The sequence below is a fragment of the Sitophilus oryzae genome, unplaced genomic scaffold (genome assembly GCF_002938485.1).
Source record: "Sitophilus oryzae breed Bouriz unplaced genomic scaffold, Soryzae_2.0 scaffold_1502_pilon_pilon, whole genome shotgun sequence".
NCBI classification, from domain to species: Eukaryota; Metazoa; Arthropoda; class Insecta; order Coleoptera; family Curculionidae; genus Sitophilus; species Sitophilus oryzae.
The window spans coordinates 87,319-375,676 of NW_022146173.1; the positions used below are offsets into that span (position 1 = coordinate 87,319).

At 32.7% G+C, this 288,358-nt stretch overlaps 9 protein-coding genes and 1 non-coding gene across 13 annotated transcripts in view; 8 read left to right on the top strand and 2 right to left on the bottom strand.

Annotated features, from left to right (window-relative positions):
* Positions 1 to 55,699: 55,699 nt before the first annotated feature.
* LOC115878184 (translation initiation factor IF-2-like) lies at positions 55,700 to 57,636 on the top strand. The gene is made up of 3 exons (XM_030894594.1): positions 55,700 to 55,713; positions 56,024 to 56,363; positions 57,457 to 57,636. Exons 1-3 carry the CDS (start codon positions 55,700 to 55,702, stop codon positions 57,502 to 57,504), a joined length of 402 nt encoding a protein of 133 aa, XP_030750454.1. The 3' UTR covers positions 57,505 to 57,636.
* Positions 57,637 to 70,262: 12,626 nt separating this feature from the next.
* LOC115878185 (TATA-binding protein-associated factor 172-like) lies at positions 70,263 to 71,520 on the top strand. The gene is made up of 2 exons (XM_030894596.1): positions 70,263 to 70,442; positions 71,249 to 71,520. Exons 1-2 carry the CDS (start codon positions 70,297 to 70,299, stop codon positions 71,517 to 71,519), a joined length of 417 nt encoding a protein of 138 aa, XP_030750456.1. The 5' UTR covers positions 70,263 to 70,296; the 3' UTR covers position 71,520.
* A 3,874-nt stretch (positions 71,521 to 75,394) lies between these two features.
* On the top strand, positions 75,395 to 130,800 carry LOC115878204 (trehalase-like). Of its 2 annotated transcripts, none has more exons than XM_030894619.1 (8): positions 75,395 to 75,513; positions 106,086 to 106,371; positions 109,150 to 109,237; positions 117,715 to 117,920; positions 122,692 to 123,100; positions 125,788 to 126,045; positions 129,126 to 129,457; positions 130,605 to 130,800. In XM_030894619.1, exons 2-8 carry the CDS (start codon positions 106,136 to 106,138, stop codon positions 130,780 to 130,782), a joined length of 1,707 nt encoding a protein of 568 aa, XP_030750479.1. In that variant the 5' UTR covers positions 75,395 to 75,513; positions 106,086 to 106,135; the 3' UTR covers positions 130,783 to 130,800. The 2 variants fall into 2 exon arrangements, with proteins under 2 accessions (XP_030750479.1, XP_030750480.1); XM_030894620.1 differs by lacking the exon at positions 75,395 to 75,513 and adding an exon at positions 101,820 to 101,972.
* A 3,566-nt stretch (positions 130,801 to 134,366) lies between these two features.
* LOC115878203 (macoilin-1) lies at positions 134,367 to 170,504 on the top strand. The gene is made up of 10 exons (XM_030894617.1): positions 134,367 to 134,597; positions 144,537 to 144,811; positions 151,644 to 151,824; positions 158,804 to 159,011; positions 160,093 to 160,242; positions 160,728 to 160,937; positions 162,733 to 162,972; positions 166,256 to 166,371; positions 167,938 to 168,131; positions 169,888 to 170,504. The coding sequence occupies exons 1-10, from the start codon at positions 134,518 to 134,520 to the stop codon at positions 170,145 to 170,147; spliced, it is 1,914 nt and encodes a 637-aa protein (XP_030750477.1). The 5' UTR covers positions 134,367 to 134,517; the 3' UTR covers positions 170,148 to 170,504.
* LOC115878245 lies at positions 159,218 to 159,358 on the top strand. Its single transcript, XR_004049481.1, has one exon. It is a non-coding gene; the product is annotated as a U4 spliceosomal RNA (small nuclear RNA).
* A 19,883-nt stretch (positions 170,505 to 190,387) lies between the features above and the next one.
* On the top strand, positions 190,388 to 192,733 carry LOC115878186. The gene is made up of 2 exons (XM_030894597.1): positions 190,388 to 191,386; positions 191,519 to 192,733. Exons 1-2 carry the CDS (start codon positions 190,388 to 190,390, stop codon positions 192,731 to 192,733), a joined length of 2,214 nt encoding a protein of 737 aa, XP_030750457.1.
* Positions 192,734 to 202,446: 9,713 nt separating this feature from the next.
* Positions 202,447 to 243,302, top strand: LOC115878205 (protein yellow-like). Its single transcript, XM_030894621.1, has 2 exons — positions 202,447 to 203,132; positions 241,964 to 243,302. The coding sequence occupies exons 1-2, from the start codon at positions 202,523 to 202,525 to the stop codon at positions 242,947 to 242,949; spliced, it is 1,596 nt and encodes a 531-aa protein (XP_030750481.1). The 5' UTR covers positions 202,447 to 202,522; the 3' UTR covers positions 242,950 to 243,302.
* Positions 243,303 to 249,167: 5,865 nt separating this feature from the next.
* LOC115878207 lies at positions 249,168 to 254,196 on the bottom strand. Its single transcript, XM_030894625.1, has 3 exons — positions 253,850 to 254,196; positions 253,345 to 253,722; positions 249,168 to 249,322 (listed from the first exon to the last, which is right to left on the bottom strand). The coding sequence occupies exons 1-3, from the start codon at positions 254,058 to 254,060 to the stop codon at positions 249,234 to 249,236; spliced, it is 678 nt and encodes a 225-aa protein (XP_030750485.1). The 5' UTR covers positions 254,061 to 254,196; the 3' UTR covers positions 249,168 to 249,233.
* An 8,937-nt stretch (positions 254,197 to 263,133) lies between these two features.
* On the top strand, positions 263,134 to 268,522 carry LOC115878187. The gene is made up of 6 exons (XM_030894598.1): positions 263,134 to 263,378; positions 263,461 to 263,514; positions 263,605 to 263,655; positions 263,708 to 263,791; positions 263,855 to 268,068; positions 268,138 to 268,522. The coding sequence occupies exons 1-6, from the start codon at positions 263,134 to 263,136 to the stop codon at positions 268,227 to 268,229; spliced, it is 4,740 nt and encodes a 1,579-aa protein (XP_030750458.1). The 3' UTR covers positions 268,230 to 268,522.
* A 3,121-nt stretch (positions 268,523 to 271,643) lies between these two features.
* LOC115878202 (zinc finger protein 271-like) overlaps positions 271,644 to 288,358 on the bottom strand; it is a 50,750-nt gene continuing 34,035 nt past the window's right edge. For all 3 annotated transcript variants that reach the window (XM_030894615.1, XM_030894614.1, XM_030894616.1), the window contains 9 exons: positions 287,272 to 287,415; positions 286,820 to 287,094; positions 282,136 to 282,464; positions 281,663 to 281,830; positions 281,318 to 281,553; positions 279,222 to 279,473; positions 278,935 to 279,153; positions 274,928 to 275,188; positions 271,644 to 272,373 (listed from right to left, as the gene is read on the bottom strand). In XM_030894615.1, coding sequence (XP_030750475.1) covers positions 272,177 to 272,373; positions 274,928 to 275,188; positions 278,935 to 279,153; positions 279,222 to 279,473; positions 281,318 to 281,553; positions 281,663 to 281,830; positions 282,136 to 282,464; positions 286,820 to 287,094; positions 287,272 to 287,415 — 2,081 coding nt within the window. In that variant the 3' untranslated portion in view covers positions 271,644 to 272,176. The remainder of the gene's footprint in view (positions 272,374 to 274,927; positions 275,189 to 278,934; positions 279,154 to 279,221; positions 279,474 to 281,317; positions 281,554 to 281,662; positions 281,831 to 282,135; positions 282,465 to 286,819; positions 287,095 to 287,271; positions 287,416 to 288,358) is intronic.

A 288,358-nucleotide genomic window follows, 5' to 3' on the forward strand; every position in this document is an offset into this window, starting at 1 on the left:
TGATGTCCAACGGGTACCTCTACACAGACAACAGGAACGGATGGAATTCTGTACTGTTCTGTGCTACGGTCTGGATCGGTCTTCTTGCTCTACGTTTACGAACAACCAAATAAGATTCAAGAAAGATAACACTCAACTAATCTTTCTACACCACGTGGGCGTGGAAAAGTCGAAAACCAGTCAACAATACGAATAAAAATCAGTTGAGCATTGACGTAGAATAGACAGAATAATTATAGCATACCTTGGAACTCTCGGGGACTTCTTGGGCACGTGGAATCGGAATATCGGTCGGTCGGAAAAATTAGGCTATTTAATCCCTTACGGAAATTGGTCGGTGGTCCATGTAAACTTAACAAAATCCAACCACGTCTCTGACCAAATGTGTTTCGGATGTTCGCCTTAATGCTTCTTTACGAAGACCTGCTATTCACCAACAGGGAATGCTTCACGAAACGGCAGCCAGTTCTTCACGACGATATTCTCGGTCGGAGTACACAAGAAGTGATGCAAGGATTCGATTTCCTTCACAAAATCAGATTTCAACCGGAAATCTCCCTCCAGGATATAGATAGAGAACTATATATCTCGACTGGTCCAACTCACAAAAAGGCATAAATAAAAAACGATGTTCTAGAATATTTTCCACAGCCATATTTCATATCCGGTCAATGAACGAACTTAACTCAGAAATTCCACAATTAAAATGAACGAATTTCACACTGCGATCCATATCAAAAATAAACGATTTAACTACGAAATTTTATCTGATGATTATAAAATTTCAATAACCAAAACAAAGGATAAATAAATCCAAAAACATCTGATTTGATCTGACAGTGACAAGTGACGGACAGGTGATACCAAAGATAAAGAGAGGTCGACAAAAATTCTAATGCTGGGCGGCCGTATCCAGTGACACTTCAGTGACAATATTGTGTAGCTGTAGCTGTATAGTCCTTCATACTGTAGAGTCCTTCACTCGGGTTTCTCTGATCATGAGGCAGTATTATCAAAGTTTTTGCTAAAATCCAAATGCAAAAATACTTCACACAAATTGGGCCGTATTTTTTCGGATGAAAATTTTCTAAATTTTCACCACCTATGTCTAACAACAGAGTGGGATGTCCTCTCGGCTGACGTCGATTCCGAATTTTCTAGATTTATGGTTACCTTGTCTAATCTGGCGTACAAGGCATTTCCTCTTAGGCCTATCAAGAGTAAACAAGGTATACCCTGGTCTACTACAGGCTTGCGTATATCTGCAAAGAACATGCGCTCATTATCTCACCTTAAGAAATTCACGGACAGCGTCTTCTTTCATAATTACATGAAACTTTATAGAAAGGTTTATCGTAAGACTATGAAAGCTGCCAAGGACATTTATTATAATGCGAGGCTAGCCAAAGCCGGTAATGTCGCTAAGGAGACTTGGGCTATTGTAAATGACTTAAGGAATAAGACTTCATCGTCTGGCACAGTCTTTAATTCATCTGAAGATTTAAACACTTACTTTGTTAATGTGGCTAAAAATTTAGTGAACACCATAACTCCTTCCCATGATTCACTTTCATATCTCCCTAAAGCAAATGAGAATTTACACAGTTTCTTCCTCACGCCCGTAGTATTAGATGAGCTCCGTAGTACAATTAATAGTATTAAAAACAAATCCTCATCTGGGACTGATGGGCTTACTCTCAAAATGTTCTCTGAACTTCCTGAATGCACATTAAACCATCTTACTACTTTAATTAACGAGTCATTCCAAAAAGGAGTTTTTCCAAACTGTCTTAAGACAGCAATAATTATTCCTCTGTATAAAGGAGGTGATAAAGATGAAGCTTCGAACTATCGCCCAATTGCACTCCTGCCCACATTATCTAAGATCATTGAAAGATTGGTTAAAAAAAGGTTTCTATCTTTTCTCCTTAAATATAAAATACTTACTACCCATCAATTTGGATTTTTAAGTAACAGTTGCACAAATGATGCTATGTTCGACCTTTTTAATAATGTATACTCTAGCCTGAATAACCATCACTCTACAGCTACAATTTTCTGTGATTTCTCTAAGGCTTTTGATTGTGTAAATCATAATATCTTAATTAAGAAATTGGAATACTATGGTTTCAGGGGAGTGCCGCTCGAATGGCTTAAGTCATATCTTGGCAACAGAAGGCAGCTTGTGAGGATTGATACGTCTATATCTTCTTGTAAGCCTATAGAATGTGGTGTCCCTCAGGGTTCAGTACTTGGCCCTATTTTGTTTCTGGTGTTTATCAACGACATTGCAAATCTAGACATTAGCGGAAAATCTGCCTCTTTGCGGACGATACTAGTTTCACTTGGAGCGGCCCAGATGTTGCGGCACTATATGATACTATATCCAGTGACTTACGCACCATTAAGTCTTGGTGCGATTCTGATCTCCTATGCCTCAACCTATCAAAAACTAAAGTTTTGTTATATAAAAGTACTTACTTACAACCTTTTGTACTTAATAACACCACTATTGACGTCGTGGACTCTGTGAAATTCTTAGGACTTGTTGTAGACAACTCGTTAAAATGGGACTTTCACATTGAAGCTCTGTCAAAGAAACTAAGCGCTGCCTGTTTTGCGCTAAGATCAGTTTCTAAGGAACTTAATTTCTCAACCTCTAGAATAGCCTATTATGCACTTTTTGAGTCACATCTTCGTTATGCCCTTCCATTTTGGGGTACTTGCTGCGCAACAAAATTTGATCGTATTTTCAGACTTCAAAAGAGAGCAGTTCAATATTTATTGGGACTGAACAGTAGAACTCACTGCCAGAATTTCTTTAAAAATTTAAAAATACTGACTCTTCCTTCTTTATTCATTTTTGAATCCGTTTGCTTAATCCGCAAGCACATATCTGCTATTCCCGAAAGGCCATCTCATAACTATCCACTTAGGAATACAGAGCACGATCTTTATCTGCCAACCCCGAGCTCAGAACTAGTTAACGGTTCAATACTGTACAATGCCAAAAAAAAATACAATCATCTGCCTTTGAATATCAAATCGCTTTCATTCTTTCCCGCATTTCGCAAAGCTCTAAAATCATACCTACTGGAGAGAGCCCTATATGCGGTAAACGACTTTTTTGTTGATGTTTAATTATGAACAATTTTGAATTTTAAAATTTTGATCATCTCACACACTGGTCAAAGGTCAAGTATTTAATATTCTATAACTTTAAAATTATATCTATTTACTGCGTACTGTTCTAAAATTGTCCATGTATATTCTTTTTGTAATTTTAAAGACTTAAATTTTTTTGAATTGTATTATTTGTATTGTGTATTTTTTGTTGTTTGTATTTTTTGTGATTTTGTTGTTTGTGAGTGCTTTGTCGATGAAGCTGTTTTGGCTTTTTGCACAATAAAGCGTTTGTTTTGTTTGTTTGTTTAATATCGCGGTGTATATCGGGTTGCATAATCGTAAAATTTAAAGAAAATAATATTTAACAATAAAATTATAGTAAACATGATGCTAAAATAATAGTTATTTGCGATAATTTATGAGCTAGCACACAGAGGTCGTAGAGAGGAAATTTGACTGTTACAATATTAGAAAATAAGCAGGGATAAATTGGGCCCGCGTAGCCAACAATAGACAACAATGGGCCCAACTACAAAAAGTATCTAAATATGTAAGGGAGTATAAATGTTGATGAAACGTCTAACGAATCGCTCTATTTATTATATAAAATTATCCTAACATAAATAACAGGAATGCCCTTTCTTCTACCCAATAAAACAATGTCCCTTACTCCCCTGCTTATCAAAAATCACGATACAACTAAAAAAAGAAAAAAAACGATATATCCCGACCCTCATGTCGAGTTTACATAAACCTACGCCCTTACGGGGTCCGCATACCGGACAAGACAATATTTACACTGCTTTTAAAGGAAAAATAAAATAGCGGCCCGTAATCGTGCACCGGAAAGATTATGGCATCCTTTATGCGGCAGGCGAGCGAGAGGACGGCGGAACGGGTTTCGTCGGTAAATAGAGACGAGATGTCCGGAGTTCCAGTGCCGGAGGCGGCCCGGAGTTGTATCGACACCGGAGCGAGGGGAATCTTAAGAGGCAGAAGTCGCCTTTGTTGCCTCTATGCAAATCTGATAAGGGATTTCATAAAAGGAAAATGATCGGAATGGCTAATGTGTATTTTGCTTTTATTTTATCTTCATTATTTTATATTGAAATTGTGTTGTTATATTTGATAGTAGCAGTTGTAGGTTGTAGATTGTATGGGTGGTTTGAGCAGGATCGTGATTAATCAGTATGTCAGTCGCTTAAGGATTTTATACAGGGTTGTTCACCACATACGACACGGAGTATTGTAGCTAAACGATGAGATTTTTACAAATTGTAAGTTCTGGGTTCGATGAAGGACTATTAGAGGTACAATTTAAAAATAATTTTACAAGATACAGAGTGTTCCAAATAAGTAAAAAATATCAAAGTTGTATTTTTTTAAATGGAACACCCTGTATATTATTACATTTTTAGTTTCTACGTTTTTGAAATATTTTCAATTTTGTGAAATTGCAGTAAAAATTTTAAGGCTTCATTTCTCCAAGGGTATCAAAGTTTTTAATACTAAATATTTACTGAAGTTTATTTACTGACCAGTTATTGTGTTGCAATAATAAAAATAATACTATCTTATACAGAGTGTCTAAAAATTTATTTTAAATAATTATTAGCTTCAAACGGCAATAACTTGTTTAATTTAAATGGAACACCCTGTATATTTTACGAGAATCAGATGCACAATTTAATTGTCTATGAAATTATATTATACCATTTTTTACCTATATCTTTAAGTTTCCGTAGAAAATGCATTTTCTTGTAATTTAGAACTTATTTATCAATATACCCATGGACTATTGACATTTTAGATTATTTTTAAAGATCTACCAAATTTTTAAAGAGTACAGATACTAATATTGTCGATATAATTCGTTTATTTCATTAAAAAATAAGAAAAAACTGTTTAAATATTTGTTAAAGAGGACCAATTAATATGATTCCAGTATTCAAACCACATTAACTGACTGTTTGCGTTGATTAATAATAATTGCTCCAAATACTAAAAAACTGAATTTTGTATGGGCATTAGACAGTATGATAAAAAGTAACACCTTAAAAATGATATTTCATTTTTTAATAAATGCTTATTTATAACAACAGAGACTTTAATTTGATAACTTATTATTATATTGATTTCTGACACAAATCCACATTCATTTATAATAATTTATTAACGAACACAATTAAGTATGTAATTAATTAGTATATGGGCGGAAATAATGGTGTTATATTTAATTAATGGTATACTCTTTTATAAAGATTTAAATAGTTTTCTTTTTGCATACTAATAATTTGCGTTGACTAATAATAATTGCTCCAAATACTAAAATACTGAATTTTGTATGTGTATTAGACACTATGGTAAAAAGTAACACCTTAAAAATGATATTTCATTTTTTCACAAATGCTTATTCATAACAACAGAGACGTTCATTTTCGTAACTTATTATTATAATCATTTCTGATTCAAATTCACATTTATTCAGAATAATTTATTAACGAACACAATTAAGTATGTAATTAATCAGTATTTGGGCGGAAATAATGGTGATATATTTAATTAATGGTATACTCTTCTATAAAGATTTAAATAGTTTTCTTCTTGCATACAAATGGGCTGGTAATATTATCGTTTTGCGAAAAACGATAATATTACTAGTCTGTACATTTTGTACATTTGTTGCTTTAAAAACAATCTAAAATGTCAATATTCCATGGATATTGATAAATGAGGTCTAAATTATAAGAAAATGCATTTTGAAGGGATAGGTAAAAAATGGTATAATACAATTTGATAGACAATTTAATTGTGCATCTGATTCTCCTAAAATATACAGGGCATTCTATTTAAATTAAAGAAGTTATTGCCGTTTGAAGCTAATAATTATTTAAAATAAATTTTTAGACACTCTGTAGTGTCTAAAAATGTGTCTAAAAATTTAAAATAAATTTTTAGATACTCTGGTAGCATTATTTTTATTATTGCAACATAATAACTGATCAATAAATAAACTTCATTAAATATTTAGTATTAAAAACATTGATACCCTTGGAGAAATGAAGCTTTAAAATTTTTACTGCAATTTCACAAAATTGAAAATATTTCAAAAACGGTAAGGTTTAAGTATAATAAACCTTAATCAAATTTACCTTTATTTTAATTGCAGAAACTAAAAATCTAATAATATACAGGGTGTTCCATTTAAAAAAATACAACTTTGATATTTCTTATTTATTTGGGACACTCTGTATCTTGTAAAAATATTTTTAAATTGTAGCTCTAATAGTCCTTCAACGAACCCCAAACTTACAATTTGTAAAAATCTCATCGTTTAGCTACAATACTCCGTGTCGTATGTGGTGAACAACCCTGTATATTAGTATAGATTAGTAAAGGGTATAAATGCATGACATTGTATATTTTAACAAGATGAAATAATTAGACCAAAAATGATAAATTTACATTTGGCTTAAAAAAATATTATGAACACTTATTGTTATAATTTATCTGTATATGATTGACCGTTTTTGTCAACAACATCAAAACGTGTGAGCAACCAGAACAAAATTTGTGAGATACAAACGACGTGAAACCCTGGTTTCGCGTCTTCCTATTAAAAAATTGAGCAGCAATGGAAATGTCCTCTAAATTTTTGCAATTATTTTAATGTTTCAAATAAATAAACAGGCGTTTTAATCGCCCCATTATAAAAACTGCCTAAATATTTTTACTCAAATGAAGAAGGAAATTAAAGGTAAAGAATTATACTATACTCTGTTTTTTTTCTCAGGTAAGATTTCGACAGACGATGACAGAAGAAAAGCAGATGACGTTCCATACCAATCTATTTATTTTACTAAAAAAAGTTTCTAATAATTTTTAAGTTATCTATGGATGGGTTTAAATATAAATCCGTCATGCGTCGTGTCTTGTTGTTTTTAACCAGTTTTATTGGTTTATTTAAAAAATGACAGATCGTATTTCAATTTTATTGGTTTGACGGAACGATGAACGATAAACGGACGCCGATGCGTATGAACTCGCCTTTAGATTTTTGTCATTTTTGACGCATGTCAAAGTCTTCCCAAATTATAGGTTATAATTTTGTGTCAACTTTTGTTAAATACCCTGCGTTTTGGAAGATGATGCATTTTGATTCGTATTATTACGTGTGTTTTGTGTCTTTTGAAGTCAAGTGGAGGAAAAATCGAGTGAAAATTAACTGTAGACCCAGAGCATAGTTTATGGTTAATACTCGCTGCCCAGGCAGAAAGTCTTATACACCAATGAAGTTGCCATCGTTAAAGTTTGTATACCATCTCGTCGTAGATAAGTGCATCTCGTATATGATAGAAGGATCAAACTAAACACATACTAAAAACTGGAGTAGCTGTAAAATATCGACATCACACGATAGGTAAATAATGGATTTTAGTACTGCAGAAAAATAATGTCAAAAGGTACTGGTTTAAAAAAATTAAGATTAAAGTTAATTAATCAACCTTTAAGGTATAAAATTTGGTAGGTGTTATTATTAATAAAATAGTTTGTTTTATTTACCTATGTTGTTTTATTTATTCCTGTGGAATATTACAAATTTGTATTTGTACATAAGTTATATTGATAAATATAATCATAAATGCGGGTATAGTTTCATAAAGCTTGAAAGTAAATAATAGTTTTATTTTATATTTTTTTGGTATGTAGTGTTTTGTTCTTGTTTGTTTTGTATTAACACATACCGTTTTTGTTAAATAAAATAACTCGATTACATTTTTTCAGTTTTATACAGTTTTTTTCACGATATTTTGAAGTAATCACTTGTCATCTTGTCAATCAAATTTTAAATATTTCCTGCTATGCGTTCCAGTTGTACCAACTTATTTCTTTGTAAAATAAAATAAACTACTTTGATATTAAAATGACAGACACATCTATCACTGTCAAGGATCTTCTCGTTGGACAGACTATATATCCGTATTGTAACATATTTTTAGACAACTTCTTTACTTTTAAGATTTTGATGGGCAATCGTCAACAAAATATTCCTTATGTTTGGACTAAATTTTCTGGAAAATAAAGACATAATTTAAAATTTTGTTACAATACGGAAATAGATTGAAGTTTTGTTGTTACAGTGATATTAATTTATATGGTTTTGTAACAAATAGCAAATGCTGAAGATCTGCAAACCTTAATCAAGTCTTAATCAAAGCACGCGTGTTTGGAATGTTGGGTGTGACTTAACACGACAGGATCGGGCTAAGTCTTAGGCAAATTTTTGAAACATAATATATAATTTAATTCCGAAAGCTTGGCAATTAACAAAGTGTATTAATTAATTCCAAACTCTTCCGACTGCAGCCCCACTAGTTCTTATACTTATTCAATATATGTATAAATTCAATAAATTCACCCCTTGTTTCAGGTATCACAACGGGCCTACTAAACTCAGCGAAGCCCTAAGACAGAGCATGAACAAAGATCCGGTGGCTCCGATCCTATGGGAACCCCATCTCGTGGCCTTGGACCGAAGAATAGAGATCGTCCTCAAGGGCATCAGGGACTGTCTTCAAAAAGGCGAGGACCCTTTGTCGGAGGACAGCAACAAACTGGACGACTTCCAATAGCATTCGGAAGAAGGGACGGAGCGAGACAATAGATAATATTAGATAGTGTTCAAGACTGGTGTAAAGGGTTATATGAGGATTAGAGTATAGTGATTATTTTCAGTAAGTTTTGAATAAAATGTTACAAATTAAGGTTATTAGTGTAAAATGGATTTCAATGTGTCAATCTCGGTGAAGCAGTATGACTGATTCAGTGAGACTGAACGACTGATGAACATGATAAAACGTTTTCAGGAAAACTGAATACTATATTTATATTTTCAGTGAAACTGAAACCTAGTTCTACTTTTCTTTATTTTGACTGAACAATTAATACAAACTGAAGTGTCAGAACTTTTGAGAAAATATTGGAATCCAAATCCAAAATTATAAAAATTATTAATTTATTAAAAAATCCAAAATTAATCCTTTCAATATAGTTTCACTAGAACCTTTTTCTGCTTAATATCCACTGACTGTCGCGCCATCTACGACATTTTCGTCGTTTTTTGACATAAATGAGACATAATTGACATAAATCAACCGGATTGGTTAACGTATGCCATTATTTTCGGTCACTTTCTGTTTCATCGGCAATGACTAAAACTTTATGGTTTTTAAATGGTACCCTTGTTTTTTTATTTTATTACATAGAAAATGATATTCTGAATATAATGATTAATCATATCATATGTTAACATTTGACATTTTTGCTTAAAAAATAGTATTATAAATTTAATTCTAGTGTGTAATGGCTGTGTCCATTATGACAATTTGACTCGAATGTTGAATGTGGTACCAAATTATTCGTAAAGACATACTTTCTCTAAATATACTAATGTGTCACCCTCGTTCCATTTGAGAAAATTGAGTTATGAATAAAACTATGATTTGGCCGTCTTTTCACAGACCAAAAACATTAGACGATCAAATATATTTTTCCAAGACTCCTTGATTAAAATTTAGTGGTTTTAATCCAAGAACGGTAAACTAGTAGGATTGCTCATCCTCATAAGACGTACGTTCGCCTCTTCCCGCGCTTCAGCTGACAGTTGTGACGTCATTGTAGTCCTTGTCAATGCCTTCGTGGCCTTGTCATGATAGTGTGTATTATTAGTTGCCTATGGTAAACTTATAAAAATAACAGCTGAGAAATTTTGAGTTAATTATTTTGTCAATTTTAAATGTGAAAAGGGTGTCTTTAAAGAGTTTTTTAGAGCTATAGAGTGTATAAATACGTTCATTTTGTATTGTGAATTGTGACAAAGTGCATACTAAGTGCCCACGATTTTGTTTATTAATTATTTTAAAGCAAAATATGGAAGTACTCTAAAAGAATGCTTGCAAAAGGTGACGCTGGGACCTGCTGTTCATAAAAATGCATTATCCGAGTATTTAATACGATTTATACAGTTAATTTTCTATACTGCATACATATAAGGTGTTTAAATAAATAAACTAAATAATGAACGTTTTGCATTCGGTAACCAATAATGCACGTGTGTGTATTATTGGTTGCCGGATAAGGACTAATAACCATGACAAGGGCTACAATGACGTCACAAAGCGAGTAGTTTTCGCATGCACCTGGCGGACACTTTTGGCTGAATGAGCAGTCCTGTTAGGTTAACTGTTCTTGGTTTTAATCCAGTCATGACACTCTAGATTTCAACTAAAAAATACTATTTTTTAAGCATAAATGTCATAAGTTGATATATCATTCTATTCAAAATATCATTTTCTATCAAATGCAGTAAAAAAATAGCAAGGGTACCATTTAAAAATTAAAAGTTGTAGTCATTTCCGGTAAAACAGGAAGTGAACGAAACTAAGTAAATACGTCAATCAATCCTGATTTACGTCGTATTCTAACATACCAATTCTCGGTATTTTATTTACACTCGGTATGATATTTATTTAAAAATATGTAATAAAAAGGCTTACTGAAATTAATCACATTAATTAATTAAAAATATTAAAAATGTAGAGAACGGATGAATGCATTATTTCTTAACTTTGCGAAAAATTAATAATTTATGAGAGTGCAAAAAATTGTATGAAAATATAAACCCAAATACTCACATTAATAAAAATATTAACCACTAAATGAGAAAAAAAAACTAATCCAAAATATTAAAGGATGATATTTAAGAATGCAAACGATACATCGATATTTCTGAAACATCGATGTTTACTATCGATGCTTTATTATAGTATATTATCCATGTATCGATATATTTCTAATGATGTTTCTAGTGGGCTGATTTTAATGATTTTTTAAACAGTGTGCAGCTAATTTATTTGACTTTTTAACCTCATTTTAAATTAAAAATCCAAGTCTTTATCTGTCTATTGTAGGAGGAAAAACAAAACGTTACTATTTTAGCCACAGTTTGAAACGCCCTATTGATTGATTTAAACACATACAAAGTAAGGAATTTAATAACTAAGTTATCATCAAAAAGCACCTTTTCTCGATAGTTTGTTTTTTTATTTATCTCAATAAATATTTTTTGTTGTAGATATTCGCTTTTGGAAGAAGACAATAACTAGACAACCCTGTATATTAAATCTTACGAAATTCTCCTATTATTCAAATAATTTCATAAATTGCTTTTCTGTATATTTTCTTTAATATTTGAGCTTACTCACGATATCAATAGAATGTTGTAATAACAGTATATCAATTTAATGATAATAGCATAATTAATACACCAAATTTAAAGTTTGATAGCGAACTAACAGGAAGCCCAGTTTGCATAAGCTTCGAAAAAGAGTATAATAATTAATTATGGCCATAAATAATTAACGGACAGATTATTAATTAATTTGCAAACAATAGAAAACAAATTTGGAAGGCTTATTTTACAATTAACAATGTCTACATAAATGCACGCGTGGCTAATAGAAAATTATTGAATGGAAAACAGTTTTAAAGTTTATGCCATTTTTAGAAATTTTATGTCTGATTTTTTTTTCTTCATTTAAATTTTTTGTTTAACAATATTTATAAATTATATTTCATATTTTTGTTTAACTTTGCATTTTCATATATTATATAACTACATGCGTCCCTTCTTTATATTTGTATATACAGCATGTTCCCGGATTGTCTTTACAAGAGGAAAATTATTTTTATTATTTTAGTTATTTTAATATTGTGAGAAAAATAGGTACATACTTTATAAAACGTTTTGTTTATACTTTTTCAAATTTCAATACATTTTAGAGAAAAATAAAAAAAATATGAAATTTTATCACATTTTCATATTTTTTCTCTCTAAAACGTTACTAAAATTTAGAAAAATATAAACGAGATTGACAATAGTAAGCAAATTTTTTACAATTTTTTTTTCTCAAAATGTTAATACTCAAAAAGTTTTACATCTTGTAAAAACAATCGGAATCATAATCTCAATTCCTGTAAACTATACCAAATATATCATTAGTATATTATTTGTTGTATATGTATATACCAAAATTAATAAAAATTAATACCAAACCAGGTGATTAAAATTAATTATATAGTTTACATCAAATAAACATTTAGTCGCGTGATTAAGCTTGACCGGCACGGCGCACAGTGTAACGAAACTAAAATAGTGGGACATTGGCATTTTTCTTCAGTTATCATTGTTCTTGTTGACATTTTTTGACAGAAATTAAATAATACGACTAGGAATTTTTGCTACAGGGCGAAAAGAGTAAAAAAAAGGCGTAATGGAAGGTCAAAAAAAATACGAAGTTTTATAAAAGGACTTTACAGGTATATTTTTTTATTTACGAAGAGTTTATAGGTCTTATGGACCAAAAACTTTATCAAATTACTGTCGAACAATCATTTATCTCCCGCTAATATGTCAAAACTCAATCAACATTCCTAAATATTCAAATAATCAGGGATAAATTAGATAAGACTGCAAAACTCAAAGAGAACGACACAAGTGGCAAATATCATTTAACAGTATTAAATAATATGATAATATGCGAAAAAACGTATTCAACTTCAACAAAGGAAACCATAATACACACCTCACAAAAAATTTCGCAACACTTATATTTTTCGTAGTATTTATTCTTGAAACGCTTCAAACATTTTTATGTGAAAAACTTAAATCTAAGGTCTGCCTGAGTTATGATATACTTTCCATTCCTTAACAAGTTGCTATTAATGCAAATAACTTTTGAGATTATTGTTAACCAAGAGAATTTAAGAATACTTTGCAGTTTTCCAAATTAATAAGTGATGCGATAATTTATGTGGGGTGTATATTATTCCAAAATAACATAATATGTAAGGCACTTACATAAAACATGCTTAAAATCATTCTCAATTTCTTCTCCATCCATATACAAGAGCTCTTTCGCTTCCGGAAACAAGTCTACTTTTTTATTTTTAGAGTGCTTTGGTCGCAGATGTGAAAGTAGAGGATCTGAATATATCAATAAGTTGTGCAATATATCTTCAACAGTTTGGCACCAACAATGATGCAGCATTGAGGGTGGAGTGTTAAATACATCGAAGAAAATTTTGCCGGTTTGAAAAAATATTCTCTTGAGTAATTTTTCTCCAATGTTGAGATTTTCTGAATTGTTGTAAACTGTCCCCCACCTCAATGTAAGGATGGTTCCTCGCTCCTAAAATAGCATTCAGTATGTTCATAACAAGCGTATGGCTTTTTCAATGAAGAAATTATAGCTCAAAAATTACGGATAAAAACTACGGTCGAATCAATGGAAAACGTAATTATTGCCGAAGAAATTTATTTTTTTCCTCCAGGTTCGGATCTAGGTGGATGAAATTTATATGTAACAGTATACTAGAAGGTTCACTCTATGATATTTTGTATATATAACCTTGCGCGAATGTAAGCGTTTTTTTGAAAGTCATAATAAACATGTAGAAACTAGACTTGAAAAAAATTGGGACATTTTTTTCAGGTTTGTTGTTGGTAAAAGACCTCTCTTTACGGAAATTGTTGGAATTGAACAACACAAGGAAACTTCTGAAAATAATAAATTTCATTGTATGAAATTTTTGTACAGATTTGGTAAATTAAGGAAACCATAACTTTAACCTGCCATAACTCCCCGACTAAGAGGTCAACTCAATAAATATCTCACACGGTGGGGCTCTGGGATGTCCTTTATCCATCTATATAAAAAAACTTGATGAATTAATTTTTTTGTTTTTTGAGCTAATGTCCCGCATTTCCCGATTTCGTTACACTGTGCGGCGTTGCCCAATTTTACATATTTTCTTTTAATCAAAATATTTTAGGAAACAAAAATAAATTAATTATAAATATATTAACAGTTATTATTTACATCAACAAAACTCGCCTTCTTAACAGCACTTAAGGGACATAAAGGGTCATTACTACCGTTTTCTCGTTCAAAATATTCTAATAAAGTTGCGATGAGTTTTTTTACGGCTATTAAGCTATCTTGTACTCTTCACACTAAAAGAGGTCCTAAAAAGGACAATGTTCGACTCTAAGGTCTGCTAGTAAAAAATTTTAAGCTTAAAATATCGCAACACAATTACTCGTAATACAGAACTAAAGTGTTAAAACGAATGACAATGTCAGGAAATAAATAAGTAAATATGGCAACTTTGCGTCTTTGATTACGTAACTAAAAGTTTAATTGGTGACGGATATATGTAAATAACTCCTAATCTTATGCAAATACAAATACTGTGAGTGGTATGAACTAAAGACTTGAAATGATTTAGTGTAATAAAGAATTATTTCCCTTTAATATCTACAGATGTATGTATAAAAAGGTATGTTATAGCATTATAGATAGTTGTTAAAATACAACAAACATTTGTTATACCAAAGTTAACAGAAAAAAATAATTTATCCAATATTACTGTAGTAATTTAATTTGTTTTTGTTTTTTTTTTCAATAGTTTTAAATGCTTTCATTTATATTTTTTTTTTTTGTTTATTCTCACGCACTGTGAGGAAGAAAAATAAATAAAATAATTAATCGCGATTCACAATGTGACTACTTCTAAATATAGTAAAACATTTTGAGGATAAGTGCTCAAATCGTTTTATAAAAAAATATATTTTAAAAGATATGTATTTTGAGAACTATACAGGGTGGTCTGACCCGTATTCCGAAAACTTCGGCAGCATGTTCTGCAGATAAAGATAAGCCAAAATTTAGTATAAATGTATGTCCTAAAATGCTTAGTTTTGGAGATACAGGGTGCAGAAGTTTTATTCTTATTTCGATTTTTTCCAAATAATTTTATTTCTGTATAATAATAATACATCTCTATTTCAAAATTGTATAACAAAGTGAAATAGCGTTAATTAGCGAGAAAAAAAAACTAATGCTAACTTTAAAGTACATCATTAACTTAGATAATACATATTTCTAATTTACAATTCTATATTCAAATAATCATCCGTAAATCAATCGTAAATATATATTTCTGTAATATTTTTTCACTCTGTAGTTGTGTACAGGTACGGATGAAAAGTTATTAGATACTCTAAAACCAGTTAAAAATATGTAGGTGGCGCCCTCTACAAGTAGGAGTCATATTGACATCAAAATCAAATTGCTCATATAAATAAACTCCTAGACACCACTTTTCATCTAAATAGTGACGTTACTTCAGAAATTATTTGGAAAAAATCGAAATAGAAATAAGTTTCTACACCCTGTATCTTCGAAACTAAGCATTTTAGGACATACATTTATTCGAACTTTTTTACTTATTTTTATCTGCAAAATATGCTGTCGAAGTTTCCGGAATACAGTTCGGACCACCCTGTATATAATCTTCAAATAAACAGTTTATTCCAAATAACTTCAAAATGTTTAATATAAAGTATCAAATCGATAAAAATTAACTTTAAGATGGTTTACTTGAAAAGTTTTACTTTATTTACAAAACACTTTGTGTATTTATAATGTAGGTATATGTATTTTATAATAATTATTTTATTTTAATTTTATACAGGGTGAGTTTCCTACGATGTTCTCTATGGGTATCTTGGAAACTACTGGAGATAGAGAGTCCGTTAAATGGGGAAAGAATTGCAGTTTTGTGGGGTCATAAATATGCGCCTTTCAGATTTATGAAAAAGTTCTTGGCTTACTAGATATTTTGAAAAAAACAAATTTCGGCTATTTTAAAAATTGTCCCTAATTCCATTATAAGCCATTTTAGACAAAAAGTTTTCAGATATAAGTTGTAGATAATCAAATCCTTAATGAGATCTTGTCCTCTGTTTTTTTCTAAAGCCTGTCATTTTTGACATATCACACAAACATATGTTTTTTTAAATGGAAACCATAGTTGGCCATGACTTCATAAAAAGCGGCATTTTTTAAGTTTTTAGCGATATAAGCTATAATATGTTTTCTTCGAAAAATTACTGAGTTATAGCCAATTCTTATCATTTTTAAACAATTTCACTTAGTTAGCCATGGAAACAAGTTCAATCGCCGTTACTCTCAGAAATGTGAAGCTGTCACATTCCAACTTTGTAAATTAAAATAAACAAAAATTATAAATGTGAATTTCTCAAATGAAGAAAAGCGTGTAGATACTCGCGCATCAATAGAGTGTTTCCAAAATGACTTTTATTATGCCCCCCCCCGCATAATGAAAGAAATGTTAAAAATTATTGATATAATAATACAAACTCAGGGATAGGAAGAGGTGGACTAATTGCATGGGCCTCCTCGATCACCTGACCTATCCATTTTAGATTTTTTTTATGTGGTATGGTTAAAAATAAGGTTTACAAAAGAACTTATGAATTACGAGAGGCACTCGAAGTGGCGGTACGAGAGAAGTTTAATTAAATCAACCGGTCCTTTTGTGAGAATAGGTAATAATTCAGTTTTAAAAAGATGTAACTCAAAACAATGGAATTTTTGAACATTTTCTAAAATAACTTAAGTGTGTGCGATATTATTTTTTTAAGTTTTAGTTTGTGTAATGTAAATTCTAAAGAACCGTTTAGTAATATATTCTGACTTTTTATAAGTTATAAATCATAAAAGAATAAAAATGCCATGCAATCTAAGTGAAATTAGTCAAGAGAAATAAGAATTGGCTATAACTAAATTTAACTTTTCTAACAAGTCTTGATAATCCTTCTCTAAAAAACATAACATTCACCGGTCAACGTATCCTCGAAAATGTATGGTCAAGAAAAGTTGAACCAATAATCTTACACGCTTTTCTTCATTTGAAAAATTCATATTTACAATTTTTGTTTATTTTAATTTACAAGGTTTGGATGTGGCAGCTTCACATTTATAAGAGCAAAGACGATTGTTTCCATGGCTAACTAAGTGAAATTATTTAAAAATGATAAGAATTGGCTATAATTTTTCGAAGAAAACATATTATAGCTTATATCGCTAAAAAGCTTAAAAAATGGCAATTTTTATAAAGTCATGGCCAACTATGGTTTCCATTTAAAAAAACATATGTTTGTGTCAAATGTCAAAAATGACAGGGTTTAGAAAAAAACGGAGGACACAATATCATTAAGGATGTGATTATCTACAACTTTTATCTGAAAACTTTTTGTCTAAAATAGCTTATAATGGAATAAATTTAAATTATAAGGGACAATTTTTAAAATAGCCGAAATTTGTTTTTTTCTAAATATCTAGTAAGCCATGAACTTTTTCAAAAATCTGAAAGGCGCATATTTATGACCCCACAAAACTGCAATAATTCTTTCCCCATTTAACCGACTCTCTATCTCCAGTAGTTTCCGAGATACCCATAGAGAACATCGTAGGAAACTCACCCTGTATACTTTATTCAAGTTGTTTTTAGATATGGCCAGTAAAGTAGAGTAAATATACCAAAATACATATGTACATTTGATAGAGTTTATTGTAAAATTAATAATATATAAGATACTATGCTTTAATATTTAAGTTTTATGTATTAAAGTAGCCCGAAAAATAAAGTATACATAATATTTTTATGTTTCAGACACAAGTATTAAGTATTTGTTTGCAAAAAGAACGAAACATTATTTTTTGAACTTAATAGAATATCCACAAATTATTTGTTATTCTTCTATTTACACAAATAAGCAAAATTGATTTTAAAAATTTGCTCAATCCGTTATGCTTTAGAGTACTGTTTTTTACGTACACGGTGTCCCAATATTCCGTGGACATAGAACTACTTCGTTTTTTGGAATCAAGATAAGCAACTCTATAAAATAGTGCTTCGTTTGACCGTTAGGGGGCATCAAATTTTAAAAAATAAACACATTTTTTAAGATATTTTAAGAACCAATATAAAACTACACTCGCCCAAAAATGTTTAGTGTTATATCAATGTATCAAATCTGGCAAAAAAAAAATATTATTAAATTTTAGATTAATTAACGTTTGTATTTATTTTTGATTGGTGCCCTCTAACGGACAAGCGAAACACTTTTGTATAGAGATAAATTGTTTATAATTCACTTATTTTAATTTCCAAAAATAAGTAGTAACTCTATGTCTACGTAATGTTGGGACACCCTGTATATTAAGTTTATACCAAGGCAAAATTTAAATCTTGTTAAATTATATTTTTAGTTTATTTGAATTTAAATTTAAGCATGTAAATATTATAAGATCTAGTAAGAGGCCTGTGTAGATATCTGTGAAGAAAGATATATAACACATATATATATTTTATAAAAAAAGTCAATTAGCAGGAAATATGAAAATAAAAATGTTCAGTAACCTATGTATTAAATGACTTAATATATGACACAAATACTTGAAAGCTAGTATACTATATTATTTTTAAAATATACAGGGTTGTTCGCCACATACGACACGGAGTATTGTAGCTAAACGATTAGATTTTTACAAATTGTATGTTTTGGGTTCGTTGAAGGACTATTAGAGCTACAATTTAAAAATATTTTTACAAGATACAGAGTGTCCCAACTAAATAAAAAAATTCAAAGTTGTATTTTTTAAATGGAACACCCTGTATATTATTGCATTTTTAGTTTCTACGATTAAAATAAAGGTAAATTTGATTAAGGTTTATTACACTTAAACCTTACCGTTCTTGAAATATTTTCAATTTTGCGAAAATGCAGTATAAATTTTAAAGGCCCTCATTTCTCCGAGGATATCAAAGTTTTTAATACTAAATATTTACTGAAGTTTATTTATTGATCAGTTATTGTGTTGCAATAATAAAATTATACTACCTTATACAGAATGTCTAAAAATTTATTTTAAATAATTACTAGCTGTAAACGGCAATAACTTATTTAATTTAAATAGAACACCCTGTATATTTTATGAGAATCAGATGCACAATTTAATTGTCTATCAAATTGTATTATACCACTTCTTACCTATTCCTTCAAGTTTTCGTAGAAAATGTATTTTCTTATAATATAGACCTCATTTATCAATATACCCATGGAATATTGACATTTTAGATCGTTTTTAAAACAACAAATGTGCAAAATGTACAGGCTCGTAATATTATCGTTTTTAGTAAAACGATAATATTACTAGCCCATTTGTATGCAAAAAGAAAACTATTTAAATCTTTATAAAAGAGCATACCATTAATTAAATATACCACCAGTATTTCCGCCAAAATACTAATTAACTACGTACTTAATTGTGTTCGTTAATGAATTATAATAAATTTAATGTGGATTTGAGTCAAAAATCAATATAATAATAAGTTATGAAAATGAACGTCTCTGTTGTTATAAATAACCATTTGTCAAAAAATTAAATATAATTTTTAATGTGTTACTTTTAACCACACTGTCTAATACACATACATAATTCAGTTTTTAGTATTTGGAGCAATTATTATTAATCAACGCAAACAGTCAATTAATGTAGTTTGAATACTGAAATCATATTAATTGGTCCTCTTTAACAAAAAATATTTAAACAGCTTTTTTATTTTTTAATGAAATAAACAACTATATCGACAATATTAGTATCTGTACTCTTTAAAAATTTGGTACATCTTTAAAAATAATCTAAAATATCAGTATTCCATGGGTATATTGATAAATGAGTTCTGAATTACAAGAAAATGCATTTTCTACGGAAACTTTAAGAGATAGGTAAAAAATGGTATAGTACAATTTGATAGACAATTAAACTGTGCATCTGATTCTCATAAAATATACAGGGTATTCCATTTAAATTAAACAAGTTATTGTCGTTTAAAGCTAGTAATTATTTAAAATAAATTTTTAGACACTCTGTATAAGGTAGTAAAGTTTTTATTTTTGCAACACAATAACTGATCAATAAATAAACTTCAGTAAATATTTAGTATTAAAAACTTTGATACCCTCGGAGAAATGAAGCCTTAAAATTAATACTGCAATTTCACAAAATTGAAAATATTTCAAAGACGATAAGGTTTAAGTGTAATAAACCTTAATCAAATTTACCTTTATTTTAATCGTAGAAACTAAAAATGTAATAATATATAGGGTTCCATTTAAAAAAATACAACATTGATATTTTTTATTTATTTGGGACACTCTGTATCTTGTAAAAATATTTTTAAATTGTAGCTCTAATAGTCCTTCAGCGGACCTAAAACTTACAATTTGTAAAAATCTAATCGTTTAGCTACAATATTCCGTGTCGTATGTGGTGAACAACCCTGTATACAAATAATGAGCCAAATATAAAAAAACAAGTTTGGTAAAATAAAGAAAAAAACGATGTAAAAATTAACGAAAAATTGTGACTAAAATAATCTGTGTAATAATTTAGGATATAAACAGTGATGAATAAATAAAATGAATTACTTTAATTTTACTTACTAAGTATTGTACGAATATATACATAAAAAATGTGTAAATATATATAAAAACAATTTTTATTAATATATTTTCTTTTGTGTATGTACATATAATCGACCAAAGACCTAAATGAAATTCAAAATATATTTTATTAGTTGTTTATATATTTTAGTTGGGTTTATAGTTTTAGAATGGAAACACACAGAAAGAGCAAAAAAGTTTTACGAAAACGTTTTTGGCTAAAATAGTTTTACTCTTTCTATGTTGGACGCACATAGAAAGAGTAAAACTATTTTAGCCTTAGTTGTGTTTCAAGAAGTTTATTGTGATTTTGACTCAAATTTTTATAAATTTAAATGTTTCTGTTTACCAATTACTTGTTACATTAGGTTATAGTGTATTCGATCAAAGAATTCTAAACCAAATATTATAAAGTTATGATTTTATTGTTACCAAATATTTTAATATAATAATTGATATTTTAAATAATGCATTTTTATTTTTTAATTTGTCGCTTCTTTGAAAGCGACAAATTCTTCTCTTTAGAAGAAAGTTTATTCAAAAGTCGTACATCAGTGACTATACAGGGTGGCGCCTCTTATACGCCAAGGAGAGAAGGAGAACGACAATTTAGAGCATTTTTTAAAAATATAAAGAATTCTACAGGGTATCCACAAAAAAGTTACACATCAAAGTTGTGTTTTTTGTAATGGAACGCCCCATATATTAATTGATTATCGGATTCTAGGAGAAAAATTAAGGTGAGTTTCATTAGAGAAGTATGTCTAAAATGTAAGGTTTTTGACATATTTATCATTTTCTAAAAATGAAGAACAAATTTTAAATTTCAATAAAAGCTAATTAGTAGATATTTATTATTTGATAAAATCTATGCGGCCGGCCGTGAGATACCTTTTATTAATTTCACAAAAATTAAAGGATGCAGAATAAAATATTGAACCGTAATAAAAAGATACACGTTTAAAACATATTTTAATTGTTACAAAATTAAAACTAGATATAAGTGTATAATTATGTGACAAAAATTAGCTGGATAAAATCAAATACTCAAAATACTTCCTTTCCTGTTCACTGCATGATTCTCTCTTCAAAAGATCTTTTCAAGCACACGGTATTATGTGGAGTTCTACGTCGAAAAGCAGCCACAATAATTTCTCTCGTGCTGTCGACAATACTTGGTCGGGTTTTGTAGCAACACTGTCTTTAACATATCCCCATAAAAAAATTCAGACTACATAAATCAGAGTATTTAAGTATTCTACTAATTGGCGAATACACACTGCATTCAGCAACTAGTGGAATCATGTCAATATTCACTCTGATAAGTTTAGGATAGTAGGATAAGTTTCTATTTTCAGCAAATAGCTGAGATTATTTTTGTTTTAACTGACAGAAAATGATAACTAGTTATTAAAGTTGAACTAATTTGATAGCTGTATTGAAGTAACGTCAGACATACCACAGCTACCTAGATTTTATCAAATAATAAAGATCTGCTCACTGTTCGGTTTTTATATGATTCAAAATAAAAAATATATAAATTGTAAAATTAGTAATTTTTTAATGGCCATAATGGGGTTCTTTCAAAATCATCGAACAACTAAATAATTTCCATAGATCCAGTGACGTACCGTGACTTTGAATTTTGAGACCAAAAACTGAAACAATAATTTGTCAAAAAAATCATATTATAGCTATATGTTTTATTTTGCATAAAAATGTTAACTAATAAGTTAGAATAATTATAATTCTTCCCTAACTAAGTGGTTTTATCGCTAAATTTAACTAAAGCTAAGTACAACACAAATTTTAAATACGTGGACTATTATAACAAGAAATACATCGTAAAAGACTATTTTAGTAGGATTCTGAACGAGAATTCAAGTTAAACTTTTTAGAAAATAATTTAAAGGAAAAATGTTAATTCAGTTAATATTAATTTTTGTATACTGCTCAGATTTATCTGGTCTTCTTCACATATTTTGGAAATTAGAGAATTTTCTGAAGATTCTCTTGTAAAAATTGGCATTGATAGTGGTGGTGGATTACTTAAAGTTTGTCTGAATGTGCTCCCTGAAAATCATCCCGAATATTTCAAGAAATATAAAAGGGCTGGAATTAATAAACTATCCATAATTGGCTTAGAACCCAAGTTGTTTGAATCTTATGCTAACATTAAAAGCCTCTTTGAGACGTTAGATCTGCAGTCCATATGTGGAATTTGTTCCTATACTTTTACCGCTGACTTTAAGCTTATTATGATTCTCCTTGGTCTTCAGTCAAATTCATCCACTCACACTTGCCCATATGATGTAAATGTAAAGGAAATGGAAATTAAAGGATCATTCAGAACTATAAAAAGTATTACAGAAAATACAAATTTATGGCAACAATCTGGAGGAAATATAACAAAAGCCAAAGATTTTAGTAAGCGTTTTTGTTTGAAATATATTTTTTTGTATTTTTTAAACTGTTGTTCAATGAACCATATAAAAAAGGACAATTATTTTTTAGAAAACTGTATAAACATACCTTTAATCATTGGCGACGAAGAAACACCTGTCTTAAAGTATATTCCCCCTCCTGAGCTTCACCTTTTGTTAGGTGTGATTCAAAAACTATTTGATTGTCTTGAATTGGAGAATACCAATGTTGCAACAGAATGGATAAAAAAGCAGGATTGAAACTAGATCATTATGGAAAATGTAACGGAAATAACGCCAGACAACTTTTAAAAAAAGTGGATATTTTGAAGACGATATCGCCCGGTAAAGAATCCTATTCAAAGTTTTGACAAGCAAAAACCTAAACATCTTTTTTTTAGGAAATAAATATATTGCAGTGTTTTCTGCATTCAATCAAGTAGTTTCGAGTTGTTTTGGTCAAGCACCAAACAAACATTTTGAACATGACATCGAACAATTTAGATTGGAAATACTCAACTTAGGTATTAAGATAACTCCAAAGATTCATGCAATTCTGCATCATGTACCAGAGTTTATAAAAGCAAATCATAGAGCTCTAGGATTTTACTCGGAACAAGCATCTGAGCAGGTTCATTTTTCCTTTAAATTATTTTCTAAAAAGTTTAACTTGAATCCTCGTTCAGAATGCTACCAAAATAGTCTTTTACGATGTATTTGTAGTTATAATATTCCACGTATTTAAGATTTGTGTTGTACTTAGCTTTAGTTAAATTTAGCGATAAAACCACTTAGTTAGGAAAGAAATATAATTATTCTAACTTATTAGTTAACATTTTTATGCAAAATAAAACATATAGCTGTAATATGATTTTTTTGACAAATTATTTGTCAGTTTTTGGTCTCAAAATTCAAAGTCACGGTACGTCACTGGATCTATGGAAATGATTTAGTTGTTCAATGATTTTGAAAGAACGCCATTATGGCCATTAAAAAATTACTAATTTTACAATTTATATATTTTTTATTTTGAATCATATAAAAACCGAACAGTGTGCTGCCACTAAATAAGCACTAAATCATAAAAATAAAAATATCTAGGAAAATCTTTGCCTAAGGGGTAGGCAACCTTAATAGTATTTTGAAGAGACATGCATTTCCCATTGAATATTGGAATAATATACTGGGTGTTCCATTTAAGAGTAACTTGCTTTCAAAGATAACCAATGTTCAATATTAATTTAACTACATATTAGGCTATACCGGGTAAATTCCAATTTAGCAATAATATAATAATTATTAAATTATTATACAGGGTGACAATTTGAAAACGAACAGTATTTAATATTACCTCTACCGATGATAGTATGAAAATTTTGCGAAATACGTCAATTTACATATCAAGGAGGACAATTTTTGAGGCATTTGTTGTCGTGTTACTTTCAACCCTTTAATCCCCATGGCATCTACCCCTAAAATTTTAAATGGCAACCCCTATTTCTTTTACCATTTTTATGTTCCTTATAAAATTCTCGAAAAAATAATGCAGTTTATGTAGAATTCTATAAGAAACACAAAAATGGTAAAAGAAATAGGGGTTGCTATTTAAAATTTGGCCCTGGGGGTCAAGGGGTTGAAAGTAACATGATAACAAATACTTCAAAAATTGTCTCCCGTGATATGTAAATTGACGTGTTTCGCCAAATTTTCATACTATCATCGGTAGAGGCAATATTAAATGCTGTTCGTTTTCAAATTGTCACCCTGTATATAAAGTACTGTAATTTGAAAATTGTTCTTTATTTCTAGAAAATGTTAAATGTGTCAATCACCAAATCAAAACCTTACACTTTAGCCATATACTTCCCTTATAAAACTCCACTTTATTTTTCTCCTAGAGTCCGAAAATTAATAAATATATAGGGTGTTCAATTACAAAAAACACAACTTTGATATGTAACTTTTTTGGGGGACACTCTGTAAAACTCTCTATATTTTTAAAAAGTGCTCTGAATGAGAGTACATATGCTCACAAAATTTCACTGTCGTTTTCCTTGAAGCCTCCGCGGCTTATGAGAGACGCCACCCTGTATGTTTTCAGGAATCGAACGTTCATGTATTGATATATTTAAAAAAATATGCGGTATTCTTTACAAGGAAGTATGTAATTAAGTACTGAATTTTACTAGGAATTTTCGATAAAAAAATCACAAAACTAATGTTCTTTTTCAACTATTTCGACCGACTACAAAACTTGAATAATTCAATGCTTTAAAATAACTAAGAAGATTGGTAGGAGGAAATTAGATCCATAAATTTAAGTTGGCTACAATAGTGGGAAAGAAAAACTTTAAGGACTTTTTCTATTTGGCGAGGAGGAATTTCCTTTAATCAATATTTTCCGGAAAAGAGGGATCTTATTAGATTTAAATTTAATTTATTAGTCAAAGCCCGAAATAAACTTTGTTTTAGTTACAAAGGGAATATTTTCTGATGACGGGCACGAAATAGAGTAAGTAAAACTAGTATAAATTATTTTTCTTTTCTGTGGATTTGGAAATTGTGGATTGTTTGGAAAGGAGTAAGTTAATCACCGTAACCTTATAGATATCTATTGTCTTGAGTTATAACTCATCATGAGGGCTTGATAAAATCCAGTATCTGAGACGGTTTTAGAGAGGTTAGTTCTTCATCAGTTCTGTGGTACGTGTTGTGCGACTCAATTTGACCGCATTTTCAAGCTCCAGAAGAGAGTTGTTCGATATTCACTGGGACGCAGAACTCATTGTCAGGACTTTTTAAAAAAAAATTAAAAATATCAACTCTTCCTTCCTTATCTATATTTGAATCCGTTTGTCTAATACGTAAGCATGTATCAGCTTCTCAAGAAAGGCCATCTCACACTTATCCACTCACGAACACGGAGCAAGATCTTTATCTACCTACCCTACGCTCAGAGTTAGTTAAAAGTTCAATATTATACAACTCGAAAAAAATGCACAATCACCTGTCATTTGAAATCAAATCCATAACATAATTTTCTTCATTTCGCATTTCAACTTTTGACATTTTCGCATCACGAACACGGAGCAAGATCTTTATCTACCTACCCTACGCTCAGAGTTAGTTAAAAGTTCAATATTATACAACTCGAAAAAAATGCACAATCACCTGTCATTTGAAATCAAATCCATAACATAATTTTCTTCATTTCGCATTTCAACTTTTGACATTTTTGCATATGGTTAATTTGAAATTATAACATGCGGTTCATAACGAAAAATTGATTCGAAATACCAAAGTGTGTGTATCCAAAAAAATCCTTTATGGGTATTTCGCCACTGCACTGGAAGAAAAATCTGCAAAATAAAATAGTTATTTTTTCACTTCTGCGTTAAACCTAAACGGGCGCTGCTTGTCAGAAGTTGTGTTTACAGTACTAAAAATTTGCCTAACAAAGAAAAAAATGCTTAACGTTTCGGAAAGTTTTCTCTTTCTGTCGACGGAAGCAAAAAAAAAATATAAAGAATCAAGAAAAAAACTATTTAAAATATTTAAATTGAACTATTCGAGAACACTTTACTTTTTAAAACAGATACGTCGACAAGAAATCGTTGAGGTTCTAAAAAAAATCTATCTCGTTCTTCTAAAAGTGTGTGGTATCAAATTATTCGTAAAAAAATGATTTTTCCAACGTTTTTGACAAAGTTTTTAGCGTTTTTTACAAAGCCATGACACTCTAGATTGAAATTTAAAATATGATTTTTTATAAAAATAAAATGTCAAAAATTAACATATGATATGTCATTCTATTCAGAGTGTCATTTTCTATCGAATAAAGTAAAAATATACCGGGGGTGCCATTTAAAAATCAGAAGTTGTAGTTATTTCCGGTGAAAGTTGTAGTTATCCAACGGCATTGAAAAATGATAGACAGTTATCCCGGGGTCTAAAAGGAATTTTTATGAATGTCAATTATAAACTTGTGTATAGTGCTAATAATAAATTACAACAATTATTAGGTAATCCAAAGATAAAACGCCGCTACTGGAAAGGTCGGGTATTTATAAAATTTCTTGTAAATATTATAATCAGAAATATGTTGGGCAAACTAGAAGATCAATATTAACTAGATTTAAAGAACATTTGGCTCAGATAAGATATGGTAGACCGGATAAATCTTGCGTTGCCGAACATATTGTTCATAAAGAACATTGTATAGATCTTAATAACTTGAAATTAATTAAAGAAGTCTCAAATTACAGGCAATTAGATGCATATGAAAGCATCAGAATCAATAAATGTAAAGATAGTATGAACAGAGACAACGGTCCAATTCCTTCAAGTTCTTTGTTCCTACTACTCTAGTGGCGGAAATCTAACTGTTACGCTCGGTGGGTTCTGACTCGGTTGGCTAGATCTTGCCACGCCCACTCTGTGCCCACTGAGCGAGTATATAAACGCTCCAATTGCATTTTATTTCATTTTATTAAAAGAGAAAGCATAGTAAACATTTTAAATCGTACAAAAGAATTAAAAAGAAAATAAAAAAAATCATTCATAAACATAAGATTATGTATAAACAAAATACGAGTAGCGGAAAAAGGGGCCAAAAAACCCTACATATATGCTTATTCTCTGCATTAAGTTCATCAGACCGAAGGGAACAGCCATTCGACGACCGGTTTCGGAGATTTATCTCCATCGTCAGGCCGACTTTGCTGTAACCCTCGATCTGACGAACGAAAAGCAGAGAATAGCATTTGTATTTTTTATCCACACTATCTGACATCTTCACAAATTATTAGTTACTAGCGTGTACCAGCGACTTCATTCGCGGCGAATTAATCATTTGTAATGGTGATGATAAAGCAAAGAAAGAATTTCCATTAACATAAAAACTGGATAAAATTTTCTCACATTTATGTCAGCATGAGAAAAAACAATATGGCGATATTATTATACAACTTGGTAATATTTGAGGTGTAGTTTCATCTCGTTGGAATTTGACTTTCGAAAAATCCGTTTGCCAAAAATAAGCTTTTTACGTCAAGCAGTTTAAGCAGAACCGTGATTAAGAAATTACCCAACTTTTTGGAACACCCTGTATAATTTTTTTAAAAATTTCAAAATATGTAAAAAAATCAAATAAATTATGCTTGTCCAAGCGTTTTCCCGAAAGGCTAACCGTTTTTTAAATAACAAATATTGTAATATTTAAGGGGTGTTTTCACCCTCTTGGAATTTGAGATTCGAGAAACCCCTCCTTATCGAACCTCTACACCCCACAGTCGAATCGTTTGCCAAAAATCAGCTTTAAACGTCAAGCAGTTTAAGCAGAATCGTGATTACTCAATGGTCATATTTTATGAAACATCCTGTATAAATTTATAAAAAATCTTAAAATATGTAAAACAACAAAATAAGAGTTTTTCCGAAAAACTCACCGGTTTTTAAATAAAAAATATTTTAATATTTGAGGGATAGTTTCACCCCCTTAGTATTCGAGTTTCGAAAAATCCCTTCTTATCGAACCTCTACACCCTAAAGTCAATCGGTTTTCCAAAAATCAGCTTTTTACGTAAAGCGCTTTAAGCAGGATCGTGATTAATCAATGACCAGATTTTTCGAAACACCCTGTATACATTTTTAAAAAATCTTAAAATATGTAAAAAAAACAAAATAAAATATACGTGTTTAAGCGTTTTTTCGGAAACTTGACCGTTTTTTAAATAAAAATTATTGTAATATTTGAGGGGTGGTTTCACAATCTTGGAACAGGAATTTCGAAAAATCCCTTCTTATCGAACCTCTACACCCTAGAATCAACCTGTATGCCAAAATTGAGCTTCTTACGTTGAGTGGTTTGAGCAGGATCGTGATTAATCAGTATGTCAGTCACTTAAGGATTTTATATATTAGTATAGATTGACAATTTATTTAATTAATCAAAAATCAAAAGTAGTAAATTACGGTGAAACAGAAAGTAACCGAAACTAATTGAATACGTCAGTCACTCCTGATTTACGTGTTAACATACAAAATCTCATTTATTTATATAAAAAAAATAAAAAAGGTATAATAATGAGCCAATTTCGAAAACCACCCGGTATGCAGTAAACAAATTATAACGAAAATTACCTCTAACCTAAAAATTATTTTCCGACATTCCGGAAAATCCGAAAACAATCCTAACCCTCGCTTATACCGAAAAATACCGTAAGAAGTTGAGTCAATATCTCGGCAAATTCCACAGGCAAATATACTGGTGGTGGTGCTGGGGAGAAAATATTTTCAATAAAGACGATAAAACGGTTAGCGCGCGGCGGCCAAATTCGATTTTCGTATCGTTTGAAGCACGTATAAGACCGAGCGCAAACAAACCCCCTATAAAATTGATCGAATTAGTTTGTAACATGTGGTATTGGGTGACGTTTCTACCGAAAACACAGCTTTTATTCGAATTAATGGAAGAAAAACGAACAGGTCTTCTCGGAGTGTTTAAATAGTAATACTGAAAACTCGACTATAATCGAATTAGAATAGTATGTAATGGAGAACAATCACCCGAACCTCGGAGACCATCTTTCCTAAGATGTAATTCCACTGACGAAACATTTAACATTCTACACATAAAACAATCAACGGTATGCTATCTTGGTCTAGAGCCAATTCTGAGAATATATACAGTGTGACCCACTCAAGACCGGGCACCCTCCATAAAATCTGTGTTTATAGTCCGATTTTGATGATTTTTTTTACAAATATAAAGTCTCAAAAAATGTACTTTAGGGCTCAATGTCATGGTTTTTCACAAAAAACAAGGCCTACTTAATAAAGTTTTTGTGGTGAAAAATTTGCAAAATCATATTAGCGACTTTTTTTCAAAAAATTTGAGTACACCCCTACATTCGGCATCCCCCAAAACAGTTCTGTACCAAATTTCGTTTAAAAATTTTAATTATTAATAATTCTGCAGTTAAATTAAATAATTCCCTATTTTTGCCAATTTAACGATGAGTTATCACGTAACCCTTGTAAAAAACAATCCACAACAATGGGTTTTATTAGCTGTCAATTCTTGCAGCGTAGAATTGAATATTAATTTAATAGCACGCAGAAAAGTGTTGTATCAAGAAATATTATTTGCATTATGGAACAATTAAATATTAGGGATAAAATTGAAATTATTCGTTTAGTGGGTGATAACTATCTTCAAGCAGGAGAAGCTGCCAGAGCATTTAACAACAGACATCCCGACAGACCTGCAGTAAGTAGAAGCACGGTTCAACGAATAAATAGAGTTTTTAATGAAACTGGTTGTGTGTCAAAATACTTACCGATTGTTTTTTTAAGGGTTACTTGATAACTCATCGTTAAATTGGCAAAAATAGGGAATTATTTAATTTAACTGCAGAATTATTAATAATTAATATTTTTAAACGAAATTTGGTACAGAACTGTTTTGGGGGATGCCGAATGTAGGGGTGTACTCAAATTTTTTGAAAAAAAATCGCTAATATGATTTTGCAAATTTTCACCACAAAACTTAAGTAGGCCTTGTTTTTGTGAAATAACATGACAATTGAGCCCTAAAGTACATTTTTTGAAACTTTATATTTGAAAAGAAATCATCAAAATCGGACTATATTTATATATATATATATATATATATATATATATATATATATATATATATATATATATATATATATATATATATATATATATATATATATATATATATATATATATATATATATATATATATATATATATAGGGGTGGCTCGAATTCGACGCTCATTATTGGGATTTCGGAAACCGTAAGAGACACAGGATCGGTTAAATGGAGGCAAAGTTGCGCAATTTGATGCTCAATAAAATGCCGTATTGCATTTTGAAAAATTCTGAATACTTATACTATATTCGAAAAAAAAACGGAATTTTCAATTTTGTTTTCTATTAAAGCTTAAAAAGAAAAACACATTTTCAAGGCCACTTTTCCTGCTCTATAACTCTGTGTGATTAAATATTGACTTTGACGTTTCGGCTTCTGGCGACCATCATCAACTTAACTTTTTTAAATCCGGACCTGAATTTTTTTTCGATTTAATTAAATCCTTTCATCACTCTTAAAACACTATATAGGTATAGGCACTTTGATAATTGCCGACGTTTCGTACAGAAAATTCCATCACCAGAATATTTTATGCAAAAAAATAAATTAAAATGCAATACGGCATTTTATTGATTGAATTACGCAACTTTGCCTCCATTTAACCGATCCTGTATCTCTTACGGTTTCCGAAATCCCAATGATGAGCGTCGAATTCGAGCCACCCTGTACAATAATAATGTGATCACCCGAATTACTACCACTCATAGATAAATGAAACAAATTTAGATTGGAAAGTGCCCATAAGGACAATGTATTACTATTTGGCGCTATTCTTGCAACGGTCGCAATCCAAAGCTTTTGATAATTTCGGATCGGTTCGGCTTTTTCGGGAATTATGTCGCCAACTATTATTTACTCAAATTTGTTATTATTTTCTTTAATTTTATAAATAAAATACAGTGTGTTGCATACAAGAAACTTTACTTTATATAAGGACATGTATGTGAAATACCTATGAAACATTGGAAACCGACGTTATGCCACGATCCACGATGGTTTTTGCAGTTCACAGTTCACAACACAGTTTTTTTAGTTTTTAATTCCACTTTTTCACAATTATCACGGGTTTGAGTATGTAAAATTTAAATTAAACTCACAAGATAGGAATAATTACTTTGATAATGGACGCTTTAAACACTTTTTGGTATTTTTTCTAGTAGTGGGAAGTATCGAATGAATACTATCGAAACATTCGATAGTTGCAATTCATTCGAATAATTCGATAGTTAGTAAAAAAACATTCATTGAAAACAATTCGAATAAAAATTATCGAATAGATCCGTCATCTGCCTTGAAATATTGTATTCTAGTAATTCGGCAGCAAAAACCATTCATTTATAAAATTCATTCATTTATGAAATTCATTTATTCGTCAGGATCGATTATAATAAAATATTAACTGAATTTTAGTTGTCGCCCGGCGACGTAGGTTTCTTTCCGAGAAACCCGACAGCGGTCGGTGGCAATGCTATGAAAGAAGCCGGCATCTTTGATTTTTTGCGGAGTCAGATATAGATAAGGACACATTATTTTTTTTTTGAGGTGCTAGTATTTACACAGAAAATACATTATGAAGGGCGCTGTTGCCATATTTTGGTATTAGTTGATATTAGCAAAGAATATTATTGTTTGGCTTTAGTTAGTTAGGGATAGTATGTCTATATATTCTGCATTTTTTTATTAATATTCTGTTGTTACACTGCAATAATACTTGTTATTTTGGATGTAAGAAAATGATTTTTAATGTTTTTAAGCAAAGACTGGTTTAATAAATAATAATAACAGTAATAATTTGTTATACCTATTAACAACATAATTTAAAATCATTTAATATAAATATTTTTTAAGTAGTAGCAAAATATAAACAACAAATTAGATGTCCAAATTATTTATATTAGATCCTATTTAAAAAATAATATAGTCTCTAAATTTTGGCAACGTTGGTTTATTAAATAATAATAATTACAGAACTAATTTGTTATATTAACAACAAATTTTAAAATCATGAAATATAAACATTTATTAATTTTCTAAGCATACAGTGTAATGGAACGAAAATATAAATAAAAATTAGAAATCAAAATTATTTATATTAGGTGCTTTATATTTCTATTTAAAAATTATATTTACTTTTACTGACATTTACTTTAAAAAATAAATGAAATATTTCTTCGCAAAAAACTATATGTAAGGGAATTAGCATAAACAAAATAGAAACATCGTTAACTTTTTTTTTTAAAATTGGCACGTGTAAAACTTTCATTTTAATTTTCTCACCCCATAGTTTGAGTTCGATAACCATTTACTTAACCACATTACTTAAATATGATTATTAAGTTCAACTAATTCATATTATTAAAACATCTAAAACACAAATATGTATTTTTAAAATTAATTGTAAGTTCATCTCATCTCTTAAAAATTGCTACTTCTCAAAATTCCCATTAAAAATAGACCATATACCATATAAAATTAAATAATTGAAAGATCGGACTACGGAAAACCACACAAATTTTCGGAAAAATTTTGACCACCTGCCCATGCACACAATCGTCAATAAATAAAATTAAAAAATAACTACTATTTTAGTATTTCAACTATTTTAATAAACGCAAAAATAGCACAGTATTTATACGGCGAAGTTATAAAAATTTGGAAGAACTAATAATGCACTGACGCATACAAAAATCAAACGAATACTAAATTTCATTTATCAAAAGCATTCGATAGTCGTGGCTCAACGATAACCATTTAGTCGCACGACGAGGTTGTCACATATGCTTTAGTATACAAATGAATGAATGATTTTATTCGAATAAAACCATTCGATAGTTGAAATCATTCATTCATTAACCATTCGATAGTCTAATTCATTCGATAGTTCCCATCGCTAATTTTTTCAATGAAGGCGGTTGAAATTTTGAAAGATTTTATAATTTTTGAAAATTCTGACTTTGACAAGAGAAAATTATTTCTGTTCATTGCCTGGAAACTTATATGGTGAAATTTTGATAAAATAATTTAGTACACACTAAAAACACGGTATGTCGCTAGTGGTAGGAAAAATAGTTTTTATAGGTTATTAGTTTATTTGGTTGCCTGCTATTTGGCTGCCTGTGATATGCATATACAGGGTGTTTCCTAATTAATCTAAATAATAAAAAATCGTTAGAAAACGAATTAAGGCGGGCCCTTAATAAGTATATTTATTTTTTTCTTGACAACCGTTTGATCAACAAGAAAAACGCAAAAGATCAATTTTGTTGAAAAAGGATGGCCAGTCAAGAAAAAAATATATTTTCTTTAAAAAAGTAGTGGTGTAGCATTTATGTTCAGGAAAAAAATCGATTTTTTTTAATTTTTAACACCCTGTAGATCAGAAAGGAAGTACTTTAGACCCAGTGGTTATATAAAAATTATTTTAAGAACACATGAGGAATCACACCATAATTTTATTAGACTAATTCGAAAACACCCTGTATGTTGTCAACTTTTCAATGACTGCTGATAAATCAAAAAATACCTTTTCAGTGAAAAAAGCGTGATTTTCGCAGGAAAAAAATTGATTTTTATTGAATTTGGGCCTGCGTTTGCAAATACTCGTTTGTTTTTTAATTTTCTATCTATCTAAATTTTAAATATCATAGTCAGAAATAGTTTTATTATTTATTAACTGTAAAAATGGTGTTTTCTTGTTGTATTGCATCTTGCAAAGAAACTAACAAAACTGCAAAAATGTACTTGTTTCCAAAAGACGATAAGGTATGTATTTTAGATAATTGTTTGATTTTTTTTCGTTCGCTTTAAAATCTATAAATCTCGGTCTATTCATTAGACAGCCAGTCGTCGACTTACGATCATTTACATAAAACTCTGTAAAATAAATAAAAAAATAAATTGTAAAAATATATATATATATATATATATATATATATATATATATATATATATATATATATATATATATATATATATATATATATATATATATATATATATATATATATATATATATATATATATATATATATATATATATATATATATATATATATATATATATATATATATATATATATATATATTCTTATGTTTTATTAAAGTTACTCTGATATACTGATATCAGTGTAACTTTAAAAATAAATCCTTTGAATTCAAATATAAACATAAAAAACATTTCCAGCAGAAAAGGCGAAGGCGCTGGGTTAAATGTAGTCTCCACTAAAAACACGGAGGGGCGCTTTGACCCAAAATTTTACTATTAAGTTTCATATCTATCTTTATAGTAGATTATTTTCTTTTATCTATGTTTCTGTTATTGTTTGGCGGTTGTTCTAAGCAACCGCTATAGCAGCGCCAGATCGTGTACAACGGTCGCGACCCGAAACAATTATATATTTTGGCGGGCTTTCCAATCTAAATTTATTTCCTTTATCTATGCTATCGCTGTCATTTCTGACGAGTATTTGACACGAATCAAACGCAGTGGCGACTCGTGACCCGTGGGACTGGGTAAGCGACAAAATTTTAGTTGCGTCTATTTGCCCTAACCCCCAGTTCGTAAATATATATTATCTCTGGGTTAAAAACATACCTCAAGAATATTTAGGACAAAACTAAAGAAAAAATAATAGCATTTAACGTAATGACACAATGTACAAGTATATGTTTTTTTATCTCCTCAGATGCTAATTTTCAAGTACTTTGATAAATAAGGTCGATAATAGTACCATAGAGTACATCATAGGAAATGTATTTAAATCATTTTGATGAGTTTTTTACGAATATTAAGCTATCTTGTACACTTCGCACTAAAATAGGTTCTAAAAAGAACAATGTTCGACTGCAAGATCTGCTAGTAAACATTTTCAAGCTTAAAGTATCACAACACCATGGTACAAAGAAAACAAGGTATGATATTGCGCAGGTTGGTCGCTACGTCACAGGTGATAACAGGCGCTATTGGTCAGCACGCTCTGCGCGCCAATTCAAATCGTCGAGATATTGTAATGAACTTGTTTTTTTGTTTATATACCGTCATTGAACTATGGCTAAGCAAGTTGCTGTGGAGCAGTGCGTGAGAAGTCAGGCTAGGAAGCGAGAGACCGGAGTTCGAATCTCGGCCGGGGCGTAGCTTTTTTATTTAATTTTTTAAATACTGTTGTATTCTATAGTTTATTTGTAGTATAAAAAAAGAACTATTTATTCTGTTATTTTTTAATCTCTGTTATTAATATAAATTGATTGTTGGTAGAATACCTCATTTAATATAAAATAATATTCTACTTTTTGAAATGTATCGGGCCCTAATTGTACCTAAAAGAAATATATTTTATAGTGATATTATACCATATTGTAAACTATTTAATATTTCAGTCACTTAAAAAGTTAATATGTATTGAATAATTATTGCCTACCATTAAAGCCAAATGTGAGCTATAATCCTTGATGGGCATATTCTGGGTATGCAACTACTTCCTCTAAATTTTGGGTTTCGTTCAACCGATTTATTCTCAAAACCTGAAACATCTACATATAAAAAGAAGCACAGGTCACTAATTGTAACAAACTTCACCCTTGGAATTACTTCTATTACAATTACAATACATTCATCTGCATTGGCATTTTGGGAAACAATCAACTTCCCAACATGTTTTAAATGATGTAACAATTCCTCTTATTGTTACTTTTCCATAGATATCCTCATCTCTGTCCTCATGTCAGTTCAGAGACGATGAACATGAAAATTATTTACCATAAACATCGCAAACTAAAGACCTAATAAACAATTTTATACCGAATATAGAAATAAATTTAGTATTCTTGTATTCTTCCTATTATCGTCCATATATCTTCCTATTAAAATCCATGTTGATAGATAATTAATATTTTGGATTTTTGTCTTTTATTTTTAAATATATCTTTGGAACTGCTGGTTTTAGTAATTATTAAATTAAACGAACTAAAAAGTCAGAAAAAATAAACAATTCTTAACCATAACCCTAAAAAATACAAAAAATGCAGATCTCCTGTCAACTTTATTTTTTATTTATTCCTGTTTATTCCTTATTTTCCTAGTAACGTCACAGGTGGTATGCGCGAAACGAACGAAATTGAAGCCACTATAGATCACACCTTGTTTTCTTTGTACCATATTACAACACTGTTTATTTTAACTCGTAAGTCAAAACTAATGACAATGTCAGGAAATAAATATTTAAATGCGATAACTTGACATTTTTTACAGCAGAGCTACCACCTGAATCCTCGGCGCGAAATTTAAATTCCAGTTAGTCACCACGGCGCGGCGCCAAATATGTCCATGATTGGCAACAATGAATTTAAAAATGACGCTCTCGATTACGTAACTAAAAGTTTAATTGATATGAAATATATATTCAATAGCGTTGTAACATTAAGAATTTATATAAGATTTCTTTATGAAAACATTCATTCATTATACTTATATTTATACTGTACATTGTTTCACGCATTATCTGTTTTAATATTTATATTGCAACATATCTGCACCGTTTGCCTAGCAAAGGACACCTTTCAAAATTAACGCCACACAGCACATCAACCTGTTTTATCAAATTTAAGCACTATATCTTATAATCCACTAAATTACGTTCAGTAACTAGAAATTGTGAGGATGCGTATGATGTTCTCAAATACAAACTGCAAATAAATCCCGTTCCGGTATAGTCGTCAACGTCAAACAAGCCACGTTAAATTATAACTACAAACTTCCACCTGATGGTAATGCGGTGTATGAGTGACGCGAATGAAAGACAGAGCGAGAGGGAGATACCGGCGGTTTCAAATTTGCCCTAACAACATTTTCAAAATCAAACTTTGAAATATTCCTTAGGAAGTAGATTCGGCTTCCTTAAACCGAGGAAGCTGGAGAATTTATATCCTACGTTAGTATTTGGAAAGTTTGCTAGATTTCTATAGACTGGTCGTTCAGTTTAAATTGACAAGAATGACAGATGTCTAGGGGAAGTTTAAAACACTTTTAGATATATTACAGTAGTCTTATGAAACATAAAACTATTATAGGGGAGAGTAACTTAAGAGTCAATTTCACTAGTCCGAAAAAGTAGCAAAATAAGCGTTCGGCATTTAACGTTTTATGTAAAACTGGCTAGGTATTTTTATTTTTACACAAATGAAGCAAGAAATTAAAGATAAAGGATTATACTATATCCGTATTGTAGCACATTTTTAGACAACTTCTTTATTTTTAAAAATTTGATGGTCAAACATTTGGACTAAATTTTCTTGAAAATAAAGACATAATTTAAAATGCCGTTTCAATACGGAAATAGACTGAAGTTTTGTGATTACAGTTGCCGCGTCCTTTTCTAACTCGCAGTTCAATAAAACACAACTTTACTTAATCGGGATGAGTTGCATAGAGGCTACTAGCTTTTTAATTTTAACAGCCGGGTGGTCGGGGTTCAAAGATCTTAATAAAAGGGCGCCACGAGATTATACTCTATGAACTCGGCATATAAAATGCTACTATTAAGTCTGTATTAAGTATACATCATATCATTTCATTAATTTATATATATATATATATATATATATATATATATATATATATATATATATATATATATATATATATATATATATATATATATATATATATATATTACTCTACTCGATGTGATATACTTGAAAACTTCCTCCGGCTGAGCTACGGCGTATAGCTACAGGGTTGCTACGGCGGTGTACAGCAGCTCGGGGTACTGTCACTGGAGCCCGTCAGCAAATGTACAGATACCAGACAGGTGTAGGACTTCAACAGGTGACATAAAAACCCTAAATAATATTGGTTGTCTTAGAAAAGAGCCTCAATTATAAAACAAGGACTAGCACAACGTGTAGGAGTTAATAAAGGTAATAAAGAATGACTAATCAAATCTGAACTTTACCTCAACGAGAGTTTATGATGTCCAACGGGTACCTCTACACGGACAACAGGAACGGATGGAATTCTGGACTGTTCTGTGCTACGGTCTGGATCGGTCTTCTTGCTCTACAATTACGAACAACCAAATAAGATTCAAGAAAGATAACACTCAACTACTCTTTCTACAACACGTGGGCGTGGAAAAGTCGAAAACCAGTCAACAATACGAATAAAAATCAGTTGAGCATTGACTTAGAATAGGCAGAAGAATTATAGCATACCTTGGAACTCTTGGGGACTTCTTGGGCACGTGCAATCGGAATAACGGTCGGTCGGAAAAATTAGGCTGTTTAATCCCTTACGGAAATTGGTCGGCGGTCCATCCAAATCAACAAAATACAACCACGTCTCTGACCAAATATGATCCGGAAAACTTAGACCTTCATTACGAAGACCTGCTAATCACCAACAGGGAATGCTTCACGAAACGGCAGCCAGTTCTTCACGACGACATTCGGACGGTGGATACAAAAGAAGTGATGCAAGGATTCGAGTTCCTTCACAAAATCAGATTTCAACCGGAAATCTCCCTCCAGGATATAGGTAGATAGAGAACTATATATCTCGACTAGTCCAACTCACAAAAAGGCATGTTCTAGAATATTTTCCACAGCCATATTCCATATCCGGTCAATGAACGAACTTAACTCACAAATTCCCACAATTAAATGAACGAATTGCACACTGCGATCCACATCAAAAATAAACGATTTAACTATGAAATTTTATCTGATAATTATAAAATTTCAATAACCAAAACAAAGGATAAATAAATCCAAAAATATCTGATTTGATCTGACAGTGACAATGTAGCGTTTTATTTTTCTTTTTATAAAATTCTAAATTTTAATATTGCTGGCGCCATCTATTCGCTAGATGTTAAACTTCATTCAGTACAGGTAGCGGTTCCTTTCCATAAAAACAAATTTCATTCAGTATAGACGATAGAGTTCACTTAATTGCCTTTGGTCATATGACCTGTCAATTGGAAGACTTCCGTTTTGCGAAAAGGAGGAAGGAGGCTTTTTCCGAGAGATTGAGATCAGAAAAAGACGCGTGGTTCAGCGTCCGACGAATCTCAGAGAAAAATGGCTTTCTGAAACACTTTTCCTAACAGTAAAGGCACGGGTATCCAAAAGTGGAGATTTGAAATCCTGTAGAATATACTGTTCAGAGCCTAGTTCGTGTTTTTTTGGCCTTTTCCTGGAATAAGATCACAGTAAGTGTATCTACCATTTTGTATCGCCATGTCTAACTAAATTTTATTTCAGTTATTCCCGTTTTTATTTATTTTGATAATGTTTGATTGTGCATTACTGGTTTGGATCAGCATATAGTTTGGCTATATTTTGGAATGTGTACAGCTGATTTTCAGACCGTAAGTTATTTTTTGGTATTCGGTGACTGTTCTGAGAGTTTTTTTTTTTATAGAGTAACTGGCGTATAAGAAATTGACGTATAAGTAATTGGCATATGAGTAACCACTTTTGAGACAGTATTTATGACTCTACATTTATTCTACTGATATCGAAGACTCCTGCTACTATCGAAGAGTCTACATCCACTTCCGTTAGTCTGGAGACTGCCTGCCTACCTGTTCACTACGTCACAAAATTAAAAAAAAAAAATACAGATAAGTTCTAAGTTCAACACACAAGGTATTCCCTAAATTTTTTTTTTACTTTGAGACAATATTTTGAATATCTCTGTAAATTGTTGTCATTTATTCCATATATTATAGTCAAAATTTACCTTTTAGTTAACATTATAAGTCATGCTTTGTCCTTAACGGTACGTTTTACTTCAGTATGATCTTTTATGTGAGAATCGCTAACACGGATTCATTTTTGAAGGTTATTGTACACGACTTGTTTCGAAACATCATCGTATTGAGACATACATAAATTTCACCTGTTTTTATTGAGTAGCTTATTTATTTCAAAGAATGCAGTTACTAAATTCAAATCTATTTAAAATAACTTTTTAAATAACAGCGATTTTATTGGGATCACTGTGACTAATTGTTGATACTTGTGTTCGTTTTCAATAAATGTTTAATGTAGGATAGTTATTTCTAACTTTTATTCCTGATAAACATAATAGACCCTTAATGCTGTTGATTACTTTATTTTAGCTATGTTGTGATATCGTATTTTTCTTTTTGGTTTCTTACTTTACCACTCTCATAAACAAAGTAAGTGGCGCCCTTTTCACTGTCTTTGACCATACCTATTTGAATTCTTAACATCAATATTAAAATCTCTGGAGCCTACATATTATCATTTTTTTTAATTTTTTAACAACATTAGAAAGTCACTGTGAGTCAGAAGCCTTACCTACGAACCCAGCTTTCCTCTAACCCTGAGCAACGGATTCTTTTTTTCATTCTATTCGGGTAACGACAGAAAAGTCGTCACAACAAGTGACGGACAAGTGATATCAAAGATAAAGAGAGATGGACAAAATTCTAATGCTGGGCGGTATCCAGTGACAATATTCTGTGGCTGTATAATATCGCGGTGTATATCGGGTTGCATAATCGTAAAGTTTTAAATAAAATAATATTTAACAATAAAATTATAGTAAACATGATGCAAAAATAATAGTTATTTGCGATAATTTATGAGCTAGCACACAGAGGTCGTAGCGATGAAATTTAACTGTTACACAGTGACATATAATTTATATGGTTTTGTAACAAATTGCTCGCTATTTTATGGCAAAAGCTGAAGCTTTGCAAACCTTAATCAAAGCACGTGTATTTGGATCTTTGGGTGTGGCTTAACACGACAGGATCGGGCTAAGCCTTAGGCAGATTTCTGAAATACACTCGTCGGCAAAAGTCTTGTATTGACTAAGAGTGGGTCCCGTGGGACCCTCTACTGCTGCCGCTAGACCCTATTAATTGATTGCACCCCCTTACTATTTTAATAAAAAAATACATTTCAAACTAATTTTTCGTGGAAATCAATAGATGCTAAAGTTATGTGAAAAAATAACACAAAAAAGGGAAAACTTTCATCAAGTTTAATAATAAATTTTGCCAATATACAAAAAAATGCAAATTCCATGAAGAAAAATGTTTGACAAAAAAGAGAAAATAAATAAATAAATAATAAATTCTGACAAAATTAAGGTTACTAATATAAAGTACTGCCTCCTCGATTTGTTATGAGTGCATCAAGTCGTCGGGGCATCCCCACTATAAGGGTACGAACATAGTGGAGGCAGGTTTCTGCTTTCCGGCAACCAGCGCCGTCTCTGGGGACCTATTCTTGACCACTCGCATCTTCAAATATCGCTCGCATCTCGCATCTCCTAAAAAGCCATATTCATAAACAACACACAGATGCGTAACTTTGCGTATATGCATCACGTGTATTGTATATGGCTATTTCGGAGATGCGAGAAGGATTCGGAAGTAGATAATTAAGAGGAAATTTACCTGATTAACTAACCTAACCTAACCAAACCATATTCAAACGTCGCGCCCGCCTCGCCGGGGCCGCACATAGATGTATTTGGTCTATAAACCTGGCCAAAAGTGATATTTTTTTATTTTCATTTTTTATCTTAACTGAATACAAATCTATAAATACTAAATGTAAGCACGTTTATTAGTTATTAGCTTTTTTTAGTCGTAAGTTGACTATCAAATAAATAATATATTTCAGTTAAAAGTATGAATTATCTTGAGTGTATTCTGAATATTTCTAAGATTATAAAAATAGTGGAATTGTTTGTAGTGCTTTTTTTGCAAATTGTTCATAATAACTGTCATGATGGATACAGAGCCAGCTTTGTTTGTTTGCTCTGTTCTGTTTTATGCCTTATTTTTATTTTGAAACGTTTCCTTCTATTCTATTTGTTTATAATGTTTTATATTTAAAAAGTCAGTGGCATTTTTATAAGGTGTAAGACTATTCGGCAATATTTCGCATGGAAATTAGTATCCGTTCAATGCTTAAAGTCTCCAGCATTGGAATATGCACAAAAATCTTGCCAATATTTGCCACTGCCAAAAAAAACATTGATTTAAATAGATTCTTAAAGGAAATAGTCTTTACCCTATTAACACCCATCCTCGCTCCAATATCGTCTATAATATACAAATTACTTTCTTGTTCTAGCATCCTCATCCAATTGCTTGGTTTTGCACAGAATGGCCCTATTTGATCGGTGGAAAGAGTTTCAGAGTAGAGGAAAAAATATTGTGCAGGAAAAACAAAATGGGGTTCCATATTAGCAACCTCTCCTCTAATTAATAATAAATATTACTAGCAAAAAAGCAAAAAAATCATAAAACATAATTTTGGCCAACTTTTTGTTCTTAATACCCCCTGTGCGCCGTCGGCGCCTGCAAAAGCAGAAATAAATAAATTTTCGTTCCGGTAAAAGCGAGAACGCCGATGAACGCTGGTTGACGGTGCCCGCCTGCTTTCACTGTGAACTAGCCGATTTGATAACACGCTTTAATTTTTCAAGGTTATAAGCGCGAGGCGGCGCGGCGCGGCGCTACTATGTAACCATATACAGGGTGTCCCAGAAATAAGTGCAAGTATTTTAACTTAACTGGTAGTATAGTTCAACCCCAGAAACACGCCTATGGGTTTTTTTAAATAATTTTTTTTGAAAATATGGAATTTTTTGAAAATATTTTTGGAATTTTTTTGGATTTTTTTTTAGTTTTTATTTAAAAAAAAATAATTTCTTGATAATATGGCAACATAGGTAGTAGATTAAATTTACAAGAAAGAAAATCCAGAAAAGATCCAGTGGTTCTCAAACAAATCTCGAAGTATCGGAAAGACTGTGAAAGGACCAAGAACTATTGACTACAATAAAACGACGGAAAGCAGCATATTTTGGTCATATTTTTCGAAATAACAAATATAGTTTCCTACAGCTGATCGTTGAGGGAAAGATTGAAGGACGACGAGGCATCGGGCGTAAACGGTTTTCCTGGTTGCTGAATTTGCGCCAGTAGTTTAATATAGGAGAGGCCAGTGCAATTATCCGTTTGGCTCAAGACAGGGAGGAATTCCAATTGATGGTCACCAACCTCCGATGAGGAGAAGGCACATGAAGAAGAAGGTTCTCAAAATTTTAGCAAAAAATATTTTTTTTTGGAAATTTTCAAAGTAAAATAACTCCATTATTTTGGACTTATTTGAAAAACGATAAAGAGAAAATATGTTTCTTTTATCGAGATCTACCACCCTTTAAAATACTTGCACTTATTTCTGGGATACCCTGTTTATAACAATACACGTGATGCGTATATGCAAAGTTGCGAACGATGTCAAGAATAGGTGCCCAGATTGGCGCTGACTACCAGTAAGCGGCAAACCTGCTTGCACTGTGTTCGCACACTAAGGTTGTTTATGGTTTCTCCAGGTAAGTTCTGCCATTCCTCTTGAGCGGCAATGATCAACTCCTGGCGATTTCTTGGTGGGGTATTTCTGCGAAATACAGCTCTGGTGATGTAGTCCCAGACATGTTCAATAGGATTCATGTCGGGGGAGAGTGGAGGCCAGTCCATACGAGTTATTTACTCTTCATTTAATGCTTCCTGGATCATCCTAGCTCTGTGAGGACGAGCGTTATCATCCATCAGAATCAAAGTACTGCCGATTTCTTCTCGCAGTGGATAAATTATTGGTCTGATTACAGTTTCCACATACAAATGGGCCTTCATCACCTCAGGAATATGAATGAGCTCTGTTCGCGTATTGTGCATGATGCCACCCCAGAACATCTCAGTTTCTTCTTGATAAGGAGCAACAGCAAGGGCTGTATTCAAGCAATGCTGCCCCCCCCCCTCCACCTCGGTAACGGAAGTCATCACTGATCAAACCTATCCTGGTGTCGTCAGTGAAAATTACGTTTCTCCCCAGAGATAATAACCACTTCTGGTGTTCTCTAGCCCACTGTAGCCTCCTTTGCCTATGGTGTAAAGTTAATAGAGGGACTCGCAGTGGACGTCTACGCCGCAATCCAGCATTAGGAAGTCGCCTGGAAATGGTTCGGCTTGATATCACTCGGAGGTAAGTTCGTTGAAACTGAGATCGTAGCTTTCGAATTGGAACTGACCGATTTCTTCTGGCAAATTGAGCCAAGTAGTCAAGTAGCCTAGAACAAGATCTTACATTTCCGGTGTCCATATACCGTTGTATAATTCGACTTACACACTTCGCACTAAATTTAAACGATCAGCAATTTGATGCTTGCTGAGACCTTCTTCATGCAAAGCGATAATTCGGTTGTAAGGCAGTATCGAAGGCAGAAATTTCGTGCCCTGGCATTTTTGTCGCCTTTCACAACACTTACTACAAGATTGAACTCGAACTGAGAAACAAAATTTGACCGCAAATAGCAAAACCATACACATTCCATCGATAAGGTTTTCGTTCATTACTTTTATGACCTATTTTATGTAGACACATATTAAGGTATTTGTACGCATAGCCACAACAATATGCTATGCAAAGAAATAAATTTATCTGGGATGTGCAAGCCTTTTGCCGATGAGTATATAGTATATATTTCTTTCGGCCACACACCTGCTTTACCCAATCCTTGAGAGCAATCCGAACAGTACAGCGTAATAGACTCTTAAATCGTACTTTGTTACACACAATTTAAAAACCAAATTACCAAATTATTCAGACTGGGTGGGGAATATCAATTTCTTAAAAGCCATGCAAATGGTACTATTCAGGAAACCGGTTAATATATTAACCATTAGAATAGATTCTTCGAGGTGGCTATCAGCCTGATCCACTGCAACCTTTTTAGATCTATTATAATCCTCTTCTGTTTCGTAGGTTACATTCTCCAGTCCTATCCTTTTCAAAAACTTTAGCAACTTGGAGACTTAGCCCTCCGTATAGCTCTCTGACAATAGTTTATCATCTTCTTCAGTTTATCAGAATCTGCACATGGCTCAATCCCATTAACTTCAGATGCCAATCGAGGTTGCAATACCGTTTTTTTTAATGCCGTTTAGGTTTGGCAAATATAGCTCTATGAACCTTTTTGCCTGACTTTACCTTGGTGAATTTTTCCACAATTCTAAAGATTTGTTGAGCTGCTTTTGCAGCACTGCAGAGAGGTTTTGGACTTAGAAATGGCATTAATGAAGCTTGTTTGTCCATTTCTTCTGTATTTTTGTTGCTCTTGTGACCCTCGATCCCAGGTACCCAGGCCAAAATGAAAGTTATTCTGGTTCTTCAAAATTATAGAGATTCTAGTATTTTACTGCATAGTTTGTATTAGAAATGTCCATTAGAATGAATTATAAAATAGTAAAGGTTTACTAGAGAACCTCTCTGACAGTTATAGTAAGAATTTAAAATACACCGTAAATGTTATTTATTAAAAAAATATGATCCTACCGACTGCTCCAAATTTTCCTGTCTTATAAAAATACCCCCATCTAGCCCTGTTATCATTATACCTACTTAATAAACTAAATAAAAAAATTAAAAACTCCTTAATGAACTTAAAGCCTAAAACTATCTAACGAGGAATCTACACTGACGAAACTATACTACCTCTAGTTAGCTACATTTTTATTGTTTATAAATTCTTGATTAAAAATTACTTCTTACTTATTTCAATTAAAAATATAGAAACGAATCAAAATATTTCAAAGTAACATAACATAACAGTGTCAATTTCTGGATAATTAACCTGTATTCTACTTATTAAAAACTAAACAATTTCAGCATGTTCCGATAAAATCACTTAATATCTCGTTCGTGTTACTTAGACACAAATGGACCTTCCAGACACAAAATATCTAGCAAAACAATGTGGACCGCCTAGTTAAATTGCCTCTGGTAATTTATGTTATTAAGAGGCAAAACGGTGGGGAATCTGGTGCGGAGCAGATAAAGAAGTTTAATGTGAGCGAGGTCGCAGGTCGGGGGGAATAACGTAGATATATAGAGAGACTCCGGTTTTTCTGGCCGGTTCTCTCGCTCCGGGAGACTCTCCGGATAAATTGTTTTTACTAATGTGGTCGTGAGAACTCCGGGTTATTAATTTTCCTTCCAGACTAGCTGGCCGTTCGAGATCCGTTCACGTACGGATTTACTTAATCTATTTCGTATACGACACAACTGGGAAGTTTATGGCCTTAACTGATATAGTTTAGAGGTGTTTATACCGAATTTGTATGCAGCTGGATCAGAACGGAAAGGTTTTTGTTGGTGGCTGTGTCTGAGATTAATATCAATATCGAATAAAATATTCAAGCAGCTATAATTAACTTACCCAGTATATAAAATACCTAATCAAACTATTAGTAAAGTTATTTAGTAGTTAATTTTACCTAAGAAGTTAAAGAAACTTACAGATAGAAATAAAAATATCGAAGAAAAATCTAAAGAAAAAAACTATTATCATAGTACTATTGATTTTAATGTTAAAACTGATGGCAATCTGTGTTTGATATTAACAATGTTTAATTATTCTATAAGTTGTAAAAATATTGTGTTTTAAATAAGGTTTAACTTTTGATATCTTCGAAAATATAAAGTGGCGCAGTCGATAGGATATTGTAAAAACAATTGCTGAGAAATAACCTCTCCATTAACTAGCAATTTAGCATGTTATAAATAAGTCATTTATATTTGCAAAATGTATTCTATTTGTTAAAAATTTGAGAGTAAACCGTGTTAGATAAACAATTTCAGCATGTTCCGATAAAATCACTTAATATCTCGTTCGTGTTACTTAGACACAAATGGACCTTCCAGACACAAAATATCTAGCAAAACAATGTGGACCGCCTAGTTAAATTGCCTCTGGTAATTTATGTTATTAAGAGGCAAAACGGTGGGGAATCTGGTGCGGAGCAGATAAAGAAGTTTAATTTGAGCGAGGTCGCAGGTCGGGGAGAATAACGTAGATATATAGACAGACTCCGGTTTTTCTGGCCTGTTCTCTCGCTCCAGGACACTCTCCGGATAAATTGTTTTTACTAATGTGGTCGTGAGAACTCCGGGTTATTAATTTTCCTTCCAGTCTAGCTGGCCGTTCGAGATCCGTTCACGTACGGATTTACTTAATCTATTTCGTATACGACGCAACTGGGAAGTTTATAGCCTTAACTGGTATAGTTTAGAGGTGTTTATACCGAATTTGTATGCAGCTGGATCAGAATGGAAACGTTTTTGTTGGTGGCTGTGTCTGAGATTAATACCAATATCGACTAAAATATTCAAGCAGCTATAATTAACATACCCAGTATCTAAAATTCATAATCAAACTATTAGTAAAGTTATTTAGTAGTTAATTTTAACTAAGAAGTTAAAGAAACTTACAGATAGAAATAAAAATATCGAAGAAAAATCTAAAGAAAAAAATTATTATCATAGTATTGATTTTAATTTTAAAACTGATGGCAATCTGCGTGTTTGAAATTAACAATGTTTAATTATTTTATAAGTTGTAAAAATATTGTGTTTTAAATAAGGCTTAACTTTTGATATCTTCGGAAATATAAAGTGGCGCAGTCGGTAGGATATTGTAAAAACAATTGCTGAGAAATAACCTCTCCATTAACTAGCAGTTTAGCATTTTATAAATAAATCATTTATATTTACAAAATGTATTCTATTTGTTAAAAATTTGAGAGTAAACCGTGTTAGATAAACAATTTCAGCATGTACCGATAAAAACACTTAATATCTCGTTCGAGTTACTTAGACCAGAGTTACAAATGGACCTTCCAGGCACAAAATATCCAACAAAACAATGTGGACCGCCTAGTTAAATTGCCTCTAGTAATTTATGTTATTAAGAGGCAAAACGGTGGGGAATCTGGTGCGGAGCAGATAAAGAAGTTTAATGTGAGCGAGGTCGCAGGTCGGGTAGTAACGTAGATATATAGAGAGACTCCGGTTTTTCTGGCCTGTTCTCTCGCTCCGAGACACTCCCCGGATAAATTGTTTTTACTAATGTGGTCGTGAGAACCCCGGGTTATTAATTTTCCTTCCAGGCTAGATGGCTGTTCGAGATCGGTTCACGTACGAATTTACTTAATCTATTTCGTATAGGACGCAACTGGGAAGTTTATGGCCTTAACTGGTACAGTTTAGAGGTGTTTATACCGAATTTATATGCAGCTGGATCAGAATGGAAAGGTTTTTGTTGGTGGCTGTGTCTGAGATTAATATCAATATCTACTAAAATATTCAGGCGGCTATAATTAACTAACCCAGTATCTAAAATTCATAATCAAACTATTAGTTAAACTGGTTAGTAGTTAAATTTAACTAAGAAGTTAAGTAAGTAATACAGATACAAATAAAAATATCGAAGAAAAATCTGAAGGAAAAAAATATTATCATAGTAGTATTAAAATAATGCATTTTAGTTTTAGCACATGTATATCATTTCGTATATTTTTCATTTTATTGATTTTATGGAAAGCACTGTTCATTAAAATGTTGTATCCTATGTTATAAAGCTTGTTTCTCTCTACAATTTCCTGTTTTACAATGTACCGTTTGTGTCCAGGAAGAGTTCATAGTTTCATAGTTGTCGATTTTCGAAAGAAATCAGTACATTTAATTATTTCGTATATTTTTCATTTTATTGATTTTATGGAAGGCATTTATATTTGCAAAATGTATTCTATTTGTTAAAAATTTGAGAGTAAACTTTGTTAGATAAACAATTTCAACATGTACCGATAAAAACACTTAATATCTCGTTCGAGTTACATAGACAAGAGATCCAAATGGACCTTCCAGGCACAAAATATCCAGCAAAACAATGTGGACCGCCTAGTTAAATTGCCTCTAGTAATTTATGTTATTAAGAGGCAAAACGGTGGGGAATCTGGTGCGGAGCAGATAAAGAAGTTTAATGTGAGCGAGGTCGCAGGTCGGGGGGAATAACGTAGATATATAGAGAGACTCCGGTTTTTCTGGCGGGTTCTCTCGCTCCGGGACACTCTCCGGATAAATTGTTTTTACTAATGTGGTCGTGAGAACTCCGGATTATTAATTTTCCTTCCAGACTAGCTGGCCGTTCGAGATCGGTTCACGTACGAATTTACTTAATATATTTCGTATACGACGCAACTGGGAAGTTTATGGCCGTAACTAGTATAGTTTAGAGGTATGCAGCTGGATCATAATGGAAACGTTTTTGTTGGCCGACGTGCTGAGGTCGATATCTATAACGAGTGAAGTACTGTTGTAGCTAAAAACGATTTGCTTAAGATCTACATTTTGTTAGAACGAATCGAACTATGCTGTTACTTTTAATAAAAAAATATTTATAAAACAAAATAATTAATAAGTGTAGAATATACCTGTGTAACAATATTCTATAGTTGTGTGCTAGGAAGTAAATTTTCATGCATATATTTATCGACAGGTTTGTAACCTCTGAATAACGGTCTAGGTAAAGCATTTAGCTCATTTGCCAACTCCGAATTAGAATTTAGAGTTAGTAACTCGCATTTTCATTCGAGGACACATGGTCATATTTATTTCAAACCAATAATCAACGAGAATATTCGTATAATTTAATAAAATTACTTTTGCCGATGATTACTATAAATTAATAATGAATTGTAATTGGGTGGTAATTTCTGTATTATTAATCCGGAAAATGATGGAGATAAGCAATTGTGATTGATTAACATTTTATTTTAAGATGAAACTTTTAAATTTTTTAATCTGGAAACATTTTATTTAACAAAATTCTGAGAACTCGAATAGTGAATTGAATGACAAGACAAGTGACATTTGTCTAAAAAAGTAAATCAAATTAGAGTGACAATTTGGTTATGTAAAAATTAGAGTGACAATTTTGATTATGCAAAAAAATACATTTCCTATGAGTTTACTGGTTGTCAGCTTAGAATCAGAATTATTAGAGTTAGTAACGCGCATTTTCATTGGAGGACACTCATATTTATTTCAAACGAATAATCAACGAGAATATTTGTATGATTTAACAAAAATACTATAAATCTATAAATACGAATTATTGGTTAGGTTCAAAATGTTCTTCTTAAATAAATTTAAGCGTTAACATTATTAGTCATTTGCATAAAAGTGTGTATTTTGGGTGGTATTCCACAAAATTTCCAGGCTATCGAGGAAACAGAAAATGTACAAATTACAGAAATAAATTAAAAATAACATTTATGTTAAAACAACATTATATTATGTCAGTTTTTCAAACATATCATTCAAATCCTTCAATTTAATAGCTTTAGTAAGAAGTTTTACTTGATATATGCGCACATAGTGCACACACTGTTTTTATTAAAGCCTTAGTTCAGTTTAAAACGTCATCAGTATACGACAACAACACAAAAAAAGTTCTAAAAAAAATTCTAAAAGTTTCTCGACTCACCAATGTATCAAAAAGGTAAAGAACAGACATATCATTTGAAAAAATCATCGATAAAACAGCCATAAAAAAGCAGAAACGTCCCGGCCGACAAATGAAACCGTTTAACCTTAAACCCTCGTATGGCCCCATCACTTTCACAATCCTCCCCCGATCTAAATAAAATACAGTTGAAGAGCGCAGATCTCGCGCTGCTGAAATAAAACCGAAAAAGGGGGACGCAGTTTTACTGTAGGTCGCCGTATTCTTTCCCCCCTACCCCCACCGGACCCTCTTATCGTCACTCTCGCTGCCCTCGGGTGCCTTCGGGGAGGACAGAAAAATACATTTCTTTAAATCAGACTTTAATTTGATGATGGCGAAATATACGCAGTACGAGAAAAGGTCTGATGTTTAATGGAAAGAGCAGAGATGTTGTATAAACGTTTTATTTTTTCTGTTTAGGAATAACTTGAAATGATATTTTAGATTTTCTGAATAGACATAGATGTAAGACTGAACCGTTTTGGTAAGTATGGTGTCTTTTCACTTTTGTAAAAAAAAACTCTGTTTTGTAGATTATCCAGTAATCACAAAATTCTAATAAAACACTTGATTTTTTTAGGAATGTGTCACACTAATGTAAACTTCGCCCTTTTAAGATGCAGAAGCCTCCGGTGGTATTATGCGACACACTAACACAAAAGTTAGTTGCTCGTTACCATTTTAAAATAGAATTTAAAATTTAATTCATAAAAATATATTATCCTACCGACTGCGCCATTTTATGTTAACTACAAAGAAGACTACAGGACTAGATAGGCTTCCCCTAGAGATTATAAAAAGCATGTTGGAGCAAATCCCTGAGCAGGGCTTGGAGCTCATAGAACCAGCAGCTGAGACTGGGAATATTTCCAAGGATATGGAAAGTGGCAAAACTTGTGCTCGTAGAAAAGCCAAGAAAGTCAGAAACGAACAGCGTATCCTACCGCCCCCTGAGTCTACCAAATTGCATAGGGAAGAATAGTTGAATGCCTGGAAAAAATAAATATCGCACCTTATCTAAGATGTATGATCTCTCAGAGAGAAAGCTGCAGATTACTGAGAATTCCGAAATAGACATGTCATGTGGAGTTCCGCAGGGATCTGTGCTCGGCCCTTTCCTCTGGAATTTGTACTACGACGACGTACTTCGACTAGAAATGCCAAAGAACGTGAAATTAGTAGCATATGTCGATGACCTTGCTGTCATAGTCAGTGCAAAACAAAAGGACAAGTGGTAGCAGATGCAAATATTGCTTTAAAAAGAATTGCGCAGTGGATGCACGTAAATACACACTCGATAGTGCACTCACTTGGACTTTTCTTGTTGAAACGGTATGTAAGAAACTATCAACAGCTTTATTTGTACTGAGAAAAATGAAACCAACCCTTAACCAACAAACCCTTATAAATGAGTATTATTCATTGTTTCATACACATATTTCTTACGGTATAATTTTGTGGGGTGGATCGTCTGCGTCGGGTGAGGATCTTTAGGATGCAGAAGACAGCTATTAGTCCAATCAGTGGGGGGCCATTATAAGCCTCTTCCATACAAAAGGTGGTGTAGTAGTCATTTTTTAATATGTTGTTAAGGTTTAGGTCTTGATGAAAAATCCAAGTTTTCGACCTTGGGGTGCGACCGCTCGAGCCGCCATCTTGCATTAAAGATACAAAAAACTGTATTTTTCAAAATATATCCACAGCAGTTAATCTTACGATCAAAATGTTGGAATAAAAGTTAGATATCGATATTTTTTCGATGTATCAAGTATAACGTGACAGCGTAAAAAGGGCGGAACAATTTGGGTGGAGTAATAATTTGGACGGAGGCAAAAGGGCGAAGAATATTTTGCAGATAACGAAATTTCCGCCCAAATTGTTCCTACAATCTTCTATCAATACGAGCCCAATCGCATAGTAATAATAATAGTTTAATTAATAATAGTCGCATAATAATAGTTTAAAACATGAAAAAGTAGCTGAGAACATTATGTTTCCTCCATGCTTTTAGTAGCTGTGACACGACATCAATTTTCTGCAACAATTTTCTGTGATTTCTCGAAAGCTTTCGATTGTGTTAATCATAACATCCTAACTAACAAATTGCAGTACTATGGTATCAGGGGAACGCCTCTTGAATGGTTTAAGTCCTACCTTAACAACAGAAACCAGCGTGTGAGGGTTGATAAGACTGTGTCTTCTTGCAAGCCAATAGAATGCGGAGTACCTCAGGGCTCAGTGCTAGGTCCTATTTTGTTTCTGTTGTTTATCAACGATATTGCTAGTCTGGACATCAGTGGTAAAATCTGTCTCTTCGCGGATGATACTTGTTTCACATGGAGCAGCCCGGACACCACGGCACTTCATAGAACCATTTCCAGTGACTTAATCAACATAAAAACATGGTGCGATTCTAATTATCTGTGTCTCAACGTCTCTAAAACTAAAGTCTTATCATATAAAAGTACGTTGCTACCTTTTCAACTTGATAATACCACCATTGACGTCGTTGATTCTGTGAAATTTTTAGGCCTTGTTGTGGACAACTATTTAAAATGGGATTTGCACATCGATGCTTTAGCTAAAAAATTAAGTTCTGCCTGTTTCGCACTTAGATCAGTTGCTAATGTGCTTAATTTGTCAACATCTAGGACAGTCTATTATGCCCTTTATGAGTCGCATCTCCGATACGCACTTCCATTCTGGGGTGCGTGTTGTGCGACTCAATTTGAGCGTATCTTCAAATTACAAAAGAGAGCTGTGCGATATTCACTGAGGCTAACCAGTTGTGCTCACTGCCGGGACTTGTTTAGAAGATATAAAATATTAACTCTTCCTTCCCTATTCATACTCGAATCCGTCTGCCTAGTTCGCAAGCACGTATCGAGTATTTCTCTAGAGCCAGTTCATGGCTATCCAATTAGGAACGCAGAGCATAACATGTATCTGCCAACCCCTCACTCTGAGTTAGTAAAGAGTTCCCAATTGTACAATGCAAAAAAAAATGCACTATCATCTGCCATCTGAAATTAATTCCATTTCATCCTTTCCTGCATTTCGCAGAGCCTTGAGATCATACTTACTGGAGAAAGCCTTTTACGCGGTTAACGATTTTTTTATTAATATCTAGGGTTCTAAATTTAACACACATTCACTAAATTTAGAAATGATTTTGTTTTCTATCCATTTAAATTTAGTATTGACATTATATACAGTTGTTTATTTACATGTATGTTTATATTTTATTTATATTTAATTAAATAAATTTTTTGACAATGTACAATTTCTATAATTGTATAAAGTATTGTTTTAGTTTTGTATGTTTGCTGTTAGTTTTATATGTTTTTCTATTGTTAAGTGAAGTTTTGTATGTTTTTTATATTCTTTTTTTTTAAGCTTTGTCAACAAAATTGTAAAAATTTTTTTTATGACAATAAAGCAATTTCTTTCTTTCATCGTCAGTCTTCAACCAAGGAAAAATGAAGTTTTGTTCGCTTCTCTAGAAAACAGCAGGATTCAGTGACACCATTGGCATTTTTAAACATCAGGATGCAACACCATAGGACATCGCAGATGCTGGAGCACGCTTTCTCGTTGCTTTGTATGGTGGCAACTTGGAAGAAGACACCTTAGAAGAAATCCGCTACCAACGTTTTGCTAGATCAACCACAAAAAGTAAATCCAATCTTGCTTCATTGCCAACAACGAAGGATTGTGCGCGGTATCATTCTTTCAGGACATATCATCAAGTCCAGAAATGGTATGGAATCGAGAAAAAACCTGAAGACTGGGGCTGGAAACAGGGCAGTAATGGGCTTGTTCCACTCACCATGACAAAACAAGTAGCACCCGACAACTTATTGAAATTCATTTCATGCACTTGTAGAAAAGGATGCGGCGCAGCATGTGGTTGCAGGAAGGCTGGGTTCTCTGGGTTGCAGGAAAGCTGGAAATCCCGGAGGTTCACATCGACATTGTGGACGAAGATGACCAAGACTTAACAATGGAAGAACAATATATTCCCATAAGCACCGATTACGACGACACCGAAGACAATACTCAAAACGTTATTAATAACCGACCCGGACCATCAAAGAAAAGAAAACGCTAATAAATCGCCATGGCACTACCTTATTTTTCAGGTTTTTTTTTTATGTTATGCGTTATATTTCAATGAGACATAGGAAGGTTATAACACATCACTCCGTGGCACCGTAGCACTACCTCACCAGCCGCTGGTATTTATACCTAAAATAGCGAGAATTTCGGAAAAATTACAAAATTGGGGAGTTTTTCTATTTTTTCTGGAAAATATGTTCAACTTTTCGTCACTGTACCTTCTTTCCAAGTTGGCGGCTCGAGCGGTCCCACTCCAAGGTCGAAAACTTGGATTTTTTGTCAAGACCCAAACCTTAACAACATATAAAAAAATTACTACTACACCACCTTTTGTATGGCAAAACACCCCACCGACTGGACTATATTCGCGTATAATGTGGTGCTGGTTTACGTAACCATGGTAAACCTCTTTCCGTAAAATTGGAAATACATAGATTAATGTCTTTATATATTCTTCAGCAACTGTTGGAGATACATAAAAATGAATCTTCTTTTACCCATAACTCGAATATTCGTAACTATGGCACAAGATTAGCAAGTTCAATAAGACAAAATAAATTTCGATTATGTAAAACAGTTGAGAACTCTCTGAATGTTGTAACGAAGTTACTATTTTTTTATATATATTTAATTTTCTTTTTCTATTTTTATCGCCGATTACGAATTTTCTTTATTTAATTTATCTTTCTACTCTTCCATACATTAGAAAAATTTGATTCTTTTTCGAGAAGATAGTACTTTTTAAATAAAATTATATTTGTTGGATTAACGTACGAACCGAACTCATTAATTAGCTTAAAATGCGCTAATTAATAATTGAACGCATTCCACGCGCTCGATGCAGCCCGCTTGGTACCGCTGGCACAACCGCTGGTACTAGATCGGGTATAGAGACGCACACACCGCTCGGCGCACGCCGCCACCACGACGGTTCTCAACTGGAGGGAAGGACTGGGGAAAATAAGAAGCGACGCGCCAGCCAGAGGAAGACAGTTCCTACACCACCACCACCGACAACACCAGCACCAGCTCCAGCACCAGCACCAGCACCAGCACCAGCAGCAACAGTCGCCGCAGTCCGCCAAGCAGAAGCCAGCCCCGAGACACCGCCGCCGCCTAGCAGTTGGGAAGCCTACCCGTCCTCCGTCGTTCTAATTAACCGTCACTCCGAAACCGCCCGCAAGGTAACCTTCAGGATTAGTATGGTATAGTATTGAGTATCGAGAATTCATTGTTTATTTGGTTTTTAATTTTTTTTGCAGAAAGGAATCCTGTACCGTGGCAAGGTCTAAATAGTTTAGAATAAATTCCAAAAGTAAAAAAAAAATATATTTTAAATATCAATAGCAAATCTGTAAAATCAAACACGCTTGAGTTATCAATAGGGACTTGGAAAAGCAAGTAAACTATGAGTGTGATAAATCCCGGTAGTTTGTTTCAAACTCTAAATTCCTTATTGATAATTTAATTAAAAATCATTAGGTCAGCTCTTAGATTTTTTTTTCTTAAAACATATCTGGGTCGTTAATGAGGACTTGGTAAAATAAGTAAGTTGTGAGTGTGATAAATCCCGGCAAGTTGCTTCGAATTCCAGGTTCTTCATTGAGTGCTTAGATAAACTGTCTCTAGTTTAATTTTTTTTTCCGAAAACAATCCGCAGTAAATCGTTCTGTCAGTTCTCTTAATAATTAAGCGGTATATCTCCAGTGAAGATTAGGAACGTGAGAAAGTTGTGAGTGCGATACATCCCGGCAGTTTTCTTACACACCGATCCCTTCACTATAGATACACTTGCTGAACTCTTATAGTTTTCCGCATTTCCTTTCATTCGTAATTTAATTTTTTTTATTTTCTTTTCGTTGTCATATTTAGACCTTAGCCCCGCCGTACTTTTTAATTTTAAATAAATAATTTTTTTTTAGTATTTTCTTATTCTCCCCGACATACCTTCAATTTAAATAAATAATTATTAGAACAATTTCTTGTTAACTCCAAAACACTTTTAATTTAATTAAATAATTATTACAACATTTTCTTATTGACACACCCGTATTTATTTTAATATTTTGATTAAAACCTTTAACAGAATATTTTAAATTATTTTCACTAACACTGTCAAGTAAATTTTGTTTTCTTTTCTCTTTTTGAATTTATTGACAAGTTCTAAACATTAATTATTTTTTTTATTTAAGAATAAATTATTTTTTTTTATTAACTTGGGAGTGTCGTCCTTCCCCTAACAGTCAGTAGTTTTTATTAATATTCTTTTCTGTGTAGATTTACTCCAACCCGGTGACGAGACTCTACGTATTGGAGCCAATTTAAGCGCTGGGGTCGCAACCAGCCACCTACACATCGCCGTGTTATCTGACTTTCCGAAGAAGACAGACATTTTTTTTGCATTTAAAATAAAGCTTTGACTTGTAAATAGTTTTGGAAAACACGACCTGCCCTTTAATTTACCACTGTTGATTAGAGTTTAATTTATTTTCCCCACCTCTGACTAAAAAAGAACTGTAACACTGCCATACTTCTCCACCACTGTTTAAAAGCTACCCGAACCGGCACTAGTGGGCCTCTAACCACTTATTAACTAGAGGTGGCGCCCGAGATCTTCTAAGCAACAATACAAGAAACTTAAGCGTCAGTAACGCAGCTAAAAAAAAAAAAATAAGTTACGTTGCAATGTAAAACTTTTCAACGTATTACCACCTCCAGTAAAAAATCTAAACAATAAAAAATTTAAAATTGTTATTAAAAAGTTCCTTTCAGAGCATTTGATTTAGAGTATAGATGAATATGTTGAGACTGTAAAATCCACTAACAACATTTCTACTCTAATGTAAATAATTGTGATTGTTTGTATTTAAAATATTTGTATGTTTATACATTTTAATCGGGTTATGTTTGTTCTATTTATTTCTTTGTGTTTTTCTTTACTCTAATGTAATTTTCGCTTGACGTGCTACAATTGTAATATTTAGGTACAAAAAGTAGTCAATAAGATTATTTATTTATTTATTTAAAAAAATTAGAACAGGCGCCAGGAAAAAACGGAGACTTTATTACTAAATCAGCGGAAGTATGCAAGAAGGCTTAACATCGACGTTCTGCCCCATACAGCACATCAAATCACATTAACGATGTGTTTACATTATTAGATGTAGACACAGCGTGACACAATTCCCCCGATGTAAATCTGCTACGTTTACACATTGTAGTTCAACACGTATGCACAAAGGTTAAACGTCCGCCTCACAATGTAGCCGCAGTATAGCATTTACGTATACACAAAGTAAGGGATCCACAGTGTGCCGTAGGATACACAGTGCTTGTGTATTACGTTTAAACTCTGTTTACACATTGCAGTTGTGACTACCGCGTGTATACGTATGTATTTTGCTTCGTATATACATCTTGTGCTAGATAAAACTACTTCTTATGAACGAATTTAGGAAATAATACAAGTTTTGATGCCTAACTTTTCGTTCTTTTTAAGAAATATTTATTCAATGATACCAATTATATCTGTTTAGAACGAAAATTAGGAAGGCAAAACTTTGTATTTTCCAAAAGTATCTCGATCGTAAATTCAAGAGAAGTAGCCTTAAAATTGTTCCATTTTTGTTTTGTATTAAATGTACCATTTTTCTTCCATAAAATGGACTAAGTGGTTAAAAATAAAAATCTTATATTTCTTTATATCATGGAACGCAATAGCGCAAATAACACAATAATAATAATTATTTACACTGCAAAAACCAGAAGTAAGAAAACACTGTAAAAGAACAGAATTTGTATCAAAATGTATTAACAATATAAGTACCTAGTATAACAACATACTAAAATGGTAAACACTGGTATATCGCCACGATTTGGTGGACCTCGTTTAGTCATTTTTTTCTCCTCTTTTCCCCCCAAGCAGTTGGTTTGTTAGCATACCCATTCATCGAGCACTCTGTTGGTCTTTGTTGTATTTTATTTCCAGATTAACAGTGTCACCCTTAAATTTTATATGAAACTGATTATTGAATATTAAACATATCTGTATATTGATCCATCAATAACTTACCGAATATCAGTGTAAGAAGTTCTTTGAAGTGTTTAAATCTTTCTTTCTCTGGTCCATTTAGATTTTTATTATTTCCAAATTAAAAAAAATGATATTGGAGAGCTAATCTCTTTATCATTATACGAGAATATTTGGAGTTTTCATTCATTGGAGTCAAAATTTGGTAAATTGGGTATCGAGTAAGGGAAGAGTCGCTGCTATAATATTAATAATACTCTTAGGAAGGTGTATCAAGGTAATTAAAAACTTGTGCTTACCTTAAAATCTCTTTTAAACTACACACAAACAGAACATTTATATAGAGCTTCCAAATGATAAAACAATAATGGCCGCTAACACATACCACTTCTAGAAAGGAGAAAGGAGAGAGGACACATAAGATACACTTGGTCGGTGTATCTACGCTGAGGCTATCCGCGCGTGCGCACACCTTCATTTCATGCTAGAATGTAGACACAACTGTACACTATTACAAAGTGTCTATATAGATATTTATACTATGTGTATACGTAACATTTTTACAGGGTGTGTACTATAGGCACAACTATGATACGAAGTATCACATATACATATGACTTATACATTGTATGTCTCATATACCGACGTCAGATTTCATCATTTTAATAATTATTTGTTACGTTACAAAAAACTCTTTAGAATCTTGAGTGCATAGGTTATACAACTAATAAACACTGTATCACACAATTCTATCAATATAAACCTGCGTGTATCTCATATGTATATGTTAGAACTAGATGAACACTTAGGTTCACTTTAACATATTCATGTCTGGCAATTTTGCAATTTTATAGATAAACGTGGCAATATCGATTTTTTTTTCTCGCATTCCTTCCGTAGCTTCAGATCCGCTGGTCAAACAGTAGGTTCCTCCTATATTTTACCTAATAATCGACCGTTTCCATACATAAAAGCGACCCTGTATATCTACTTTTTTAAAAAAAATTGATACTGTTAGATTGTATACCAGACATCATAGAGTATTTATTACATCGGTGATTGAATTAAATACAGCTTATAGATATCATGTTTATTTAACAGATACCGATTTTATGATTGTTTACTTTCTGGTAATCTGTTTTAAAAAATATAGAATTATCTAATCGAACTAACTAACGTAACTAGACAATTGAATAATTTATATTTGATTAGCAGATTCTTTACATAGATATAATTAATACTACTTCCCGTGAGATAAAAAAAAAGATTTCTTAAATCACAAACAAAAAAAATATCTAGTAAATATTTTCTTCTGTAACTACTAAGAGAGCATTTTTTTACAAAGAAACTGTTAATCCTTAGCAGAAATAAAGTACGGATTACAGCAGCTCTTTTGAGAGAACATAATATGGCTGTCAAGTGGTACCTATACAACTGTATGATCGAAAAAAAAACGTCAGTCAAAAGCATCAGGGATTGTATTATGAAATGAAGATCGCTGTCATTTTATATACAGAGAAGACCAGGCTACTAGTAACATAGCAAGTTGCCGGACGAATTTAGGTTCGTACTCGAGATTCATTGCCGGCTAGTTGGCTAGTCAGGCAGTACGCAGTTGTAGTTGTGCTTGGACGGGTCGGTCGTGACAGACTAGGAATACGACGCGAGGAGTGCCGAGTATTTATTATTTTCATTTTAAGTGTTTACCTTCACTTAAGGTATTTTATTTTTAGGGTTTATTATTTGAGTGTGTTTACAAGCCAAAACTAAAAATAAATAAATTCTCTAAACCCAAAAAAAAATAAAATATTACTCTAAATAAAAAAAAGTTATAACAAGTGTTGAAAAAGACCACCTTCTTGTGCTAGACAGAAGCCTAGGCGGTCGTAAAATCCCCGTCTGACATTGACTAACATATTAGGGCTAATAGTTTGGAAAGCCTCTCGTATTTTTATTTGAAGCTCATCCAGATTATTAGCCCTATTATGACCATATACTTTGGGTTTTACATAACCCCACAAAAAGTAATCATTGGGAGAAAGATCTGGTGATCTAGCGGGCCACAAAATAGTTCCATGTCCACTAATTAAACGGTTAAACACTTGCTTTAACTCCTGTTCTTCATTAATCAACACATCAGGCTTCTTGTGTTTTTATGGGGACACGCACCCATGTGTTTCAAAATTATTTATAACTCTTGATATAGTAGGTAAAGAGAGAATTGCCCTGTTTACAAAAGTTTGTGGACAAATTGTTTGTATATCCCGATAAGACCTATTTTGGAAATACCATTTTACAATTTGAATTTTCTCACGAACTTCGTAAACATTCATTATTTTACTTAAAAAAATAAATTTTACACGAGAACTGTCGCGAGAATCTATGTATTCGTTTTGGCTATTAAAACCACAAAACATCCCCCTTTAGAACTTCGTCTGTCATGTTAAGAAATGAAAGTAAATAATAAAGCGCCTCTCGTGTTTGTTCGCACTCAAAACATTTCAATTAATGCCTGTTTATTATTGTATTTTTAATATATTTTTTAAATTTACATTTTTTTAATTGTAAAGTAATATATTACATTTAAATGGAATATATTACATAACAATTATGTCAATTACAGGATTACAAGCTTGTTTTCTAACATTTTTTTAATAAAACGAATTATAAAATTTCAATATATGTATATTTGTCGTAGATATGAAAAAGTAAAATATAAAATGGGGGACAAACGCTTACTTACATTGCAATGAAACTTCCACTTTTAGTTTTGCAATCCAAACGCAATATTTCTATTTCACAAATAAAAATATCCGACAACACTAAAATCACTGAAACTTCCGCGGCTGACAACGAAAACTGAAAAATATAACGGCACTTTTTGTTTTGTACCTGCATATCAACATTACGCTGTACTATTATGTGTTTGTTGTTGAAATAATATAAAATATCTAATTATAACTTGTAAATTTTAATATTTTAAGATGATTTTAACTACTTTTGACAAAAACTAACTTTTTGTTATCAAGATGACATTTTAGACGGCAACTGTCATATATGTCATAATATTTGAATCTTAAATATGTATGTAATATAATTTAAATTACTATAATGTAACTTTATACTAAGAAAACATTTATACATTCACAAAATACAACAACGTCTAATAATATAATTTGAAAACAATGAATATTGAATTAAAATTGAAAAAGTTAAGCGCGACCCCTTGTGTCAAAATTAGATGATTAAATTTTCGCAATTTTTACACCATTTGATGACCAGTGGCGCCTCTAGTGTTTGTTCGGGCGGTTGGTCTTTTACTCCCGCTTATGGCCATTAAAGAAAAAGTTCTAAAGGGGGATGTTTTGTAATTAAAACACGAATAAATACATATTCTGAAACATTCTTATCACATATCTACCTATTTTTATTTTATCGCATTTTTTCGCCTACTTTTTATCCGGCGGACGGGTATACGCTAATTCTTCCGGTTCTGCCTATGTTACTACTACGGTGGTCCGGTCTGTATAAAATTAAATTGGGAAAGTCATCAATCGTCATTTCCAAGCCAACTGGACGCCATTTTTATTCGATCATAAGGTACTTATTTTTTAAAAATATATTTCTTCAAATATTTAATAAAAGTCAATTTTCAAATTTATAATATTTTAGATAACACAAAATCTACAAACATAGATTTTAATTATTATTTATTTCTCTGAAACTAAAAAACAAATTTATTGATAACCTAAAACCTAGAATGCAATTATATTTATACATGGTGTTTCTATATTTAAAAAAAATCCATCTTTACCCAATCACATTTTTTTGAGACACTCTGTAAACATATTTGAAATACGTCCTAGCACACAGTTCAGGCCTGCTGTTAAATTTTTTTTTTTTAAGAGATTCTGTATTATAGGAGCTATAAAGGCTTGAGATGTGAGATTTGAGAAAAAAAATGAGATCATATTTTTTTCAGCTGAATTATCTATTAAACACTCAACTTTATGAAATTAATAATAAATTTTAGCCTCTAATATAATCATTCAACTCCAAAATTCATACGGATATTTACCAATACAAAATGTCTTCTCTTAAAAGTAAAGAAACATTTGTAAAATAGACAACATAAACTTAAATCTAAAAACAGCAACGGTCAGGAAGTGTTGCAATTATGTTGCAAAATGTTACAGCGTCCAAAATTGGAAACTTTTATGGTTATATCCGTTGAAACAATATATAAACAAGCTCCCGTACGAAATAGTTTGCCGAAATTACAAACAAAATGGCATTATCAACATCAAAAACTTTAATATATCTCCAGAAAATCAAAAAACACGTGATCATTTATCAGCGGAACAAATTAATGAAGTTAGTAACATATGTATTCGTCTATTTAAAAAAAACACACAGTGTGTGCACTATGTATCTATATTTGAAGTAAAACGTCTTACTAACAGCTATTAAATTGAAAAATTTGTTTGAAAAAGTGACATATAATGCTGATTTAATATAAATATTATTTTCTATTTATTTTTCTACATTTTCTGTTTCCTCAATAGACCTGCAAATTTTGTGGAATACCGCCCAAAATACACACTTTTATGCAAATGCCTAATAATAATTTTAACGCTTAAATTTATTTAAGAAGAAAACAAATGTTGAACCTAACCAACAATTTATAGTGATTACAGTAATTTTGTTAAATTATACGAATATTCTCGTTGATTATTGCTTTGAAATAAATATGACAATATTCTCCAATGAAAATGCGAGTTACTTAACTCTAATAATTCTAATTCCGAGCTAGCAAATGAGCTATATGCTTTACCTAGACCGTTATTCAGAAACTACAAACCTATCAATGAAAATATGCATACAAATTTACTTCTGAGCACAAAGCTAGAGGATATTGGTACACCATCAGGTACCTACCCAAGTAGCATCTATCTGGCTTCGAACTAAATCTGACCTGAAGCGACGTCAGACTTTGTGCAAATTTAGGTCGGGTGCTGGTGATACGACCTGTGACGTCGCTTTCCTATTAAAAGCGACGTCGTTGGATCTGAGTCGGTAAATCCAACGATCTGTCGACGTACAAAATAACAACGTACCATTTTTGCGCGCAAAGAAGTTTCATTACAAAAACCAAGTTGATGATGGTTGCTTAAAAACGAAACGTCATGTCAGTTCGAAAATCTAATATCATCAACTTATAAAGCAGGAAAAGAAACAATAAGAATACTCCGAACTTTTTCATAATTGCCCAAAGCGCATCCCTGTTCACAGAGTCGAATGCTTTTGTTAGATCGATGAATGCAACATAAAGTTTAGACTGCTGCTCTTTTACTTTTTCCTGTAGTTGACGGATGGAAAATATGGAATCGACGGTGCCGCGGTTGGTACGAAAACCCGTTTACGATTCTGGAAGGATTTTTTCTATATATGGGTGTGGCGGTTTGACATAATTTTTGTAAGAATTTTTCCGCCGGTAGCCAATAGCGAAATTCCCCGGTAATTTCCGCAGTCTGATGCACTTCTTTTGTTCTTAAATATATTCACTATATTCGCGTTGCGAAAGTCCTGAGGTACCTCTCCGCTTTCCCATACGACATCGAAGAGAGCCTTATAATCTCTCTTAAAACAATAAATACGAAATAGCCCAATGACCTCTAAATAAAGTAGACCCGGCATTTCATTTATAAAAAGAAAAAGATCAGAATCAGACATTCCTTTCTTGTTCTATGCGAGTGGGAACAAGACGGGCTGATCGCAGTCATGAAGGATTCCCGAGAAGATGGCAACGCTGTTCAGAGATCTTGAGAATGTGTGCCAGTGGCGTAGTTACTTTGATTGTAATATATAATTTACTATTATATTCTCGTAAATATGATTTTTGGATACGATATATTGTTGTGCTCGATGGCTCTTCAAATTTTGAAAATTACTACTTCTATACTCCAATCACTTCTATACGAAAATAACTAATTGAAATAATATGATATGCACATTTCCATAGTAATGTCTGTAAATTGCTCCAGTAGTAATATAATCCATCAAACATTCAATGGATACGAGACGAAGACGACTTTTATAAAACATTTATTTGAATTAATGGTTATTATTTTGATTGAAGCAACGGTGGAAAATGAGAATATTTTAAAACTGTCGTGACTAATTGCAATTTTATATATTAGGTATACAAATATTACTATATAAGAACAATAATAAAGATCTTTCTTAAACAGAAGAAAATATCTAAAATATGTACTTATTTCTGTAATTTCTCTATAAATAAATAATTAACTTTTTATTAGAAATTGACAAATAAATAATAAGTAATGCTTTATAAAACATATCAAACAAAGACGCATTCATCTTTTAAACTATATATTTTTTTTTAGTCTTTATAGACAAAACAAAAAATAATTCCCCTATTACCACAAAAATTATACCATCGAAAAAATAAACGGCGCGACTACATGGAATAAACAGATATGTAACATTTTCATAGAAATTAAGATAGCGATACAACTTTATATATAGCATTATTCGAGAAAAAAGAAAGCAACAATACGCTTAGTCCCAGAGATATTACAGCTTGGTTATTTTGCTATACAAGGGAAAACCAGAGTATTTCTTATGCATGGGCAACAAGCATGCATCTTGCAATTAGTATTACATGAAGTAAATTTATGTATTCTAATAAAATCCTACTTAAATATTAATTTTCTTCCTACAATAAAAAAATAATAGTTTAGTTTTGGTTTTATACAACCTTTAAACAACCTTTGTCATAAACGACAATCGGTGATAATTTTGGCGAGGTTATATGTCATGACCCCTACTCTTGTTTATTTTTTAATGGCACTTTCTGGCAGTAGTAGGCCTTAAGGTTGTATTTGATTTTTAAATGGTGTAGTATAAATTCGAAAATTTTTTTTAGATATCGATTCGTGTTTCTGGAAACGTTCTATCCTTTTATAATTTTTCTATAATTAGTATTAGTTTTTGACAAGTTTTATGTCAATTTTTAATAAATGACATCTAGAAATAGAACTCGCCAAAATTATATTCGATTGTTATTCCCAGCAGTCTTTGACGCTGTTTTTTTTATCATTCGGTATTTAGTATGCAATATCCAACCCCTTAACTTTTTTTCAATCATTATATAAATCTATTTTGATTTTACACTTAAAAAATCATATTTCATAACTAAAAATCCTAATAACAATCAGTATTATCGAAAAAAAAGGCGTCCAGTTGGCTTAGAAATGAACATCGATTCCCCATATAATTTTACACATAAAATGACAGCGATCTTCATTTCATAGCCATCGCTGACGCCGTTTTTTTCGATCATATGGTATTTCACTATTGAACATTTTTCGTAATTGTGCCATCTTTAATTTTTTTATATATTTTTTCAACAAATTAATATTCGCATTTGTATACTTGGTTTTGATAATATTTAAATATTATGATCAATAAAACCAAACGTGACGAAACTAACTTAATGTAATGGTTCATTACTTATAACGTGTGTGTGATTTACTAATATTTCCAAAGATTTTTCCCTATTTTACCTTTCGGCACCGCACTGATGTAACATAGCCTTACTCACCTTCGAAATGAAACTTCTTGGTTTAAATCGTCTCTATTTTTGCAAATTAAGCAAGTTCGCACCATTGTCTTATTGTTTCTCAATAAAATCACTAAAAATAACACCACAAAACACTAAAATATCTGGAAATCACCTCGTAAAACATGTAGAAAAACCACAACATATTGGCAACGCCGTAAAGCAATTTATGAACGAATTAGAACTGGATGTTTTGTTGGCTGCCTAAATTTAGGAGTGAAGTTAGTAAAATGCGTACGTTTTCGGCATCAGCTGGCGTTGCGACGTTGTCGATTGTTTAATGTTAAATTTCTTAAAATCTAAAAATTATAATTACAGAAGATTTAAATAACGGCTAATGCTGATTGGGAGTAGTTCGTGCTTCAATTATTGTCGGTTTAAAGTATTCTACGACGTAATCTATATTTGGAATTCCTGGTTTACATTGTGGGTTAGCTATACCCGTACGTATACGTAGGTACGATTTCCTTTAAATGCGGCCGAAGTGGAAATTTGGCATACATGCAATTTTCTAAGGCAATGATGGATTTCGCCAAAATGTGAGTCGCCGGGTCTAATTTATTTGGATGTCATTGAAATAGCCTTAAGTAGTGTCTTAAAACAATAAATACGAAATCGCAAAGTTCGGTTTTACCTTTATATTTCTCTTTGCCTCGGATTTTTTTAGATTTTGAAGCATAACATTATAGGGTTCAGCAAGGAGGAATTTTTCTCTAATAATCATTTTTTGTAGTTTACGAGATTCCCGTAATATGCATTCTGAGAATCTGCATATGAGACAACCTGTATACTTCCCGTGCATCACTTAAATCTATTTTCTTTGAACTAAATTATATTTATTTGTTATTTAATTAATTTATTAGCACTAAACAAATAAAAGTTTAGTAAACAAAATCTGTTAAACGACATCTTATGTCAACTACTGATAGTACTATTTGCGTGATCTTGAAATACTTCATTAACAGTAATCGATTATGTATTTATTTCATGACTGAATTCGCTGAAAATGATAAGATATTATTCGTAATATATATCAAGGTATATTCACGATATTAACATCAGTTAAGGTAGCTACACACATGCAGTTTTTTTCTCAAGGCGAAAACACGCAGTTGAGAAGTTGAGGGTGGTAGTGGCCAGCCGTAGCTCCAGCGTTAGTGTGTCGATCTGCGGAACGGAAGGTAATGGGTTCGATCCCCAGCCAGTACGGTCGCTTTATTTATATAAATAAAAATATTTATTTATCTAAATAGAGCGACCAACGAGCCGCCACCTCAAGGAAGGCAATTGCAAACCACCTTGAGTATATTTGCCTTGTACAGCCTCTCAAATAGTGCCGTTCGGATTCGGTAATAAACTGTAGGTCCCGTGTACTTGTGAAACACTGATGACAAACATCACAAGTACATGCGAGAGGTAGCCGACGCTCTATATAGAGTATGGCACTGTAAGAAGAAGGTAGCTACACACATGCAGTTTTTTTCTCACGTCAATAATGACATGTATTGACTATTTCCATTCTAAATATCTTAAGAACGGTTGCTCGTAGCGATTTTTACAAAGAGATATTTTTTGCGTAAAAAATCACAAAGATGTATATTTTTTAGCTCGGTAGTTTTATACAGGTTCGGACAAAAAGTTATTACGCGTCAAAACAGTTTAAACACACGTAGGTGGCGCCCTCTACTAGTAGGAGTCATATTGATATCAAAATCAAATTTCTCATGACAAAAAACTCCCAGACACCAATTTTCATCCAAATATTGACGTTATTTCAGAAATTATTCGGAAAAAGTCGAAATAAAAATGAAACTTCTACACCCTGTATCTGTGAAACGAAGCATTTTAGGACATACATTTATACGAACTTTTTTACTTATTTTTATCTGCAGAATATACTGCCAAAGTTTCCGGAATACAGTTCGGACCACCCTGTATACATTTTTTTAATTTTTACTCTTTAATGTTTGCATAATTATTAATGTAAAATATAAATAAAGAGAGAGAAAGAGAGAGAGAGAGAGAGAATAAAAAAATACTTTATATTATACACATATTTTCTTTGTTTGATTTGTCTTCTTTTATTTTTAATTTTATTAATACATAGTGATAACATATTACAAAAATATTATACATATTATTAAAAACCTATTATTTAGTACTTAAATACCAAGTATTGAAATTATCCTGTTAAGCCCTTACATTAGAAGAAAGTAGAGGTCCCTTATAGGTTAAACCGAGCACGCAACGAAGATCGCCGCGCACAATAAGTAGCGAAGTTCCAGTCACGCCCAAGTCTTCCAACCTGTACACAAAACAACGATTATAAATTAATGATATTAAGTACCAAAGTAACGAGTAACTAAAGTAACTAAAGTAACGAGTCCAAAGTAACAGTCGAAAAATACCGATTGTGCCATTTAAAAATCAATATTAACTTCGGGTGAAAAAGGAATTGACCCAAAACAATTGAATACGTCAATCAGTCCTATGTCATATACTAACATACCAATTCTCGTTTTTTTATCTGAAAAAATAAAAAAAATATAGAGGTGAGCCACTTTTGAGACGCACCCGGTATATTCATTATACACCTCACGACCCTGGCTATCTTATGAATGAAATCGGCCATGTTTTTAGAGTCCTTTAGTCTTGTGATCTCTAGTCACTTCAATGTGCTCATCGCTAGTCACTGCAATGTGCAAATCTTTTATGTATAGATTACAAAAATAATAAAATTATATAAGAATTCTTGTCATTTAACTGCTGATATAGAAATGTAATTCCACACTGTGTTTGTCATAATGTGGATCAATCTGCTCTCACTACCGGTTTCGGAGCCCTACTCCATCATCAGGTGAGCTTGGGTCGATTCCATAAAATGAAAATCGCAGCGCAGAGTACCTAATTCCGACTTGTCGCAAAGTAGCGGTTAGATATTAAGTCCCGCACGGGAGATAGCGGCCTGCGTGCAATGGTAGTACTTTCGCACCACCGAGGCGCAACTATCGATAATAAAAAGATGGTAAAAAGGCTATTTTTCAGGCAAGCCAAATTATAAAATGAAAAACAAATTTCTTGCAGTATAAAGCTTGATTTTCATGCATCCGTTGTCCAACGATACGTTGATACGATATTAATTTTATTGGTTGAATTTAAAGGCTTCGATTGGTTAACCGTTTCTAACCAATCGAAGGTTTTAAATTAATATCGTATCATCGTTTCGTCGGATAACGGATGCATGAAAATCAAGCTTAAGTATAAAATAAAGTTATATAAGAATTCTTGCCATTTAAATTAATTAAAATTTAAATTTGTTTCTTGAATTCTTGCCATTTAAGTTTGTTTTCCATTTAATAAGTATAAAAATATTGATATACTATTACATTTTGAAAAATTTGAATTCCAGGACTCTATATCTTCCGGAGCCACCGCAAGCTCCATGCAAGGCAACACCCACATATTCCAAGCCCTACGCTACCTCCAGAACGTATGCAACCATCCGAAACTCGTCTTAAATCCCACGCATCCCCAGTACCAACATGTCATCGCCCAGTTGAAACCAGGGTTGCCACAAGCTACACAATTGTGAATTTTGCTACACATTTGCTTCCATGACTGCACAGCTACACCACAATGGCCTATGCTACACATTTTGAGAATTTACATATTTATTATAAAAAATAATACCAGAACAGTAAATCAGCTGAAAAAAGCTGTTGTTTTTTGCTTTTAAGTTATCTAAGTTACATTAAAAGAGGCCGCCAGGGGACTTTAAATTTTGAACTGACACATATCATTTTCGGTCATCTATTGGTCGAGTCAAAAACGGTAAATAGAGAGGATTGCTTAATTCCTTAAATAATACATAACACGTACTTTGGCCAAATTCAGAGGCCAAATTTCATTGTAGTTCATACGTGAATAATATTCAATCCCTATTTCACTTTTCCTCCCATATCAGCAAGGACTGCAGTTTCTAGGAATTTGGCCGATTAAAACGTTGTTGTTTTTTTTTTTTTTTCCCCGTTTTTTTTTTCTTTTTTTTTTTTTATTGTTTAAGTTTTTAAACAGCCTTTTTAACCGCTTCTCATTTTTCCATAAATTCGTTAGTTTCGCGACATCAATTTTGACGTCATTGCAATATTTGCTGGCATTAGAAGAAATGAAATGGGAAATGAATATATTGAGTAACAACGAACGTGGGAAAGTGAGCTCTTATCGTAGATCGTAATTCATGCTTTAAAAATTTGGCGATTTTACGTCTTATTCTTGGTCTTATTGGATAGTTTACAATAATTGGTCATCGGATTTGCTACACAAGGTGCTACACATTTTTATGGTCAAGTTCTGCACAATCAAAAATTTTCTTGTGGCAACCCTGGTTGAAACAGCACAATTCTAAACTCGAAGACATCGCACATTCGGCCGGCACTAAAACAATTGCTGAACGATTGCGATATCGGTACCAACTTAGACAACGGTATTTACAAGGAATCGGAGATCGTGATCAATCAGCACAGGGCTTTGGTGTTCTGTCAGTTGAAGGCGATGCTGGACATTATAGAGAACGATCTGTTCAAGAAGCACATGCCCAACGTAACGTATTTGAGGCTGGACGGGTCGGTGCCGCCTGTTATGAGACATTCGGTTGTTACACGGTAAGTTTTTGTTTGTCGTAGAACTATAGCCCAACTATAGTGCTTCTCACGTAACTTTTTAAGTCACAATCCACAATTTTATCCCCAATCCCTAGATCATATATATACTTACGCGGATGCATGCACGCCATACGATTAGCATTAAAAACGATGTCTCCAACATCACGACATGCTGTTTTCAAACCTTCTTTATTGCACTTATGAAACAAAAAATTTTGTCATAATTTTGTCATAATCCAAATATCCAAATTCATAATCTTATCTCCATTGTGTAACGACGCTTGTTTTTTGGGGTTTTATTTTAAAAATTTGAGTCCTATTACTAAAAGTAACTAGTAGTTACGAGTCCATATAAGTAACTAAAGTTTACATCACTAGTTTATAGCAATGGTGTCTACCAACGATGAGCCTTTTTTGGTAATTTCCATGCCACCAGCACGTGAGCTGACTCCTCTAAACTCAAAAAAGTTTTTGAGCCTTAATTTTACTCGTAGGAATTTTTCAGTCTCTGTCGATAGCCTCCTGCAATGTCTCACCCATACATTGAGGGTAACAACTTAAGAGGCGGCCATATTGCACTTCTGGTCGCTCTCAGGGGTCGCTGTTAAAGCGGGTGTGTGGTCAAAGGAAATATATATTATATTTGCAGTTCGCCTTAAGGCTTAGCCTGATCCTGTCATGTTAAGACACACCTAAAATTCCAAAACACACGTACTTTAATTAAGGCTTGATTAAAGTTTGCAGAGCATTTGCCATAAAATAGCCAGCAATTTGTTACAAACCATATACCATATATGGTCATTGTAATCACAAACTTCAATCTATTTCCGTTTTGTAACGGAATTTTTAAATTATGTCTCTATTTTCGAGAAAAATTTAGTCCAAACATAAGGAATATTTCATTGATGTTTGACCATTACTCAAAAATCTTGAACAAGAAGTTTAAAATGTGCTACAATACGGATATAGTATAATTCTTTTATCTTAATTTCTTTTACTTTGTGTAAAAATACCTAGCCAGTTTTACATAAAACGTTAAATGCCGAAACGCCGGTCGGCTACTCTTTTCGGATCTAGTGAATAACTTAAGGCTTCACAGTTGAAACCTTGAGAAAAAGCTGTTAGTGTGTGGCTATCTTTAACATCAGTAACAGCTGAACGACAGACGCAAATAAAAGTGATTCACTTTTCTTAATGTGATTTTAATTACCTATTTTAAAGGCTTAAACGTGAAGTGCATCATCGACTGCCTAATATGATTTCTTTTTTTTTCAAACGTCACGAAAGTATTAATTTTTACGACGCGATTGAGGATATGAAAAAGTCATTTTAACGGCTAGGCATAAAAGTAAAGCGCTTTTACGCCAAAGCATAAAAGTGAGAAAACATATATAATTAAACTGACATAAAGTGTCAAATTCAAGGAGTGGAGCCATAGTTTCGCGACATATAATTAATTAGAAGGTATTACATTTAAATTTATTTATATTATTTGCAACGCTTGAAATTGTTTTAAAAATTATTTGTAACGTTTGAAAAAAATTATATGTTCTATTCGGAGTAAAAATGCCTTTTTGTACCTATTTGTAAATATTAAAATATTTTCTACTTTCTAAACAACACGAAACTTCTGTATACATTGAGGCTTCTGTACTCTCAGGGCTTTAACAAAAGCCAGTATCTGAGACGGCTCCACAGAGGCCAGCTGTCCATCCTCGACATCAGCCGTAAAATCTGTACCATGGTACAGTCGTCGTCAAGTTCTGCGCACTCCAGTGGATAACACCGTGATAAGGTGTTCTGTGTTTCTCCATTTTGCCCACAGAATCTGCCTTCGCCGTTGTTTCTCAGCTTTAGCCTACTGAGGTGTTCGTTGAGGAGACAGTGTCCTGTTAGAAACCCAGTGACAATCCATGTCCACGAAGGCACAAACTGCTGTTTTTTTGCTATCCAAGCTTGCCTGTAATAGCTCGGTTAACTGATACAGAGCAGTTTCTGTGGATCTGATTTTTTTCTTCTAATCTGATTAAAATTTAGATGATTTACTCTAATATGGTTGTCCACTACTTTCTCCATCGATTTTAATATGAACAATGCGAGACTAATAGGCCTAAATGATTTAGGGTTAGCCCAGTCAGTTTTGCCTATTTTGGGTATAAAGATTACTTTCGCTCTTCTCCCATGTAACATACAATATACCGGGTGTTGCATCGTCGAGCGGAACAGGAAATCCATGTAAATTTTAATGGGGTCAATTATTGACTTCCCTAATTATTTTAGAGAATAATTCTATTTAGGCTCTATTGAAGAGTACCTGTCCATATTTAAAAGAATAACTTTTTAGATATTTTGATTATCCCGTTTACGCAGTACGCTCCATTTCTTTTAGATATTTCTCCTTTCTTTATGGCCCTGTATTTACAAAGACCAGTCAAGTACGATAACTTCGTCAAACGAAGTTGTTACTCTGTGTTCCCATTACCTATTTAGTGCTATATTATTATTGAAACCCATTCCTACATCGAAAATATTAGCCATGAATTACACTACCGAAGAAAAGTATTGATGATTAAAATGGTATTATCAAGGAAATAGTTACCAAAAGGTGAAAATGCAACTGAACGGAAGGCAACCCGTGGCGGTTCACCAGCGAAGCCGGAGTCATGAGTGTACCAAAGTTAAAAGATATGCTTCGCCATTAGGTAGGATTTCAGGGACCCACGTTTTTTTTGTAGGTTCTCTAATATTGCCTAAAAAGCTATTTTGCCTAGTACTAAAATATTCTGAACTAGAAGTTCAATACTAATTGTTATTATTATTTTCTAGTTGTTCAGTGCCACATAAGGATAATACCGTACTTTAACTTAAAAGCGCTGACCCCGAAAATCTTTTTTACCGATTTTTTATTTTTCATCTAGTTCTTTGTCGGCATAATTATAGGTTATCTAGTTTATATTCTGTAGATAATGTAAAATATGTTTTAACGTGTATTTTTTATTTACCCTCTTGAGTACTATTTACTTACATCTTTTAATTTTGTTCTGAAATTAACAAAGGGTATCTCCACACCAGCCACCCTGTTTTTTCAATAATAAAGTTTCTGACGCAAAATTTTTGGTCATAACTAAAAATTAAAATATCTGGAAAAATATTTGTCTGAAGGGTAGGCAACCTAAATACTTTGAAGATTATATAAATTCCCCCCATTGAACACCGGAAAAGTATACTGGGTGCTCCATTAAAAAAAGGCAGTCACGGACGTTGAAGACACAGTGAACTTGTCGATTTTAAAGTCCTAGTATCCATATTAATTTTCTCTCATCCTGTCTAACTTTTCGGGTCAAATTTTAATTTGGTTTACATGCATAATTACTGTTAATTATACTGAGGCTATATAACAAGGTCAACTAAAATTAAGAGCTGTTTTTATCGAAATTTAAATTTACTCTTCATAATTTTCAACAATGTTGAATATGTCAAAATCCTTAGTTTTTACGTATATGCTTCTATTTATGAAAACTCACCTGTTATTTTTTTTCCTACAATCCGAAAATCATTATATATAGAGGGTGTTCCTTAGAAAATACACATTTTTGATGTGTAACTTCTTTTGGAGACACCCTGTATATTTCTTTATATTTTTTTAAAATGCTTTCAGTTAATCTACATATGCTGCCAAAATTTCATTTCGATATACTAAACTACCGTTCTCCTTGGAGCTTCCGCGGCGTCATGAGAGGCGCCACCCTGTATATTAAAAAAGACGAGCTCTTCAAGTTTACAATGCCATTACCTATACATTGTAAACAATATTGACATGATAAATTTTCCATATAATCGAAAGTATTCGGGCTATCAGATCCGAACTGATAACCTATCTTCGAGTGTTGTATTTTATAATAGATAGGATTGTAACCACAGTTGTCAGTCGTGTGCGCGTCTGTTGTCAAAGGTTTATCGGCTTCGCGGCACTTAATTGTTGTGTTTTGTTTTTACGGGTATGTACAAATGAGCTTAAATTTATACAGACAGAAATAACTTCCTGAAACATTTGCCTTTTTTAAATTAAGCCGTGAAAAGTTACTTACAATGTATTTTTGAACAAAAATTATTAGTTCTAAAAATTGAACTTTTAGGCGAACTTGACATTATGTGAGACGTAGGTTTTAATTTATGGTAACAGAAAGAGTTTTATAATATTTTTTATAATGTTTCTTTGTGATATACAGGGTAAGTTTCCTACGATGTTCTCTATGGGTATCTCGGAAACTACTGGAGATAGAGAGTCGGTTAAATGGGGAAAGAATTGCAGTTTTGTGGGGTTATAAATATAAGCCTTTCAGATTTTTGGACAAAGAGCTTGTTCATGGCTACTAGATATTTCGAAAAAACAAATTTCGGCTATTTTTAAAAATTGTCCCTAATTCCCATTATAAGCTGTTTTAGACAAAAACGTTCAAGATAAAATGTTTAGATATCACATCCTTTATGAGACTGTGCCTTCCGTTTTTTTCTAAAGCCTGATCATTTTGACATATGGCACAAACATAGGTTTTTTTTAAATGGGAAACCATTAGTTGGCCATGACTTCATAAAAAGCGCCAGTTTTTAAGCTTTTCATTGATATAAGCTATATATCTTCTCTTCGAAAAATAGCCTGAGTCGTATACCATAGATTTAGCAAGAACAGATATCACATTGTGCATTTTAACACGATCAAACAACCGGAGGTTAACTACGTACTGTAAAAACAAACTGAGATTAGAGAAGGGAGACTGAGAGGAGCCTGCCACATCTTAAATTTGCGCCTATCTACATAGTTTGATTTGCAGAAAAAGGTGACTTTAAAACCTTCACCGGTTATCAATAAACGTCTCAATTCTATTAAAATTAATAGTGTTTATTTTTAAAAGAAGCATGCGAATAATATGTTATTAACCAGAGGATATGCGTTGACTAATTAAAGGACATGTTTACTGTTTATGTGCTGAAACGTCTAGAAATACTGGCAACGTCGCTGCTAGCCTTCCAGAATGAAATGAGCCCCGTCCGTCCCACCACCCATCGCGACGGCCCATGGTCCGTTATAGCGTACTACGTTTAGCTTGAGTGGTGTTTGAAGTCGGAATCAAGTCCGAAGTGAATTTTTCAGTGTTTTTCAGTAGTTTTTGTTTTTGTAACGTACTTTGTAATCTGCGAATTTCAAGCTATGTAGGACAGTGTCAATGTGTGGGAAAAATAAAGCTTCAAATTACAAATCTTGGTCTTTTCAAATGGTAGGAGTTTGTTCTGCCCGCCCGCGTAATCGTACATAGGCGTCCCACAAGGGAGGAAGGGAGCCTCTCACAATAAAAACTTCTAATTACCGATTCTTTTTTTTAATGGATATATGCTGAATTTTGATCTATTTAAACAATCGGAACGTCCACGCGTCGCTTGCCTGTCGAGCGATTAACCCTCCTGATCCAGCAGATCCCGGCTTGGCGCTTCCGAGTTGATTAGATATCATCCGGCGCCCATGCCCCCCTGAGCGCTCGCCGCGCTCGATATAATAGTCCCAGCTTTCGATCGAATATGTGGACCTTATGTACGTGACCCATGGTAGCTCCTTATCAGTTGATCCGCCTCCGAAGAGGAAGGTAGCGTTATTTGAGGCCTGAGACCACTGCGATCTCCCCAACATCGAGTTGATTTCACACGAGTTTACCCTGCCGACCGTCATATTCGGCCCCAGCGTTTACCACTTCTGGACTCTGTAGGGCCTTATTCTTGCCGGACTTCACGCATGTCGTGTGGAGAGCGCCGTGGGGACTGAGCAGAATTCGTTACTGAGGCTGCGTACGGTAATGAATATTTAATTCGTCTCACAATTCTACTACCTACACGCACTGTGGTAGATCATAACAAATTTGAATATAAACGTGGCATTTGAAACTTTATTTATAACCAGACGTAAAACGTACATTTTTTTTTAAAATTGCAGTTCATATTTTGGCATTATATACGGTAATACCCTAAAGGAATTTTGCTCAAACAAATAAAACAAAGGTGTTTAACCCCGAACCTTTTTTTACATTTTATTGCATCATTAGCTTCAATATCTCCGCCTTTCGGTCTATGTTTTAGAACAAGAGTTTTTACCACCGTACAATACAAATACCTCTTTACCTTAGTTATTTGTACGGTGTGTTTCTTACCTTCTTTTTAGAATGGGACGAACTGTACAATAATTACCTATTACCAATGGGTATGAATAATACCTATATACCACGACCCAGGGCTCCAAAAAAGCTTTTTACCTATTACCCGTTCTGGGTTTTGTTTATTTCAATCTGATCTGGATAAGATTCGGGGCCATGTAACGCAACATTTTCAAAAATTCTTGTCAACATACCGGCCGTGATTCATACCGCAATACATATGCTTGATACAGTCTTGAGAAAGATCTGGGACGTTAACAGCCCTGTTACACGGTCAATGACGGTGCCTGAAATGGCCGCCCGATCATCCTGAATTGTAGTGTATATACACCAGAACATCCGCCTAGTAATGGAATTTTTGGTATCTCACTAGAATTAAACGATTATATTCATTATTATGCGGACCAAAAATCCCATGTACATGTAAGGCACACAGATTGTAACTTTTAATGATAAATGCCCTCTACTGAGAAACTAAACCCGTTAATTGCCCTCAGTATTTCAGAGCCATCATAATACAAGAAAAGGACCGAAAGTCAAATCTTGTCTCTACTATTTCAAAAAAACACAATTTTCTCATTTAAAAATACAATTTTTTTTTTTTTTTTTATTTATTAATAAATACAAGATTAAAACACTATTACACGGTACTTCACAGGAAGCTATCGACTGCGAACTAAATCGATTACTAATTTACTTTTCATGAGGATGATTTTTTCTAACGTGCCAAAGGGCGAAACATACCACTGAATAACCCCTAGCACAGTGTATCATCTTTGAAGACTTGACGGTCGCGTAGTTCTGAGAATATTGGCTCGCGTACTCTTAATTTGCTCAAGACAGGCAAGAAAGAAGTCCCCAATTATTTCTATAAGTTTTATTCAACGGCATCTAATTAAATTTTGACGGAATAATATTATTTCTGTTTGCTGTAGTTAATTTTCTCAGGGAAAAAATTGGTCGTTGTAATCGCGCATCTTCCGCTGTCGCAACCTATAGCGATCGTAAATAAAACAAGCTATGACTTCGCTTGTCTTAATCAGTCAAAAAAAAGTCAAGATAAGAGAAGAACAAGTTATTCTAAAAATGGACTGTCCTATTCAAAAAAGGGTAAGTGGCAACCCTAGGTAATTATCTGGAATGAAAATTTTTTTTTGAAATACTGTTTCGGCCACCTATGATTACAAAAATGTCTAAATGTGCCTAAATGCCTACATATTCTGAAAAAAAAAAAAAAAAATGGAAAGAAAAGTCACCAACCACAACCCTAATATAGAACTGTTTCCGGAAGCCTGAGTCACCTGTAAATATTTTCAAAAGATCAAACTGAAAATTATATAGGGAGTAACCTGAAAGTTTAAATTGAATAACGACGTTGGAGCCGATTTGCCGAAAAACTACTACTAACGTTTCAACATAATTATATGTGGGATATTAATTTATCATTATTAGACCTTATAAAAATTTTTTTATTCCCAATTGACGGAAAGTGTTAAGTGGTATCATAATATGGAGTTAAAATTTTAACTAATTACTTTACTTATTATTTTACTAATAAGATTCGTCCAACAAACGATACGCCACTGGCCATTAGAACAATACAAATGCGCCTAGTCGCCGGGGTCGGAAATTTTAGACTTCTCTGTCTCTTCTGTCCTTGTTTGACACATTGGAATGTTTGATACACTACCAACGAGTATTTATGAATGAGATGTTCGGTCTATCTTTATAATGTCTTTGGTTATAGCCAATTCTTATCATTTTTAAACAAATTCACTTAGTTAGCCATGGAAACAAGTTCAATCGCCGTTGCTCTCGGAAATGTGAAGCTGTCACATCCAAACTTTGTAAATTAAAATAAACAAAAATTGTAAATATGAATTTTTCAAATGAAGAAAAGCGTGTAGATACTCACGCATCAATAGAGTTGTTCCAACATGACTTTCATTTGTCACACCACCCCCCACCCACCATAACGAGAGAAATGTTAAAAATTATTATGTATCATAAATTAGACGAAACGCAGGGATAGAAGAGGTTGGACTCAATTGACGTGGGCCTCCCCGCTCACTGACACCTGATCCATTTATTAGTAATTGTTTGTATGCCGTATAGTTAACAATAAGGGATTACAAAAGAACTTATGAACTTAAGAGAGGCACGCTATATAAGTGGCGGTACGAGAAAAAGTCGAGCGGTCCTTCTATGAGATAGGTTAGTTAATTCATTTTTTAAAAAGATGCAACTCAAAAACCAATGGGGCGGTTTTTTTGAACGTTTTCTAAATAAAAAAAAAAAAAAAAAAAATTGATATTATTTTTTTTAAGTTTTGTTTGGTTCGTTAATGTAAATTGTAAAGAACCGTTTAGTAATATTTTCTGACTTTTTATAAGTTAATAAATATAAACAGAATAGAGAAATTTCCATGCAATCTAAGTGAAATTAGTCAAGAAGATTAAAAAATTTCTATAACTAAATTTAACTTTTCTACATATCTTGAAAACCGTTCTCCTCAAAAAAACTTATAAGAGAAACCGGAATTTAAAATTTGACACTGTGTCAGTATTAAATACTTTATTAAAAAAAATTATTCGTAAAAAAATGCTTTTTCCTAATATGCTAATGAGCCACCCTCATTCCATTTGAAAAAATTGAGATATAATTAAAAATACGATTTGGAAATCTTTTAACCGGCCAGGGCAAGACACTAAAAACGATAAATGATCAAATCTATTTTTCCAAGGCTCCTTGAATAAGAATTAGTGTTTTTAACATAACCATGGCGCTCTAGATTGAAATTTAAAATACGATTTTTTATTAAGAGAAAATGTCATTCTATTCAGAATTTCATATTCTATCGAATAAAGAAAAAAAATACCGATGGTGCCATTTAAAAATTAAAAGTTGTAGTCATTTCCGGTGAAACAGGAAGTGACCAAAAACAATTGAATACGTCAATCAATCCTAATTTATGTCATATACTAACATACCGAATCTCGTTTTTTTTACCTGAAAAAATAAAGAAGTTATAGGGGTGAGCCACCTTTGAGACCCACCCAGTATTTTAGAAAGTTTAGCATACAATTTTGAACACCCTGTATGATTTAAGATTACGATTTTTATAATAAAGTAGTAGATACACACTAACTATAGATTTAGAATTTTATTTTAGGATATATCTTACGTTTTATTTATTTTTTATTTTTTTAAAGGCGATGAAAATATTTTTTATAATTTATTTATTTACATCTCTGAAATTATAAAAAGAAATTTAATATCTTAGAACCATGTCAAGTGACAAAAAAATCATTCCGATCCGCTCACATATTTTCGAGCTACCCTGTACCTCTAGAAGATATTTATATTTTTTTGAAATAGGCCGGAGTATATCCTTAGTTATACACTAAAACAAAATTTCTAAGTACTTGTTTATATGACAGACGAAATACTTGTTTTTATATCCAACGAACTGTTGCATTTTCTTCCATAGAGCCATGCATTTTCTTTTAAAAGCATCAAAAGTTTTATGTTTATTCCTGAAAATGTAGTATATTTAGAAAAAAATCATTATGAAACTATTCTAGGTAGATTTCGAAGAATTTCGCTACTTAAAACGCGATGATTTCTAGTGTTTATATGGAACTATTGCTACCTGTTACTATTTTTAAAACTTTAAATTCCACAAACAAATACTAAAACCAAGTTAAACAATAAAAGATGTTTATTACTTTTCTCTAGAAATTTACTAGAACTTTTTTCCATTTTCTTGTTTATTTCTTGATAAATATTTTCTAGAAAAATAAAGTAAGATTTCTTACTAGATTATTTTTACCACTAAATTATACAGAGATTTTCAAGTACCTCAATTATCTCAATAATTTTCGTATGAAATAATAAAATAATATTACTCCGAATATTATACCGAACGGCTCTAGTATAGCAAGCTGTACCTTGCTACTCCCATGGCGTTAAACGCTATATACGGGAGCTATTATTATTATTATTATTATAATTTTCTTCCAAGTGCTTTTAACGATTCGAATGAAATTTGGAGGGTAAAAGTTACTATGAGTACCACATATTTTAATGCTAAAAAAAGTGTTGACAGACTTCTAGAAAAGGCCTATTTTTTAAAAGTTTTAACATCCTGTAACTCTAAAACTATGCATTTCCGCACCCATGTTTATAAGAACTTTTTTACATTTTTCGATGAGAAATCAATGAGTACTTACTTATTTTGGCAGGTTAAAATAATTATTTTTTTTAAAGGTTGCTATTAAAATTGGATTTAAGACAAATTAATTAAACTGTGTTTAACTCATCAAGGAGACCGAAATCGACAAAATATCAAGAGACAACTTTTAATCGGCATTAAGCTGCTTATACTATTTCGCTAACAAGAGAAAAAAAAGTCAGTGGCGTACATGCTTTTTTTAAAAAAATATTCCAGTGATAACCCATATGCACGTCACTGATAAATAGTCGACACTTTTTAGCTTAAAAATATGTCGCATTGTATTCTCAAAATTTTATTCGAATTAGGAAAAGTTCTTAGAAGAAAATTATAGTAAATCGAAAAAATATTAAGACTTTAACACCCTGTAGATACGAAACAAAGCAGAATCGGACCTATGTTATGTATACGATTCAAACCACTCTATATATGTATATTAATATATTAACAAATATTCATTAAATTTGTTCATTGTTTTTCTACATAATAGATCATAAAAATTACAATTAATTAAAAAAAACATCATAATATAAAACAGTCAACAATATTTTGCATTAAATTTATTAATATCCGCTAAATTCCGGTTATAAATCGTTATTAATATTTTATTATTAGCCATAAATAAGTTTACTCTGTATACCGGGAACGCTAATCTTAAAGTATAATTAAATCTAGCACAATGTCAATGATAATTTCCTTCCTCACCGCAATTTGTGAATTTTAATTTACAGCATAATTATTAGGCTACCGCAACTTGACCCTACTCTGCAGAGTGTGACATACGAGAAACAGAAATTAATATATTATTATGATTTACTACCTTAACGTAAATCACTTTGTTTCTCCACCTCTCTTAAATTAAAATTGTAATTAGTAATAGGTCTAGATAATATACAGGACCCTGTAACAATGCGTTATAAGGTTTGTTCCAACCAGCATTTCGGGATCGTTTCGAAATCTTACTCGAATCAATCGCTTTATGGCTTGTTTTCGAGACTGTCAAAAGTGTCAAGCATGCGTGTATCGATCTGTTTTTTGTTTTTGTTTAGAATTTGATAACATAACCCTATTATTTTTGTTTGCAATTTGCAATAATAATAATTATTATTCTTGAAATGGAGAAACAGAATCCAGTATTTGTTGGTTGTGAGTGTTGTTTCAACTGTATACTCACTAACTCACTTACCTATCCTCTCTTTTATGGTCCTGTTATGCGTAGTTTCCTGGTATTTCATTGCAGTGGTAGAATCTTCGAAAATTATTTTATAAATAAAAAATTAATTAAAATTTCCGAACAATTTACTCCACGCAAACTCACAAGCAAAAGTATAACGCACACGTATTCGAATTCGTAAAAAATACGCAAGACAGAAACATCAGCCGTACGCCGGACCAGAATCAGCTGTTAAAAATCGATAATCCCTGCCAATATGCTTTAATGCGCAAGTCAACCCAAACAGTTCTCAATTTGGACCATGTACCTAGATTTCTCTCGAGTTCCGTTCTTATCTCCTCGTATAGAGGGCATCGGAAGAACACGTGCTCCGCATCTTTGGTCACCACGCGACAATGGTGACAGTTCGGGGAGTCACTTCTCTTGAATCTGTGCAAGTATGCTCGAAAGCATCCATGCCCAGTCACGAGTTGGGTAATGTAGAATCCAACCTCCCCGTACACACGGGTGATCCATTTGGTGACATCCGGGATTAGTCGATGTGTCCACGGACCTTTCGTCGAGCTGTCCCATCTCACTTGCCAGAGACGATGACTTTCAGGCCTCTCTTCTTCACAGAAGACCTGTCGCTGCTCGGCTTTCTTATTGCGGTGTTGTCGCTGGCGTTCTCCCGCCAAGATGTCGATAGGCAGGCATGATGCCACTACACTCACTGCATCCTGTGATACCGTCCGGTATGCTGACACCACTCTGATCGCTGAGAGTCGGTGGACTGATGTCATTGTCCTGCGATATGTTTTTAGTTCCAGCGATTCTGACCACACCGGTGCGGTGCTCCGTATAGCAGGACGGAGATAACTACTGTTGCAAGTAATCGTCTCTGGGTTTGCCTGGGGCCTCCGATATTGGGCATTATCCGTGAGAGTGCGCTCTGAACTATACCTTGGAGTGGTCTTGGATGCGACGCTCAACTACAAGGAGCATATCTCCAGCGTCAGCAAGAAGGCGGGAGCAGTTCAGAGTATGTATGTATATGTATATACACAGATATGTATAAGAGATAGACTAGCCATATGCTTTGAGATGTTTTGTTCCAACATATACAAGTCAAATGTAAACAAACGTTTCTTCTGTTGCCGGTTCCACTGTGACCTTTTCAGATCTATGGTGGTCCTCTTCTGATGCTTAGGTTGCATTCTCCAGTCCTATTATTTTCAAAAAGTCTAGCAGGCTGTCGCACCGACATAAAATATGTTCTGTCGTTTCCTCCGCAGACTGCCAAAATCTGACCATAGCTTCAATCCTATCAGATTTAGATGCCTACTATAGGTACGCGACACTGACCAGAGCCGCACGCGCCGCATCGACCGAAGAAAGATATTGCTAGTGCTAGTGCTGCTGACGTCACACGCAATTCCTTCCACTCTACGTAGGTAGCCGAAGAGGATATTAGAAATTCAATATGCTAAGAAAGTTCGCAAATTGTTCATGGCTCATATTGAAAAATTTTTACTTCATCCTCAATTAAATATGGAAATAATGTGGATTTTTGCAAATATTGTGAACCTATAACTTTAGATTCTTTTTCGTGATTTCATCTTCTTCTATTAGCAAGGAGCTTATAATTATTTCTTGTTCGTTGTCATTCATTGTCGAGAAGTATTAAAAAACACGCTTTTCACCGCAGGCAGGACTCTGGAAGCGACTGATGAGAAATTCGATTGGCAAATACGAGTGTAGTAGGGGTAAAAAGAAACAAAATAGCGAATAATACGGCGCGAGCGGCGCGTTCGGTACGGCTTAGTGTGCGCGACAAGACAAAAAAGTGCGATTCGTGAGGCGCGTGCGGCGAGTACGGCGCTGGTCAGTGTGCGCGTACCTTAACAGGACTATCACATCGGAGATGAGAAACTCCTCAACCAAAAAGCGCACAACAAGAGGCACGCCACAAAGAGGAATATTATCACCTCTGCTGTGGCTGATTGTAATGAACCCGATCCTGACCTCTCTGACAAAGAAGCGAATTAGGATAAAGGTATATGCAGACGACGTGGTAATACTGATCGTTGGCGAAGACTTGCAGACGATCAGTGACATCATGGAATCTGCTCTGAAGAAGCCAATGGAACGGGCAAAAAGAAACGGTTTGGGCATCAACCCAAACAAAACTCATACAAGAAAATACAAGACACTGAAGTTCACGCTACCAAAGCTGGAAGGGAGGACACTTGTACACTTGCTAAGGAAACAAAATATCTAGAAATCATACTAGACTCGAAGCTTTCCTGGAAAAGAAACGCGGAGGAAAAGATGATAAAGGGAATAAATGCATTTTATGCATGCAAGAAAACGTTTGAAAGAAGATGGGGTCTACAACCGTACATTATACTGTCAAGGTGTATGTGGCGCTAAACTGTATTGCTGGTTGCCTACATTGCCACAACGTGTCAAGAAACATGGCGACAATAGAATTTACTGGTAGATGGCGGAAAAATATCGAAAATTACAGAAGGTTCGAGAAACAGTCAGTAAAGGTATATAAAGGCTTGGCAGTTGGACCAGTTTGAAGTTTGATAATACCGTGTTTTAAATTGTGAATTAATTGGCGAAGGTGCGCTAGAAGTAATTCTGGACTTGCGATCAATCCACTAGCTCGTGAAAATATGGCTGCTAAGGGTGCCCAAAGATTAAGGGAATCCAATCTGTGGAATCAGACCAACTACGGCCACTCGAGTATATTACCAGTGATAGAGAAAATCATAGCAAACACGAATCCACATCTGCTAGACCAGAAAACGGAGTATATGCTCACCAAACATGATTTTGGAAAAAAGATTCACATCTCGACAAGAGAAGAATGGGAAAGCAACCCAGATATGAACACTCAAGAGATAGCAGTCTACACAGATGCTTCCGTAACTTCAGGAGGCACAGGTATAGGCATCTTCTCAGAGGAACTACACATCCAACGATCTTCAAGGCTATCGGATGGCTGTAATGTTCTAGAAGCAGAGGTTTACGCTATAAAGGTAGCGGCCAGTTGTATACGAGTAAAAATCGCTAATAAACCAGTAGGAGATATAGTGATATAATCTGGCAGCTTGGGCGCTGTAAGCAGTATCATCATGCAATCAGTGAGATTGAAAACTGTGATGGACTGCCAAGAAGCTCTGTCCTCAGTTAAGGCGGGGCCGCTCTGTGCTGGGTGCACGCCACAGAATTGTGGTGGGCAACCAAGAAGCGGACTGACTCGCCAAAGAGAAGCCTAGGGGAGGGGCCGTGGCAGATGACCCACCACTTGTCACGATCAGCACAGTGAAGGAAGCTACAGAAACTACCATCATGGCCAAGCATCAAGAGAGCATCATAACAGATCTGGCGCAGGAATTTACTGCAGTAGTCCAAAGACTGAGATCTACCACAGTCTTGGAAAATACACCACAATTTTCCAAGCTGAGCTATATGCGATTGAAACCTGTGTGCAACTGCTGGTAGGACAGCAATACACCGGGAAAACAATAAGCATATTTTCGGATAGTCAAGCCACGTTGAAAGCACTTGAGGTAACGAAAAGCACGTCCAGGACGATTCTTCGTTGTAAGAAACTACTCAATATATTAGGAAATGGGAACAAAGTGTCGCTAATATGGATACCGGGACAATGTCGGCCTAGAGGGAAATGAACGTGCTGATTCCCTCGCCAAAACTGATGCAGGCTCGCCATTCGTGGGCCCAGAACCGACACTTAGCGTACCAAAAAATCTCTCAAGAGACAGGCTCTGTAAATGGGTTAGGGGTGCGACGTTTCGGAACTGGTATGACAGTCCCGGAATGGAACATGCCAAGACAATCCTAGCAGGGCCATCCAAACGGAGAATAGATGAACTCCTAAAGACTGGTAGGAACGGAGCGCGTACGCTTACTGCAGTATACACGGGCCACTGCCGGCTGAGATCACACCTACAGATGATGGGACTAGTGGAAGACACCGAATGCCGACTCTGTATGGAAGATGACGAAACAATGAAGCACGTTATGTGTACCTGCCCCGCTGGGGGCAGGACCAGGTTTGAGGTGTTTGGCAAACCCACGCTAGACCTATCAGACCTAGAAGACATATCACCCTCGGACATAACGGCCTATGTTAAAAGGCTGGGTCTTGAGGGTGAACTTTAATGCTCTTTTTCTATTAAAGAGCTTGTAGAAACTGAGCCACAATAGGCCCTCGCGGCCGCAGTGGAGGGTCCTACCTGGGACCCACTCTTAGTCAAATACGATACAAATACAAGCATCAAGAGACGTGCCAACACCGTGAGGACTGCTCTACAACTCGAAAACTGTGGCCAGTGGTAGATACCAGAAAGATAAAACAACTACTAGATCACAAAAACAATCTAGTATGCATAATTGTAGGTCACGTCACTGGACACTGCCCCACGACGGTAAACCTCGTGAGATGGAAGATTTCCAACGACGACTACTGCAGAGAATACTGAGAGGAAGAAGAAATAAAGGAGCACCTGCTGTGCCACTGTCCGCCACTGGAAAACCAAAGCTTTAAAACTTTTTTGGAGGGACTACAGAAAGCAGCAGAAACCAACATCAGCGACGTCGGGAACTTTGCAAAGGGCTGGAAGTGCTTTAACGCAAAGAAAGAATGAAATGAAGTTTTGATATAAATACAGGGGTATCGCAATGAGCCCAAGGAGAGATCAAACAGGATCCTAAACCCCAGCCTTGGTATAACCCTAGTCTTGGTATTTGTCTTGTGTTTTGTGGCCAAGATCACTCTGGCTCATCAGTACTTTAAGGTTCCTCTTAACAAAGAAAAAACTATAAGTACAGATGCAACAAAATAAAATACAAATTCTACACCCTGTATATATTTATCTTATGTCTTAATTGATACCGTTTTCGCACCAGCCAAGCGTACCTAATTAAGAATAAAGATTAATAACACCGGAAATACGAAGGAATGAAATTTTACAATCGGTGCAAAACGAATGCCATTCTTTATAATGTAACGCAGATAACACGTTGTTCGTGTCAACCAAGATATATGATTATAGAATTTAAGTGGTATAATCGAATTAGGAAGATTGAATATCTCTCATATAAACATTTAGTAAGGAAAGTATGCGTGAGAAGAGTTGGGTGCAAGTGTTTTTAGTGCATCTTTCGTGTGATATTGCAGTTAACGCAATAGAATGTAAGTAAATTAAACATTAGGGTGAGCCAAAAAAACTAATCTATGGAATGTATGGGTTAAAATAAACCTAATAACTGTTTTTTAATTATATTAATATTTGTTATATTAAAATTTGCCATTTAAATAACTCGTAAAAAAATATTTTTCCGTTAAAAGTACCATAACTTTGAAACGGTTTACGATAAAAAAAAATATATCGGGGATTCTTGTAGAGCATAAAATTTCCTAAAAAATCTATCTGAAAGTAATCTAGATTCTTTTTACTAAATACGAAAATGTTTAATCAATAAACACTAAAAATTATTGATTTTTATTGAAAATTGATTTTTGCTTCAAAGCTTTCAAATATACAAATTATTGAACTGAAAAAAAATAGGCTCAGATAGATTTTTTAGTAAATTTCGTGCTCTACAAGAATCCGCGATGTAATTTTTTTTTTATCGTAAACCGTTTCAGAGTTATGGAACTTTTAATGGAAAAAGACTTTTTTACGTGTTATTTAAATGAAAAACTTTGAATGTTAACCGACACCTCTTAAAAGTGAGCTAAAAATCCTGCCTTCCGGGGACATTTTTTCTCGATTAGGTTCATTTTATCCCATGAATTCGATAGGTTAGTTTTTTTGGCTCACCCTATTAACCATATTACATATTTTTAGTTTAAAAAATTGATGTGTCAACGGATTGATGTTTATATGCCAATAGAGAATCATATCTAGTGTAAAAGTATTGGAAAAATATCAAAAAAGTGAATGTTTTAATTAATCTATTTAAATTATAATAATTTTTAAACAGCATCAGCAACGTTATTATAAAACCACTTCTAAATTACTATTAATAAGATAATATATAGTTTGTCCAACAAATCAGGAAAGATTTCGTTAGATAGTATGCAAAAATGACAGAAAACATAATTTTCCTGTGAATTAAAACGACACGAACAACTGTCACTGTTAGGAATCCTCTCATTGAACAAACTATACTTTCGATGATTTAGTCATAAAATAAAAATACGTTTAGTTAAAGAGCATTAATAGTTGCGATTATGAACTTTTGAAAGGACTTTAAATATATACAGGGTGCTACAAATTTGAGGTACGAGCATTGGTATCTCGGTAACCGTAATAGATAGAAACATGGTTAAATTGGGTCAAAGTTGCCCCCGCTTTGGGATGTTCACCAAGATGACACCAAAAAAGTTTTGGTTGAGAATAATTTAATTTTTTTCCTATCGTTACTTTTTAGAAAATCGAAAAACTAATTACACATTCTCATAGCCCCCTTATTAGGGCTATCTGATAGTATTTTTATATTTTCAAATTAGCTGGTAATTTGTGAGATACAGAGGCCAACTTCATTTTTTTAAATACGGACCTGCATTTTTTATTTCAGGTTTTGAAAGAACTCGGTCTCCAGATTTTAAATATAATTAAATAGTTTTGTTGTTGTTAAGGTACCCAAAACAAAAAAAGGATAAAGTGTGGCATATCATTGTATATCAGGGGTGGTATATTTCGGCCCCAGGAACACGTCTATGAGGTTTTTTTCGCAAAAAAAGATGTTGAAAATAGTGAATTTTCTTTTAAATTTTCCTGTATATTTTAGAAAACTTTTTAAAACTGCCTGTTCACCGCAAATTTTACCATGGTTTAGTTTCTGAATCTCTGAAATTATCATGTTTACTGCACAAAAAAGGGTGCAAATACACAAAAAATCCGGTGGCCAAAGCGGTGGATCTAAACTTTATTTTAAAAATAAATTACTTTTTTTTAGTTTTCAAATTTGAATAACTCAGTTATTTTGGACTTATCTGAAAAACGGTAAAGAGAAAATATGTTTCTTTTATGGAGATCTACTAGCCCTGAAAATATTTGCACTAATTTAATACTCACCCTGTATAATACTATCCATGTATTCATGCTTTAGAGACAGTATCAACCTTTGAATAAGAAGACTAAGGAAGGAGCATAATGCTATCCATGTATTTATGCATGGTGGGCGGAAAAGCCACCATAAATAAAAGCTCTCTAGGGTGGGGATCCTTGACAGTTCTGTTTGACGATTCATTTGACATATTTGAATTTGATTTGAAATTTTGTGGATTTGTCAGTCTTTACAGAGCTTATTTTATGTTATTTATTATTTATTCTACTACTGATAGTTATATAAAGGTAGTAAATCTAGATGGAAATTGTGGCGGAACTTAAATTAACAGTGGCACTATCGCGATTTATCGAAAAAAACTCTAAAATAGTTGGTTGTGTAGCGTGCGGTAGATCTCGGCAAAAATTGAGTGAAATAATGGAACAACTTTTCGCTAGTAAGTGACTATATAATATACATACGTGTAGTAAACCGATCATTTATGAAATTCACTTAAATTAACTAAATTTCTTGCATTTTATGAGTCTACCCCACGTCTACCCTACATCATAGTTTTATATTTTTTAAATAAAATTAGAACGACACTGATAAACCGGAATTTAAGTCGGCCATATTTGAGGCCCATCGCGGTGTACCTAAGATTTTTGATATGCTCCTTCCTTAGTCTTCTTATTCAAAGGTATCAACATTATGAAGCTCCATTTTTGATAACTCTCTTTGACATTTCAATTGACACATTTGAATTTGATTTGAAATTTTTCGGATTTGTTGTTCTATTCTGAGCTTATTTTATGTTATTTTCTCCATAGCAACGGTTAAAATTGCCTTATATCTATCAAAAATAGTAGATAAAATAGTACTTTAACCGCAAGTGTAGATTAAATGATACTTTAACAGCGAGGATACGTTAAAAACTTTATTTCTTCTCGTACGTTTTTTAATTGCTTCCATTTTTGAAAATTTTTGTATTCCTTTTCATAATTTATTCGGGATTTAAATGGAAGTAGTTTGGATATGGCGTTTGTCGCCTCAGCCTCAATATCTGTTGGTGATTTACTTATTTCAATTTGAGCCATTTCTGGCTCCAATTCAATCAGCAATCGACACGATATAATAATTAAAAAATATTGACTCAAAACTGACAACTAAAGAGACAGCTTTATTTATTTGTCAAATTACGTAGAAACCAACGCCAACTCAGCACAATATTTTTTCTACTCGTAATAAATTCCTTGAAATAATAATTTCTGAATATTTTTTAACTAACTAACTACTATTGTTTTATACAGCGAGGATATAAAAATAAAATGTTTTATATATTATTATATACTCTAAAATGGGTTTTGTTTAGAAGTAGTAAATAAAGAAGGATATTGTCTCTGAACATAAACACACGGTTTGTTTACATTTTTCTTGTATATGTTGGATCAAAACAAATTCTATGTGTATTATCTATACATTACAGTTGAGGGTTGGAACCTTTGGTGTTACACAGCAAAATAAAGACACTAAATCACCACAATACATCAAAACACTTTTACTTTTACACTGGACGCGCGTTTCGCTAACCATTATTATAAACTAATATCAGTTTATAATCATCTGCTGATGATGCTAACATGGTTAGCGAAACGCGCGTCCAGTGTAAAAGTAAAAGTGTTTTGGTGTATTGTGGTGATTTAGTGTTTTTATTTTGCTATTATCTATACAGTCAATATTTCAATATTATTTAGCCCCTATAATTTAAATAAATTTTATCATTTTTTATCACAGAGTACCTATATTTCTTCGTGTTCAAAACAATAAACAAAAACAGTTCCTATAAAAGCAAATACACAATATTTATTTTCTAACTAAATAATAACACAAAATACAAAGAATTAATACAAATTTCACGTAAAACAGAAATAATACAAAGAGCACTGGTACAATGACACCAATCACGAATAACAATAGCAAGGTTGTCTCAAGCAAAAAAAAAGAACTCCGCTATAATAATCTTGATCTATTGCAGTTATTCAAGAATCAGTACAACAACTAATAAGAGCACTAAGCGTAGAGTAATTGATTTAAGAAAGCTGCCTACAGTAAAAGAAAATGTATTTGCTGCAAATGTTTAGATAAAAATATAATTAAGGTTTATCTATAAATAAATAATTAGTAAGTGAGTGTAATTGACTGAAAGGATAAAGAATCTATAAAAGTGCCTAAAGTTAAAAGATAGGTATATAAATAGGAGGAAGATAGAGTTGGGCTATTCTTTTGATGGATTCGACAGAAACGTTGATGAAACCATGAAAATAGTCTGGTGAGTTATTATCTATTTACTTTAATATTTATTTATTGTTCTCTGTTTTTTTTTTGGTATACGGGGTGAGTTTCCTACGATGTTCTCTATGGGTATCTCGGAAACTACTGGAGATAGAGAGTCGGTTAAATGGGGAAAGAATTGCAGTTTTGTGGGGTCATAAATATGCGCCTTTTAGATTTTTTAAAAAGTTCATGGCTTATTACTAGATAGGTATTTCGAAAAAAATTTAAAATTTGTGCCTAATTCCATTATAATCTATTTTAGACAAAAAGTTTTCTGATAAAAGTTGTAGATAATTACATCCCTAATGAGTTTGTGTTCTCCGATTTTTTCTAAAGCCTGTCATTTTTGACATATGACACAAACATAATTTTTTTTAAACGAAAACCATAGTTGGCCATAACTTCATAAAAAGCGCTATTTTTTAAGCTTTTCAACGATATAAGCTATAATCAAATAATCTTATTTAGATAGTAAATTCTTATCTTTCTTAACTAATTTCACTTAGTTGACATGGTGTTCTTATTTTATTATGATTTATAACTTATAAAAAGACAAAATATATTATTAAACGGCTCTTTACAATTTACATGACACAAACTAGGGCTTAAAAAATAATATCACTGCATACACTTTAAGTTATTTTAGAAAATGTTCAAAAAATCCGCCATTGTTTTGAGTACATAAATGCATCTTTTTAAAACTGAATTTCGAGCTATTTTCACAGAACGACCGGTCGACTTAATTAAACTTCTCCTGTACCGCCTCACGATGGGGTATTAGCATGAAAAAGGTGATCGAAATTCGAAAAAGCAAATGTGTTTAAGATTTCCCAAAAAAAGATAAATGATAAGTTAAATCATGTCTGCCATGAATGACGTTGCTATGGGTGTGTTTAGTTGCATTCATTTGTTTCAACGAAACGTCAAAGCTGTTACTTCTCACAGATAAAAGGTAAATGGCTAAATTTTATGTTTAAAATTATAAATTGTTGTTGTTCTTGTGCTCTTTTTACGTTTATATTATTGTTTTGATTGAAAATGGCTCAAGCGGGAGGTATGTATTCTACAAAAACGTATTATTTATTTTGATATTCTCTATACTAACGATTTTTTTTGCAACTAAAAGTTAGGCGTTCAGAAAATTTGATTAAATTTGTGACATTTTTATTATACTTAGAGATTTAGTTGCGCATTTCGAAGTATTCAGCATATTGTCTATATACGTTTTACTTAGTAAACATTGGGCTTTCGTACAGTAAAATAAAATACTTGCGACTTTGCTGATAAAATGAGAAAAACATTCTTGGTTTCCTCTAATTTGCCAATCAGTGATATACTAATGCGAGGTGTAAACCGCGATGGCATTGTTGTGTACAAAGCGATCGCATTAGTGCCATTAGCAGTATAGCATAATTTGGCATTAGTAGCGACTTTAGTGGTATGGGCATTGCTCGCGGATCAGTCGTAGCATTAGTAGTATTAGTTGCGATATTACTACTGGCATTAGTGGCATTGACCGTGGAAACACTGGAACAGTGATTTTTCTTAGAATCTTTCTTTTTTTAGAATCGACGAATTATCATTTATTTCGGTCATATTATTTCCTCTTTAATTGAAAATAGCAATAATTTATAAAAGGTCTACATAAAAAAATTTCGATCTATCGATAAAAAGATTTCGAACTATCTGTGTCAAATACCCCACTGTGCGCCTCTTTGAGTGCCTGTCTTAATTCATAAGTTCTTTTGTAAACCTTGTTGTTAACCATACCGCATAAAAAAATCTAAAATGGATAGGTCAGGTGATCGAAGAGGCCCATGCAATTGGTCCACCTCTTTCTATCCCTGAGTCTACATAAAATGATGATATAAATAATTTTTAATATTTCTTTCATTGTGGGGGGAAGGGATGAGGGATGGTTTGTCATAATGAAAGACATGTTGGCACCACTCTAATAATGCGCGAATATCTAAATTTAACTTTTCTAACATGTCTTGAAAGCCGTTCTCTAAAAAACGTAACGTTCACCGGTCAACGTATCCTCGAAATTGTATGGCCAAGAAAATTTGAACCAATATCCTACACGCTTTTCTTCATTTGAAAATTCATATTTACAATTTTTGTTTATTTTAACTAACAAAATTTGGATGTGACAGTTTCACATTTCTGAGAGCAACGACGATTGAACTTGTTTCCATGGCTAACTAAGTGAAATTAGTCAAAGATAAGAATTGGCTATAGCTCAGTAATTTTGTGAAAAAAACATATTATAGCTTATATCGCTGAAACGCTTAAAAATAGCGCTTTTTATGAAGTCATGGCCAACTATGGTTTCCTTTTAAAAAAACATGTTTGTGTCATATATAGGTATTTCAAAAACGACAGGCTTTAGAAAAAATCGGAGAACACAAAGTCATTAGGGATGTGATTATCTACAACTTTTATCTGAAAACTTTTTGTCTAAAATATGTAGATTACAATGGAATTAGGAAAAATTTTTAAAATAGCCAAAATTTGTTTTTTTTTCGAAATATCTAGTAAGCCATGAACTTTTTCAAAAATCTGAAAGGCGCATATTTATGACCCCACAAAACTGCAAGTCTTTTCCCATTTAACCGACTCTCTATCTCCAGTAGTTTTCGAAATACCCATAGAGACAACAAACATCATAGAAAACTCACCCGGTATATGTTTTTATTGGTTTGGTTGTGAGCATCTTAGGGCATATGTTTATTGGAACTTTTTGTTTTATTTTATCTGTAGAATCACTCACCAAAGTTTTACATTATTTTTTGACACCCTGTATATTGAAATTGAATATATTGATAAAACAATATTACAAATTAAATAATTTCATATTCGTGATAATGCTCAACGCATATGCAATTTTACAGGCAGAATATGCATTACCCTGTCATAACTAAAATTAAAAAATATTGTAGGGATCTGTTTTATCACGCCGAATATAAATTATTTTTCGATTTTAATAACGCCAATTTATATTCAATTATAACGGCATCGCGTTATTACATAACAGAAACATTAAACGTTCATAATAATTGATCTAATAAATCATGACGCTCTTTACAAACAATGTATGTAAAAACAAAAAAAATTAAGATAAATTATTAATATTAAAGAATAATTCAAAACACAAAAGTGGGTAAAAATTTCGATTTTTAATTTCTGACCTTAATTACAAAATAAGCATTAATACAATAATTACCATATTCATTAGATTTAAATTAATATAACTATTAATATATTAATCATATTTCGATAAAAAAGATATTTTTTTTCTTAGAATTGTTTTTTATTATAGGAACTGGTTAATATTAAAAAATACATAAAAAGTAAATGCTTCAGATTTAGTAGCTACAGCCACAGTCTCATAAGACAAAACACTCATACTCAAAAAGCAAGAGCAAGCCTAGCGTTTGATCTGCAAAACCAAGATCAATATCGACCAGAGCAAGACTTCCGCAAGACAAAGATCAAGACCAAGCATGCAAGACTCTCGCGGTCTAGTGGTCTTGCATTTTTTTGCTACGCTCTACTATGGCTGTGGCCCAAAATAGCCCCAGCTATGTGTAAAAGAATAAAAGTCAGTTGCGCACATGTTTTTTTTTGAAAAATATTCTAGTGATAACCCGTATGCACGTCCCTGATGAATTTATCGTCACTTTTTAGCACTTTAATGCCTAACCTAACCTAACCTACCGTCCAGATTAGCCCTGGCAGCAAAAAGGAGACGTTAACTTCAAATCTTTACTTTATTTTACTTTTTAGCATATATAATAACTCACTTATAATAACTTTTACCCACAAAATTTCATTCGAATCACTAAAAGTATATGGAAGAAAATTATAATAAATCAAAAGATTATTATTATTTTAACACCCTGTAGCTACGAAACAAAGCAGAATCGGACGTATGTTGATATGAAAAATAAATCTTATTTTTACGTGAGGAATTTCCTCACAAAAGATGGCACATGTTTTTTGAAACATCCTGCGTAGTTTTAGAATTACAGAATGTTAAAACTTTTTAAAATTAGGTTTTTTGTAATTATCTTAAATACCATTATTTTTTTATTTGAAATCGCTGTAGGTTGGACTAATAGTAATATTAACTGATAATAAATTATGTAAAATATACAGGGTTGTTCACCACATACGACACGTAGTATTGTAGCTAAACGATTAGATTTTTACAAATTGTAAGTTTTGAGTTCGTTGAAGGATTATTAGAGCTACAATTTAAAAATATTTTTACAAGATACAGAGTGTCCCAAATAAATAAAAAATATCAAAGTTTTATTTTTTAAATGGAACACCCTGTATATTATTGCATTTTTAGTTTCTACGATTAAAATAAAGGTAAATTTGATTAAGGTTTATTACACTTAAACCTTACCGTTTTCAACATATTTTCAATTTTGCGAAATTGCACTATAATTTTTAAGGCTTCATTTCTCCGAGGATATCAAAGTTTTTAATACTAAATATTTACTGAAGTTTATTTATTGATCAGTTATTGTGTTGCAATAATAAAAATTAAACTACCGTATACAGAGTGTCTAAAAATTTATTTTAAATAATTACTAGCTCTAAACGGTAATAACTTATTTACTTTAAATAAAACACCCTGTATATTTTATGAGAATCAGATTCAGGTTTTCGTAGAAAATGCATTTTCTTATAATTTAGACCTCATTTATCAATATACCCATGAAATATTGACATTTTAGATTGTTTTTAAAACAACAAATGTACAAAATGTACAGGCTAGTAATATTATCGTTTTTAGTAAAACGATAATATTACTAGCCCATTTGTATGCAAAAAGAAAACTATTTAAATCTTTATAAAAGAGTATACCATTAATTAAATATACCACCAGTATTTCCGCCCAAATACTAATTAACTACATACTTAATTGTGTTCGTTAATAAATTATTCTAAATAAATGTGGATTTGAATCAGAAAGCAATATAATAATAAGTTATGAAAATGAACGTCTCTGTTATAAATAAGCATTTGTCAAAAAATTAAATATAATTTTTAAGGTGTTACTTTTTACCACACTGTCTAATACACATACATAATTCAGTTTTCTAGTATTTGGAGCAATTATTATTAATCAACGCAAACAGTCAATTAATGTAATTTGAATACTGGAATCATATTAATTGGTCCTCTTTAACAAATATTTAAACAGTTTTTTTTATTTTTTAATGAAATGAACGAACTATATCGACAATATTAGTATTTGTACTCTTTAAAAATTTGGTACATCTTTAAAAATAATCTAAAATGTCAGTATTCCATGGGTATATTGATAAATGAGTTCTAAATTACAAGAAAATGCATTTTCTACGGAAACTTGAAGAGATAGGTAAAAAACGGTATAACACAATTTGATAGACAATTAAATTGTGCATCTGATTCTCATCAAATATATAGGGTGTTCCATTTAAATCAAACAAGTTATTGCCGTTTAAAGCTAGTAATTATTTAAAATACATTTTTAGACACTCTGTATAAGGTAATAAATTTTTTATTATTGCAACACAATAACTGACCAATAAATAAACTTCAATAAATATTTAGTATTAAAAACTTTGATACCCTCGGAGAAATGAAGCCTTAAAATTTATACTGCAATTTCACAAAATTGAAAATATTTCAAAAAAGGTAAGGTTTAAGTGTAATAAACCTTAATCAAATTTACCTTTATTTTAATCGTAGAAACTAAAAATGTAATAATATATAGGGTGTTCTATTTAAAAAAATACAACTTTGATATTTTTTATTTATTTGGGACACTCTGTATCTTGTAAAAATATTTTTAAATTGTAGCTCTAATAGTCCTTCAACGAACCCAAAACTTACAATTTGTAAAAATCTTGTCGTTTAGCTACAATACTCCGTGTCGTATGTGGTGAACAACCCTGTATAGTTCATTAATTTTATTTTTATTTTAATTGTATTAATTATGATTAATAAAATTGCGGTTATCTCATCAATAAGACCGAATTCGAGAGAATATCAAGAGGTAACTTTTAATTAGCATTAAACGGCCTACACAATTTTGATATCAAAGTCAGTGGCGCACGGTTTTTTTTTTAATATTCCAATTATAACCCATATATGCATGTCCCTGCTGAATTTATCGACACTTTTTTATCATTAAAATATATAACATTTATATTACCCTCAAAATTCCATTCGAATCACTAAAAGTACTTGGAAGAAAATTATAATAAATCGATAGATTATTAAGGCTTTAACACCCTGTAGCTACGAAACAAAGGAGAATCGGACCTATGTTAATATGATAAATAAATCTTATTTTTAAGAGAGGAATCTCCCCACGAGAAATGGCACATGTTTTTTGAAACACCCTGTATACTGTGGCGCCTGATACGAGAACTTTCGGAAATTGTCTGTAGCATTCTCCTTTTTTTCAGTAAATTCCTTTTAAAACATCGAGATTTTCCACGTAAATGGCAGAGATGGCGCGATACTCAATTCGTCAGGCTTCTTGACAATACAGGGTGTCCCAGAAATAAGTGCAAGTATTTTAACTGGTAGTATAGTTCAACCCCAAAAACACGCCTATGATGTTTTTTTTTGCGAAAAAAAATTATTGAAAATTCGAAATTTTTGAAAATTTTTTGGGGATTTTTTTTAGTTTTTAGTTAAAAAACATAATTTCTTGATAATATGGCAACATTGGTATTAGACTCGGTATTAGATTAAATTTACAAGAAAGGAAATCCAGAAAAGATCCAGTGGTTCTCAAAATTTTAGCAAAAAATCATTTTTTTTGGAAATTTTCAAAGTAAAATATCTCCGTTATCTTGGAGTTATTTGAAAAACGATAAAGAGACAATATGTTTCTTTTATCGAGATCTACCACCCCTTAAAATAATTACACTTATTTCTGGGACACCCTGTATAAACATACTTAGTGATTTTTCACTCTTCCGACAGATGTCACCATACACCTTGACAATATATTAACGTCTTTGAATAAGAAGACTAAGGAAGGAGCATATCAAAAATCTTAGGTCCACCGCGATGGGCCTCAAATATGGCCGACTTAATTTCCTGTTTATCAGTGCCGTTATAATTTTATTTAAAAAATGTAAAACTATGATGTAAAGTAGACGTTATAGGTAGATTCAATAATTTTGTTTTTATTTTACTTTGTGAATAAATTTTGGTAGTTATTAAAATTCTTATAAAATATATATAAGTTATAAATAATTATTATAACTTATCTATTTTATAGTTATAAATAATTATTATAACTATAAACATCCGATACGCTACTGAAGCAGGTAAGTCAAACTGACGTATCTAAATTCTTTGACATCTAATCTTTGACAAGTAGTAAATAAAAGCAAAAATGCAAGAAAAAATACATAATTAGTTAATTTAAGTGAATTTCATAAATGATGGGTTTACTACACGTATGTATATTATATAGTCACTTACTAGCGAAAAGTTGTTCCATTATTTCACTCGATTTTTGCCGAGATCTACCGCACGCTACACAACCAACTATTTTAGAGTCATTTTTGATAAATCGCGATAGTGTCACTGTTAATTTAAGTTCAGCCACAATTTCCATCTAGATTTACTACCTTTATACAACTATCAGTAGTAGAATAAATAATAAATAACATAAAATAAGCTCCTTAAAGACTGACAAATCCATAAAATTTCAAATCAAATTCAAATGTGTCAAATGAATCAATGAATCGTCAAACAGAACTGTCAAGGATCCCCACCCTAGAGAGCTTTTATGGTGGCTTTTCCGCCCACCATGCATGAATACATGAATAGCATTATGCTCCTTCCTTAGTCTTCTTATTCAAAGATTAACGTAAATTTTCTATGTTAATTAAAAAACGAATCTTTTTATTATCTCGTACAACAAACATTGCTAATTTAAATCGTGTTGTTTTTTTCTGTTATTTTTTTTATTATAATGCGCTATAGTTAATTAATTTTCTTTATGAGTTTTCAAACAAATAGTTATTTAATCAACATACAATGAAGAAAATTTGTTTAACAGATATCAGTTTGTTTAACAGATATCTACAGAACAATATAACAGATATATCAACTGAAACTTACCTACGTTATTTTGAGTTTTAAATTATTAATGTTTACTCAAAATCATGTGTTTTTTGGTTAAGTTAATAAAAAAATTAATAAATTATATTATTTTACCTAATTTATTATTTAATATTATTACTATTAGTCCAGCCTACAGCATTTTCAAATAAAAAAATAATGGTATTTAAGATAATTACAAAAAAACTAATTTTAAAAACTTTTAACATCCTGTAACTCTAAAACTATGCATTCCATACCCATGTTTATAGAAACTTTTTTTTATATTTTTGGATAAGAAATCAATGAGACTTATTTAAAACTTTCGCAAGTTAGCGATATTAATTTTTAAGACGTGGATCAACGCAAATTAATAAAATTGCTTTTTTTCATCAAGGAGGCCGAAATCGGCAAAATATCAAGAGACAACCTTTAATCGGCATTAAACTGCTTACACTATTTCGCTAACAAGAGAAAACAAAGTCAGTGGCGTACATGTTTTTTTTTAGAAAAATATGCCTTATTTAAGGCATATTTTTTACATCCCCATATGCACGTCCCTGGTGAATATTTCGACATATTTTTAGCTTTAAAATATGTCGCATTTATAGTAACTTTTACCAAAATTTCATTCGAAACGCTAAAAGTACTTGGAAGAAAATTATAATAAATGGAAAACATATTAAGATTTTAACATCCTGTAGCTACGAGACAAAGCAGAATCGGACCTATGTGGATATGAAAAATAAATCTTATTTTTACTTGAGAAAGCTCCCCACGAGAGATGGCACATGTTTTTTGAAACACCCTGTATGTTAATCTTTCTATATTTAGTATAATTTTTTTAATAAATGACTTATAGAGATTGACCTCGCCAAAATGATGATCGATTGTCATTCCCCAGCCATCTTCGACGCCGTTTTTTTTCGATCATACGGTATATGTTTTTATATTATTTAAAGAAGCACTATCCAATTAACGAACAAAGTAAATTTAAAACAAAATACTCGGATACAATTTGAGAATTTTGCCGGTTTGTCTCGTAACATCGATCGGTCTGTTGTTTTGGGAAATGTAAAACCGCAGTAATTAATTTTTTAATGATAAATTTTTATTCAGATAGCTGTTGCGACCGTTTATATGTATCGCTACGTACACGTAGGTACGACCAGGCTGTGGTTTAAATAAATTCATTCTCGGGAATTATATAAAACAGCGCGTTTTTTTATTTGCCGATCAGTAGTACCGCAATATTTTTATTGGTGCCATCGCTAGGATAAAAAAAGACGAGAAAAGTACTACTGGGGATTCGAGGTAAGATAATAACAAATCAGATTTTTGTTTATAAGAGTAATTATTGTTGATTTTGAGATAAGGATAAAACAATTCTTTAAACAAACCTCCTTAATTCGTATTTTATACAAAATAATTTACCGTTTTTTGAAAGATAAAATCTGGTTCAAAAAAGTCACCTGCACTGTAAGAAAATCTGCAAAATAAAATAATTTTATTTTTTTTTGTAAAATCCAACGGAAACCAACCTTTAAGGAGTGATTTACTAATAAACAAATTTGCCTAATAGACCAAAAAATCATTAACGTTATCGTAAATCTTAATTTCGTTTCGGCAAAAAAAAGTTTTTTTTAATTTCACTCAAAATAAGTTATTTATGGTTTGATATCAAACATAAATGACCTAAATACAAAATATTTTCATGGTGTCTGTCTGTCTGTCTGTCTGTCTGTCTGTCTGTCTGTCTGTCTGTCTGTCTGTCTGTCTGTCTGTCTGTCTGTCTGTCTGTCTGTCTGTCTGTCTGTCTGTCTGTCTGTCTGTCTGTCTGTCTGTCTGTCTGTCTGTCTGTCTGTCTGTCTGTCTGTCTGTCTGTCTGTCTGTCTGTCTGTCTGTCTGTCTGTCTGTCTGTCTGTCTGTCTGTCTGTCTGTCTGTCTGTCTGTCTGTCTGTCTGTCTGTCTGTCTGTCTGTCTGTCTGTCTGTCTGTCTGTCTGTCTGTCTGTCTGTCTGTCTGTCTGTCTGTCTGTCTGTCTGTCTGTCTGTCTGTCTGTCTGTCTGTCTGTCTGTCTGTCTGTCTGTCTGTGTGACTGAAAAATACTGTGACACCCGAGAATCTGGCCATTAGTTTTTGATGGGGGTGGGGGGTTAGTAAGGGGGTATGGGAGGGGGTTAAAAATTTTAAAATATCGTAACTCCAAAATTACAGTAGCTAGCGAAACGCGGTTTTCAATTTAAGATTAGAAATAATATTTGTAATAACATCAAAATCAGTCAAAGTCGCAGTTTTTGAGATATTCCGTTTTTCCGTAGTCCGTTTTTAAAAAAATCCGTGTGGAGAACTCCAAACTCCCATCGGACGCAACCCCAGGTGGCAGATAGGGGAAATAACTTTGAAACTAAAAGAACTGCCTACCAAATTTTTATTAACAGATTTTAGTATGGGCGGCTCCCGGCGCCAATTTTTTTTTTAAATATGATTTGTAGTTTTTTATCAAAGTATTTTTTATATATTAAAGAACCGCAAAAATAATTGTGATATGTAATCGCAATTTTTGAGGAATATTTTGTTACAATATTTTTGACGCCTACATAAACATTCAATTTAATAACTTTTAGCTAATTTAAGAGTCCATTTCACTAGTCGCGAAATAAGCGTTCGGCATTTAACATTTTATGTAAAACTGGCTAGGTATTATATTAGAAATTAAAGATATAGGATTATACTATATCGGTATTGTAGCACATTTTTAGATAACCTCTTTATTTTTAAGATTTTGATGGTCAAACATCAACAAAATATTTCTTATGTTTGGACTAAATTTTCTCGAAAATAAAGATATAATTTAAAATTCCGTTACAATTCCGACATAGATTGAAGTTTTGTGATTACAGTGATATATAATTTATATGGTTTTGTAACACATTGCTCGCTATTTGATGGTAAATGCTGAAGCTCTGAATATGAAGCTCTCGAACAAATTTAAAAATTATATTTTTCGCTGAAAGCACGTGCTTTAATTATGGGTGTGGCTTAACACCACAGGATCGGGCTAAAGTTTAGGCAGATTTCTGAAATATAATATATATTTTACCTAAGTTAACATAACTTATTAATCTATTAAATATCTATTAATATAACATTATTATTCATGTTTTAATAATTATTTAGTATTTTAATCGTGATTTGAATAAATTATTTTGGGTATTTCCTCAATATATTTCTTGGTTCTAAAGTTTCTTGGTGTATAAAAATATATACCTATAATATTTCTTGGTGTTGAAAGGAGTATTTTACCAAAAAGGTTTTTTATTTGGTAGTTTTGAAGTTATATAACTATTTAGTAACAGAAGCTTATGGAATTGCTAGCACTCAACTGTAGAATATAAGTTAGCTAAAAAATAGCTAAAAACAAGTTTTGGTTACTTTACCATTTCTTGTTTTAAATGAAATTATCGTTTAAGGGTTAATTCTACCACCTAAAAGACATGATTTATTTCAATTTTATTACAGGGTTGTCTTCTTTTTTTGTTAGGTAGTAAATTTAGTTTAATTTTATTTTTTTTTTATTCAATTTATTAGAATAATATACCGAGTGGTCAACTAAAAATGGACATCGGCTGTGTCTCAGAAATTACGTATCGTATAATTTTTGTTAGCCAGAGTTACTGTTAACTAAGTTTTAAGTAATAATTATATTGTTTGGTAACAATTATTATTCATATATTAAAAATACAATTCATATATTAAAAATACAACAAAATTAGACTTTGTTTGAAATGTCAATTTTTTATAGTTTAATTTTCATTGATGTAGGCGTTTTAAAGATAAACCTTTTTCTTTTTAATTAAACGCTATCCTTCAAGAGTATAATCTCAACTAAAATAAGATACTATACCACATGCGATAAAAAAAAATGACGTCAAAGTCGGCTGGGGAATGGAAATCGATGATAATGTTGGTGCGGTCAAGTCGTAGACGTCACTACTTGGCCCCTACTCTTCTTCATTTTTGAAGGTGCTTACTGCTAATTGGCCTTAAGAAGGTTGTAATGTATTTTTTTCCATAGCAACTGTTAAAATTGCCTTATATCTATCAAAAATAGTAGATAAAATAGGACTTTAACCCGCAAGGGTAGATTAAATGATACTTTAACAGCGATGATAGGTTAAAAACATTATATCTTCTCGCACGTTTTTTAATTGCTTCCATTTTTGAAAATTTTTGTATTCCTTTTCATGAATAGGTTAACATTCAAGTTATTCGGGATGTAAATGGGAGTAGTTTGGATATGGCGTTTGTCGCCTCAGCCTGAATATCTGTTTGTAAATTATTTCGTTTTGAGCCATTTCTGGTTCCAATTCAATCAGCAATTGACACGAAAGGGAATTAAAAAATATTGACTCAAAACTGACAACTAAAGAGACCATAAAGAGACAGCTTTATTTATTTGTGAAATTGCATAGAAACCAACGCCAACCCAGCACAATATTTTTTCTACTCGTAATAAATTACTTGAAATAATAATTTCTGAATATTTTTTAAAACGCAACTCGCTATGGAAAAAAATATTGTTTTATACAGACGATAAAATTTTATTATCGTCTCCCGTTATCATTAATCTTTTCGGTTGACGATAAAATATAATTTTATCGTCTTGTATAAAAAATAACTATTTATATTGAGTAAAAATTATTTTAAATGGTGAAGTTTAAAATTTGTATATTGTTTGTTTCTGTTTTAAAAAAAAATTTTTTGGAAATCATTTTGTGTGCCTAGAATCCTTCCGTTTTTTTCTATAATTTCTATGTTTTCTATGTTCTTCTATGTTTCTATCTTTCTATAATTACTGTGAATTTTTTCTATGTCAGTTTTTAGTAAATGACGTCTAGAAATTGATCTCGCAAAAATTATCATCGATTGTCAATCCCCAGCCGTCTTTGACGCCGTTTTTTTTTGATCATACAGTACTATACAGGGTGTCCCAGAAATAAGTGCAAGTATTTTAAGGGGCAAGTATTTTAAGGGCTACATCTCGATAAAATAAACATATTTTCTCTTTATCGTTTTTCAAATAAGTCCAAAATAACGGAGTTATTTTTTACTTTGAAAATTTCCAAAAAAAATGATTTTTTGCTAAAATTTTGAGAACCACTGGATCTTTTCTGGATTTTCTTTCTTGTAAATTAAACTAATACCTATGTTGCCACATTATCAAGAAATTATATTTTTTAACTAAAATCTAAAAAAAATCCAAACATTTTTCCAAAAAAATTCTGATTTTCAAATTTTTTTTTCGCGAAAAAAACCTCATAGGCGTGTTTCTGGGGTTGAACTATACTACCAGTTAAATTACTTGCACTTATTTCTGGGACACCCTGTATAACGATATTGTAATTTATTTCGTTATCTTTTCTAGGTTATGCACTGAAACACCATTAAACGAAATCCTAGCCAAAACTCAGCAACATGTCGACGAAACTTTTCCTGATCGCCATACTACACCTGGCAGCAGTGTACGGAAAACCCTTCACAACCACCAATCAATTGTCGGAAAACCCTATCGTTCCCACTTGCTCTAGTCCCATTTATTGCCAGGGAGAACTCTTAAATGTCGTTCAAATGTCCGGCATTTTCAACGACTCGAAAACTTTCGTCGATATGAGCCAAGTCAACACAGTCAACGTCACTTTAGACAATTTCAGGTAAGGTAATAATGAACAGTTAATTGTATTATAGTACCAATCGATAAAAAAACGGCGTGAAAGACGGCTGAGAAATGACAATCGATGATAATTTTGTCGAGGTCAATTTCTAGACGTCATTACTTGGCCCGTATACTCTTCTCTTTATTTTTTAATGATGCTTACCATCGGTTGGTTTTGTAGGATGTAGAATGTTTAGGAGGGGAGTTAATCACCGCGACCTTACATATCTATTGTGTGTTCTCCTTTCTTGAATTATAACGAGTTATAACTCATCATACAGTCTCAGGGCTTTAACAAAACCCAGTATCTGCGACGGCTCCACAGAGGCCAGCTCTCCATCCTCGACATCAGACGTACCAAAGTTCATGGCACGAATGGTCATCGTCTCGGCGCACTCGGTGATAAGGTGTTCTGGTGTTTCCCCATTTTCCCCACAGAATCTGCATTCGCCGTTGTTTCTCAGCTTCAGCCTACTGAGGTGTTCGTTGAGGAGACAGTGTCCTGTTAGAAACCCGCCCGTGGCAATCCGAAGATTGTTTTTACTTAAATCAAGGAAAACCTTTGATTTTTCTCGGTCGTAAGTTCTGAGGAACTTTTTCGATTGTCTTACACCGTTGGAGGACACCCATTCCAAGTTACGGATGGAGTCTTCCAGATTCTTCAGATCTGCCTTCAGTGGGTTCCCGTTTGAAAAACAGAACGGTTTATTTTACTGGTTTGGAGTGTTTGCTCCTTTTCTAGCTAGATCATTTGCTTTTTTATTGCCTTCTATCCCTTGGTGAGCAGGCACCCTGAGTAGAAGGACCCCGAATAGTGTACGCATCTTTCGATAGCGTAAATTTCTGCCTGAAGGATTCCTGTTTTAGGAATAAAAGTTCCAAAAAAGAAAGCAAGGTTACACCAAGAAGAAGCCCTGAAGATTTTAATAGATTTTTTGTTACTTTTTAAAATTATAATTTATGAAATAAGTTGTTTTGGTCTAAACAAAATAAAATGTTGACATAAATTATTGTTATTATACCGTAGATTACAGTTGAGGGTTGGAACCTTTGGTGTTACACAGCAAAATAAAAACACTAAATCACCACAATACACCAAAACACTTTTACTTTTACACTGGACGCGCGTTTTGCTAACCATGTTAGCATCATCATCAGATGATTATAAACTAAAGTACAATCTACAAGTTGAGCATTTATATACTCACTCAGTGGGCACCGAGTGGGCGTGGCAAAATCTAGCCAACCGAGTCAGAGCCCACTAAGCGTAACAGTATTAGTTATTATTGTATTAGTTATTAGAGATACTAATAATTGCCTGGAATTTGATATCTATAGGAAAAATACGACCACACGCAGATATATTCCTAATGAATCACATCATAGTGTTGAACATAAAATGGCTAGTTTAAATTTCTTGGTTCATAGATTACTTAGTTTCCCACTTTCCAACGAAAGATATGAAATAGAAAGAGATTACATTAGGAATGTAGCTGAGTGTAATGGATATTCTCCTTCAGTAGTTGATAAATTAATTAGAAAACGTAGGTATAGGTTAATGATTTCTGAAAATTCGACTTTTCAAGTGGAGAAAGATACGTCTAAATATTTTTCGATGCCGTTTGATAGAGAGTCATCCCGTAGTCTAAAAGGAATTTTTAAGAATGTCAATTATAAACTTGTGTATAGTGCTAATAATAAATTACAACAATTATTAGGTAATCCAAAAGATAAAACACCTCGACTGGAAAAATCGGGTATTTATGAAATTTCTTGTAAAGATTGCAATCAGAGATATGTTGGGCAAACTAGAAGATCAATATTAACTAGATTTAAAGAACATTTAGCTCAGATAAGATATGGTAGACCAGATAAATCTTGCGTTGCCGAACATATTGTTGATAAAGAACATTGTATAGATCTTAATAATTTAAAATTAATTAAACAAGTCTCAAATTACAGGCAATTAGATGCATATGAAAGCATCAGAATTAATAAATGTAAAGATAGTATGAACAGAGTCAACGGCCCAATTCCTTCAAGTTCTTTGTTCCTACTACTCTAGTAGCGGAAATCTAACTGTTACGCTCAGTGGGCTCTGACTCGGTTGGCTAGATTTTGCCACGCCCACTCGATGCCTACTGAGCGAGTATATAAACGCTCAACTTGTAGATTGTACTTTAGTTTATAATCATCTGCTGATGATGCTAACATGGTTAGCGAAACGCGCGTCCAGTGTAAAAGTAAAAGAGTTTTGGTGTATTGTGGTGATTTAGAGTTTTTATTTTGCTTTTTATTATACCGTAAATTATTCAATATGCTTATGCTCATAGCTGATTAAACTTTGATCATTTTTTAATCTGCCTAAGTCTGATTAGGCTTTTTGCAAAGTGACTGAAAATAGATAAGTTTTTTGTAAAAATTCCTTCTTTTGTTTAAAATGCCGCCGTTTTATAAAATGCCTAGTCTTTTTGCAAAAAGCCAGATTGTTATATGCGCTTGCGACAGATACATTTACATAACTATAACTGGCTATTTTGGGTAGGATAGCAATTTGAGGATTATTTTGATATCCAATGTGGTCTTCTTTGGAGCACGTCATGCATAATCAATTGGGTCTTCATTTCTCGATAGCAACGGAAAAACTTTCTAGATTACCTTTGTTGCATGATTACTTACTTCTCTATCCTTTATCATTGCCAGTACTTACTCCTGCTACTAAAGAAGTTTAGACTTATTAGTTACCCAAAACTTATATTAAATTCTATTGTTTCAGTAAACTAATGGCCAAAACTAACAACGATCCCAGCAGGCAAGAAGTTGAGCAGTTCGTGAATGAAAATTTCATAAGCCAAGCTGAGACGGTAAATACAATATACTTGATTACACGTTATAATTAATAGTAAGTAATGGGCAACTTTGCTGTGGAATACTCATAGGATTAAAAAAAATATATTTTTTACGTTTACAGAAACACATAAAACATGTTTTATGTCTCATAAAAATATTTTTAATAAGTTTAATAATAACAAAAAACAAAACTAAAATGACTATAAAGATAACATTTTTACAGCATAGTATGTTTTTGAAATAGAGTGAACATGGCTTTGAATATTGTTACGTTTTTTGTCCGTTCGATGTGGATAGAAAGTCATTTATTTAAACACAATTTATTTTATAATAAGTGACAAAACAATACGATAAAACTACTTACTATTTAACTATTTATCTAAAGGGAATTTATTTTGAATTTAGCGGGGCAATTGTACGCGTCGACCGATCTGTTTGTTTCTGTCCCTCCTTTGCACAGGCCTTGGGTTATACAGACCGGACCACCGTAGTAGTAACATATAGGCAGAACCGGACGAATTAGCGTATACCCGTCCGCCGGATAAAAAGCAGGCGAAAAAATGCGATAAAATAAAAATAGGTCGATATGTGATAAGAATGTTTCAGAATTTGTATTTATTCGTGTTTTAATAGCCAAAACGAATACGTAGATTCTCGCGACAGTTCTCGTATAAAATTTATTTTTTAAGTAAAATAATGGATGTTTATGAAGTTCGTGAGAAAATTCAAATTGTAAAATGGTATTTCCAAAATAGGTTTTATCGGGATATACAAACAATTTTTCCACAAACTTTTGTAAACAGGCCAACGCCATCTTTATCTACTATATCAAGAGTTAATAATAATTTTGAAACACATGGGTGCGTGTCCCCACAAAAACACAAAAAGCCTGATGTGTTGATTAATGTAGAACAGGAGTTAAAGCAAATTTTCGTTTGTGCTACCGCGGATCAAAATCCCACGTTTTCAAGTAATCAAATTGCTGAGGTGGTTGCCCTGCACAATGCCCGTATTGTTCAAGGATATTTGAAGAATACTTTTCCCAACCGTTTAATTAGTGGATATGGAACTATTTTGTGGCCCGCTAGATCACCAGATCTTTCTCCCAATGATTTATTTTGTGGGGTTATGTAAAATCCAAAGTGTATGGTCATAATAGGGCTAATAATCTGGATGAGTTCAAGTAAAAATACGAGAGGCTTTCCAAACTATTAGCCCTAATATGTTAGCCAATGTCAGACGGAGATTTTACGACCGCCTAGGCTTCTGTCACAGAATATCTAGCTACGCAAGATATTCTGTGCTTCTGTCTAGCACAAGAAGGTGGTCTTTTTGAACACTTGTTATAACTTTTTTTTATTTAGAGTAATATTATAGTTTTTTTTGTGGTTTAGAGAATTTAGTTATTTTTAGTTTTGGCTTGTAAACACAAGATCAAATAATAAATATTTAAGTATTTTTATTTTAAATGTTACCTTAAGTGAAGGTAAACACTTAAAATGAAAATAATAAATACACGGCACTCCTCGCTTCATATTCCTAGTCTGTCACGACCGACCCGTCCAAGCACAACTGCAACTGCGTACTGCCCTACCAGCCGACTAGCCGGCAGTGACTCTCGAGTACGAACGCAAAACGGGTAAACGTAAATTCGTCCGGCAACTTGCTATGTTACTAGTAGCCTGGTCTTCTCTGTATACCCACAGTTAAACAGTTTTCGAATAGTCCATTAGATCATTAGGTGTATAGAGAAGGTTTAGAATGTTCTCGTATGAACACCGCCATTCCAGTGGAACTCGATTGTTCTCGAACGTTCGACGAGTCACTACGGTGTCTCTTCTTTAATGCGATTCCAACGTTACAGCGGGTTAGGCTGAGTCGGGTGACTATACCGGGTGATTAAAATCCGACTCACACTCACAGTTGGGATCTCTAGAATAGTAATAAAGAGAGAGTGGCCCAAATAGGAACAAAATTGCGTATCAGTCCTTGAAAAAGTCCTACAAGAGCGCTGCGCTGGAGTCATGATCACTAAATCCCACGTATGCAGGATGCAAGAAAACCGCCTACCAAAATCTCTTCTTTACAGTGAGCTTGTAGATAGTAAGAGGAAACCGGATGGATAATTTAAAAGGTACAAGGATATAGTTTCCATGAAAACTTAAAGAGGATAAGCATGCAAAATCAGTGGGAGGAAGTAGAGCACAATAGAACGCAATGGAGAAGAGTTGTAACTCAGTTAACAACGACAACCAAAAAGTAAAGAGGCAACAAAGTAATGAGATTTTTGAATGTCCGAAATGCGGAAGAGAGGTAACATCACGTGTCGGGCTTTTCAGTCACAGAAAAGCTCGTGAAAAAAAAAACGCCTTGCTTAACCATCTTCTGATGCGTGTCAAATACTCGTCAGCGAGTAATAGCAGTAAGTAAGGTACTACAAATTCGAAAAAAAAGATCACGTTACTGTTAGGTGCTTCCCCTAGGAGATGCAAGACCTTGTCGTTGGTGGGGAAGCTCCTGGTCAGGTGCTGGGGGGAATCCCCTCTAGCACTTAGCTTGGTCTAAGAAGCATCTCACTCATCGTCTTGTCCCTGACTGTAGTGTCGTGGCCAGGGAATTGCACCAAGACATATAACGATACCGGGCGGGGCTACGGACAGCCTCAACCTTGGGGCACCGGGGGGCACCCCATTGTATTTTACCCCTTACTTCTACATGCGGGGCTCTGTAGAAGTGGACCGACTGTCCCTAGCGACTCATAGGAACACTATGAGATCTGGTAATAATAGTAATAAAAACATCACCGGTGAAGCTGTGGGGAAACCCCCTAGCGACACTGGGAACAGTAACAATGAAAGTTCCAAGGGGCCAAACCCAAAGAGAACTACAGGAGAGGTGGCTGACACTTGCGTGAGACCATCCTCCGCAAGTGGCATACAAGCTACCACCTCCTCCAAGGGTCGGGAGCCTACCTCCTACCTCTAAACCCAACAGGCGACACAAGCTACCGTTTCGTCTACCCGGCCTGGGTCGTAGCTCCTCGCCTGTGAGGGACACGGGTCTCCGTAGGAAGTCCTGGGACTATATGATGAGTTATAACTCAAGAAAGAGGGACACAATAGATCTCTAAGGTCGCAGAGATTAACCCCCCTCCCACTTATTCTAATTCTAATTCTACTGTTAGGTGACACGAAGCCCCGGGTCAGTTAGTTTTTAGGGTTCCGTACTCAAAGGGTAAAAACGGGAACCCTATTACTAAGACTTCGCTGTCCGTCCGTCCGTCTGTCACAAAGGTCTATCTTATGAACCGTTATAGCTAGACAGTTGAAATGTTTACAGATAATGTATCTATGTTGCCGCTATAAGAACAAATACTAAAAACAGAATTAAATAAATGTTTATAAATAAAAAAGTACTTTTACTAAACATTTTCTTTGAGTAAGAATTTTACATAGAATCTTTCAAGTCCTCGGTGGCCGCGTGGTTAAACAGTTAGGACTTTACGCCGCTATGACGTTGGAGCCGTAGTAAGGCAGGTTCGAATCCTAGTCAAGGCGACTTTTTTTAATCGTTTTTTTTTAATTTTTACATATTTTTACATATTTATTTTTACTTTTTACATATTTATTATTGATTAATACAATTTTTAGTAATGTGTTTCTTCATTTTTTTTAACTACTTATACGCGCATTCAAAATTTCAGCTAAATCGGAAAAAAGTTTATAATAATATAGTGTCTAATGTTGTATAAATAATGAATGGTACGGAACCCTTCGTGCGCGAGTCCAACTCGCACTTGACAAATTTTTTAATAGATGTAAAGACACTTTAATACAATAATTAACTGCTAACCTACTCAAATCCCTTTTTGTTGAGCCTAAAATATGTAGCTCTAGACCCTGCTATTAGCAAAATTGGCAAAAGGGTCCCCCATTCTATAACCAATATAAAAATCACTCTTGTGCTGACTCGACAACAGATTTTCAATATAATCCAGCTAATATTTGGACCCTTTTCTCCAAACCATTTATACAATACCTACTTTATTAAAAAACATAAATCTTTAGACAGACTTTTTGTCCTTTCTGAAAATAAAGTAATCCATTCAATTTTCAGAAAACTTGTAACTTTATTCGATTAATTTTATATCGGGTTATAAACCGTATTACCATTTTACAGATAAATATTAAATATAAATCTGGATATACACCGGGCGTTTTTCAAAAGTGTATCACCCCTATAACTGTTTTATTTTTTAGACAAAAAAAACGAGATTTGGTAGGTTAGTATATATGACACAAATCAGGATTGGTTGACGCATTCAATTATTTTTGGCCACTTCCTGTTTGACCGGAAATGACTATAACTTTTGATTTTTAAATTGTACCCTCGCTATTTTTTACTTTATTCGGTATAAAATGACATTCTGAATTTAATTGCGTATTATACGTCAACTTCTGACATTTTTTTCTCACTAAACTGACAAAATTGGCGAGCATGGCTGTGTTCATAACGAAAATACCAAGTATGTGGTACCAAATTATTCGTAAAAAATGCTTTTTTCAATTATGCTAATGAGCCAACCTCTTTTCTTACAAAAAATAGAGTTATGATTAAAAATACGATATGGGCATCTTTTAACTGGCAAGGAAATCATTCACGAAAATCATTGGACGATCAAATCGCTCTTTCATTAAAAATTAGTGGTTTTAACACAAAACTTACTTTTAAGTGAAAATGTCAAAAGTTGACATATCATATGTCATTCTATTCAGAATGTCGTTTTCTATCGACAAGGTATATTGTACAAACGAAGGTACCCAGGATTTACAAACCAGATGCATTCAAAAAACTACTACAAAAACTTGTCAGGTTAGGTTGCCTTGTTGGATCTGTGTCGGAATAAAACTCAATTTGTTTATTTATTGATTGGCGACATTTCGACAAGTATATTTTCTTCCTCAGGTGTAGTCTTGAGGAAAATAAGTATAGTCCTGAGGAAGACAATGTATTTGTGAAACGTCGACCAATCACTAAGTAAAAATCCAGTTGAAACACAGATCCAACAACTAAAAGCAACTTTATCTAGTTTCATTTTTTGTTTGCACCTGATTTGTAGATCTTTGCTACCTTCGTTTGTACAATAAACTTTGTGTGCTTGTATTATTTGTAGAATATAGAATGAAAAGAATGAGTGTGAGGGGGGAGGGTTAATCACAGCGACCTTAAAGATCTATTGTGTCCTCCTTCCTGGAGTTATAACTCAGCATAAGTCTATAACTCTCCATACATGAGGTTTTTCCGGTTGTAACCTAACCTAACCTAACCCTTCCACACGTTTACTGCATGGAAACCCACTCACGAAACATGGAAAAATTTTAAAACAAATTTTTCAGCTGTTTTTCCATAAAAAAAAATTCTGGGTAAGCTCATGATCGATGCATGTAACTTTCAAAGTTGCCATGCTCATAGTAACATTGACTAAGCACGCATAAAACTTGAGAAATTAAAATTGCTCTCTTGTTCAGACAGACACCATGACTGACAGACATCTGACAGACAGACAGACACCATGAAAATATTTTGTATTTAGGTCATTTATGACCCAACTAACTCATTTTGAGTGAAATTAAAAAAACTTTTTTTTTGCCTGTCGGTATGGTCGGCTAAAAAAGAAATAAAGTATTTCGAAAAGCATTACACCGAAATCATTTTGCTGTCACATATTAAGGCCGGTCAATGCCCTCTATAAAAGATCAGCCTACGGGCGGACTTTTGTTTAGTTCATCAGCTGTACATACTTAGATATTGGGTTAGATTCTGTATTCATATTTTGTTGATTTTTGGTATTATTTCTTATTGTAGTGCAAAAAACTAATTATTTTGGTGTTTAAGTGACATAAAGTACTACCAGATATATGATATATGGTCACTATGATGGTCACTCTGTTTCTCATAAAAAAACACGAAATATTACACGTTTTGTTAAGTGCTTTAACCTAAAAGTGCCCATAAATTTTTTATTTATCGTGATTTTTGTGTGTGTTTTTTAAGACTCTAACAATTCATCAATAAAGCTTATGTGGAGTGTGTTTTTGGTGCTATGCCTCATCTTGGACATCAAACTGGACAATTATGTTTATTTTATTCATATTGTGGAATCTCCACTCCAAGTGTTGTTGGTTCAGCTTCGATAGATTTAAATTAAACACGTAAGATAAACACGTAAGTAGGTATTATGATCTAGGGAAAAATAAAGAATATGTGTATTAAAGATCATAAAAAAGATTATTATTTTGAGTTCAAAATTAAAAAAGATTTTTGTAAAGACAAGAATTTTAAAGTTTAAAAGAAGAATGTGTTTTTGTTTGATAATATATAATGTATGTCAAGCATAACATATATTTGTTCAGTAATTTTTACTGAATAGTGTTGATTATTTATAATACCATATTAATATCAAATATTTAAGTGATGGCTGAATACAATATGAATAAAATTGTTATATTTGCAATACAAAATTAAGTTTTAAGAATAAAGGTGTGACTAAAAATACTATGAAATTCATATTTCTTTATTTTAATTGGTCGAATGTTATTTACATTTTACGTAAGAATTATACCGTATCATCGAAAAAAATCGGCGTCTAGTTGGCTTGGAAATGAACATCGATGACATTCCCTAAATAATTGTACACATAAAATAATTAACTAGAATTTTAAAATCTTGGAAAATTTGATATTCTTGAACCTTGTTTCTAAATATTCAAAATTTTTTGATTTTCTTGGGATTTAGGTTCGGGAAAAACGCTGATTAAGTTTTCATTTGGTTTTTCATTGTTTTTTCATTGTTTTCATTTGGTTTTTCATTGTTTTTCATTGTTTTTTTGGTTTAAAAAAAACGTTTTGGCTAACATTATAGCCTTCATCAGAGTTGTGTCATATGAAAAAAATAGTGTCGAATATAATCCAAAAAATTACATATAAAATATTTACACCACGCACCATATAATGTTTACTGCGTACTCCATAGTAAATGTAGATAGTTTTAGTGTTAAGAATAATAATTCTAAAAAATATGTGGTCATTTTTGATAAGTTTATATTAGTTTATTAATTGCAGTAAACATTATGTGGTGTGAATATTTTATATGTAATTTTTTGGATTATATTCGACACTATTTTTTTCATATGACACAACACTGATGAAGGCTATAGTTAGCCGATTTTTTTTAAACCAAATAAAAATAATGAAAACCCAAATGAAAACTTAAATCAGCGTTTTTCCCGAACCTAAAAATCCCAAGAAAATCAAAAATTTTAGAATAATGTTACATATAAAATGCCAGCGATCTTCATTTCATAGCCATCGCTGACGCCTTTTTTTAGATGATATTGTATTATTTGTAAATATAATTTTTCGAACATTGGTACTTGCAAAATATACATATAAATTTTGTTGAATGCAAATAATAATACATCACTATTAGTAGATATTGAATGTTTTTTGTTAAATAAGATCGATTTTTAAACCCCAAAATTTAAAATATATTTACATTTTACCCAATATCTTATGTAATACATTATTTGTATATTGTAAAACATTTGCTGCATTTGTATGGTTCATAGTTTATTTGCCAAAGTATTTATTAATATAAATAGGTATATATGTTGTCGTTATTAACTGTATATTATGTATATTTCATGTAAACTATATCATTTTTAAAATACAAACCAAAAATCTGAGGAATAATTATGTTTTCCATGTATTCTACAACATATTTATTAATCCGTAGTATCTAACTAGCGTGACGTCATAAATCTCGCCCCAAGGCTGTTCTATTAGAGACGGCATTGGCCCGGTATACTTGTTCAATTTGGAGAAAACGACACTTTTACAGCACCATTAGCCGTACTTTAATACAAATAAAAGAATAAATGAGCTTATTGCCCGAAATTTCCAACGCCACTCTTTTTACTGCGCCTAAATAAAAAAACCCTGTGAAATAAATTTATCGTGTAACGTTAAAGGCACGGCACAATAAGGGGAGGAATAAAAAGAAACGGTTAGAGAAAAATAATTTATTATTTTCTTTCATTAGAAATATGCTAGTTAGCAAACTGTATATAAATATATCAATCTAAATTCGTAAAATAAGTTTTTTTATAAACTTCAGTATTTGGCTTATTATACAGGGTTATTCGAAGGATTGCTTTTTTACCCTATCTTAAAAACACCCTGTGCAATAATTTCTTGAGCAACGAGCAATTTTTTCTAAAACATTATTTTTCGATCAGAACCATGTCTTCTGAGCATTTTGTTTTTTGATTCATGTCAACACATGCCTTTGTTAATTTTTAAGAGCGAAATGAACTTGCCACAATTTGCAATATATTCAATCATAACTGAAGAGATCGCAAATTATTTTTTTATTGCTGTATATACTATTATTAGACTTTTTAGTTTTTATTTATTTTTTATTTGTGTTTTAGGTAGAGTGGGCCCCTCCAGATTTCAACCCCTCCCCAAGCTTTTTGCAGAACATCAACGATGAATCAGTAAGGGTTTTCGCAAAGAACGTTGTAGGCATCTGGCCGACTTTAGGAAGAAACGTATCTTCAGATGTCGAACAGAATCCTGAGAAACATTCCATCATTCCTATTCCTAATGGATTCATTATACCAGGTGGAAGATTTAGGTACTGAATTAAATATATCTGAGAATACCTGATAGCTTTTAGACCTTATAACCCACAAAATTCTAAAAGTTACTGGTTTGTGGAAGTATGCTTTGGAATTAAATAAGACAATAGAAAATTTCATTAATGACTTATATTTATTTAACAATTATAAACAATCAATGTAATTGGCTGTGACAGTCTCGATTATATGAGATTAGATATGCAACTGGAATACTCAAGTGTTTCTGCTTCGGTTGGTTGGGAGAAAGGCCTCACCCTCTTCGCTGCACTCGTCCGCTGGTGGGTAGAGTGATTGTCCGGCTAACGTTGGAGAGCGACTCCACCAGTCTCAGTGCGTGAGCTACTTATGGGGAGGGTCAATTCTCGTATCTTCCTTGAAGATAACAAACAGCAGTATTCTACTCAACACAATTGATAAGTACCCAGTTTTGTGGTGGTGTTCTAAATTACCAATTGAACTGTCTGTTGGTTGCCAATGAAGGTACAATAAAAATAACTTATGATTAAACGACATATTAGTGATTCAAGTAAACAATAATCAATATCTAAATCCAACTACTAATTATTATAATAAAAATTATAATTAAAATTTAAAAAAGAAAATAGGCAATGACAGTTTAAATTAAGTTATAATTGAAAAAAATTGTCCAAATTATTTAAAGAATATAAAGCATATAAATATAGAATTATAAAAAAATATAAAAGAAAAATATTTTGCTCTCTCTCTCTAGAAAATTCCAGACCACCACAATCACTTCGGTACGACTTGAAAGAATATATACATTGTTACAGTAAATTATTTGATTTAATTTGTAGACACGTGTAAAAAGAATAAAAAAATATGTAAGAAAAAAAAACTAGAAATATATGAAAATTTAAATTAGAACAAAAGTTAATAATAAAAGGCTATATTAAAAGATAAATTAAAAAACTAGATAGAAAGATAAAGCTAAATAGGAAGATAGGATAAGATACGAAAAACGATAAATGCGGCAATTCGACAGATAAAAACTAAAAGAAAAGATATGTCACTCCAGGAACAAAGATAATGCATCCGCCAAATAAGATAAAGATAAGGTAAGGGAAATTTGGCAGATACGAGGTAAAGATACGTTCCCTAGAGTGACCCAAAAACAACAAAAAAAACAAAAATCTATCTGTCGAATGGCCTGCCAATAGACACCACCACTACAGGGTCCAGATAAAACAAGAGTTGCCTTCTGGCAAGCAAGGATTCGTTAAAGGTGACATAAGTCGTATAATATAAATATTATAAAAAATCCTTACTTACCAGAATCCCTCCTGGTTCGTCTCTGAGAGTACTCCTGCAGTGATTGATTCTATTCATGGCCCCTGAGATTGCTAAATCGAACACCTCTGCGGGTTCTTGTTCGACAGCTTGCGTCTCAGTACATAAATAAGAAAAATAAAAATAATTAGTTCTAAATAAAAGTTAAAGGTATTAGAAAATTTTTTACAAAACTACCATACACATGCTACTAAAGAAATGATGATAAAAAAATGAACTGTGAGATAAAAAGATAAAATAGAAAAAGGAATTTAAAGTTACAAGCTAATTAAATAATTAAATCAAATAATTAAATCATATTAGATAGTAAGAAATGTTTAAAAAAATAAAACTAATAAATAATTTCCAAGTCGTACCTCGTGCCGGTGTCTGGAAAAAAAACTAGGTGTTTAAGCAAAGAAGATCGAGATGAGAGAGAGTGATTTTCGGCAAAACAAGTCCCTTTATAGAATTCTCCCATTCATTTAGACATGCGTTAAGTACCAAAAAAATGTGTGTAACAATTGCATCTTAATTATTTAACACTAAACAAAATATTAATAATAAACCTTCGTTTTCATTAAAAATAAACAAATTATTATCGGTAACCCATAGGCAACCAGAAAATATATAAAATATTTAAACAATTTAAACTAAAAACCATCGCTAGTGATATGTACCACTATCGAGGTTCCGCAAAAAATCGATAATATATGTATAAAAAAACGTATAAACGATATAAAAGGAAAAATGTAACGAAAATATTTTCGTTACAACCTTCTCTTTTTTTCATGTTAACATTAAAACAAATTCACTCATTTTTAACAATTCACCATATTATATAATTCGTACTGCATCTTAAGTATGAAGATCGCTGTCATTTTATATGAAAATTTATATAGGAAATGTCATCGATCGCCATTTCCCAGCCAACTGGATGTCGTTTTTTTTTTTCGATCATTTGGTACAAAGTAGGTACCGCATATTTGCCAAATGCACGACAATCCTCTGCCTGCAATAGCTTGCAATGTCCTGCTTGCAAACAATCTCCCTACTATAGTTTTGACAATCTGCCTGCCTCTGCTTTGCAGGACCAACTTTCTCTTCACCTGCCTCTGTCTTGGTGAATTTCTTCTCCATTCTAGAGATTTGTTGACCACACACCGTGGTCTAGTCATTCTTGTAAATGCTTTTGCAGCGCCGCAAAACGGGTTTGGGCTTATGAATAGCATTGGCGAGCCTCGTTTGACCATTTCACCTACCTTTTCCTTTACCCTTATAACCCTCGTGCCCAGGTACCCAGGTTAACGTAACATTGCTACAAAAGAAAGTAGGCCTGCTACAGTCTGACAAAACAGTTAAGCTTAATTTTCATGCATACGTTGTCCGACGATACGATATTAATTTTATTGGTTGAATTTAAAGACTTCGATTGGTTAGAAAATTACACAGTTTTTCAAGTTATTGCATTTTCATGCCTTGTTGATACGATTTGCTTGTCATTGGTGTCATTTTATATTTTCATTTCCATAACGATTTCGTTGTTTTACTATAGTCTAAGATCTAGCAACCTTTTTTGAGAGAGAATTTTAAGGAAGCTGGTTCTTTATAATATATCTTTTTAAAGGCAACGGCCTAACTACGTTGAAACACCGGTTCCGATTAGAGCATAGAAGTTAAGCGACGTAAGGCGATACTGATGGATGGACGGGTGACCGGTTCGAAACTCTCTAGGTATCGTGCTGTTATCCAAGGGAAAAGTGTAAAATCTATTGATACACACCGCTCATTCACGCCGGTTCGAGGCCGGATGAGATCGGATATCTCGTGAGTAAGAATTAATTTAGACACTTCTTAAGTCGGTAACTGACCATGATATGGCCGAGGACCGCGGTTCGGGTTCCGCGTAAACAAAGTAGGCCCCGTCCAGTTTAGCCCTGGCAGCAAAAAGGAGACGTTAACTGAAATCTTTACTTTACTTTAATATATCTTTTGTTATGCTCTCCTGAACAGAGTGCGGACCGTCTGACTACCGGTAAACGTTGCGTTCAGTACTGCGCATCAATCTGTATTCAACATCTGTTAACTACTGCGCATCACAAATTCGCCCTGTATTTCAGGAACTAAGGAGGCTAGGACAAACCGATGTGTAGCATATTTAGTTTCATAAAAAAGTAGCAAAGTAATGTGAAAATCGCATCAGTATCTCTACTCATAAACGAGAAATCTCATAAATCACACGAAAATGGGATGCCCTAGATAGATGTGATGCGCAGTGATGAATCGCAGTAGTCTATCGGCAGCCAGACGACCCGCCCTTTGGTCAGGAGAGCATAGCAAAAGATATATTAAAAAACCAGCTTTCTTAAAATGTTCGTTTTCCTGACGGTACTAGCTCTTGTACTATTATATTTTTAATAAGGTTAGATAAAATTTGTCAACAAAGTGTCAAAACGTTGACGGGCTGGTGCAGAGAGAACACTAATATCTTTCTTAAATCTTTCAAGTTTATAATAAGAAATCTTCGTAGTTTTTTTAGATTATTTTGTTGACAACGAAAATTTATTATTAGACTTTAAAGCATTAAAACCTATAAATAAAATACTGTGTAGGAACATAATAATTTATTTAACTCCATACTCCTTGCCATACTCCAACTCAAGGCTGCAATCTTCATTATCTTTTTTATCTAACTTGGTTGGGAGTGAACAGGGAAGCACGGTTGGGAGCTCGCACAGAGTATCAGTAGGTATCCCGTAGGTATTCAATGTTTTTGATAGTCTTTATTCTATAACAAGAACCTAGCAGTTCAAGAAAATAATTTGTATTACTGGAAATAATACTAGGTATAATACCAGATAATACCTAGTCGTTCCATAGGTATCAGAAAAGAATGTGATGTTTTAAATTAAAAAAAATAAATTAGCAATGTACGATTATTATGTGAACTCACTATTACTATTAGGTATGTTAAAATAATTACCGAGATAAAACTTACCTTTAAAGGAAACGTTTTGTCTGGGTCTCAACCACAAAACAAAAATTACAAAAATGCCGAATAATCGTGGAATCTGAAATAATCAATAATGACAATAATCTTCTCTTCTGACAAGCTAAAAGAACAGGCACATTCAGTTAAAAACAATTTATTACTCCGATTTGCTCCGATTATCAGCAGATTTTAGTTATCTCCTTCTAGAACTAAGAAATAGAAAAAGCTACTGACAATCTGATTAATCCTGTCAAATGTTTACCTTGCAAAGTTGAAAAAAGTTCCTTTTTTGACCGCCTAAACGCTATGCGCGTCTGGGATGCGCGGTGACAAAATAAACTTGTCTACGAAATGCCCTATTCCACAAGCCCTCCCACTTTAGTTATTAGTTTCTCTCTGGGCTGGTGTAAAAAACTGACGGATGAAAAGTATCAACGGATAACGGATGCATGAAAATCAAGCAATATATTTTATAATTTATGTTTCAGAGAATCCTACTACTGGGACTCCTTCTGGATCATCAGGGGTCTCCTCATCAGCGACATGCCGCTCACCGTCAAGAGCATGCTCAGCAACTTCTGTTACTTAATCGAAAATTTCGGCTTCATCCCTAACGGGGCCAGGGTCTACTACTTAAACCGCTCGCAGCCTCCACTGTTCTCCCTCATGGTGGCGCTGTACATCGACCACACCAACGACACGGATTGGCTGGTCGAGAATGTCCAGTATGTCGAGAAAGAGTTGAATTTCTGGCTGGATAACAAAACGGTTGAGGTGGAGAAGGATGGTGAAAAATATACGTTGGCTCATTATAACTCGAAGAGTAACACGCCTAGGTCTGAATCGTTTAGTGAAGACGTGAAAACTTGTAATTTTTATACAAATGAGGATGATAAGGTAAGTTTGAAACAGTGAGGGTTTCTAAATAATTAATGAAACTAAAGGAATTTGGAACTTCTATTTATTTTAAAAAATGTCTATACCAATGTGGCAGATTCATCTATCCAAAAAAATTCTATGGGTATTTTTCCACTGGAAGAAAATCTACAAAATAAAATAGTTATTTTTTTGTAAACACTGCTGCGTTAATCCAACGGAGACTAAGTGTCAGCAGTGGCCTACTAATGAACAAAGTTGCCTAAACATTAAACGAAATATAATAATAGCTCCCGCATATAGCGTTTAACGCCTTGGGAGTAGCAAGGTACAGCTTGCTATACCAGAGCCGTTCGGTATACAACGAAGGTAATGTGGCTAGCACTACGCTTCAACCGCCTATTATTACCTCAGGATTGTGAATCCCAAGTACTCATTTAAGGCTGAGTCGACCTAGGTACCCAAACTATTTTTATTTTAATAAAAATAGTCGGCTGATGAAATGCCGGGTGTGGGATTCGAACCCACTACCTGGAGATTGGTAGACGAGAGCCTGTACCTCTACGCCACCAGGCACCTTTACATTAAACGAAATACAAACGCCAAATCATAGACAGAATACAATTGTTTCGACAAGACAATACAGAATCATTGACTACTGCATTTAAAAAGAAACACCAAATTCAAAACCTCTTCTTGAGAAAAAGAAAACAATTTAATATTGTTTTTTCCATAGCAACTGTTAAAATTGCCTTATATCTGTCAAAATAGTAGATAAAATCTTTGAATAAGAAGACTAAGGAAGGAGCATAATGCTATCCATGAATTCATGCATGGTGGGCGGAAAAAGCACTCTAGGGTGGGGATCCTTGACAGTTCTGTTTGACGATTCATTTGACACATTTGAATTTGATTTGAAATTTTGTGGATTCGTCAGTCTTTACGGAGCTTATTTTATGTTATTTATTATTTATTCTACTACTGATAGTTGTATAAAGGTAGTAAATCTAGATGGAAATTGTGGCAGAACTTAAATTAACAGTGACACTATCGCGATTTATCGAAAAAGACTCTAAAATAGTTGGTTGTGTAGCGTGCGGTAGATCTCGGCAAAAATTGAGTGAAATAATGAAACAACTTTTCGCTAGTAAGTGACTATATAATATACATACGTGTAGTAAACCGATCATTTATGAAATTCACTTAAATTAACTAAATTATATATTATTCTTGCATTTTAGCTTTTATTTATTACTTTTCAAAGATTAGATGTCAAAGAATTTAGATACGTTCAAAGAATATACCTAGCTAGAAAAAGAATGGACTCTGCCATACTAAAAAATGGTCCTACAGAAGTGGCGCCATCTATTGAGTAGGGCTTGTTTTAAATGGATCGAAGCGCGGGCTTTTTAAATGAGCGTATTTATTGAATTCTACTCTAAAATATATAATTAAATATGATTATTAAATCAAGTATCGTTGTGATGTGTAAAAAATAAGATTTAACAGTATAATTTATACAATTATTAAATAAAATTAAAGCCAAACATGTGAAATATTATTTATTATTTAAAGTTTTTATTTATAAGTCCAATATTTAAACATCGTTTATTATAATAAAACAAGACCAACGTAATACGCCCAAAGTTTTGTAAATGGAGTAAATATAAATAGGTACTTAAATGATGGCAAAAATAAAAGACTTACATGATATTTTTAGGGCCACAAAAACAAAGGAATTGTGTAATTAAAATATGATTAAAAAACATATAACAAATTATAGTTTGAAAAACATTTTGATAATCATTTATTTGATAATATTATGATTGGCGCTATGACAACGCCAATATTTTTTGGGAATTTGACAATAATATGACAATGGCCGTTGGAATCTATGGAAACTACAAAAAATTCTGATTTAACGCCATCTGGTCTCTGCCATCTCGTGGAAACGGTGGAACCGCTTTTGCTATTTCACTTTCCAGCCCCTGGTCTTCTTATTCAAAGGTTTTTGTTTGCCGTTGTTCCTAGCGACCGCTATAGCAGCGCCAGATCGCGTATAACGGTCGCGATCCAAAATAATTTCGCGACCCAAAATATTTACGGGCTTTCCAATCTAAACTTGTTGCATTTATCTATGGATTAAATGATACTTTAACAGCGCAGATAGGTTAAACTCTTTATTCTGTGACGTTTTTTTAATTGCTTCCATTTTTGAAAATGTTTGTACATATTCCTTTTCATAAGTTATTCGGGATTTAAATGGAAGTAGTTTGGATATGGCGTTTGTCGCCTCAGCCTGAATATCTGTTGGTAATTTACTTATTTCGTTTTGAGCCATTTCTGGCTCCAATTTAATCAGCAATCGACACGAAAGAAAATTAAAAAATATTGACTCAAAACTGACAACTAAAGAGACAGCTTTATTTATTTGTCAAATTACATAGAAACCAACGCCAACCCAGCACAATATTTTTTCTACTCGTAATAAATTCCTTGAAATAATAATTTCTGAATATTTTTTAAAACGTAACTCGCTATGGAAAGAGATATTGTTTTATACACGACGATAAAATTGCATTATCGTCTCCAGAAATTAATTCACTCGCGATTTCATCGCCCGTGAATTAATCTTTTCGGTCGACGATAAAATACCAATTTATGGTCTTGTATAAATAATAACTTATTTATTTCTTTCATTAATTCAGCAATTGTGTTATCAATCACTCAAAACTGGAGCAGAAACAGGTTGGGACTTTTCAAGCAGATGGTTCTTCGACGACAATGGCGGTACCAAGAGCAATCTGAGTCACATCCGACCCCAAAGACTTATTCCTGTAGATCTTAATTCTTACCTCTGCAAAGGTTTCAGGGAAATGTCAAATTTCTACGGAATTCTTGGCAACAGTGAAAAACAAAACGAATGGTTGGAAAAAGCTGATGCTTGGACTGAAAAAATTCAACTTGTAAGTTGACCAAATATATCAAATAGTTTATTAAATACAGTTAAAATAGTAAACAGGAATACAATTATTATTATTATGTTACACTCAGATACAAAAAAAACGCTACGAAGAAAATTTTGGTCAAATTTAAAGTGTTATATTTTTGTTATTTTTAGCCCTATTTTTATGATTTTTTTAGCAAACTATACATAATTATATCAACTTTAATTCGTAAACTAAATTTTTTATAAACTTTAGTATTTGGCATATTATACAGGGTTAAAAGAGGGGTTGCTTTACCCGAACTTTCAAACACCCTGTGCAGTAATTTCGTGTGTAAATTTTTCTAAAATATAATTTTACGGTCAGAACCATGACTCCTGAGCATTATGTCAATACATGCTTAGGTTAATTTTTAAGAGCGAAATGAACTGATCAATTTGCAATGTTTTAAATTCTCATTATTTTTTGAAGTAATTTTTAATATGAGATGGTTTTGGTGATACTCTATACTAAATTAAAAAAAAAACGTTAAAGACTAACAATACAGTCCTGGTTTTAATAAACATTCATAACGATAACAAAACTAACAATATTAAAGAAAACATCTGTAATACTCAAGTATACAAACAGAAAAAAAAATTGTAAAAAATACCCTAACACTTTGTATTGCCCCCCTTGTCTGCTACAACTGCCTGTATACGTCCGTTCAAACTGTCATTGAGGCTGCATATATTAGATTGCGTTATGCTTTCCCATTCTTCTTTAAGAACCAAGCGAAATTCATTTAATGAAGCTGGTACCGCTTCGCAACCTCTAACCTACCAGCCAAGCATTTCCCAAACGTCGAACATGATGGACAGTTCATACCGGGTGTTGCATCGTCGAGCGGGACATAGGAAATCCCATATAAATTTTAATGGGGTCAATTATTGGCTTCCCTAATTATTTTAGAGAATAATTCTATTTAGGTTTATTGAAGAGCACTAAAACCCACATTCAAAAGAATAACTTTAGATATTTTTGATTAGCCCGTTTACGAGTTATCGCCGATTTCTTTTTAAATATTTCTTCTTTCTTATGGCCCTGTATTTACTTATGAGCACCAGTCAAGGTAAAAGATAACTGTCAAATGAAGTTGTCATTTCAGAAATTTATCTATTTAGTGCTTTATTATTATTATTAAAAACTCATGCCTACATCGAAAATATTAGCCATGAATTACACTACCGAAGAAAAAGTATTGATGATTAAATGGTATTATCAAGAAAATAGTTATCAAAAGGTGTCGGACATGTTTGCTGCTCTGTATCCGAATAGACCGATACCTGGAAAATCTACAATCGCAAGGAATATCCAGAGATTTGAGACCAAAGGTACCCTAATAAATAACTGCAGATGTGAAGCAAGGCAGGAACAAAGGCAGGATGCAAGAAATGATACCGACTTGGAAGTTTTATTGTGCGTGGAAGAGAACGATGGAAAGATCAGCACAAGGAAACTTGAGGATGAAATAGGAATAGATCACACTACAAACACGAAAAAGCAAACACGGATAGGGAATTTTTAAAAACATATGTTTCACTGACGAATGCACGTTTACCTTAAATAATGAACCCAATGTTCCAAATTATCGATATTGGAACAAATAAAACCAACACAGGTTTGTCGAAACAAGGACGCAATATCCACAGAAAGTAAATGTTTGGGCAGGGATATTCGGACACAATATTATCGGGCCTAACCTAACTACTCGGAAATCATATTTTACCTGCTTTACATGATGCCACTAGGGAAAATCAGGAAGTTTGGTACCAAATGGATGGCTGCCCGGCACATAGTACTCTGGCTGTTCGGGAATATATAGACAATAGTTTTAACGGAAACGTTATTGGCATAAATCATACAGTAAATTGACCAGCAAGGTCTCCTGATATTTCGCCAAATGATTTCTTTCTTTGGGGCCATTTAAAAAACAGGATATACAAGAATAAAAATACCCAAATCTAGACGAATTAAAAAATGCTATTTCTGCCGAATACAATAGAATTTCAGTTTACCAACTAGCGAATGTAAGAAGAGAATGTTATGATTGCCTGGGTTATAGTCTAGCAGTCGATGGAGGAATATTTGAACATCTTCTTAAATCCTAAAGTTCTAACAATTTAATAGTACCTAAATTAATAAGTTATTGAATATTGTAATAATGCTATAGTTAACCTTGTAATTGATTACTTTATTTTATTTTAATTCATATTAATTTGTATTTATAAATACATCTTTAAGATTTCCGATGTAGGAATGAGTTTTCAATAATAAAAAAGCACTAAATAGATAAATTTCTGAAATGACAACTTCATTTGACAGTTATCTTTTACCTTGACTGGTGCTCATAAGTAAATGCAGGGCCATAAGAAAGGAGAAATATTTAAAAAGAAATCGGCGATAACTCGTAAGCGAGCTGATCAAAAATATCTAAAGTTGTTCTTTTAAATGTGGGTTTTAGTGCTCTTCAATAAACCTAAATATAATTATTCTCTAAAATAATTCGTGAAGCCAATAATTGACCCCATTAAAATTTACATGGGATTTCCTATGTCCCGTCCGACGATGCAACACCCGGTATAGTTCACAATAATAACCAAAGCTGCCATGTCATTACTGAAAAATAACTTCAAAAAGACACGATAATGCAAATCAAAAAATTGCAAATTGTTGGTGGCAAGTTCATTTCGCTCTTAAAAATTAACCAAGGCAAGTATTGACATTATCCTAAAAACAATATGCTCGGGAGACATCGTTCTGGCCGTAAAATTATATTTTGGGAAAATTTACAGACGAAATTATTACACAGGGTGTTTTAAAGTTAAATTAAAAAAAAACAACCCTTGTTTAACCCTGTATAATATGCCAAATACTAAAATTTATAAAAAAAACTCAGTTTACGAATTAAAGTTGATATAATTATATACAGCTTGCGAAAAAAAATATAAAAATAGAGCTAAAAATAACAAAAATATAACACTTTAAATTTGACAAAAAAATTCTCCGTTTTTTGGATCTGAGTGTATATAAATACAATTACTTGTATTATTTCACAGATTCTATACAATACAGAAGACGGTATTTGGTACGATTACGACACAGAACTACAAAGTCCAAGGAAAGACTTCTACCCTAGCAATTTCGCACCCTTATGGGCCGACGCCTATGACACTTCTCTCAAAGAGGAGTACGGCAAAAGGGCGGCAGAGTACTTCGTTAAGGAGGGAATCGACCAGTTTCCAGGGGGAATCCCAACGTCGCTAGACCAGAGTGGGGAGCAGTGGGATTTCAGTAATGCCTGGCCACCACTGCAAGAACTGGTAGTGCTGGGATTGAAGAACAGTGGAAACGATGAGGCTGTAGAATTGGCTAAGGCTATGGGCACTAGGTAACTATTAAGCTGTAATTTCTGAAACACTAAGAGTACTTTCATTTTTTTTTCTAACAAGGGGCCGTCCTCTACCGGGAACACTTTTGAGGCCTATTGTGTTTGTCCCCTTTCTATATCTGCACCCATTCTCCTATCCCTGTACCCTGCACTAACTTATGCAGGTCCTTGATAGGATGGGTTCCTCCGGTTCTAGCCTAGCTTTCCCAAATAAAAGCTTGCGATCCAGAGCCTCGCAGTGACATATTACGTGCTCCGCTGTTTCAGGATCATTTTCGCAGAGTCTGCAGCAAAAACTTCCTTGATACAGGTTGAGCTTCAAGAGGTCCTGTCAATAGGCTCGTTGTAATCCGCACTTTATTCCTGCTAAGCATTAGCAGTTCTTTTGTGGTTTTAGAGCTAGGCTTGAATAAAGGTCTTGCTGTGCCTATGCCCCTGTCTGTTTCTCCAGTGGACATTCTGCTTTTCCCTGATCCAGAGTTTTAGTGCACTATGGGCCGTACATTTGGGTATTCCCAGCACTGGCTCTGGACCAAGATAGCATGCCGGTAATCCTTGCCTAGCTAGTTCATCGACTTTTCGTTGCCTTGAATGCCGCTGTGGGCCGGCACCCAGAATAATTTAATTCTGTTCCTTCGTGCCAGAGCTCCCAGTTCACCTAGGGCATTCCCAGACGAGTCTCGACGATACCTTTAGGCCCATAAACGCCCCAAGTGCCGCCTGACTCTCTGGGCATATATTGATGAGCTTGCATGAATAAGCTCTTTTATTATTTTCTCTCGCACATTGTAGAATGGTGAAGATTTCTGTCTGGAATACGGTTGAGTATTTACCCAAGGAAAAGGATAAGCTTAGCCTTGGTCTTTCCCCAAATACTCCAGCTCCTATTCCTTCAGCGTTCTTTGACCCGTCTTTGTACCAGGTTAGTCCATCCTGAAGGAATATTATATCAGTTCACATTCCTCGATCCATTTTGTTCACCTTGAATGGTTTGTGGTAGCGATAAAGAGGGGTCATTTGGTCCGAGCTCATTTGGAATAGAGGTTGATAGAGGTCCTCCGAGCGATAAAATGTAAATAATTTTGTCTCCCTTTATTTAGATGTATTTGGTATAAACATTATTTACCTAACAAATCTTTTTTTACAGATGGGTGGCAGCTAACATGAAAGGTTACAGCGAGAGTCAAATAATGTACGAAAAATACGATGCTGTAGCCGCTGGAGAATTTGGAGGGGGTGGAGAATACGTCGTCCAAGCTGGATTTGGATGGACCAATGGCGTGGCACTGCATTTCATTAAATTATTTTATAGTAGTGATGAATAAATATTTATTTAAAATACAGGTAGTTTTCTTATTGACCCTCTTCTAGGGGTATTTATTAAGATTCATATCGCCACTATTTTATTTTGGCTTAAGCCCTCTTTTGTAAAGACGAAAAACGGTCCATTTTACTTTAATTGAATTAAGCCAGAAGACCGTCTAGAGCACTGCTGGCAAACCTATGACACGCGAGCTCACTTTTGGTGACATGCAAGATAAAAAATTTCAGAATTCAAATATTTGTCGATCATAACGGCTCATAACGTAAATTCTAAGTTTTTTTTTTATCTGAAGTCAGTTGGAATAGATTGGGACTCTTAATTTCGGAACTGTCTTTTGCGCAAAGACATTATAAATATAGACCGAACATCTCATTCATAAATACTCGTTGGTAATGTATCAAACATTCCAATGTGTCAAACAAGGACAGAAGAGACAGAGAAGTCTAAAATTTCCGACCCCGGCAACTAGGCGCATTTGGATTGTTCTAATGGCCAGTGGCGTAGGTATCGTTTTTTGGAACGAATTTAATTAGTAAAATAAAAGTAAAGTAATTAGGAAAATGTTTACTCCATATTAATATACTACATTAACACTTTTTCGTCAGATGTAGTAGGTAGTTTTCGAAAATCGCACCAACGTCGATTTTCAATTTAAACTTTCAGTTAATTCTATATAAACTTTCAGTTACTTTTGAATATTTACAGGGTGACTCAGGCTTTCGAAACAGGTCTATATTAGGTTTGTAGTTGGTGGCCGGACATAGGTGGCCGGAACATATTTTCAAACTAAAGTTGTAGATTTGCCATTAAATTTCCATTCCAGAAATACCTAGGGTAGCCACCTGCCCTTTTTTGAAAAGGACAGTACTTTTTTAGAATAACTTGTCCTTTTGACTTTTTTTGACTTAAAAAGTCATTTTTATTTACGTATTTTCCCTGAGAAAATTACCTACAGCAAACAGAAATATTATTTTCGTCCAAATTTAGAGATGTTATAAAACTTATAAATAAATTTTTCTTGTTTAGAATAGGCAACATTATTTAGAACTTCCCGTTTAATCTCAAATGATAATTTAGGTTTTAGTTTTACCTTTTTTGATCTTAAAAAGAACTTTTTAAAATTAGTGATTAGTAACGATTTAGTTAGTTCGCAATCGATAGCTTCCTGTAATGCCTATGTAATAGTTGTTTAATCTTGTATTATTAATAACTTCCTATACCTAAAATCAATATTAATGAGAAAATTGTGTTTTTTTGAAAATATAAGACAAGATTTGACTTCTTGTTTTAATAGCTCAAAATTCAACAAATATAATTAGAAATTAATTTAATTATGAGAGGTTCCCTTGTGGGACGCCTATGTACGGCGATTACGGCGCGGCGGAAACAATACCTACCTGTGAAAAGACAAATTCGGGTAATTTGAGCTTATTTTTCCACACATTTGACACTGTCGTACCATATTGAAAATTCGCAGATTCAAAAAAGTTCAATTCGGACTTGATTCCGACTTCAAACACACCGTAAGCTAAACGTAGTACGCTATAACGGACCAAGGGCCGTCGCGAGGGGTGGTGGAACGGACGGCTCATTTCATTCTGGAAGAATAGCAGCGACGTTGCCAATAGTTCTAGACGTTTCAGCACATTAAACAGTAAACATATCCTTTAATAGTAACGCATATATCCTCTGGTTAATCACGCATGCTTCTTTAAAAATAAACTATTAATTTAATTAAGAAATTGAGATTTATTGATATCCGGTGAAGGTTTTAAAGTCACCTTTTCTGCAAATCAAACTAAGTAGATAGGCGCAAATTTGAGATGTGGCAATGTCGCCTTCTCTATCTCAGTTGGTTTTTACAGTACGTAGTCAACCTCCGATTGTTTAATCGGGTTAAAATGCAAAATGTGATATCTGTTCTTCCTAAATCTATGCTTTTGCGGCTCATTTGTCGTCATCGTGGGATTCGTGGGGACAAAGGAATTAAGAGTCTCAATACTTTCAATTGACTTCGAAAATACTATACCTATTTCTATTTTTTTAGTATTTACTTTTGTAATGTGTGACAATAAGCCACAAAAATTATGTTGCGATTTTTCAAAATTTTGACACGCAGAGCTCAAAAGATTCGCCATCACTGGTCTAAAAAATTGACAGAATTATTCAACAATGTTACAATAAAACTGTAATATAAAAAATATACTTATACCGGGTGCGTCTCAAAAGTGGCTCACCCGTATAACTTTTGTATTTTTTTCAGATAAAAAAAAGAGATTTGGTGTGTTAGTATATGACAAATTAGGATTGATTGACATATTCAATTGTTTTTGGTCACTGTTTCACCGGGAATCACTACTACTTTTGATTTTTTAATGGCACCCTCGGTATTTTTTTACTTTATTCTATAGAAAGTGACTGTGAATATTATGTGTGTGGTATCAAATTATTCGTAAAAAAAATGCTTTTTCCAAATATGCTAATGTGCCACCCTCGTTCCATTTGAAAAAATTAAGATATGATTAAAAATACGATTTGGGAATATTTTAACCGGCCAGAACAAGACACTAAAAACACTAAACGATCAAATCTATTTTTCCAAGGCTCCTTGATTAAAAATGTGAATTTTTAACACAGCCATGGCACTCTAGATTGACATTTGAAATTCAATTTTGTTTTAAGCGAAAATGTCAAAAGTTGACATATGATAATCTCATATCATTCTATTCAGAGTGTCATTTTCTATCAAATAAAGAAAAAAACACCGAGGGTGCCATTTAAAAATCAAAAGTTGTAGTAATTTCCGGTGAAACAAGAAGTGGCCGAAAAGAATTGAAAATTGAAAATTTCGTTTTTTTATCTAAAAAAATAAAAAAGTTATAGGGGGAGCCACTTTTGAGACGCACCCAGTATAAAATGTCAGCGATCTTCATTTCATAGCCATAGCTGACGCCGTTTTTTTTCGATCATAGGGTAGTATTTTTTTAATAAGTATTTTATAACAAATCTACTAAGCAAAACAAATATAACATTCTATTTAAAAGACTTCAACTTTTATGTAAAACATATTTAAATCACCCTGTACATGTATTTTAAAAATATTTATAAAATATGTCCTACATATTGCTTGTATAGATATATAGATTTTGTATAAAGCTTTTTCAGAACCCTAACTTGCCCTAACTATAGATCATCCTGTATAATATTATCAAAAACCTACAATACTTTATGCAAAATCTAAAAATACGGTATAAAAATAGTAATTGATATAGTGATCTATAAAAAAATGTTTTATGCGCCAAACTTTCTAAAAATTATTTTTAATTATAATTTTGAGAAGACTTTCACTAAAACTATTGTATTCTTTGACTCACCCTGTACACAAATTTTAATCAGCTTTTTGAAAAGTATCGTATGCAACCCATCAAACTCTACATAGATGCGACATCTGTAGGCGAGAATCTACGCATATAAAACTGCCATTACAGATTTCTGTATACTGTCGCAGGATTATTTATGTCGAATTTCTCGAAGTTCAAAGATCTGCCACCTATCGACTGCAAATGTCATCGGGCAGCAGTAAACGAAACGCACTGCGAGTTGTCAACAAAAGACATTTACCGCAAAGGAAGTTTTTTGTGATCGAAAATCCATGAAAAAACCGCGGATTTCGGGAAGAGCTTCGAAAAAGTGAAGTGGATTATCATTTTTAGTTTTAGTGGTCCTACATGAAAGTATGAAGAGGCGAAATGTTGAGCTGGCTAAGATGAGAAGACCTGTAAAAAGGACCAAAATTTCTGAAGGCTTTTTCGGAAGGTACCCAAATATCCAAAAAAGATTTCCGCGTTCGAATGCATTTGTTCAATTCACACGAAATCTATCACGATTTGAACGGTTTCATCCCATATGTGTTTCAAAATGGCTGGTGTCACATAACAATTAGGCCCTTTTGCACTGTTTTTGTCTCAAGTTCACACTTGACAGCATCTGTAACAATCCCTGTTAAATTAATAACAGTTTCGATATGTTTCAGCCTGTTTCAGTTGATTTATAAAAAATAGAAAGGTTATAATCGCAGCTGTCAAAACAAATCTTATTTTTATCCTGTAATCTAAAAATATACCACATATTTTTGCATTGCATGCTTATGTTAAATATTCACGATTTAGTTGTCTCTTGCAAGCACTGGATTTTATAACATTTTCATTTATAAATTTGCCAATATGTTGTGACATGTCGGTCAGTCAATATTCGTTTTAACTTTTCAATACTGAACAGCAAAGATCTGTTGCTTATTCCCTTTATTGTATATTTATCCACTCTGTATCATCTATTTTTATTTAGTCAACAACGGTGATCTATTTGTATATACACATAAAGCTTTTTATTTTATTACATTAGGATTACCTTACATCATTATTATGCAGTCAAATTTTGGTGTGTAATTTCAGGAGAATAGTCATTTTTTTAAATCACAAATTTAAATAATAACATTATTTTTATTTGCTGGAACATTGGGATATCCTCTCAAAACCCAAAAACAATAGTTTCGAATAGAAGAAATTCTTCAGAAAATTCATTTTTATTATAATTATATTATAATATTTTTCTATTATTAATCATGTTTATCAACAGATAACTGTCAAAAAAATGCAGCTCTTTATTGAACCATAATAAAATGTTTTGCAGCATAGGTATAATAACTTTTTACTTTGACAATGAATTAGGATAATGCCAATATATCATACCCTTTCATACAGATTTCATAAATGTAATAATATTCTTTTTCAAGTTCTTTTTTATATTATCTCAGTATTTTTAGGAGTATTAGAATCCAATTGATTAATAATTACTTATTTGAACAGTGTTTCTTATAAACATTCTGTAAATCTGAGGGTCTTATAAGAATTAATGGAATTTTAATGGATTTGTGATGTCTATATCTGTGAATATTTTACAGAAATCAATGTGAATACATATTAATAAGATTCTTAACTCTTATTATTTGATAAAAACAATACACCTTATTGTTACTATACTAAAATAATCAATAGATTGTACCTAATACTCACGTTTGGTTAGAATTAATATACCATCTAATTCATTAGATTTTTTATCATAAACATATACAGTGTGATCGAATAAATACAAGTTTATTTCTAATGACTGAAGCTTAAAATACTTGTTTTTTTGTATACAACCTATTTAACAATACAAAAAACTAATCTGTATTACTGTAAAACTACTTTATCTACATTTTTCTATTGTAATTTTACCAAGAACTCAAGCAGCTGTGAGTCACAGTAAAATTCTTCAGGCCATAGACCATAGAATAATTTTCATTCAACTATACATTGATATGTTGTATTAATAATACTAATAATATAAATAAATATGAACAGGATTTTACAAGTTGATTAGTGTAAAATTAAGTATATAGTAATGTCTTTGGTAATGTAGTGCACTAATTATGCAACCAGGAATACGCTAAATCCTACGGAAATCGTTAAGTGATTACCATTGTAATATAGCCCTTATGTAATCTTCCTTTAAAGGATATTATAGCTGCCCTCTTAGAACATTCTTGTATGTCCTTGTTTATTGTAGCTTTAGTAGAAATATTTGAAATTTATACCGCCATAAAATCAAGAAAATATGTTTGTTAAAATAGTTATAAAAAAAATGCTCTCAGTATTTTGAAATACACTTGGAGAAGCATCTTGGCGCGACATTTTATTTATTCTTTTATGTATTTATCGTGTTGATCAGTAAATTGTCAAAAAAATTGTTTTATCAGTAAATATTTAAAAGCAAAGTAGTAAACGAATTTCCCGAGAATGAACAAAAGATTGTCTAAAAGAAAAGTAAAAAAATATAAAATTTTCAGCATTTTTTCTCGCAAAAAAACCTCATAGAAGTGTTTCTGGGACACCCTGTATAATAATGAATTGGATCTGCTACTATAGTAGTTATTTACAATATTCAGTTATTCAATTTTGAAAATTATTCATTCGTAATTTATTCAAATTAACATAATTTGGATTAATTGCCACCTATGCATACGAAATAGCGTGTGATAAAATTTGCAATTTAAATGAATGTTTGTATAAATATATGAGTGTTTTTGTTTATCTATGCCACCATATACCTAAACTTATTTGGCAACTATCACCAAAAATATAGAACCCTATGTTTGTTATCTTTTAACGTAAATACGTACTGTTTTAATTAATTATGCTAAATAAGACGAGTATACGGGTTTCAGGAACAGTTGCTGTGGTTGCTGTCATAGGGTAGAGGACATAGCCATGGTACAAAGAATACAAGGTATGATCGATAGCGGCTCCAATTTCGTTCAGTTCGCGCATACCACCTGTGACGTCACTAGGAAAATAATGAATAAATAAAAAATAAAGAAAGTTGACAGCATAGTTGACAGGAGATCTGCATTTTTGGGGTTATGGTTAAGAATTGTTTATTTTTAAGACTTTTAAGTTCGTTTAATTTAATAATTACTAAAACCAGCAGTTCCAAAAATATATTTAAAAATAATAATTATCTATTAACATGGATTTGGACGATAATAGGTAAAAATACTAAATTTATTTCTATATTCGGTATAAAATTGTTTATTAGGTTTTTAGTTTGCGATGTTTATGGTAAATAATTTTCATTTTCATTGCCTCTGAATTCACATGAGGACAGAGTTGAGGATATCTATGGAAAAGTAACCACAAGAGGAATTGTTACATCATTTAAAAAATATTGGGAAGTTTATTGTTTCCCATCGAAAAGTAGAAAATGCCAATGCAGATGAACGTATTGTAATTGTGATAGAAGTAATTCTAAGGGTGAAGTTTATTATAATTAGTGGAAGTAATACCAAGGGTGAAGTTTATTATAATTAGTGACCTCTGCTTCTTTTTATATGTAGAAGTTTCTGGTTTTGAGAATAAATCGGTTGAACGACACCCAAAATTTAAAGGAAGTATTTGCATACCCAGAATATGCCCATCAAGGATTATATAGCTCAAATTTCCTTTAATGGTAGGCAATTATTCAATGCAAATTAACTTTTTAAGTGACTAAAATATTAAATAGTTTACAATATGGTATATCACTAAAAATATATTACTTTTAGGTACAATTAGGGCCCGATACATTTCAAAAAGTAGAATATTATTTTATATTAAATGAGGTATTGTACTAACAATCAATTTATATTAATAACGGAGATTAAAAAATAACAGAATAAATAGTTCTCTTTTTTATACTACAAAAATAAACTATAGAATACAACAGTATTTAAAAAAATAAATAAAAAGTGATGTTCTGGCCGAGATTCGAACTCCGGTCTCTCGCTTCCTAGCCCGACTCCTTATGCACTGCTCCACAGTAACTTGCTTAGCGATAATTCAATGACGGTATATAAACAAAAAAAACAGGTTTATAACAATATCTTGACGATTTGAACTGACGCGCGGAGCGTGCTGACCAATAGCGCCTGTTATCACCTGTGACGTAGCGACCAACCTGCGCAATATCATACCTTGTATTCTTTGTACCATGGGACATAGCCACAACATAGCTATAACACTTATTGCCCTATTCTCATGAATTTGTTAGCAAACTGTGTATAATTATATCAACTTTAATTCGTAAACTAAGTTTTTTATAAACTTTAGTATTTGGCATATTATACAGGATTAATGGAGGGGTTGTTTTTTTACTCTAACTTTAAAACACCCTGTGAAATAATTTAATCCGTAAATTTTCCTAAAATATGATTTTACGGTCAGAACTAGGTCTGTTGTCCAAACCAAACACCGGAACACCGTTTCAACACCAGTGTTGGGCTACGGCAGTGGTGTGTGTCGACACCGGAACACCGGATAGTCCATATTTCGCCACCGACACCGGTGTTCATTTCGATGCCGGTGTTCATCTCGATACCGGTTTTGACTACGACACCAGTGTTTGGTAAATCCTGATAATAATAATGTCGTATCGGTGATTATTTTTATCGTTTATTAAAGCGCACAGACTTTAACTTAAATCTTTCAAATTTAAATATACCTTTTGCCAGACCAATCACTAAAATAAAGTGGAAGCATCATTTAAACAACTATACATATAAAGTAACAAATTGTTTAATCAAAAACACAACAGAAAACAAAACAAAACATAAAGAAACAAAAATTCGTAGCTGTAAAATAAACTAAAAAATATTACATTAAAAAAACTAAAAAAACAAACAAACGGCACCATCGACACCGTTGTTCATCGCGGTACCGGTGTTAAGATAAATATCGGTGTTCAGATAAACACCGGTGTCGAGATAAACACCGGTGTTCTAGATGAACACCGGTGCTGAAATGAACACCGGTGTCGGTGTTGACACCGGTACACCGACTGAAACACCGGTGGTCATCAACACCTAACACCGGTGTTCAAATCTCAACACCGAACAGGTTTTGTCAGAACTATGACTCCTGAGCATTTTGTTTTTTGATTCATGTCAATACATCCTTTGGTTATTTTTTAAGAGCGAAATGAACTAATCACGATCAATTTGCAATTTTTTCGATTATCATTACTTTTTGATGTCATTTTTTAATATGACGAGATGGTTTTGGTGACTATTATCGTAACGTCATATTACATTGCATTGGATACTTTATACTAAATAAAAAAAAGCGTTAAAGACTAACGATAAAGTCCTGGTTTTAATAAACATTAATAACGATAACAGAACTAACGATATTAAAGAATGCATCTGTAATACTCAAGTATACAAACAGAAAAAAAAATGTAAAAAATACCCTCGAAAATACCCTAATACTTTGCATTGCCTCCCTTGGCTGCTATAGCTGCCTGTATACGTCCGTTCATACTGTCATTGAGGCTCCATATATCATATTTTGTTATGCTTTCTCATTTTTCTTCAAGAACCAAGCAAAGTTCATTTATTGAAGCTGGTACCGCTTCGCGACCTCTAACCCTCCTGCCAAGCGTGTCCCAAACGTGGAACATGATGGGCAGTTCATAATAGTTTATAGTTCACAATAATCACCAAAGCCGGCTTGTCATATTGAAAAATAACTTTAAAAAGAAATGATAATTGAAAATTTGCAAATTATTGTTGGTGTCAAGTTCATTTCGCTCTTAAAAATTAACAAAGGCATATATTGACATGATCCAAAAACCAAAATGCTCAGGAGACATAGTTCTGACCGTAAAATTATATTGCAGGAAAATGTACACACGAAATTATTAAACAGGGTGTTTTAAAGTTAGAGTAAAAAAACAATCCCTCGATTAACCCTGTATAATATGCCAAATATTAAAGTTTATAAAAAACTGAGTATACGAATTAAAGTTGATATAATTATACACAGTTTGCTAAAAAATTCATAAAAATAGGGCTAAAAATAACAAAAATACCTATAACACTTTAAATTTGACCAAAAATTTCTCCGTTGCGTTTTTTTTTTGCATCTGAGTGTAGTATGCCCAACGAGTCAGGAAAGCTTCTGACAGATGACATCCAAGAAAAGACAGAAAATACAATGTACCGATGAATTTACTTCACTGATTATTAAACTGTCACTGTCAAATATCTTCTCGTTTAATAGACTTTTTATTTTGACTATCCCTCTATAGCCAGACTACAAATACCGTGTGATAAAAAAACGGCGTTTAGTTGGCTTGGAAAATGGCCTTTTTAAAACTAAGCAAGCATACTATAATAAAAGTCTGTTCAACATGACACCGACAGTTGTTTCTGTTTGTTTTTTTTTTCAGTTCACAGGTAGATTGTATTTTCTGTCATTTTAGGATGTCTTCTGTCGATATCTTCTCTGATTTGTTGGACAGACTATACGCTATATTGCTTAGTACATAAATTACAGTTTAAAGTGAAAACTAGATTTGATATTTGATGTGTGTGCGCTCCGCTATTTTAAATAGAACACCCCGTATGATATAAATCTGCTTAGCAATATACAGAGTTGTTCACCACATACGACACGGAGTATTGTAGCTAAACGATTAGATTTTTACAAATTGTAAGTTTTGGGGTCGTCGAAGGACTATTAGAGTTACAATTTAAAAATAATTTTACAAGATACAGAGTGTCCAAATAAGTAAAAAATATTATAGTTGTATTTCTTTAAATGGAACACCCTGTATATTATTCCATTTTTAGATTCTACGATTGAAATAAAGGTAAATTTGATTAAGATTTATCACACTTAAACCTTATCGTTTTTGAAATATTTTCAATTTTGTGAAATTGCAGTAAAAAATTTAAGGTTTCATTTCTCCTAGGGTATTAAAAATTTTAATACTAAATATTTACTGAAAATTATTTATTGATCAGATATTGTGTTGCAATAATAAAAATTATACTACCTTATACAGAGTGGCCAAAAATTTATATTAAATAATTACTAGCTTTAAACGGCAATAACTTGTTTAATTTAAATGGAACACCCTGTATACTTTACGTGAATCAGATGCACAATTTAATTTTCTATCAAATTGTATTATAGCATTTTTTACCTATATCCTTAAGTTTTCGTAGAAAATGCATTTTATTATAATTTAGATCTCATTTATCCATGGAATATTGACATTTTAGATTTTTTTAAAGCAACATATGTACAAAATGTACCGGTGGTAAAAAAATAATATTGCAAGCCCATTTGTTTACAAAAAGAAAACTATTTAAATCTTTGTAAAAGAATATACCAATTATTACTAATTATTAATATACCACCATTATTTCCGCCCAAAAATTAGTTAATTACATACTTAATTGTTTCAATTAATGAATTATTCTAAAAAAAATGTGGATTTGACTCAGAAATCGATACAATAATAAGTTATGAAAATGAAAATCTCAGTTGTTATAAATAAGCATTCGTCAAAAAATGAAATAAAATTTATAAGGTGTTACTTTTTACCACACTGTCTAATACACATACAAAATTCAGTTTTTTAGTATTTGGAGCAATTATTATTAATCAACGTAGACAGTCAATTAATGTAGTTTGAATACTGGGATCATATTTAGTTTTTTATCTTTTAACGAACTATATCGACAATACTAGTATCTGTCCTTTTTGAAAATTTGTTACAGCTTTAAAAATAATCTAAAATCCATAGGTATAGTGTTATATTATTCCTAATCTTAATTTGAAAACCGCGTTTCGCTAGCTACTGTAATTTTGGAGTTACGATTTTTTAAAATTTCAAACCCCCTCCCATACCCCCTTACCAACCCCCCACCCCTACCAAAAACTAATGGCCAGATTCTCGGGTGCCACAGTATTTTTGTGCCAAATTTGGTTAAAATAGGTTTAGCGGTTTTTGAGTTATCGTGTTACAGACGGACAGACAGACAGACACCATGAAAATATTTTGTATTTAGGTCATTTATGACCCAAGTAATTCATTTTGAGTGAAATTAAAAAAACTTTTCTTTGCCGATCCTAATAGCCTACCATACCCATTGGTATGGTCGGCTAAAAATTTCGATAACCTTGGAGAAATGAAGTCTTAAAATTTTTACTGCAATTTCATAAAATTGAAAATATTTCAAAAATGGTAAGGTTTAAGCGTGATAAACCTTAATCGAATTTACCTTTATTTCAATCGTAGAATCTAAAAATAAAATAATATATAGGGTGTTCCATTTAAAAAAATACAACTATAATATTTTTTACTTATTTGGGACACTGTGTATGTTGCAAAAGTATTTTTAAATTGTAGCCCTAATAGTACTTCAACGAACCCAAAACTTACAATTTGTAAAAATTTAACCATTTAGCTACAATACTCCGTGTCGTATGTGGTGAACAACCCTGTAGAGTTATAAAAAGTTAAAATTAAGTTTCAGTTAAAGGAACTTGATAAGTTATAATTAAAAATATATACTTTACTATACCAAACCAAAAACATTAATAATTATTATATTAGCGTTATGTCATTATGAATAACATCTTATGCAATTATTATTATCTTATATATTTTTTAATGGCATATTTTATTTTTTTTTTAATATAAATAATACACTCAAGTATTCAGATAATTTAATATATCTCAGGAATGTTTAAAAAATAATATATATTTATGTATTCTTATACGTTTATTTTTATTATTGTATAGCATAAACACACATATTTTTAGATTTTTTTTAATAATAAAACGTCGCAATATTTATTATTTATAAATTCATACAGAATCAAATTTTCTTATTTTTATCGCGATTTTACAAGTCGGATATAATTGCAATTAAATTTATGAAAGCTAAATGAAAGACAAAAGTGATGTGTAATATTATAATAATTATTGAGAAATTCAATAAAAAAAACAAATGCATTTAATTAATAATACTGGATATTAGAAAAGGTGAATCATTTAAATCAAATCATTTTAATGGATTTATAATACTGAATACAGGGTGTCGATTAGGGTTTCCGGAACCGGAGCCTTTTTTCGGAACCGGAAATTTCGGTACCGCGCCTCTTGGAACCGGGATTTCCCTTTTTTTTCTGTACTTTCGGTACTGACTAATTTTTGTTCAATGGTGGTGCAGTTCATCAATCAGAAAGCAAGGGATGGGGTTTCAAAGTAAAATGGATAAAAAATTGAGATTTTTAATGAAAATAATATCAAATTATTAAGTAATCAGTCATGAAAAAATTAACATGAACACAACTAATGGACTAAGTATAGGTAACTTAAATTTCACATCAAACAACATAAACCAACTCAACTCAATTTGAGACAAAAGCCCTAAAATATTGAATTAAAAATGCAAATATCTATTAAAACATAACATAATAAATATTATAGGAACTTCAAAAAAGAAAAGAGACAAGAACGATAAGAAATAGCATTATTACTTATTTAGAAGAGTGTGATTTCGACCGCTAGAAAGTATTAAAGGACTTTCTCAGGTAACAAAAAAATATTTTTTTAATTATTGTTACCGAGGCCCGGTTTTGTGATGGCCAAAAAGATCTGAACTCTAATAATTGGTAGTATTAATTAGCGTTTCCAGAACCGTACTAAAATATTTTTGTTCAACGATTTGATGGAGTTCGTCAATTAGCAAGTAAGGGATGGTTCTCAAAAGTAAAACCGATAAAAAATTGAGTATCAAATGAAAATAATATCAAATTATTAAGTCATGAGAAAGTAAACATGGAGACAAATAATGAACACAAGCGAAAAAAAAAGAAAACACATAGCTTAAAAATTACATCAAACATCAACCAACCTCGAAACCAACTTAACTAAATTAGAAAAATAACTTAACATTTTCAACTAAAGATGCAAATGCCTATAACAACATAACATAAAAAAATATAACTAATACATTCAGCATTATTATACTAAATAATAAAACCAAGTATTTAAACTTTAATAACTGCTAATAAACATTATAGAAACTTCAAAATAGTTTGAGAAGTAAGAACAGTAAGAGATATCATCAGTACTTATTTAGAAGATTTTGATTTTTACCACTAGAAATTATCAAAAGTCTTTCGCATGTAACAAAAAATATGTTTTTAATTTTTATTACCGAGTCCTGAAAGTACCGAAAGAACCTGGAATTAATGATTTCGAGTCTCGGTTCTTTGATGTCTCAAAAGAACCGGGAATTCCCGGTACTTTCTGGGATTTCCCGGTTCTGAACCCTAGTGTCGATCTGACTCTATATATTAATTTATTTTTCTGTTTCAGTTCCCTGGGATATGTGCGATTTTTTATCCTGTGGGCCTTTGTAATATTCTTCGACTACATATTGGAGTTCCGTTTCGAGTACATATGGCCCTTCTACCTGCTGATCCGGTCGGTGTACGATTCGTTTAAGTACCAGGGCCTGGCCTTTTCCATTTTTTTCGTTTTAATCGCAATGACATCAGACATGCTGTGCTACTTCTTCATACCTGTCAATTGGCTGTTCTTCGTCGCCAGCAGTTACGTATGGATACAGTATGTCTGGCACACCGATAAAGGTAAGCAGAGTGCCGTACGATCGAGAAAAAAAAACGGCGCCGAAGACGGCTGGGAAATGGCAATCCGTAATAAGTTTGGCGGCATTAAACCAGAGAGAACACTAATAACTAAAGTGAGAGAGACCGATCAACGTTAATTTTTGAAGCCGAACTATAAGCGCATTATCGATATAGTAGGTTGCATTCATACCTATATACTGGCGCCAAAAATTTAAAATTTGTATATTTGAACCGAATCTTAATCTTTCAAGTTTATAATAAGAAATCTTCGTAGTTTTTTTAGATTATTTTGTTGACAACAAAAATTTATTATTAGACTTTAAAGCATTAAAACCTATAAATAAAATACTGTGTAGGAACATAATAATTTATTTAACTCCATACTCCTTGCCATACTCCAACTCAAGGCTGCAATCTTCAGTATTTTTTTTATCTAACTTGGTTGGGAGTGAACAGGGAAGCACGGTTGGGAGCTCGCATAGAGTATCAGTAGGTATCTCAGATATTCAATGTTTTTGATAGGCTTTATTCTATAACAAGAACCTAGCAGTTGAAGAAAATAATTTGTATTACTGGAAATAATACCAGGTATAATACCTAGTCGTTCCATAGGTATCAGAAAAGAATGTGATGTTTTAAATTAAAAAAATGAAATTAGCAATGTACGATTATTATGTGCACTCACTATTACTATTAGGTATGTTAAAATAATTACCGAGATAAAACTTACCTTTAAAGGAAACGTTTTGTCTAGGTCTCAACCACAAAACAAAAATTACAAAAATGCCGAATAATCGTGGAATCTGAAATAATCAATAATGACAATAATCTTCTCTTCTGACAATCTAAAAAAACAGGCACATTCAGTCAAAAACAATTTATTACTCCGATTTGCTCCGATTATCAACAGATTTTAGATATCTCCTTCTAGAACTAAGAAATAGAAAAAGCTACTGACAATCTAATTAATCCTGTCAAATGTTTAACTTGCAAAGTTGAAAACTTCCTTTTTTGACCGCCTAAACGCCTTGCGCGTCTGGGATGCGCGGTGACAAAATAAACTTGTCTACGAAATGCCCTATTCCACAAGCCCTCTCACTTTAGTTATTAGTTTCTCTCTGGATTAAACTCTACTTGGCGGGGTCATTTACTTAGCCAGTAGGCATTAAGAAGGTTGTAAATTAATTTTATATTGAGTAAAAGTGATTTTTAAATAGTGTAGTTTAAAATTCGAGATTTTTTTTGAAAGTGATTTGTGTATCTGAAAACGTTCTATTCTTTTTAATCTTTATAGAATTAGTGTTAATTTTTGACAGGTTTTATGTCAATTTTCAATAAATGACGTTTAGAGATTGACCACGCCAAAATTATCATCGATTCATTCCTCAGCCGTCTTTGACGCCGTTTTCTTTTTTCGATGATACATTATTATTTTAACACTATTCTACACACAGTGTAGATTTAGTGTGTATTTTCCTTATCAGCATTTTTTTAACAAATTTTTATTTTTTGAATTAGATCATTCATTAAAAAATGGTATATTGTTTTATTAGGAGTAAAAATGACACTTTTTGTGACGAAGCTGTATGACATACAGGCGAGGCACAAAAAGTCATTTTTACTCCGAATAGAACATGCTATTTTTTTTCAAACGTCATAAATAATAATTTTTTAAACAATTTTAAGCGTTCCAAATAATATAAAAAGATTTAAAAGTAATACTTTGTATGTAATTATATATCGAAAAACTATGGTTACGCTCGTTGAATTTGACACTTTGTCAGTTTAATAATACAGTCCGTCTAGAAAGCATCCGGAAAAAAGAAAGCAAAATTGCAATTATCGATATGTATTTTTAGGACTTGAGTTAAAAAAATTATAATAAATTATAAATTTGATTTGCTTATACAACCTCCATTTAACTCCAAACACTTAACTAAACGTCCAGGTACACCCGAAACTATGTCCACACCATAATGTTCAGTGGTGGTAGTCCAGGCCTGTAAAACTGAGCGAATCAAATCTTGTTTATTTTGTGGAGCTGCTCGTTCCACTTCAATCTTGATTAGTCCCCATATGTTTTCAATGGGACTAAGGTCTGTTGAAGCTGCTGACCATGGAATTGTTGCCAAATGGCGTTCTTGCATCCAAGGTTGAGTATAGACAGACGTATGGCATCTTGCATTATCCTGCTGAAAACGCCACCCCTCTGGATATAAATTATGAGCCGTTTCAAGAAGAAAACCCTTTAAAATATCACAATATTTTGCACTATTAACAGTTCCATCAACTATACACAGAGGTGTAGCACCACGCTGACATATTGCTCCCCAAACCATTATTTTAGTGGGAAATTTTGAAACTTGAACTATAACATTTTCTTTTGATCGGATTTTTAGGTGGTTTCCACCAAGCTGGAAACAACTTTCGTCAGAAATAAAGACATTATTAAAATTATCTTCTTGAAAACGTTGACAAAAATCCATTCTTCGCTGCCTTTGTACAGGTGTTATTGCAGCGATTTTTTTTGGCTTCCTTGATATGGAGCCTTGTCTTTTCAGTGACATGCGGACGGTTTCTGGACACTTTTAATTTTCGCTGACTTCCAAATCTGTTAGCCAATTTGCGAAACCCTATGCGCGGATTCTGTCGTCCTAATGCCACTAAAGCGTTTAAATTGTTTTCGCGAATCTTACTCGGTCTTCCTGAAACTGGTCCATGCTTCATATCTGTGCCATTTTTTATCCTCTTTATTGTCTCATATACTGCACTTTTTCCGAGTTGAGTCAATTGCACTAATTTTTTAACGTTTCGAACACCTTTTCTATACAAATATTCCACCATTTTTCTTTTTTTTACTTGCGACATTATTTCTCAAATCTTAAGCCGGTTTACCATCAACAATATTTGACAGATGGTGTTGCCATGCGATTTTGGTCTTAGCCATTGCCTGGAAACTTATATGGTGAAATTTTGATAAAATAATTTAGTAAGTACACACTAAAAACACGGTATGTCGCTAGTGGTAGGAAAAATAATTTTTAGAGGTTACTAGTTTATTTGGTTGCCTGTGATATGCATATACAGGGTGTTTCCTAATTAATCTAAAAAATATAAAATCGTTAGAAAACGAATTAAGGCGGGCTCTTAATAAGTATATTTATTTTTTTCTCGACAACCGTTTGATGAACAAGAAAAACTCAAAAGATCAATTTTGTTGAAAAACGATGGCCAGCCAAGAAAAAAATATATTTTCTTTAAAAAAGCAGTGGTGTACCATTTATGTTAAGGAAAAAAATCGATTTTTTTTAATTTTAACACCCTGTAGATCAGAAAGGAAGTACTTTAGACCCAATGGTTATACCGTATAATGAACATCGATGACGTTTTCCATATAAATTGACAGCGATCTTCATTCCATAGTCATCGCTGACGCCGTTTTTTCTCGATCATACGGTATAAAAATTGTTTTAAGAACACATGAGGAATCACGCCATAATTTTTTAGACTAATTCGAAAACACTCTGTATATTGTCAACTTGACAATAACTGCTGATAAATCAAAAAATACCTTTTCAGTGAAAAAAGACTGATTTTCGCAGGAAAAATTTTGATTTTTATTGAATTTGGGCCTGCGTTTGCAAATACTGGTTTGCTTTTTAATTTTCTATCTATCTAAATTTTAAATATCATAGTCAGAAATATTTTTATAGTATATATATATATATATAGTTTTATTATTTATTAACTGTAAAAATGGTGTTTTCTTGTTGTGTTGCATCTTGCAAAGAAACTAACAAAACTGCAAAAATGTACGTGTTTCCAAAAGACGATAAGGTATTATCTTAGATAAAAGAAAAATATATGGTATGTATTCGTTGTTTGATTTTTTTTCGTTCGCTTTAAAATCTATAAATCTCGGTCTATTCATTAGACAGCCAGTCGACTTACGATCATTTACATGAAACTCTGTAAAATAAATAAACAAATAAATTGTAAAATATATATATATATATATTCTTATGTTTTATTAAAGTTACTCTGATATACTAATATATCAGTGTAACTTTAAAAATAAATCCTTTGAATTCAAATATAAACATAAAAACATTTACAGCAGAAAAGGCGAAGGCGCTGGGTTAAACGTCTCTAAAAGTCTCCACTAAAAACACGGAGGGGCGCTTTGACCCAAAATTTTACTATTAAGTTTCATATCTATCTTAATAGTAGATTATTTTCTTTTATCTATGGTCTTAGCCTACTATCGGTACAACCTACGTGATGGATTACTGTTGTTTTAGAGTGTTACAGAAAGAAAATACATTAAAATTAGGAAAAATAAAATTCCGGATACTTTCTAGACGGACTATATATTTTCGTACCTTTATGCTTAGTTAAAAGTGCTTTACTCTTATGCCTAAGCGTTAAAATGACTTATTTATATTTTCAATCACGTCGCAAAAATTACTTTTGTGACGTTTGAAAAAAAATTGTTACCTACCTCACCTAACCAGCTTATTAGCAGCTTTAAGTCAACTTTTAATATGTATAACCAAAAATGGGAATACACTGTCAAATGGTACAGTTCTTGGTTATAAATTATATTTTTTAAAAAAGAAAAAAAAACATACAGCAAAGTTGGTTTTAAAAGTGCCTGATGTTTCAATATTAATTTTTTCTCATCCTGTATAGTTTGATGATATAGTTGACTACAAGTTTGATGTGTAACTTTTTTTGGGAGCACCCTGTAGACTTTTATGTAATTTCAAGAAGTGCTTTAACCTACAGATGCTCACAGAATTTCATTTCAATACAAACTATAGTCACAGTTTAAAAAATACATACCAGTTGGCCCACTCTAAGGAATTCTATTGTTATTTTGACTTCAAAGGCGGCCCGTGACCCTTCGAGGTGACAAAAAATTTGTACGTTTACCGGGTGCAGCGGAAGTGCTATTTTATCAGTCAGAACGCTGGCCATATACGAGGGATCAATTAAAAATACTAAGGAATTTTAATATAGCAAGTAGAAAAATAAAAATACAGTACTAGTTTTATTGATTAACAGCATATCTGTGGGATCCTATAAATCCTAAGGCACTTTTCCTGGCTCCACACCTACAAGTTATTTTCCTTATTAGACTCTACTTATACATATTATGGTGAATACATTAATATTAAAATATTAGATATATTATTCTATCCTAATTCTGTGGAATATGGAATTTTCAATAGGGTAATTATTATTAATAATTATTATGGAAACCCCATATGAAAAATATATACTAAAAAATATAATAAGTTAATTTTTTTAATATATTTAATAATAATTTGCATATTTCTTAAATTATAGCATGTTTTGCTTTATAGATGTTTGCATTTTACTTTAATTACCTACCCGGAAAGCCCAAATTTTATCGTAAGGTAATAAAAGTACCTTTGCATACAATTTGTGTTGCCATTGTCAATTTTTTCTAAATTTTGTGATTGTCATAAACAGTAATTATGACTGTTAGTAGTTAATTGTGTAATAAATTTTACTGCTCGATAAAATTTAGTAAAAACTGGATAAAAATTGACAATGGCAAGACAAGTTGTATCCCAGTACTTTTTATTACCTTTTGATAAAAAGGTAGATAATTCAAGTTAAATGCAAACAGCTAAAAAGCAAAACATGCTATAACTTAAGAAATATGCAAATATAATTTATTACAGTATTTACTACTAATTGAAGAGCACGGGAAAAATAATGAAAGTACCAAAGGGGGGGGGGGCTACACCTTTTGGTACCTAAATAAACGGGAATATCGATAACGGCCACATAGAAGCAGGCGTTTAAAAATGGGAAAAACGATATAAACTCGGATATAAAAGTCCATGCGTAATTTGAATAAAAAAAACGGTTTTCTGAACATTTATCATTTCTGGATACTCATCGTTTTTCCCATGTGCTCGTCAATTGTTATATTTACTGTTACATAAATTTTAGTAAAAACTCTAAAAAACTTGTCAATAGCAGAACAAGTTGTATGCACGTATTTTTATTACCTGACGATAAAATTTGGACTTTCCAGGTAGGTAGTTAAAGTTAAATACAAACACCAAAAAAGTAAAACATGCTATTTAAAAAAATGCAAATATCTAAAAAATAATTTAATATGTACTTTGCAAACCGGTAAATACTGCAAAATCCAAAACATAATAGTAAAGTATCTCCTACTACTCTAAAATATCTACTAAAATAATAAACTAATTGTTAAAAGTAAATATTTTGTGCATATTTCGAGTAAAATCTTTTCTTAATTTATATGTATATTTTTAAAACAATTTATTGATAGTTAGGTTTCCATAATTATAATATACTTAATATGTCTAATACTTTAATTATTATATACTTAATATCCTATACTATATAAACACATACCTTCCTTCATCTTTTGGGCACCTAAAGAACGATATATTGTCTGTCATTCTACTTTCACAGCCATCCACTGCACAAATATTTCTAGTAGACATTTTATTCACAATTCGAACAAAACAACTAAAACAGTATTTTTGGTTCACTCTATGCGTTGGACCGAAAACAAAACTAAAATAAACTTGGAACGCTGTGTACACGTCGAGCAACGGATGTAGACTAACGCAAGTCTGCAAGACAGGCGGGGAGCGGCGGGAGGAATTTTGATAGGGCGAAGAGTGGGTCAACTGATATATTTATATTCTTTAAACTGTGCTATAGTTCTTCATGAAGACGCCGCGCGCCGCGTCGTATATGAGACGCTACTCTGTATCTCTGAAAAGATGAAGTATGCAATTTATATGCAATGTTGCAGGTTTCAACGCACCCTCAGTGATACTTTGGATGATATTCTTGTATTTGGAGTCATCCGTTCGGATACGAGATCTCAAATACCTTCCGGGTCACTTGGATCTCTGTCGACCGTTTGCGGCGCACTGCATAGGGTATCCAGTTGTCACGTTAGGATTTGGATTCAAATCGTACGTTGGTTACAGGTAAATAATATTATGATTAGATCCCTACTATATTACGCTAGATACCCACTAAAACTATTACGTATTTCTGGAATCAAAATAAGTTCATTGGTCACAAATTGCATCGACAGTGTGATTCACGGCCATGGCACGTTAGACGTTTATGGAGAACCGGTGATAGAGGCAACTGCTCCATTTGTCTAATGGCCGGTTTCTCAACATATAGCGTTATCGAGTCGATAACTATGAAGCACATAAATTCATCCAACCGATAACTTTATTTGGGTTTCCGAACGACAGCCTGTCGAATGAAAATGAGGCAATAACTATCTAATAGATATTTTAGTTCTAGTATAAGTTGTAGGTTGCGCTAGCGTGTTTACAGATTTCGCTCGTTAAAGTAGGGTGCTTTTGTAAGAAATAGTGTAGATGTCGCTTTAGTAGGCCAGCAGACCATTGACCTTCTGCAAAGAGTAGATAAGACAAGAGACGACAGTTCGCGCGGTACCTTTCATGTTTGAGTGGTGGGGAGAGTGACCTCGTCTCGCTTGTCCCTTTAAATTTTCGTAATTTTTTCGCGGGAAATTTGAAATAGACTATTATTAAAACTTGCAGGTATAGATTATAAATAGTTACTGTATGAGTAAAGAAATAAATAGAAACGAAAAAAAATGAGTTTTCTAAATATTATATAAAATAAATTATAATTAGAAACATATTTGTCGGGGAATAAAGATAATAAAAGCAATATTTTGTATATCGTTGGTAAACAAGATAAAGTGACCAAGTCGATTTGTAAGAAATGTTTTATTTACGTGTATTTTTTTTACATATGGGCTTGAACAAGTGTAAAATCACAGTGTTGAGTTTATGTACAAAAAAATAGAGTTGCTCAATTTTTTTTTAAATGTATTACAAGCTTCTAACATAGTAATTTCTTAAAAAATACTTTTCAGGATCCCCTGAAAAAAAGTGAAATATTATGTTTGTCGAAGAATAAGACCTATTTTTGCAGTCTTTAAAAGCACACACATTGCCACCATCTCGTCTTTTCCTGCTACTCGTGTCCTGTTCAGTATTTATATTTAACAATATTTACAAATTAGTACGCAACAAAAACGATACTAAAATTAAACCTTAAAAACTCTCAAAACGATAATATATCGAAAAACTCTGAAACACACACTTTAAAAAGGCAAAAATGCAGGAAAACAACTAATCAGATTTGTTTATGTTTAAGCCTGATTAGCACATCTGATTAGCGTCCTAAAACCTAAAATCATAGGTTAGATTCTTATTAGATTAGATAAAATACGCCGTTGTCAGATTTTGAGATTTTATCTGTTTATCTTTGAAATCGATCAACTTATTAGTCATTCTGTTTCTTTGATATTATCAGTACATTGCGAAAAAAGAACCTAAACCAACATAAACTAAAAATTTACATTTCAGTATTAACATACGTTACTTATATCCTTCTTATAATATTAATTTATTTTCAGAAAATCTTGTTTATACAAAGAAATATACTTGGCAACAGGCAAATGAGACTTGATGGGACCTTTAAATTTTAATATATCTGCGTCTCTCTCGCGAAATGCGACTTCTTTGTTCACTGTCGTCTCTTGTCTTATCTACTCTTTGCCTTCTGTATGTTATTTGTCCTTGTTTTCTTCATCTATGGTCATCGTTACTTGTCAGCGGGGATGACATTTCTTATGGGAGAACTGGCAATGGTTCAAAACTTGACTACACGCGATTTTCTAGGAATCTTCCTTACCGATAAATTATTGACAAGAGTGACAGATAAAACCTTGACGTTCTTTCCGTATTACAGTTCATCTCTTTTTCTTTCTAAAGTGTGCGTTGAAAGGAGACAAAAACAATTTTTGGTGACGCATAATTTGTTATTCGAACACCACTTTTCTCCTTGTGGGGTCGTTGACGTTGACTTGTTGCCATCTTATTTGTTTTGTTTACAGGCTGCAGTTTGCTTTGCAAATTTAATACATAAATTATTTAAGCAAATATAGGTGTTTGATAAAACTTCTCGGACTAACGTGTAGGTAAGTGTTGATAAATATTTTTTTTTCATCTTAACATGCTCATTGTCATTCTGATTTAGGTGACAGAAAAGGATCATCAAATCAAATTGAAATTTATATTTTTTCATCCCAGGAACGATACTAAAATATATATTTTATGGATACCTTCCTAAATATCAACGAGATGAGCCATCGGAAGAAAGGAACCATAGTACAAAACAGAAAGGTGATCTTTTTTCTTTCCACTTAAGATATTGAAATTATATACTGTAGTCGTGTTCGGCATTATGCTCTGAGAAATATAGATAAACAAAGAACAACAGATATAAAGCATCCCAGAGGAAATACCTGTACTCTCTCTGATATTTGTGAAAGTTACGGCAAAGTATTGTTGTAAATGTCATCTTTTTGATCGACCTGAAAACTTCGAGCAAAAAGATGACACTTTCAACAATACCCTGACAGATATCAGAGACAATACAGGTTTTTCCTCTCTTTTCCTCTGGAATACTTTTAATTTATTATTCTTTGTTTATCTAGATTTCTCAGAGCACTATGAACGAACTCAGCTTGTATGTTTGAAATAATCGTCCAGTTGGCTTAAAAATGATGATCGATGACATTTCCCACATAATTTTACTTGAAGACCGTTGATTATGCATATTATATTTTTGTATGTATACTAAATTTTAACTCTGTATTTTAGAAAGAAATTTACAAAACAGGTGGAGGGACATTTACATCAAAAACTGACGCCCTAGATGTTAAAATTGTGGATACATTACAGAATCAATTTAATCCACTCAAGATGTTGCATGATTCATCAACAAGTTATATAGAAAAAGGTAATAAACAATTTCAGGTATTTTTACTTCAATAAAATTGCATTTTTTTAAACAACCGAGCAGTAGGAGTTGCTAAATGAGCAGAATACAGGGTGCTACAAATTCGAGGTACGAGCATTGGTATCTCGGTAACCGTAATAGATACGAACATGGTTAAATTAGGGCAAAGTTGCGCATTGGGATGTTCACCAAGATACCATCAAAAAAGCTTTAAAAATTTCATGGATTGCTGAGTTTTTTGGAAAAAACTGATTTTTTAAAAAATCAATTTTATTTTTTCCTGTCGTTACTTCTTAGAAAATCAAAAAACTAATTGCACATTCTCATAGCCACTTTATTAGGGCTATTTGGTAGTATTTCTAGATTTTCAAATTAGCTGATAATTTGAGAGATACAGAGGCCAAATTATTTTTTTTAAATACGGACCTGCGTTTTTTATTTCAGATTTTGAAAGAACTCGGTCTCCTGAGTACAATGATATGCCACACTTAATATTTTTTTGTTTTGACATTTGAACACAATTTATTTAAACTAATTTCAAGTTCGGCTCTGTTTTTTTTTTAATATTTAATCTATTCATCGTTACAATATTGATTAGCATTCAAAATTAACAATGACGTGGGGTAAAACATTGAATACGGAAAATCAAATGCAATAAAATAATATAAAATAATTAATATAAATATAATATAATATAAACAATCAAATAATTTTCCCGAAAGATGGACCGGAAATGGTAGAGCAATATAATGTCCAGCGAGGTTCCTGGACCTATCGCCAAGGGGCTACATTACTTGACGTCATTTGTAAAAGTGAAATCAATTCATCTCAACATTTACAATAAAGAGTAGGTACAAAATGCATTAAGAAGTATAAGAAGAAAGTTCAAAGAGCTATAAATAAAATTGAACGAAAATAAATGTGTGCAATAGGAAGGGTGGTAACCCTTTCGAACATGTAGAACATTAGAAACTAGTTTGCACAAGTTAATTTGTTTATAATTACGATTAATAATATGCATATTATTAGATCGCACACTGAGATTTCAAACTCACAACAAAAAAAGTTAAAAATAATATCTTTAAATTTCTGACCTGGATATTACTTATTTTAATCTTCTAATTGGCTCGATTTTCCTTATTCAATGTTAATTAGCGCTGATCAATATTGTTGGGATGAATATAATCAGATTAAATAATTTAAGAAACCAGAATCGGACTTGAAATTATTTTAAATATAATTAAACAGTTTTGTTGCTGTTAAGGTACCCAAAACAAAAAAAAGTATAAAATGTGGCATATCATTATATTCAGGAGACCGAGTTCTTTGAAAACCTGAAATAAAAAATGCAGGTCCGTATTTAAAAAAATTAAGTTGGCCTCTGTAACCCACAAATTATCGGCTAATTTGAAAATCTAAAAATACTATCAGATAGCCTTAATAAAGTGGCTATGAGAATGTGCAATTAGTTTTTTGATTTTCTAAACTGTAACGACAGGAAAAAATAAATTTGATTTTCAAAAAAATCTTTTTTTTTTCAAAAAAACTCAGCAATCCTTGAAATTTTTAAAACTTTTTTGATGGCATCTTGGTGAACATCCCAATACGCAACTTTGCCCCAATTTAACCATGTTCGTATCTATTACAGTTACCGAGATACCAATGCTCGTTCCTCGAATTTGTAGCACCCTGTATATTTATTTATATTTTAGATAATATATCACATGATATTAATCTTGACGTTCCTGGTACTTCCAAGCTGCAACCGACTCCATCCAAAGCTGAAACAAACGCGTCTGTTCCTGAGGCTACACCAACACGCAGCAAAAAAAGAAAAAAACTCTGGAAATACAAATTTTGCAAGAAGATTTAAAAATAAAAAAAAATTGAATCAAAATTAAAAGAAGATTTGTTAAAGAAATAATAACAATAAAATTGTAAATAATGTCTATACGTTGTTTTTTTTTTTGAAGAAATAATAAAATTATAATATATAAATACAAAATATGATTTTTCTTGGAAATTTCAAGTTCTTGAACCTTGTATTGATATAATAAATTAATTTTGAGAATTACAGTGTTGCCGCTTCATACTAAAAGTGGTACCATCTTTGTTATTTTAAATGGAACACCCGATATATTGTTACATTTTTGAAAACTACTTTGATATCTCATAATTTTTATATTATATTAATCTATACCTATTTCTGATAATTTTCGAGATAAAAAAACGTGTGTAAAATTGACAAAATAAACACGATCTTGAATAAGCATTGGTTAAATCATAAATTCGGCATATTGAAAGCGGAAACTTGGTTTAGAGGTTAAGGAAAGTCGGCATATCCAATCTACCAAACAGAGAGGTCAGAAAAAATAATTATTTCCGTTTGTTATAATAGGCTACTAAGCAAGGATAAAAATAGGGTATCACCTCCGAATTCTTGACACCTGCACCGATTGACAAAAAATGAAATTTTAACAGTAAATAGAGATATATGTAAGAAACGAAAGTTACATAGTAACGATGTGTGCTTTCACCCTGGGGGTGAGTGCCGCCCCTTCTCGGGGGTGAAAAATAGATCACCTATTTTAGTTACAAAAATCAATAAAGGGATGAATTCTAAGCAAAAAATGTTCTATAACATTTTTTCAGAAAATTGATATTTTCCGAGTTATTTAGGATTGAAAACCTTGTTTTTTCAACTAAAAACTGCATATTTTTCTGCAATTTTTTATAAATAACTCGAAAATCTTGCGTTTTATCGCAAAACCATATATAAACCAAAAATGAAGCTTTTGGAATAACGAATCGATTCATTTTTTGTTGTTTACCATAGGTGTAGTAATAGCCGAGTTATCACTCTGTAAACTTGATTCTTTATTTTTCGAAAACTAAATTGGAACCTTTTACTGTAAAATAATGGCGAAAGAACACATTTTTCGAAGAAAATGAATATTACCGTTTTTAAAGTGCTTGAAAAGACCTTTTAAATGTCTTTTTTTAAAGGTCTTTTCAAGTTCGTAGCTCAAAAACTCGCGGGGTTATGATAAAAATAAAATGGTCACCTCATTTTTTCGGAAAAAAATTAACAACAAAATCTATGACTAAAATCATAAAAATAAAAACTATCAATTTGTAAGAAATTACACGAGCTACAAATTAACCTCTATAGTTGAACTGTCTTGAACTCTTCATTTTCACGACATTTTTGGGTTTTAAGGGCTCAAATAATGTCGTCCTTACATGCAAGTCAAACTAAAAAAACGTAATATCTACGAAATAAAGAGATCTACAGAAAAATTAAAAGGGATCAAAAATATTGCAAAAAAAAGACCTTCAATTGTTCCTTCTTCTGTTGCATTTTTTACGTATCTTGCTTAGTTTTTGAGATATATGTCAAAAAAAATTAAAATTTTTTAAAAACAAAAAAATTTTTTTTTTCATTATTATTAATTTTCTGAAAAAATGTTATAGAACATTTTTTGCTTAGAATCCATCCCTTTATTGGTTTTTGTAATTAAAATGGGTGACTTATTTTTCACCCCCGAGAAGGGGTGGTACTCACCTCCAGGGTGAAAGCACACATCGCTACTATGTAACTTTTGTTTCTTACATATATCTCTATTGACTGTTACAATTTCACGTCAATCGGTGCAGGTGTTCAGAATTCGGACCCTAAAACCCTCGCTTACTGGCCTCTAAAATTACTCAAATCTTTGTTATTTTAAATTCAACTCAGCTATGTATATTATTTAAAAAATCGAAACCCAAATAAAATTGCTTTTCAACGATATATCATGTTCCTATACCTAAACTTTCTGGTTTCTCCAGTAAAGCCATTTAAAAGATAATAATTCTGTTATAATGGTTTCGTTAAAGAAAATCGTTGCCATGACAAATATTCAAACTTTATATAAGTTCTCTGTATATGTTAAAGATGGAGCAAGTGCCTTTATGTAAAAATCAAAATAATTCCAAAAAAAATCTATCACCGGTTCTCCATAAACGTCTAACGTGCCATAGCCATGAATCACCCTATATACAAAAGTGCTGATGCATTATAACAGTTTTTGTATTATAATATATTGGTTTTTCATGGTTTTGTTGTAGAATGCGACAGCGTAAGCAACAGCAGGTAGCCAAAGAGAACCAGTTCTACATGCAACTGATGCAACAGGCGCTGCCTGTGGAGACGCCACCTGACGCCGCGGAACAGGTGGCAACGACGCCGACCGCCAACGGCACGGCAACGGCTGCTGCGACCTCTCCAGCACCAAATGTACAAAATAATAATAAGATACATAACCATAGTCATAAGGTAAGCATAATCAATAACCAAGGAAAGATTACTCAGCTATCAGTAGTAACCAATAAAGAAACCTAACTTTTACTTAATACAATAATCTTGTATCGATTACTAAAGTGCTAATAGGCTTCTCGTCTACAGAGGGCGCTGCAAGCTACATCTCACCTGAGCTAAATTAGGTTTCGAAGTGATAAACGAATTTTTGCCTGTGTCTCGTCAGCTTTGCGCAGTGGCATTATCGTAACCAATGAGGTCAATCCGAGGTGCGATTATTGCTAGTTGAAAACTTTAACCAATACCCCGCTACGTGCACGTGAAATACCGTGCGCTACGGCAATTTTTGACAGCCTCTGAGGAGGCTTTTTAATTAATAAAAATTAACTTCTCACTTTACGCATTTTACACTTTTCATGTTATTATTAAATATCAAAGTCAACTGTGTATCTCTGTTTCTTTACAAAGATATCAAAGTAATGATTATACATCAAAGTAATGATTATACTTGTCTTTCATCTATATATACAAATACAAAGTCGATCACGTCACGAGAGAATACATGACAATCATTCGTTGTCTGTCATTTTAATTCTCAGAAAAAATTATTCTTTGTCTTTTTTGGATGTCGTCTCTCGAAATCTTCTTTCCTTGACTCGTTGGACAGATTACATGACAGATTAGTTACTGATTGTAATATTATTTTTGTTTCAAACGTCACAAAACTATTAATTTTTGTGACGTGATCGACAATAAAAGTCATTTTTGACGCCTAGGCATAAAAGTAAAGCAGTTTTAGTACGCCTAGGCCTAAAAGTAAAGCACTTTTACGCCTAGGCACAAAAGTACGAAAATATATGAATTATTAAACTGCCATAAAGAGTCAAATACAACGAGTGTAACCGTAGCTCTGACCATAGTTTCTCGATATATTATGTATGTATAATTATTTACAAAGTATTACTGTTAAACCTTTTTTATGTTATTTACAACGTTTAAAAAATTATTTGGGACGTTTGAAAACAAAATGGCATGTTCTATTCGGAGTAAAAATCACTTTTTGTGCATTTGTGCCTATTTTTATGTTTTTTTTTTCTAGGAAAAGAATGGCCACATACAGAATGGGTCAATAGCGAATGGGCTTAATCATGGGACGAAGTCCCACAAGAGGTTGTCAGCTGAAAAAAGTCGAGAATCAGCCGATCATCATGAACACAAACATTCTGATAGGCACATAGAAAAACATAAGGTAATATAGTTCATAACAAATAAACTTTTAGTCACGTGATTAAGCTTAACAAGAGAAAAAAATCAGTGCCGTACATGAGATTTTAGAAAAATATTCCAATGGTAACCCATATGCACGTTCCTAGCGATTATGTCAACACTTCTTAGCTTTAAAATATGTCGCATTTATAGTAACTTTGTTCCTCAAAATTTCATTCGAAACGCTAAAAGTACTTGGAAGAAAATTATAACAAATCGAAAAAATATTAGGACTTTAATACCCTGTAGCTATGAGTTAAAGCAGAATCGGACCTATGTTGCTTGTATAAAAATAACTCTTATTTTTTCGAGAGACGGCACATGTTTTTTGAAACGCCCTGTATTTTTCTGTAGAATTATTGATGTTGTTTCTAGTTGCCAAACAAAATTACTAGTTTTATCATCTTCAGATCGTCAGAAAAAGTGAGTAAGTTATGTGATGACGTTTTTTTTTTACTTCTTTTAAAGGTAAATCATTCACACAGTAACGGTTCTGTGGTGGAATTGCACGAAGAAGTGACGGAACCGGAACCGAAACAGACGAGGAGAAAAGAGAAAAAAGAACAGGACAAAGAGAGAGAGGCTCAGGAGTACTTACAGAGGCTGGAGACCGAAAGTCGGAGGCTGAGGTCCGATCTTGTTCAGAGCAGGGCCAGCGAACAAGAATTAAGAATACAGGTAAGTGTATTTTTAAGAAAGAAACGATATGTCTATAGACCTACTATTAAATCTGTTGTTCTAAGGCAGAACCCGATATGTGGACCATTATTTCCTATTTGACATATCGGGCTCTGCCTTAGTACCGCAGAAATATCTATTAGATGATTAAAACCAGCGAAACTATTAAGAAATGTAAAAAAATAAAATCAAGTTATAAAGGTTTCTTAACTTTCTGGAGCCGTTACAACTCCGACTACATTTAAGGTTTGTTAGTTCCAATAGGTAAGTCTACAGACTAAATATCTCTGAAAAAGCTGTACAGGGTGAGCCAAATTGGACGCTTTTAAAGGGTAGCACCCTTTTCTATAGGAGAGAGACGAAAACTAAAACCACACATCGATATCTGTTACCGTTTCGGAGTTACGGAGTGTTTTTCAAAAATGTGCATTTTTAATAAATCGCTGTAACTTTTTTGTTGACTGCAAAATTAATAATGGCAATAATTTTTTGTTATGAAAAATTTTGTATTTTTATGAAAACATTTCCAAAGCACCTTTTTACGTAGAATTGTTTTTGGTTTAAGTATAATTTTTTTATATACGAGTTATTAACAGAATAATAGATTTTTTTATTTGGGACACCCTGTATATTTTTAATTAACTGAAAAAACCTTAAAATTACTTTTCCAAAACCTAACCCCTTCGAAATACAGCATTTTTAAAAGTTTGCCACTTTTAACTAGTAGGCTTTGGACCACTTTTTGATGATCTGCCCCTAATGGAACTCGAAAACATATTTTTCCTGCAAGACGAGGCACCGCTTCAGAACGCTGAAGTTATCAGCAACTTTTTGCAGTCAATTTTGAAAATACCTGAATAGCCAACCAAGTTCCCAGCCGTTGCAACGCGTTAGCCGCCGAGGCCGCCGGACTTAGCGCCTATGGATTTCTATCTTGGCGGAAGAATAAAGGTTCTTGTTTTTAAATTTACCGTATAATCTAGACAAGAATTAGAAGTACTTAGCGGTTATGCGTGGGTATCTTTCACCCCTACTGAGTTAATGAATTCCGCGAGAAATGTTCAGAAACGGTCCCGTCTGTCCATAACAGAAAACGGTCGACATGTCGAACACCTGTAGCAAAATCTCATGTCTTGGTTTGCTATTAATTTTTATCATTGTTAGATATAGTTCAAATGTGTTGATGTTGTTAAATATAATTTAAATTGTTATAAAATTCTACGATCTCTCATTGCAAAAATTATTTTCGTTTTAATTGCTGCTCACAGCTAGAATTTTTTTGCGTTACAGTCGGCGCCGTTCAATACCTACTTATTCAAAATAGGCGAATTTTTTAAAAATCTATATCTCGAAGAGGAATAGAGCAAAATATCAAGTATGCTATATTTTTGGAAAGGTAATTTTAAATTCTTTTCAATGAATTAAAAATATACACGGCGTCCCATATAATGAATCAAATTTTCTGTTGATAATTGTTAAAATATTAATTTAAAAAAAATCATACTTAAACCATTAAATTCTACGTAAAAAGGTGCTTTAGAAATGTTTTCATAAAAATACAAAATTTTCCACTGCAAAAAAGTTAAGCAATTTGTTAAAAATGCACATTTTTGAAAAACACCCCTTAACTCGCTCCACACACCGACATTATCTTTTGTCTATCTCCTATAGAAAAGGGTGTTTCACTTTAAAAGCGTCCAATTTGACCCACCCTGTACAGTAAGGTTTTTCTGTTTCTATTATTTATCTGAGCTTGATTACTTCTGAACTGTATCAGATATAATATCGTTTGCAGGTCGCTTCCTTAACCACCAGTGAGAAAAGCACAAAAGGCGAGCTGTCCCTGCTACAACGGCAGGTGGAAGATCTGCAGGATCGTCTACAGAACGCCACCGCCTCCAAGCAGTCCGACAAACAGTCGATCGGCAACTTGGAGAGGCGAATCACGGAGGAGAGGAGGCTCAGGTCGAGCCTCGAATCTCAGCTCAACCAGGAGCGGAAGAACAGAAAGCAGGACGAGGCCAGACTTGCACAAGTAATTTTGGTTTTATCTATTTTTTAGAATTTTTCGGAGAACTGAACCCGCCACGAATGTCTTCTTCTTCTTGGAATAGGACGAGGTCCAGTCAACTGTCTTCTTGTGACGTTGATGTACAGCTGTCACACCAGCGTTTTGTAGGCCTACCAACCGACTTGTACCTGATTTTTGTGTTTTGGTTCACTTAGCAATTCGATCTGGACCAATCAATAGCGGCGCCTTTTTCTTACCCATCTGATAACGTCTTGTGTGTGTATGCGTTGCGTATTCTCTCGTGCAACGTGGTCCCTTTTATTGTTTGTAGTATTTTTATCTTTGTCCTCATTTTTCTTTTTGTTTCTGATGTTTCTACTCTTGTTTCAGCAGCGTAAAGCTTGATTTTCATGGATCCGTTGTCCGATGATACGATGATACGATTTTAATTTTATTAGTTGAATTTAAAGACTTTGATGGATTTTATGGATAAGGAATTACAGTTTGCAGCAATATGCAGATTATTCTCAAATTTATTGCAAAATAAATACTAATAATTTGGCACAATTTCAGTTAAATTTTAACGACGATCTTAATAAAATTAATAAATATGCTCTGGATCATAATTTGAAATTAAATGCCGGTAAATCTTGTATTATAGTATTTGATAGTGATATAAACAAAATTATAAATACGGCTGGTAACATATATATCCATATAGATAATGTTGCGATACTCATTGTTACAGAGACTAAAAATCTTGGAGTCTATTTTGATGCGAAGCTTTCTTTTCAGGCACATATAACTACTAAATTAAAGGCTGCTTATATACGTTTGAAGAATTTTTCGTCTCTTAAGAAATATATACCATCAAAGACTAAGTATCAATTATGTGACACACTTATTTTATCTTTATTTGATTACGGCGATGTTGTTTATGGTACATCCATAAACGGGCTAGATTCTCTAGAAAAATCCAAATACTTCAAAACTTGTGTCTACGGTTTTCTTTTAACATTCTTTTTAGAGATCATATAACGCTACATCTTAAAAATTTATCTATTTTATCCATGACTAACAGACGACAGTTTCATTTAATGACATTCATTTATCGAATTTTAACTACAGAGTAGCCTCCCTATTTGTTCTCATTGTTTCACTACGTTGACCATGATCACTCGACTAGGCAAGTGCATTATTTTAAAATTCCTCAACACCGAACAGCTAACTTCCAAAAATATTTCAGTTTCATAGCGCCACATTTGTGGAATATTATTTCTAATAACTTTAAATTTAAATCCTTTACAGATTATAAAAAACAAATTAAAAATCGTTTATTAAATTCGTAAAAATTATCATTTCTTCAACTAATTTGTGAGGTTCTTGTTGATGGGGCTGCTCCCCTAACATTTTGCGCTGGATGTATACCATGATAGTAAGACCCATGATTACTTATGGAGCAGTTGCCTGGTACACAAAACTAGAGCAACGGACGGCAAGGTTAAACCTATGCAAAGTCCAGAGACTAGCATGTGTTTGCATCACAGGAGCCATGAGAACCTGTCCAATTTATTTCTATTTTGTTTTTGGGGTTGCACCACTCTGACACTTTGTGTCTTTGTATCAGTTTTTTAACCGCGGTGCACATTGTCATTGGTAGATATGCCAATGCGACAATGATTAGAATGGTCACTAACGGAATTAGTACTGGGAGAATTGTCAGATCAGGGGCTTGGAACACCCTCAAAAAGGAAATACAACTCATGCAACTCCCAGTGGACGATATGCCAAGAACGTACAACTTTGACAAACATGTCAATGTAGTATTGAGCAATAAGAAGGATTGGAAGAGCGAAACGCTTGCCCAGCAGTTAAAAGATCATACCATAACTTGGTATACTGATGCTTCCAAAACCAATACGGGAACAGGGATCGGAGTGATTGGGCCGAGAGCTAATTACTCCGAACCAATGGGCACTTACCCTAGTATCCTACAGGCAGAAATCTACGCTATCGAGAGATGCGTACAACTTATCTTAGATAGGAACTATCGGAAACAAGAAATAGCCATCTTATCTGATAGTCAAGCAGCGTTAAAGGCGATCAACTCAGTCTCAATCAATTCGAAATTGGTCAAAGAATACATAGAGAAGCTGAATAAATTAGGCAAAGAAAACAAAGTCCTCCTACACTGGGTGCCTGCTCACCAAGGGATAAAAGGCAATGAAAAAGCAAATAATCTAGGTAGAAAAGGAGCGAACACTCCACTAACTGGACCAGAACCGTTCTGCTTTCCAAGTGGTAACCAACTCAAGGAGGAACTCAAGAACTTGGAAGATTCCATCCGCAACCTGGAATGGAAATCTTGCAATGGTCTAGGACACTCGAAGAAGTTTCTGAGGGCTTATGATCAATAAAAATCACAGATCTTCCTAGGTCTGAGTAAGAACAATCTTCGGATGTCACGGGGTTTTTAAGGGACACTGTCTCCTCAATGAACACTTCAGTAGATTGAAACTAAGCAGAAACGGCGAATGCAGATTCTGTGGAGAAGATGGTGAAACACCAGTATACCTCATCACTGAGTGCGCCGAGACGACAACCATTCGTGCCATGAATTTTGGTACGACTGATATTGGAGATGGAGAACTACCCTCTATAAAACCGTCCCAGATACTGGCTTTTGTCAAAGCCCTGGGACTGTATGATGAGTTATGATTCAAGAAAGGGGGACACAATGGTCATAACATATAATGGTCACAACACATAATCAAATTAGTGATCTGTAAGGTCGAAGTGATTAACCCCCCTCCCACTCATTCTAAATTCTAAATTCTAAAAGAGGTTCTTGTTCTTCTGATATGCCCGTCATTGGTTGCTGTTCCGGTTTTTACACTGTTTCGTTATGCCTCTCTGCTTATCTCCGCTCATCCCTGATAAAATTATATTTTCACTTTTTTTATCTAATTTTAATTTTTTTAATTCTGTTTATTTTTATAATTTAATTTATTTCTATTTTGTTTTTGGGGTTGCACCACTCTGACACTTTGTGTCTTTGTATCGGTTTTTTTTTAACCGCGGTGCGATCTCTTTAGACACAGATTTATTAATAATAATATTATTCTGTAGAACTTAATGGGGTCTAATAAAGAAATTTGAATTTGAATACCAGATAAGACTGAATTCTCTTGTTAAGCCACATTCTGTTTCTATACTTGTTTTATTATTTATATTGAGCTGTCCTACTAAGTTTGCGTGGTACCACTAATGTATAGAGATTATTTACATAATTTTTTTGTATTTACAGGTAACAGCACAACAGTCGTCGAGAACAGAATGCACAGACATGTGTAAAACGCGGCGACGCGACTTAGAAGGCGAATTGTCCGAATGTCGACAGGCCCAACGTTGGGCTGAAGAAAGGTAAGATAACTTACTAATGAGATATCTTATCTACACTAACAGGCACGACGGGCACAGTGATAGAACATATTACAAACTAAGGGACAAATCCAAAACTTCTCTAAAACGTTAGAGCTAAGCAATTTAGTCTTCAGAGCTAGGTTTATTTGACACAAATGATGCGGTACTCAGCCGCATTGTACTAAATGATGACAAGAACGCCCACCTGGAGAAGTCGCTCTCGGCGAGGAGACGCTTATAAATAATAAAATTGTTGGAGCTGTGTTCCATCTAAGCAAATAATAAGTTATAGTATGAAAACGGTGTAAGTATTAAATAAATTCCTGTGATAAAAAAGAATTGAAATAACATTAGAACATGATTCCTACAATATAAGCCTAATATAAGATAAAAATGTTTTTCTTTAATGAAAAAGAAACATTAATGTTATATTTAATTAAAAAAAAAATTAAGATGCTATAAATTTACTTTAGGACAACAAAATGCATAGATCGTAACTACTCTGATTCAGGAGAATCACTGCTGACAGAATCTTCTAAATTTATAGTATCTAAATCACAGGTAGATGAAGTATCCTCACATATAAGATATTTCTGTACATCATTTTCTAATATGTTACTTTTTCGCGTTGTTACTGTTCATTTTGTCGGTATGAGGGGTTCGGATGTTAATAGTTACCTCTTTAATAGACCATATGCATATATTATTTTTTCCTTTTCTTGGGTATGAGATTTTATAATAAACTGAAAGATGGACACTTTTTTTATTCGACGTTTCGCTCCAACATAGTGGACTTTTTCAGGCACAAGTGGTGTCTCATTTGACTGGAAGGTTCATCAATATCTAATAAGAACATATTTTTTGAAATACTAATAATTTTGAGTTCTTGTCCTTATGATCAAGCCAAGTATTAGCCAAATCGGCATTGCTTATCAATTTTACTCCATCTGAAAAGTATTATAAAATAAAGTTCGTCGCAAGCAGACGCAGGTGAACTATACAAAAATTAAAAGTGTATGAATATGGCAACAAAATATTCAATAAATACGATATGTTTTGATATGTTTTTTTTAAATGCCTTTTTGAAGTTTGAAAACGTAAAATTTTTATACCCATTTAAGAATCATCTTAAAAAATAAATAAAAACTAAACAATCACGAACTTGTTTAGAAATAAATTTAAAGTACATACCTTGTTTAACAATATCCATAGTGGCTTTCAATTAAGTACGTACCCGTTTAACTCCATAATATACAGAACTACTATGAATGTTATTCTTTTCATGATGAGATAATGATCACTTAAAAATTTATTTTTAGTGAAAATATTTGCTAACAAAACGCTGTTTATGAAAAAATAATATACAGGATGAAAGTTTGAACTTGTTGCTATAGAGTATAAAATTATCTATTCAGATATTAGTAAAAATTTTAACTTATTTTTTGATTTTTGTCCATGGGACGAAGCACTGTGCGACGAGGGCAACAAATTTTCATCTATTTTGTTCTAGATGGCCGATTTTGATAATTTTTTACTAAAATATGCTTTCGTAATTGTACTGTTTAGGTGTAAAACGTTAGAGCTGGAGAAGCAGAGTCTGGCAGAGCAGATCCGCGACACGGAGATGCTAATAGCCGCTTTGACGGCGCTGCAGGACAAGAACGCCCACCTGGAGAAGTCGCTCTCGGCGGAGACGCGCATCAAATTAGATTTGTTCAGCGCTCTGGGCGAGGTGAAACGGCAGTTGGAAATTAGAGAAAGTAAGTGTTATTTGCATTTTTATTGCATTTTATTGATATTGCAACTATCATACTTGTAACGATTATCTTATAGACATGAGTCATTTTTTTTTCTATTGTGAAACAATGGGATTTTCCACAAAAGATGGAGAACTACCCTCTATAAAACCGTCCCAGATACTGGCTTTTGTCAAAGCCCTGGGACTGTATGATGAGTTATGATTCAAGAAAGGGGGACACAATGGATCTGTAAGGTCGAAGTGATTAACCCCCCTCCCACTCATTCTAAAATTCTAAACTGGGAATTTCGGTACCGCGCCTCTTAGGAACCGGGATTGCCCGGTTTTTTCGGTACTTTCGGTACTAATTTTTGTTCAGTGGTGATGCAGTTTATGAATCAGAAAGCAAGGAATGGTTTTTCAAAGTAAAATGGATAAAAAATTGACATTTTTAATGAAAATCATATCAAATTACATATTAAGTAATCAATCATGAAATAATTAACATGAAAACAAGTAAAGAAAAAAGTATAGGTAACTTAAATTTCACATCAAACAACTATATAGCTGAATTTGAGACAAAAGCCCTAAAATATTGAATTAAAAATGCAAATATCTTTTAAAACATAACATAGTAAATATTATAGGAACTTTAAAAGAGAAAAGAAGCAAGAACGATAAGAAATAGCATCATTACTTATTTAGAAGAGTTTGATTTCGACCGCTAGAAAGTATCAAAGGACTTTCTCACGTAACAAAAAATATTTTTTTTAATTATTGTTACCTAGGCCCGGTTCTGTGATGGCCAAAAAGATTTGAACCCTAATTGGTAGTATTAATTACAGTTTCCAGAACCGCACTAAAATAGTTTCGTTCAATGATTGTTGAGTTCGTCAATAGAAATGTTCACAAAAAAAATTAATCGTGCCTACTTCTCATAAAATCATTCATTATGACATTAAAACTCAGTATGCAAAGTTTCATAACATTCCGTAAAAGGCTTATGCCTCAAAAATCCATGGGAAATTATCGTAATTGTTTGAATCCGCTAAACGTGGCCTGACGTCACTGCTTCGATCGGTATTTCCGTGCGGGAATTATATATTCCGTGAATTTCTAACAGGACAAGCTAGAATACGACATATCGCGTTGTGCTCGGATGTAGTTTGTATATTAAATTTGGTTTATTGTGATTAATATTTGGAGTTTATTAAAACAAAGCTACTTAGTGAGATGGAGGACGGGTTTACTTGAAAGCGATAACAAACAACACTTGGTTTTTGACAATACAAAATTATTGAGTTTTTGAGCTGTCAACAGAAAACACATAGATAGCTTAATTTTAAGCTACCTATGTGTTTTACATTAAACCAAATCAACCAACTTAACTAAATTTGAAAAAAAACTTAACATTTTCAATTAAAGATTCAAATGCCTATAAAAACATAACACAAATATTATACTAAATAATAAAATAACATATTTAAACATCAATAATTGCTAATAAATATTATAGAAACTTCAAAATACCTTCAGAAGTAAGAACAGCAAGAGATAACATCACTACTATTTAGAAGAATTTGATTTCGAACGCTAGAAAGTATCAAATGTCTTTTGCGCGTAACAAAAAAGATATTTTTAATTATTATTACCGAGTCCCTAAAGTACCGAAAGAACCGGGAATTAATAATTTTGACACCCGGTTCTTTGATGTCTCAACCCTAATTTTTTTTCTTAGAGGTCTGAACCCTAACTTTCACGTAATATCTCTTTTCCAGACGCCAACCGAGTCCAAGAGAAGGAGATAGAGGAGCTCAAAGGCAAGATCGCCCAAGTGCTCGCCGTCATGCCCAACGACACGTTCGGCGCGCCCCCCGGCTCCGCCCCTTTGACGCCCGCCTCCTCGGCGCAGGGGGGCGTGGCCATGTCGAGGGTGCGGCTGGCCGAGAGCCCGCCCGCCGGCCTCTCCAAGCTCGACCCGAACGCCACGGCCTACACGCCCAAGAACTCGTCGCTCATAACCTCCACGGAAGCTTGAGGAGGGGGAGGAGTTACGACGGGGCGGTGCCCCGCCTCCCTCCCTCGCTTCTTCGTTCGTTGCGTTATCGATTTTTTTATTTTTATTACTGATTATTAATTATTGAACGAACGAGTCGGTTGTTATATAATTATTAATTTCTCTGGTCGTGCGGATGGTGGAAAAAGTGTGGGATATCAGGAGACTGGAGATTTGTAAAACTGGATGAGTATTTTTTATGTTTTGGGTGCTTGTAAAAATGGGGCTGACTACTTCGATATAAGTCGGAGATGATACGTAAAGATTATACGAAATAAACTTTTAGTCACGTGATTAACAGCGTTGTCCACTTTTACATATTGTCAGTGAAACGTGATAACCTGCTAACTCCATTTTTGATTTTAGGTAAATAATACGTTTAATACATCATTTTTACGTAAAAGTTTTAACGAAATGTTGAGTTTGGTCGTTCCCCAACAAATATTATTGTTATCTCTTTATCATATTAACGCGTGAATATACTTGGTACATGTGTACAGGGTGCACCATTTTAGTTGTTTCTATAGAGTATCTAGGAAACCGTGAGAAATTTTCAAATTTTGATACTGCAGTCTCGGGTTCTTTTTTTGAAAAAATTACAATAGCGCAAACGGATCGTGGCTATCTTGATCGGTTTCGAAGCTACAGGGGGATTCTCAAATTTTGTACTTTTTGAAGATGTTCGATAGTTTGTTTATTTCAGCAACCACGGAAAAATGAATTATACATTCTAAAGGCACTAACATATTTTAATCTTCTCAGTTAATATAAAAAAAAAATAAAACACAAAGACTACATTAAATGTTCAGACTGCTGCCCATTATTATCTAGACAGAGTTGGTACCGGCTCCGAGGACATTAATATATTGATTTTATTCATCTTCATTCTGATAATTTTTCAGATGCGGTTTTTGAAAAGATCCAAAATTGAATAAACTATCTTCTAACCTTTTAAAATGGCTGGGTTTGGTTGCTCGCGCTCTGGATACCGCTCAAAATATAAATCAGCTGTCATTTGCTTATGTTTGTTAGACACAATATAACATTCTAACGTATTATATTTCTCAAAATTTTGAAATTTACTCATTTTTTTATTACTTAAAATACACACACATCTATCTGTTGAAATGAAATGTCACGCATCCATCAAAGGTATGTCCCAATCACCATGACAACCGTTTACTTTGTTACTCGGCGCGGCCTACTATCTACTAAGTGGATATTTTAAGAAAAATTTGAAATGTTGAGGTTAATAGTGAAAATAAATATAGAGTGTTATATATTTTCGAGAAGCCCATGCCAAGCTGAATAAGAAAATTTATAATATACAGGGGGTTCTATTTTAAAAAAAACATAAGTATAGTTAATATCTCAAAAAATATATATATTTTTTTTTAAAAGCCTGACTACGCCACTGCATTCTACACAGAAAAGTGCCTTTAGAATGTATAATTCATTTTACCGTGGTTTGCTGAAATAAACAAACTATCGAACATCTTCAAAAAGTACAAAATTTGAGAATCCCCCTGTAGTTTCGAAACCGATCAAGATAGCTACAATCCGTTTGCGCCATTGTAATTTTTTCAAAAAAAGAACCCGAAGGCAGTATCAAAATTTGAATATTTCTCACGGTTTCCTAGATACCCTATAGAAACAACCAAAATGGTCCACCCTGTACATATTTTTAGTACCTTTCCTTTTTCTCCTCTAAAATTAGGAATAATGCAGTTTATCACATTTCACCGACGATATTTTCTTTTAATAAAAATATTTTAGCAAACAAAAATTAATTATTTATAAATATATAAACAGCTATTATTTACATCAACAAAACTCATCTCCTTAACAGCACTTAAAGGACTTAAAGGCTATTATTACCGCTTTCTCCTTCAAAATATTCTAATAAAGTTGCGATGAGTTTTTTACGGCTATTAAGCCATCTTGTACCACTTCGCACTAAAAGAGGTTCTAAAAAGAACATTTTTCGACTGCAAGGTCTGCTAGTAAAAATATTTAAGCTTAAAGTATCACATCACAATTCACTTAAACCCAAAACTTGCCATACATAATTAAAGTGTCATAACGAATCAAAATGTCAGGAAATAAATAAATAAATGCGGCAGCTTGACGTTTTTTACAGCAGAGTTACCACCTGAATCGCTAGCGGGAAATTTAAATTCCAGTTAGTCAGCCCGGCGTCGAATATGTTCACGGTTGGCAACAATGAATTTAATAATGGCGCCCTCGATGACGTAACTAAAAGTTTATTTGGTATCGGTTATATTTTTACTACTGTATAAAGAGGGGTTTAGACTCTCAGTTAATTTGCGCAAATTGGCTTGTGCAAGCTAGGTTAGGCTGACATATCGTAAAATATTATTTATATTATATACAGATTTACGTTAACATTTGGTTCATGAATTTTTGTTTCAAATTAACATGTGAGTGTAGTTAGACACTTATCAGTAACACCCGGTATATTATTACACTTTTGGAAACCACTTTCATATCTCATAATTTTTCTATTATACTAACCTATACCCAAGAATAGTTAACCTAATAGGACTTCTCATTAAGCCAAAAGTGTCTGCCAGGTGCATGCGAAAACTCCTCGCTTTGTGAGGTCATTGTAGTCCTTGTCATGGTTATTAGTCCTTATCCGGCAACCAATAATACACACACGTGCATTATTGGTTGCCCGATGCAAAACGTTCATTATTTAGTTTATTTATTTAAACACCTTATATATATGCAGTACAGAAAATTAACTGTATAAATCGTATTAAATACTCCGATAATGCATTTTTAAGAACAGCAGTTCCCAGCATCACAATTTGCAGGCATTCTTTTTAGAGTACTTCCATATTTTGCTTTAAAATAATTAATAAACAATATCTTAGACACTTATTAAGCGCTTTGTCACAATTCACAACACAAAATGAACGTATTTATAGACTCTATAGCTCTAAAAACTTTAAAAACATTTTTTTTACATTTAAAATTTACGAAATAATTAACTCAAAATTTCTCAGCTGTTATTTTTATAAGTTTACCATAGGCAACTAATAATACACACTATCATGACAAGGACCACAATGACATCACAACTGTCAGCTGAAGCGCGGGAAGAGGCGAACGTACGTCTTATGAGGATGAGCAATCCTATTAGTTTACCGTTCTTGACCTATACCTATCTCTTATAGTTTTTGAGATTAAAAATAAAATATGTGTAAAATTGACAAGAAAATGATCTTGAATAACAAAATCAAGAATTGAACATATTTAAAGTTGAAATTTGGGCTATAGGTTAAAGAAAGACGATATACAGGGTGACGCTGAGCGTGCATTAGAAGTTTCTAGAGAACTACAATATATAGATCGGAGATTTTTTGCACATCATTGTTTCGCAATGAGATCTGTCAATTAAAAATATTCTCAATATGGCGGCACTTCCGGAAATACTGCAAGTTGACAGCTACTTTCTTATTTAAAATGGGTGCCCCTATTTTTTATTACATAGTTAAATTCTCTGTAAAATTTTATGAATTTTGATATTAAACACTGTATACCTAACATCTACCGTTTTTGAGAAAAAAAAATATTTAAAATTTTTGGACGAAAAAAACGTGTATAGCCTAAACGTCAAATTTAGTGATTACTACAGCCACTGTGGCATAAAGAAAAGACATGTTGCTATCGATTTCAAAAATTAAATGGTTCGAATGTCATATAATAATGGCCGCAGCTGTCAAGATAAGATAGGACAATAGAAAAATTATGACTAATAGAAATATTTTCGAAAAATGTAATAATATACCGGATGTTCCATTTAAAATAACAAAGATTCTACTACTTTTAATATGAAGCGGCAACACTGCAACGTTGTAAATAATCTAATTATGTAAAAATCCAAATTTTCATTCATGGTCGTGAATTACCCTGTATATCTGATTCCTCACTCGAATAGACAATTTTTTTCTCGAGATTTTGGACCAAAAAAGGTTTAAATTAAGTTTGATTAATACAAATTTATTGAGTGTCATTTGTCCTAAAAGCAACTGAAAAGTTTACAATGTTGCCGCTTGGTTTTATTTTATTACTTAAAATTCGGTTATGCACATTGGCGATACACTAGTTATAGTCTATAAAATGAATAACTTTGAATTTTGATCGTTATTTTTTACCAACATGGCAAATATAAAATCCCTCTATCAAAAAAAATTACTGATATTCTTTAAATTGAGTGCCTGAACGAATCAGATAGGTAACTCTTTTTACTTTCGTGAAATAGAAAAGGAAAATAATAAAACAAGTGACAGTTATCCTCGTCTTGTAAAAATTAACACTAAATGTCATAATTGTCAAAAGTAAAATGTCATAAGCTTTTGACATTTCTAAATATCAGAGCAATGCCGTCTCTAATAGAACAGCCTCGGAGCGAGATTTATGACGTCACGCTAGTTAGATACTACGGATTAATAAATATGTTGTAGTTTACATGAAATATACATAATATACAGTTAATAATTACAATATATATACCTGTTTATAGTAATAAATACTTTGGCAAATAAACTATGAACCATACAAATGCAGCAAATGTTTTAGAATATACAAATAATGAATAGGTACATATGATAATGGGTAAAATGTAAAATATATTTTAAATTTTGGGGTTTGAAAATCGATCTAATTTAACAAAAAAAAACATTCAATATCTACTAATAGTGATGTATATGTACGATTTCAGCCATAGATAGTTTTAGTGTTAAGAATAATAATTTTAAAAAATATGTGATCATCTTTTGACAAGTTTATTAACATTATGTGGTATTAGGTTAGGTTGTGAATATTTTATATGTAATTTTTTGGATTATATTCGACACTATTTTTTTTGTATGACACAACACTAATGAAGAAATAATGAAAAACCAAATGAAAACTTAATCAGCGTTTTTCCCGAACCTAAATCCCAAGAAAATCAAAAATTTTAGAATAATTTTACACATAAAATGACAGCGATCTTTAGTTCATACCCAACGCTGACGCCTGCTTTTCTATGATATTGTATTATTTGCAAATATAATCTTTCCAAAATTGATACCTGCAAAATATACATATAAATTTTGTGAATGTAAATAATAATACATCACTATTAGTAGATATCGAATGTTTTTTTGTTAAATTAGATCGATTTTCAAACCCCAAAATTTTAAATATATTTTACATTTTACCCATTATCTTATGCACATGTTCATTATTTGTATATTGTAAAACATTTGCTGCATTTGTATGGTTCATAATTTATTTGCCAAAGTATTTATTTCAACAAATAGGTGTATATTATATTGTATTTATTAACTGTATATTATGTATAATATTTCATGTAAACTATATCATTTTTAAAATACAGACCAAAAATACGAGGAACAATTATGTTTTCCATGTATTCTACAACATATTTATTAATCCGTAGTATCTAACTAGCGTGACGTCGTAAATCTCGCTCTGGGGCTGTTCTATTAGAGACGGCATTGCGTCAGCATGGCCGCAAGTTGCTAACCTAATAAAATTTACACTAGAAAAGCCCGCGGGAACTGTCAAATTCAAAGTTATTCGTTTCACAGACTATATCAATAATACACTTTATGGTAAATCTAACCTTAATATACTAGAGCTATAATCAGGTTTGAACAAGCCTTATGTAAAATAAAATTAACCCTAAAATACAACAAGTCCACGATGATGCACAAAAAATTATGTCTTGCCATTCTTTTTCTGTTATGTATAAGAAAAAGAAAAACTTGTATTATGTTTAAATAAATGTTATATATAAGCTACTCACTCCTGTTGCAATCTACTGTCTCCTGTTTTCAACACTTACATCAGCTCGACACGGCTGGACCAATGAGAAGGCTTTAAAATATTTGAAAAAAATATCTCTCAAGCCGGTACATTTTTTTCTATTATCAATCAATTAGAACTCCGATGGTCACAGTACTTAATCAACTGATCCTTGTTATGTATATTAGATATTTGGTCCCTTTATACGACTTTTTTTTATATAGGTATATCTTTATATTTTTATTGTTTTTTACCCAAGGAAATAGTGCTTTTATTTTATATTATGTATATTGTGTGATATAATATGTATGACCAACATCATTCAATTTAAAAATAAGGTTGAATATACAGGGTGGCGCACCTCATTCGCCTCGGTTGATTATACGAAAACGAAAAGATGTGGAAACAAAATATTTTATGGATATATGTGGGAAGGCAATGTGCATAATTTAAAATTATTTTGAAATGTACAGGGTGTGCCAGAACTAAGATTATTATAGTTAGTATATATTAAAATAAATCCTTAAAATAGATCAGCAATTTTTGGTTCCCCTGTATAAATTTAAGGAAGCAATAACATTTTTCAGTAAAGTTTATTTCTCTACCTTTAAACTCAGCATAAGAATTAATTCTGAAAAGTAATGTACAGGGTGTTAATAATCTATTCTATCTATCTATTCAAAAACCAAAGCATTTAAACATATTAAACCCTTATAATAAATGCCTTACTTTATGTCTAAGAATCCAAAAATGAAATAAAATACCGGGTGTTCTGTTAGAAAAAATATAACTTTGGTATGGATCTTAGTTCATACACACCCTGTACATTTGAAAATAATTTTAAATTATGCACATTGCCTCTCTACATATATCCATAAAATATTTTGTTTCTGCATTTTTTCGTTTTCGTATAATCAATCGAGGCGAATGAGGTGAGCAACGTCCTGTATAAAATCGAGTAAATATTTGTAACTCCAGTATTAGAAATGCTCTCTTTTGTTTTAAGGGTTTATTAACAGAGCTTGTTATTTATTATTCAACCAATTTTTTTGTATATAATTGTTAAGGGAAGAAATTTATTGTTTTGAGTTCTAATTGATCAATTTTTCGGACTTTGCAATCTGAATCATGAGAAGAGATGTATTTTTCAAATATTCTATTGGCCTTTGTTTTTGGGCGATCTCGCAGATTAGTGTGCAGTTGTTATCCTATTTATTTATTATTACTATTATTGCAGATGGCAAAATTAACTGATTGCTGTACATTTACAGCGGTGTAATTATTTATATATTTTGGTTTTATTTATTAACTACATAAAAATCCGACTATTTTCAAGAAACATACAGTGTCATTTGTAAAATCTTCATCAAATGGAACATTTTTTATTGATTGATTTTTTTTTTTCAAAAAAATATACTTTTAGGTTATGTAACCTTTGATGCCACAGCAAAGAATCAAATACTTCCACTATATCACACCAAAAAGTTTTTATTTGCTCTAAACAAAAAAATCGCTAATATTCACCATGTGTGAGTGTTTTTAATTGATTTTGTTAGTAATTTTACTGAAAGTGTGTAATTTAAAAAGTCATACTAAATAACGTTAATTGTTGTGACATGCTCTGTTAAACTGTCAGATTTGACAGAGCACACAAGTTTTAAAAAAAAGGAATTTGCCATTGCCTCATGAAATTTTAAAAATGTAACAGAAAATAATTATAATGTTTTTTAGCAGAGTTAAATGAATGAGTGGAATAACGTTCACACAGATGGTTGCTTCTTAAAAAATAAGGGATGTTTTTTATATAACAATTAAAAAGGTTTTTGTTAAAATTTCATGTTATTTGCTGTAGACGGATAACAAAAATACAGAATAATATTGCACGTACCGGGTGGCCAACTAAGAATGGACGCCGGCTGTATCTCAGAAACTACTTATCGTATATATAACTTTGGGGAAAAAATCTAATAAGTAAATCGACCAAGAGAAATCGCTGGAAATTATTTTCAAGTTCGAAAAATGTCCGCTAGGGGGCGTTTCGCTGATAGCCAATTAGAAAACAGGGTATTTCTCAAAAATATGCAGGTGAACAGGTATTTTAAATATTACTATTGTAATCATCGAGAAATTTGTAATTTTTTTGATATAGAGTGTTTTGCTCTATCTCATAAAATAAAGTGGTGGGGGAAGGTTAAACTTGCTGTTATTAAAATAAGGATAACTCTGGTTTGGGTTAACCGATTTAAACAAACTAGGGCTCGTTTAAAAGAGCTTTTCTTTCTTAACGATCTCCAGTGTAAATTTTGTTTCCATCATTTTTTTCGTGGTAGTTAGAGGACGCTGTTTGACATCATAACAGATATTGCGCTTTTGCATAAAAAAATGAAATAAGAGGCTATATTTCTCTTTACACAGTTAAATAGAGCACAAAATTTCCAAAAAATCAGCGCAAACCGCAACTTTCTATCTTCTCTCTAACGGGGGATATTAAAAAAATAAATCATATTAGGCTATCGCCTAGGATTATACGGTATAAAAATTATAGTAGTAGGCTAGGAAACAAAAAGAGGTAAATTGGTTACGTCAAAATATCAAAACATACATTTTAATTTCATTTTAATACATAGTACTGAAGTTGTGGTTGGTTCCTTGTGAAACATCGTTGAAATATTAGTATTTTAATAAAACACGCTTTTAGATGTATCAAAAAACTTTTAATAAGAGTAACTTTAACTCTACATATATGTTTCGGCTTATTAGGCCTTTTTCAAGAGTTTTTTAAGAACTAATCGTCTAACTACACTGTAACTATATATATATATATATATATATATTTGCTATGGGGGTGGGTTCAGAGAGTTTACAATAGGGGTAATAAAAAATGTGTTTAGAAATCCTGTTGGTCGTTAACATTATTTTCGTTCATTTAATTGTTATTTATCCGTGTTCGTTCTTGATTCGACACCATAAATTAAAACCCAGGCATATTGAATCCGATGACCTAGCTGGCCATGGAAAATATGCCGCTCTAGCGTCTCTATCTACTAAAGTAAGTGGTATCTAAGAAGCCCCACACATTCATAAAAAATAAGCGGCACAACTGCACCAATTGCATCAACTACATCAACTGCACTCGTGCTGATGAAATTGCAACAAATGCAATTTGATCATGATGGATTCTCTCACAAAATTGACAATTCATCTCTTAGAAATTATGGATGGTTTATTATTTCATTCAGATAATTAAAAAAGTCCAATCATTCGCCATCCTAGAATTCCTGCCTAAACGTTTACTGGCCAACGGTCTTGGTGCTGAACTACTTGCATCAAGGGTAGATTTGGACCAGTAGTTCATATTGAAAAGTGACCCAAACAACATAAACTTTAATATAATAATATATAACACAAACAACAAGTAAAACACGAAAACAAGTGAAATCAAGGACGAACTTGGATTAATAACTAAATGACTACATGAAACCAATCCCTAGTTTTCGGCCATAAGAAATTCGGCCGTTTTCTGTTAAAAGCAATATGGCGGCACAACATTCCTAGATCTTTTAATAAAATTATTGATTGTCCGACTTTTGGACATTTTAATCTTAGAACTACCTACATATATATAATTAACCAAGAAATTCGTAAAAATTATATGGATGGACGATAATGTTACATAAACACGTTTAAAAACTTATGACGTCATTTTTTTAAGAAAACGCCCGAAATTCGGATGCATGAAAACTGAATTTAATCGTTTTGATATTTTGACGTAACCAATTTACCTGTTTTTGTTTCCTAGCCTACTACTATAATTTTTAGACCATATAATCCTAAACGGCAGCCTAACATGATTTATTTTCTTAATATCTCCCGTTAGAGAGAAGAGAGAAAGTTGCGGTTTAAGCTGATTTTTTGCAAATTTTGTGCTCTATTTAACTATGCAAAGAGAAATATAGCCTCCTATTTATTTTTTTTCTACAAAAGCGCAATATCTGTTATGGTGTCATACAGCGCCCTCTAAATTTATATTGGAGATCATTAAGGAAGAAAAGCTCTTTTAAACGAGCCCTAGTTTGTTTAAATCGGCTAACCTAAACCAGAGTTATCCCTATTTTAATAAAATCAAGTTTAACCTTCCCCCACCACTTTATTTTATGAGATAGAGCAAAATACTCTATATCAAAAAAATTACAAATTTCTCTACGATTACAACAGTAATATTTAAAATACCCGTTCACGTGCATATTTTAGTGAAAAACTCTGATTTCTGATTAGCTATCAGCGAAACGCCACCTAGCGGACGTTTTTCGAACTTGAAAATAATTTCCAGCGATTTCTCTTGGTCGATTTTCTTATTAGAATTTTTTTGTCAAAGTTATACGATAAGTAGTTTCTGAGATACAGCCGGCGTCCATTCTTATTTGGCCACCCGGTACAGGGTGGTCGAAATTGGTCTGTTTTAACAGAGAAAACCTATTTCCTGACTAGATAGTGCAAAACCGACGTAGATATCATGGGTTCGATTTCTGAGATACGTTTAATGTCATAAACCGCCTGTTGATATTTTCACTGCCAACTGAGATACTGGGTCTTTTTGAATTTTTTACCATGTTGAAAATTGCCTATAATTTTTTAATTTCGCGGAATAATAAAATTCAGTAAAGACGTTCTTAAGGCACTTTTTTAAGCACAATCCAGTGGCGTAATCAGTTTTTTTCTATACTTGCTCTTTTGGTCAGAAATAAAAAATATAGTTATTTAAATGGAAATCATAGTTGGCTATGAACTTAAAAAAATGCTCATGTTTAACCTTTTCCAACGATGTAAAGTTATGGGTATTTATTTCTAAGAATAAGAGAAATATTAGGGTTTTTTATCTTTGTATCGAAGTGGGCATTGATTTTATGTTGACCTAGTTGCCTAATTATTTTTTATCGCAGTTTAATATTCTATATTATTATTTATCTGCAAAATTAAAGAGTTTTGAAAAGAAAAATAAACGTTCTATATTAGTTTTGCCAATTACAATTAAAACGCCATTAAATGGAGATATTAGAGAGAATCGGATTGGAACAAGGGGCCCGATATCTTGGCCTGCTAGGTCCTGTGATTTAACGTCTTTCGACTTTTTTATGGGGGAAATTAATTTAGTAAATTGCAGAAGGCTACTAGGCAAGCTTTTGGACTTATTACACCAGTTCGCCTAATAAATCGCTGTAACTCTGTGCGCAAAAGATGTTTATTATGTATTTAACTAGCAGGTGTAACTAAATATGTCGATAATATTGTGATTTTGGGCCACCTTATACCTATATCCAAATAACCTTGTCACATGAAAATATTTTATATGAAAAACTTTCTTACTTTTTAACAAGTAAGTGTCTCAAAACAGAAAATTTAAACACATGGTGTGATTCTCTAACTTGCAATAAATGTTCTTAAATTTTCCGCAAGTTATACATTTTATATTATTTTATTGCATAATATTAATTGAATAAATAATAACAAAAAAATGTCATGAAATAATTACATTAATATCATGAATTTCTAAACAAAACTTTGTTCCAAAATGGAAAAATTCAATAAAATGAATTAGAAAATACTCTCATTTGGTGTAGACTTTATGAATGACCCTGTATATATTCAATAAACTTAGCGCAAAACAATTTCAGATGCATGTCATTAGACAAAGTATAATGTACAATTGAGCGTCCGGATTGCACAACGACCTTACCGCGTGGCCGCGGGCAGCCCAGTAGGCAAGCGAGACAGCGACGCGCCGATTTAATAAAATAAATAATTTTAAACCTGCCGTCATTTCGTTATAAATTTTAAAACTGACAGATATGAATACTATCATTTAATTAGTTGTACATTTAATTACAACTTATTCAAAATTTAGGTCTATCGGTTTATGCTAGCAGTAATAACGAGTATAAATAAAAAAATGGTCAGTACAACGCTCGCCCTTTTTAGCGCACGTTCAGCTTTGGTTTTAGTTTTAGCGCTATTTTTACAGAAAATAAATTCTGAACTTTGATCAAATGGCAAGAGCATTATCATTGCCGATATCTCCTGGTTATAATCAAGAACAGTTAACCTAATAGGACTGCTCATTCAGCCAAAAGTGTCCGCCAGGTGCATGCGAAAACTACTCGCTTTGTGACGGCATTGTAGCCCTTGTCATGGTTATTAGTCCTTATCCGGCAACCAATAATACACACACGTGCATTATTGGTTACCGAATGCAAAACGTTCATTATCTAATTTATTTATTTAAACACCTTATATGTATGCAGTATAGAAAATTAACTGTATAAATCGTATTAAATACTCGGATAATGCATCTTTAAGAACAGCAGTCCCCAGCATCACCTTTTGCAAGCATTCTTTTTAGAGTACTTCCATATTTTGCTTTAAAATAATTAATAAACAAAATCGTGGGCACTTTGTCATAATCCACAACACAAAATGAAGGTATTTATACACTCTGTAGCTCTAAAAACTTTAAAGACACCTTTTTCACATTTAAAATTGACAAAATAATTAACTCAAAATTTCTCAGCTGTTATTTTAATAAGTTTACCATAGGCAACTAATAATACACACTATCATGACAAGGTCACGAAGGCTTTGACAAGAGCTACAATGACGTCACAACTGTCAGCTGAAGCGCGGGAAGAGGCGAACGTACGTCTTATGAGGATGAGCAATCCTATTAGTTTACCGTTCTTGGGTTATAATATACCTAGTTCTTTTTTCAAAATATTGCATTGTTTTAGCTTAAAAAACTTGAATTATGCGGCTTTTTTGCGAGAGCTACCGGCGCTGCGTTAATAAAGAGATGGCTATGTACGTCAATCGAAAGACAGTATTTGCGATAGTCTTTTGTTTACACGGAGTATAGAAAATTTTTGCTACAGCTTGTTTACTACCAGTAGTATTTGTGCGTTTTTTTAAAATTATTATTAAATAGAAGGAAATGCGACCGAAAAGAAAGATCAAAAGTTAGTAGAAATCCGCATAAATGGAAGTGCAATATTTCCAAAAAATCTCGTGACGAGGTAAAATTACAGTCTATTGTGGCTATGATTGACGTACATAGCCATCTCTTTATTAACGCAACTGCGGTAGCTCTCGGCAAAAAAGCCGCATAATTAAGTTTTTTTAAGCTAAAACAATGCAATATTTTGAAAAAAGAACTACATTATAACCAGGAGATATCGGCAATGATAATGTTCTTGTCATTTGATCAAAGTTCAGAATTTATTTTCTGTAAAAATAGTGCTAAAACTAAAACCAAAGCTGAACGTGCGCTAAAAACGGCGAGCTTTGTACTGACCATTTTTTTATTTATACTCGTTATTACTGCTAGCATAAACCGATAGACCTAAATTTTGAATATGTTGTAACTAAATGTAGAACTAATTAAATTATAGTATTCATATCTGTCAGTTTTAAAATTTATAACAGAGATTTTTATCTCAAAGTTATAATATGCTCGGGCAATGTAAACAAATCGAAAATATAAAAAATAATCCAGTTATTTAGGCTTGTCGGAAGCGCTAAAGACTCATGAGTATTTCTACGCAAAAATCAACACGATACGATAATTATTAACGAAATGACGGCAGGTTTAAAATTATTTATTTTGTTAAATCGGCGCGTCGCTGTCTCGCTCGCCTACTGGGCTGCCCTTGTGCATTTACACATATTTATTCTAATAAATTGAACAGTTTCTGGCGAAAAATAAAATATATGCATCTTCCTCATTGTTCAATGTTGAAGTAGATTTAGACGATAGAATACAGGGTGGCGCACCTCATTCGCCTCGGTTGATTATACGAAAATGGAAAGATGTAGAAACAAAATATTTTATGGGTATATGTGGGGAGGCAATGTGCACAATTTAAAATTTTTTTGAAATGTACAGGGTATATCAGAACTAAGGTCCGCACCAAAGTTATATTTTTTCTTAGGGAACACACACACACCCGGTATTTTATTTCATATTTGGATCCGTCTATACAAAATAAGGCATTTATTGTAAGGGTCAAATATGTTTACAAGCTTTAGTTTTTGAGATATTTAAAGATATTTAAATATGCATGTTATAATAAAAAATATTTAATATTTATACTTAATATTGTCAACTCCCTGTACATTGCTTTTCAGAATTAATTATTGTGCTAACCTTTAAGCCAAAGAAATAAACTTTACTGAAAAATTTGATTGCTTATTAAACGAAGCAATACAGGGGTATCAAAAATTGCTGGTCTATTTTAAATATTTATTTTACAAAAAAACTTCGTTATTTCAAATAGAACACCCTGTGTGTAATTTTTAAAATAGATCGAAGCAGATTCAAATGCTCTTTCAAACTATATTAGGGTTTCCTATACCTATCTAGCTCAGATTTTGAATAAATAGCAATTTTTCAATAAAATGGCAACCAAAACCGTCCTAGTGACAGTTATAGCTATTTTCAAAATCTAAATTAGTTTATGGACTTTATTTATATTTATACCAGTTTACTTTTATTTAATTTACATATAATAGTTTAATAAATAAAATTTATTAAATATGTATTTATTATTCTATCAAGGAAAATGAAGAAGTAGTTCTGTGATTTATTTTACAATGACTTGGAGATATATGGATTTTCTATAAAAAAAGCCAATTACGGCAATTCATTTTCTTCACTTCCAACGACAGGTTTCTGCCTAATAGATTTTGTATAAACCACACTACCAACTCCGCGAAATAGGACAAGTAGTTTTTCAAAGGAACAGTTATCAGGAAGATTCCTATTTGGATATCTTTGAGCATAAGCCCTTGAGGCCAGGAAGTAATTTTCTCATAAAATAAAATCACTAGTAACATATCCATTCGTTCCGCTAGCAGATACTGCTTTATTTTTCTTGATCAAATAATGAATACTTACTTATTATACTGCTATAGGTAAATTTAAGTAAACTGTTATAAATCTAAATAATAATGTCCATAAACTAATGTCGATTTTGAAAATAGTTACTAAATGTCACTAGAACATTTCCATGGCGACACCAGCCATCTTGATTACGATTTTATTGAAAAATCGCTTTTTATTCAAAATCTGAACTAGATAGGTATAGGAAACCCTAATATAGTTTGAAAGAGCATTTAAATCTGCTACTATTTATTTTAAAAAATACGGGGTGTTGCATTTGAAATAACCAAGTTTTTATATAAAAAAATCCTTAAAATGGATCAGCAATTTTTGTGCTCCTGTATAAATTTAAGGAAGCAATAACATTTTTCAGTAAAGTTTATTTCCCTACCTTTAAACTCAGCACAATAATTAATTCTGAAAAGTAATGTACAGGGTCTTAATAATCTATTCTATTGTAGCATGCATATTTAAATATCTTTAAATATCTCAAAAACCAAAGATTTTAAACATATTTAACCATTATAATATATTCCTTTTTATGGACTCAAGAATCCAAAAATGAAATAAAAACAAGAAAAAATATAACTTTGGTATGGATCTTAGTTCTGAAACACCCTGTATATTTAGGAATAATTTTAAACCGTGCACATTGCCTCTCTACATATATCCATAAAATATTTTGTTTCTACATCTTTCCGTTTTCGTATAATCGACAGAGGCGAATGAGGTGCGCCACCCTGTATAATTTTTATAAGATAAATTAACTCAAATTTTAGGTATAATCTGGAACATTGTCTACAATTAACAGCAGCAAAAGACTATGACGTGCATCGGTTGTTTCGTTCAATTGTTTAGCTTTAAGTAGACTTATATTTTTTTGTATATTTTCATCCGTTAAGATGTTCTAAAAATACCAGAAGAGCATTAAACAATTCAACTAAGATTCAAATTTCAATATCTTTCTTGTTGTGTATATACAATATGATCGAAAAAAAAACGGCGTCAGCGATGGCTATGAAATGAAGATCGCTGTGAATGTCGTCGATGTTCATTTCCAAGCCAACTGAACGCCGTACGTACGGTATTAAAGTGCATGAAAGATATCTGTCTCTTTCTTGGTTCTACACTAATTATGGCACATTATCCACATGTACCAACCCTTCAAACCTTTTATAAAGGTCTGACATACCTGAGCATATTATACTATAATTCATGTAGAACTCAGAGAGATGATAGCTATATTAAAAAATATTAAAATTTGCAGCTTTCTTCTACCTTTTAATGCCCTCCTGGCCTTTTTTATAATATGTCTACTGTAATATCAAATCACTATATTTTTTATAAGATTTTATCAACTATCGAATCTGCTCGAATAACTGACGCTAGCTAATCTGCCGTTTGCGCTGTTCCTCGAAAATTCGTGTACTGAAACTCTTTTCTAGTCTGATTTTTTGATAAGATCAATTTTTTTCCTGATGATGATGAAGTACTGGACTGTTTTTTTAAGTGTATCTGTTAGGTTATATTCGAGAAATCATTAATAAATTATTTTTGTTACTTAAAAGGCACAAGTCTCTCTTTTTTTTTGATAAATGTCTAGTGAAAACGAAACAGGTATATTATTTCTTCCGCCTTTGTCTCCTGTCAAAATGTCCTTATAGTACGAGAGCTAGCAACGTCGGAAAAACAAGTATTGTAACGTTTTTTTATAAACATTACCACTGCGAACGGCAGCTTTTCATCGGAGAGCAGTCGTGGGTTAGGTATTTCACTAGAGAGAAAACTAATCAATAACAATAAACAAAAAAATATAGATATTGGGCGCCAGGCATGTACAGAGAAAGAAAACACATTTGTATATTACTTAAAACTAATGACTATATTTATTCATGATGGACTGTGATGGTAAATAGCATTGTACAATTTTAATAATTATTATAGTGGTTATATGTCAACGAAAGTGGTGTTAAGAATTGTACTAAATATCTATGAAAACAACTATGATAAAATACAAGACATGTAACGTTTAAGAGAATATATGAAATGTAGCATTACTTTAATTAATTTGATATATTTTATATGATGTTAGTGCAATAATAATATCTATAAAAAGTAATACTATTACAAGGCGTACGTAATGAAACCTAAAATCTAAATCATATTGTAACTACTAAATCGACATAAATGTTCTTAGAAACTTCTATTTTTGCTGGTAGGAAACAAAGTAGTACTGCATTGTATTTTATACGGTTACAAAGTGAATTGGTAAATATTTTAAATTCAAAATGAACAGAACGCAGCTTGTACCTTTCTGTGGCCTTATTTATATCTTCAATCAAGTCTTCTCATTAGCTGCAATTGCCCATGTTCTTGCCCTAAAATAATCTAACCACTGAATATAGTCTGTACGATATCGTTTAAAATGTACGTTAAGTTAAGACTGAAAATCGACTGAAAATGTGTTAAATGTTAAATGTAAGCTAAATCTTAAATCTAAACTTAGCTGTTCTTTATGTAATCTTGCTTCAAACAGTAACAGCGTGAGGTGGGCTTGCATCTCTGTACTCGGCCATCTAATACAACAAAAGGGGGCCAGAGTGAGGACACCATGAATTGATACAGCCGTAACTACTGACTAGACTGAGAAGTGGGAACGAAGCAGCATGGGGCTTACGCTGTATCCATACTGTAGCAATATGGGGATACTACCCGTACCTTGGAACACTACTAGGACCTTGGATAATGTCCGTAACTTGGACCATAATCTTGGACACAGTCCGTCCATAAGATAACGGTACAGGGGAACACTACCCGTACCTTGGATACTACTAGGACTTTGGATAATGCCCGTACCTTGTAAATAGTCCGTACCTTGGACCATAACTTAGGACTATAACCTTGGAAATAGTCCGTACCTTGGACCCTAAAATATGAAGCTCTTGTTTAAAACCAAACAGGGTCTACTAAGCAAAATAAACCTACCTCGAATTACTTCCGAGGGCTCAATAATAAACAAAGAAACTGTCCTTTCTTCCATGTAACATTCTGGAGGACAAAAGAAACAGGAGGCCAACGTGCCAGCAAAATACAAATACAGGTTAAGTTGGGACATCCAAAACTCTACCCTAAAAATATGCAGTAATAATATCGAATCTAAAAGGATAATATCTCATCTTTACCTGTTGCTTTGAAATAGCAGCTGATTCAGATTATACAGCAAGATTTAAATAATCACCATTTCTAATAGCTGGGATGGTTAGGTTAGGCTAGCGGCCCGTCTGGCTGCGGGTAAACGTGCACGTTCCTACTGCGTGAATCCCAAGATCCTATATTTTTTGTTGAGTCGACCTATAAATTCTAACTATTTTTATATAAATCAAACATAGTCTCCCTTAGCGCAGTGCCGGGTGAGTTTCGAACCACGAATTACCTTGAGATTCATCGAGTTCGAGATCCGGAGTCAGGGCAAAGAGGCACCTATTTTATTTTCGTTTATATTCTGATAGTAAAGTAAATATAAAACCAGTAAATATATCGCTAACGATACGGAATCGAGGTGACGATACGCCAGACATCATATAAATCATATATAAAAAAAATACATGTAACGAACTAAAAACGTTACAGTATTTTAAGACGTCTGGCTCTTTGATATATATTTACTCTCTAGAACAGCATGCCGCTTCCGTCTGGCTGCGGGTGGTCGTTGCGTTCCCCTACTGCGCATTGAAAGAAAGAACCTATAGTTTTTGTTAGTCCTATAAATTCTAGTATTGAATATAAATCAAACATGTCTCCATAGCGCAGTGCGTAGGTTTCCAGCCACGAACCGAAGATTCAGAGTTCAGATCCGGGTCAGGGCAAAGACTTTTATTTATTTTTCGTTTATATTCTGATATAAAGTATTAAATATTTGTTTTTTTTTTGAATCACCAGAATTATTTAATACTTTACTATCAGAATATAAACGAAAATAAAATAAAAAAGTCTTTGCCCTGACTTATATTCAATACTAGAATTTATAGGATTAAATTAAAGAAAAATATAGGATCTTCTTCCGATGCGGTGTAGTGAACGCAACGGGTAGGGGAGAATGCCCAACAGCGAGACACATTTTTTTAGACCGTAAAAGATATTTTATTTTTTCATCAAAATAAACTATTTTAGTATACTTTAAAGGCAACCACTCTCTCCTAAGCACCTTTAATTAACTACTCTCATTGAGACAAAAACATGTCTTAAAATTAACAATATTGTTATTATTGCATTTGTCTCATTGTTGGGCCCTAAGGTCTAACAGTAAGACAAAGGAAATTTTAAACAAATAACTATTTATTAATTACTTAAAAATAGTTATGAGTATTTATTTGCGTTTGGCATTAAACAAAGGTAGAGCTGTCTTAAACAAAGAACTTAAAATATAAACACAAGTGCTAAAAATATAATTAACTTAATCATCTAACGAAATAAAAAAAAGAGTTTCATAGATTTTTGTTGTTAATGTAACTTCGACTTAAAATAAAGAAAAACTCTGTTATATAACAATCAATAACATGATAGACATGTTCAACAATGCCAACGAGTGCCCAAAAGGTACCTATGTCCCAGTCTTAACGGGTGCACTGTCTATCGGACACTGTCTCACTGTTGGGAAATATATTTTGTCTCACTGCTGGACATTAACACCAGTCGGCCATTTTGTAACTTATTTTATTCTAAAACTACTTCCACTAAACTAACATTCATACTTTCATCTACATATTGTCATCGTCTATAGTTTCTAGAATGTACTCAGTATTCGAACAACTTTGCCCACGACAGGTTCCGCACATAGTTGTACATTTCATGCCGGGTTTAATGCAACTGCATCTTCTTACACAATCCTGTTTCCTGATGTTCAAATTATTCGTACTGCCATCCAAATATCTGAGAAAAATGAACAAGTTCTAGTCCTTGGACAAGATGTCGATCTTGTTTTATTAGCAGCACTTTCCCCCGATGAAAAATACATTCTTTTTCTGAAAGAAGCCATAGGTAATGTGAAACATCGAATGTATAGTTCGAGAGACTTGCAATCATCAAGTATTATACGTAATTTAAAAGAATCAATTTTATTCATTCACGCTATTAGCGGGCGTGACACAACATCAGGATTTTTTGGAAAAGGGAAACAATAACACGTACAAATATTTAATAAAGAAAAAGACCTTGATAGTATCGTCGATTTTTTAACAACGCAAAGTCAACACCTGAAGAAATTAAAAAAGCTGGAGAGACGTTTATACTGAAACTATACAATCTTCAATCATCTGAAGGGAGCCTTAGTGTGCTTACTTTACTTACTTACTTTACTTATTACCACGACATTGAAGTGTTAACTATCGAGAGCGGATCATTCACGATAAGCTCCGTATATAAACCCCCTGGCCAAAAGCTAGACCTTTCAATGCCAGGAAACTTTAACAACCAGAAGACTCAATTTGTTGTGGGCGATTTTAACTGTCACAGCACCACCTGGGGATATGGCGAAACAGACTCCAATGGTCAATTGCTGGAGCAATGGGCTGAGGCTACCAGCCCCTCACTTCTCCACGATCCCAAGCTCCCTTGCTCTTTCAACAGCAAAATTTGGAAGCGAGGTTATAACCCCGATAATTGCTTTGTCAGTAGGAACATCCATGACACCTGCTGCAAAAATGTATATAATGCAATTCCAAAGACACAACACCGACCTATCGGAATCCAAGTCTACTCTACAATCAAAACAACCAAAATATCTTTCCGTAGGAGATTCAACTTTATGAAAGCCAGGTGGCCAGAATACTCCCAAGTGCTGGATGAGGAAATAACCAATTTGGCCCCAACACCAAGCAACTACCACATCTTTGTTGAGTCCCTGCGAAAGATATCCAGACGATATATTCCTAGGGGCTGCAGACAACATTACATTCCAGGGCTCTCGAATGCCTCAAGGGACACCCTGGAGCAGTACGAACAATTGTTTGCGAAAGATCCATTCAGCGATCAAACCATCACCTGCGAAACAGCTTTAATGACAGCTCTCAGCGAGGCACGTGAGAAGAAATGGATAGAAACCCTGGATAGAATGGGCATGTCTCATAGTAGTAAAATAGCTTGGAATCTAATCAAGAAACTGGATGGTGACCCAAAACTAAGCAAGGCCCCTTCCAATGTAACACCCAATCAAGTGGCCAACCAACTCCTTCTAAATGGCAAATTCAACTCGAAACGCCAGAAAACCAAAATCAAACGCCTAATACCAACTGAAAACACCAACTTTCAGAAATCATTTACCATGAAAAAGTTGAACAATGGTATAAATACCATGAAGAATGGAAAAGCCGCTGTGATTGACGATGTATGCGTGGAACAGATCAAAAATTTCGGTCCTGGAACCAAAAAATGGATACTTAAACTTTTCAACGTATGTCGCGAAACCTTTTAAATTCCAAAACTGTGGCGGAAGTCAAAAGTAGTAGTTCTCCTTAAACCCGGAAAAGATCCAGAGTCTCCGAAAAGCTACAGACCCATATCCCTCCTTTGCCATCTGTTTAAGCTCTACGAAAGACTAATCCTCTACAGAATAGAGAAGACCGTCGATTCAAAGCTGATTCCACAACAGGCAGGATTCAGACCTGGAAAGTCCTGCACCAGTCAAATCCTCGCATTGACAGAACATATCGAGGAGGGTTTTGAGAATAAACACATCACAGGGCTGGCCCTAGTCGACCTAAGTTCCGCCTATGACACGGTAAACCACAAGATATTACTGCATAAAGCCAATGAGACTTTGAAAGAGTACCACCTAGTCAAGATACTCGAATCCTTGCTCCAAAACAGGCAGTTTTTCGTGACGCTCAAGGGCAAAAAGAGTCGATGGCGAAACCAGAATAATGGGTTGGCACAAGGGAGCGTGCTGGCACCAATTCTTTTCAACATATATACAAATGACCAACCTATTCCAGATAACACTATAACCTTTGCATATGCAGATGACCTAGCAATAACAGTTGAAGGCAAAGGGTTCGAAGATATCGAGGAGAAACTAGAAAGCGCCCTAAAAACAATGTCAACCTATTACAAAAAGAATTCTTTAAAACCCAACCCCACCAAAACTAAAGTGAGTGCATTCCGCCTTAATTCGAGACAGGCGACCCGCAGACTTAATGTTACATGGGACGGTACACAACTAGAACACACAGATAAACCTACCTATCTTGGCGTCGTGCTGGACAGAACATTGACTTACAAATATCACTGCGAAAAAACACGTAAAAAAGTAGAAGCACGAAATTCCCTTATAAGGAAGCTGACCAATAGTAAATGGGGAGCCAAACCTACTGTGGTCAGAACTTCTGCTCAAGCTCTGTGTTTTTCAACTGCAGAATATGCCTGCCCAGTGTGGTGTAGATCTGTCCATGCAAAAAAGTTGAACATCAGTCTGTATGAAACATGCAGAATAGTGACAGGTTGTATGAAACCTACCCCCTTAGAAAACCTTTACAAGGCCGCAGGTTTTACAAGCCCCGATTTACGCAGAAAAGCTCATGAACATACTGAGAAGTTAAAACAAACCTTTGATGCTCGTCACTCAATTTTTGGCCAAGAGTGCGGCACAGGTAGACTTAAATCCAGACGCCGTTTCCTAAGCCACCCCCTGGATGAACCTCCCTCCCTCTACCCCTTAGAGAGGACCCACCAAATGGTGTTTCTAGCGACTGGAAAACCTGGAGAATGCTCAACCGAATCAGAACTGGGGTGGCCCCAGTAAAATCCAATTTGATCAAATGGGGTTTGCTGGACAGAAATGACGACAAATGCGACTGCGGCGCCTTTCAGGACATGGAACATCTTCTTCAATGTCCTGCGTGCCCCCACAGATGTACCCTCGATGACCTATGACTGGATAAACGGGAAGCATTGACATAGCCCATTACTGGGTTAATAAACTATAATATAATCCGGATACGAAAAAGTAAAGTATTGAAAGTTAGTTGGTCAAGCAAACAGCACGGTACTTTTTATCAAAATTGCCTCCCACATCTACTGCAGCTAGGCAACATTCCCGGACAACATTATATTCAAGTACAAATACAACCTATAAAACCCGACCAGTGGGGCTGGAAGAAAGTCAACAACACCCTGTCACCTTTATATACAACAGAATCGCCCGCCCCTGCTTCAATTATGTCATTAATAACGTGCAACTGCAAACAAGATTGTGTAAAAAGATGCAGTTGCATTAAAGCCAGCATGAAATGCACAACTATGTGCGGAACCTGTCGTGAGCAAAGTTGTTCGAATACTGAGCACATTCTAGAAACTATTGACGATGACAATATGTAGATGAAAGTATGAATGTTAGTTTAGTGGAATAGGCAATGTTTTTGTTTATATTATACAGTATTATATCTCTTGCGTGTATATTTAGCACGTTAAAATACCTTGGGAGACTATAATTTGAAAGGCCACCTGTATTTTTTTTGTACTCCATTTTCAAACGGTTATTGCTCGAAATACATTGGATAAATATAAATAATGAATAGAACATTTTTTGTAGCAAATTTTATAAGGAATATTTTTGGTAAGTATAATTTTTTTTGTGGCACCAACAGGTTCTGAGAAAAAAGCGAAAAACCATCGAAGGGCGTATTGGGGGTGGTTTTTTGGGGTGAAGCTCACACTTAAGAGTTAAGAACTCTTTTGATTTTGAAAAGTCTCCTTTTCGTGACACATCAAAACTTTATAAATGTTTTCTTCTATTCGGCTATTTTAGGTCTAACATAAATATACTTAAAGAAGAGACCAAGTTAAAGAGGAGGAGAAAATGGAGATGGATTCTTCAGCTTCCACTTCAAGAGTACCTCTGCCGGAGACAAGCTCCTCGACTGTGAAGGGCACGGTGGGCTAAACCCCAACCGTTGGAAGGTGTATACCCTCGTAAAAAGTAGACGTCCACTCCTTGGAGGATGGACACTTGTCAGAGGAGGATGGGAAATACCCTGTCCCCCCTACATCAGCCGTTAATGGATATCTATCGATATTTGGATGAAAATTGCTATCTGGTAGTTTTTTGACATGAGAAATTTGATTTTGATGTTACCACCCAAGGACTTTATATATTCTAAAGGACTGTTCGATCGCGTCAAATCGCCGCTGTCGTAGTCGCCGTGGAATGCTACGTCACGCGCTGACCAGCGCTCCACAGTGCGGCGGATGATTATTCTAGCGGGACAAAATCTCAAGAGCAATGTTTGGGACTTAAAATCTAAGAACGTAGCAAATGGTTTAATATACAGCAACTATATGGTTAAATTTATTTATTTATTAACAACTTAATTTATTAATAAATAAATACAAGATAATAAAACTATGATATTATTCGTACATGACACACAAAAACCGTATTGTAAACTGTTGCCAAATACATAAAATTATGATATCAAAAAACTCTTTAGCAGTTTTTTTTTTTAATTAATTTGTAATCTTGTGACACCCTCTATAATTTATTTTAAAAAAATATATTTTATTTTGAAAATAATAAATAAGATAGATATTTTAATTTTAATTTTAACACTCGGTAATTGTAAATTCATATATAGTAAGTATCTAAGACAATTTTTTAAACTCAGTGCCTTTTGATGGAGTTGTTTTGTTTTTATACTATCCGATTGAAATTAATCTTTTTGGGCATTCACCTGTTAAGCTTAAACTCCCTCTGACTGTGACTACCTGTGTTGGTAACTATTGGTAACTCAAAAGATCTACATCATTCAAAATATCGATATTTGAAAAAAAAGTGCAAGTTTGATATCCGCAGAACAAAGGCACGAAGGATTTTAACAAATAATATACGTCCAGTAGAAAAGTACGTACCTTTGGCAATCTTCAACATAATTTGTCTTTCTAATAAAATGTATAGGCACTTGTAAATATTTTGTTTTCGTATGATCTCTGCCTTGCTGAGCAGAAAACGACCAAATTTGGTTGATAAAAATGTATCGAAATACAAAGAATATTCATGCATTTTTGTATCAATTGGAATGTCTAGTATTTATTCTTATCAGTACACATTTTTTGGCTTATTTCTAACCAAACGCTTTTGTCCCGCTAAATTTATCTTCCAACGCACTGTGCGCTCGTCCGTCAAATGCAAAAATAACTGTCACTGTCTAAAATCTTTGGCGCCAACTTCAACTCGGTCAGTAGATGACGTAAAAAAACTGACAGTGCAGGAAGATAGGAATCGAACTATCCTTATGTTACCACCTACATATTTTTTAACTGTTTTGATAAGTAATAACTTTTTGTCCGTACCTGTATAAAACTACTTATACAGGATTGCTCACCACATACGACACGGAGTACTGTAGCTAAACGATCAGATTTTTACAAATTGTAAGTTTTGGGTTCGTTGAAGTACTATTAGAGCTACAATTTAAAAATATTTTTACAAAATACAGAGTGTCCCAAATAAATAAAAAATATCAAAGTTGTATTTTTTTAAATGGAACACCCTGTATATTATACATTTTTGGTTTCTACGATTAAAATAAAGGCGAATTTGATTAAGGTTTATCACACTTAAACCTTACAGTTTTTGAAATATTTAGGTTTTTGTGAAAATACAGTAATAATCTTAATGCTTCATTTCTCTAAGCGTTTTTAAGTTTTTAAAACCAAATATTGTACTGAAGTATTTCTATTTACTGAATTTTGTGTTGCTATAATAAAAATTATACTACCTTATACAGAGTGTCTAAAAAATTATTTTAAATAATTACTAGCTTTAAAGGGCAATAACTTGTTTAATTTAAATGGAACACCCTGTATATTTTACGAGAATCAGATGCACAATTTAATAATTGTCTATCAAATTGTATTATACCATTTTTTACCTATCTCTTCAAGTTTCCATAGAAAATGCATTTTCTTGTAATTTAGAACTCATTTATTAATATACCCATGGACTACTGACATTTTAGATTATTTTTAAAGATGTACCAAATTTTTAAAGAGTACAGATACTAATATTGTCGATATAGTTCGTTTATTTCATTAAAAAAATTAAATATTTGTTAATAAGGACCAATTAATATGATTCCAGTATTCAAACTACATTAATTGACTGTTTGCGTTGATTAATAATAATTGTTCCAAATACTAAAAAACTGAATTTTGTATGTGTATTAGACAGTGTGGTAAAAAGTAAAACCTTAAAAATGATAGGTATTTCATTTTTTGACAAATGCTTATTTATAACAGAAACGTTCATTTTCATAACTTATTATATTGATTTCTGATTCAAATCCACATTTATTTAGAATAATTTATTAACGAACACAATTAAGTATGTAATTAATTAGTACTCTGGCGGAAATAAAGGGTGGTATAGTTAATTAAAGGTATACTCGTTTATAAAGATTTAAATAGTTTTATTTTTACATACAAATGGGCTAGTAATGGGCTGGATATATTGATAAATGAGGTCTAAATTATAAAAAAATGCATTTTCTACGGAAACTTGAAGGGATAGGTAAAAAGAGTATAATACAATTTGATAGACAATTAAATTGTGCATTTGATTCTCCTAAAATATACCTGGCGTTCCATTTAAATTAAACAAGTTATTGCCGTTTAAAGCTAGAAATTATTTAAAATAAATGTTTAGGCACTCTGTATGAGGTAGTATTATTTAGTATTATTATTATTGCAGCACAATAACTGATCAATAAATAAACTTCAGTAAATATTTATTATTAAAAACTTTGATACCCTTGGAAAAAGTGTTACTGCAGTTTCATAAAATTGAAAATGTTTCAAAAACGGTAAGGTTTAAGTGTAATAAACCTTAATCAAAATTGCCTTTATTTTGATCATAGAAACTAAAAATGTAATAATATGCATATTTAAAAAATACAACTTTGATATTTTTTATTTATTTGGGACACTGTGTCTTGTAAAAATATTTTTCAATTGTAGCTCTAATAGTCCTTCAACGAACCCAAAACTTACAATTTGTAAACCTCTAATTGTTTAGATACAATACTCCGTGTCGTATATGGTGAACAACCCTGTATAAAAGACTACCCTCGTATTGAAATAAGAGTTCAGAATGTTGTATAGTATTATTGCCGAAGTTTCCCGAATACAATTCGGACCATCCTGTATATCATATTTTACTTTATGGTCTTGTCATATTATTAAAGTAATAACTCTTGTTATGAGTTATTGGTGAAAATAATATTCAAATATATTTGCTAAGTTAATTTATAATTAAACGAAAATCATTGAAAAACTCTACCGTTAGTTTCGATCTGTGCCAACCACAAACTTAATGGATCTTTGTTTCCTACAATATTCTAAGTTAAATTGTCAATATATTTTTTATTTGTATAAAACTAATTATTCAAAAAGAATTTCCTCATCGTTAAACGTTTCGACTATTGTGCTTTTCAAGGTTTATTATTGTGGGACGAGTGTATTTTTCCACGTTTGCCTATTAATATTCTATATGTTTTGTTGATGAGATGTAAAATCGTATGTGTACGGTGACAATTTAATGATTTTGGTCATTCAGCGCGACATAAGCATCTCGGTGTCATTGAATATCGAATAGTGTTTTAAAAAATAATTGAAATTAAATATTTAAATACTTAGTAGTAAATAAATAAAAAATATAAACGTGCTGTTCGCTGGTAATCCAATTACATGTACCATTTCTATGAGTTTTTATTTTTAACTAGTATAGTAACAAAGCACTATAGTAAAAAACTATAATTTTCTATATAATGAATATAGTTACAAGGAAAAAAATATTTACTTGCAATATCATTCTAACTGCTCCCATCATATACAGGGTTGTTCACCACATACGACACGGAGTACTGTAGCTAAACGATTAGATTTTTACAAATTGTTAGACCTACAATTTAAAAATATTTTTACAAGATACAGAGTGTCCCAAATAAGTAAAAAACATTATATATTAAACGGTATATTATTCTATTTTCAGATTCTACGATTGAAATAAAGGTAAATTTGATTGAAGTTTATCACACTTAAACCTTACCGTTTTTGAAATATTTTCAATTTTATTGAATTGCAGTAAAAATTTTAAGGCTTCATTTCTCCATGGGTATCAAAGGTTTTAATACTAAATATTTACTGAAGATTATTTATTGATATTGTGTTGCAATAATAAAAAAATACTACCTTATAGAGAGTGTCCAAAAATGTATATTAAATAATTACTAGCTTTAAACGGCAATAACTTGTTTAATTTAAATGGAACACTCTGTATATTTTACGTGAATCAGATGCACAATTTAACTGTCCATCAAATTGTTTTATACCATTTTTACCTATCTCTTCAAGTTTTCGTAGAAAATGCGTTTTTTAATTTAGACCTCATTTGTCACTATCTATACCCATGGAATATTGACATTTCAGATTTTTTTAAAGCAACATAATATATGTAAAAATGTACCTACAGGTGGTAAATTAATAATATTGCAAGCCCGTTTGTATACAAAAAAAGCTATTTAAATCTTTGTAAAAAAGTATACTAGCATACCAATTAAATATACCAATATTATTTCCGACCAAAAATTAGTTAATTACATAAAGTTAAAAATTAAAAGTTAATTATACATACTTAATTGTTTTAATTAATAAATTATTCTAAATAAATGTGGATTTAGCTCAGAAATCAATATAATAATAAGTTATGATAATGAACGTCTCTATTGTTTTAAGGAAGCATTCGTCAAAAAATGAAATAAAATTTAGAAGGTGTTACTTTTTATCACACTGTTTAATACACCCACAAAATTCAGTTATTTAGTATTTCGAACAATTATTATTAATCAACTTAAACAGTCAATTAATGTAGTTTGAATACTGGGATCATATTAATTGGTCCTCTGTAACAAAAAATATTTAAACAGTTTTTTTTTATTTTTTAATGAAATAAGCGAACTAAATCGACAATATTAGTATCTGTACTGCAAAATAAAAACACTAAATCACCACAATACACCAAAACACTTTTACTTTTACACTGGACGCGCGTTTCGCTAACCATGTTAGCATCATCAGCAGATGATTATAAACTACAGTTAAATTATAACAGTTTATAATCATCTGCTGATGATGCTAACATGGTTAGCGAAACGCGCGTCCAGTGTAAAAGTAAAAGTGTTTTGGTGTATTGTGGTGAATTAGTGTTTTTATTTTGCTGTGTAACACCAAAGGTTCCAACCCTCAACTGTAATCTGTACTGTAATCTCTTTGAAAATTTGTTACATTTTTAAAAATAATCTAAAATGTCAATATTCCATGGGTATAGTGATAAATGAGGTCTAAATTATAAGAAAATGCCTTTTCTACGAAAACTTGAAGAGAAGGGTAAAAAATGGTATAATACAATTTGATAGACAATTAAATTTTGCATCTGACTCACGTAAAATATACAGGGTGTTCCATTTAAATTAAACAAGTTATTGCCGTTTAAACCTATTAATTATTTAATATAAATTTTTGGACACTCTGTATGGGCTAGTAAAATTTTTATTATTGCAATGCAATATCCGATCAATAAATAATCTTCAGTAAATATTTAGTATTAAAAACTTTGATATCCTTGGAGAAATGAAGCCTTAAAATTTTTACTGCAATTTCATAAAATTGAAAATATTTCAAAAAGGGTAAAATTTAAGTGTGGTAAACCTTAATCAAATTTACCTTTATTTTAATCGTAGAATCTAAAATAGAATAATATACAGGGTGTTTACCATTTAAAAAAATACAACTATAATATTTTTTACTTATTTGGGACACTCTGTATCTTGTAAATATATTTTTAAATTTAAGCTCTAGTAGTCCTTCAACGAACCCAAAACTTACAATTTGTAAAAATTTAATCGTTTAGCTACAATACTCCGTGTCGTATGTGGTGAACAACCCTGTATACAGGATGATACAAATTTGGGGTACGAGCTTTGGTATCTCGGTAACCATAATAGATACGAACATGGTTAAATTGGGACAAAGTTGCGCGTTGGGATGTTCACCAAGATGTCATCAAAAAAGTTTTTTCAAGGATTGCTGAGTTTTTCGGAAAATCAATTTTATTCTTTCCTGTCGTTCGAAAATCGAAAAACTAATTGCACATTGGCATAACCACTTTATTAGGGCTATCTGATAGTATTTTTAGATTTTCAAATTAGCTGATAATTTGTGAGGTACAGAGGTCAACTTAATTATTTTAAATACGGACCTGCATTTTTTATTTCAAGTTTTGAAAGAACTCGGTCTCCTAAGTACAATGATATGCCAAATTTAATATCTTTTTTCTTTCGGACATTTGAACACAATTTAATCGGAGTTGAAATAATTTTAAATAATAATTAAATAGTTGTTGTTAAGGTACCCAAAACAAAAAAAAGTATAAAGTATGGCATATCATTGTACTTAGGCGACCGAGTTCTTTCAAAACCTGAAATAAAAAATGCAGGTCCGTATTTAAAAAAATTAAGTTGGTCTCTGTATCTCACAAATTATCAGATAATTTGAAAATCGTAAAATACTCTCACTCGCTATACGGTCGCTTCTGCAAAAAAGACCATTTTATATGAGAAATGAGTGATTTATTATATAGATTTAGAAGACAATAAATTAAGAATTTTCTAAGAAGGCTTAGGTAGATGTAAGTGTAATTTTGTATTTTATTTACTACACCACGTCAATTCTATTTCAAAAACTAATAAAATATAATCAATTAAAATGTATTAAGTCAATGGACAATCCCGATACATTATTTGAAATTTCAAATCAGAGACATAATTCTTTATAGGTAATCAAAAATTTATTAGAAAATAATATACCAAAACATTCGGGGAAAAACTTTTTTTTTAAATTTATTATATACATAGGTTCTGGCTTGTTTCAATTACAGATGTCGGTTTATTATAAACTTAATAATATTGTTTATTAATAGCTTTTCTCTGAAATAAGAATACTGTAATTGATAGATATATTTACATTGTTTTATCTTAGTGTTCTCGTTTTAGTTTACTTTTTTTTTGTTAAATTATTTTTCTTTTATTTTGCAATAAATAACGGAGAAAAATTAAAAAAAAACGTAGAAAAATTAAAAGTATTTTTTAGCTTTTTTCATAAAACTTGTGTGATTGAAATTCAAAATTGAAATGTAAATCATTACAAAGAAATTGATTTTATTGCCGAAAAGAAGTTCAGTTATTTAGCTGCTTTCAAACCCAGTTATACAGGGTGAGTATTAAATAAGTGCAAATAATTTTAGGGCTGGTAGATCTCGATAAAAGAAACATATTTTTTCTTTTTAGTTTTTCAAATGTCCAAAATAACGGAGTTATTTTACTTTGAAAATTTAAAAAAAATGATTTTTTGCTCAAAATTTGAGAACCACTGGATCTTTTCTGGATTTTCTTTCTTGTAAATTTAATCTACTACCTATGTTGCCATATTATCATGAAATTATGTGTTTTTAACTAAAAACTAAAAAAAAATACAAAAATTTTTTCAAAAATTCCGAATTCTCAATTTTTTTTTTTTGCGAAAAAAACCTCAGGCGTGTTTCTGGGGTTGAACTATACTACTAGTTAAAATACTTGCACTTATTTCTGGGACACCTTGTATATCCTAAGACCTAGTGATTTTCCGCAGCACGGATCTAGCGATTTTCCCACTCTGCAGGGACCTACTGATTTTTCCACTACGGGGACCCAGTTATTTTCCTACTGCAGGGACCTAATTATTTTCCTACTGCGGGGCCCTAGTGATTTTCCCACTGCGGGAAACCCCCTAGTGGGAAAATCACTAGGTCCCTGCGGAGGGAAAATCATTAGGCCGTCGCAGTGGGAAAAACAACATTACTTAAAAATCATTATACTTAAATCGCTAGCTAACTGCAGGGACCTAGTGATTTTCCCACTGCGAAGACCTAGTGATTTTACCACTGCGGGAACCTAGTGATGTTCCTACTGCGGGGTTCTTGTGATTTTCCCATTGCGGGGATCTAGTGATTTAGCATTATTTAACGATAATTATTAACATTTGTTTTGAAACATCCTGTATATATTTAAAAAAACTAGTTGAATTTTCCAAAAAAAAAAAAAAAAAATATATATATATATATATATATATATATATATATATATATATATATATATATATATATATATATATATATATATATATATATATATATATTACCAGCCTTTTTAGCGCCTCACACTCATATTTTACAGAAACTGAATAGACTTTACGAAGTTACCCAAAACATTGTTTAAATTAACATCATCCATTATTTCGAGGTGAAAAAACCCGCCTGTTGTTTACACACTACAACACATACACAGAGAGAACCAGTCCAGTCCACACTCCCGATTAACATTTATTTAGTAATATATATATAATTCCACTACCTACCTCCGTATAAAACAACCACAACAACAAAATCTTCCTCAGTCCGCACACCTGAATCAAGCGGTTCACGTCGATAAAGTACTTTTCTACCATGATCGCGGTACGATCATTCTCGCTGGTACTGTTTCTAGCCGTCCTCAGCGGTACCCTAGCCAAATTTCGGGTCGTACGCGAATGGAACTACGTTAATTTCACATGGCCTGACTCGGAAACCTACCAAAACGCCTTCTTGCAACAAGGATATATTCCGGAGAATAATATTTTGGCTGGAATCAAGTACTTTGAAGGATTTTACTATGTAACTCATCCTAGAATGAGGAACGGGGTTCCTGCAACTTTGTCACGTATTCCTGCAGGGAACACTAACGATACTTCACCCTTATTCACCCCCTACCCTTCCTGGGAGATGAACAACTTGCATGACTGTGATTCATTGCAAAATGTCCAGAATATCGAGATTGATCCAAAGGGTCAAATTTGGATTATAGATGGGGGTAGGACAGAGACCCTAGGAAGGAGTCCGGTGGTTAAATGTAAACCAAAATTGGTTGTGTACGATATTAAGGAGATGAAGACTGTTTTCACTTATACTTTTCCGGAAAATGTAGCCAGTTTTAATGGTAGTTTCTTGTATGACATTGTGGTGGATGATACGGATGGTGGGTTTGCGTATATCACTGATAATGGAGGCAGAGATCCAGGTGAGTTAAATAAATTAATTTAGATTTTTTTTAAGTCACTATACAGGGTGAGTCTTAAATAAGTGCAAATATTTCCACACAGGGCTGGTAGGTCTCGATAAAAGAGACATATTTGATCTTTACCGTTTTTCAATTAAGTCCAAAATAACCAAGTTATTTTACTTTGAAAATTTAAAAAAAAAATATTTTTTGCTTAAATTTAAAGAAAAACTGGATTTTTCGTGAGTTTTCTTTCTTGTCAAATTAATCTACTACCTATGTTGCTATACAGGGTGTCCCAGAAATAAGTGCAAGTATTTTAACTGGTAGTATAGTTTAACCCCAGAAACACGCCTATGAGGGTTTTTTCGCGAAAATGTTTTTTTGAAAATTCGAAATTTTTTGAAATTTTTTTTGGAAATTTATTTAGTTTTTAGTTAAAAAACATAATTTCTTGATAATATGGCAACATAGTATTATTAATAATTATATTAAAATTACAAAATTTTTAGCAAAAAATATTTTTTTTTTGGAAACTTTCAAAAGTAAAATAACTCCGTTATTTTGGACTTATTTGAAAAACGATATAGATAAAATATGTTTCGTTTATCGAGATCTACCACCCGTTAAAATACTTGCACTTATTTCTGGGACACCCTGTGTAATCAAGATATTACGTTTTTTAACTAAAAATTTAAAAAAATATCTAGTTTTTTTTCGAAAAAAAAAACTTATAGACGTGTTTCTGGGGTGCAAAAACAGGGTGGCCCATTAGTGCGAGGAAGTCCAATATCGTCGTCGTTGCCGAAGATACGAAAAAAGGTTTGTACAGACGTTGCATATAAAGGAGCATATCCTAAAAATATTTTGTTGTTTACAGAGTGTGACATAAAAAAGTTATGATAAAGTTTTAAGTTTTTTTTTAAATTGCCCCCCCCCATTTTTTTGTAGATAACTGGATTCAGCATAAAATTCTGCATCTAGTACACTATTTTTACTTGAAGCACTCGGTGTTGCCATTCTATTACTTATTTACTAAAACTAGTTAAAAACATTATATCCGAAAAGTGGTAAAAATCTGGAGTGAATATAATATGTATCTTTATTAATACTTGGCTATATTTTCCTAAACAACAAGGATGACGGAATAAATCCGCGTAGAAAAATTTGCATTATCCTCTAAGTCGTATTTTTTATGGCCTCACCAATTATAATAATTTACCTACTTTTGAGCAAATATGATATTTTTGATATACAAGATATCACTCATCTATACGACAATTATTGGTTTAAAATAATTAATAATTACTATACTGGGTGTAAATTAATATTTAAAATGCTATATCTCGATTTTTTTTTAAAAGCAACACCATATTATTTTTCTTTCCGATGCAGAATTGAAAAATGAACATTTTTTGTATTTAAAGAGTTTCTAAATTTTTAACGGTTTTGCAGATATTCGAGGTATTATATTACATGGGCGCACGGTGGGGTATTAGCATGAAAAAAGTGATCGAAATTCGTAAAAGCAAATGTGTTTAAGATTTCCCAAAAAAAGATAAATGATAAGTTAAATCATGTCTGCCATGAATGGCGTTGCTATGGGTGTGTTTAGTTGCATTCATTCGTTTCAACGAAACGTCAAAGTTGTTACTTCTCACAGATAAGAGGTAAATGGCTAAATTTTATGTTTAAAATTATAAATTGTTGTTGTTCTTGTGCCCTTTTTACGTTTATATTGTTTTGATAGCTCAGCAAGCTGCAGGTGTGTATTCTACAAAAACGTATTATTTATTTTGATATTCTCTATACTAACGATTTTTTTTGCAACTAAAAGTTAGGCGTTCAGAAAATTTGATTAAATTTGTCACATTTTTATTATACTTAGAGATTTAGTTGCGCATTTCGAAGAATTCAGCATATTGTCTATATACGTTTTACTTAGTAAACATTGGGCTTTCATACAGTAAAATAAAATACTGCGACGTTTTGCGACTTTTTGCGACTTTGCTGATAAAATGAGAAAAACATTATTGGTTTCCTCTAATTTGCCAATCAGTGATATACTAATGCGAGGTGTAAATCGCGATGGCATTGTTGTGTACAAAGCGATCGCATTAGTGCCATTAGCAGTATAGCACAATTTGGCATTAGTAGCGACTTTAGTGGTATCGGCATTGCTCGCGGATCAGTCGTAGCATTAGTAGTATTAGTTGCGATATTACTACTGGCATTAGTGGCATTGACCATGGAAACACTAGAACAGTGATTTTTCTTTCTTTTATTAGAATCGAAGAATTATCCTTTATTTTGTTCATATTATTTCCTCTTTAATTGAAAATAGCAATAATTTATATAAGGTCTACATAAAAAAATTTCGATCAACTATCTGTGTCAAATACCCCACTGTGGGGCGGTGCAATTTAAAAAAAACTTAAAACTTTATCATAACTTTTTTATGTGACACCCTGTATACAACAAAATATTTTTAGGATATGCCCCTTTATAAACCATGCAACATCTGAATAAAACTTTTTTTCATATCTGCGACAACAACCGATATTCGACTTCCTCGCACTAATGGGCCACCCTGTATATCACTCCTAAACTCATTTGCAGTTTTTTAAGGCTCACCCTTTATAGTTAAAAGGGTCCTTTGTTTTACACGGTGTTACGTTCCTTGAAAACACCGTGTATATTGAAACAAACTTTTTATTACATAACTTATACAGGGTGAGTCTTAAATAAGCTTAAATATTTTAGGGGTCGTATATTTCAACCTCAGAAGCATGTTTTTTAATATTTTTTTATGAAAAAAACATTTGAAAAATTTGGATTTTTAGAAAATTTATTTTGAAAATTTTTGAAAAAAAATAGGGGGCGCTACCCTTATCACTTGGGGGGGTAAAATAGATAACAACCTATTCTCAGATCTACTTAACATACATATAAAATTTCATCAAAATCGGTTAAGCCGTTTTGGAGGAGTATGGTAACTAAAACTGTTAGATTACTAGCGTGTACCAGCGACTTCGTTCGCGTCGAATCAATCATTTGTAATGGTGATGATAAAGCAAAGCAAGAATTCCATTAACATACAAACTGGATAAAATTTTCTCACATTTATGTCAGCATGAAAAAAAACAATATGGCGATATTATTATATAACTTGGTAATATTCGAGGGGAAGTTTCATCTCGTTGGAATTTGACTCGAAAAATCCGTTTGCCGAAAATAAGCTTTTTACGTCAAGCAGTTTAAGCAGAATAGTGGTTAAGAAATTACCCAACTTTTTGGAACACCCTGTATGATGTTTTAAAAAATTTCAAAATATGTAAAAAAAACAAATAAATTATGCTTGTCCAAGCGTTTTCCCGAAAGACTGACAGTTTTTTAAATAACAAATATTGTAATATTTGAGGGACGTTTTCACCCTCTTGGAATTTGAGATTCGAGAAACCCCTCCTTATCGAACCTCTACACCCCACAGTCAATCCGTTTGCCAAAAATCAGCTTTAAACGTCAAGCAGTTTAAGCAGAATCGTGATTACTCAATGGTCATATTTTATGAAATACCCTGTATAAATTTATAAAAAATCTTAAAATATGTAAAACAACAAAATAAAATATACTTGTTTAAGAGTTTTTCCGAAAAACTCACCGGTTTTTAAATAAAAAATATTTTAATATTTGAGGGATAGTTTCACCCCCTTAAAATTCGAGTTTCGAAAAATCCCTTCTTATCGAACCTCTACACCCTAAAGTCAATCTGTTTTCCAAAATCAGCTTTTTACGTCAAGCGCTTTAAGCAGAATCGTGTTAATCAATGACCAGATTTTTCGAAATACCCTGTATACATTTTTAAAAAATCTTAAAATATATAAAAAAACAAAATAAAATATACGTGTTTAAGCGTTTTTTCGGAAACTTGACCGTTTTTTATAAATAAAAAATATTGTAATATTTGAAGGGTGGTTTCACCCTCTTGGAACTGGAATTTCGAAAAATCCCTTCTTATCGAACCTCCACACCCTAGAATCAACCTGTATGCCAAAATTGAGCTTCTTACGTTGAGTGGTTTGAGCAGGATCGTGATTAATCAGTATGGGATTTTATATATTAGTATAGATTAATTAGCAAAAAGGGAATTATCCTTTTATCAGTGGCGTGCATCAAACCAAATTAAAAATTCACGAAACAATATATCAAATTGAAATGCAAAGTTGCCGCTGCCTTATCAAACTACATTGTTTGTTTCTATAAATTGTGGGAAGAAAATCCTGTTAAGGTTTATGCAATTTACTGTTATGTAATGTCCGAGTTGTAGGTGTGCACTGAGAAGAATATAAGGACTAAAAAGTAACAAAGAATATGATTCATCTGCGTGTTCGATCGCAAATAATACAATACAAGGCTGCCGGCTCCAGTAACCCACGACACCTTGTTATTACCAACGAGATTAGAGTTAAGGTTTAAAGAATATTATATATTATAAGATAATTGAATCCTCAATAGATTTATTAATATTTTTTTTAATTATCTATAATAAGAATGCACACTATGATGGGATGTATCTCGTAAACCGTAACTCGTAATAATAAGGAGGGGGAAGTTAATCACCGCAACCTTATCTGTTAGCTGGATTTATAAACTCGGAAGTTGAGGTTCAGTTGAGGTTCAGTTGCCGTTCAAAATGTTCAACACTATGAAATGAACGCGCGCATTTATAAAGTCAGTTGGTCGAGAAGTTGGCAGTTCGTTTTACTTTCAGCGGAGTTCAAAGATGGTCAATGTTTATGTCGGCAGTTGCGGGCAGTTGGCGACCGCTGGCGACGTTCGGCGACAGCCAATGAATAAGCGCCTGTCGATCACGTGAAGCACAGTACGCCAATGCATTGGAAAATGACCCTTATTGTTGTTTCATTATTTCTGTTAATGTAATGTTTATATTTTGCGTAATCGTGTATTACTGTGTTTGAACTTTGACAAATACCAAAAGTATTTTTAAATCGATAGAAAAACGTTCAAAATTTTCACAAATCCAAACCTAACCTTCAACCGAAACTGACAGTTTATAAATGCAAAAATATTGAACCTCAACTGCCGCGAACATCCAACTGCAACTGAACCTCAACTGAACGCCAACTTCCGAGTTTATAAATCCAGCTTTACTGTTGGGACGGTATTTACACGTGTGGAAGTAAATCACATAGGGATCTTATTAAGTCGGAGTGAGAGAAATGCGACGGTGTGCTGTTGCGGCGTTGCCGGTGCCTTTCCCTATCAAGTAAAGTAAAATCACGATCGCAAACCGCCTATTTTTAAAAGTTTTTTTTTTTCGAAAAGATAACTAGATAAAATTATTAGATATGTTTCTGAGCATCTGAAATGGAATTATAAGGATATCGTTAGGGTGTCCATTTTTTATGGAGTTATATTTATTATTTAAGGGGAAAACATCAGTAATCGCGATAAAAACTCAACTTTTTAACACATAACACGCCATAACCTAAGAACTTAAGAACTGTAACTTTTTTTATTTTGATCGGATCTTTTACAATATGTTTAAATAAGAAAAATTCGATAAGGTTGTTTTTTTCCATTCAAAAATTTTAAACAACCCATCCATTTACTTTTAGTGCAATTTTCAGCAATCGTGTAGCTTTTTTATTTATAAAGACTTTCACATACACTCTGCGAAGAAAATATAGCAGAAATATTAAGAAAGTTTTTGAAAAAACTACAATCAATTATTTCTAATAGATTTCGAGATATCGATTTTTGAATTCAGAGTTCTAATAGCGCGACCACTGTCGAACACCAACTAAATTCCACTTATTTTTATCAAAAATGCCAGTGTTTCTAACTTGCACTTAAACATTTTTAAGTTTAGGAAAAATTACAACGACTCGTTAATAAATAAACAAATAAAATATCACGAGACGTAATGAAATCGTGAAGCTGAACACATGATGTACATTTCTCCCTAGAATTTTAAGTACCGACAGAGGTACTGATTGGATCGACCGGTCTGCTATATTCCCTTCGACGTCTCTTAACATTGTACACAGTTTCTCGGTTTATTTCATTCGTTTGGCAACGTATTTACTGTTCTTTCTTTGTTCAATACATTATAAACGTATTGTATTCTTCTTGCACCGGAAATCTGGACCCAAAACTAACCTTTGCCAGCCCTTAGTAGATCTATCGTGTCTCCCGTTCTTGAGTTATAACTCATCACACAATCTCAGAGCTTTGACAAAAGCCAGTGTCTGAAACGAAAATAATGTTTGCAATGAGAGATACAGAATTTTGTAACAATTTAAACTATATTTAATAACATCAACACATTTAAATATATCTAATAACAATAAAAATTAATAGCAAACCAAGACATGAGATTTTGCTACAGGTGTTCAACCGTCTTCTGTTATGGACAGACTTCTAAGTACTTCTAATTCTTGTCTAGATTATACGGCCAATTTAAAAATAAGAACCTTTATTCTTCCGCAAAGTTAAGAATCCATAGACACTAAGTCCGGCGGCCTCGACGGTCAACGGCTGGGATCTTGGTTAGCTATTCAATTATTCTCGAAATTCGCTGCAAAAATTTCCTAACATCAGCGTTCTGAGGTGGTGCCTTGCTGGAAAAATATGTTTTTTTTGAGTTCCATTAGAGGCAGATCATCAATAAGGGATTCTGTATTTCGAAGGGGACTGTAACAAAATATCAAGTTAATTAAAAATATACAGAGTGTTTCAAATAAAAAATCAATTTTTCTGTTGATAACTCTTAAATTATTAATTTTAAAAAAAATTATACTTACCAAACCATTAAATTCTACGTAAAAAGATGCTCGAAATATGTTTTCATAAAAATACAAAATTTTCTATACCAAAAAAGTTGCAGCAATTTGTTAGAAATGCTTATTTTTGAAAAACACCCCATACATCCGAAACGGTAACAGATATCGATGTGGGGTTTTCACCATCATGTTTTTGATAAAAATTGAGCTCCAGAAACCGATATTAGTTTTCGTCTATCTCTTATAGAAAAGGGTGTTTTCCTTTAAAAACTTCCAATTTGACCCACCCTGTACAACTAACTATTTTAGAGTTTTTTAAAAATACATGATAATATAAATAATATTAGACTACCTCCTTAGTCTTTTTTAATACTACTACTTTTATACCAGACTACTTTTTAATACCAAATTAATCATTTTTATTTTTATTTTTTCACCAGCAAGGCTCTCATTGACGAGCCGCCTATGCGATATTCCCACAAAAGTAAATGGCATATAATTTAATGTTTGACAGGATAAAGATAAAAATTTACAGAATCTCCTGGTAAAATTTACATTTAACACGGTTGAACCATTTTCTAGTTCAAGCACACAATTGTCACACAAAAATAGCAAAATTTCTCTGTAATTTACTCTAAATACTTTATTGTATTTTGAAATACGGTTAATTGAATTTAATCTAATTATTTAATTATTTCAGTAGGTTTAAGCAAATATTGTTGTGGTGTAGTATTACACAAATACCGAGTTGGTAAAACAAGTTTATTAATTTTGTAACTCAGTAACTAACTGCAGTTTTGGTCTATTATACTAATTTAATTTATTCTTAACACCTAAATAAAGCACTTGTTTAATTTATATATTTTTAAATAAGTAATTGCATTAAAATATCACGAAATAATATTGTCAATGTAATAAAAATAATACTTAAAACAAATTTTACTTTTATATTTATTATTTTAAATTAACAACTACTTAATTACTACGTTATATTTTTTCGTAAAACTTGGCAAGTCAAGCATAAAGAATATAGAAAAAAACAGCACCTTGAAGAGATTTAATTTATTTATTATTGAACTTGAATTTCAACGAAACACCAATACGGAAGAAGGAAAAAAGATTCTAAAAATAAAGTGTTAAATACTACCCGAAAACAATTCCAGATTATTAATTTATTATTAATAGTATAATTTAAAATAAATAACATTAAACAAATATTTCTAAAGGTTCAATGCCCAGTCTTGAAAGACAACTAAGTTGAACTAAGTAGATATTATATAGTACTTAGTATATAATATCTTTAATAAAGCTTATTAACTAATGTAATAAGCCATTAATATAATATACAGGATGTCCCAATATTCCGTGAACATAGAATTACTGCGTATTTTTGGAATAAAAATAAGTTCATTGGACACAATTCGACTGTACCAAGAAGAAACACAGTATATGCTTTTTTTTGTAACTATCATTTTATGTTGTCCCAAATCTATAATAGAGGATATATCCCTCTTTCTCTATTGCCTCCTTGGATTTGAGGTCAATTCCTATTTTGAGGACCTGACCATGGCCCTCCTCCCTCAAATTGACGATTCGCCAACTCGATATCCTTACCGAGCTTTTAAAAAATGAAACAAGAAATCTCGGGCCGCATTTAGAAAAAAACTAGTTGATGATGGTTGCCAAGAAGCGAAACGTCAGATTGAAAATCTAATAACACCAGTCTTTGGTGCAGGAAAAGTAGCATTGAGAAAGTGAAAATTTGGGTTTTCCCAAATATATTTTCAGAAGTAATGTGATTTATTAAATATCGGAACAAGGCATTGTATGGTTCAGATGGCACTGCATTTCTCCCTTTTAGTTATCTTTGTTTCTTTTCTGATTTACAAGATCTTTGTATTGTGTATACTTGCATATAACAACAGAGAATATATGTAACGTTTTTCGTCGGTTCCGTGTGGATAGAAAGTCACAATTTATTTAAACACAATTCATTTACACTAAGTAACAAACAATAACGATTAAAAGACTTAAAGAACTATATACAAACTATTTATAACTATTTAAACAAAAGATGTTATCGTGGGAACTATAATAAAAAAGAAGAATTAAAATATTGGGCAACCTACTGTAAGATTAGCCACGAAACATGGCTAAAATACGGGTAGTCGTATTTTAGCCATGTTTCGTGGCTAATCTTACTGTAGATTGTAAATAAAAAAAAATAAAGTAAATAAAAAGTTCACAAATTTATTATTTCAGTCAAATAACTATAAGTACAAAAAAATTTCACTGCCTCCTGGACTATTGGTGGGCCGACATCAAGTAGTAGGAGGACTTATTTTCTTTGCCTAATTTCTTTAGTTTAGTTAGAATTTCTCCAAGTATACTTATTTCTATGAGCATCAATCAGAATTAAATGGAAAAAATGGCGTATTACTTTTATGTCACGTTACTGTTATTATTATTATTTATTGTTATTGCGTTTTAATGGAATCTAAGCATAACAATATTACGTTCGAGAACAATCAGAAGTTCCGGTTTTTTAGTCGGCACAGGCACGGAATCTACAGTAATATTCGTTCCTATTCCCCAGTTTTACCAGCACAGAAAATAACGGTCGCGCGGCCATTTTAGAAGCTCATTGTTTTGCCGAATAATACAATGCAGTAGGACATAATATTTATTCAGAACCGTTAACTCAAGATAGACAATTAAATGGGCCCGTAATTGCGAAGTGAAATTTTCATAAAAAGAAATCTTACAACTTACAACAATGCAGACGATTTTAAATGTTTTAAAGCTGTATGTATTTTAAAAGGCTCTCTAGAAATGCTTCGAAATAGTAACGAGCAAATGAGAGACCAAGACCAAGACTTCCTTGGTCTTGAAAATCATGCATTTTTTAATAGATTTTACCAGATGCACTTTCTACATAAGAAATCTTTAAATAAATAGTATTTTTAGCAATTGAATCTTCCCCTAGGAGATGCGAGATCTAGGTGGTTGGTCGTTGGTGGGGAAGCTCCTACACTGAAAAAAATAATTTGTGAATTTAATAACAATATTGAGGGTTATTTCTTGCCACAGATTATTGTAGTAAATTTACCATCCGTTCTTTAAAAATTGTTTTTTTCATAGTAAATTTACTTTATTGTAAATTTATCTTTTAAAATCGCCAACTTCTTTTAATATTACTGTCGAATAACAACAAACATTTTATTATAGTGAATTTACAATTACGTTTGTTAACAACAATGTACAATTGTTGTTTGTGTTAACAAAGCGTTAGTTAATATTAATAAATTTAATAAAACACGTGTTTATACTTATAATATTTATTAAAAAGGTTAATAAAAAGTCACAAAACATAACTTATGTATGTAAGATACTCAATGCCATCTCTTCTTGTCTAGAAGAATCTGCGCCTAACCAAAATAGGAACAAAATTGCCATTAGATACAAAATAAAAAAAAACATGCAAGAGAAAGGTATCTAATCCAGGCAGTCAACTTACCAACTTAGAGACTATGGATGTATAGAATCCTCTACTCAGGTCTTCTATTAAATCTGTCCTCCGAAACACAAACTGTAAGAATAAATAATACTTAGACATATGTTATGTTGATATAGAGAGATCATGGAACAATTATGTTTGAATAAAAAAATCGCTAAAATTAAAATGCAAATAATTATGATAAATGGAGATTGAGATTGTGTTTTCTAAAAGACTGGCTTGATATTTACAGACACTAAATATAAACCATAATTAATATAATATAAACTACCAGTCAAATTAAATAACACAGCGATTTTTTACTCATTTTCAACAAGTTGTAACTTTGAAAAAATGGACCAATTTTGTTTATTTTTTTAGCATATTAAAGATCGGTTTTCGTAAATTGATCTGATTTTTCTAAATTTTGTATGAGATTTAGTTTTCTATGATATACATTGTGTTGCTGCTATTTTGGCAAAAAACAAAATTTAACTAGAATTATAAGTTCTGGGTATAGCTAAGACTAATATCTCGGGACGTATTTGGAATTTTTACGATAACTCATCTGGAATAAAAGATAATCAATTTTTACTCTAACTTGTATTTTTCTCTACCTTTCTTAAAGAGATAGCGATAACAAAACTGAAATTAACTTTAAAATTGTAGGATATTCGTTACTTTTACAATGTGAAATTAAAAAAACTACTAAGTTGCAGCTAAACTCACAGATTTTAGACACAAAAGAGTTTTTACAAAAATATCAAATACGTGTCGAGCTTTTATATTAACCTTATGATCTGTTAAGTTCAGGATATTAAAAAAAATAATTTTACTTTTTCGCTGGTCGTATTTTTAAGAGATCCTGTATTAAACTGCGTTAGTTAAATCATTTTTTAAATTTCACATGTAAAAAGTAAACGAATATCCTACAATTTTAAAGTTAATTTCAGTTTTGTTAGCGTATCTCTTAAGAAAGGTAGAAAAAATACAAGTTAGAGTAAAAATTGATTATCTTTTATTCCAGATGAGTTATCGTAAAAATTCCAAATACGTCCCGAGATATTAGTCTTAGCTATACCCAGAACTTATGATTCTAGTTAAATTTTGTTTTTTAGCAAAATAGCAGCAACACAAAAATTACAAAAATTACATTTCTTTTTTTCACGCCCTGTATATCATAGAAAACTAAATCTCATACAAAATTTAGAAAAATCAGATCAATCTACGAAAAACGATGTTTAATATGCTAAAAAAACAACAAAATTGGTCCATTTTTTTTAGTTAGAACTAAAATAAGTTAGAACTCGTTGAAAATGAGTAAAAAAATCAAGTAGTCAGGCGCTAGGGATTCCCCCTAGCGCCTGACTACACTAAAAAAAAGGTCTACAGGTGTCCATTCACATACAGTTTGCCGGCACTCCAGAACTGTCGATTTGTCAGTTAATAATTCTCCATTTTTATCTCTGTACGTTCCTAGACAGATCCTCCAGCCTCCAGAGTACCTCAAGCCAGAGACAAGCTCCTCGACTGTGAAGGACACCCCTACAGTATAAGGGTGTAAAGTGTAAACCCTCCTAGGAGGTGGATGTCCACTCCTCGGAGGATGAAATGTTAAAAGTTAGAACATTAAGTGGAGATTTAAATTTGCATGTATGCATATGAAGTATGAAGTTGCCAACGGCCTGCGTTCGTATTTGTACAATAAACACAAAAATAACGGTAGCAAACCCATTTTGGTAGCTTTTTGTTCTGACAAATTAAAACGTTGCGTACACCGTTTATTGTAACCCGTTATTTATGACACACATTAAATACTTTAGTCCGTTTTTTAATTAATACCTTTTTGCATCCGTGATGTAGATGGTAGCTATGTGTCAGGATGTAGCCGCTTTGAACAGAATATTTTAAATACTCCGTCGTATATTGAACTTCTTATTGTATAAGAGACGTTTGCTGCATGCCAATGAATGGAAAAAATTATTAATATTCATCTTACTAATTATTTAAATAATTTGTAACCATCTCTTAATCGTTCTATCTTCTTAGAGCGTCTTGTTCTATACAAAAGCGCAGCTCACCAATATACAGGGTGGCGCGGCGCCTCTCATACGCGGAAGCTCCAAGGAGAACGATAATTTATATCGAAATGAAATTTTGGCAGCATACGTAGGTTAACTGAAAGCATTTTATAAAAATATATAGAATTATACAGGGTGTCCCCAAAAAAAGTTACACATCAAAGTTGTGTTTTTTCTAATGGAACACCCTATATATCAATTGATTTTCGAATTCTAGGAAAAAAATAGGGGTGAGTTTTATTAAAGAAGCATATACCTGAAATCTAAGGATTTTAACATATTTCACATTTTGTGAAAATGAAGAGTAAATTTTAAATTTCGAAAATAACTACCTAAATTTTAGTTGATCTTGTATAGCCTGATATTTAATTACAGTAACCACTGTATGTTAATCCAAATTGAAATTTGACCAGAAAAGTTATAAAGGGTGAGACAAAATTAATATGGAACATTAGTGACTTTTAAACTCAAGTTACTCCTTTATTTTAAATATAACACCCAGTATATTATTCCGGTGGTCAATGGAGAATTTATATATCTTCAAAATATTATTAAGGTTGCCTAACTCTCAGACAAAGATTTTCCTACATATTTTAATTTTTATGATTTTGCGTCAGTAGATCTTTATTATCTTTATTATTTGAAAAAATCTAGGGTGACGGTGTGATATACCTTTTGTTAATTTAACAAAAATTAAAAATTGTAGAGTAAAATACTCAACGGTAATATAAAGATACATGTTTAAAACATATTTTAATTATTACAGAATTAAAACTAAATATAAACCTATAATTATGTGACAAAAATTAACTAGATGAAATAAAATGCTGAAAATATTTCCTTTCCTGTTAACTGCATAAAATGATGTCTTTTCAAAAGGATCTTTTCATTTTATAAGGCATATGTGGAGTTCCACCTCGAAAAGCAGCTATCGTTGGACAGACATTTTAGCTCGTGCTTATATATGCAAAGGGTAAATTAAATTGACTTGGAGATACCGGTGTATAACATTATTATTTGGCATTATTAAACGTTTAATGGTACCTATAAAATTGACCATTTAATAATGCCAAAACGAAAGTATGTAGTAACTAATGCAATTTACAAAGTTTTCTCCGCTAACAAAACAGTATAATCACATTCTGATTGCATTTGTAATGAATGCAGTACAAATCTTAATAGAAAATGTCTATATCTCTGTGGCGGATTCATCTTTTCAAAAAAATTCCAATGGGTATTAGTAAAAATAGCTATTTTTTGTAAACACTGCTGCGTTAATCCAACGGAGACCAATTTGTCAGCAGTGATTTACTAATAAACAAATTTGCCTTTCCTGAGCGGAGCGTCCGCGACGGACCGTCCGTCGTGTTTTTTCAAGATAGCCGTCGGACGGAGCATACGCGACCATGTGAAATTGTTCATATAAACCCATGGCAGATACTGTTACAGCGCTTTCAGATGGAGCGGACCGTCCGCGACTTCGAGCAAGTACCATGAGTTCATATGAACCATTTCACATGGGTCGCGTATGCTCCGTCCGGATGAGCTATATTGAAAAAACATCCGCGCGTACGGTCCGCTCCATCTGAAAGCGCTGTTAACAGCGTTTTCACATGCGACGGACCGTCCGTCGTGTTTTTTCAAGATAGCGTCGAACGAACTCCATCGGACGGAGCATACGCGCCCATGTGAAATTGTTCATATAAACTCATGGTACTTGCTCGAAGTTGCGGACGATCCGTCGCATGTGAAAGCGCTGTAACGGATACGAAAATGCTTAACGTTTCGGGAAGTACTTATATCTCTTCCCGTCGTCGGAAGCAAAAAACACATAGAACGAAGAAAAAAACTATTTAAAATAACTTAATACTATTTTACTATTCAAGAAATCGTTTTTTTTTCAACAGATACGTCTATAAAAAATAAAAACCGTTGACGTTCTGTTAAAATGACATTATATTATCAAGTTAAACTTCAAAATTAACAATTACTGTCCGATAACAATTATTATTTAATGAGGCAAAGCAAAATAAAACACTAAATCACAACAATACACCAAAACACTTTTACTTTTACACTGGACGCGCGTTTCGCTAACCATGTTAGCATCATCAGCAGATGATTATAAACTAAAGTACAATCTACAAGTTGAGCGTTTATATACTCACTCAGTGGGCACCGAGTGGGCGTGGCAAAATCTAGCCAACCGAGTCAGAGCGTAACAGTTAGATTTCCGCCACTAGAGTACTAGGAACAAAGAACTTGAAGGAATTGGACCGTTGTCTCTGTTCATACTATCTTTACATTTATTAATTCTGATGCTTTCATATGCATCTAATTGCCTGTATATTTGAGACTTGTTTAATTAATTTTAAATTATTAAGATCTATACAATGTTCTTTATCAACAATATGTTCGGCAACCCAAGATTTATCCGGTCTACCAAATCTTATCTGAGCTAAATGTTCTTTAAATCTAGTTAATATTGATCTTCTAGTTTGCCCAACATATTTCTGATTACAATCTTTACAAGAAATTTCATAAATACCCGACCTTTCCAGTGGAGGTGTTTTATCCTTTGGATTACCTAATAATTGTTGTAATTTATTATTAGCACTATACACAAGTTTATACACATTCTTAAAAATTCCCTTTAGACCACAGGATAACTCTCTATCAAACGGTATTGAAAAATATTTAGACGTATCTTTCTCCACTTGAAAAGTCGATAATGAGGTAAAACGAAAAAGCCTCAAACTTCACACAAGCTCTGACGTCACACAATTTGCATTTGCCTGCTACCTACCTAAACCACACCAATTAAGGCCCTCTTCAACAGCCTCTAGTAAATTTACAAGAACCAGGTGAAAATCTTTGGTAACCTTCTTGGCCATCCGACTGTCGCAGTCCCGTATTAGTTTAACTACTATCGGTGTGTGGAGCTCCATTTTTATCAAAAACATAATGGTGAAACATGATGGTTTCAAAAATGAGTATTTTTAACAAATCGTTGTAACTTTTTTGCTACGGAAAACTTTATATTTTTGTGAAAACATTTCCAAAGTACCTTTGTACGCAGAATTTAATGGTTTAAGTATATATTTTTTTAATTAATAATTTAAGAATCATCAACAGAAAATCTGATTTTTTTTATATGGAACACCCTGTATATTTTTAATTCATTGAAAAGAATTTAAAATTATTTTTCCAAAAATATAGCATACTTGATATTTTGCTCGATTCTTCTTCAAGATATAGAGTTTTTAAAAATTCGCCCACTTTGAATAAGTAGGCTTTGAACGGAGCCGCAATGCAAAAAAATTCTAGCTGCAAAACAAAAATAATATTTGCAATGAGATATGCAGAATTTTATAATAATTTAAACTATATTTAACATCAACAGATTTAAACTATATCTGATAGCAATAAAAATTAATAGCAAACCAAGACGTGAGATTTTGCTACAGGTGTTTGCTCTGTTATGAACAGACGGGACCGTTTTTGAACATTTCGGAATTCATTAATTCAGTTGGGGTGAAAGATACCCTGACATAACCGCTAAATACTTATAATTCTTGTTTAGATTATACGGGCAATTTTAAAATAAGAACCTTTATTCTTCCGCAAAGATAAAAATCCACTAAGGATAACAGACACTAAGTCCAGCAGCCTGGACAGCCAACGGCTGCGATCTTGGTTAGCTATTCAATTATTATTCTCGACATTGGCAGCAAAAATTTGTGGATAACTTCAGCGTTCTGGGGCGGTGCCTTGTCTTGCTGGAAAAATATGTTTTCGAGTTCCATTAGCAGATCATCAATAGGGTCCAAAGCCTACTAGTTAAAAGTGGCGAACTTATAAAAAATTTGTATTTTGAAGGGGACTATAACAAAATATCAAGTGTGCTATATTTTTAGAAAGACAATTTTAAGTTCTTTTTATTTAATTAAAAATATACAGGGTGTCCTAAATAAAAAAAACATCAATTTTTCTATTGATAACTGTTTAATTATTAATTTTAAAAAAATTATACTTAAACCATTAAAATCTACGTAAAAAGGTGCTTTGGAAATGTTTTCACACATATACAAAATTTTTCATAGCAAAAAAGTTACAGCGATTTGTTAAAAATGCACATTTTTGAAAAATGCCCCGTAACTCATAAACGGTACCTAACAAATATATCGATGTGCGGTTTTCACCATCATGCTCTTGATAAAAATTGAGCTCCAAACGCCAATATTATTTTTCGTCTATCTCCTATAGAAAAGGGTGTTTTCCTTTAAAAGCGTCGAATTTGACCCACCCTGTACATAAACAAACTAAAAAAAAAAAAAATATTTTTCGGCAAGGTCCGGATTTCAGAGCTTATTTGCCCGGAACTTCTAAAAACCCTAAGTTTATGTATATCTCTGGAAAATTTAACTTTTTAACATTCCTGACTCGCCACTTATAATTAAAAAATATGACTAATTACTAGGTATAATATGATCTGCTAATTAATATCACTGAGTAGTTAGAAATAACTGTTTTTTATTTTTTCCTTTCGTGAAATTACTTCATCGAATTAAAAGCGGTAGGTAATTTTAATGACACTTAAGCACGATCTTGCGAAAATTACCAGTTTTTTAGACCTTGAAGAGCGACGAGCGGTTTCATTTATTTATATTTTCCTCGAGGACAATTTAAATATAATAGAAAATGGCTGATTTGCATGAACGTTTGGAGAATTTTTATTATTTCCATCTCGGGCGACAATGAATACGATGACGAGATTGACTGTTAATGTGTTTGAACATCGGATTGTTTGGTTTAGAGACATGGTTTTTGACGTACGAGATGAACAAGAGTTGGAGGAATATTTATTGTTGCTGTTACATAACTTTATACAGTACAGTGTGTCCCATTTTGGTTGAAATCGTAGGGTATCTCCGTTATTAGTTAAGATAGAAGGGTGCGGTTTGAACAAACCTGTCCCACTTTTTCGTCAAACGGAAGATGCTACAAACAAAATTTTCATAGCCCTCTTCATTTCTGAGCTACAGGGTCTTTTCGAAAATTTTGCAATTTGGGACACCCCCTGTATCTCTGTTATTGTTAAAGGTATCGAGAAGGCGAAAACTGCTTATTGTAGAACTTTTTACGTAGAATACAGTGGCGTAGTCTGTTTTTCTACAAAAAAAATATTTTTGAAAATATGAACTAAAGTTATGTTTTTTCAAATGGAACACCCTGTATATTTATAAATCATATGATCTGTCTTGCTACGAGCTTCTCAAAAATATATATCACTCTATATTTATTTTCACTATTTACTGCAATATTTAAAATATATCATTTTCTTATTAGTAGGCCGTGATAAATAACAAAAATCAAAATGGTATTACTAAAATAGTCATACACATATTAAAATTTATTTGGGATTGATATATTTTACTTTTGAAATAACTGTTACCACTGAAACTGTGAATATATTTTTCTTTTTTTTATAACGGGATGGGTTTGCAAATATCTAAATCTTGAATTATTAAAGCATTTTTCAGGTGTTCGACATTGTTGTAGTGCCCACGATATATTTCGTATTTCAAAAATCCCCAAAATCAGAAATCGAGAACGGCGAAATCCGGGAATCGAGGAGGCTATCAATATGCGTTCATTGGTTCCAATTCATTGATTTGAAAAATAATAATTTAACAGTATTCTAATATTTCCATAGTTATGAGGGGGAATGTTCCCCATCTTGCTGAAAGTATATTTCACGTAAATTAGCTAAAGGAATATCTAAAATTTCCGATACGATAGATTATTCTTACGTATACACGTATTCCAAGATTTACAAATAGCGGTAGAGATTAAGTTTCCCTAATATATAAAGAATTTATTAGCGGCTCCCAAAATAAAACAAGAGATAGATAGCAGTATACTTTTAATAATTCTTTAGTTTCTTTTATTATCAATCATGGCCTACTAATAAATATGATCTTTTAATAAAAACTTTTAAATATTGCAGTAAATAGTGAAAATAAATATAGAGTGATTTATATTTTTGAGAAGCTTATGGCAAGACAGATCATATGATTTATAAATATACAGGGTGTTCCATTTAAAAAAACATAACTTTAGTTCATATTTTCAAAAATATTTTTTTGGTAGAAAAACAGACTAAGGCACTGTATTCTACGTAAAAAGTTCTACAATAAACAGTTTTCACCTTCTCGATAGCTTTAACAATAACGGAGATACAGGAGGTGTCCCAAATTGCAAATTTTTCAAAAAGACCCTGTAGCTCGGAAACGAAGAGGGCTATGAAAATTTTGTTTACGGCATCTTCCGTTTGACAAAAAAGTGAGACAGGTTTGTGCAAACCGCACCCTTCTATCTTCACTAATAACGGAGATACCGTATGATTTCAACCAAAATGGGACACCCTGTACAAAGATCATCGATATACAGGGTGTAAAGTCCTGTAGACGAAAAAAATCTGAAAGTGATTGCTTTGAATAGGGATACGAGTATTAGGCCGAAATTAAATACTCCCAACCAATGGGCACCTACCCCAGCATCTTTCAGGCAGACATCTACGCTATCGAAAGCTGCGTACAACTTATCTTATAGAATATAGAATGAATAATCACTGCGACCTTAAAGATCTATTGTGCCCCCCTTCCTTGAGTCATCACACAATCTATAACCCATCATACCCCTGTTGTAAAGGGGACAGGGTATTTCGCATCCTCCTCCTCTTCACAGTCGAGGAGCTTGCCTCCGGCTGAGGAACCCGTGAGGTGGAGGCTGGAGAATCTGTCTCCATTTTCTCCACCTCTTTAACTTGGTCTCTCCTTAGACCTGATACCGGTGTTGTCCCGTATCTATAATAGAGGATATGTCCCTCTTTCTCTATTGCCTCCTTGGACTTGAGGTCATTTCCTATTGTGAGGACCTGACCATGACCCTCCTCCCTCGAGTTGATGACTCGCCAACTCGATGTCCTTACATTGAAGTTCTGACCTTCGTGGAGCAGTGGGAGGTATCTCCGTGCTTCTGCTCCGCTAAGACCTCAGAGGATCGTCTAGCCCGCCTGGTTGACCCAGGCCGGGTAGACGAAACGGTAGCTTATGTCGCTTATTGGGTCTAGAGGTAGGCTCCCGACCCTTGCTGGAGAAGGTGGTAGCTTGTGTGCCACTTGTGGAGGATGATCGCAAGCAAGTGTCAGCCGCCCCTCCTGTAGTTTCCTTTGGATTTGGTCCCTTGAAACTTTCATTTGTAATGTTCCCAGTGTCGCTAGGGGGGCACAACTTATCTTAGATAGGAACTATCAGAAACAATAAATAGGCACCTTTTCTGATAGTCAAGCAACATTAAGAGCGATAAACTCAGTAACCATCCATTTGAAGTTGGTCAAAGAATGCCTAGAGAAGCTGAACAAATTAGGCAAAGAAAATAAAGTCCTCCTACTTTAGGTAGGTCCCCACCAAGGAATAGAAGACAATGAAAAAGCAAACAATCTAGCTAGCAAAGGAGCGAACACTCCACTAACTGACCCAGAATAATTGTTCTGCTTTTCCAAATGCGAACCAACTTAAAGCGGAAGACTCCATTTGTAACCTGGAATGCTCCAACGGTCTAAGGCACTCGAAGATATTTCTCCTGTAAAACTGGATTACCTCTGCATCAATTTGAGTTTCTAGCTCATAGGTGATAAGAGGATCAATAGTCTCTTGAAGCATATGAACATACAGATCACCTGTCAACTTTCCTTCAATAAATAAAGAACCAATAATGACATTTCCAAGAATACTAACTCAAACATTAACTTTTTGGGGATATTGTGTATGTCCTTCTCGAAAAATATGCGGGTTTTCGTCACTCCAATATCGAAAATTTTGTTTGTTAACATTTCCATTTAGAAAAATTGAACATTCCACCACAACTTTGCCACCAAATCTAGCACATATCTATGACTTACTTCACGATTTTCATTTCTTTCATTGGAAACCAATGCCGTTCTTCGTGCGTACTTTCCAATCTCTCCATAAATTACCAATCAACCAAACCAATTATGCAAGATTAAACATCAACAAAAAAAGTCGTTTACCGCATATAGGGCTCTCTCCAGTAAGTATGATTTCAGAGCTTTGCGAAATGCGGGAAAGATCATGCTTTCCCGCATTTTGCAAAAAAATGTACAGTATTGAGCCTTTAACTAGTTCTGAGCTCGGGGTTGGCAGATAAAGATCGTGATCCGCATTCCTAAGTGGATAGTTGTGAGGTGGTCTTTCGGGAATAGCAGATACTATGTGTTTGCGGATTAAGTAAACGAATTCAAAAATGAATAAAGAAGAAGAGTCAGTATTTTGAAATTTTTAAAGAAATTCTTGCGGTGAGTTCTACTGTTCAGTCCCAATAAATATCGACTGCTCTCTTTTGAAGTGTGAAAATACGATCAAATTTTGTCGCGCAACAAGTACCCCAGAATGGAAGAGCATAACGAAGATGCGACTCAAAAAGGGCATAATATAATAGACTATTCTAGAGGTTTAAGTTCCTTAGAAACTGATCTTAGCGCAAAACAGGCAGCGCTTAGTTTCTTCGATAATAATAAATAAAACACCTTCCATGTGCCTCCAACCATCTCATACCTCCCATACCTGTTATTAGTATTTAGTATACCATCAGTATATCACAGAGGTTTATTAAAATACAATCTTAACCATAAAATTATATTGAAAAACAATTCGGTATAATAGTTGATGTTAAAACCCACACTTTTTGAGAATACTAATTCAATTTGCACAAAGAACGTAAAGAAGATTTATAACAACAACTTTATTTAATGATCGCATCGACTGAATGTTAATGGTTCTGCAACAAATAGGAATTGTTCTATGGAGTTACGATTTGAATTTAATAGGACTGTTTCCTTGCCAATTACCACGTTGAGGTTAATTTTATTTTTAAAATAAGGCTATGTGCATCATAGGTTGAGGTACACCTTCCAAGAATACGGTGTTTTTCGCGAAGATACCCTTGAAATAAATAAATAATTGTTTTGTTGCTCAGAGTAAAAAGTATAAGAGTTACAATTATTTTACTTTTTTTGAATGTCAAATTTTGAATAAAAAGATTAAGCAAGGATTATTTATTCACCATTATAGTAGTGATGGGCATTACGATTCTTTTTAGTGAATCGAATCACACGATTCAATTTCTCATATTGAATCGACTCTTACGATTCGTTCATTTGAACGAACCACATGCCCAATTAACGTTTCATAAAAACAAGAATCGTAACTGGCACTACCGGCGATAATTTGGCCGGACAATTACTTAAGGGACCAGAAAAATAAATATACAGTTCTTTCATTTGTTTTTCAACACTTCCTGACACTAACGTAATTGGAATGATTATTTTACCAATAATATTAAATTATTAATCCAATTAAAATATACTATTTTTTAAAGACTTTTTAATACCAATTTAATCTTTTTAGAGCCATATTTTAATTCCGATTTAATAATCATAATAAATAGTATATAATAACGCATGATCCAGTTAGCTTGGAAATGAACATCGATGACATTCCTTATATAATTTTACATATAAATGACAGCGATCTTCATTTTATAACCATCTCTGACGCCGTTTTTTTTATCATATTGAGCAGAGGCCAACAATATTTATTTGGAATTGCATAGAAATACGATTTCGTCTTTTAGTCCGACATTTAATGGTTTATAGTCGGTAATATTTTTTAACAAAAATATTACAGATACTCCCGTACTCAGCACAGTGTAAATAAGTTTTTTTCTTGTAAATAACTTTCTTATCGTTTGCATTTTATGTCTATGATGTTTGTTTAGGGTTTTTCTTCAAGTCTAAATATTGGTGCCTGATTTTATGCCTATATCACCGCCGCGCCGCTCCGTAGAAACGAACGATCGCATTGTGATCCGATTCAATTCTCCCGATTCTTTTTTACGGCTCATAGTTCAAATCTTATGGATCCGTGCTGCTCACGATTCAATTGAACGAACCGTATTGCAAGCAATGAATCGAATCTCACGACTCTTTGAACGAACGATCGCATTGTGATTCGATTCAATTTTCACGACTCTTTTTTACGGCTCATCGTTCAAATCTTAAGGATCCGTTCTGGCAAATATTCAATTGAACGAAGCGTATTGTAAACAATGAATCAATTCTCACGACTCTTTGAACCAACGATCGCATTGTGATCCGATTCAATTCTCACGATTCTTTTTTACGGCTCATAGTTCAAATCTTATGGATCCATGCTGATCACGATTCAATTGAACGAACCGTATTGCAAGCAATGAATCGAATCTCACGACTCTTTGAACCAACGATCGCATTGTGATCCGATTCAATTCTCACGATTCTTTTTTACGGCTCATAGTTCAAATCTTATGGATCCATGCTGATCACGATTCAATTGAACGAACCGTATTGCAAGCAATGAATCGAATCTCACAACTCTTTGAACGAACGATCGCATTGTGATTCGATTCAATTTTCACGACACTTTTTTACGGCTCATCGTTCAAATGTTATGGATCCATGCGGACCACGATTCAAGTGAACGAACCGTATTTCAAGCAATGAATCGAATCTCACGATTCTTTGAACGAACGATCGCATTGTGATTCGATTCAATTTTCACGACTCTTTTTACGGCTCATCTTTCAAATGCTATGGATCCATGCGGACCACGATTCAATTGAACAAACCGTGTTGCAAGCAATGAATCGAATCTCACGATTCTTTGAACGAACGATCGCATTGTGATTCGATTCAATTTTCACGACTCTTTTTTACGGCTCATCGTTCAAATGTTATGGATCCATTCTGACCACGATTCAATTGAACGAACCATATTGTAAGCAATGAATCAATTCTCACGACTCTTTGAACGAACGATCGCATTGTGATGCGATTCAATTTTCACGACTCTTTTTTACGGCTCATCGTTCAAATGTTATGGATCCATTCTGACCACGATTCAATTGAACGAACCATATTGTAAGCAATGCATCAATTCTCACGACTCTTTGAACCAACGATCGCATTGTGATTCGATTCAATTTTCACGACTCTTTTTTACGGCTCATCGTTCAAATGTTATGGATCTATGCTGACCACGATTCAATTGAACGAACCGTATTCCAAGCAATGAATCGAATCTCACGATTCATTTTTAATACTCGTTCAAATGAACGACTCACTCAATCTTTGCCCAGCTCTAATAGAAGGTAATGAAGTCCGAGCTAGAAAAGGAGCGAACACTGCACTAACTGGACCAGAACCGTTCTGCTTCCCAAGTGGAAGCCAATTTAAGCCGGAACTCAAGAATCTGGAAGACTCCATCCGTAACCTGGAATGGGAATCCTCCAACCCCCAGTTTAAGACACTCGAAGATATTTCTCAGAACTTACGACCGAGAAAAATCAAAGATTTTCCTTGATTAAATAAGAATAATCTTCAGATTGCCAACAGGGGTTGTTAACACCTCAGTAGATTGATACTGAGAAACAACGGCGAATGCAGATTTTGTGAGGAAAATGAGGATACACCAGAAAACCTCATCACTGAGTGTGCCGAGACAACCATTTGTGCCACAAGTATCACTAGAAAGCGCCAAAAATAAATAAAAAATTGACATAAAGCACTTTTTTCTTTTATTACTTTTTTAATAAAGCAAAATATAACAAAAAAATAAATTATTTTTTTACTATTAAAAAAATACATAAACAGTCAACCATTTATATTAATATATTTTGTTATGCATGCACATAACCACATACAAACGATTAGTTATAGTTTATAGAAATAAAAATAGTCAAACACATGACGCGATATTACGAGTTTTTAAAAATTAGACATAGGTAGCAAAGTTTTAAAAATAATTTTCAATAAAATTCATATTTTCAAATTCAATAAATTGACAAATATAGTATATTAATATTAATAATAACACTAAAACAAAAATACAAAAATGACAGATGATGATTTAGGTAAATAAAAAAACATTTTTTATTACTCTGAAGTAATAAAATTGAGCAACCTAGATAAATTCAAGTTTTTAGCGTCATTAACGTTTGTCATGGTTGTTGTTCGCAACTACTAATTTTTAAAACCAATATTTTCAACAAAATCATCCGTCAATATTAATATTAAACATGAAATCAAAGTGCAAATGATATTAACAAGTTATATATTTAGGCATGGTATAATTTATCATATTTTCGCACATTTTTCAATGTGAACTTGAAAGATCCAATTATATAATTCATATCAAATAAACTTTTAGTCACGTGATGATTTTTTACACTTTTACATATTTTCTTTCAAAATATTTTAGGAAACAAAAATACATTAATTATAAATATATAAACAGTTATTATTTACATCAACAAAACTCACCTCCCTTAAGAGTCATAAAGGGCCATTACTACCGCTTTTCCGTTCAAAATATTCTAATAAAGTCGCGATGAGTTTTTTTACGGCTATTAAGCTATCTTGTGCACTTCGCACTAAAAGAGGTTCTAAAAAAACAATGTTTGACTGCAAGGTCTGCTAGTATAAACATTTTTAAGAATAATGACAGATAACAATGTCAGAGAATAAATAAATAAATGTGGCAGCTTGACATTTTTTACAGCAGAGCTACCACCGAAATCCCCAGAGGGAAATTTAAATTCCAGTTAGTCAGCCCGGCGCCGAATATGTCCATGGCTGGCAACGATGAAATTAAAAATCGCGTTCTTGATTACGTATCTAAAAATTTAATTTAATTAGTCGTGGGCAAAGATTGAACGAATCGTTCACTTGAGTATTAAAAATGAATCGTGAGATTCAATTCACCACTTACGAGTAGAATACTGTAGAAAAGTTCATTTTTACTGAAATTACTAAAAAGAACTTCTTTCCGAGAATTTTTAATTAACAAACCAACATTTTTATTTTTAAATATGAACCTCATCAGGTTCAACAAAACATATTTTTAGAGCTTATTCAACAAATATGTAGTAGCAATAGGATATTTTTGATGAGCAAGAATCAAAAATATACCTTCTTCCGGTTATCTACCTTTGGTGCCATTAATCAAAGTATTGGTCACTATTTCTTAGTAGTAGAAATTATGATGCAACCCACACAATATCTTAAAGTCTGAAATACTATTATTCTCATGTATGCAGTATTGTTTGTTGGATTAATAATAAAAAAATTAAATTAAATTAAAAATACGATTTGGACATCTTTTAACCAGCCAGGACAAGATAAACATTAGACGATCAAATCTATTTTTCCAAAACTTCTTCATTAAAAATTAATAGTTTGATCACAGCCATAGCACTCTAAAAGAAATTTAAAATGCATTTTTTTTTAATTTATATACCAATCAGTTTATAACGTTCTTCGCTGCCTTCTGATTTTGTCCAGAGGTTTTCGTCTATTCCTCTTGTTCTGATGTCCCCGTCTATTCCTTCTCTCCAACTCCGTCTAGATCTCCCTCTCTTTCGTTTGCCTTGTGGTGTCCGATTGAGTATTTTCTTCGTTGATTCTGCTCTCTTCCACCCTTTGTACATGCCCGTACCACCTGAGTTGGTTAATTATGATGTCTTCTGATATTCTGTGTTTAACGCCCATGAATTCTTTCATTTCTTACTCTATCCAGTTTCGATTTCCCGGCCGCGCGCCTCCAAAAGTCCATTTCTATAGCTTCGAGCAACTTAAGGTTTCTTTCTTTCAAAGGCCATACTTCACTACCATAACTAATGATGCTTTTAACTATGCTGTTATAAATTTTGTGTTTGTTTTGTTTTGATACGGTCTTATCCCATAAAATACAGAGTTGTCTAATTGCTTGTCTTCCCTGGTTGTTTTTGCCACTTAATTTCTTCATCAAGGCTACCATCGTTGGTAATGTGCATGCCAAGATATTTATATTTTTCGCAGTGTTTTATCTCTTGCTGTTGCTGTTCTAGAATTAAGTTCTGTTGTTCGCCGCCGATACACATATATTCCGTCTTCTTTAGGTTTACCTCCAGTTCCCACTTGTTATACTCTTCAATTAGTTTGCGGGTCATATATTCCAGATCCTCGTAGTCTTGAGCCAGTAATATTTGATCATCAGCGAAACAAAGAGTGTAAAGTATCGAGTCGTTTAGTGGTATCCCCATCTGTTCGCACAGGTTCTCCACGTTTTCAGAGCAGAAAAAATAAAAGTTATAAATAAAGTTGGACAATTTGATACTGAACATAATGTTAAAAGTTTAAAAATTCCGATTACTTTCGAAAATTTAAAAAAACGAATATTCGCAATTGCCTTTTATTTTGTTATGAACTCTATTTGAGAAGATAAAACAAAATAACACACAAAATATCAATTAAACAAAAAAAAACTTCAAAGATCTTGATGTAGTACCGATTAATTTATTAAATATCCTTATAATTTTCATTGCGCAATAATACTTCTCGATCTACGCTTTATCTGCAAGAACGACTTGCGGTACCACCCAATGATTTATGTCCGTCCGTGGTTCTCACTTGGGTTCACTCTCAATTTCATAATTAGATTTCAATGCGAAGTACTGAAAAAACGATCGCATCGAATACCAAGCAGTACATTACGTAAGTACTATTAAAAACCCGTTTTTGTGTGTGTCTATCAACCAAGGAGGCTGTGTTTAAAGTTATCTCCGCTGTCAAAATTAACATAAATATTTCGAATTATGTCAAAACTAATTTTCTGGTCAAAAATGTATGTTTTTGTGTCGGCGTATACAGGGTGGATAATATGAAAAGTAGCAATCGGGAATAACTTTTAAGGTGCGTCCACATTGCTCGCGAGCAGACCGAACGAACACGTGAAACACGAAAAACATGGCAAACAGTCGAAGCGGGATGTTCGCGGCGCTCGCCTCGCTCACTGTACTCCACGTGCTTACGACCACATAAAATACCTGTTTCGACTGCTGTTTGTTTAGTTTGGTTTCATTTAGAGAATTCGGTATTTACTGCAGTATGATGATACTACTATGATTTTTCTTTTTTTTTTTGTTCAGAATTACAAATATTTGTATTTTGTTCTTGAATTAATAATATTAAATATACCTTTAATAAAATATAGCTCTATATTCATTTTGCCTACTGATCTTAATCTTATCTTTGAGACCTTTATTTATATTTTTGGCATACGCTTGTTATTTTTTTTTTAAATGCTTTGCTTGGAAGCTTTGAATAAATAACCCAAACTGGTATGTGAGTCTCCAGTTGCAAGGAGTCTTAATGTTATGGTCAATCTTTATTTAACTCTTTCTTTAACCGGAATACACATTAGTAAAAGTTGTATTTTTTCTTTCTATACAGGGGCCAACTAAGTTAATAAGTCTTTCAAAATCAGTAGCGAACATGCAATAAAAATTATTAAAAACGTTCTGTCTGTTTGTAAATCGCGTAGATGTTTACTTTCACTGTGCTGGGATCTACTTTTGAAATTATTAGACATCCAACACCGCTTTTTTTCTCTTTGTCTCCTTCGTTTTGCAATAATGATCGCACGAGCAGCCGCTATTAAAAATACTTCGGCATCATCCATGTCCGGACAGCACGAACGTAAGCACTACATTACAATGTGGACGCCGTTACTTGCGAGACGAAAGATCTTGAGGAACACGACAAACAGGAAGCGCAAGCAACGCATGCATAATCAGAAGCAAGAGCGCGAGCAGGATCACGAGCAATGTAGACGCACCTTTAGAAACAAAATATATATACAATATAGGGTGTCTCAAATTCGAGGCCAAGTTTCGTAATTTTATGTCAAATAAATTGACGTTTTTATAATTACAAAATTCCGAATACTTCCGATGATATTCGGAGAAAACCGAAATATTGTTTTTATTTTTTTCTGGCTTTTACCATGCAATTTACCACGTTTCATTTTTGAACTGGACGCGCGTTTTGCTAAACATGTTAGCATCAACAGCAGATGATTCAAACTAGTTTTAATCATCTGCTGACGATAGTAACATACTTAGTATTGATCTAGTTTTAATCATCTGCTGATGATACTAACATAGTTAGCAAAACGCGCGTTCAGTACAAAAATAAAGTCTGGCAGATTTATCTCTGAAAAAAAATTCTGTATATTTCTCTACCGAAAAAGAAATTTCAAATACAAAAAAAAGTTTTGTTTAATGCGATGTTATAAAAGAAAGTTCCATTAATAAACAAAAACGTTATGATTGTATTAATAAAATCAATATTTAAAAGCCGTTCTTTGTTTACTTTTTGTCTGAGGCCTGTACACTCTGTACAGGGTGGGTCAAATTGGACGCTTTTAAAGGAAAACACCCTTTTCTATAGGAGATAGATAAAAGCTAATATCGCTGTTTGAGCTCAATTTTCATCAAAGCATGTTGGTGAAAACCGCACATCTATATCTGTTACCGTTTCCGAGTTACGGGGTGTTTATCAAAAATGTGCATTTTTAACAAATCGCTGTAACTTTTTTGCTATAGAAAATTTTGTATTTCTATGAAAACATTTCCAAAGCACCTTTTTATGCAAAATTTAATGATTTAAGTTTTTTTTGTAAAATTAATAATTTAAGAGTTATCAACAGAAAAATTGATTTTTTTATTTGGGACACACTTTATATTTTTAATTAACTGAAAAGAACTTAAAATTGTCTTTGCAAAAATATAGCACACTTGATATTTTGTTATAATCCCGTTCGAAATACAGAATTTTTAAAAGTTCGCCACTTTTAACTAGTAGGCTTTGGACCTCTTATTGATGATATGCCCCTAATGGAACTCGAAAACATATTTTTCCAGCAAGACGAGGCACCGCCTTAGAACGCTGAAGTTATCAGCAATTTTTAAGAATAATTGAATAGATAACAAAGATCCCAGCCGTTGGCCGTCGAGGCCGCCGGACTTAGTGCCTATAGGTTTAAAAAATCCTATGGATATCTGTGGATATCTTTGCAGAAGAATAAAGGTTTTCATTTTTAAATTGCCCGTATAATTTAGACGAGAATTAGAAATACTTAGCAGTTATGAGAGGGTATCTTTCACCCCCACTGTGTTAATGAATTCTGCAGGAAATGTTCAAAAACGGCCCCGTCTGTCCATAACAGAAGACGGTCGATATGTCGAACACCTGTAGCAAAATCTCATGTCTTTGTTTGCTATTTATTTTTATTGTCATATTGTTATTAGATATAGATTAAATGTGTTGATGTTGGTTAAATATAGTTTAAGTTGTTATAAAATTCTGCATCTCTTATTGCAAATACCGTATGATCGAGAAAAAACGGCGTCAGCGATTGCTATGGAATGAAGATCGCTGTCATTTCATATGTAAATTTATATGGGAAATGTCATCGATGTTCATTTCCCAGCCAACTAGACGCCGTTTTTTTTCGATCATACGGTACTATTTTCGTTTTAATTGATGCTCACAGCTAGAATTTTTTTGCATTACAGCCGGCGTCGTTCAAAGCCGACTTATTTAAAGTGGGCGAATTTTTATAAAGTCTATATCTCGAAGAGGAATCGCTGCTATATTTTTGGAACGGTAATTTTCAATTATTTTCAATAAATTAAAAATATACAGGGTGTCCCAAATAAATGAATTATAAATAAAAAAATAAATTCTACGTAAAACGGTGCTTTGGAAATGTTTTCATAAAAATAAAAAATTTTCCATAGCAAAAAAGTTACAGCGATTTGTTAAAAATGCACATTTTTTGAAAAACACCCCGTAACTCCGAAACGGTAACAGATGTCGATATGCGGTTTTCACCATCATATTTTTTTTACAAAAGTTGAGCCCCAGACACTGATATTATTTTTCGTCTATCTCCTATAGAAAAGGGTGTTTGGCTTTAAAAGCGTTGATTTGGCCCACCCTATACAATAACATTTATTTTTTACAAAAAAATTAAAATTATTTTTTGATTTCTACTATTAATATTAATTGTAAAATTGATTTATAAAACTATTTATAAGCAAATATAACAAAATCAATAGAACTACTAAGGGCAGGACGTTGACACCTTTGTAATCTCTGTAACAAAAAATTCATAGATACATTTTTATCTTTCAACACGTCTTATTACACACATGTCATATCTAAACCAAAGTTCTTGATGTTAAATAAATAAATAGGTAAACGGAAAACATATCTAATAAGTCAGCTGATATGGCGTCTTGTACAGTTATTTATTTTCGGTTCAAGGAGTCATTGTAAGCAATGAATTTTTTGAAACACTTTATACCTTATAATACTGCTGTCGAGTATCTATCACAGCCAATGACATCGAAATAAATTATTTACTTTTTAATACTTTATTTAGAGGTCATTGATCGCAGCTAGGGTTCAGCACCGGGAAATCCCGGTATCGAAAGTACCGGGAATTCCCGGTCCTTTTGAGACATCAAAGAACCGGGTCTCAAAATTATTAATTTCCGGTTCTTTCGGTACTTTCGGGACTCGGTAATAATAATTAAAAATATATTTTTGGTTACGTGCGTTTATTTAAACTTAACCTAACTTTGAATTTAAAACTTTGAAATTGTTTTGTTTACTATGAATTTTAAAACTAGGGGCTAAAAGTGCTTATTTCCAGTGCTTTATTGTTCAGCGTCTGCCAGTGGGTTTAGGGCAACAAGCAACAAATTCTCTTAGAAGGGCTAAGTCGTCATCTGCTGTAAACCTGAGCCTCTTTATAGGCTCTTTAATATTGGAAGAGGTGGAATCCATATTTTGGGCCATATTTATTTAATTAAAACTAATCCCAGCTACTTAAATATTAAATTACCTAATAAAACTAAAATAATAATTCAAAACAATTCAAACATAACCTAAAATAAAAGATCTCGCCGGCCGGTCCCGCTTGTCAAATACCCGCACATGCCCATTTAAGCAATTTTTAAACGTTATTTAGTAATAGCGCTTGGTGTAATTGATCCGCAAATTATGTCAGGCGGTAACGTTATTAGCGTTAAAAATTGACTCGCGCATATCGTAACCATGATAAGGTACGCCTAAATACTGCATGACGCTATTCGGTTTTCCGATATTTCTCTAATAACTGTGCCGGTCAGGCGCTGTGCACAATTTTAGAGGCCATAAGTGGGCGTGCTATGTGCGCAAACTAGTAACCTAACTAGTACCCGATTCCGAAAATTGGAACCACGAAAAACAATAAAGAAAAAACAAAGTTTATAATCTGTGGTATTAGTTATATTTTTTGTGTTATGTTTTTATAGGCATTTGCATCTTTAATTGTAAATATAAATTTTTTTTTTCTAATTTAGTTAAGTTGGTTTCGAGGTTTGTTGATGTTATTTGATGTAATTTTGAAGCTACCTATGTGTTTTATTTTTTTTTCGCTTGTGTTCATTATTTGTGTTCATGTTTACTTTCTCATGACTTAATAATTTGTTATTATCGAAATCAAACTCTTCTAAATAAGTAATGATGTTATTTCTTATCGTTCTTGCTTCTTTTCTCTTTTGATGTTCCTATAATATTTAATAGATTATGCATTTTTAATTCAATATTTTTGGGCTTTTGTCTCAAATTCAATTAAGTTGGTTTATGTTGTTTGATGTGAAATTTAAGTTACCTATGCTTTTTTCTTTACTTATGTTCATGTTAATTTTTTCATGACTGATTACTTAATAATTTGATAATATTTTTTATCTCAATGTTGTATCCATTTTACTTTGAAAAACCATCCCTTGCTTTCTGATTGATGAACTGCACCACCATTGAACAAAAATTAGTCAGTACCGAAAAAACCGGGAAATCCCGGTTCCTAAGAGGCGCGGTACCGAAATTCCCGGTTCCGAAAAACAGCTCCCGTTCCGGAAACTCTAATCGCAGCATTTTTGGTGGTGTTATTTTTTTAATTAAAGTTTATTTAAATAAATCGGTGTCCTAAAATTACCCGTATAGGGGGCCAGGGGGGGGGCGAAGGCCCCTCCGCCCCTATGCGCTTAGCGCCTCTGGCGCCCTTTGAAAAAAAAATAGACAAAACTAAATTTAACGCAAAAACAAACGGTGCCCTACCGTGCCCTTAGATAAAAAAAAATGGCGTATATATTTCTCACATTTTATTTTTGTTTTTTAATGTTTACTCATATTTAATAATTTAAATCTCTAATGAAGTAGGCGTATACGTACGAAAGTTTTCATATAAGTTTGCAACTACGCTACCGCTAGACCATTGCCTATAAATAAAAATACAACGGCTACACATTGTGATCTGAATAGAATGACAAGTGGCGTTGCGCCGGCGCCGAAGCAGTCGCGATGGAAATAAATTCGGGGAATCACCGACCGAAATATAATCGATTATAATGAAGTGCTGAATAAAATTAATATATTATCCAATCACTTGCAAAAGGTTAATATCAACTTATGTACAGCTGCTCATATGATTACTGCGGTAACTAAAGATCTCAAATCATTAAGAAGTGAAAAATATTTTGAAAATTTTAAAAGAACAGGCTACTATTTTGGCAAATAAATGCAATACGTCAACATCATTTTCCACAAAAAGACAAAGAAGAATAAAAAAATTTCATGATGATTACCTACATCAAAATTCTGAAGATAATTTCAAGATAACAGTGTTTTATGGTACTTTAGACATTTTAACTGGTACTCTAGAGAATCGGTTTGAAGACTTCCTTAATATATGCCAAAAATTTAATTGTTTATTGGATATGGACGTCAATGATGACAATTTAAAATGTCTTATGAATCTACAGATATTGTACCAAGCGGATGTTAAACCTTCTTTAGTTGAGGAATATAAACCTTTTTGCAGTTTATTAGAAGAAATTAATGCTGATGATAACAAACTTGCACTGACGAATATTTATCATTTTTAATTTCCAATGAACTTCAAGTCTTCATATCCATCTTTATGTGCATTACTGAGGATTATTTACACTATATCCACCAACAGTGCTGGTGCAGAACGACCTTTCAGTAGATTAGGAAGAATTAATAATTACCAGAGGTGCACTAGCACACAAGATAGAACCAATTATTTATCATTTCTCAGTATTGAAGCAGACACAGCCCAGGATCTAAATATAGACGAAATAATTGATTCTTTTAAATCGGTTAAAACAAGACGCTTTCATCTTTGAAATAACTGTTTTGTATACTAACTTTTTTAATAAACAAATTTATAATTAAAAAAAATAAAAGAATTCATGTAGTCTTATTATTTAAAAAAAGTTTGTAATTTATTTGATCCTTCATTGATCATTGCGCCACTTAAGGTCTTCGCCCCCTCCGCCCTTTTACCCACGACACGCTACTGCTCTACGTAAGAAGCTCAATTTTGGCATACAGGTTGATTCTAGGGTGTAGAGGTTCGATAAGAAGGGAATTTTTGAAATTCCACTTCCAAGAGGGTGAAACCACCCCTCAAATATTACAATATTTTTTATTTAAAAAACGGTCAAGTTTCCGAAAAAACGTATATTTTATTTTGTTTTTTTACATATTTTAAGATTTTTAAAAATGTATACAGGGTGTTTCGAAAAATCTGGTCATTGATTAATCACGATCCTGCTTAAAGCGCTTGAGGTAAAAAGCTGATTTTTGGAAAACAGATTGACTTTAGGGTGTAGAGGTTCAATAAAAAGGGATTTTTCTAAACTCGAATTCTAAGGGGGTGAAACTATCCCTCAAATGTTAAAATATTTTTTATTTAGAAACCGCTTAGTTTTTCGGAAAAACTCTTAAACACGTATATTTTATTTTGTTGTTTTACATATTTTAAGATTTTTTATAAATTTATACAAGGTGTTTCATAAAATATGACCATTGAGTAATCACGATTCTACTTAAACTGCTTGACGTTTTAAACTGATTTTTGGCAAACGGATTGACTGTGGGGTGTAGAGGTTCGATAAGGAGGGGTTTCTCAAATTTCAAATTCCAAGAGGGTGAAAACGCCCCTCAAATATTACAATATTTGTTATTTAAAAAACCATTAGTCTTTCGGGAAAACGCTTGGACAAGCATAATTTATTTGGTTTTTTTACATATTTTGAAATTTTTTAAAAAAATCATACAGGGTGTTCCAAATAGTTGGGTAATTTCTTAACCACGATTCTCCTTAAACTGCTTGACGTAAAAAGCTTAATTTTTGCAAACGGATTTTTCGAAAATCAAATTCCAACGAGATGAAACTAGAAACTACCTCTCAAATCTTACCAAGTTATATAATAATATCGCCATATTGTTTTTTCTCATGCTGACATAAATGTGAGAAAATGTTATCCAGTTTGTATGTTAATGGAAATTCTTGCTTTGCTTTAACATCACCATTACGAATGATTAATTCGACGCGAACGAAGTCGTTGGTACACGCTAGTTTTTTATAAAGTTGAAGGAATATGAAGGTTTTCTAAAGCTCCGTTGAAGAAATTCGCTGGGAAATCAGTGTTTTAACCTGTAGCTCTGGAGAAATCTGTTCTGTTCTTTTGAGGACGCGTTGTTGTATAAAAAAGGATAATTTTTACTATAGCAATAAATTCACGAGAAATTTCATATATTGATAATCCAATCGAAGAAGATTTTTCTTTCTTCTCAAGCAGTATTAACCTTAATTCTGCGTTCGAGTACCATGCGTGACACAATTAAGCCCAAACGAAATGTGGTACTCACTCAAACCACTTAACCCACACAGTGAGACGGTACGGTACCGTATACCGTTCGTTTAGATACGTTTGACGATCTGATATATCGGTTGCAGGACCTAGAAATGCATACGAAATGGAAACTGGAGCATGCATACTTACCAGATTATTTAATGATTTAAAAAGAGTAGCTTTCGTTTAATATGGAAAGAAAAATGTTAGATGAAGTATCGTGATTAGTGAAATTGAACTAGTTATTTATGTTAAGTACTGGCTGATCCGTTGACCTATGCAAATTTGTACAGTATCTGCCAAAAAAGTCTGCAGCAAATGGGATTCAGATTGTTTAAATTTGAAAAAGATCGTGAAACTTCTTACTAACAGCTATTACATTGACGGATTTGAAGAATATACAGGGTGTTTCAAAACAAATGCGAAAAACTTCAGGGGTTGATTCCTTGTTCAAAATAAAGGCTAGTTTGCTTTATAAACATTGGGTCAAAAGTCAACCATTAGGGAGATATTGTAATACAAAGATGGCGGAAAAATAATGTTTTTATTTTTTATCTTGAAAACGAAAAGCGATAGACTAATGAAATTTTATGGAAGCATTACTGTTATGAAAACACACTTTCTGGTAATTTTTTCACTTTTTTAAAATAAGTGGAAAGGGTTGAAATAAACTACCCCTATAATTCTTGTTAACGAAATTTAAAGAAAAATCTTATCAAACACATACAAAATTAATTTGGATAGTTTAGTTTATTTAGGAACTTTTTTATCTCTTGTGTTTTTTTGATAAAACTCACCGATTTGAAATTAAAAAATAAAATGTAAAGCATTACATGTCAGGACAAAAAACATTTTTAAATAAAGAATCAAGTGAGCTGCTGTAATTTTTTTAGGAAAAAATCTAGTTGGCCGCTGTCACTTTTTAGGATGTTTCTAATATTATTTTATCTGACATTACTCTACTGCATTACGTTATTATCTTACGATCAATTCCGAAGCCTTTTTTCTTTATGTGAAAATGTTTTTTTGTCCTGACAGGCAATGCTTTACATTTTATTTTTTAATTTCAAATCGGTGAGTTTTATCAAAAAAACAGAAGAGATTAAAAAGTTTCTAAACAAACTAAACTATCGAAATTAGTTTTTTGCATGTGTTTGATAAGATTTTTCTTTAAATTTCGTTAATAAGAATGATAGGGGTAGTTTATTTCAACCCCTTCCACTCATTTTAAAAAAATGAAAAAAATTACCGGAATGTATGTTTTCATAACAGTAATGCTTCCATAAAATGTCATTAGTCTATCTCTTTTAGTTTTCAAGATAAAAAATAAAAACATTATTTTTCCGCCATCTTTGTACCGCGATATCTCCCTAATGGTTGACTTTTGACCCAACGTTTATAAAGCAAACTACCCTTTATTTTTAGCGAGGAACCACCCCCTGAAGTTTTTCGCATTTGTTTTGAAACACCCTGAATATATATCATGTATATTACGCTAAATAGTCGAATTCGGGCAATGCCCGAGAAAAATACGCAAATCTAGTTTTGAGCAAGGAATATTTCTCAAACCTCGCCCCAACCCAAACCTCTAACAAATTTTATTCGATTATTTTTTTTGCTTATAGTGTGATCCGATTGCATTGGTTTCACTGTTTTTGGTTGGATTGGTTTAGTTATGTGGCGAATTGGTTAGCGTGGTTATTTGGAGGGTGTTAATTCATGAGTTGGTTTTTTGAGTTTGGGAAATATTCCTTGCTCAAAACTAAATTTGCGTTTTTTTTTTTCGGGCATTGCCCGAATTCGACTATTGACGTAACATATATATTTTATATTTTTTTTTTATTTTTTATTAAAAACGATAGTTCTCTACATCTATATCTCTGACTACTACCACAGATTATACAGATTATAAACTTTGTTTTTTCTTTATTGTTTTTCGTGGTTCCAATTTTCGGAATCGGGCACTAGTTAGATTACTAGTTTGCGCACATAGCAAGCCCACTTATGGCCTCTAAAATCAGAGAAGAACAAACGTTTGTTCTTCTCTGCTAAAATTGTGCACACAGCGCCTGACCGGCACAGTTATTAGAGAGATATCGGAAAACCGAATAGCGTCATGCAGTATTTACGCGTACCTTATCATGGTTACGATATGCGCGAGTCAATTTTTAACGCAACACCCGCTAATAACGTTACCGCCTGACGTAATTTGCGGATCAATTACACCAAGCGCTATTTCTAAATAACATTTAAAAATTGCTTAAATGGGTATGTGCAGGTATTTGACAACCGGGGCCGGCCGACGAGATCTTTTATTTTAGGTTATGTTTGAATTGTTTTGAATTATTTCTTTAGTTTTATTAGGTAATTTGATATTTAAGTAGCTGGGATTAGTTTTAATTAAATAAATATGGCTCAAAATATGGATTCCAACTCTTCGAATATTAAAGAACCTATAAAGAGGCTTAGGTTTACAGCAGATGACGACTTAGCCCTTCTAAGAGAATTTGTTGCTTGTTGCCCTAAACCCACTGGCAGAATTGAACAATAAAGCACTGGAAATAAGCACTTTAGCCCTTTAGTTTTAAAATACCTAGTAAACAAAACAATTTCAAAGTTTTAAATTCAAAGTTAGGTTAAGTTTAAATAGCGGACGCGACGCGAACAGAATTATTTCCGATCCGATAACTATAAATGAAGAGAGTTAATACCACCTCACGTAAAGGAAATAACACCTGACCTTATTAACGTCCATGCACGCTATTCGGTTTAGCGATATCTCTCTATTACGCTGTTTATTGTTATTTTACGCGAGTTTATTTTTGCGCACAGGAAATTTTACTCGTTTGCACATCGTCATAAAAAACAATTTTCGTACCACGAATTAGGGACAAGATTTTTATCTGTATACTTATAGGATACCTAATCTGTGCTACTACTAACTGCTACTCCAACAATTTGTTTTGTGTGGTCTGTTTTTGTTTAAATGTTTTGTTCATATTCATGTTGGGGATTTATTTTTAAATTAATGTTAATAGTTAGACAAACCAGTAAACTAAGGAATATGTATTTTTTTGCATAATCAAAATTGTCACTCTAAATTTTACACGGCCAAATTGTCACTCTAATCGCTGTCTTTTTTAGACATAGTTGTTCACTTCATTATTCGAATTCTCAGAATGTTGTTAACAAAAGTTTCATCTTAAAATAATATTTTAATCAATCACAATTGTTTATCTCCATCATTTACCGGATTAATAATACAGAAATTACAGCTCAATTACAAACAATTCATTATTTATAGTGATTTACAGTAATTTTATTAAATTATACGAATATTCTCGTTGATTATTGGTTTGAAATAAAATGACAGCGTCCTCCAATGAAAATGCGAGTTACTAACTCTAAATTCTAATTAGTTATTAGTAATAATCAGAGATACAGATTTAGTAGTATTTTTATAGTATATAGTATATTGGTTTAATGGCCACACCTGTCCGGCCGGGTAATAGAATTATCGTTTTTTTAATAAAAATAAAAAAAAACATTATAAAATTATAAAGCTAAAATAGTATATGGTTTTATATTAACTCTAATTTCTTTGATATATGACAATTCCAAGATTGTTCTTTTTTCTTTCATTTAATTAAGAACAATCTTCAAATCATAATGTATTTTTTATTCCTAATACTGAAACAATAATAATGAAAATTTTTGACTATTAACTAATCTATTTTTTTATTTCCTTTCCAGGCATCATCGTTTATTCGGTCAAGCAGAACCGCTCCTGGAAGATCCGCCATTCCCAATCCATGCACGCCGACCCCAACGCAGTCTTCTTCAAAGTCAACGGCGTAGGAATCAACGCACCCCTCAACCTCGCCAGCATAGCCCTGGGCCCCAAACTAAGCACAAACGGAGACAGAGTCGTCATCAATGAAGACCGAGAAGTGTTCTACACTCCCATTTCATCTCTGCACATTTATTCCATCAACACCAGTGTTCTCAAGAACGACCATTTTGCTATGGACGATGGAGAGTACCAGGGACAGGTAACAGATCATGGATTGAAAGCATCCCAAACTGTCGGTATGGTAATGGATAATGAAGGGGTTTTGTACTATAGTTTACTAGGTAGTAATAGTATAGCTAGGTGGGATATTCACACACCTTTCCAGACAGGACAGAAGATTATAGCTAAAGATGAAAGGTACCTGGAATGGCCTAATTCCTTTGCTCTGGATAAAGAAGGAAACCTTACTATACTAGTCAACAGACTTGAGAGATTCATTTATGATAAACTTGATTTAAAAGAACCAAACTTCAGATTGATTGCATCAAACGTCGGAGGAATGAACTACCTCTATGACGATTCATATTCATACAACAACCAGGCAGAATCAAGCAGCACGAGTAGTACGACAGAATCTGAAGAACTGAAACCTATCAACACAGGTTTAGATCAAGACCCTTACTTATCTCCTCAACCTGAACCTGAACCAAGTGCAAATTCTGAAGAGGAACATTCTTCTGAACCTTCACCAGAACCCGAACCATCGGCAGAGCCTGAGCCTTCACCTGAACCATCAGGTTCTGAAGCGTCATCGTCAACTGCTCACTCCACTACAGTTTCAGAAAATGGTTCTACTAGACCTCTGACTGCTTCTTCAGCTGATAGAACGACAAGCGGTGTGATCTTTGGTGTTGTTGCTACAATAACGATATTTTATGGACTTTAAAAGAGAGAGACTGTGTTGTGATAAGGTAGTGACGTTTCTTTTGTTGTAGAAAGTATTTGTAAATATGAAATATTCCTTTAAGTTTAATGTAGTGAACTAGTTGTAACTCTTATTAATACCGTACGTATCTTATGTCCTGTTTAATGTTTCTGACTACAAAAACATCTCAAATTTTGGGCGGAAATAATAGATGATAGTTTTACCAAAAAATTCAACACTTGCTCTAGTCATTTATGTTTTTAAATGCAGAATTGTTTATCCGTCCGCTCTTTTATAAATATATACATATTTCTATTAACCATAATTTTAAACAAAATTGTATATTTTAAGCCTGTTGTACTTATTAAATAATAAATTAATCTCTTGAGAGTTTTTATTCCTTTTTCTTATCTTATCATTCAGTCGCGAAATATAACTAGAGGTAAATAACTATCAAAAAATAAGCAGTTGACCATTAAGTTGTTTACTGAGAGCACCAACATTGTTTTTCTTTTTTAATAACTATACTGACAGATAGGTATAGCGTAGATTGAAGAAATAAGAAGATGTACAAAATTATGGGGGGATTTCGCGGCACAAAACATGTCCGAGATATAGTTGGCGTTACCGTCAGCCTGTCCGAGAATTTCGAGATTTAGTTTAGCTTTGCGCCGCTGCGCGCTGATAGTCGTTTACAGCAAAGCATATAAAGAATACAGTACCGTAGTTCTTGTTTTATATGCCGTGGTTCTGCTTTCAGTCGACAGAGTGAGTGGTTGCCGGAGACAGTGTTGCCAGAACTACGGATTAACCCGTAGATTTACGGATTTTGGGTACAGTACGTTGATAATACGGATTTTCTATCATTAAACAATTTAATGTAATATTATATGATTAAACAACGAACGGCGTCAAAGTTGGCTTGGAAATGACGGTCCTTGTTATTTCATATTATGTAAAATATTATGATAAATGTCATAATCGTCATTTCCAAGCCACCTAAACGACTTTTTTCGTTAATACGACATATTCAGTACCTAAAAAAGCATTTTTATTTTTGTTTATCTGTGGTTAACACGAATAAATTTTCAATATATAAACACGGATTTTTCATCCAAAGATAATTTCGTCAGACGTATTACAGATATTACACATTTTAATACGACAACACTGTCGCCTTCAAATCCACACCGTCTTCGCTGGCCGAATTAGAGAAAATAAGTGTTTTGTGCGTTGACCGCAAGACGATTTGTGTCACCACCGTACAGCACTTGAGACGTAAGGGAAAAAAAAAAAAAAAACAGCCTTGTAAGGAATTCGCCCATAAGGTTGCGTATCTTCCCAATTCTTTCAATCAACGGTTATAGGTAATAAGATACTAATTCTTTTTTATATACAGGGTGAGTCTTAAAAGCGCGCAAATTATTTTCAAGGCTGATAGATCTCGATAAAAGAAACAGATTTTCTCTTTACCGTTTTTCAAATAAATCCAAAATTACCGTGTTATTTGTTATTTTACTTTGAAAATTAAAAAAAATATGATTTTTTGCTTAAATGTTGAGAATCTCTAGATCTTGCTGAGTTTTCTTTCTTGTACATTTAATTTACTACCTATGTTGCCATATTATCAAGATATTATGTTCTCTAACAAAAAAAAAATCCGAAAATTCCAGAAAACTTCAAAAATTCAAGATTTTCAAAAAAAAATCAGGAAAAAACCTCATAGATGTGTTTCTGGGGGGGTTGAAATATACTACCCTTAAAAATATTGGCATTTATTTAAGACTCACCCTGTATAATGTCATGTATCTAAAACTGTAGTAGTGGTTTTTATAATTTTTCAATTAAATTAAAAATATATTAGATTTTAATACGATAAAAAATTGACAGTTACTACGCTATTGTTTCTAAAGCTGGAGTACTAAAATTTGGTAAGAGAGTTTTATAGAGATGAAATTTATAATAAAAGATATACGTAAAGATATTTGAAGCATGTGCTACAGAGTGTTCAAAATTAATGTCTCAATTTTATCTATTTAAAATTAAAAAAATTGCAAATTTTACAAAAGCTTTTAAATGTGTCATAATATACCTATTTTTTACTTTACTCTATCATTGTAAAGTACAGTGCGAGGACACTGTACTTTACAGAAGCATCAACAAACGAATGTAAGTTAAAAATAATTCTAATTATGATGTTAGTGCTATTCATTTTAAATTTAATCATCTATTTTCTACAACTATACCACTACATTATTATTATAAAAAAATCTTTTAAAATTAACATGACAAACCGCAAAGTCCGAAATGATAATAAAAAATAATAGTTATTTTATAATAAACGTGTACTGGCAATAATTCTTGGTAAATATAGAAAAATAAACTAGCTACGTGACCAATTATTATTTATTGTCATTTTGTTTGTAATTGGAAAAAATAAAGAAGCCGGTTTAGCTGGTTAGCGTGTTCGCGCTCATCACGCTAATCAACAATAAATATCGCGAAAATATACGATTAGCCTTCGAGATTTTGTACAGAAACCGGTACTGATTTAATTGGTTAGGAAAACATGAGCATCATAAAGTAAATGTTTTTGAAGTTGCGGTACTATATTGAATTAAATTAATAAGTAAAATTTCCGTTTAGTTTATGAATAAAGTAAAAAACGCTTGAAAACAGAACTATAAAAATGTAAATATAGTTTATATCAATAATTTTTTTTTAAATAAGAAACATTTAAGAGCCCATATCATTAGTCCGAAAAAGTAGCAAAATAAGCTTTCGGCATTTAACGTTTTATGTAAAACTGGCTAGGTATTTTTACACAAATCAAGAAGGAAATTAAAGATAAAGGATTATACTATATCCGCATTGTAGCGCATTTTTAGACAACTTCTTTATTTTTAAGATTTTAATGGCCAAACATCAACAAAATATTTCTTATGTTTGGAGTAAATTTTCTCGAAAATAGAGACATAATTTAAAATTCCGTTACAATACGGAAATAGATTGAAGTTTTGTGATTACAGTGATATATAATTTATATGGTTTTGTAACAAATTGATCGCTATTTTATGCCGAATCCTGAAGCTCTGCAAACCTTAATCAAGCCTTAATCAAAGCACGTGTGTTTGGAATTTTGGGTGTGGCTTAACACGACAGGATCGGGCTATTAGGCAGATTTCTGAAATATAATATATATTTCCTTCGGCCACACACCCGCTTTATCCGACCCCTGAAAGCGACCCGAACAGAACAGCCTAATAGGCTCTTAAAATAAGTGTTTGTTTGTTTACTGTTACTCCAGCCGTCTTATCCGATAATCAAGCAGCATTTAAAGGCAGGCGACCACTGTGAGCGAAACTAAACTAAGATAAGAATATAAAGAGAAACGGTAACTAATCGAAAATAAGTTTCATCGGCCACTGGGAACGATTTTTGCTTAGTAGTCAGCCAAGTGAGCTGCGTTTTCGTATTGTGTCTCTGCTATCATAGAATTACGCTGCGAAAATTTCGCTGGAACCGGGCGAAACTAAACTACTATTTGAATCTTTGTTCATATATTTTCGTTTAGTTTCGCTCAAGTGGCCGCTGACGCATTTAAAAGGATGGGAGCTGATTTTTACAAATCTTATCTTCGCTTGGCTTAGTTTAGTTTCGCTCGCAGTGGCCGCCCGCCTTTATAGGCTCATAAAATAAAGGCGAGCGGCCACTGAGAGCGTAACTAAACTAAGCTAAGAATATGAAAACAAACGGTAATTAAATGGGAACTTCACTGGGGACGATTTTCGCTCAGTAGTCAGCTAAGTTTTCGTATTGTATCTCTGCTATCATAGAACTAATCGCTGCGAAAAATTCGCTGGAACCTGTCACGAACTAAAACGAGCGAAACTAAACTACGATTTGAATATTTGTTCATATATTTTATATTCGTTTAGTTTCGCTCAAGTGGCCCCTGACACATTTAAAAGTATGAGCTGATTTTTACAAATCTTATCTACGCTTAGCTTAGTTTAGTTTCGCTCGCTGTGGCAGCCTGCCTTAAAAGCGATCAACTCAGTAACTGTAAGTTGGTCAAAGAATGCCTAGAGAAGCTCAACAAATTAAGCAAAGAAAATAAAGTCCTCCTACTCTAGCTGTAACCAGCCCACCAAGGGATAGAGGGTAATGAAAAAGCAAACGATCTGGCTAAAAAAGGAACCAACTCTCCCCTTACTGGACTAGACCGCTCTGCTTTCCATGTGGAAACCAACTTAAAGCGGAACTCAAGAACCTGGAATACTCCATCCGTAACCTGGAATGGGAATCCTCCAAAGGCCTAAGACACTCGAAGAAATTTCTCAGAACTTACGACCGAAAAAAATCAAAGATTTTCCTTGATTTAGTAAGGACAATCTTCGGATTGTCACGGGGTTTTTAACGGGACACTATCTCCTTAACGAACATCTCAGTAGATTGAAGCTAAGAAACAATGAAAAATGCAGATTCTGTGGGGAAAACGGTAAAACAGCAGAATACCTTATCTGAGTGCTCCGAGACGACAACCATCGTGCCATAAACTTTGGTACGACTGATATCGGAGATGGAGAACTAACCTCTGTAAAACCATCTCAGATACTGGCTTTTGTAAAAGCCCTGAGACTGTGTGATAAGTTATAATTCAAGAAAGGGGGACACAACAGATCTATAAGGTCGCGGTGATTAACTTGCCTTATTTCATACAATCTACATCTGAAGCCTGTCTGAGGCATGTATGACTACTGTTCTGCCGTTGAACTTAACTTGTTCAACGTGTCAGATAGGGTCTTTTTGTTAACACGACACTGTATCAGTCAATAGAACACTGCCTCCTTAGGTTAGGTTAGGTTGCTCGGGTTTGGGATCATGTTTGATCTCTCACTCTGAGGTCTTGCATTATTGTTGTCAAATGCAGTCAAGCTGTCAGAGTATATCACAATATCCCCTATTGGTCTATCAGCGATTTTCCCCCGTATACAACTGGCCACTCTAGTTTCTCTGAGATGATGCCTATACCTGCGTGCTTCCTGAAGTCACAAAAGCATCTGTAGAGACTGCTGTCTCTTGAGTATTCAATACCAGGTACTTTCCCATTCTTCTCTTGTCGGGATGCGAATCCTTATATTTTCTTCAAAATCGTGTTTCTTATCTAGGTGGTATTATTCTAGCGCAACTTACGCTGTGTTGTTCCTTGCTACACTTGTACGATATGATAGAGTGTTCCTTTTCCAGGAAAGCTTCAAGTCCAGTATTATTCCTAAATATGTGTAATAAGTGTCCTCCCTTCCAGCTTAGATGCATCCTTAATGTGAATTGTGCTTATTCCTTAAGCATACCGTCTACAGATATCGTTTTACCAGTCAGTCTTACCTGTTCAGTCAAAACTTATCAATTAAAACATTGCGTGTAGAATGTAGACTGAAAAAACTACTACTTGAAATGAATTAAGACGGAACACCGTCTAAGGAACTGACGGGATCATTCCATTATTTTAGTTATACTATTTTCCAAATATTCTTTATCAAGAATTTAGAAAATAATTTTAAATTAATTAATATGCCTACTAAAATCATCTTTAAAATTACACAAAAAAAGCTTACTCGTATGATTTACTAGTATATGTATTTTTTTGTTACTGGTAATTGTATTATAATAATCTATCATTAGGTTATTAATGATATACAATTTTTTGGTTATTAATATTGATGTAAATTATCGTTGGTTGTACACAGTTCAAGTATTCTTTCATTGAAAACGTCCAGCGGAGAATATAATTACAATAAATATTATAAATTATTAAATTATGAACGTTATAGAAACCTTCATAGTTAAGTACTTTGAAAACATGTTTCTCTGCAAAATAAGGTAAGTGCAACAGAGTAAGTGATTTTATAAAAATAATTATTTTTAAAGAAAACCCAAAATAAAACTAAGGCCTTGTTAGGAGTGTCCTATTTTGGTTGTTTTCTTCCTTACTCTCTTATTAATAAAGTCCATCTGATTCTCCAGCTTTAGAGCCATTCGATTTTTTTTTGTAATTGTGAATTTGTGACTGGGTGATTTTATATCAAATGGAAGAAATGAAAAAGTATAGCTTTTCAGAATTTTATGAGATATTATAGATGAAGTTAGGGAGTCATCAAACAAATGCGATATATAAGTCAAAACACAAAATTCTGTTAAATGTTTAATATTTACAAAATAAAAATCGCTGTGTGTTTAAAGGATTTTATTGCTTTTGACCAATTTCTTAATTTATTCTAGGTAAATAAATATTAAATAAAAAATCAACCATTGTTTGGCTTGATGACTTGTCTTCCTGGCTTGTGAGAACTAGATTTGGACTTTGCTTTCTTTGGTCGCAGTTTGACCTTCACTAAAAATATAATACCAACTATTAGAAAAAGCATAGAAAAACAAAATAAACTCAAAGGGAATAATGCAATAACTGTATATAATATGTTTTTACAAATATTTTTTTTTTAATTGTCTCATTGATTTTTCTTTTTGCAATTGTCAATTTTTTTTTGTTAGATATTATTTGATTTATTTTAGTTTGGTATAGCTTCAATTTATCGTGTATTTCAAGGTATATTAAGAATTAAGTTAGCATGCAGTACATATGGAAGAAACACAATCATATTCAAATATAGAATGCCACTTTATCTAAAGAAGAACACATGGATGAATGTGTACTACTAGTCATATCCTATGCATGCGAAACCTTGATACTTAAAACCGACATCCTAAGGAAACTGTCGGAATAGGGAATATGATAGGAATAGGGAATACAATCCCGCAAATGCTGGATCCCGCAAATGCGGGATCCCTCTGTTATTCCGCGGGATCAAAGTTGCGGGATTTACCGTGCGGGATCTGCGGGATCGACACCAGGGGATTCCCCTTACGGCTTGGCCATTAAAAATAATTGAAACAAACAGGTTAATTGTTAGATTTCTTTCTGGCGTGCCTAAGTGAAGAAAAGCGTTTAACTAGTACTTGTGGACAATTACGTCAACCAAAACTGCCGGAAATAATTATTGGGACAAGCAAAATTTTCGAGTAAATTTAAAGTTGAATATCTCTTGAACTAAAAAGATTTTGGGATGCGGTTTGGACCAGGTTTTAGATGCATCTATTGTGATTAAGAGACTATGTGGTTTTCGAAAATATGAAAATATATTTAGCGAATTCTCGTATACAGGGTGTTTTATAAGAGTGAAAATTTGGTCATAAATCTTTTTTACCGCAAATTTACATTTTTTAAAAAATCGAAATTTTATGTTTTTAAGTACGACTAATCTGTATTGAAATTAGCAAAAATAATTTGATCGTTTTTTTATTTTTTTTTTGTTTTAAGGAAAATACGACGTTTTTTATACGATGGTCCTAAATGGTACAAAAAGCTTTGTACATTCTGCATATGCCAAAAAATTATTGATATAGAGTGTATCTGAAAGCAGATAACTAACACAAGTTAAAAAAAAGTTCAACATCAGAATAATATTTTTATTTATAAAATAAGTAGATAAATTATAATAAAATTTAAGTTTATTTAATATTAAATATATTTTTTGAACACCCTGTATACATATCGGTCCAAATTTCTGTACAGATAGTTTAAGATACACGCTATATTAATATATTGTGGGCCTATGCAAAATGTACAATGCCTTTTAGGATCAAATGTATGACTATAAATGCATATTTTTCGAAAAAAATCGTATTTTCTTTAAAACAAAAAATTTAAAAAAACACCAAATTGTTTTTTTCTAATTTCAATACAGATTAGTCATACATAGTTAAAATTTCGATTTTTCAAAAATTGTAAATTTTCCGTAAAAAAGGTTCTTGGCCAAATTTGTACACTATTATAAAACACCCTGTATACGAGAATTCGCTAAATATATTTTCGAAAACCACATAGAATCTTAATAACAATAGATGCGTCTAAAACCTGGTCCAAACCGCATCCCAAAATCGGAGAGAGAAAAGAAGAGCATTTATTGTTTACAATCCCGCAATTTTGCGGATCCGCGGGATTCATTGCTTTAATCCCGCGGGTTTGCGGGATTGAGATTTTGGTGCGGGATTGCATTTCCTAGATAGGAATAACAGAACAGTCCTCTTTTTGAACTCAATCTCCTCTTTTCTCTCACGTATTGAAAAAGTCCTCTTTTTTACATACCAAACTCAAAATCTAAAAAATATTCCTCTATCGCCACAATAATTTAAAAAATTGTTATTCTGTATCTTTGGCTACTCCCACTCGTTTGAACAGAAAAGAAAATAAAAGAAATATTTATGTACGAGAAATATTTGTGGAAGTTTATATTTAACTATTTTATGTTTACTTCCTGTTACCTTTTGTTTTGAAAAAAAAGTTTTGTTGAAAATGGTTTGTTTCATTTTAACAAGTTTTTTGGGCGAAATTTCAAAAAATGTTTCGCCTATGCCTCTTTTCACTCTCTCGTCCTCTATTTTTTATTTTGAAAGTTGGCAACCCTAACCTGCATAGCCAACAATAGACAACAATGGGACCATTTACAGGAATATTATACAGGGTGTCCCAGAAATAAGTGCAAGTATTTCAAGGGGTGGTAGAGATCTCGATAAAAGAAACATATTTTCTCTTTATCGTTTTCCAAATAAGTCCAAAATAACGGAGTTAATTTACTTTATGAAAATTTCCAAAAAAATATTTTTTTTTGCAAAAATTTTGAGAACCACTGGATCTTTTCTGGATTTTCTTTCTTGTAAATTTAATCTAATACTTGTGTTGCCATATTATCAAGAAAATATGTTTTTTAACTAAAAACTAAAAAAATCCAAAAAATGTTTCCCAAATAAGTCCAAAATAACGGAGTTAATTTACTTTGAAAATTTCCAAAAAAAATTATTTTTTGCTAAAATTTTGAGAACCACTGGATCTTTTCTGGATTTTCTTTCTTGTAAATTTAATCTAATACTTATGTTGCCATATTATCAAGAAATTATGTTTTTTAACTAAAAACTAAAAAAAATCCAAAAAATGTTTCAAAACATTTCGAATTTTCAACATTTTTTTTCGCGAAAAAAACTGATAGGCCTGTTTCTGGGGTTGAACTATACTACCTGTTAAAATACTTGCACTTATTTCTAGGACACTCTGTATAAATATGTAAGAAACTACACCATAATTGGAAATGGTTGAATAAGCTGGAATGATGATGATAATAATAATATTCGATATATTAGGTCTTTTTAATATTGAGACTTGACAAAAATTAAATCGAAAGTATTAAAAAGCCGTGTTCATTTGTAGAACTCAGAGCGTCAATTACATAATGTCTGTTTCATACTAAAGAATTAAAGCACAGATTAAAGCTTTCATTTGGCGCATCTTTTTTGTCACTCTAAGCGATAAATGCTCAAAAAGTACATCGACCAAACAAATGGTACATGTGGTTATAATGTAGCTTTTCACTTAATGGTTCTAATGTCCATATACATCGACATTAACCATGGGCTAGCCTTACGTACATATTTGTTTTACAACGTTATAATATTCAAGGTCAGTTTAATTTTAATATATGGATATTTTTCTAAAATTCGCAGAAGATAATATGTTTCTATGTACCAATGCAATTATGAGAGGATTTTTAATAATAAAAAAATATCGCGCAAGGTGGCTATTAATTATAATTAATATAAAACTACCTTGCGAGAATTTTATGTATTTTATTTTTTTAGCATTTAACATCCGAGTACAAATTAAAATAAAATAAGATTTCAAAAAATATGTACAGGGTGGGCCAAATTGTACGCTTTTAAAAGGAAACATCCGTTTCTATATGAGATAGACGAAAACTAATATTGGCGTCTGGAGCTCAATTTTTATCAAAAAAATATGTACATTTTTAAAAAATGGCTGTAACTTTTTGCTATGATTTTTTTTTGTTTATGACAACATTCCCAATAAAACACCTTTTTACGTAGAATTTAGTGATTTAAGAATATTTTTTTTAAATTAATAATTTAAGAATTATCAACAGAAAATTTGATTTTTTATATGGGGCACCCCATTTTATACTTAAACCATTAAAGTCTACGTAAAAAGGTGCTTTGGAAATGTTTTGATAAAAATACAAAATTTTCCATAGCAAAAAAGTTACAGCGATTTGTTAAAAATGCACATTTTTGAAACACCCCGTAACTCCGAAACGGTAACAGATATTGATGTGCAGTTTTCACAATCATGTTTTTGATAAAAATTGAGCTCCAGACACCGATATTAGTTTTTGTTTATCTCCTATAGAAAAGGGTTTCCCTTTAAAAGCGTCCAAATTGACCAACCCTGTACACATATAATAAAAAATAGGAACCTTAAAAAAATATCCGTATAATAAAAAATCGTACTTTTAAATCCTACAGGAACCTTAGTAGGCACCTCATTTTCTTTCGATTTAGACTTCTTTCGTTTATTAAAAGGTTTCCTCCATCTTCTCCTCATCTCTTTCCTATACGCAGCTCTCTTGGAAGCGTCAAAACAGTTCCTGGAATTCTCCCTATCCAGGACAGATCCAGGGGGTTCGTTTTCCCTATCACTTTCATCCCAGATTTCTTCCAGAGTGGGTTTTCGAGGAATGTCCGGATTTATTGGGATATCCTGTTCAATTTCTGATCCTGATGAGTCCAGGTCGTACGGACTGTTTAACCAGAATTCATCCAAGGATCTGAATAGGGGGTCTGGTCTGATACTTTCCTTTAGAAAGGTCTCTAAAGTGTACCTCGAATCTAAAATTTTGTGTTAAATTTTTAATAACAGTTACAAAATACAGGGTGTTCAATTTAAAAGAGAGAAGAAAAATACAACTAAATATCTACTAAAAACCACAGGAAAATATTATTTGCTTTTACTCACGATATTCGGCAGACTTTATATATTCAACGAACATTACTCTAAGATGGATTATACAAAAGTACGTCATGTTGTACCATTCCTGTTTCGTGAAGCATTTCTTGATAAGTTCTTCTATCTGTCTCATATTGAGATCGTCTACGTTTTTCGAATTGACCTCACTCAAATTCACGGTTCTTTTCATTTTTGAAATTGTATATTTACAAAATGTCATAGTGATAGAAACCAACAATTACTTTTTAGAAATACCTATCCAGGTTGTTCCTTAATGACAAGCTGATATTTAAGCGGGTAAATTCTTGGATTCTAGGAAAAAAAACTTCATTATGTCCTAAAAATCTTAACTTTTGAGATACAGGGCGGTTAACTTTTCTTTGGCGACAATTTTGTAACACCAAGTAGGGATCGAGCTATAACTATTGTTACGTTTTTCGGCGGTTCCGTGTGGATAGAAAGTCTAATTTATTTAAACACAATTTATTTTACACTAAGTAACAAAACAATAACGATAAAACTACTTAAAGAACTATTTATGACTTATTTACAACTATTTATTTAAAAGGAATTTATTTTGAATTTAGCGCGGCAATTGTACGGGTCGACCGGTCTATTTGTTTCTGTCCTCCTCAGGCCCCAGGCGTCAGTTTATGTATTAGAGAAACAGTCTAGATTTTACTACTATTTTCTATATGCGTCTAGCCGCCGTTCTCGAATGGGGCGGGGCATATTAGTACGGTTAGGTTGAGTCCACACGGGTCCGCAACACTGCTCCCTTTTTAGATACATGCTCGTCCCGCGATGTACATGGTGAATGAAGGTATGTGCAAAGCTGACCCCCGGTACATTGAGAAGTCTGGTAGAAATAGCAGTCTACAGTTTTCTCGCCCGATCTCAGCTTTGGGTTGTAGCAGCAAACAAGAATCTCGATTCCCGTAAATCTATACAAGACTTCAATCATGTTCCGGATTGTACGCCAACTCAAACCAGCTAGTCCACACGCCAGCTTCGGAATGGCTAATCGTGTAATGTTGTTTAGCAGGGCTTCTCTTAGTCCAATCAAGGTCTTCCATAGATTGAGATAAGTCGGCTTACTCGGTGACTATTCCTTGGTGACTAGGTAGAAGATGTGTCTTGCTTAACCATGCGCATTGTCGGTTAGCCTCAAGACGCTTCCAACCTCTGGATCCTGTCGGCGTAGTTCTCCGACACGCCCACACTTTTGATTGGACGTCGCAGCTATTCCTTTGGACATTCGCAAATCTCGTGCCACAGTGAGCGAGCCAATAATCAGGAGGCAAGGAAAAGAGGTCCCGTTGTTTTTCTTTGGTCACACCATAGCGAGCCTTCTCACTGATGTTGTACCGGACCATAAAGTCATCAAAGCTGCAGGTTCTCACGGTCCCAGCACGATCTTCTATTTGAATCTAGCCGCCGTTCTCTATCTATATATTAGTCCGGTTAGGCTGAGTCCACACGGGTCCGCAACACTATATTAAAAAATATACTGTTTCTTTACACTTTGTAGATGGCATCAGTCGAAGTTGAAACCATATATTTTTCGCTGAACAGATTATACCTAAAATTTAAAATCTATTTCAATTAAATTAAAAACTTTGAAATAAAACAACTGCATGATTTCAATCTAAAACTATTCTTTATTTTCTTTTATAAATATTTACACGTTTAAAAGTACTCTATAAAAACAACACAAGTATCGTTAACTTTAAAAAAATAATTTCTCTGCTATATACCCCCAAAAATAAAAAAAAATCATCAATTCGAAAATATATACATAAAAAAAGTTTGGTCTTCCGAGGATTTAGGTTAATTATACATAAGATTCCTAAACAACTGGCACATGTAAATAAAAACTATCGATAATAGGATATAAAATAAAGTCGCTTTTATGTAAAAAAACAATTCCGAGGCTTCTAGTTAGTTTTCTAGGATATTAAATTTATTTTTACTAAGTATAATAAAAAAATTATTATAGTTTCTATAGGATGAAGACTCGAAGAAATAAATTATACATAGACTAAAATAAATATAGAGTAAGAATGTAAATAAAAATAATATTCAAGGTAATTTCTATATTAAATGATTTTCTAGTAATCAGATCTATCAACAAATCAGTAACATACTGTATACAGGGTGTTTCATAAAAATGTACTATGTCTCGTAGGGAATTTCCTCGCGTAAAAATAAGATTTATTTTTTATTACGAGTCTTAATTTTTTTCAATTTATTATAATTATCTTCCAAGTGCTTTTAGCCGATACTAATGAAATTTGGAGGGTAAAAATTACTATAAGTGCTCCTATTTTAATGCTAAAAAAAGGGCGTGCATATGGGTTATAACTGGAATATTTTTCTAAAAAAACGTGCGCCACTGACTTTTTTCCTCTTATTAGCAAAATTGTGTGGACCGTTAAATGCTGATTAAAAGTTGTCTCTTGATATTATATCCATTTCGATTTCCTTGATGAGATAAACACAATTTTATCGATCACAAATAATTAAATTAAAATTAATAAATTATTTATTTACTGTAATTTATTACTGAATTTTATTAAAATTTATAACACTGATGTACAGTGCTGCCTACAGCAAATTCCTCTCAAAAATAATGGTATTTAAGATGATTACAAAAGGCCTACTTTTTAAAAGTTTTATTATCCTGTAATTTTAAAACTATGCATTTCCGCACCCATGTTTATAGGAACTTTTTTTTATATTTTTTGATGAGGAATCGATGAATGAAGGAATCAATATTTAACATTTTGGCAAGTTAATGGCATTAAAATTTTGAAAGATTGCTTTCCTAAAATTGGATTAAGGCAAATTAATTAAATTGCGTTTATCTCATAAAGGAGAGCGAAATCGACAAAATATCAAGACATAAGTTTTGATCAGCATTTAACGGTCTACACAATTTTGCTAACAAAAGAAAGAAAAGTCAGTGGCGCACATACTTTTTTAGCAAAATATTCCAGTGATAACCAATGGTTCGTCCCTGGTGAATATGACGACACTTTTTATAGCATTAAAATATGTCGCACTTATAGTAACTTTTACCCTCAAAATTTCATTCGAATCGCGAAAAGCACTTGGAAGAAAATAATAATAAATCGAAAAAAGATGAAGACTTGAACACCCTGTAGCCTGTAGCTATGAAGCAAAGCAGAATCGGAGCTATGTGTATTAATATGAAAAATAAGTCTTACTTTTACGAAAGGAATCTCTCCACGAGAGATAGCACATGTTTTTGAAACACCCTGTAAAAAGTAAATATTATAAACATAAAAAATAATTATTCTTCTATTCTAGTTCTAATAAATATGATAAAATCATGATATAATCATACTTATTAGAACTCTAATTAAAAATAAATAATACAAATTTTATGTTAATTTCATTTAAATTTTCTGTTTCAACCCGCCTTCTACAGGGTGTATAAATAAAAATGTCACTTAAATTCCCACCCTAATGAAATAGATTATATTTTTTTACTTAGAAAAAAATTCCAACAATAAGTATAACTCGTATTCCTAAAATGGCCAGTATAAAATAAAGTACGTTTTCTTAAAAAAAATTATATTGATAAGTTATAAATATACTTTGTCCCAATCATTTCATTACATCTACAGCGTGTGCCAAAAATTTCTCAACAAAATCGTATTTTTTATTATCGAATTATTGAAAAAAAAATGATGCGGAATTTATTCAGAATTCCCATTTACAAAAAAGAATCAGTATGACATAATATGTCAAAATGACTTTATTTTTGTTGTTGAATATACTCTCAAATCCTTGAATATCCACTCAAAACGTGGCTCACCCGAAAAAAATTTTTATTTTCTCAGAAAGAAAAATGAGATTTGGTATGTTAGTATATAACATATAATAGGATTGTTGACGTATTCAATTGTTTTTGATCACTTCCTGTTTCACCGGAAATGACTACAACTTTCGATGTTCAAATAACACCCTCGGTATATTTCTACTTTATTCGATAGAAAATGACACTCTGAATATAATGACATTTCATATGTCAACTTTTGGCATTTTCGCATATGGCTTATATGAAATTTTAAAATGCGGTTCATAACGACAATTTGACTCGAAATACCAATGTGTGATACCAAATTATTCGTAAAAAAATCCTTTTTCCAAATATCCTAATGAGCCATCCTCGTTCCCTTTGAAAAAATTGAGATATGATGAAAAATACGATGTGGGCATGTTTTAAAAGGCCAGAACAAGACACGAAAAATATTAGACAATCAAATCTATTTTTCCAAAGTTCCTTGATTAAAAATTAGTGTTTTTAACACAGCCATGGCACTCTAGATTGAAGTTCTCTCTTCGATTTGTTTTTAAGCGAAAATGTCAAAAGTTGACATATGATATGCCATTCTATTCAGAGTGTCATTTTCTATCGAATAAAGTAAAAAATACCGAGGGTGCAATTTATAAATCAAAAGTTATAATTTCCGGTGAAACAGGAAGTGACCGAAAACAATTGAATACGTCAATCAATCCTAATTTATGTCGTATACTAACATACCAAATTTCGTTTTTTATCTGAAAAAATATAAAAGTTATAGGGGTGAGCCACTTTCGAGACGCACCCGGTATAAATTTATTTTCAGAAAAAATCTTTGAATAAGAAGACTAAGGAAGGAGCATATCAAAAATCTTAGGTACACCGCGATGGGCCTCAAATATGGCCGACTTAAATTCCGGTTTATCAGTGTCGTTCTAATTTTATTTAAAAAATGTAAAACTATGATGTAGGGTAGACGTGGGGTAGACTCAATAATTTGTTGTTTTATTTTACGTTGTGAATAAATGTTGGTAGTTATTAAAATTGTTATAAAAATATATAATTCTAATAAAAATAGATAAGTTATAATAAGTATTTATTAACACAAACATCCGATACGCTACGAAAAGTTGTTCCATTATTTCATTCAATTTTTGCCGAGATCTACCGCACGCTACACAACCAACTATTTTAGAGTCTTTTTCGATAAATCGCGATAGTGTCACTGTTAATTTAAGTTCTGCCACAATTTTCATCTAGATTTACTACCTTTAAACAACTGTCAGTAGTAGAATAAATAATAAATAACATAAAATAAGCTCCGTAAAGACTGACAAATCCACAAAATTTCAAATCAAATTCAAATGTGTCAAATGAATCGTCAAACAGAACTGTCAAGGATCACCACCCTAGAGAGCTTTTATGGTGGCTTTTCCGCCCACCATGCATGAATACATGGATAGCATTATGCTCCTTCCTTAGTCTTCTTATTCAAAGGAAAAAATCAATAAAAGTTTTCTAATTTGTTTCCAACTTTTTGTCAAACCCTGTAGAAAAAAACTTTATAACAATAAAATAATGCTTTTTGACTTGAAGCCTGTTATAATATTCACCGATATTATTGGTATATTTTACCTCTTTAAAAACTCCATAAGTATAAAAGTTTGTATTATTCGTACACTATCAAATAAATATTACCTCAAAAATACCTTTAGTAGCTAAATTCCATATTTCTTTATATATAGTTACATATATAATAACCTGTGCTAGGAAAAATATAAATTACTAACTAAAACTTATACCTCTAAAAGTTAAACATCACATACCAATAAATAAAACTCTCTGGCATTATTTAATACGTTATCTTACAACTCATTTTAACACGTTTGTGTAACCATTCTTTATTTTTACATTAGAAACTTCTTTTTTATTTAAATCTAATATTCTGACACACATTTCCTTAGATCAAAGTCAATATTACACTACGTAAATTTAGCCCTCTATAACACTTAACACAATCACAGGTGTTGAGTGTTGTATATACACAATGTTGTCAGTTTTTTTATAGCAAAACATTTAACATGACTGTTAAATTTTGTTTCTACCTTAAAACCCTGATTCAAAAAACTTTATCACCCTGTATATACAACTTCCAATTGCCTTCCATTGAAAAATAATGTTTATCTGATCTAAATTCAGTCAGATCATTATTTATGCTCCATTCATACATAAATAATAGCGACTTCATAAGCGACTAAATTGAGATCAGCTAGAATCATATACCTTATAATCGAAAAAAAAACGGAGTGATTTTACATACAAAATGACAGCGATGGTCATTTCCAAGCCAACTCTGACGCCGTTTTCTTTCCGATAGTATAGTACACACGAAATGGAAGGCAGATTTTGACTCAGTAGTTCAAATAACCCAACGGTATAATTTTTAACACACAGTGCTTTGGTCGTGTTGCCAAATGTTTTTCGAGAAAACAAACACCCTGTACACGCTTATTATATATAAAAAAGGATAGTGTCTATTACACTCTATATTACAAAATATCGCTACATGATATGAAGTAAAATAGTAATTGATCCCTTGAGTAATTAAAGAATGCTGCCCAAATATTGCACTTCCACAAAAATATAATTAATAAAAATAAAGTAAAATATTAAATATATGTAGAGAGATCATAGATTTAGTAAGAACAGATATAACATTTTGCATTTTAACCCGATCAAACAATCGGAGGTTGACGACGTACTGTAAAAACCAATTGAGATAGAGAAGGCGACATTGCCACATATCAAATTTGCGCCTATCTACTTAGTTTGATTTGCAGAAAAGGTGACTTTAAAACCTTCACCGGATATCAATAAATCTTAATTTCTTAATTAAATTAATATTTTATTTTTAAAGAAGCATGCGTAATAATATGTTATTAACCAGAGGATATTTTATATGCGAATTAAAGGACAGTTTATTAATGTGCTGAAACGTCTAGAACTATTGGCAACGTCGCTGCTAGTCTTCCAGAATAAAATGAGCCGTCCGTCCCACCACCCCTCGCGACGGCCGTGGGTCCGTTATAGCGTACTACGTTTAGCTTACGATGTGTTTGAAGTCGGAATCAAGTCCGAAGTGAACTTTTCAGTGTTTTTCAGTTATTTTTATTTTTGTTTAACGTACTTTTGAATCTGCGAATTTTCATTATGGTACGACAGTGTCAAGTGTGTGGAAAAATATGCTCAAATAACCCGAATTTGTCTTTTCACAGGTAGGTATTGTTTTTTCCGCCGTAATTGTACATAGGCCTCCCACAAGGGAGCCTCTCACAATAATTTCTAATTAGGTATATTTGTTGAATTTTGATCTATTAAAACAGAAACGTAGTAGCCGGTAGTTGAATTATAATTCGTCTCAATTACTAACTGTTGTAGATCATAACAAATTTGAATATAAACGTTGCATTTGAAACTTTATTATAAGCCAGAAAGTGACATTTTTTTTCTTAAAATACTTTTTTATATTTTATTTTACCCGACCTTTTTTACATTTTATTGCTTTACAGATTACAGAGCTTTCAGATGGAGCGGAGCGGCCGCAACTTCGAGCAAGTACCATGAGTTTATATGAACAATTTCACATGGGCGCGTATGCTCCGTCCGACGGAGTTCGTCCGGCGGCTATCTTGAAAAAACACGACGGACGGTCCGTCGCGGACGAAAGTCAAATCTTGTCTTATATTTTCAAAAAAAACACAATTTTCTCATTAAATATTGATTTTAGGTATAGGAAGTTATTATAAAAAATATAAGATTAAACAACTATTACACAGTACTTCACAGGAAGTAATTGTTTAATTTTATGTAGTTTACAGTAAACAGTTTTAAAAATTATTTGAATTTAGAATTTTGGGAGGGCTTTAAGAGAGGGTATTTGTAAAGTAGCCACCGTTGTGCAAAGTAGAAAAAGGACATTGTACTATGAAACAACAGGATGAGTGGGGGGGGGTTAGCTATCGATTGCGAACTAACTAAATAGTTACTAATTACTAATTTTGAAAAAGTTCTTTTTAAGATCAAAAGGTAAAACTAAAACCTAAACTATCATTTGAGATTAAAGGGGAAGTTCTAAATAATGTTGCCTATTCTAAACAAGAAAAAATTATTTATAAGTTTTATAACATCTCTAATTAAATTTGCACGAAAAGAATATTTCTGTTTGCTGTAGGTAATTTTCTCAGAGAAAATACGTAAAAAATGAATTTTTAAGTCAAAAGGCAAGTTATTCCAAACAAGGACTGTCCTTTTACCCCTGCCTCCCGCGTACAAAATGGGATACGATTTCCTTAAGCTCCGATTCATTAATAACCGATTGTATCAACGAAGTTGAGTTGCCCAAGGGGCGTCCGCTGGCTAGGTAGCGGTGGAGAGGGTTCCCAGGAGGTTCCAAAGTCCGTAAAAAAATAGAAATCCGGAACGATTTCCTTAAGCACGAAACTCTCACGAGAAGAACATTATGTTCCATAAAGTATCCTAGATATGGTCCGCTGGCTGGGCGGTGGTGGAATCCACGTCCGCTGATGGATCCAAAGAGGCTAAAAAACGTAAATTTGAAAACCATTTCCTTAAGCTTGAAATTTTGATGGAAGCTTACATTTTTATTGACATTTGCGAAAATAATCGTCCGCTGCCTGTATGTGGGTGGAAAAGTCGTCCGCTGGTGGGGTAAAGGAAGATAAAGGGTACCGAACATAAACGCGTTATGATGCACAAGCGGACGATATTTCCACCGACATACAGGCAGCGGATGATTGTTTTCGTAAATCTCAATAAAAATATTACCTTTCATCAAAATTTCAAACTTAAGGAAATGATTCTCGACAATCTATTCACAAAAAACATACATGGAAAACACGAGAGGTTGAATCATAATTGAATCAGTCGACTAAAATTTTAATAACTGTAAAATATTATATTATTGGGTAACTATGTAGCATCGTATATATTTATTTAAGTGATTGGAGTGATTCAGATGAAATTAATTTAATCCATTTATAAAAACTATAAATAAAAATATAATAAAATTATTCCTATTTCCCTTTGTAAAGAAGAAGAATCAAAACTGTATCCCCACGAATCTCTAGTCCTAAAAAACTAGAATTTAACCATTTTAATGGTTAAATTAATAAAATAATAAAAATGGTTAAATTAATAAAAATAATAAAATTTAATCATTTTATTAATCCTGCACAAGTAAATCTCCAAAAATATTTCATACATTTTTGACATTACGTAATATCTGAAGAAACATATCTGATGTTTATTTATTATTACAGGTGGCGTTGCCAATAATAATAACTCAGACGTCACGTCGCCGTCAGTGATTGCGGGCATCTTCCGAATAAAAAGACGGTTTTTTTACGTTTTCGGGCTCGTCAGAATTATTTACCGGTTAGATATGTCTGAAATCGAAAAGTTTTGTGTATTTTGTTTAAAGAAAAAGGATAAATTAAAATCCTTCACGGAAACATCATTGAAAAAATGTCAGGAAATTTTGATCGTTCGGCAAATGCATATTTTGAAATGGAACGATGTTAATTTACCGAAGGAAGTGGTTGACTTTCAACGGTATCATTCTCATTGTTACTCTGTTTTTTCTGCTCTACCTCCAAAATATAGAAAGGGGCTGGATAAAAACGCCAAGTAAGTGAAATGAATTATAAGTAGAGTAGTAGATATTATTTCATCATTGTATGTATATTTTAACAAAATCTTGATATTTCAGTGTTGATGCAGGTCCGCAGTTTAGTTCAAATCTTGAAGAAGAGGATTCACCAATGTAAGTATACGCCGCGCCGCACCTACCATCGCATATTTACATTGAATAATTATTTAGTTATATTATTTTAACCAATTCTTAATATTTCAGTGTTTATGAAGTTCCTTCTACTTCAAATATAGAAGCTGAAGATTCATCAGGGTAAGTAACATATTTTGTTGTTTTTTTAATTAAGCGTACTTACATGTTTCAGGTTATTAGAATTACAAGAAGATTTAGGGGATTCTGCAGCTACGCAGCAGTCACCTTCAAAAGTAGAGCTGGATGAATCATCATGGTAAGAAAAAATTAGAGTTTATTTTCAAATTTTTATTGTACCTAATTTCCATTACTATTGCAGTTTAAGCGATCAGGGAGTTATGGGAGTAATCGCCGAGCCAGAAAGAGACGAATCAATTGCTTCCGGTGCCTGCTTCTTTTGCAACCAAAAAAGAAAAAAATATAGAGGCAATGAACAATCTCTTCATACGCGAACCTCAAAGAAAACTATTGATGAACTTCTAGATATTGCAAGAGAACAAAATGACATTTTAACAATTGATAGGCTTCAGAAAGTTACGGCTTCGGAAGGGTATTTTTTATACCACAATGCCTGTCATTTAGCATACCGCACGAAGTCGGATTCTGCTAGAAGATCTACGCAGAATAAAACTGAATGGCATCACAACAGAGATCTGCACAAGTTAGCATTCAAGACTGTACAGGAGTACGTAAAGGACCATATAGTTTGCAAAAAGGAATGCTGTTTACTTTCATACCTAGTTATATTATATGAAGAAAATGTAAAAGCAAATAATCAAGAAATTCCCATCAGGATAAAGTCGTGGCGCCTAAAGACAAAGCTATTGGAAATATTTCGTCATGAAATTGAGATTGAAGTTTTCAACGAAAAAGAAGTGGTTCAACCTTTGGGATCAATCCTTTTGAACAGTGATTTTGACAGACTACAAGAAGACAACATTTTAAATGAAGCGGCTCTAGTAATCAAGTCAATCTTACGTACGGTTAAAGTGCACAAGCTTCCTGCAGACATCCGTCCCGAAGACATAATCGCTGGTGAATGTGAGACACCTGAAAGGTTAATTGATTTTTTCGATAAAATTTTCGAGCCAATGAATACTCGGCGAAAAATAGCTTCTAAAAGGCGAGTCAGTGAATCATTAGCACAAGACGTTATTTTTGCCGCTTCTAACGGAAGAATTAAACCTTCTAAACATATCACGTTGGCCCAAACGTTGAAGAGTATTACGAATAGTCAGAAAGCTGTGAACATCGTGAACAGATACGGTCATTGCGTCAGCGACAATGTGTTAGCAGGAATAATCACAGAAGCGACTTACTGTGCCGTTAAGAAAAGCACAATTTGTCCGGAAGGAATCTTGAGAAATCCTGCTTTACGTACATGTTTAGCATTCGACAACTTCGATCGGTTTGTTCAAACGCTGACCGGTAAGGACACTCTTCATGATACTGTGGGAATCATATATCAAGATATTCCTTCAAGTGCCAATATTGTTACTACAGCTACTGCGGAAGAAAATCAACAACTTACAAATGACGGCGACAGGAAAAGGAGACGTCGCACTTTTGATATGATAACTTTTGAATTGGAATCGTATGCAAAGAAGCCTCGGCTAGAAGTATCACTAGAGCCTGTTGCCAGTACATTGCGTATAAGCAATGATGAACATGACTTAACACCATTCAAACATATTAGTTTTACCTGGATTCTGTCTCATCTTCTGAAATTGCCCAAAACGCCAATGTGGATTGGATATTACAGTATGTTGTACGATGACAAAAGCAGTCAGCAGAAGGTTTCATACACAACCACAATTAACGAGTCTCCAACAAAACCTGTTGTCGTTTTAAAAACTCTTGATATAAGTGAACAAACCCGCATTGAATGCAATCAACAGTACATGGAAGTCACCTACGATTTGGCTATTGCCAAAATCGCTTTCCAGCTTCAGTATGTTGAAAGACCGAGATTTGACAAAATATTCATCCACCTAGGAACATTTCATGTTTACCTGGCATACCTGAAAGCGGTGGGAAAGTTTATCGACGACTGCGGAGTGACGAACATTCTTGTCAATTCAAATGCAATCGCAAGCGGATCCGTCAGTAGTTTTTTGACATCAAAAAATTACAATAGATGTAGAAGACTGCATCCTCGTTTGGCCCTCGCAATACAAATATTGCACATGGAAAGATTTCTAGAAGATCAAAACATAGAAATTTCGGATGAAGAGAAGAACGCTTTATTAAATTTTAGATCAACAGTTTCTAGCAGGCCAACTATTACGGAAGAAAAGTTGATAAGTCTATTTTCCAAATATGATAAGTACTCAGAAGAAACACTAGAAGGCCGATATGGACTCACCCCTCAGTATTACATGCTATACGTTAAACTAGCAAATTATTACTTGATTCTGGATCAGAGTGTACGGACGGCTGATTTCTGTACATTTAAGTGGGTACTACCACGTATTACAAATATGTTCTTCACATTTAACCAGCAGAATTATTCACGTTATCTGGTCTATTATCATGAGAAATTAATGAAAGTGGAGGAGTCACATCCGGGTTTACTAACCAGCTTTGAGGAGGGGTCAATTGGTGTTAGAAGAACAAATAAATCTTTTTCAAGGATCCCACCTGATCTCACCATGGAGCAGACGTCTAATGCTGATGCAGGAAATAAATTGACAGGAGTCTCATATATAACAAATTCATATTCAGCCCGTCAACGTTGGGCCTTGTGCCATACTATAAATAGTACAGTTAACACCTACACATATGAACGAACAGGTTTGAAAAAAAATCAAGATATAACTGAAGATTTGCGAGCAAGTTTGATGAGGAAAAATTTGAAATCATTGTACGAAATAATTGAAAATATCAAAGACAATGTTAACCCCTTCGCAACCGACTTAAATAAGGACTTATTATATAATATTTCAACGGGTAGAGCAGTTGAAAATGATGTTGCCAAATTTCTAATCAACGTCGAAAAGCTTGGAAGTGAGCAGCGAGAAAGGTTTATACAGGAATGCTCAGAAGACAGGACAAGATTTGAACGGCCCATAAAACAAAACAAAATACTTAACTTCAGTTCTGTGGTGCCGAAGAAAAAATGTTCTATATCCGGCAAATTAGTGGAAGTACGAATGGAGAGGGACTTATTTGGGCAGTTACTGCGAATATCTCTTGAGAAGAAACTGGATATTGACAAAATTTTATCGCATCCGCTAACACCTATGTCATTATGTTTCTCCCACGTGGACGGTACATTATGCAAAACAGACAAGTCGACCCTTCTGAAAGAATTAGAAAAACAAATACAAAGTGATTCTCCACCATATTGTGACGTCATGATATTTGATGGCTTTTTTTTGTTAAATGCTATGAAAGATGTGCCACGTACCTTTGGAAATGTCTCGAAGAAGTTCCTGCAGATGGTTACTTCCAATACTGCGTCGACTATCATAGTCCTATTTGACTCCTATCCAAGTCCGTCCATCAAGGATTCAGCGCACCAATGTCGAGGAACAAGCAGAGGGCAACAATTCAAAATACGTGGTCCAGACCAAGTACGTCCTTTGGAGTTCACCAGGGAAATGAGAAACATAAACTTCAAGGAAGAATTGATAAACTTTTTCTCAAATCATTGGGGGTACGACGAAATGGCATCTTTTATCAATAGCAAAGAAGTGTACATCAGTGCTGATGAATGTCACAAATACAGCGTTGTCCATGACAAAGTTTGCAAAACTACTCTGCAGAGTTTGGCCTGTCCAGGTCATGAAGAAGCAGACACTAAGATTGTTTTCCATATTTGCCAGCTTGATGATGACAAAAATGTAGTAGTCAGAACATCAGATTCGGATATCCCAATAATTGTGCTTGGTAACATGCACAATTTCAAGAATAAAGTTAGAGTTTGGATAAAACTAGGCACTGGAAATAGAGAGAGGTTTTTAAATGTTAACCAATTATATTCAGCTCTGGGGAAGAACGTGTGTCGCGCTTTACCATCTTTTCACGCCTTTTCAGGCTGCGACTACAATCCCGCGTTTTTCAAGAAAGGGAAAGTAAGACCATTTTCAATTTTGAAAAGAAGTCCAGAGTTTTTGAAAGCTTTTTATGATATGAACACTGACAACGCTGATGAAATTTTCGCTACAATAGAAAAATTTGTATGCGCTATGTATGGATTCAAATCAATTGATAAAGTGAACGACGGTCGGGTGGCAATGTTCATGAAAATTTATAAATTCAGTGAAGAGGAAAATAGATTGCAATTGCCCAATAAAAATTTTGATGGTTCCCTTTTGCCGCCATCACAATCGGAACTAACTCAACACCTTCGTAGAACCATCTTGATCTCCAATATTTGGAAAAACGCCTTCAAAAAGGAGCCTCCAAATTTGGATCCACTCGAGTATGGTTGGCAATTTGAAGACGGAAAATTTGTGTGCAAATGGTTCGAGGGCGATCAGCTACCGTCATCAGTGGAAATGATCACACAAGAAGATACAAATGCTGAAGGTACTTATTCAAATTATTATTAATTTCTGCTTTTCATGCCATTCTAATATTTAATACTTATTTTTCTAGGCACTGATGAGGCGGATGAAGATGAATTATCACAAGAGGATGAAGACAGTGATGTATCTGATAATGACAGTGATGAGGAAGATGATGATTAAACTTTTTGGAATTTTTTGTTTAATATTTTTATCTACATAGTTACTCAATAATATAATATTTTACAGTCGTACAGTAAATTTTAGTCGACTGATTAAATTATGATTCAACCTCTCGTGTTTTCCATGTATGTTTTTTGTGAATAGATTGTCGAGAATCATTTCCTTAAGTTTGAAATTTTGATGAAAGGTAATATTTTTATTGAGATTTACGAAAACAATCATCCGCTGCCTGTATGTCGGTGGAAATATCGTCCGCTTGTGCATCATAACGCGTTTATGTTCGGTACCCTTTATCTTCCTTTACCCACCAGCGGACGACTTTTCCACCCACATACAGGCAGCGGACGATTATTTTCGCAAATGTCAATAAAAATGTAAGCTTCCATCAAAATTTCAAGCTTAGAGGATGTGGTTTCAAATTTACGTTTTTAGCCTCTTTGGATCCATCAGCGGACGTGGATTCCACCACCGCCCAGCCAGCGGACCATATCTAGGATACTTTATGGAACATAATGTTCTTCTCGTGAGAGTTTCGTGCTTAAGGAAATCGTTCCGGATTTCTATTTTTTTACGGACTTTGGAACCCCCTGGGAACCCTCTCCACCGCTACCTAGCCAGCGGACGCCCCTTGGGCAACTCAACTTCGTTGATACAATCGGTTATTAATGAATCGGAGCTTAAGGAAATCGTATCCCATTTTGTACGCGGGAGGCAGGGGTATTTTCAAAGAAGGACAGGTGGCAACCCTAGGTATTTCTGGAATGGAATTTTAATGGCAAATCTATAACTTTATTTTGAAAATATGTTCCGGCCACCTATGTTTACAAAAATATCTCAAATGTGCTTTACCACTGCCTCCATATTCTAAAAAAAAAATGAAAGAAAAGTCACCAACCATTGAAACCTAATATAGAACTGTTTCGGCATCTTGAGTCACCCTGTAAATATTCAAGTAACTGAAAGTTTATATAGAAGTAACTGAAAATATTTATATTCTTCAAACTGTGCTGAAAGTTAAAATTGAAAATCGACGTTGGAGCGATTTTCGAAAACTACTAACGTTTCAACATAAGTATATGTGGGATATTAATTATATTATTATATTAGACCTTCTAACAAAAGTCATCTGACGAAAAAGTGTTAATATAGTATATTAATATGGAGTAAAAAATTTACTAATTACTTTACTTTTACTTTACTAATTAAATTCGTTCCATAAAACGATACGCCACTGGCCATTAGAACAATCCAAATGCGCCTAGTTGCCGGGGTCGGAAATTTTAGACTTTTCTATCTCTTCTGTCCTTGTTTGACACATTGGAATGTTTGATACACTACCAACGAGTATTTATGAATGAGATGTTCGGTCTATCTTTATAATGTCTTTGAGAGAGATCTATCACTTTATTACATGCTATTTTAATTTATAGTTATAATAATAAATATTAGAGTAGTTAGATGAGTGTCCATTTTCATTTTATATTATTACTCAAAATCTCTATTGTATTCAAGCTTATTTTAATTCGGTAAGAAATAAAATTATTAATAATTTCCATTCTAATTCAAAAATTAGAAGACATGTTCCATTTTTAAGTGCATAACTTTAGGCATCCATTCTTCAATTAAGCTAATTTCTAATTAAAATTGTAATACAAGTAGTCGTTAAACTTTTGCAATATATCACATGATATTCTAGTAAGTAGTACCCAAGACAGTTTTGGAATTTACCACATTGGAAGAAAACAACCATTTGTTACCCTAAAATATAAAAAATCTAAATAAACGTTAATTTGAAAGTAAACAGCTTTTGTCCCCAATGTTCTGACTAAAATTTCATAAACAACTGAAATTACGGCTTTGAAATACCGTATAATCAAAAAAACGGCGAAAAATTGGCTTGGAAATTGCCAATGTAGCCAATTTTACATATAAAATGACAGCGATCTTCATCTCCAAGCTAACTCAGACGCCGTTTTTTTGTAACTATTTAAAATGTAGCAGTTCAGTAAAATTTTTGTTGCATTAACATTTTGTATTATTTTAATATACAGAACGTAAATAAAAAATCGAGAAAAAAATCAAAAGATAATTATTCATTAATTTTTAAAATATATTTTTTATTGTACATTTTTCCACTTGTCGTTTTCCTGTAAAGGTTATACAGGGTAACCTAAAATCACAATGATAGCCTCTTTTTAAAAAGGATTGACATTAAAAAAGCCGAAATTGGAAAAAATTAGGTTGCAGCTTAAAAAATTGTGGATGAAGACATATCTCAAATTTTGGACACTCTTGTATAAAAATCTTCTTGCATCAAACAAGCGCAGCATGTCCGGGCATATTTCCGAACAAACGCCCATCTTTGATTTCTGTATTTTTTTTGTATTGATCACACTGTATTTTTAGGCATTAAATTAATGAAATATATTACCCATCAAATGAAATGATACAAAATGTTGATGCAAACCGTCCAAGATATCAAATAAACATTAATATATTCTTTCAAAATATTTGTTCTTACAAATAAGCAGTTTTTCCTTAGACGATCCACCATAATCTAAACTGTTCATCCCCTTCACACGCTTATTTATACAGGGTGATCCAGCGTTCCCAAAAAGCTCTATATATATAAAATAAATCTGAAATCAATTAACTCAATAATGAATTTTTCCCTTGGATAATTAATAAATTCTATTTATTATACTGACGCAGCCAGAAATATTTATTGTAAAACAAAAACAAATAGTGTATAAACATCGATTTTGGATATAAGAATAATATATCAAAACATAATAGTACGAGAGCTAGCAACGTCGGAAAACAAGTATTTTAAGACCTTTGGCCCTTTGATATATCTTTTACTATGCTCTCTAGAACAGCATACGGTCCGTCTGGCTGCCGGTAAACGTTGCGTTCCCTACTGCGCATTGAAAGAAGATCCTATATTTTTATTAGTCTTTAAATTCTACTATTGAATATAAATCGAACATGTCTCCATAGCGCAGTGCGTAGAGTTTCCGACCACGAACCGATGATTCAGAGTTCAAATCCGGGTCAGGGCAAATACTTTTTTATTCTATTTTCGTTTATATTCTGATAGTAAAGTAAATTTTTCTATTAAATATTTGTTTTTTTTTAATCACCAGAATTATTTAATACTTTACTATCAGAATATAAACAAAAAAATAAAATAAAAAAGTCTTTGCCCTGACCCGGATTCGAACTCTCAATCATTGGTTCGTGGTCGGAGATATGTTCGATTTATATTCAATACTAGAATTTATAGGACTAAATTAATAAAAAATATAGGATCTTCTTCTGATGCGCAGTAGTGAACGCAACGGGTATCGGCAGCCAGACGGGCCGCATGCTGTTCCAGAGAGCATAGTAAAAGATATATCAACGAGCCAGATGTCTTAAAATACTTTCTCGAAAACGTTCATTTATGTCATACACTAAAGGGTGTTCCATTTCAAATAGTATGGAAAAAAATCAAGTTTCGACTCACTCTATATATGCCACGCACAACATAGTGTATTTTGGTATACCTAGTTTTGAAAAAAATACTTATTTTAAAATATTTCCAAGCTTTAGAATGTGTGTTATCCTTGTCTTCATGATTTCTAAAAAAAATTGAATTAAAAATCTCAAACTAGAAACAACAGGATTTTTTTTATTGAAACGCTGGATTACCCTGTACATGAATGGAAGTAAAGTCTGTCCAAAGAAGTAAAAAAGATTTCGACAAACGACAAAATATAATGTACCTCCGAATTAAAATGACAACAATTGTCAGGTATCTTCTCATTAGACAGACTTAAATAAAAAGTGAACTGGTTGAACACGAAAAACTGCTTCTTATACCATATAAAAACGATAATAAATACTTTCGGCAATGCAGCCAACTAAAGTTGCTAATATTATAAATTCCAAAACTGATCTTGCCTCTAGTAGGTCGCTAGAACGTTACCGTTGGTAGGCACTACGACAGAATGGTGGTTGGATGTGTGCATGAGATGCCCGCTTTGAACTATGTTACTAGGAGGGGGCTGTTGTTGCTGTTGAGGGGGCGGGTTGACCGGAACCTGAGCGATCTGCAGGTTCGCGTTGTTTTGGTTCTGTTGCTGTTGCGGCTGGACAGTATCTAGAAGGAAATAGAAATATTTTAGTGTGGGATGGAACTTTACCTCCTCGCTGAAAGGAACAATACTTGATAAAAACAAGTACGCCTTTAACAGTTGCATATTAGTACCCTAACTTAAAGGTAAATGGCGCGGCGAGGCCTAAATGTTAAACATAAAAATTTTACAGAAGTTTAAATATTGCTTCGGGTCCGCTAGACCTCACCACGCCAGTTGAGGGTTAAATAAAAAATCGGTAAAAAAACTTTTAAGTCAAACGGTTTTATCTTATGTGCACTGAAAACTAGAAAATAATAATAACAATTAGGTATTTTGAACTTCTAGTTCAGAAATATTTTAGTACTAGGCAGAATAGCTTTTAGGCATATTAGACTAAAATAAAAACGTGGGCCCCTCTGAAATCCTACCTATAACAAAGCATATCTTTATACTTTGGTAGATCATGAGCTCGGCGTTCGCTGGTGAAACCGCCACGGCTGGTTATTGATTGTCAAAATCTCCAGTAACGATTATAGTAAGTCGATGCAATCCACACTTAGTATAGAAGAAAGTATTACAGCAATAGTTAATGGGCCCCACGTTTTTATTTTAGTCTAATATGCTTAAAAGCTATTCTACCTAGTACTAAAATATTTCTGAACTACCTAATTGTTATTATTATTTTCTAATTTTCAGTGCACATAAATAAAACCATTAACTTAAAGTTTTTTTACCGATTTTATTTTCTAGTTTTAGTATTTAACGGAAATGCCTACGAATATTCCTCATTCTATTTAATTCATTTAGTGCATAATTATTACATGGTTTTTTACCTGATAATTTATTACAATCTGACGCTCAGGTGTTTCTGACGCTAACAACTCTCTCTGTCTGTCGCGTTTTGATGCTAGCCTAGACTCATGACGCTCAGGTGTTTCTGACGCTAACAACTCTCTTTGTCTCTCTCGTTGTGATGTCAGCCTAGACTCATGACGCTCAGGTGTTTCTGCCGCTAACAACTCTCTCTGTCTGTCACGTTGTGATGCTAGCCGGGACTCATGACGCTCAGGTGTTTCTGACTCTATCAGCTGCCTTTGTCTCTCACGTTGTGCTATTAACCTGGCATCATGTTGCTCAGATGTTTCTGTTGCTAACCGTTCTCTTCGTTTCTGTAGTCGACTATAGGTTTCATTTTCACTTTCTTTTGCACGTTTCGTTCTATACTTTTCTTTCGCCTTTTCGAGCCTTCTTTTTCGTTGTGTAGCAGTTTCGTTTTTATTTTTGTTTGTTTTTTTTTATTTATTGTTTCCATGTTGTTCCCACGAGTAATGGACATTTTAACGGTCGACCCCCCCCCCAGAGGTCCAGTGGAGGGGCAAGGCTATAATATACAACAAGAGGCGCCCAATCTTGAGGGGAAACGCTTGCGACATTACATTTTTAGCCACCCTAATGCCATACAGTCCTCAGCACATTTTAACCTATTACCTTAACTTGGGTGGTAAAGCTACCGCTAACTACGTAGATACATCTAATCACCTATTTTTTTTATCTGTCCTTCTAACGTCACACAATCTTGGACACAACTGTTCTGGACACGACTGCTCATGCCCTCACCTAATACGCCATTTTGTAACGACGTCCATCTTGGATTTTAAATTTTGTCATAATCACAGTATTCTACTTGTGTAGCCCTTTCATTTGATACCCATATTGAGGGGGTTGTGGAAAAATATGAAATCCGCCATTTTGTACCGGCGGCCATCTTAGATTTACAATGTTATTGATATTACTATATTGTATTGTCATCGGAACTAAAGGTGTGTACCAAATTTCAGATCAATCTGACAACAGGAAGGTACTTAAATTTCAATTTCTAATTTTGACCCAAATAAACAAACAAATAAATAAATACCGTACGGGTCGAGCTAAATAAAACCGTTTAAAAAGATAGCATGCTGTCGCATGTCACATCGAGTAAACGAATTGGCCGATAAAAAAAGGCTTTAATTTGGTAGTCATGGCAAATGTTGCCGATTGTCATGAGATTTTTCTTTGCAGATCCTGATATTTGCCATTTTTTCGATTATAATCTGACATTTAAAATTTTCAGTTTAATTCTGTAAGTTTTGTTTGACAAATTTGAAATTAAAACGGCGATTTGTTTAGTTAAAACTGCGATTTTATCTATGCCAGCTTTCTCTATTAAAAAATCACGGTATCGCTCATGCTTAAACATATAATAATAATAGCTCCCGTATATAGCGTTTAACGCCTTGAGAGTAGCAAGGTACAGCTTGCTATACTAGAGCCGTTCAATATACAAGGAAGGTAATGTGGCTAGCACTACGCTTCAACCGCCTATTATTACCTCAGGATTGTGAATCCCAAGTACTCATTTAAGGCTGAGTCGACCTAGGTACACAAACTATTTTTATTTTAATAAAAATAGTCGGCTGATGAAATGCCGGGTGTGAGAATCGAACCCACACCGTGAGATTGGTAGACGAGAACCTGTACCTCTACGCCACCGGGCACCTATGCTTAAACATAATTTTGTTATTACTCAATCCTTACTTTGTGCATTCATATTCTGCTCAGCCAATTCAGCCTTCTCCCTGTCCAATATGTGTTTGCGGCTGTGCCTGAGAAGGTTGCCTTTTTCCACAAACGATTTGCCGCACTCCTGACAGCTGTATGGCTTCTCTCCGCCGTGGGATCGCCGGTGGGACACTAGGTGGCCCTTGCACATGAAATCTTTCTCGCACAGGTCGCATCTGAAAGGTCGTTCAGCTTGCTGGCCTTTGTTGTGCGAGCGGAGGTGGAAAAGAAGGTTACCTGTAGAAAAAATCACGTAAAATGTCATGGTACCAGTTGTAGCATGGTATTAATCTCAATAACTAAATATATCATTATACAGGTAAATTAATTGTGTTACCAAAAAAAATAAACAGCTTAAATTTAGTTTTCGCCCTGTAGAATTATAAAATCGTTTACGTGGTTTCTATATATTGTAAAAACAGATAAGCCAATATCCTAAATTGAATAAAGGATCAAGATATAGAGCATCATATGAAAAATGACTGTGGTACATTTGAACTACTTGGTTTCAAAATTAAATAAAACTCTCATGCCCACTTGCACCGTTTGTGTAAACTTTGTTTAAAGGCTAAAGTGATTAACTGTAATAAAATATTTTTTATTACAGTTAATCACGTTTAGCCTTTAAACGAAGTTTATACAAACGGTGCAAGTGGGCATCAAAATCGGACAATTTCGAGGTAAATCAATTCGCAGGTAATCCCAGTAATAATTGTAAATAGTGATGTTGGTAGCGAATATTTCCATTCGAATTTTGCAGGAAATTTCAGAAATTTCCGAAATATTCGGTCCCAAAATCGCGAATATTCACAAAAATCCGAATGTTGCAAGAAATTTCTTTTCAAAATTCAAGACATTGAGCAAAAATTTAACGAAAGTGTATCAAGTATGCCTATTCTTAAATCAGAAGGAAAAGAATGCTTCTCCGCCTTACAAAATAGAAAACATATGGCTCTTAAACCAATGCATTTTGCCGCGAATCTCTTGGACGTGGATCCCTCTGTTTCCTGGGAGAGCACCTTAACAATGAAGAACTCATAGCCGCAATGGAATTTATCAACGATATCACCAACAAACATTCTCAGTTTGTCAATAATAAATGAGCTATTTTTACAGACGTAACAAATTATTGCGCCAAATCGGGGTTTATGGGCTTTCGACTACGTTTGCATGTCAGTTAAAAATATAGACTGTCTAAGTTGGTGGCAAGCAATGTGTAAAAATACTCAGTTGAAATATTTAGCTGTTGCTCTGCTGTCTTTACCAACATCATCTGCAGCCACTGAGAGGAGTTTCAGTACTTACAGTTTTATCCATAGTAAAAAAAGGAATCGCTTAACTGCACAAAGAGCCGGCAAAATAATGTTCGTAGCTCATAACAATAAATTATTACTACAAAAACAAAAAGTGGATATGGAGCATGATATTCAACAACATGAAACTCCTCCAGAACCACTAGAACCCGTAGAGGTAGAGGTCCATCCTTCAGAATCAGAACCAGATGATACATCAAATATATCTGATTTGGAAATAGAAACTAACGAAGACAGTATTACTACTATTATAACACCCTATGAAGATGGGACCAGCTCGGCGTCTGAAAGTATTCCGGAATAGAATAATTCAGTTATTTGTGTTTTAACGTTTTTTAAATTTATATTTCGTGCTTCTTTGTTTTTTTAAGTTCATAGTCGTAGTTCATGGTTTATGTAGAAAGTACAAATGTTACCAAATGATTTTTGTTATGTGTTATGTTTATGACTTTTATGAGTTATGTATTGTTTATTAAAAATATAACAACTAATATTATGTTTATTGTTTTTTTCCCACTTACATGTTGGTATCAAATGTCTATCTAATTTATTCCTTTATTGTATCAACAAAAAATATGTAAAATTGTAAAATTTCCTAAAATTTCATAAATTTCCGAAAGTTTCCGAAAGTTTCGGAAATTTCCTGCAACAATCAAAAATTTCTGAAATATTAACATCACTAATTGTAAATATATAAATACATGCTATTTAAAGTTGTCAAAAAACATCAACCCTAAAAAAAATAAACAATTTAAATTATTTTTCCACCATTAGAATTACAAATTATTATATTTCTATTTATGTATTATAAAAACTCGATATCCCCCTTGATCGTTTAAAGGTAATATAGAGGTAATAGAACATCATATAAAAAATGTTTGTGGTACATTGAACATCATCTACTTTAAACAGCTTAAATTATTTTTTCACGGAAATATAAAAATTTCTTTCATAAAAAAATATATTACAGGGTTTAACAGAAACAAAACCCATATAAAAAAATGTTTTATTTTTATGAGGGCTTCGACTGTTGACACTGTAAATTTCCCATAAGAATTATTTTTCTGTAGGTAATGATACAAAATTACCGAACACTCCACCGAAAGCGGATGAAAACATGAACGAAAAAGCACCTGAAATTACCAAAGACGAAGTAATTCACGCAATAAGATCCCAAAAAGACGGAAAAGCAACTGGCCCAGACAATATTCATGCCGAAGTTATAAAACTGATGGCTGAACAGGACGGAAGGGGGTTGCAACTGCTGGTATTCATATTCAATACAATCTAACGACATTTATTACCCTTCCAAAGAAAACCCACGCTTCGAACTGCGATGAATACCGCATGATAAGTCTGATGTCCCATGTCCTCAATATATTTCTCAGAATAATTCACACCAGAATTTATAAAAGATGCGAATACCAACTAGACGAAACTCAATTTGGATTTCGCAGTGGCCTAGGTACTCGTGAGGCGTTATTCGGATTAAACGTTATCACTCAGCGTTGCAGAGACATGAATGTCAATGTAATCGCTTGTTTTATAGATTATAGAAAAGCCTTTGACTGCGTTAACCATCAAAAACTTATAGAAGTCCTCAAAACAACCGGAATAGATAGAGAAGAAATTCGATTGATTACAAATCTCTACTGGCAGCAAAACGCAGTGGTTAAAATTGAAGGAACATCGTCAGAAGAAATCACGATTAAACGAGGTGTAAGACAGGGCTGTGTGCTGTCACCGCTCTTATTTAATATATATTCAGAGGCTATCTTCAAAGAAGCTCTAGAAGGAATCGAATGTGGAATTAAGATTAACGGGAAAGTGATCAATAATATCAGGTATGCCGACGATACAGTTGTGCTGGCCGAGAATGAACAAGATTTGCAGAGGCTAATGAATGAATTAGTTCGGCATAGTGAAAACTGCGGTCTCCTCATAAATACCACAAAAACGAAGGTTCTTGCATTCACCAAAACACCTGTGCAGATTCACCTGGATATCAACGGTGACCCAGTAGAGCAAGTGTCTTCATACAAGTATTTGGGGTGTATTGTAAATGATCAATGCGACCCGAAGAAAGAAATTAGAAGCCGCATAGAACAGGCTAGAAAAACATTTATAAATATGAGACAATTTTTCACAAGGTCAGATTTGAGTTTGGAGCTACGGGTACGCATGGTCAGATGCTACATTTTTTCAGTTCTCCTGTACGGGTGTGAGAGTTGGACTCTTGACATATCATTAGAAAAAAAACTATATGCCTTCGAAATGTATATTTACCGCCGTATATTAAGAATATCATGGGTCCAAAGAGTTTCAAATGTGGAGGTTCTTAATCGAATGAGAAAACAGAAAGAACTCATGCTTACCATCAAAGAAAGAAAAACACGCTACATAGGCCACATAATGAGAGGTAAAAAGTATGAACTTCTCAGATTAATAATTGAAGGCAAAGTCCAGGGCAAAAGATCTATCGGCAGACGCCAGAATTCCTGGCTAAAGGACATTCGTAGATGGTTTGGTTGCTCATCAATCGACATATTTCGTATGGCTGTATCTAGAATGATGTTAGCTATTTGGATCGCCAACCTTCGAAAGGAGACGGCGTCGTAAGAAGAGAAGAATGATACAAAACACGCTTGCAATTTTTTGATTATACTATACCTTTAAGAGGGAACGATTTTCCACATTCCGTACACGTGAACGGTCTTTCCCCCGTATGAGACCGCATGTGAATCAGTAAATGCTCCTTCCTAGTAAATGGTTTAGAGCATACATTACAGCAGTGCGGTGTTTCCCCGGTGTGTTGCCTGAGATGATTGGTCAGATGCTCCTTCCTTGTGAACGTTTTTTGGCAGAATTCGCACCGATGAGGCGATTCACCTAATAAATAAAAAGAAAAAAAAATAAGAAATTAAAAAAATTATTAAGAAAAAATAATCAATACGAACCTGTATGAATTCTAACGTGATTGGTGAGGTGTTCCTTCCTCGTGAAGGATTTGGCGCAGAAATGGCACTTGTGTGGTGATTCCCCGGTGTGTTGCCGCACGTGATTATTCAAATGTTCTTTGCGCGTAAACGATTTTGTACAGTAAGTACACTTGTGTGGAGATTCGCCCGTGTGCTGCCTTATGTGGTTGACCAGATGGTCTTTCCTTGTAAACGCTTTGGGACAGTAGGTACACTTAAATGGTGTCTCGCCTATAATTTCCAAAAAAAAATAGTAAGTATACTAAAAATGTATTCATAGTATAAAAAAATACAAAAAAGGCAAACATCCAATTTTATGAACATAAATCTTATAAGTTTGAGGCATTGAATTAAAAGACTAAGAAAAGAGTGTATCAACAAAATTATTGATACCGCGAAGGTACTTTAATATGGCTGACTGGAATTATTCCAGTTTATCAGTGGCCAAGAAAATGTCTAACAAATTTAATAAAACAATATTTCTTATGACGAAGCTTCTATCTTTAATATTTGAGTATACAGGGTGAGTTTTCTACGATGTTCTCTATGGGTATCTCGGAAACTACTGGAGATAGAGAGTCGGTTAAATGGGGAAAGAATGGCAGTTTTGTTGGGCCATAAATATGCACCTTTCAGATTTTTGAAAAAGTTCATGTCTTAAAAAAGCGCCATTTTTTAGGCTTTTCGGCGATATAAGCTATAATATAATTTTTTCGAAAAATTACAGAGTTATAACCAATTCTTATCATTTTTAATGTCACTTAGTTAGCCATGAAAACAAGTTCAATTGTTGTTTCTCTCAGAAATGTGAAACTGTCACATCCAAACTTGGTAAATTAAAATAAACAAAAATTGTAAATATGATTTTTTCAAATGAAGAAAAGTGTGTAGGATTATTGGTTCAACTTTTCTTGGCCGTACATTTTCGAGGAAACGTTGACCGGTGGACGTTACTTAACGTTTTTTAGAGAACGGTTTTGAAGACATGTTAGAAAAGTTAAATTTAGATACTCGCGCATCAGTAGAGTGGTTTCAATTTCCAACATGACTTTTATAATGAAAGAAATGTACAGAATTATTTATATCATAATTATGCAAACTCAGGGATAGGAAGGAAAATGGGACCCATTTTCACCTGATGGGCCTCCTTGATCACCTGACCTATCCATTCTAGATTTTTTTATGCGGTATGGTTAACAACAAGGTTTACAAAAGAACTTATGAATTAAAAGAGGCACTCGGAGAGGCGGTATGGGAGAAGTTTAATTAAGTCGACCAGTTGTTCTGCGAGAATAGCTAGTTAGTAGCCAGTAATAAACAGATGAATTTGTGTACTCAAAACAATAGCGAATTTTTTGAGCATTTTCTAATAACTGAAAGTGTATGTAGTGATATTATTTTTTTAAGTTTTAGTTTGTGTAATGTAAATTGTAAAGAACCGTTTAGTAATATATTCTATCTTTTTATAAGTTATAAATCATAACAGAATAAGAATACCATACCAACTAAGTGAAATTAGCCAAGAAAGATAAGAATTGGCTATAATTTGATAATTTTTCGAAAAAAAAAACATATTATAGCTTACATCGAAACAATGGCGCTTTTTATGAAGTCATGGCCAACTATGGTTTCCATTTAAAAAAACATATGTTTGTGTCATATGTCAAAAATGACAGGCTTTAGAAAAAATCGGAGAACAAACTCATTAAGGATGTGATTATCTACAACTTTTATCTGGAAACTTTTTGTCTAAAATATATTATATTAGGGACAATTTTTAAAACAGCCAAAATTTGTTTTTTTTTCGAAATATCTAGTAAACCATCTAGTAAATCTGAAATGCGCATATTTATGGACCCACAAAACTGCAATTCTTTCCCCATTCAACCGACTCTCTATCTCCAGTAGTTTTCGAGATACCCATAGAGAACATCGTAGGAAACTCACCCTGTATAAAAACCTCTTTGATTTTTTTGAACTACTTTGAAATTAAAATGACAGGCGCATGTATCACTGTCGTTGGACTGTCGACATGTATCACTGTCGTGTATTTTGTCGTTGGACAGACGACTTACCTGTATGCTGTCGTACGTGATTGGTTAAATGTTCTTTGCGCGTGAAGGACTTATTACAAAAAACACACTTGTGTGGAGATTCGCCTGTATGTTGACGCACATGGTTCAACAAATGTTCTTTCCTCGTGAACGTTTTTGAACAGAAATCGCAACGATGAGGGGTTTCTCCTGTGTGCCACATGATATGGTTGGTAAAGTGTTCTTTTCTAGTAAAAGCTTTACCACAAATTTCACACCTAAATAAAAATGTATTAATAATAAAATAAAAAATAAGAAATAATTTAAATTTGTATAAGTTAAATTTTGTTAGATATGATCTGGTATCTGGTTAGTTAGTTGTCCTACCTAAATGGTGTGTCATTTGTATGACTTCTCATGTGATTGGCCAAATGCTCTTTTCTGGTATATTTCTTGCCGCACACTGTGCAACAGTGAGGCGTTTCTCCTGTGTGCCACATGACGTGGTTCATAAAGTGTTCCTTCCTTGTAAAGGACTTTTTGCAGATCTCGCACCTAAACATAATTATGTGTAAACAATAACTCAGACAATGTGGACATAGGTAATATCTTTATACAAATTGTATTTATTTTAAAAGTAATATTGGTTTAAGTTCATGCTAAGTGAAGTACTGCAGGTGAAATATATTAATTAACATGGAGTATGAAAAGCAGAATACGAGAGACGAATACATCTTTTTATACCGACAATAGCTTGACAACTCCAATGTCAATATGTCAAATAACTGAGAAATCCCTTAAAATCGCTTCTGATTATTCCTCTAACATACAAAACACACTTAAAAAACTGCATTCATTACCTGTGAGGTGTCTCCCCAGTATGTTTCCTAACGTGATTAACCATATGCTCCTTCCTGGTAAAATTCTTCCCGCAAAAATTGCACCGGTACGGGGTTTCCCCCGTATGGCACCTGACGTGATTCTCCAAATGCTCTTTTCTGGCAAAAGTTTTGCCGCAAGTAGTGCAAGCGTACGGCTTCTCCGTCGAATGCCTTTTCATGTGCCTCTCCAAGGTCGGAGCGTTGGCGAATACATGAAAGCACAAAGTGCAAGTGAACATGCTTCCACCCAGGTGACATTTTCCGTGCCTGGTCAGTTCCTGGCTGTTTGGAAAGGCTTTTCCACAAACCTGGAGATATAAATAAATTCAACATAAGGCTTTTGTGATCTTAGAAAGAAATAAGCAGGGTTGGCATGATATAAATGAAATAAAAAATATCTATACCTATGTGGCGAATTCATCTATCCAAAAAAAAATCCGAAAAAAAAATATAATAACAAAATTACAGATCTTATAAATAACGGTAGTTACACAAAACTTTCAAAAGACCCAACACCAACTATTGAAAGAAAAATATACAGAACTTTATACAAATACAAACATATATTAACAGACTTACAATGAACATTATTAACACCCCATTACAGTAAACCACCTCATTTATACGGTTTACCTAAAATACACAAACAGGGTATACCTTTTAGACCTATAGTCAGTAGTATAAATTCTCCATGCCATCCGTTGGCAAAATTTTTTCTAGACATATTAAATCCGATTGCAAATAACACCGATTCATACATTAAAAACACACCACACTTTATAGAAAAAATTTCAAAAATTAATATAACACCTAACAGTTTAATGGTTAGTTTTGACGTTGTTAGTCTTTTCACTAACGTGCCGGTAGATAAATCACTTAAAATAGTTAGGGATAGATTAGAACAAGATACACATTTAATAGATAGAACAAAATTAAACATAGATAGTATTTTGGAATTGTTGACACTTTGTGTTAAAACTACTTATTTCCAATTAAATAATGAATTTTTTCAACAAGATTTCGGTATGGCAAAGGGATCACCTCTCTCATTTGTTAAGTAATATTTTTATGGAAGATTTTGAAAATAATACAATAAATAGTTTTTCAAAAAAGCCTGTAATATGGCTGCGTTATGTTGATGATATTTTTGCAATATGGCAACATAACGTTGCTGAAATAGGCATTTTTTTGGAATATATAAATTCTCGCGAACCTACCATAAAATTTACTTTAGAAGTAGAGAGAGGTAATCGTTTGCCATTTCTTGATGTTTTAGTGTCAAAATTTCAAAATAAACTAATTTCAGAAGTTTACAGAAAACCCACAAACACAGATAGATACTTAAATTTCACATCTAATCACAGTATAAGTGTAAAAAAAGGTGTTATAAAAAGTTTATATGATAGGGCAAAAATAATATGTACAGATGACATTTCACTAAACAAAGATATAAACCACATAAAAAATACATTAATAAAAAACGACTATCCACCATATTTTATTGACAAAACATTAAACGAAATACAAACCCCAAATCATAGACACAAAGATAACAATACACAATATATACAACTTACAATTCCATACATACGAGGCGTTTCGGAAAAAATAAGAAGGATAGGAAAACAATATAACATACAAACATCTTTCAAAACACAAAATACACTTAGATCAATTTTATCACATACTACAGAACAACAAACAAAAAATGTAATATACCAAATACCCTGTGAATGCGATAAATTTTACATTGGTGAAACATCTAGACCGTTAAATGTTAGAATTAAAGAACATAAAGATTATTTAAGAAAGGGAGATTTTCACAAATCTAAGATTTGTCAGCATTCATGGGACACAGGGCACAGAATAAATTTTAATAACGCCAAAATTATAATGAAAGAAGCGATAGCCTCTAAAAGAAAAATAAAAGAGGCTTTTTTAATTCAATCTAATAAAAATAAATGTATTGCTCATGCATCTGTAGATGTTAGTAATGAATGGCAATCGCTTTTTTGATTTTAAAGAACATTACATAAATAAACATAACATACGTAAAATTTAAAAATAATCATACAAAAAGTTTGGGATTTTTGGTTTTACCTTATTAAGTAATTATCAGGTAGTAATTTTTAATTTTGAAGTTTAACTTAATATAATGTCATTTTAACAGAACGTCAACGATTTCTTGTAGACGTATCTGTTTTAAAAAGTAAAGTGTTCTCGAATAGTTGAATTTAAATATTTTAAATAGTTTTTTTCTTGATTCTTTATATTTTTTTGCTAGCCGACGACGGAAGAGAAAACTTTCCGAAACGTTAAGCATTTTTTTCTTTATCAGGCAAATTTTTATTACTGTAAACACAACTTCTGACAAGCAGCGTCCGTTTAGGTTTAACGCCAGAAGTGTTTACAAAAAATAACTATTTTATTTTGTAGATTTTTCTTGCAGTGCAGTGGCGAAAAACCCATAAGGATTTTTTTGGATAGATAAATGAAATAATTTAAATCATGATTTAAATCGTGATTTAAATCAAGTGTTTTTTTTTAAATTTTAATCATGTGGTTTAAATAAAAAAAAAATAATTTTATTGAAACTTTATAATAAATAAAAAAATAACTGTAAAAGCTATAAAAATGTGTCTTAGAAAACTAGAAAAAATATTTCTATAACAGATAATAAATCGAAAAATAATCGTAAATGTTATAAAACTATATAAATATATCTATTCATCAATTTAAATGTTGGACCCATTTTTGAAGTAATTTCGTGTGAATCCATTAGACCGCTGGATTTATTTAAAAATTTATGTTTAAGTGACAAAAAGTCGCTGTTCGAATACATATCATTCGCATAGTCTAGTGCAGAACTAGGTTCTCCTGATATAGAGACTATATCTTCATTCCCGAGAATCTATAATCGTTGTCAGAAAATGTGTTGTTTTATTTATTTATTTTTTTTTTGAAACGGTTTTATGTTTCCAAATTCCTACAAACATTTTGATCTGCAATAAGTGCTATTCCGACGTTACAGGGAGGCACAAAAAGTACATTTTTACTCCGAATAGAACATATACTCTGTTTTTTTTTCTCAGGTAAGATTTCGACAGACGATGACAGAAGAAAAGCAGATGACGTCCCATACCAATCTATTTATTTTACTAAAAAAAGTTTCTAATTATTTTTAAGTTATCTATGGATGGGTTTAAATATAAATCCGTCATGCGTCGTGTCTTGTTGTTTTTAACCAGTTTTATTGGTTTATTTAAAAATGACAGATCGTATTTCAATTTTATTGGTTTGACGGAACGATGAACGACAAACGGACGCCGATGCGTATGAACTCGCCTTTAGATTTTTGTCATTTTTGACGCTTGTCAAAGTCTTGCCAAATTATAGGTTATAATTTTGTGTCAACTTTTATTGAATACCCTGCGTTTTGGAAGATGATGCATTTTGATTCGTATTATTACGTGTGTTTTGTGTCTTTTGAAGTCAAGTGGAGGAAAAATCGAGTGAAAATTAACTGTAGACCCAGAGCACAGTTTATGGTTAATACTCGCTGCTCAGGCAGGAAGTCTTAAACCAATGAAGTTGCCATCGATAAAGTTTGTATACCATTTCGTCGTAGATAAGTGCATCTCGTATAAGGTAGAAGGATCAAACTAAACATATACTAAAAACTGGAGTAGCTGTAAAATATCGACATCACACGATAGGCAAATAATGGATTTTAGTACTGCAGAAAAATAATGTCAAAAGGTACTGATTTAAAAAAATTAAGATTAAAGTTAATTAATCAACCTTTAAGGTATAAAATTGGGTAGGAGTTATTATTAATAAAATAGTTTGTTTTATTTACCTATGTTGTTTTATTTATTCCTGCGGAATATTACAAATTTGTATTTGTACATAAGTTATATTGATAAATATAATCATAAATGCGGGTAGTTTCATAAAGCTTGAAAGTAAATAATAGTTCTTTTTTATATTTTTTTGATATGTAGTGTCTTGTTCTTGTTTGTTTTGTATTAACACATACCGTTTTTATTAAATAAAATAACTCGATTACATTTTTTCAGTTTTATACAGTTTTTTTCACAATATTTTGAAGTAATCACTTGTCATCTTGTCAATCAAATTTTAAATATTTCCTGCTATGCGTTTCAGTTGTACCAACTTATTTCTTTGTAAAATAAAATAAACTACTTTGAAATTAAAATGACAGACACATCTATCACTGTCAAGGATCTTCTCGTTGGACAGACTATACTATTTCTTTTAAAACATGACAAATAATTTTTTAATCAATTTCAAACATTGCAAATAATATGAACAGTAATCGAGCAACAATTTGTACACTCGTTGAATTTGACACTTGATATCAGTTTAATAACATATTTTTGTACTTTTGTGCTTAAGCGTAACAGTGCTTTACTCTTATGCCTAGGCGTTAAAATAACAAAAGTTAATACTTTGAGATGTTTGAAAAAAAAATCCTTTTGATCTGAAGCGAGCGACTTTTTTTGCGAAATATATTGGACACTGAACAACTTAAAATAAAATGTAAAAGGTTTCATTTAAAACTAATAAAAAAATCAAAACAACCCTAAAGAACTAAAATATATTAGGTACACAATGCTTAAAAAAGATACATATATCTAACCTGGCAGGTAAATGGTTTCTTCTCACTATGATACCGCCTATGCACTATGAGCTGATACCGAAACTGGAACGTCTTTAGGCACAAATCGCATTGATGATTGCCCGTTATGACTGACGTAGTATTGTTTTCGTTTGGTGGTTGCATAGTACTGGTGGAAGGCTCGTGTTCATCCTTGGTTATTATGGGTAAATTTGGAGCGGGCTGGGTAGGAATATTTATATTACTACCTGCATTACTAACAGGTAAATTCGGATTTGGATTGTTTGAAACATCGCCTAAAATTACAATAAATTTACAGTGTTAAGTACGAAAACAAATCGGGCGGTTAACTGAAGCATGTTAGAGCAAAATAAGATTGAGATATATATTATAATTCTACTTAAAAAGCTATGACATATATTGGAAGGTATTTTGTCGTTAGCAGACTTTCTATTTGCATAAAAAATACTAACTTTGTCCTTGGAGCTTTCCAAATATTTCGTGGTAAGCTAAGAGTTGATTGAGGTCATCTACATTGACTTTGTACATATTCTGAACCATCTCAACTCCCAAGGTTTTAGCCAGTTCCTGTTCTTGCATATTAGTTTGAATTTTCACTGAAAATATTAAGTAGAAACACAGAATTAAGTATAATACACAAAAATAGATAATTATAGTCAATCTAGCAAAAGAATATATCAAAGTGACTATCTCTTTGAATAAGAAGACTAAGGAAGGAGCATAATGCTATCCATGTATTCATGCATGGTGGGCGGAAAAAGCACTCTAGGGTGGGGATCCTTAACAGTTCTGTTTGACGATTCATTTGATACATTTGAATTTGATTTGAAATTTTGTGGATTTGTCAGTCTTTACGGAGCTTATTTTATGTTATTTATTATTTATTCTACTACTGATAGTTGTATAAAAGTAGTAAATCTAGATGGAAATTGTGTGGCAGAACTTAAATTAACAGTGACACTATCGCGATTTATCGAAAAAGACCCTAAAATAGTTGGTTGTGTAGCGTGCGGTAGATCTCGGCAAAAATTGAGTGAAATAATGGAACAACTTTTCGCTAGTAAGTGACTATATAATATACATACGTGCGATCATTTATGAAATTCACTTAAATTAACTTAATTATATATTTTTCTTGCATTTTAGCTTTTATTTATTACTTGTCAAAGATTAGATGTCAAAGAATTTAGATACGTTAATTTGACTTACCTGCTTTAGTAGCGTATCGGATGTTTGTGTTAATAAATACTTATTATAACTTATCTATTTTTATTAGAATTATATATTTTTATAACAATTTTAATAACTACCAACATTTATTCACAACGTAAAATAAAACAACAAATTATTGAGTCTACCCCACGTCTACCCTACATCATAGTTTTACATTTTTTAAATAAAATTAGAACGACACTGATAAACCGGAATTTAAGTCGGCCATATTTGAGGCCCATCGCGGTGTACCTAAGATTTTTGATATGCTCCTTCCTTAGTCTTCTTATTCAAAGGACTATCTCGTTAATTAGACGTCGCGTCGGC

What these genes read in the sequence shown, in the direction of transcription:
- LOC115878184 (XM_030894594.1), top strand. An exon ending in ACTCCGAAACCGCCCGCAAG is followed by an intron (nt 56,364 to 57,456) that starts GTAACCTTCAGG and finishes TTTTCTGTGTAG; the next exon opens with ATTTACTCCAACCCGGTGAC.
- LOC115878185 (XM_030894596.1), top strand. Translation starts at nt 70,297, where the DNA reads ATGCAAGGCAACACCCACATATTCCAAGCCCTACGCTACCTCCAGAAC. An exon ending in TTGCCACAAGCTACACAATT is followed by an intron (nt 70,443 to 71,248) that starts GTGAATTTTGCT and finishes TGGTTGAAACAG; the next exon opens with CACAATTCTAAACTCGAAGA.
- LOC115878204 (XM_030894619.1), top strand. Translation starts at nt 106,136, where the DNA reads ATGTCGACGAAACTTTTCCTGATCGCCATACTACACCTGGCAGCAGTG. An exon ending in GTCACTTTAGACAATTTCAG is followed by an intron (nt 106,372 to 109,149) that starts GTAAGGTAATAA and finishes CTATTGTTTCAG; the next exon opens with TAAACTAATGGCCAAAACTA. An exon ending in TCATAAGCCAAGCTGAGACG is followed by an intron (nt 109,238 to 117,714) that starts GTAAATACAATA and finishes TTTGTGTTTTAG; the next exon opens with GTAGAGTGGGCCCCTCCAGA.
- LOC115878203 (XM_030894617.1), top strand. Translation starts at nt 134,518, where the DNA reads ATGAAGAGGCGAAATGTTGAGCTGGCTAAGATGAGAAGACCTGTAAAA. An exon ending in TCTGAAGGCTTTTTCGGAAG is followed by an intron (nt 134,598 to 144,536) that starts GTACCCAAATAT and finishes TTTCTGTTTCAG; the next exon opens with TTCCCTGGGATATGTGCGAT. An exon ending in GGCACATAGAAAAACATAAG is followed by an intron (nt 160,243 to 160,727) that starts GTAATATAGTTC and finishes CTTCTTTTAAAG; the next exon opens with GTAAATCATTCACACAGTAA.
- LOC115878186 (XM_030894597.1), top strand. Translation starts at nt 190,388, where the DNA reads ATGCCAGGAAACTTTAACAACCAGAAGACTCAATTTGTTGTGGGCGAT. An exon ending in GGATACTTAAACTTTTCAAC is followed by an intron (nt 191,387 to 191,518) that starts GTATGTCGCGAA and finishes CATCTGTTTAAG; the next exon opens with CTCTACGAAAGACTAATCCT.
- LOC115878205 (XM_030894621.1), top strand. Translation starts at nt 202,523, where the DNA reads ATGATCGCGGTACGATCATTCTCGCTGGTACTGTTTCTAGCCGTCCTC. An exon ending in TAATGGAGGCAGAGATCCAG is followed by an intron (nt 203,133 to 241,963) that starts GTGAGTTAAATA and finishes TTTCCTTTCCAG; the next exon opens with GCATCATCGTTTATTCGGTC.
- LOC115878207 (XM_030894625.1), bottom strand. Translation starts at nt 254,060, where the DNA reads ATGACATTTTGTAAATATACAATTTCAAAAATGAAAAGAACCGTGAAT. An exon ending in TATAAAGTCTGCCGAATATC is followed by an intron (nt 253,723 to 253,849) that starts GTGAGTAAAAGC and finishes ACAAAATTTTAG; the next exon opens with ATTCGAGGTACACTTTAGAG. An exon ending in GGTTCCTGTAGGATTTAAAA is followed by an intron (nt 249,323 to 253,344) that starts GTACGATTTTTT and finishes TTATATTTTTAG; the next exon opens with TGAAGGTCAAACTGCGACCA.
- LOC115878187 (XM_030894598.1), top strand. Translation starts at nt 263,134, where the DNA reads ATGTCTGAAATCGAAAAGTTTTGTGTATTTTGTTTAAAGAAAAAGGAT. An exon ending in GAAGAAGAGGATTCACCAAT is followed by an intron (nt 263,515 to 263,604) that starts GTAAGTATACGC and finishes TTAATATTTCAG; the next exon opens with TGTTTATGAAGTTCCTTCTA. An exon ending in AGAAGATACAAATGCTGAAG is followed by an intron (nt 268,069 to 268,137) that starts GTACTTATTCAA and finishes TTATTTTTCTAG; the next exon opens with GCACTGATGAGGCGGATGAA.